This window comes from Zalophus californianus, chromosome 15, assembly GCF_009762305.2.
Source record: "Zalophus californianus isolate mZalCal1 chromosome 15, mZalCal1.pri.v2, whole genome shotgun sequence".
NCBI lineage: Eukaryota > Metazoa > Chordata > Mammalia > Carnivora > Otariidae > Zalophus > Zalophus californianus.
In genome coordinates, this window is record NC_045609.1 from 71,026,148 (window position 1) to 71,313,581 (window position 287,434).

The 287,434-nt window shown below is 46.0% G+C and overlaps 1 protein-coding gene, 1 long non-coding RNA gene and 1 pseudogene across 38 annotated transcripts; 2 read left to right on the top strand and 1 right to left on the bottom strand.

Moving 5' to 3' along the window:
* Positions 1 to 12,569: 12,569 nt before the first annotated feature.
* LOC113920186 lies at positions 12,570 to 14,809 on the bottom strand (annotated as a pseudogene).
* Positions 14,810 to 24,027: 9,218 nt separating this feature from the next.
* On the top strand, positions 24,028 to 220,698 carry TCF7L2 (transcription factor 7 like 2). Of its 37 annotated transcripts, XM_027595667.2 has the most exons (18): positions 24,028 to 24,739; positions 25,012 to 25,078; positions 25,288 to 25,412; positions 37,710 to 37,778; positions 100,388 to 100,489; positions 148,305 to 148,448; positions 195,014 to 195,146; positions 197,366 to 197,468; positions 199,461 to 199,547; positions 204,856 to 204,996; positions 205,505 to 205,664; positions 205,935 to 206,042; positions 210,942 to 210,990; positions 211,576 to 211,626; positions 212,874 to 212,946; positions 213,607 to 213,679; positions 217,104 to 217,108; positions 218,552 to 218,668. In XM_027595667.2, the coding sequence occupies exons 1-16, from the start codon at positions 24,551 to 24,553 to the stop codon at positions 213,647 to 213,649; spliced, it is 1,644 nt and encodes a 547-aa protein (XP_027451468.1). In that variant the 5' UTR covers positions 24,028 to 24,550; the 3' UTR covers positions 213,650 to 213,679; positions 217,104 to 217,108; positions 218,552 to 218,668. The 37 variants fall into 37 exon arrangements, with proteins under 37 accessions (XP_027451468.1, XP_027451458.1, XP_027451328.1 ...); XM_027595657.2 differs by lacking the exon at positions 217,104 to 217,108 and having other exon boundaries at positions 218,549 to 218,683; XM_027595527.2 differs by lacking the exons at positions 213,607 to 213,679; positions 217,104 to 217,108 and having other exon boundaries at positions 204,871 to 204,996; positions 218,549 to 220,698.
* Positions 220,699 to 270,665: 49,967 nt separating this feature from the next.
* LOC113923736 lies at positions 270,666 to 276,355 on the top strand. The gene is made up of 4 exons (XR_003520407.1): positions 270,666 to 270,755; positions 272,556 to 272,691; positions 273,396 to 273,544; positions 276,206 to 276,355. It is a non-coding gene; the product is annotated as an uncharacterized LOC113923736 (long non-coding RNA).
* The last annotated feature ends 11,079 nt before the right edge of the window (positions 276,356 to 287,434 follow it).

Consider the following 287,434-nt stretch of genomic DNA (forward strand, 5'->3'; position numbering starts at 1 on the left):
TATGATTTGTTGATGGCTGTGTTACCCCGGGGCAGAACTATTAAATCCAGATAAGAAAAGAGAAACAGAGAAAGATGTTTCTGAGTTTGATGCTGGAATAGCAGTTGAGCTCAGTTGGGGAAGGTGTTAATGTTCATCTCTATAGAATGAATCCCTCCCGCCTGGCTCCCACAGACCTGCTTACAAATGCTAATGAGTTCATTTCAGTTGTCGCTACAGAGGAGCTCAGATAGTTCCAGTCTTCCAAAAGAAATTAGGGGAGACTTGGAATTCTGGGCAAAATACAGAACTAGTGAATAGTTTCCAGGTGGGAGCCAGCTCCACCTTCAGCTCCCTTGTCAGTGAGAGGAAGAAGAGACCTCCAACCTGTTCTGACTTTGCACGAGGATTAACAAAACATGCTCTGCTAGGGTGCACATAGATTCCTTCGCCAGGCAAAGGCTTTCAGGCTCAGGAAGCATAAACCCTAATTGTGAAGGAGGGGGAAATGGGGCAGAGTCTGCAATGGCATGGGCAGGGTTTCCAGGAGGGGCATGGAGAAAGAAAAAAAAGTTTCATAACCAGTTTTGATGTGAAATTAATACTCCATAACACATTTGTCCGCATATGCAGATTTACAAACCTCTCTGCAAGAAGCAACAAAAACACAACCAACATGGAGCAGAGCAGAAATCAGGTTCCTCCCACACCTGTTCCACGGGGAGACCCACAAGCCCAAACCTCCCAAAGAACATGCTCGTGCTCTCATTCCTGCTTGGACACCAACTCCTGAAGGCCTAAAAGCAATGAGGGCCTTTTCCCATCTGTCCCACACAAAATCTATGCCCCTGGAAGGAGGAGAGGTTAAAAAAAATGAAGTAATGGGGCGCCTGGCTGGCTCAGTCAGAACAGCATGCAACTCTTGATCTCAGGGTCGTGAGTTCAAGCCTGCATTGGGTATAGAGATTACTTTAAAAAAATACAAACTAATACCTGAGGTACTGAGCAGCAGTTCTTAACCTTTTTTGATGTCATGGTCCCTTCTGGCCATCTGGTAAAGGGTATGGACACCTTCTCAGAGTCTATATATATATATATATATATATATATATATATATATATATATATATTTAAATACCTTAAATAAAATATGTACAGCTGATTGCAGACTTCTGCTGACCAAGATTAAAATAAGGATCAGGTTTACCTTTTTGCCTGAAATAACTGAAAAGCTAGACACCGTATATGAAACAATAGTTTTTAAAACATTGAGTATCAGGCAACCGTATCAGTGACCCCTGAGGGATGGGAAACAAAGTAGGACAGCACTGTGGTTGCCTGGAGAATTTCCAAACTATGTGCAAGGATAGGGAGCCCCTGGCCTCCCTGAGTTGAGGAGAAGAAGCTAGGAGAAAGGGGAGGCCAAGGTGGCTAGAGTTTGCAAAGCAGAATATCGAAGAGAGAGTGCTGCACAAAGAGAAGACTCTAGAGATCTGGAGAGGGTTTCCACTGAGTCTTCAGCTGAGTACTAGTCAGCACACTTGTGTGAAGAAACTGCGCAAGGCAAGAAGAGAAGCACCTGGAAGGACTCTAGGGAAGGAACAATTCTTGGAGCTCACACAGGGTCAAGAACAGTTCCTCTTCTCATCAACCAGACGAAAAACCTCAAAATCCACAGGACATCAGGGACAGTACTCAGAAGGGTATTGTCTCAGTAGTTGGGAAAATTTAATTCTAATCTAAATGCTGTTCTGGTTTCACCCAACAAGGCTTAAAAATAAGATTAAAAAAAAAATCAAACTGATTCCAAGCAATTTAACCATGTTCCAGAACAAAGTTCAAGAGTACTTAGAATACTTGCAAAAATACAAAAATATCCAGCACCCCAAAGAGTAAAATTCACAGTGTTTAGTGTGGGTAAAAAGTTACCAGGGTGCAAAGAAGCAGGAAAATAAAACCCATAATGCATATGAACATTGATCAATCAAAACCAATTCAGAAATGATACCATACCGGGCTCCTGGGTGGCTCAGTTGGTTGAGGGACTGCCTTTGGCTCAGGTCATGATCCTGGAGTCCTGGGATCGAGTCCCGCATTGGGCTCCCTGCTCAGCAGGGAGTCTGCTTCTCCCTCTGACCCTCCCCCCTCTCATGTGCTGTCTCTCTCTCTCTCAAATAAATAAATAAAATCTTTAAAAAAAAAAAGAAATGTTAGCATACCGATGATAGGGGGAACTAGGAGGCTTAGTTGGTTAAGCATAGGAATTACGATCTCAGCTTGGGTTTTGATTTCAGGGTGGTGAGTTCAAGCCCCATGTTGGGCTCCACACTGGACATGGTGAGTTTAAGTCCCACGTTGGGCTCCACGCTCTAAATAAATAAATAAATAAATAAATAAATAAATAAATAAATAAATAAATAAATAAAATTATCTGAAGCATCATTGAGCTATGAGACAACCTCAAATAGCCCCCAAAATATGTGACTGGGGTCCTCAAAGAATAAAATGTTTGAAGAAATAATCAAAAACCTTTTAAATTTGATTTTAAAAATATCAGCCCAAAGATTTAAGAATTTCAACAAACCCCAAGCGCAAGAAACCTGAATAAATTTATTACTACCAAGGTATATCTTAATAAAATTGCTTAAAACCAGTGATGAAAAATTTTAAAGTAGGCAGACATAAAAGACATACTATACACAAAGGCACAAGATAAGGATGACAGGAGAATTCTTGTGGAAAACAATACAAACTAGAAGACAGTGGACTGTCTTAAAGAAAATTTTAGAATCTTTAAAGTACTGAAGCAAAACATAAAACCAAACCCCAACTGGCAACTTAGAAATTTATACTCAGCAAAAGAATCTCTCAAAACCAAAAGTAAAACAAAGATTTTTTTTTAGACATACAAAATTTGGAAGAATTTATTACCAGGATACCTACAGCACAAGAAATGTATAAAGTAAGTCCTTCAGGAAGAAGAAAAATTATCCATCAGAAATCCAGATCTACACAAAAGAATAAAGAGTACTAAAAATGTTAACGGCATGGGTAAAAATAAGATTTTTGTCTTTATTATTTAAACATCTTTAAAATATATTTGTTTAAAGCAAAAATACTCACAGTGTACTGTGGTGTTTAAAATATATGTGGTGGTAAAATATATGACAATAATAACACAAAGGCTGAATGAAGAAAAATGGAAGTATATTATTATGAGGTTCTTACACCATAGGTAAAGAAAAATAGTATCACTTGAAGGAAGACTGTGATATATTAAAGATATATGCTATAAACCCTAAGGCAAGGGCAACCTGGGTGGCTCAGCCAGTTTAAATGTCTGACTCTTCATTTTGGCTCAGGTCATGATCTCAGGGTGGTAAGACTGAGCCCTGTGTTGGGCTCCACACTCAGTGGGGAGTCTCCTTGAGATTCTCTCTCTCCCTCTCCCTCTGCTCCTCCCCCTGTTCACATGCTCTCTCTCTCGCTCATAAATAAATAAATCTTTAAGAAAATTAAAAAAATAAAAAAATAAACCCTAAGGCAACCATCAAAATAATATAACAAAGTTATAGTTAATAAGCTAACACGGATGATAAAATGGAATCATTAAAATGTCATTTTAATCCAAATGGAAAGTGAAAAAGGGAACAAAGAACAGATGTGACATAGAAAACAAATAGCAAGATGGTAGATTTAAATCCAACCATAACAATACCCACATTAGACGTAAATGGTCTAAACACTCCAATCAAAAGGCAAAGATTGTCAGATTGCATAAAAAAGCAAGGCTTATCCATATGATGCCTGTAAGATATGACTTTAAGTATAAAGACACAAATAGCTTAAAAGCAAAAGAATTGAAAAAGATATACAATGCTAACATGAATCTCGGGGCACCTGTGTGGCTCAGGTCATGATCCCAGGGTCCTAGGATCTAGCTCTGCATGGGGCTTCCTGTTGACTAGGGAGCTTGCTTCTCCCTCTCCCTCTCCCCCACTCCGCCCCCCCCCCCCCGCTCATGCTCTCTCTCTTTCTCTCTCAAATAAATAAATAAAATCTTAAAAACAAAAGGAGTAACTAAATTAGCATCAGAGTTGATTTAGGAGCAAAGAATATTACCAGAAATAAAGAGAATCATTTTATAACTGTATTTCTATATATTAACAAAGAACAACTGGAAATTGAAATGTAAAAACATTTACAATAGCATAACAATGTAGTTTCTGGACTAGCATCGAATATGAACTACTTAGGGATAAGTCTGACAAAAGATGTGCACTAAAAATGACAAAATTTGTTTAAAATAAATTAGAGAAGTTCTAACTTCTCATTCCTAAGGTATGAGCTGCACATAGTGACTTCCTTCCAAAGTGTACAGTATAGGGGCACCTGCACCTTGCTGGCTCATTCAGCAGAGCTTGTGACCCTTGATCTCAGGATCATGAGTTCGAGCCCCACATTGGGGGTAAAGTTTCCTTAAAAAAAATGCTAACAACATTTTAAGCAAAAACAAAAGCCAAGTGTATAGTATGGAAAAAAGAGAGTAACTTGACAATGAAGAAACCTGACAAATGCCAGAAAGTCAAGGCCAACATCAACAGTCACAAATCATGTTGCTGTATGTACATTTGATACGATATCATAAAAATGGCACTTTACCTCTGTGGTTTTCCTTCTAATAACCCATTTCTCCAGTCTTGTGAGAAAAACAGCAGAAAAATTCCAACGGTGGGGTATCCTCCAAAATATTTGACAAATACTTCTCAAAAATACAGAATATTGGAGAAACCATCATACCCAAAAGAAATCTAAGGAGACATGACAACTAAATATAATGTGATATCCCGGCTATAATCCTGGAATAGAATAAGGACATCAGGTAAAAACTAAGACTATCTAAATAAACTACAGACTTTAGCTAATGATGTTACATTAATATTGGTTCATTAATTGTAACAAATGTATCATACTAATGTAAGATATTAACAAGAGAGGAAACTGGGCACACAGTATATGGGGATCTCCAAAGTAACATCTTTATTCTCTTGTATATCTAAGATATTCTAAAAATTTAAGTCTATTTTTTTTAAATTAAAGAAGGTCTAAATAAGTGGAGAAATTGACTACATTAATGGGTGAGAAGACTCCATTTTGTTAAGATGTCAGTTGTCCCCAACCTGATCTATAGCAGGAATAGGCAAACCGTGGCCTGTAGGCCAAATCCAGCCCACCACCTGTTTTTATAAATAGCGTTTTATTGGAACACAGCCACACTCCTATGCTTCTGTGTTGGCTATGGATGCTTTCATGCTACAATGGCAGAGTTGAATAGTGGTGACAGTAAAATATTTACTATTTGGCCCATTGTAGAAAAAGTTTGTTGATCCCCTTGATCCAGTGCAATCCCTATTAAAATCCTGGGAGGCTGTTTTATAGAAATCAACAGGCTGCTTTTAAAATTCATATGAAAATGCAAAAGACTAAGAAGAGCCAAAGCAACTTTTTAAAAAAAGAACAAAGTTAGAGGAGTAACACTATCTGACTTCAAGATTCATTATAAAGCTACAGTAATCAAGACAATATGGTATTGTGTAAAGATAGATAAATAGGTCAATGGAAGGGAATAGAGGGTTCAGAAATAGACTCATACATATATAATCAAGTATTTTCCACAAAAATGCAAAAGCAATTCAGTGGAAAAAGCATAATTTTTTCAGCAAATGGTGCCAGAGCAATTGGACATCTGTATGAAAAAAATAAATAAATAAAAACTTAGATCTATACCTTGCTTGCATTGTATAAAAAACATTAACACAAAATGGGTCACAGACCTATATATGTTAAACGTAAAACTACAGAACTTCTAGAAGAAAGCACAGGGAAAAATCTATGTGACCCCTGGTTAGGCAAGGATGACTTAGATCTGACACTGAAAAGATAATCCACATACGCACAAAAATTGATAAACTGAGACCTTATCAAATTAAGAACTTCTGCTCTTCAGAAAACACTATCAAAAGGACGGAAGGACAAGCCAAACGTGGGAGAAAATCTGATCAATGTCTGATAAAGGACTTGTATCCAAAACATATCAAAACTCTCAAAACTCAATAATAAAACAGACAATCCAACAGAAAACGTGCAAAACACTGGCACAGACTCGTCGCCAAAGAAGAGATATAGATCGTAAATAAGCATATGAGAAGAAGCTCACTACCATTGGTCACTAGGAAGTGCAAAGCAACACCACCGTGAGATATCACCTCACATCTATTAGCATTCCTAAAATTAAAAAGACCAACCACACCAAGTGTTGCTGAGGATGTGGAGCAAAGGAGTATTCGTGCACTAGTGGTGGGAATGTAGGTGCTACCAACGCTTCGGCAAGAAGGCTGGCAGTTTCTAATGAAGTTGAACACAAGCTTCCTATTTGACCTAGCTGTCCCACCCCTAGGTCATTACCTAAGAGAAAGGAGAGCCCATATCCACACAAAGACTTGTACACCAGTGTTCAGCGCAGCTTCATTTGGAATCGCCAGGACCTGGAAACAACACAAAGGCCCATCAGCAGGTGAATGGATAAACAATGTTTAACTGCACAGTGTAACACCACTCAGGAAAAAAAAGAAAAACAACAACAAACCAGTGATACACAAAGCAGTATAGATGAATCTCAACATAATTATGCTGAATAAAAGAAGCGTACTTTAAGCATAAGAGTACATTCTGTAAACTCTGTTTACATAAAGTTCTAGAAAAGGCAGATTAGATTTCCCTGGGGCTTGGGGTCTGAGGAGGGGCAGATGGGAGGAATTCCAAATGAACATGAAGAAACCATAGCAAGGGATGGACAAGTTCACTATCTTCACTGTGGTAATGACTTCACAAGTGTAGACTTATGTCAAAATTGGTCAGTTGTACACTTTAAATATAGGTAGGTAGCTTATCATATGCTCAGTTGTACCTCCATAACGATGTTAGAAGTAAAAAACAAATCAAAAATACATACAGGATTACAAAAGAGCCCAATTATACTGAAATACAGCTTTGTTTTTTAAAAACAAATTTGTGATGTAATTACTTAAGTGTTTATTAGGCAAGTCTAAGAGCTATTGTGACAGAATTAATGATGAATATAAATGATATTTTGATGTTTCCATAACCATCATTATGTGACATAAAAATATCTATGATTTCCAGTAGTGTTCCTGTCACAGTGGCCCACACTAAGGAAGCAAAGCCAAGAAATGGAGAGAGAAACTCTGTCTTCTTCACATCATCGTCGCTGGAGCAGGTATGCTGGAAGAGCTGAAGGTTTTTTTTTTAAGTTTTTATTTATTTGACAGAGAGAGACACGGCGAGAGAGGGATCATAAGCAGGGGGAGTGGGAGAGGGAGAAGCGGGCTTCCCACCAAGCACGGAGCCCGATGCGGGGCTCCATCCCAGGACCCTGGGACCATGACCTGAGCCAAATGCAGATGCTTAAAGACTGCGCCACCAAGGCGCCCAGAAGAGCTGAAGTTTTATTTTTATGCCTAGTCCCTTTGTCGTTGTCTAGTTTTGGTTTGGGGATTAAGGCCAGTTTCATAAAGTGGATTAAGTGGTTTCTCTACCTTTTTTATATTATGAAAGTTTGTTTACATAATATGGGAAATACATTTAGGCCAAGCAGATGTTTGGAGAATTATAGACTTTTGGCTTTATAAATTATATTTTATTATTATTCCCATATTATAAGTAATATGTGCTTGTTGAAACACATGAAATAATTAGGAATGTTTAAATATAAAGTTAATATTTTTTTTAAAAAAAAGGATCACAGTTACTGCACTACTATTATGGTTTGTTGCCCACATTGATAATAGAAGGAAAGGCTAAATTTCAGTGAGAGCTCAGGAAAAATATAGATGCAGTGTTTTGCCTTGAAGTTCACAAACCCCTGGATTATGTGCACATCAGGAACTCCTGGAAAGCCTTTGGGATCAACCTGGGGTAAGAGGAGCATTTCAGTGTGCAGAGCTATTTCTTGAAAATGGCAATCACCAGTTTTCTCTTCCTTCCCTCAGTAGGGTTGATGGCCTCAGGGTATAATAATAATAATAATAATAATAATAATAATAATAATAATGACCTGAACCCTAGGAATAAGTAGCATCCTTTTTCAGGAGGATTCGTGGGGTATGCCCACTTCACCCCCTTGACTTACTCTCCAGAATAGATGTCCACCTTTCCTCCTAACAGTCATTCCTATATCAAAGAGGAAACATTTCCTTAATAAAGGCCACCCCCAGCTCCTTCCAGAGAAAGCAAGCTAGAGTCCACAGTGAGGGCACTTTATCTTGAGGAAATTAAGTAGAGCAGAGTTAAATAGAGCCTGGAGTTGCTAGGGGCCCCTTGGCTTAGGTATGGAGAGAACAGTTCCCTTTGGTTCCAGCACCTTCTATGAGCCATGATCATAGGACTCAGCCCTCCTGAGTCCTTTGTCTCTGAAGGGGTCAGGTCTTTCCTACTGAGTTCCCAGTGGGAGCTGCTAGCTTCGGAGTATAGAGCAGTTAACTCAGTTCTCCCCCTTCCCCCACTCCCTGTGCCGCTCATAGGAGCCCTAATTCCCCTTAAATGCTGGTATTTGGCCTGCAACAGGGATTGGACTATTTCCCTGACTCGTTCACGGTCAGGCCACCCTGGAGGCCCGCCTCCCACTAGTCTGTGATCTTCCTCCAGGCTCCTTCTGTTTGCTCCGAGAGTATCCTTTGGTCTCGCTCCCCTCAGCTGCCCTCCTTTCGCTGTCCAGTAAAGCTTCCTTTCTGCCTCTGGCCTTCTCATCACAGATGCTTACCTTGCTGTCCCACCTTCAAATCAAAAACACACACCAATGCTGTCAGAGATTCCTGGTACACGTTCATGTTTGTTTATTATTTATTTGTTTATTTATTTATTTATTTATTTATTTATTTATTTATTTATTTTTAAATCTTTATTCAACTTTTAACCGACAACCGTGGGCACTAACAAACTTTTTTTTTTCTTAAGTAATCTCTACCCCCCATCGTGAGGCTTGAACTCATGAGCCCAAGATCAAGAGTCACATGCTTTACCAAATGACCCAGCCAGGTGCCCCTGTTTTCAAGTTTAAAGTGTTCTCAGGAAAATCTCTCTCAGTCTTCCCTTGCTTTTTAAAAATACATCAAGAGTTAAGAACCCACATTTGCATTTCAATTCTGTGGCTTTGACCCCCTACTCTGGTAATCCTCCCTCTATTTAAGAAAGGGCTATCTGCCACCCAGGTAGAGCTCCTTTGAGCAAAGGAGTCCTGGGTAGGAGAGCATCATTGGAATATCTCAGGGTCTTCACTGGAGGGATTGGGAAGTGGCTGGTGCAGGAAAGTGGAGGGAAAATATATCAGGAAAATGGAAGAGTAAGCCCCCCCTTCTCCCACATTGTCTAGGCCCCATCTCTTGCAGAAGTTATGTTGTTTGTCTGGGACAAGAGCCATCAATGTTGGAGGGGAAGTTTGGAGGCTGGGACTCCCTGGGGAGGGTGGGGTGTTCTAATTTGAGGTGGCCAGGGGCTAGGAAGAACCAGATAAGGAGCCCTAATCCCCAAAGAGAGTCCTAAGATACAAGGAGCCTAAGATACCAGAGTAGGGGTTTGGGCTTGTTTATGTTAAAGGTTTATGTTCCCCAAATCTCCAAAGGACAGATGCTGGAATTGAGGTGAAGGTTGCTATTCCTTTACTGACCACCTTCTCCTGCCTAAGAAGTGGTAGCTGGGTATTTATGTGATCGATGATTGATGGGAAGAACAAGTAAAGTCAGCAAAGCGGAATCGTTAGGCTACAATGAGGTACCATAAGTCGTTCATATTTATCCCTTCTCCTGTTACTGACGTTTTAGCTGCTCCAAGCATTTTTGAGCCGATCCAAGTGACTGGACAACAGATCTTTGTCACCACTGACTTGGCTGGAATGTAGGCTCTAACTTGGCACAGGGACCTGCAACTCACAAATGATCCAGTTTTCAGGCTCTCTCTTTGAACCTTCAGTTGGCAAAAGACCAACACTTACCAGTATGCTCTCCATCTTCCTGCCCAGACTCTGGAGGACAGGCATCAAGCCCCAGCCTTAGAAGCAAATCTGAGTGGACTTTGCCCCTAAAAGGGATCAATGGAGACATGGTGTGTGGAGGTAGGAGACATAGGTGGATCTGGACAGACCACACACTAGAGTAGGGCCTCTGAGAAAATTACCACCATGCTGAGTTCAAGTTTCATTTTATTTTATTTTATTTTATTAAGGATTTCATTTATTTGACAGAGAGAGAGCACAAGCAGGGGTAGCTGCAGGCAGAGGGAGAGGGAGAAGCAGGCTCTTTACTGAGTAAGGAGCCCGATGTGGAGCTCCATCCCAGAACCCTGGGATCATGATCTGAGCCAAAGGCAGACGCTTAACTGACTGAGCCACCTAGGCGCCCCATGAGTCCAAGTTTTAAACTCTTAGTATTAAGCACAATGCCTTGGCACATGGGTATATACTTAGTAATTCTTTATTGGATTGAAAGGAACTAGTTAATGATGATATTAGCAAATATGAACATAGATTCTATAGGATTATAAAGCTGAGAAATAATTTTTAAATTAATTGGATTGTACGTATGATAGACAAAGAAATAGGTCCAGTAACTCTAAATGTGAATAACAAAATGAAAATGCTTCTAGAAGGTAACATAGGAGGATATCTTTATGACCTTGGGAGAGGTCAAGATTTCTTAAACAGCAAACACACAAAAGTAATACCCATTTAAGTTAAAAGCTTCTGTTCATCCAAATGTACCATTCTGAGAGTAAAAAACCAACCACAGACAGGGAGATGCTATTTACAAAACTTAGGTCTGACAAAGGTCTTATATCTACAATATGTAAAGTATTCTTACATATCAATAAGAAAAGACACACCATTTTTAAAAGATGGGCAATAGTCTTAAACAAGCATTTGACTAAAGAAAACATCTAAATCATCAGTAATCATGTGAAAAGATGCTCAAAATCATGAGTTATTAGGAAAATGCAAATTAAAACCATAGAGAAGGGAGTAAACTGAGGATACCAGGTGATACAAATGATCTCTCTGTGCATTCTTGAATAAATTGGTTCAACAACTTTGGAGAAATTTGGAACTGCCTATTAAAGCTGAACATATGCATACACTAATGTTATGGAAATATTACCCTTAGATGTATACCCAATAGAGAGGCATTCATATATTAACAAAAGAACCTGAACAAGATTTATAGTAGCCCTTTTGCCTTGGCTAAAAGCAACCTAAAAGTTCATATTCATTGTATACGTATGCATTTACAATATACAATGAATAAACTTATATTGATTACATATTATAAATTTGTCTTCCACTGTAGATGGGGTGTCTGGCTGGCTCAGTTGGTGGAGTGTGTAAATCTTGATCTTGGGGTTGTGAGTTCAAGTCCACATTGGGTGCAGAGATTACTTAAAATGCTAAAAAAAACAAATTTGTTTTCCATTATATACAGTCATGAAAAGGAATTGCTGCTACATTGTAACAACAATGTTACAGTAGGTGTGAGTGTGAGAGGGAGAGCGAGAAAGGGTAAGCTTTATTTATACTCTCAAATTCTTCCAGCTTTGCATAAAGTCCTCATCCCTTCCTCAGAGATGGCAGAAACTTTAATAAGAAGTCCACCCCCTGATAGACATTGGGGAGGGCATGTGCTATGGTGAGCGCTGTGAATTGTGCAAGACTGTTGAATCACAGATATGTACCTCTGAAACAAATAAGGCAATATACGTTAAGAAAAAAAAAAAAAAGAAGAAGAAGAAGACAGCAGGAGGGGAAGAATGAAGGGGAGTAAGTCGGAGGGGGAGACGAACCATGAGAGATGATGGACTCTGAAAAACAAACTGAGGTTTCTAGAGGGGAGGGGGGTGGGGGGATGGGTTAGCCTGGTGATGGATATTAAAGAGGGCATGTTCTGCGTGGAGCACTGGGTGTTATGCACAAACAATGAATCATGGAACACTACAGCAAGAACTAATGATGTAATGTATGGTGATTAACATAACAATAAAAAATTAAAAAAAAAAGAAATCCACCCCCATAGACAATATGATGAATTTAATGTCCCCCCCCCCCCTTTGGGGGAGGAGAGGTCACACTACACACTTTTGGAGACTCTCCAAAGGTCGTCTGGCACTTCGGTACAGAAAGGATTTGGTGGGGTGCCTGGGTGGCTCAGTCGGTTAAGTGTCTGCCTTCGCTCATGTCATGATCCCAGGGCCCTGGGATGGAGTCCTGCATCAGGCTCCCTGCTCAGTGGGGAGCCTGCTTCTCCCTCTCCCTCTGCCTGCCACTCCCTCTGCTTATGCTCTCTCTCTCTGTCAAATAAATGAATGAAATCTTTAAAAAAAAAGGGGGGGAAGGCTTTGGTCCCATCTCTTGCTGGCTTAGGACATTAAGAGGCACTTAAAGTTTGTTGCTCAATCCCTCTGGGCTGGGGTGGGGCAGCAGGTGGACAGGGAGGTGGTCTGGGACAGATGGATAGACCATGCGTGTGGGCTCAAGTCCTTGTCAATAGAGGTAGTTGATCCTGGGTGACTGCTGGGGTGGCTGAGGACCTGAGTGCTTGGGATGGGTGGATGCTGCTTTGGTGGCCTTCGTCTGCCCAGTCCCCCAGTTCACTGCTCTGGAACCATAGCTCGATCTTCCCTAGGCCCCCTCCATGGCGTTGCTGGAGTGGATGTTGTTCTTGCTGATGTGGATGCTGACGTCCCCCCTGATGGTGCTGGGGCAGCCTCACCTGAATCGGTGTGTCCTATCACGGCCCTTGAGGAGCAGACCACGTTGGGGTCTTCCCAGACCACAGCCACATGGGGCCGGAGCTCATGTAGAGAGGATGAGAGGCTGGGCAGAAGGGCTTCCTCGGCAGGTCAAGGTAGTGCTGGGAAAGGCCTCTCTCTGGCGCCTGTAGCATCTCCATCCCCACCAGCTTGAGGCTCCTCCATTCAGAGCAGTGGGTCACATCGCCAGTGGGCCGCCCCCGCCCCCGCCCCTTCACAGCAACAAGGGTCCACTCCCGGGTCCTGGAGGAACCTCTCGAACTGGGGCGTGCGAGCAGGCTCCTGGCGTGACCCGCGGGCCGCTCAGCAGCCCCTGCAGCTCAGCGTGTGCCAAGAGGCCCCCTGGTCCCTGGCCCGCCGGCTGCGGGCTGAGCGTGGAATGCTGCCGCTACATTGTTGAATCTCACGCGCGTGTTAAACAGAAGAAGCCAGAACCAAAAGAGCGCATACTGTATGATTCCACTTCTATGCCGTACGAGAATAGGCAAAACTAATCAAGAGCATAAAAGACTAGAGATTGCTTTTGAGGTAGGATTGCCGGTTAAAATACAGCCCACCCAGTGAAATTTGCATTTCAGATTAAAAGCAAATAATTTTTTATTTTACGTACGTCCTAGGCACTATTTTTATTTGCTAAATCTGGCAACCCTACTTTGGGGGGGGCATGAGGATGGCTTCTGTGGTTTTGATAATATCCTATTACCGTAATCCAGATGGTAGTTACATGGGTGTGTCTATTAGTAAGAATTCAGCAAGGTGAATGTTTATGATTTGTGTACTTTACTCTGTGAATGTTATCCTTCAACAAAAAATTTTAAAAATTTTACTAGAATGATATATGAAAGGAGTCCTGGGCTCAAATCGTAGCTTTTTGGGTCCAGTTTTTCCAAGTCTCACTTTCTTCATCTGTAAAACAGAAATCATTTTAACAAAATCTAACCTCCTCACTGCACTTTGTGCAAGAGGAAGTGTGAGTTACAGAGAGCTGAGATACCTCGTTCTAGGCAGATCATGAATGGCTCTGACAGGTTCACACCCATCAGTCTAGAACCCACGTGGCTTACCCCCCTCATTGTCCTGCTTGCCTATTGGAAAGTGCTCCTAAAGCTGTAAACGGCTAGACAAACATCAGACTTGACTTATAATTCTTTAGGGCAGGAAATTTTAATAAGAAGTTCAGAGAGTACCGTTGACCACTGAACAACAAGGGTCCACTTATTTGTGGATTTTTTTTTTACAGTACAGGTCTGTAAATGTATTTTCCTTAGAGCGAGCTTGCTTGCTTCTTTCTTTCTTTCTTTCTCTTTCTTTCTTTCTTTCTTTCTTTCTTTCTTTCTTTCTTTCTTTCTTTCTCTTTCTTTCTTTCTTTCTTTCTTTCTTTCTTTCTTTCTTTCTTTCTTTCTTTCTTTCTTTCTTTCTTTCTTTCTTTCTTTCAAGATTCATTTATTTAGGGGCGCTTGGGTGGCTCAGTTGGTTAAGCAGCTGCCTTTGGCTCAGGTTATGAACCTGAGCCCCACGTTGGGCTCCTGCTTAGCCCAAATCTTAAAAAAAGATTTATTTATCTGAGAGAGAGCATGTACACGTGTGGGGTGGGGGGCAGAGCAGAGGGAGAAGGAGAGAGAGAAATTCTAAGCAGATTCCCGCTTAACACATAGCGGGTTGTGGGGCTCGATCTCACAACCCTGAGATCACCACCTGAGCCAAAACCAAGAGTCAGACACTTAACCGACTGTGCCACCCCGGGGCCCCTCCTTATAGCTTTCTTAATAACATTTTCTTTTTTCTAGCTTACTTTATTGTAAGAATGCAGTATGTAATACATGCAACATACAAAATATGTGTTAATCGACTATGTTATCAGTAAGGCTTCTGGTTAACAGTAGGCTATTAATAGTTAATTTGGGGGGAGTCTAAAGTTAAATGTGCATGTTCTATTGTGTGTGCCCCTTACCCCTTGCATTGTTCAAGGGTCAACTGTATTTGTAAAAAAAAATTTTAAGATTTTTATTTATTTGAAGAGAGAGAGAGAGAGAGAGAGAGAGAGAGAGAGAGAGCATGGTGGGGGGAGGGGCAGAGAGAGAGGGAGAAGGAGAAGCAGACTCCCTGCTGAGCATGGAGCCCAATGCAGGGCTCAATCCCAAGACCCTAAGATCATGACCTAAGCCCAAATCAGCTGCTTAATGGACTGAGCCACCCAGGCATCCGTATTTGCACAATTTTAAGTGTGAGCAGGTGAGAAATCCTAAAGCTAACTTCAGATTCTCAAAGGGGTCTCTGACACACTCCCCTAAGAAATGGAAGAGCCCCTGATCTGAAAGAGATGCTCCAGTCCAGAGTAGCCAGTAACAGCCTTGACTGGACCAAACCCCTGAAGTCCTATAACCTGGAATTCCACTTCTTCTCTTTTGACCTAGCTTCCTCCTTTCTTTCTTCTTTAGCCAGCCTTAGGCAAACAACTTCTCCTGGGGGCCACCTCTCAGTGGCTTCCTTTCTGAAAGCAGGGGCCTGGGGTGGGAGGGTGGCACGCCTCCCTCACCAAGGAGCAGGGCTCTTGCTTAATTAGTGTTTACAAAGGGCTGCATGTTATTAAATTACTAGACAATGGAGATCAAGCCTTGGGGGTTTTTTGAAATCTGTCCTGCTGCCCTCCCTAACTGGGTGGGAGGGATTTGCTTGGAGGGAGAGAGAGAGGAGTTTGACTGGGGACACTCTTACAGTGGGACTGCCCCCTCCCAATGGACAGCACCACAAAGAGATCCTAAAGAGTCTTCCCTGCAAGTGTCCAGCTTGTCTTTGGTGTGAAAGCCACCATTCCAGGTGTGTTCATTTTGAGTGCAGGTATTTTCCTCTGTATAATCCAGCTACCCTTGAGAGGTGTAACTAGGAGGGACAGAATAACAGTGTAGAGCGAAGGCCTACTGAGCCCTCTCATGGTGCCAGGATTGTGCTGAATCCGGGCATTTGATCTCCATCTGGACAGGGGAGGCAAGAAACAAAATCTGCCCTGATTGGAGGCCTCTGCAATCAAGGCAATTTGACATATTATTTCATGGAATCCTAATGATAACACTCAGATGTAGGTCTTATGTCCACACTTTATAGATGAGTAAAGAGAGTCAGAATGATTTTTAGGTGAGCTCCAGGGCACACATTCAGACACGGCAGAGCCAAGATTTGAACACTTCTGGTGAGATCAAGATGCTCTTTTGTGTGGGGCATAGGTTTTCACCAGGGACTGGAAATGCCACAGTTTAGAGAAAGTCCCCAGACCATTCTGAGCCAACCCCGGGTCGACTGCAGGAAGGGGGACATGGTCTGAAAACTAAATGACTTACTAAAATGATTGAGTTTATCATATTCCCTGCACAGAGGGCGTTGGGTAAAGAGCAGTGCTTCTCCTCTGGGGCTGATTTTGCTCCATACACCCCACCCCCAGGGGACATATGGCAATTCCTGGAGACATTTTGTACTGTTACAACTGAGGAGACACTGCCAATGTCAACTAGTGCAGAGAGACCAGAGATGCTGCTCAGTAGCCAACAGCATACAGGACACCCCTGTACAGCAAAGAATTACTCAGTCCGAAACATCGTTGGTGCCCAGGTTGACAAACCCTGGCACAGTTTTGGGGTGGGGAATGTAAGGAATGAGGTAAGTTGAGGAGAGAGCCCTGGGCATCCCAGAAGAATGTGTGTGTGTGTGTGTGTGTGTGTGTGCGTGCGTGCGTGCGTGCGCGTGTGTGCGCGTGCGTGCGCGTGTGTGCAGGGGAGGTGGCTGGGCCTTGAGGACAAACGTTCTCCACAGTGTAGCTGAGGGCTGGGTGTGAGTTTTACTTTAAAGGAAACTATTTATATTTTGGGGGCGCCTGGGTGGCTCAGATGGTTAAGCATCTGCCTCTTAAAAAATTAAATTTAAAGGAAACTATTTATATTTTTGCCAAGATCCTCTTTATACCCCCAATGTATCACAGAAAAAGTCATGAGGGTAATCCTGTTGTTGGGTTGACCCGGGATCCAGTGGCAAAAGAAAGACCTGGACTCAGGAATCAGGAAACTTGAACTCCAGTCTCGGCCTGGCTATCACCAGCCAGGGGATGCTTGGTCAGCCTGCATCTCTTGGACCCTCAGTTTCCTTACCTGTAAAATGGGGATAATTATATTTGCCCTCTCTACTTCACAAGGTGGTGCAAGCAGCAAGTGCGACAATGTATGAGGAAGGGTTGGTAGAAAGACAGTCCCCTTTAACAAAGAGAGGATGCTGCCGCCGCCACCGTGAAACCTGCAGACAGGTCTCTGAGCAACTTTTGGGTGAATGGGGTTTATTATTATTATTATTTTAAATATTTATTTATTTATTTGAGAGAGAGAGGGAGCGCATGTGTGCGCATGAGGGGGGAAGGGGCAGACGGCGGGGGGAGAGAGAAGCTCAAGCAGACTTCCTACTGAGCGCAGAGCCCCACGCAGGGCTTGATCTCAGGACCCCGAGATCATGACCTGAGCTGAAATCAAGAGCCAGGCACTCAACGGACTGAGCCGCCCAGGCACACCTGGATGGGGTTTATTATTAATTTTCAAATTAGAAGCATGAAATGGACTCTTTTGTCACTGATGTGCTTTGAAATTCAAGTATGAACCTTTGACAAGGGTTCAAAGTTATATATTAGATGCAATGTCAGCAACAACTACCTCGAAATATCCCCAGTTTGAGCGAATTGGAATGTACACAAGAGAGAAGGAGGAGGAAAGTCAAGGCATTTCTTTCTGAAAAGAGAAAAAAGCATTGTCTTCCTTTGTGATTGTGCAAATAACCCATGCCCAGTTGTTAAAACCAAACAAAACCAGAGAGTATAAAAAAGTGTAAAAATGAAAGTCAAAATTCCATCGTCTAGAAAAGAAAGTGCTGTTGACATTTTGGAGCACATCCTTTCAAGTATTTTTCATGAACGATTTCACTTTTTAAAAAAGAACTCTACAGTACATGCTGTTTTTTAGCCAGCAGAAAATAACATAAACAGCCAGGAGATCACATTGGAGAGATGCTTCTCATGCAGAGGGTAGGCAGGGTTCCTTCAAAGAACAAAAGGCTGAAAGACATCGATAGCAGATCCTTCCCTAAGAAGTGCCCATCTGGCTTCTAAAGAGTCATCACCTCGGCTGTTGGGGGTGGGGGTGGGCAGCAGGGCCTGGCAGGGCTAGGAGGGTCTCACGGGCATATAGAGGCACCATCACTTACAAGGCTGCCTGCCCCTGATGAACGCTGGCAGGAAGGAGAAGGGAGAATGGGTGAGTTCTCTGCTGGCTCTTCCCTGCCCAGGGCTTGGGTTGCTCCAGGAGTAGAGCCCTTGGCTGTGCAGGAGCAAGGAATGTTTGTGCCTGTGCTATGCACAGACATCGAGAACCTGGACCATCGATAGAGAGCGTGGGAGAATCAGTGTCTGGATACACACACAAAGAGAAAGACCACGTTTCTAAGCCAGAGGTTGCTAGGAGGGGCACCTATGCTTCTTAAGGGGTTTTGAGGTCATTGTAACCTCTCACTCTCTCGGGATCCTGGAGCCTTTAAGAAATAACGATTAATGCCTTCCCTCCTGCTCTAGGTATTTACAGTGTGCCCTCAGGCTACCAAGAGCCGAGTTTGCTCCAGATGACAGTCAACTGGAAGCCTTGCTCTTGCTGAACCCACAATCCAAACTCACTCTGGACCCCGAACTCATCACTTATCCTTCTTCCTTTTCCCTGTTCAAATGAAAGTTTCATTAGGAAATGTAATCCACGAATATCATTGGAATTTAGAGCAACAACTGGGATTTTTGCCAGGGGGAAAGAAGGGGAGCTGATTCCAGTCTAGTCTCAAGTGATTCGATCAACATAGATTTAGTCCTTCCTCAAGGATAGACAACGGCTCAAAGCTGCTGTGGATTCTGGGGGTGGGGGGTGGGGGGGTGGGGAACCAAGCCTAAAATCTTCACACTCTAGACCTGGAAGTCTCCTTGGATCCTTCAGCTCCTTTATCCCATGATCCTTTTGGCCAGAAGCAGGTGTATCAGCCCACACCTAGATAAGTTACAAAGGGGAACAATGGTATTGTCCTTTCCTGAAATTTCACCTGCTCTGTCCCTTGAACAGATGTAAACCACCTTGTGAGAGTGCTCCATGCTGGCTGACATTGTCTTTGCCTCAGTTTAAAATGCCCATGTTTTTCTGGAAAGCGCTTGGATATGCATGACATTTCTGAACATAACAATGGGCTTGGGCCAGCAAGGAGGCTTTGTAAGAAAGGATGGGGTCACTGAAACTATTTTAAAAAAAGAGAGAGAAGGAAAAGAAAACCTTAGGCATTTTAATATGTTAAATACAGACCCAATTATTAATTCTAAAGACTTCTACAAATCAACCTAGTTGAAACTTTTTTCACCCTTTTCTGCCTTTCCCCCCTTCTCAGAAACATTTAGACCTACCCTTTGGCAATGACTATTGGGGAGTCTCTATCCTGTATATCAGGGTAGCACAAATAATTCAGCATAAAGCAGCCCAGTTCCTGTAGCCTGGCATTAGGATAAGTATATCTTAAGAAAGTTCTTATGCAGACTTGGCTTCAGGCAATAAGACGTCATAGACGGATAACTGTAGCAAGTGAAATTTCTAGGGAGCAAATTAGGCTGAAAACATCTTCTAGAGACAGCTAGAAAGGAATTGTACACCACCCCCAAAATAAGGCAAGTTATGCAGTAAATGTTTCATTTATTGGCCTTCTTCCATTACCATTAGGGTTAAAAGACATCTTGTCAATAAGAAAGGTATATTTATGGAGGACTGATGTCTTTCAAAAGGCTGCTCCTGTCACAAATGCCTATAGCAGTAGTGATCAGCTTATGAAGGCAGATGATGAAACTCTGTACAAATGCATACATCTCCCCATTAACCCTTGGATCATCAGGCATTATTGTCACTTTATTTCCCAGACCTGTCATTAGCTGAAGCAAGGTGATCAAGCCACGTACTTCAAAAAAATGCCAGAACAGAACAGTGTTCCTCAGGGTTTCAAGAAAGAGGGGATGTGCCTTTCCATGTCCCTTGACAGAATCATTGGGGAAAAATAAAAGGATGCCTGTGAAGTGGGCCTTTTTTGCCTACCCCTTCCTTCTGCTAAAATTGAAAACTCTCTGAGGTGTCCAATTTTTAGTGATCCTATGTTGGCTCAGGGAGTAGCTTTCCTCAAGGTCCAAATAAGGAACCATCACCCACGCAGAACAAAAAGCAAACAGAAAAATCTCACAGTGGAAGCAGGACTTCGGCTTCAAAACATTTCCCCATTTTATAGCTTCCTTATGTTTTCAGGTTCTTTTTTTGGCTTCCCTCAGTCAGCACACTCCCTGCATAGATAAGTCCAACACAGTGGGTAGCAGATCATCCATCTTGGAACCCGGGTCTTTAAGGAAATATCGCACAGAACACACACACACACACACACACACACACACGCACGCACGCACGCACGCATAGATGTACACGTCACTGTTGAGGGTCATTGAGTGGAATCTGGCTGAGCGGTTGGGGGAGCTGAGTGTGCTTGTCAACATGTATTTCTCCACTTCTGGTGAATCTGAGCAGACTCTCCTTGTTTTTCCTAAATTCCAAAGCCGAACTTCCAACATGCTTTGTCCTCTTTGTTGGTGTGCTGGTGAACATTTTAGCATAACTAGGGTATGGGCTGAAACTATGGAATCATGGGCCCCCTGGGTGTACAAGAAGGACCCCGGGGAAATACCCGGTCCAACCACCTCATCTGTCAGGTGAGACAGTTCTCAGAGGACAGAGGTAACGTTGGGCCTATTTCTGCCATCCCCATTAAGCACATTCTCATTGGTTGGAGGGCACCTACCACTCCGCCATGGCTCCCCCATAGGGAACCAACATCAGAAGAATGATTTGCATCACCTGAAACCTCCTTTCGCACTCCCCAATAGGGATGAACAAGGAAATATCTCTGGGAAAGGGGACCTGTTCCCTTAGTTTTCAAGGAAAAATGCAGATTACTAATATCAACACGTGTCCACAGGGATTTAATAGAAGCACAGCCGAAGGGGAGGAGAAAATAGAGTGAAGAAGCAGAAGGGCAGTGGATGAGGAGGAGAAGCAGGAAGAGAGAGGCTGAAGCGCAGTCTCCTTAGAGTTCAGGACCTGGGCTGGCCCCAGGAATGGGCACCCAAGAAAAAGGTCACAGCTTCTTCCCCACCCTGCCCTCCTCTCAATATGCAAAACCCCTTGGCTCAGGCCAAAGGCAGAACTGGTCTGGTTTCTTCCCTGTATTCTTCGAACCCCCTGCTATTGGGGCAGAACTCATGGTCCCGTAAACTAGGAGTCCTCAGTATCTGGAGGGAGAAGTTGCCTCCACACCGGGACACAAGCCAACGATTGTTTAAAATTCCACACCAAATCTATAAAATACATGTCCACATTGTGAGCCAACCTGACTTAAAAAAATGTATTATATTACCCTGCTTTTTGCCAATTGCAATTCCACACCCTCTCCCTCCCCCACCTGCCATCCGGGCCTCACCTGAAGCCCTATCAGAGACTTGGGGGTTATTGACCCTATGAGATCTTGTAGGTCTCCCCAACCCTTTTATGGCATGAAGCAATGAAATCAAATGTGGCACATATGCTATCATGGAATAACTTTTAATTGCTTAATTAAATCAGAGATTTAAAGAAGGAAAGATTCAAGAGTTTCCTTTGAATGAGAAATATGAGGATATGCCAAAATGGATGAGGTTACTAAGCATCAGAAGAAAGCCGTTAGTATTTACATATGCTAAAAATGCAGGCCAGGACATTAAAAACAATAAGCTTTAAAATTTGCATTCAGTGTATTTATGAGCTTTTATTATCCAGGTAGTCCTATAGAGGACATAGAAGACCTCATTATCCAACTTAATTCAGATCAAGGTTAGATTTAAAAAAAAATACCACCGCACAGGACAAAGAAATTGCCATAAAATTGAGTTACTATGAATGTGTTCCAGTTTAAATAAATAAGCCCTTAAAACAGGCTTCAGGAAAGTCTGTGTTGTACACAGACAGACTCAGGCACTCTAGGTATGCAGGTGACAATTAGCAAGTGTGAAAAGCTATGGTCATTTCGCTAAATGTGTAAATCTAAAGGCAACCAAGTGAAAAGACCTACGAAAAGGAAACTGTTAAATCCATTTGTACATGGATTTAACAGTGAAGCATTTCATTCTTCATGTTTTTACTTGGTGTCTTGAAATAATCCCCTTTCTGTCTCCACTCTCCCTCTTAGAAACTGTGCCCGCCTTATTTATTTATGAAGTCTGAAGGTTAGTCCTACCTGCTGAGACTAATTAGCCCTGTGCTTTGTATCCTATGCAATCCTGTCTGATTAAATGTACACATTTGTTTTACTTCTTTTCTGGCTCCTTCTCACTCTACTTCTGATTTTCTGATTAATATTAAAGTTGGGAGTTACAGTGATTCTCCTCTGTAGCCCCCCCCCCCCCATTTTATTTTGCCTTCGTCTTTACTCTTTAGTGTGCTAATGTGGTTGCGAATTTTTCCCAGTGCAGGGGAATTCATTGGCCTTGTCAATCTTGGTATCATTATTTTTAGTAGTCTTCTTTCTGAGACCTTAGCCTATAAAACAGTTTTGCTGAAACCCAAACCCTCTAAATATTACATGGTAAATTTGCTTTCTTTTGGAAACCTTAGGTGCTGATGGGCCAGTTGGAATGAATGTGAGTTTTTTTAGGAATTGGTGGGATAATTTAGTATATCATGGACTGTGGACCAACACTGTTCCTAACAGATAATTTGCTAATTCCTATTGATTTCTTTTTTGTCCCTCTTTTCGTGTTTTAGTTTCTGGCCCACTTCTCATTGGATATTTGCAAGACAATAAGTGTCCATGCTCCAACATCCAGGAAGACTATGTTTTGGGAGAATCAGGCCTTTTCCTCTTTAACATAATTCTATTCCCCATTTTGTAGCAAATCTGCTCCCCAGGAGAGTGCCTAAAAACAACAATACCTGCCTCAAACCCCAGGTTTTCCACCTCCTCCCCGAGCTCTTTCAGCATCAACTCGGTTAGCAATTTCCTGCCAGAGCCATCTACATCTTGATTATTTGGCCCGTCTTTTGGGGATTTCATTTCACACCCCCTTGGAGAAAGACTCCAGCACCACCGATCCCAGGGGTTGGTGAACTTTCAGTTTTATTTTCCCTGGCGGTGTTAACGCCCAAACTTTTCACCTCCAAAGGCAGAAAGGACTTTGAATCCTAGCTCATTTCCTACCACCTCCAACGTCAGTTACCAAAGGAGAGGGGGGGAAAAAAAAAAAAACAACACTTTACATTGAAAAGAACCACGTATTTTTCCTTAAGGATATTTTTAATGCCCCTAAGACTACAGTATTTGGATTGTTTTTTGGGTAAAAAGTCATCTTGGTATATTTATTTTAGTGAGACTTAAGATTTAATGAAATGACTCACTATTAATAAACAAAAAGGGGAGGGAAGACCTCGTGGGCTAATAGTTTCTTTCACTGCAGATGACCAGGAACTTTGCCCGGCTCCCCACTTCCCCAAGCTCTCCGAAAGTGGAGGGTTGATCTTTCTTTTTGACCACTTCTGTTAGATCCCCGCCCAAGGGTGGCTGACTTCTCTGCTGGGTTAACCACTAAGCACCCCCCACCCCTTCCTCACAGCACTCTCCTCCTTTCCCCTTCCTTAAGACTTATTTCTAATATTTCCAAAGTGCACTTTTTCTGGGCCTCTCCCCATCCCCGCCCCCCAAGTGGGCTTTCCTTCCGCCTTCCTCGGCTCGGATTCCTGACTCGGTCGCCACCCCCTTCCCCTCCTCTCCCACTCCGCATTGTCCTTCCGAAGCCGCCCCCCTCCCGGAGCAAGTCCTGTACCCTCGCCCAGACTCGCGGGCTCGCACCCACTCAGCGCAGGCCTCTCCCCCTGCACACTCCTCCCTCCGACTCTCTCCCCCCTCCTCCCCCGCCCCTCTCCTCCTCCTCCTTTCCCTCCACCCTCTCCCGGCGCCCGAAAGGATCATTGTTAGCCGCCCCCGCCCCGCCCACCCCGGCTGTTTATTTATGCACACGTCACCGGGAAGGACCCGCCCCCCGGCATCTCATTAAGCGAGTGTGTTCCTCTCGCCCTGTCAATAATCTCCGCTCCCAGACTACTCCGTTCCTCCGGATTTCGATCCCCCTTTTTCTATCTGTCAATCAGCGCCGCCTTTGAACTGAAAAGCTCTCAGTCTAACTTCAACTCACTCAAATCCGAGCGGCACGAGCTCCTCCTGTATCTTCGGCTTCCCCCCCCTTTGCTCTTTATATCTGACTTCTTGTTGTTGTTGGTGTGTTTTTTTTACCCCCCTTTTTTATTTATTATTTTTTTGCACATTGATCGGATCCTTGGGAACGAGAGAAAAAAGAAACCCAAACTCACGCGTGCAGAAGATCTCCCCCCCCTTTCCCCTCCCCTTCTCCCTCTTTCCCCTCCCCAGGAGAAAAAGACCCCAAAGCAGAAAAAAAAAGTTCACCTTGGACTCGTCTTTTTCTTGCAACATTTTTTTTTGGGGGGGGGCAAAACTTTTTGGGTTTTTTTTTTTTTTTTTGGCTTTTCTTCCTCCTTCATTTTTCTTACAAAATTGCTGCTGGTGGGTGAAAAAAATGCCGCAGCTGAACGGCGGTGGAGGAGATGACCTAGGCGCCAACGACGAACTGATTTCCTTCAAAGACGAGGGCGAGCAGGAGGAGAAGAGCTCCGAAAACTCCTCGGCAGAGAGGGATTTAGCTGATGTCAAATCGTCTCTAGTCAATGAATCAGAAACAAATCAAAACAGCTCCTCTGATTCCGAGGTAGGAAAAGCCCCTCGGGCTGGTGGGGTCTTGAGTCTATTTCCTGGGCTTGGCAAACGGTGCCGAGAGGGGAGGAATAGGGGCCGGGGGCGCCGCGGGGCCGGGCGGGCGGCGTGTGTGCGCGGTGCCACCATTGCAGAAACTTGTAACCCTGTTTTCTCTCCCCCCCACAATCCCCCCACCCCTCCACCCCTCTGATCCTTTTTCTCCCCCTCTCCCCCCTCTGCGTGGCGTTTGCCCCTCGCCCTCCCCACCTCCACCCCTCCGGGAAGGCGGAAAGACGGCCTCCGCCTCGCTCCGAAAGTTTCCGAGATAAATCCCGGGAAAGTTTGGAAGAAGGTGAGTACGCCCCGCGCGCCCCGCAGCCGCCCGGAGCCGCCCCCCGGGCCCGCCGCCCCGCGCGCCCCGGCCCCGCGCCCCGCTCGGCCCGGCCGCGCGCCGGCCCTGCCGGGGCGCCCGGCTACTTGAGGCACTTTCTAAAAAGTTTCTCCTCGCTCTCTCCCGCTCGGCGCGGCCGCCGCCGTCCCCTCGCCGCCCCGCCATGTTAGCGGCCAAGAGGCAAGATGGAGGGCTCTTTAAGGGGCCACCGTATCCCGGCTACCCCTTCATCATGATCCCCGACCTGACGAGCCCCTACCTCCCCAACGGATCGCTCTCGCCCACCGCCCGAACCGTAAGTGCCTCTGCGCCCGGCCCCCGCCCGCTGCCCGCCTGCCCGGCCCCGCATGCGGCCCCTGCCCTGCCCCCTCCCTCCCCTCCCTCTCTCCCTCCCTCCCCGCCCCCCCCCGCCTCCTCCCCTCCCCGCCTCCCCTCCCCCGCTCGCGGCCCAGGCAGCCCGAAACTCTCCAAACTTTTCTGCCTTTTGTGGACTGGATTTGTTTGCACTTCGCCATGTTCTTGCTTTCAGTTTGCTGCCTCGTGATGTTGGGGAGACCTTTCTTTCCAAGCAGGGCTTTGTTGGGTCGGGGGGAAAGAGAAGAACTTTTTTTTTGCGCTCTGATTCCCCCCTCCCCCTGTGGTGGTGGTGTTTGTTTCTTCACCCTGGGAAGATGACTGTGTGGCTCTTTCTTTTCGCTCTCTCTCTCTCCCTCTCTCTCTTCCTTCCCTCTTCTGTGGCGTCTTGGGTTTTCCCCGGTTAACCCCTTGGCTACCGCTGCGAGGGCCCGAGTGACTGGGCTGCGCCCGACGCGCGGGGTAGAGAGTGGATTTTCCTGCAGGCGTTGGATTGGAGAAGTAGCGAGCGCGCGGAGCCCGGGGCCCTGGAGAAGCGCCTCGGCTTTCTCTTTCGGCTGGTTATTTATTTAGCTTTCTAGTGGTGATCGCTGGCTCTCAGTCCCCCTCCCCCCTTTCCCCTGGCAGGTCACGCTTCCCAGACTGGTCCCACTGCAAACTTGGGGGCTTTGGGCTGGCTTTTCTTTGGCAACCCCGCAGGGCCGCGAGCGCCCTGGGCGCGGTGGTGGGCTCGGCTGCCCGGCGCGCGGGCTGTGGGCTCTCCCGGGCCGCGCGGAATGGCGAGGCCCCTGTGACCGGGTTCTTGGTTTGTGTACAGCGGGGATGGCCTCCTCTGAGCGGACTCGATGTATTTCTAGGGAATTTTGGTGCCTTGGGGTTTATAGCCGGGTCTGCGTTCGCCAGCTTCCGAGAAGGCCCTCAGTGGGCCCCGGGGGGTGGATCAGAGACCAGGGTTTGCCGGCCCAAGGATGTGTAGAAGGTGAGGGAGGCCAAGGGCGCCTCTCCTTCAAGGAAGTGGGCTGCTTCTCGCGGGCCACCCAACTTTGGGGGCCCCAGGGCGGTACGGGGTGCCAGGCTCCGCGGGTGCTTCCCGCAGCGTGCGTTCCGCGCCCACCCCTGACTTTTGTTAATAAGGCTCATCTCCTTCTCCGCCCGGCCTCTGCCCCCTGCCCTCGCCCTGAACCCCTCCCTCCACCCCCTCCCCCCAATCCCAACCTCCTCCAAAAAGCCTGGATTGCTAATCTCTAGAAGCCACCTCTGGACGTTTTGCCGGGTTTCCCGGGATTGTCATTTTGCACCTTTTCTGGTTTGGTCCTCCTACCCCTTATTTACACACACTACTTTTGTTTTTTTCTTTTTCGGTAACTCGAGATAGCAATTTGAAATAATGTACCCAGTGTTCAGCCGCCGTGGATTCGGAGCTAATGGCCGAGGGCTGGCTGGACGGGAGGCGATCCGATCTACAAGTGTTTTTAAGCATTAAAATATTAACTATCAGGTTTTACTTGTTTTTTGGGCCCTGGCAAAAAGGGCAAGGGCATGCCAGAACGGTCATTTTTTATGGCTAGGAAAGAGAAATAATTATCCCCCCTCCCTCCTTCCCTGTACCCAGGCTTCTGCATGCTTGGGAAGCTGGTAGAGCGTTTCAGCCCGACCTCCTCCTACAGGGCCAGCTCCTTCAGGCTGCAGGGGCCGGGCTGTGGGGTTGCAGCTGCAGGGGAAGCACAGACCGGTTACGTTGTATTTTTCTTGGGAGCTCGTGGGCATCTTAAACCGGGAGCATTCGGCTCAGAATCAGAGGGTTTGTATACCAACCAACCCGACCAAGCCACATTCCAAAGTAACCCTGAGAATTTCTTCCTCTCCTCCCCTCCCCCTTCGATGTATTCTTCTCTGTTATTATTTAAAAATCCACTTAGCCATCCGAAGGGCCATTTGAATATTGAGCTTTGATGGCGGGCTTCTTGGCCTTCTTGACTCTTTTCAAACTCCCAGTCTGACCGCTGACAATCTTGCCACACTGTCGCCTAAAACTTGAACAGTTGTGTTGTGCTGTAATTAGGAAACAGGGAAATTGTTAAAGGCAAATAAATGATTTCCTGGTGCGAAAAGGAAGGCTCCCAACCTTCAGTTCCCTTTGTGGGCATTATTGGAATAGACCGCTGTAGTTATTTTAATTGTGGACGTAGCGGGTGGCCTTGTGCTGTGACATCAGATCGAGTATGAGAGGACATTTCTGAACTCAGTAGGCAGTTTTGAGATTTGCATGTCAAACACCAACAGACATCTTTGTGTGTACTGCCCCTTCCTCCTTCCTCTCTGTTACCTGGGTTAGATCCTGTGCTCCAAAATTAAAGTTATTTATTTAGGCCGGTAAGCAGAGCAATAGAAATGGGGACGAGAGGCGGTTGCGTGTCACTCCTGACGTCTTCGATCAGAGGGCCAGCTTGCAATTCCAGATTTGATACAGCTGCCGAGGGCATCTATAGGCAAGAAAGGGGTCTTTTCATGCTCATCTGAAATTCTTAGTGCTCCATAGAGTGTGTTTTTGAGGGCAAGGTGTAAAGACAAACTAGCTGGATGCTTTCTTCTTTTCCCGGCCCTCCTTGGTTGTGGTGTGTTTGCTATGGTTTCTGTTCCTTATTAGTGTACCTGTAAGCAGCTGCATCCTTTAAAAAAAGCAAACTCTTCGGATCCCTGATTTCTGCTTTTCTATTTAAGAATGTAAAGAATTAGGGAGTATCGTTAAATCAGCTATGATGAATAATACATTATCTCAAGAATAATGCTTTAATTGCCGAAGACGCCCTAAAGCTCGATAGTAATAATTTTATTTTAAAACCGACAGAGCTTTCTGCATAACATTAATTTAGTCTTTGATACAGTAATAGGAAGGGCTTTTAAAAAGACAGATTCGAATACAAAACTACATTAAGGAGAGAGGTCTAGTTAAGTAGCTGGGAAGTGATAGAACAGCAAATATTAGAACTGTGGTAACATTTGTATACTAAAGATAAGAGTATTGTTACCATATTAAAGTTGATAGGAAAAAGTAGTTTCACGTTTCTTTTTCCCTCTTGCCAAACGAGAAGTAGGAATAGGGTGGTTGCGATTCTAGTTAGGTCTGAGATTTCTTTTTAAGACTTGATAATTAGAGCTCTCGCATCTTCTTTTATCCCAAAGTTAGTTGCTTTTTAACTGAGCTGTTTGCTACTGGGTTGAACAGATAAATAAGCAGCATCTTGAATTCATTTTTGAACTTGGAATCCAGCATGTAAAAGAAACCAAGAGGGGCCTATTCATTGGGGTTTTAACTTAGCCGGGCAAACATCTTCTCTTTCTGGCTTGGGAAAAATGGATGTTTTTTTCCTCACTCAAACAACATAATCCTTTCTAATACAAAAGGTCTAGACCTTAGAGTGTGAAGGGTTAATGGTGGTCCTTCCCTGGTTGTCCCCTCACCCCTCACCCCCCCACCTTCACCCCTGATTGTTTTGACAACACTTTTCAAAGTGTGACATTCCAAGCCCCTACATAACAATGTAATATTACTGTAATTACACAGGTCATTACATTTTAAATAGAGAACAATAAAATGCTTATCGCCCTGAAAAAGAACAGGTGTTCTTGCCCTTCTTTGGTATTTATGCTAATTGTTTTTCATCTCCTTCAGAAATATTTATGGCGAACATGTTTAGATTCCAATCTCAATGCAGCAGTATTAATTCTGTGCTAATCTTTATAGGTTGGGGTTTAATGTCTGCAGTATGGATTATGGGCTCAACATTCACCCAATAAGTCATATTTTAATGATTATAAATTTAATGTGCCAGCGCTTTGCAGTTTGTTGAAGTTAAAGCTTTCTGAACCCCCAGAAACAAGCTATTAGGCAGCTGGGGGGCCTGAAGTGCTTATCTGGAAGAAGTGTTTTTGGAAACTTTGGACTGCTCAAGGGAAGTAGCTTTTACTGATGCCCCCTATCTGAGAAAAGATTCGGAGGCAGACAATCCCGGTTCTTGCTAGGAGTTTTCCAGTTTGATTTTAATTTTACTGATATGGATTTCATTTAGAGTCACTGCTGGAAGCTGGTCAGCTTTCTGTTTCTTAGCAAGCTGTGAAAAAGTTACAGGAAGGTTTCCGGGGGCTGGCAGATCAAGAATGCTGTTCTGTTAGCAGCCCAGGATAACTGCAGTTCTGCGCGCCATTAAAAAAATATTTGCTTTAGAAAACTAGCATTTTAATAGTTGCACCAGAGGCTGTGCTTTCAAAGATTACAGTAGAAGCCTTTGCAGGTTTTGAATGCCTCCTCACATCCCACGAGGTGCCTGTGTGCATGCAGAAAGTGCCTAGATTTTCCTTGGTTGAGAAATCCGGGTGCAACTTCTCTTACACATGCACAGTGGGTAAACGAGAAGGTATCTAAGAGGATTTTACATTTTGTCAGATGTTTCACAACGGGGGCCCCCGAATCACATTAAAAATGCACTGTAGAGAAAGGACAGCTGCAAATTTTTGTGCGGACGCGTGTTTCTGGACCATGACTAAAACTCCGAGGACCTTTTCCCCAGCTGTCTGGAAGTTATGTGGAAGTTGGTTTATTGGCAGTTAAGTATGAGACAACCTGGATTTAGCAGAGGCTCTCTCCTACACAGGAAGTAGATGACATTATATTGGGGGAAGGGAGGAGGCTTTGCAGGCAAGGAGTGATTTTACTCCCTTTTTTTTTTTTTTTTTTTAAACCATGGCGTTGCCAAATAAATAAGCACTTTCCAAGGAAGTAGGTGTAAGCTTTTTAGTCCTGGTAAGTGGAATTAGATAATATCTTTAACCGCATTTATAACTGTTCTAAGGTGACACATTTCAGAAGTTTTGAAAGGAGGGGTTGAATCAAATTCTTGGAGGCTTTTCTTTTTGAAGGGGTGTGTAATGTGGGCATCAGAGTTTCTTCTGCGAGTGAATATTGGCAACTGTGTAAGTAAATCTTCAGCTCTGACTTATAATTGAGCACATTTGTGAAGGAAATGGTTAATTTTACAACCAAAGGCAAACTTGCACCTCGACAGGTCTGCTGAAAGAAATGTGCCCCAGTCCTTTGCTGGCAAGCGCCACCGGGTCATAAATCCACAGGCTTTATTTACAGCCCATAACACTTATGAATGTTAAGATATTTGACGCCACGTTGGCCTTATAATATTCAAGGTCCGCAGACATTGGCAGTAGCTCAAATTTCTCTCACTAATTACAAGTGATGAGATGGGGGTGTGTGGTGGGGGGAGCCCATCTCAAGTGCTGCCCTCCCCCCTTCCGTGACCCCCACCTCTACAATCCGAGCTTACTGAGACCGACACCCTCTCCTTTGGCAGCTGACTTGTACTTTTCCTCTAGGCTATTGTTATACACATTTATAAAGAGCACTTTCAGGGATGGAAATCCAGTGGGGGCTCTGCACAGATGCCTTTTTCAAAAGCAAAGTTGCTCTAGCTGTTTGCATCTTTCTCCTTGTCTTCTGGCTTCTCCTTTTTCTTTTTTTCTTTTTCTTTTCTTTCCCTTTCCCTTTCTTTTTCTTTTTTTTTCCTTTTTGGACTGTATTGCCTATATTGTGCATATTTCCCAGAAAACTTAAAGAAACCGGATATGAGAGACTGCTCTTTAATTTATATGATGTTCCACTGAGCTCAGAGGGCAAACACACACGGTGCATAGTGCAGTAGTTAACGTGAGGGCTTAAAAAAAAAAGGTGGGTGAGGAGAGTTGATTAAAGGAATTTAATGGATGAGAAAAAAAAAGTTCCTGGTTTCATTGGGGATGAGAAGGACACTCATTTGGGAAAAGTGCACTGTTATCTGGGGGGGGGGGGGGGGACACAGAAAAGTAGCCAGCATAAATGCTTGATTAAGAAAGATTGGAAAAAATAGAAGATGGGACAAAAATTTGGGCTTGGGGGAACAGCTCAGTTGAAATTGGGGATTAAAAGTTTCTTATAAGAGGTGGGAATGCCATGGTGGGGGGGTGCTGTTAAAAACTTGCTTCGCTCAGCATAGTGGTTCCAATCCACTCCTCACCTAAAATGCTCTATCCAGCAACAGATACATGTTTCCTATCAGTTATTTGTGTGAGGGCCTGGGGGTGGGGCATCTGTGGTGGAGACCCTGACGAGAGAGAAGGCCAATTATCCTGCCGATTTTATTTTTTAAAAAGTGGGTTGTTCCTGTGTGTGTGTGTGTGTGTTACAAAGGGACCACATGGTAAAGGGCGAGTGGGATTCTGAGGTGCGTGCCTAAGTGTTGAGGGGGGCCGATGGCTCTGTCATTTCTGGCCGGATCCAACCATCCAACCCAAACTTAAAGAAAGACCGAGGCTGAAAGGTTTTATTTTCTAATCAATGGAATGCAGAAACTTACTAGCCCTCAGGGACAGATATGAATCCCTTAACAGCTCATTACAAAGATGGGGCTGTGGGATCTATGAACGGGTTATCAGCCGTGGTGTTCTTTGGTTTTCCCAGGATAGGTTTTTCTTCCTTAGGCACATCTGATTCCGGGCTGGTCATTCAGCCTGTTCTATTTTATCTTCTTTTTTTTTTTTTTCTTTTTGTCGTGAAGTCGCCCCAAACAGTTGTGTTTCTAGGGGTGGGCATGGCTATTAGTGGGGTCAGCTCTGAAGGAGTTAAAATTGCTCGCCAAAGTTTGGCATCATGAAAATAAATTTGAGGCCTGGTAGGCATTAACAGGGCACAGCACATTTACAGAGCTTAATTAGTACGAACTGTAATTGTTCATGGTCTGCCAGAAGAAGTAATGTTCAGGAAAAGTGGAGTCCCTTCTCTTGCAGCCTTCAGTTTGAAACCGATAAATCACTTGCATATTTGTGTAGTGATTCAAATGGAGCTAGGACCTCTCCCATCCCAACATGTGGTAAATTGTAAAGTCAATGAATTGCAGATGTAGGCTACAGTGAGATTCTCCCAAGAAAATGCAGAATGAATGGGAAAGAATGATGCTATAAATATTTACTGAGAAGATAACTAGGTCCCTGCGTGCTGGGCCAATTATGAGGTACTAAATATATTAGCAAAATGCTTAAAAAATCGGGAGGATTTGTGTGGGTCTTTGGGTGGGTTGGTTTGTTTTGGAAAGTGAAATAAAAGGCACAATGGTTACTGTCTTGTCAGTTTTATTAAAGCCCGAATCACAATGGCAAACCCAGGGAAGGACACATGAAACCCACATTAATGCAAATTAATTCGTTATGAGTTGCAGAGCTGTGACTGCTAAGTGGAGTAATGATAGGGCATCATTTTAAGAGTGTTAATGTAGCAACTTTTAATGAAAAATATTATGTTAGGAACATGTCTCAGCACCTTAGCCCACGTGTTTTTATATGCTAGAAATGTATTTCGTACAAGAGCAGGAAACTTGATTCACTTCATTCCCCCCCTCCCCCCGGTTTAAGAACTTTAATTATGTTTTGATGTTTAAAGAAAATCTCGTTTTTAAGAAATCAGCCCAGAAATGCCTATCACCATAACCAAGTTCAACTTTTCTCTTTTTGCGCCAGATTGTAGCACTGAGTGGAAATACAATGAATGTAGCCCCCCGCCACCCCCCATAGACCTACATCTATAACTTTCTTGAAGTCATTTTTTTTCCCTCCTTTTCTCTCATGGAGGATTTTGGTCTCAGGCGATGTTGCAAGTCTTCTTTCCCCAAATGTGAGTAGGTGGATGTGTATGGAAGCTGTAAAAGTTAATGATCATTCTCTGACTCATAGCTGATGGTTTCAGGTTGAGGAAAAGAAAAGAAAAATTAATGAGGGTAAATAGACCTTGGATGGAACATTGAGACAGTAGGAGAGATTGTTCTTGTGTCTAAAGGCATGCGTTTTGTTGCAGCAGAATTTCTGAAGGAGATTGCCAGGAAGTGAAAAGGGGATGCCTTTGTTAAGTTGTTGTTTTAGGATGGTACAAATGTTCGGTGTTGAGATCTGGGGAGGAATGTTGAAGCCGGCATACGTACCAGTCAGTGCTGGTTTTGCTTTCCTTGTGGAAGCTAGAGCCCCCTTGGCACTTTTTGGAAGGGCAGTCTGTAACGCAGAGTCCTGGTCAGAAGTTTATTTCCCATTAAATGGAAGAGGTTCGCCGCATGGGACTAGGGGTGCTGTGTCCTGAACAGGGACTGATGACCTAAGAAAAAGTCTTAGATGTACTAGCAGTAGCAAAAGTATTCTGTCTTTTCATTGGGTAGGGTATGTGCTTTGGTGAGCGCTGTGAATTGTGCAAGACTGTTGAATCACAGATCTGTACCTCTGAAACAAATAATGCAACATATGTTAAGAAAAAAGAAAAAGAAGAAGATAGCAGGAGGGGAAGAATGAAGGGGAGTAAGTCGGAGGGGGAGACGAACCATGAGAGACGATGGACTCTGAAAAACAAACGGGGGGTTCTAGAGGGGAGGAGGGTGGGGGGATGGGTTAGCCTGGTGATGGGTATTAAAGAGGGCACATTCTGCGTGGAGCACTGGGTGTTATGCACAAACAATGAATCATGGAACACTACATCAAGAACTAATGATGTAATGTATGGTGATTAACATAACAATAAAAAATTTAAAAAAATAACATTGATATAAATTTATTTAAAAAAAGTATTCTGTCTTTTAAGCTAATGACGTGGGAATTAAGCATCAAGTGGCTCATGGTAATAGCTACAGGGTAAAAGTGGGCCCTAAACCCCCCAAACCAAAACCTTTTGAAAGGGGAATGAATCTGGATTTTTTTTTTTCTTGAAATAAGAAAGAAAGCCAGGTGATGAAACGGAAAATAAAGCCTAGGCTCCACCTTTTCCCAATTTAGTGGCGTGAATAGGTCTAAAAAAATTAATCTTCATCACACTGGAGGTTCACTTAGTGTTGGAGAAACCAACACAGGGTTTTACTTACTTTAGTCCCCTTTGAGGATGAGGTCTCTGTGGTTGAAAAAGTGGTTTTCCTTTTTTTCTCGTCTCTGGATATCTCTGAGGTCTTGTACTTGCAACATCAAATTAAGGGCCAGTAGTAGTGATTAGAAATAAAACGAGACATCAAGATACGGTAATAATATGGGAAGCAGTTAATTGTCAATTGTTGGTTTTTTAATTGCCGGGGAATTGTGCAAGCCTGTGCCGAGCATCGCCCCATCTTCGTGGTTCTTCCTTTGGACAAGTGAGGGCCAGATCATCTGGGGGTGTTTGAATGGGTGGGTGGGCTTGGCCATTGTAGACAAGCACACAGGAAGGGAGGGTTTATTTTGTTGGAAGTTTCATGGGAAGGAATTAAATGAAAAGTACCCTGGAGTTCTCGTATGGTGACAACCCAGGATGCCCCAGGGAGGTACCATGGGGAGGACACGTTGCATGTCCATGGTGTAACAGCTATACTTGCTGGCAGAGGAGGTGACGCGGGGTGCTGCAGGTGACCAGGAGCAGGGCGGTCCCAGGGTTGGGGGCATGTGCGAGCCTGGTTCTTGAACTCAGTTGAGCCTGTGCTGGATCTCTCAACCTCCCTCCCCTCATCTTCTGAAAAACAAAAGGCCACCATCTCTTGTCCTTGCCTTCCTTAGAGGTTTTTTTTACAGAGAGATAAATAAATTCTTGTTCCAGTCCAGCATGCCAGGTTTTTACTGGGTCCTTGTATTTTGTTTTTGTCTTAAAAAGCTAGACCATAACGAACAAGGCATCTTTGTGTTTTACGGGGAAGTCAAAAAGCTGTGGAAAGTCTATGTTTAAGAAAGTAGTATTTGGGAAAAGAGGGGGTGGAAATCCAAAGGACTAACAAGAATATTGTAAGTCTTTGTCACTGTAGCTGGGGGAAGTTTAGCTCCCCATGCGTCCCAACACAGTGGTTACTGGCTGGGAGTAAAGATCCCATTGGAGCCTGTGCTGTGTGTATTTCTGAGCTGGTCCAGGTTGTTCTGTGTGGCTGGACAGCTGAGGAGGGAAGTTACTTTGCTTGGGGGTGTTAGGATGGGGTGTGTGTGTGTGTGTTAAATTAACTTTGTCCAGCTAGATTCTTAAGGACGTTGCAGCCGCATTTTTACTGTTTTAATTGTGGTATTCTCTCTGAGATTGTGTTGTCCGGGTGGTGATTGGACATAAGGGTTAAGAATGGAACCGGACAAGTGAAAATTGAATTTGGATTAGCCACAGTTTCATTAATTTATTCATAAGACTGTGATTATATGAAATTTTGTTTCTACGACATATCCTTAGTTATCAGATGTCCATTCAATTTTGATTGACAATCTAAGATTCCTGTGGTTACACACAGATTGCCTATAGGGGCTCTGCAGGGTTTGTGGGAAGAAAAGCTTGGACAAGTTTCCATTAAGCTCTGAATCGGGCAGTTGGAAAAGAGGAGAATAAAACCCTGGTGAAAAGGGGGACACGTTGTTATTGTTGCCTCTCAACTTAGAAGGAGAAACCCCCCCCCCCCAAGAGCTGCTCTCCAGCCAAGAATTCCAAACTTGCAGAGGAACCTGTCCCTAGCACAGAAGTTGTTTTAAGATGATGTGGAATTGTCACAAGTTAGTGCAATCGCTGTTTCCTGACTGGCAGTTTTCACAGAAAGGACAGGGGGGCAAAGGGTGCAAATTCATCTTTCTTTTTCTGCGATTCACTTCGACGAACTGTTTCTGAGTGTGTCGGGGGGCTGCGAGGGGGTGGGGCATTACCTTCACTTGCTCAGGGTACATCTTGTGTTTTAGGGAGTGTGGTTCAATCATTCTGCTTTGACAGGTAAAAGAAAAAAATGTGTTTTTTGGCCTCATCTGTATTGTGCCCCTTTCAAACTTGATTAATATATTTTGGGGGCAAGCAGACTTCTATATAGGCAGTGTTTTGATTGTTTATTTGTAGTAGATAAAATGATCTCAGCACATTGCATGCTAAAGTGGGGACTTAGAGCCTTTCCCATGAGCAATAAAAATTTAGACTTTTTTAATTTGACTACTTCTGTGTTGTGTTTATTTTGAGTTGGTTCAAAAGTTCTGTGAATTTCTTTCTTTCTTTTCTTTTTTTTTTTTCAAAACCTGTGTGGACTGAATGATTTTTTCATGCAAGGACCAAGATACAAAATAATTGGATCTGAAGCGCGCTTGCAAGCTAGCTTACATTCTGTTATAATAGTAGAGAAGTGTTCTGGCAACTGCAGTAGGACAGGAGCAGGAATAGCAGTGGTTTGGAATCATCGCTGATGCCCGATGTGTGAGGGGAATGGGCATGGATTTCCCAGGACCATCTAATTCCTCCTCATTTGTTCATGTATTGCAGATTGAAATGCATTTTCAGATGCTGTTGAGATCCTTTAGTGATTGGTGTATTGTTTATAAGATAAACCAGCAGATGGTGTTTGTTTTCCCCATCTGGAGGATCCCAAGATTAACAAGGATGTTTTGGGAAAAGGAGAATTTGGTGAGGAATCTCAGTATTCCGCCCACTTCTCTGATGAGGGATCTGTAGGGCTTCAGAGCGAAAGGCCCAGGAGGCATTTGACCCTCTGTTGTGGAAAGTTGGAGGGAGCCAGGGACGAGCATTCAGCCAGGGGCCACCGAATAGGTGGTCCTGAGAACACTCGGTGGCCCTTTGGCCGTGGTTGGCTCCCTCTTTGGGGAAGTGTGGACTCCTAGAGTGCAGGCAAGATGTTCTGGGACGGATAGCTTAGTCATTGCAAAAGAATGTATAAGGCTTCGGGGGGGCCCTGAAATTTGCCTGCCATATATGTTTTCCCCAAAACAACTGTGTTTGGGAGCAAGAGCCCAGTTAGAATGGTGGGGAGCTTGTACCTGTTGCAGTCTTGTGGCTTCTCAGAATCCTTTCTCACAACCTTTCCTCTTGCCTCCATGTTGCAATTCTGATGACTGTTTGCAGCCCACAGTTAATTTTTCCGCAGCATCCCGCTCAGCACACTGGCTTCCTTTATGTTTTAATGGGCATCCGTCTTTCCTTTTCATGTCATTGATTCTCACTCCTGGCCCCCTCCCCCTCCCTTTTTGCTTATTGAATAGGTGCTTTTTTTTTTTTAAACTTTACCTTAGATTATTATGATCATCTTATCCATAGCAACAAATAAAAATACACAGGTCTTGATTGAATGCCAAGGCTGCAGTTCAATCTAGGAAGGTTTGTCTGCTATTCATAAACTGCTTAAGATGTTTTCTTGTAGTTTGTGACATAAGCAGAACGCTTTGATTTGGTTTCTTTCTACAGCTCCATTTTCAGTCCGGGAGCACACATTACTCTGCGTACAAAACGATTGAACACCAGATTGCAATTCAGGTAGGCAATGCAAGAGATCCTGAAGCTTGAATTGTCAATATGTAGGTCTCTTGTGTCTTTTATTCTCTGCCCCTTCCCCCAATCTAGATGATGATGATGATGACGATGGTGATGGGGATGATGGTGGTGATGATGGTGGTGATGGGGATGATGGTGGTGATGATGGTGGTGATGGGGATGATGGTGGTGGGGATGATGATGGTGGGGATGATGGTGGTGATGTTGGTGATGACTATGGTGTGATAATGATGTTGGTGATGACGATGGTGATGGTGGTGATGGTGCTGGTGGTGGTTCATTCACTGGGGGAGGTGGGAAGCAAAGAAACGAACAGAAATGCTGCCAAAATGATTTAAAGATGACGGAAAGAAAGAGGAGCCTGTGTTTTTTGTTAAGTTTCTTGGTCAGGCATAATGGGCACCCGGACCCCAGCTTGCCTCTTGTTTTTGGCTTAGGGAAGAATCTTCAGTTGGGTGTAAGAGGAGGTGGCCAACTGTGAACTGGAAGCATTGGGCGGGTGGGGGAGGGGGGCGGTGGAGAGGTGGAGGAGGCTGTGTGACAGCCAGAGAGTTGTTTCCGGTCGATCCAAATCATATTAAGTGGTGCTAAGAATATCGCTTTTGACCTGATTGTCCTGAAATGTTGATTTCTCTTGGACCTGTTGATATATGTCATTAAAAGTGCTGGAAGGGAGAGGTGACAGATCCCAGCTTCTGATGAGTGTCCTGTTTCCTGCTCACGTAGTACTTCCATTCTCTTAAATCCAAAGGCTAAACAAATCACAGACTAATATAGACTCCGAGCTGAACTGATGCCAACAGAATGCAGTAGTCGAGGGAGAGCAGACTAATACAATTTTCATCTGTCTGCCTTGCCTGGCTTTGCCAGGATGGATGTTAAACATGGTGTAACTCACGGTACCAAAACTTCTTGAGGGTTCTGGTTTAACCCTTTGAAGAGAGGCTTTTGAAACCTGTTGCTGTGATGTTGAAGTCTGGCTCTAGGTCTTCTCTTCTTGGAAGTTGATGTCAGTTGGTTGACTAATTTCTGTTGTTCCATTGCACCCTATCTTGTCACCCTAGCAGATAACGTGTGTGTGTGTGTGTGTGTGTGTGTGTGTGTGTGTGTGTGTGTGTGGTCTCACCAGACTAGAGCCACGTCGCATCTTGGTGGCTCTGTTGTTTCAAATCTGCATCTTCCTGGATAAGACGTTCAGATAGCCACGTGCCCCAGTTAAACTGAATTCTTGCCCCCGTGAAAAGTCTGACTCAGCAGACATTTTTGTTTGGTGGATCCCTAATGTTTTTGTACTTATTTCAAGGCAACAGTAACTTATTTTTGAAATATTTTGTTTCCGTCTGCAGTGTGCTGCCGATCTCTCTGTGTCTTTGAGGGGGGAAAGTGGGATCTTGATTTTTACCCCTTCACCCCCAGATATTTTCAAGCCTGATGTCTTGAACGTGCTGTGCAGTTGTTCTTGCTGGCACATTTCCTGGTGGACCCTTCTTCCTTTTGATTAGCGGCGTAGTGAGTCTTGCCCCTGGAAACTGGTTTAGACTCAGGGCTTGGATGGGGAACAAGCCCAAACCCTAAGTCTTGATGAATGGAGGGATGCACAGAGAAGTGTCCTGAGGCCTACCACTCTCGTGGAGTGCTGGAAGATCCTGTTGCCCGGGGTGTGGGAATTGTTGAGGTTGAATAGCATAGTGATCTCTGTCTTGGTGTGGCAAGGCTGGCTGGGGCCATGTCACTGGGAGACCAGCCGAGGCCAGAGCAGCTGTTGTGTCTTTACACCCGCTGCTGAAGCGTCCCTTGTTAGACCGAGCAGGTCGTCTTTCTCCAAACCACCTGGCGCGGTGCAGGCCATGTGAAGCTCTTTCTCAGGAGGAAAATGGAGTAAATTACAGACCTCATTGTTTGGAGGACTGAAACCATTACTACCCCACCATGAACAGGTAGTATTGTTCTCCCCTGCTTCTGTTTGCTAAGGCTTGATGCCCATGTGGGCAAACAGAGAGACATTTTATTAGAGACCCAGCACCGGCATGCTCTCAGAGTTCATTCTGCCCCCCTCCCCCAATCTCTCCTAGACCGGGAGGAGGCCAAGCCAAATGGCATCTAGCTGTAATTGTAGTTTGATCATCAAAGGATAGATGGCAGAAACCGGAAGAAGCAAAGGGAGAAAAGGGGAAATCTCCGACACAAAATTATTCCCCATGCATGCAGCAGCCCGACTGCAGGGTGGGGGTATAGAGATGAGGATGGTACTGCTTTGGGGTCGAGTCATTCTCCAGCGTAAGGCTTGCATGCAGTGTGATGGGTGGGGCAGGATTTTCTTTCCCTGGAAACTTAAAACGGATTCAGCTTAATAAATACTGTATTTCAATATGAGCTGAGGGTGTTGCTCTCCTAAGCTATATCCTAAAATAACCTCGAGGAGTGTGACACCTCGTGTCACATGAGATCCATACCCCTTTCCTTTCCCATCCCCTGCAATCTCAGGCCTTGGCCAAGTTCACTGTTTATATGAATGGCCTCCAAGTGATTCTGTAGCCCGTCTCATTCTTGGGAAAAGTTTGGACACAATGTCAATTGCTGTTTTGGGATCTTCCCCGCTTTTTGACAATCTCCTAACTCCTCTCAACTTTGGAAAGACAAGAGTAACACAAATGGCCATATTCTCCCTAAGTGGTTAACACAAATCTAACTGGAATGACAATTAAGAGGCCTTAAAAAAAAAAAAGACATAGTTATTAGTTTGACTGACTTTTAAAAAGTTTTATTGAAGTATAATATAAGTATAGCACAGTACATAGATCTTTGGAGGAGAGATGGATGAACTTTTACACGCATGAACATGCATGAAACCATCACCCCAGCCAACATACCGAGTGGAGTTGGAACAGTTTTTCTGTAAAGGGCCAGATAGTAAATATTTGAGGCTTTGCAGGCTGTATGGTCTCTATGGCAGCTACTCGACTCTGGACATTGTGGTGCAAAAGCAACTAAAAATAATACCTAAAGGAATAGATGTGACCTTGTCCCAATAAAACTTTATGTATAAAGTCAGACAGTGGCTGGATTTGGCCCCCAGACTGTAGTTTGCTGGCCCCTGAGAGAATATTACCAACCTCCCAGAAGTCTCTCTTGTTTCCCTCCCTTCCCAGTCATCTGCCACCTCCCCCTCCCCCACTCCCAAATCTCACCACGGAATAGCTTTATCTATTGCCATGGATTAGTTGTGCCTGTTTTTTAGCTTCATTGAAGTGGGATTGTGCAGAATGGATTGTCTCATGTCTGGCCCCACTCAGCATTATGTCTGAGTTATATTCCTGTTATTGTATGTAGCAATAGTCTGCTCCTTTTTTTTTTTTATTGCCATTAGTATTCAACTAGGAGTATGACACAATACACACATCCTTTCTGTGTTATTGGATTTTTGGATTGTCTCCAATTTTCTGCTGTTATGAATAAGGTCCTGGTAACATTCTTACCCTCATCTTTCGGAGGAATATGTGTGTCCGTTTCTGTTCTTCATATCCAAGAGCGGCCTTGGGGAGACATGGGGTAGCATGTGTTTAGCTTTGCATCGATCTTTTGAGAGAGGTTTGAATGCCGGATTTCAGGTGTCATCACCGAAGTGCCTTGGCTGAGTGGTTGTAGGTATGTGGGTAATACAGGGGAGGAGAGCAGTAAAGTGAGCTAGGTGTGGTCAGAGGCCAGTTTGCCTTCACACAGCCACTTGGCTTTTGGCCCCAGTTCCTAGGAACTCCTCCCACTGTTTCCATTAACCTGGGAAGATTTTGCAGGCTGAATTCAGAGGTGGACCCATACACTGCGGGTGCCTCCCAGAGAATGTGAATGAGTGTTTAGGCATCCCTGTTGCCTCCCTGAAGACCTCTCTTCTGAGACTCCTCCACTCATCATCATTCCAGCCCGAAGAGCAGTGTTGTAATCAAGGTCAAGACCCACAGAAGAGATTTCCCTTGGTTTTCAGAAGGGCTCCTTCAGAACCAATTAAGCCTTTGTTTTAAGAGCATTTTGGCCAAAGGTTGATGTTTTAACACCAAGTCAGATGTGATTTAGGAAAAAATAACTTCACACACAACAAAAACAAACTGTGTAGACCTTTCATGGTTGTTTTTCTTTTAAGATGTGAAGTGGTTTGTGTGTGTGTGTGTGTGTGTGTGCGCGCGCGCGCGTGCGCGCGCACACTTGTGTGTGCGCTCAAAGACAACCAGGAGAGGCTCCAGAAGAAATGGACCATTTTATTTGTTTACACAGCTGAGCGGTGGAGACTTTGCAGTGGGTGTTGCTTTGCCTCTTGTCCTCAGGCTTTTGCAAGTTCTCATCTGAGCTTTACCCCAAAGCATATCATTTCTGCTTGGTCTTAGCACTCACCTGCTAATTTTAACTTCTGACTCCAGAAAGCACCCCAGCCCCGGAGGAGGGTCCTTGGGGCCTTCCCGAGTTAAGAAGGGAAGGGTATAAACTGCAGAGTGTCCTGGCCCCATATTGGCCCCTTATTCCTGGATGTGAACTTGATGTTTAGTCTTGTCCATGTCTTAAAATCATTAAGATTCCAGATGTACTGTGGGTTGCAGTCTGTCTCCTTGCCCAAGTAGACCCTTGGCATTTGTGATAAAAAAGGCCAGAGGTTAGTACCAGTGGATTTGGCCAGGATGTTTGCAATAACGCAATTCCTGTATCTTGATGGCAGTCTCTTGTGTTCTTTGCCTGTCCTCTTGTCACAGGTTCCATGGCCTTTCAGTTCTTAGGAGGATTTGCTTTCTTGGTTCAGGGGCAGATCTGGGCTAAGTGGGGGGACTCCCAGAAACAACTACAATTCTTAGTATAGTCGCTGCCGCGGTTTTCCCTCACTCCCCCTGCCACACCTGGCCGGGAGATTTCATGTCCACTTTCCACAAAGAGTGAAGTGTGCGTGCGCTTGCGTGTGGCTGGGAGAATGGTAGAGACACTGATGGCATTTCACCAGGGTAGTTTGACAAAGCCTCTGGATACCAGTTCGCTCATTCAGAAAGTTCATTCACTTGCTGCAGTGGTGAGTTGTAGCCTAATGGTCAAAAGTCCATACCTAAGAATGTTCATTCATTCATTCTGAGATATTTATGGCGCATCTAGTGCGTGCCAGGCCCCTGCAGAATTCCTCAGTGAACAAAACAGACAAAAACCCCTTGTTCCCATGGAGCTTAAATTCTAGTGATGTTTTAAATGCTCATTTGTAAGCACCCCATTTCCCTTGGTCTGACTGACTAGGTTTTGGGTGCAGTCTGGGAGTGGCATTTTTAATCAGAGTTCGGATTTTCAGCCTACTTAAGTTTGAGAATTGCTGCCCTACAGTCTTTTGAAATCAATTAGTTGATCGTTTATTGGCTGCTCAGTGCCAACTGAAAATTGAGGGCTGGCCAAGTACTCAATTGGGATAACTTTTTCTCATTTTGAGTGAGAAAGTAGAGTTCCTGGAGGTTCCGATGAGCTTTAGGCCTTTCCTTCTCCATGGTTCTGTGAAGAGAGCCAGATACTTTTGCAAGCCTCGAGAAGAGGTGCTTCTTTGTTTATGAAAGAGTAGCTTGGACGATAATGTGCCTGGTCTTAGGGGTCAAAGGCAGTAACAACAGTTGATAATAATAGCAGCTTATACTTATGAATTCTCCCGATGCCTTGGGTCTGGTGTTAAGTGCTGTGTATGAATTATTTATTGATTCTTCATAACAACACAGAAGGAAACCCAAAAGATGTAGTTACTCTTATTAGCATCAGTATCTCCCGTTTTGTAAATGAGGAAGCAGAGACTCGGATACCAGAGGTATTTTGCCCAGGATCAAGGAATTAGGATTCAAACCTCGCTGTCAGACTGGAGAGAGATATTACGCGACACAGCTTTAAGCTAACCACTGTCTGAGGAAAATAATGCTCGGGGGTCCTGGGGTTTCCCCAGTCGGTGGCCACCAGCCGGCTCTCCGGGCTGTATACGAAGGAATCAGAGCTGGGAACTGCTAAAAAATATGAAATCCTGGGTTTTACTCCTTGAAGATTCCCATTCATTAGGGCCAGCTCAGTGTTTCACAAACTTGAGCAAGCATCACCTGGAGGGCACCTCGGGGGTTGGTTAGGAGCAGACTGTGGCGCTCCTCCCCCCCCAGATTTTAGGTTCCGTAGGTCTGGGGTGGGTCCAGACATTTGCAGTTTTAATGGGTTTTCAGGGAATGTGGATGACCCCTCTTTGGCGATAGCACACCGAGAACCCCTTGGCTAGGGCCATGGCTCCCTGATCTTGGCTGCACATCACAGCCCCTGGGCGAGCAGTGTGAACAGTGCTTAGGCCCTGGACTCCGCCCCAGTCCACCTGGATTGGGATCTTTAGGGGGTGGGGCCTGGGCATCCCTGTTGCCAAAAAAGCTTCCCAGGTGATTTTATGTTTTATTTATATATTTTTAAGAAATATTTTACTTAATTATTTGAGAGAGAGAGAGCAGGGGTAGGAACTGGGGCGGGAGGTGGGAGTGGGGAGAATCTTGAGCAGACCACCCTGAGCGTGGGGCCTGACTTGGGGCTTGATCTCACAACTACCCTGAGATCGTGACCTGAGCTGAAACCGAGAGTCTGACGCTTAACGGACTGAGCCACCCAGGCGCCCCTAGGGTCTCTTTTTTAAAGGCAGTGAAAATGAGGTACAGAGAGGTGATTGGTTCGTCCGAGGTCCCACACCTGGTGGAGACAGGGCCAAGATGAGAATCTAGGAGCCCAGCTTGGTGGTGTGTCTATCATTCAAGAAGTTACTGTCTCCTTTAAGCTCAGAGCAATTGTATTATGTTGGCAGATAAAAGAAAACAATCTTGTTTTAAGGCTTTTACTTATATCTTTTTTTTAACTTCTAACTGTTCTAATTGTATCATTGTATTTGTAGGAGTTGAGATATTTGTATCTGTTCATTCTCCACCGCGTTATGGCACTTGGGGTCCAGCCTGCATGGTTTGTATGCGGGCTGGTAAGGATACAGGGTGAGTGAGTGTCTGGTAGTCTAGACTAGAACAGCCCAAAAGGATGAACACAACTGTTCTATCAGCCATGTGTGGGCCTCTTAGGGCCATAGTAAGTAGTACAGACGTCTGATGTGTGATAAGCAGCTGGTTGTATGTTCTTAGTAACTCTATTTTAGAGGTTGTACTTTTTAAAAAGTTCCTGAGAATCATGAGGCTGTTTAGTGAAGCACAGAAATTTCTTTTTTTTTTTTTTAATTTAAAGATTATTTATTTATTTGAGAGGGAGAGAGACAAGGTTAGAGAGAGGGAGCATGACTGGGGTGAGCAGGGGGGAGTGCCAGAGAGAGAAGCAGACTCCCCACTGAATGGGGAGCCTAACGTGGGGCTCCATTCCAGGACCATGACCTGAGCCGAAGTCAGACACTTAACCAACTGAACCATCCAGGTGCCCCGAAGCACAGAAATTTCTAAGTGGGTTGTGGCTCACATATGCAGGCTTATCAGGCTTAGCACTTAATTTGTCTCTGGCATTTGGTTTGGTGGCATGATATCAAATTTTGATTGGACAGATAAGTGGTTGTGATTTTTTTTTTTTTTTAACAGTTTACCTTGAAATCTCCACATACTCTTCAATTAGATAGGGCAGCAGCCCATTACCCCTGAAGGTTCCACCAAAACCTGTGAATGGCTCGCAGGGTGCTTAAAATTTAATGAATAATACATTGAAATTAAAAAATATATATAAAGCTTAAAAGCAGATACATGTTCTATATAGCTTTATGTCTATAATACGTTATAAAAAGAAACATTAGAATCAAACATTTGTGGACTCTTTGAAGTATCTTCATAAAACCCCGAATTTTTAAGGGATGCATCTGGAGCAATACTTGGTTATGCCAGATTCTGCACGGACTGAGGCCTGGACTGGGAATGGGTGTGTCTTTGCCGTAGGCTGGTCGTGGGGGTGGGTATGGGATGGCCATGTCTCTCTACCTCAGCAATGTTGACTACTTGGGCCGGAAAGTTCTCGTCTCACAGGGGACTGCCCTGTGCGTTGTAGGATGTGTGTTTAGCATCATCCTTGGCCTCTAATGTCTTCATGCCACCAGTACCTGTCAAAAATGTCTGTAGACCTTGCCAAATGTCCCCTGGGGGTCCAGATCCCCCCCACCCCCCTTGAGAACCAGAGGTTTAGAACAGCAGTTGGAAGCGGGTGCCCTGTCACTGAGGCTGGCGTGGTAGTTCCTCTGCATTTGAAAGGGACCAGGTACAAGAGGAAGTGGGTGCGTTCAGCTCCTGCTGCTGGCATCTGGTAACCTGGGTTTGGGTCCCGGTTCTGCCAGGCTTAGTTTCATAATCTGTAAAATGGGGATCATGGTCGTACCTGTTTGCAGAAGGTAGTTGGGAGATGGAATGAGATATAAAGCATGTGCGCAGGGCAGTGGCGCACAGAAGGGCACTTGACAAACACAAGCTGCTGTTTTTACTGCCGAGAACTGTGTGAGGTCCTGGTTTGCAGATTTAGAATACGCCTTCGCCCAGCGCGCATTGTGTATTTTTTACTTCCTGTCAGAAACATCACACATGATAAATTTGATAACCTGGACTATCTTTGCTGAGTAACAAAGATTTATGACTCCTGTTGTTTGCTGTTTGCGTTTCTCTTATGTCACTTAAAAATTCTGCTTGGTCCTTATAACATTTGTGACTAGAAGGTAAGCCCTTCTGAGATTGTGCCTTTCTCATCTGCATATCTCTAGAGCACCTTGCAGAAACACCTAGGACACTGCAGGTGTACAACCAGGGGTGTGAGTGTGTTTAAATACTGCATACTGAGGGCAGAAAGGGAGTAGAGGACATAAGTGGGTTGGGTGCCTGTGTATTAGAGGCAGCTGTTTGCATTTTCCTCTTAATAGCCCCTTTATAACATGATAGGCGATTATATATAAATACAATAATGAACAATATATATTCTATATATACATATGATATATATAAATATTATCTTTTGTACTCAGTGAAGTAATTTGAGATAGACCTTCAGCCCCTTTGCTAACTTGACCTTCTTTCCCTGGTATCTTACAACCTGATCTCAGCTCTCCTTCATTGCTTCAGTTTGCGCCCTGTGTTAATGACTGTGCCATCACTCAAATAATGGTTAACCGTGGTTGGACTGTTCCAGATATATTTTTTTTAAGATTTTTTTTTTATTTATTCATTTGAGACAGATATAGTGAGAGAGAGAGAGAGAGAGAGAGAGAGAGAGCATGAGCAGGGAGAGAGGCAGAGGCAGAGGGAGAAGCAGGTCTCCTGCTGAGCCAGGAGCCCGATGTGGGGCTAGATCCCAGGACCCTGGGATCATGACCTGAGCCAAAGGCAGATGCTTAACCATCTGAGCCTCCCAGGCGCCCCTATTCTATATTTTTTAACATATATATGTAATATAATAATAATATATAACATGACATGTTATATAACAAGCTATATGAAAACGTAATAGAAATATATAGTATATAATAAATATATATAAATATGTAAACATATTTATATGATTGTCTTCTAATTTTCAAAATGCTTGGAGGTTAGTTGGTTTTTAAAAGTGATGTTAGCTTTTGTTTTAAAGGACAAGTAGTGTCATCCATTGGATCATACCGTATTCTCAGTGTTCTGAGAAGCATACCTATTCTCTGAGTATTCTCAGACCATGTCAACTGTCATTAATTCCTGCAGGCAACTTCAAAAAACTTAAAACAAGTGTTTCCTTACTTTGGATGGATGAACCTACACAAGCAAGTTCATTCCTTTTTGTTCCCAAACCTTGTGCCTCCCGGAATTTTGAGGATGAGATGAGGCACCAAAATAAGTAGCTTCAGTGAAAATCAGAAATTGTCCATGACTTGAAAATGGATGTGTGTGTGTGTGTGTGTGTGTGTGTGTGTGTGTGTGTGTGTGTGTGTGTTGGTGGCCCAGCCTAGGGGGACTAGGGGGTTCTTTTCACCAGGGGTGTGTGTGTGTGTGTGTGTGTGTGTGTGTGTGTGTGTGTGTGTGTGTGTGTGTGTTGGTGTGTGTGTGTGTGTGTGTGTGTGTGTGTTGGTGTGTGTGTGTGTGTGTGTGTGTGTGTGTGTGTGTTGGTGGCCCAGCCTAGGGGGACTAGGGGATTCTTTTCACCAGGGCTTTGGTGAGGCTGCCCCATAGGGAAGAGAGTATTGTGTCAATAGTTTCTGAGTTGATTCAGGAAGCATTGTTGATGATTGAAATTGAAGAATTGTGAAGACAATTCATCTTGAGGAACAGAGAACATCGGGTGTGAGCCGGGCTGCTGGGGAGCAGACATTGACATACGGGCCGTCATCAAACTAATTGTTGTTTGAATTACCTGTTATGATCCGATGACAAATCTGCCTTGCTCCTGCCACTGGAGCAGAAAATGTAGCTTGAATTGGCGTGATGTTAGCAAGTGTAAACTGTACTTCAACAAGATGGATAAACCCAATTATGGGGCAGACCTGTAGAGAGAAAATCCATTTAAATCTCGTAATGTTAAGCAGAGCTGTGTTTAATTCATTTGGACCAATTTGGGAATGATGTATGAGTGTTGGTGAACATTAGTCAAAGGGGGGACCACCTGGGGGAAAGGGATGCGCCTGGGCTGCCGCCGCCCCGGGGAGGCAGCTGGGGTGTCGGCTCCGGAGCCTGCCTTAATGGCAGGGGAAAGCAGAAATGACAAAACGATGTACTAAGTGCTGCTAGGAGAGCAGCGCAGTGTAAATGAACCAACAAGGAAAACATATGAAGCAGAAATGAAGGGGGTGTTTTGCCTAAATGCTGTTGACAGTCCAAAACATGAAGGAAATTTGAGGTTCCTCTTCTGTGTTTCCATCCCAGATACCCTTCTGGGTTTTTCCAAGCCTTGTGACAGGAGGCCTAGGAAATGCTTTTTAGTTTTGCTTAATGAGGATTGAAAAAGAGAGAGAGAGAGAGAGAGAGAAAAGGGGCGGCTACATTTAAATTGATAATCTTGGGGCATTTGATTCTCTATTGGAAAGCAGTTAAAAGGGGATGATTACTCTGAAATATGTAGTATATAATATTATGCATATTTGGAAGAGAGTTTGCAAGTTTTGTCTATTTAATTTTTTTTTTAATAGCTAGGTAGTGGTGACCCAGCTTTGCATGTAGTAGGTGGTTAATATATACTGATTAAATGAATGAAAGCATTGAACTTTGGAGAAGTAACTTTCAGGGCTAAACGCTGGTATTTCCCACACCTCAGACTCATTAGGATATGTAAGGACCTTAGCATCCCAGTTTCATCGGATCAATTCCTGGGAGTTTGCATTCCCAGGAATTTTACAATTTTATGTGAAAAGTTACAATTTTACAACTTTACTTTTACTATTACGGCTTTTCTATTGTTAGTTTTGCCAAGGGTGTTTTTAGAAGACTCTAGCTTTCTTTTATTTTGAAAGGAGCTGATAAAACCCCCTAACAAATTGTTTGTTTTTTTCCTTTTGGCTTGGTCATTTTCTTTTTTTTCTTTTGTGGAATGGAGTGGACTTGGAGACTTGGCTTGTTGAAAGGAGAATTTAAAGACTGGAGTGCACAAGGAACTTGGCAGTGGACCGCCAAGAAATTCATGGTTATGCACTTTTGCCCCCAGTGCCCATAAATCTAACCATTGGGAATGCTGGGTGTGAATGAAGGTTATAGCCCTGAGTTTTTCCCTGTAATTGGGGTACAGTTCATTGTATGGGCTTGTGGTATATATTTAGTGTCTACTTCAGGCCAATTCTTTTCTAAAACCTAGAGGCAGATTTGTTAGGATTTTCCTTTCTGGCTTTATCCAGCTTTCAACTCAGTTGAAAAACCAATGAAGGGATGATAATAAGAAAAATTAAGACTTCCCTGTAATGGTTCAACACTGAATTCTGAGAATCTGAATATTCCAACCTAGTTTACCGGTAGAATCTAGGTAAAAAAACATTTTGGGATAATTTAATCTACCCTTGCCAGAAAAACCACTAGTGCATTTAGCCCTCAATTTGACCTGCCTGATGGTCGACTTCCAGTTCAGAACAAGGAAGTAATGTGATTAAACTGGAACCTAGAGGAAACATTGAGATGTGTTTCTGAACCTGACGATCTTTGCTCTGAAAGAAGGAACATCTCTTGTGGCCCATGGGTTTTATGGGGGCTCTGTCTGGTTTGGCTCGAAAGCAGTTGTCAGATTTATACTCCTGAGCTTGGGGTATAGATAAGGTGAATTGAGCAGGCAGTGAATATGGGGATTTCTGGAAAACAGACTCTAAAGGAAAAGAAAGCATTCACCTTGTGGGTAGAATGACCTGTATGTGTTAGGGATAAATCTTTTCAGAGCCCTGGAGGGTTGCTTTCTTGATTAACTTGTTACCTTCTGTTATTATAGTAGAGCTGAAATCTTGCAAGGAATGTATGCAAAGAGGAATTTTTGTCCTTTTGAATTAGATCCTAAGAGGTAATAAACATATAGCAAAAGACCTAAATGAAATAGTGAGATAGTATCAACTCTTTAGCTTAAAACAAATTATTTTCTGTAGGGTTAAAAAAAAAATTAGCTTCCCTCTGGTATCAAGTTCTAGATAAGGGCTTTATTGATGTATGGAATCTATAAGACTCAATTCAGAAGTGTTTCAGGACTCACAAAGCTCTGAACTTAATTCTTATCCTTAAAATCAAAACGAAACCTCCCCTCTTCCCTCCTTCTAGTCTTCAGTTGCTTAGTTTTTATTCCATAATCCAGCGGCTTTTATTTCTTAATCATTGTTGAAGAAGCCAAGAGTTTCCCTGTTAATTCTAAAAAACTCATTGACCTAGTGTATACAGACATTTTTCTTGAAAGAGAATCCAGAGGAAGGTTTGGAAATGCTTCTCAGCTAAAGGACATGTTTACCAAACTCCCAGTGTGCTTTATGCACCCTATTTTGTGTTTTTTTTAAAAAACTTGTCACTGTTGTCACATTTTCATAATGGTGAGTGAAAGCAGATGACAAACCTCTCCCCACAGAAGGAAGACCTGCTTTGTGAAGCCATTTGTTTCTGAAGAGTTGGCACTCAGGGCTTGAATTCTCTAGTGAGGAAAAGGCTTCAGTAATGTGATAGATCTTTTTCCTTGGGAGAGGATTCTCCCCCTCACCACCCTCCCCCCCCCCAAAAAAAAGCAAAAAACAAAAAAACTGTGTTTTGCTTAGGTAGCTTTTCAGTTGGTTTATATTTGCCCATTTATCTTCATCAGAAAATAAATATTAATATACTTGCCATTCCTCCACAAACATGCTACTGCTTGACCTGATTTTGTAATTTTAGGATAGTTTAGGAAAAAACAACAAGAGAGTTGTTTTTGCAGATTGGGTTGGGTGCCCCCTGCCATCCTCAACTGTTATTTAATAGGAATAAGTGGAGATTTGCTCGGGGTTTCCGTCTTCCACCCTTCTTGGGGTTTTGGCCCAGATGATCCTCTGCAGGCCCCTGGTTTGCACTGTCGAGAAAGGAGCCCCACCGTGACTTACGTGTGGCCAGGAACCGGTGATCTGACATGGAGAAAGTATACACACAAACCACACGCCACATGCAAAGCAGATATGGTTTTGATTTTGGCCTCCGTGGTTCTGTTATCATTTCTTTTTCTGTGTGAGTGGATTTTTATCTTTGGGTCTGACTTCTGCTTTGGTTCATGGTTTGTGGTTTGCATTTGCCATCATAGCTCATGAGTTTGGCCGCTTGGGAAGCCAAGTGGCCAGGGCTCCGGGCCCATGGGAAGTGTGAGGAGAAGGAGCCTTGGGACGGCATTCCCAAGGAGCATGGAGGTTGTAGATCTCTTGTGGTCGGATCCCTGGCGAGTCACTGCAGAACCGTTGTCATTGTTCTTGTCCTGGATCCTCAGCTGTCACACGCTCCCCCACCTGGGGTTTCTTCTCTCTCTTTCTGTGTTACTTACATAATGCCTCTAAGGACTATTTTGGAAACATCTAGACCAACTTGTGATTGATCTTCCTGTTCTGTGTATTTCCCCTGATTCCCTTGCTCTCCTCTCATCTCCTTTGGCAGGAAATATTTTTTTGCTCATTAACTACTTTCCAGGTCAGAATTTCCCCGTAAAGTACAAACTTTTCTTCATTCCAGTATTTGATTTCCATCACTTTCTTCTTCTTTTCTTTCTTTCTTTTTTTTTTTTTTTTTTTTTTTTACATAAAGCCCAAAAGTTTAAATTGGGCAAATTACTTAATTGCTGTGTGCCTTCGTTTCCTCATCTGTGAAAAATGGGCTTTAATAATAGGACTTGCCTGCCGGGTGGGTTATTGTGAGGTTACGGGAGAGGGGGTTAGCCCAGTGCCTGGTGTGGGAGGAAGGTTTCGTGGTATTATTCCTCTGACCCACGGGATGTCCCGGGAACCCACGCAGACGGGGACAGTTGGTTACCTCAGCAACACCCTTACTCCACTCCTGCTAAGGTGACAAGTGGCCTGTCTTTTCTTGCTTTTCTTTCCCACTCCCCTCCCCCTTCCCCCCTCAAAAATAATCTGGTTTCTCCTGTGAGGGAGTGGGCTGAGAATTGGGAGGCCAGGGTACCTTTTGAGGCCTGTTGGGGGAAAGAGTTTGTTGTGACATAATTTATCTCCCCGGGGAGGCCAGAGAAAAACCTATGGGGGAGACTGGACTCTGATGCTTCTGATGGGCATGAAATTAGTGACCGCAAGACAGGACTTTGTGACCTTTTAATTGTAGTGTCTGCTCTCTCCTTTGGTCGCATTGCTATTGCTTAGAAGTTCATTAAAAAAAATAGATTTAAAAGGCATCCTCTTTGGTGTTTGAAAGGCAGAGGGTCGGCTCCTGGCTTGCAGACCTAATAACACTTAAACTTTCTTGACGAGGGAGTTTCTTCGGGCTGCTGTGGCTGTTGTTTGTCTGCATGGGTAATAAGCATGGAACAGCCCCTCCTCCTCCAACTTGCCTCAAAGATGATCAGTGGGTTCCTGGGGCCAAAAGACCTTGGGACCATGTGATTGGAAGTTCAGTGCCAGAGGAAAGCGGCACTCGTGGGAGGAAGGGCCATGTCTTTTTTTTTTTTTCACTTTTTTAAAAGATTTTATTTATTTATTTGACAGAGAGAGAGGGGAGCACAAGCAGGGGGAGTAGGAGAGGGAGAAGCAGGCTTCCCGCCGAGCAGGGAGCCCGATGTGGGGCTCGATCCCAGGACCCTGGGATCATGACCTGAGCTGCCCAAGCGCCCCGGAAGGGCCATGTCTGAAGGGGTGTCTATGTCCACTGCTCCGGTCAGCGCACTGGGCCTTCCCGGGGGCGAGGGGGCGTCGCTCCCGGGCAGGAGATCAGCTCAGGCCGGTTCGCACTTAAACTTGGAGCTTGTGTTCAGCCTTGTGTTCTCAGTGGTGGTGAAAAAATGACACTGATTTTCCCAGTTGACTTGACGACAGCCATAGTATCTTTAACACCTCCTGGTTCCAGAAGGGACAGCCGGGACCTCTGTCATTTGCAGGAGGCTGAATGAAAACACAGCCCTTGGAGCTGGTCCCTGTTTATTGCCAGCTTTCTTGCGCTTTTCTGAGGGCAGTGTGCGAAGAGATGGAATATGATGTACGAGGAGTCGGAAAACAGTCTTCATCAATGGACTTTTTTACCCTCACTCCCCTGCGTGGCTTTGGGAGGGGTAAAACAATGGGCTGCCCTGATTACAACCCACCAGTCCTTCCCGCCTTAAGAAAAATGACTTGTATTTTAGCCTTCTTTGTTAATCAGAAAGCTTTGGTATTTTTGTTGGCATGGGCCAGATCTTGGTAGCTGTTCAGTGGCCTTAGGCTGTGGCAGGCGTTTACATTTTCGCTCCCCTCCGCCGCAGTCGTGGGCACCCTGGCTGACGGCGTGGCTTTTGGCAAGAGCAGTGCTGTACCTTTTTAATTGGTTAGTTCCTCCAAGTGATGATTTATTCCACACCTATTAGAAATATCTTAATTTACCTTATCTAACAGTTTCCTCCCCCTTTTAGTCCTCCCCCACCCCACCAACAAAAACTATTTCCCCCCAGGTAGCACTTGGCGAGACGAGACCTTTTTCTCTGGGGAGGACCTTGTCTTGGGTGTGGTGGTGGAATTAATTAAGGTTGAGGATGAAGCTTAATAATGACAGTCAGGGGCCCAGGAGCTCGGAACACTGCTAGGTCCATCACTAAATTACCTGCTTGTAGACAGTGTACTCTCTGGGTCTCAGTTTGCCCATCTGTGAAATGCCTCCACAGGATGTACGCAGTGGGGAGACCCATTAGCAGCCAAAAAAGTGGCTGCATGGCTTTAACTTAATTTGGAGTTAAAAGTTTTTGCGGGCACAAGGAGGCCTTTTGGGATGATGGATCGGAGCCCTGGCACTGATGTTAGATGTACCCGGGCTCTCAGGTCACACCCATTTATCGCATGTGGGACCTTGGCCACTTACTTAACCTCCCCGAGGCTCAGTTTTATCTGTAAAATGGGCATAAAACCAGTCTCGGGGGATTAATTGGGATAACCTACATGACCGCTCCAGCACAGTGGCGGGTGCGGAGTACAGAGCAACAGTGGTTACTTGTATAGAAAGGGAGCGAGGTCCGTAACCCTAGCAAGTTGAAACTGTTGCTGGGTGTCCGTTTTGCTACTAGTGAAGGCAAGGGAACAGACATTGTGGTTGGTTTTGGTTTTATCTTCTCTGGTTAAGTTCCTTCTTCTCAGAAGCAGTAAGAGATGAATCCTATTCTACTTGTCTGGTAGATAACATAGTAAGACTGAAATGGCTTGAGCATCCTTTCGTGGGAGGACACACCTTCGTTGCTACTCAGATTTTTAACTCCTATTTTAGCCATCCCCTCCCCCCAGCACATATATAAACATATACATTGATTTCTTTTTTTCTGGTATTACTACAAGGATCAGTTTCTTCTGGCCTCAATCCAGAAACAACATGCCTGTCTTTTTTCATCGTTGAGGAAAAACAGTCTGAAGGCACCGTAATTCCTTAAATTGGATTTCAATTCTTGATCCCCTTATGTTCGGTAAACAGAGTGATCTATGAAACATCATTGTTTAGGAGCAAGAGGCTGGCAGCCTTGTATTTTTTTTTCCCTCAGAAGGGAAAGCACAGTGTCGGAGCCTCCCGGGGTGAGGCAGGGGGTGAGGTTCCCTGGAGGTGAATGCCCACCTTCATTTGGGATGAAGACATGAATCCTTTTCCAAAAAATGCTAGTGAAAGTTGGGAGGGCTGCCTGTGAGTGAGGAGAGTTTAGCTTGGGAAGAAGCCCGTAGTGTGCGCGTGTGTGTGTGCGCGTGCGTGCACGCACACACACGTGGCTGTGCAGTGCTTATTCACTCTGTTAGTGCCACAAGGAAATGCTGCTTGAAAGCCTTGGGTTTCCTATATTCAAATCAAAGGCACCCAGAAGCAGAGATAAAGGGGACGGTGTGATCTTCAAAGATGAGGGAATAAAAAAAAGTAGTGGGGGATATTTTCTCGGTGATTCTGCTCCCCACCTTTTTAAAAGAAATATTAAGAGTGTCAGTGCTTTCTCTCACTTGGTGGTTAGGCTCTGGTCAAGCCATGTAGCTTTGGGGCACAAGACTGATAACTTGCAGAAAGCAAAATGAAAACATCTTGGCTGCTCCTGAGCTTGCTCGGGGAGTGAGTCAGTCAGTGTTTCTCGGGTTCTCTCTTCCTCTCTCTCTCGCCTTTCTTCCTTTCTTTGAGCTAGTTTCGCTCTGAGAGTGCAGACTTGGCACCCACTCACCCAAGAACTGATTAGTTCCTAAAAGAAGCAGTAAGTTGATTGCTTACAGAGATGATGTAAGCTTTGCTCTGGGGTACATCAACTTGGATTTCTCATGCTTTATCTTATAAAGCCTAAATTAACAGCTGGTTTGGTTTGAGTTCTCCGGGATCTGACTAAGGGATTAGAGTCCATTCTCAAGTGAGTCAATCTAGTTTAATTTATTTCAGGTCTATCAAAAAAGATCAATCAAAGCTCTTTTGAAAGTAAAGCTATAATCGGCCTGCACACTTAGAAGTCACTGTTGTTGCACTTGGTGTTTCTCTCTGGTGGAGAAGTGCTCGGGCTGTGGTTAAGAGGATGTATTAGAGCATTTTCTTCGTACCTCCCTTTCTTGAGGCCTTCACTCCTCCTTGGGAAGATTTTGAGAAGCTGTCATGGTTGAGAACTCTGCCCAGGTGGGTGCTTCACTGGCCTACTGCTCCCTTTTCTCTGGTGATGCTGGATCCCTGGTTTGGAAATTTCTACTGTGGCGTAATTTAATACCTGGACCTCAGCATTTCAGGTCCAGCCCATTTCACATCCCGGGTTTTGCTCTTGGGCTTTTTCTTGCAGAGATTGGTGGGTGAAGACCCACACTGAATTCTTTTTTCCAAAACGTCTACAAGCAAGGAATTATTCACATAGTTTGCAAAGCTAAGGTGATGCGTTGTCAGCTATGGCTGATCTAGGGTTTTGTGAGCACCAGAGGCTACAACCTGAGTTGTCCATTTCTTTGGGTTTCTACTTCAAAAATACTTAATTGAGCATCTACTAGTAGCTAAGAACTCTGCTGGATGTACATGATCTATCAAGAGAAATATCAAGAATAAGGAAGTGGTTAAGAGCTTGATTCTAGAGTCAGACAGACCCACCTTTGAATCCTAGCTTTGCTACTTGGTGACTTTGTATGAGCTTGAGCAAGTGCTTCCCTAATCCTCTGTTTGCTTGTTGGTAAAATAGGCAGAATAAAAATATCTCCTCCAAAGGATTGTTACAATAATGACATGAGTGATACTATATCTTTGCCTTTTTAAAATTTTTTTATTTTTTATGATAAAAACACTTTAGGGGAGATACCAGGAAGCCGAAGCTATTTCCCCCCAAATGCGTCACACAGCATCAAATATTTATTTGGGGTCCGTAATGTGTCCGCTGCTCTGGGGATGCTTAGGTACAATGACATAGTCCCTACCCTGTAGGAACATACAGTCTTGTGGGGAAGAGAAAATACTTAGCAGACAAGGGTGTCCAGAACTGTGAATCCCTCTGTCTTGTGTGCCACTCAGCTTGGTCAAAGGGCTGCTTTGTTTTGTCTTTCTTCCATTTGACTGAATGAAAACATAGTGGGTCACTCTTCATCTGCCTTCCGTTAATGGTTCCTGTAGGCTGCTCACCCTCTGCTACTCTCCACCAGGTTTGAACCTTAGCATTATTACTGGTGCAAATGGGAGTCTAGCCTCTGTTCTTCCAGCTCTGAAACGGGGCTGGCATTATTCCATGGTGTGTGTGTCAAGGATGAGGAATACCTCATTTTGAAGGTATTCTTGTGGATCTGTTATGTGTGGGGACTCATGCTTTGTTTATTTAGCATCACTGCTCCAGAAAGAACCTTGGTATTTGTAGCAAAAGAAAAAAAAAGATTAGAGGTTGTTTGTTGGGCTCTTGCTGTGTGCCGGTTTCTAGAACATTCTATAGATTTGTAAACCTATTGCTCACAGCAACTTTCTATATCATCCCCATTATACAGCCAGGGAACTAAAGAATGTTAGGGAACTTGCCCAAGGGTACATGGCTGTGGCCGTCCCAGGTTTTGAATCTGGGCTTTGCCCGATGCTAGGGCCCTGTCCTGCTCTACGCTTACTGTATTGACATGGAACAAGGAGCCTGCTGTTGGGAATCTAGTGGGTTTCTCTGTGAAAATTCTCACATGGCCTTGGAGGGCAAATCAGAATCCTTTTGCAGGCGAGTGGTTGGGTGTGGGTACCTGTGTCTCCCTCTAAAAGGAGAGCCTCTTTTTCCTTCCACAGTCCAGGTCCAGCGGATATCTGGATCTGGGCCTCTCTGGAATTTCTGCCTGGTGTGAGTGGCTGAGGCCTTGCTCGTGAACCCGCCGGACACCGGGGAGGAGTCAGCAACCTCACGTGTGGCTCTCCTTCGCAACCTCTCCTTCCTGTCTCTGCCTCTGGGGTTAACCATTAAAAAAAAAAATAGCCACAGCACTTTTAGAAAGTCGCATGCTGGGTTTCTATATGTCCTCGAAACTGTCTTAATTCATTTTCCCCTTTACTCTTACTAGAGTGGAGAGAGGAAAAAAAATGGATAGTCAATGCTAATAATTGTGGCATGTAATGTAATTGGAAGTGTTTCACTGCCATGCTCATGAGAGTTTCCGGCTTCATCTTCGGGCTTGGATGTAGCACTAGACTTGCCTTGAGTGTCTTGTGCAAGCCTTTGATGCAGGTAGACCATATTATAAATAGGCGCGTTGCTATGGTGAGGATGGCAGTCCTTGCTTGCTGTGGGTAACCTTTTCTACCTTCTTGGACACTGTTTTAAAACACAGCAGTGTGATAGCATTTCATTTAATTTGAACCAAGGTGGGGTGGATGAATCGGGAGATTGTGGTCTAAAATTTTTTTTGGAGATGATGTTTTGGGGTTTTCTGCTCACCTGGTGCTGTGGAATATTTTGCAGATTGGGCTTTCTCATTATTTATTTAGGAATATGTTTTCTAATGGCTGGGGTGGGGGATGGTGGTGGGCAGAAGGCTGGGCTTTCTTCTCTTCCCCCTCCTTCCTTCCCTGAGCATTTCTGCGAATTTGTTGGCTTTGATGCCCAGCAGCTCATACAGTGAAATAGAAGGTTCAGGTTGGCATGATGCAGAAATGATTATTCCTGGTAGTGTGTTCCTATTACTGTTAGTAATATAAAGACAATTGCCTGCCTCTCAAGACTCCGGCACATGGCTAACAGAGAGTTATTTCTCTACGGAATCAGACACATCGCGATGGGGGACCGGAGTGTTTTCTTAGTGGTTGTCCTGCAGATCCCCAGGGTAACTCAGATGAGATATGGATTTATTTATTTTTTTCCTCTTGCTTGAAGGGTAACTTTTAATTACATCCATCAAATGTCAGCACAGTTCAGGTTTGCAAAATTCATTTCTCCCACCTTTCCCCCACCATACATCCCCATCTGTTAAATTTTTGGGCAGATATACAATCTCAGGATCCAAAGGGATGTTAAAAATGAACTCCTCAGCTTCCTATACTTCTGTATGTCTCCAAGTCTCTTTCTCACCTTTAAAGTGGGAATAATATTCCATACTCATCTCAGTGGGTGGTTTTGAGCACCAAAAGGGACCTAGTGTCATGGAAGCCCTCTGGGGAAAACAGTGTTACTAGACGGGTTTTAATTTGAGACTGTTCACTGTCTTTCGGTCCAACATCTGAATCCTCTGTTTTTATAGCTCAAAGCTGCCTTTACCTTCTTAAAACTCTCCCATCAAGGTGAGCTCTGTGGCCTTCCTCAGGTTCTGGATTCCTTCTTGCCAGGGTAGAGATTGTATGTCCAATTGGGGATCCCAGAGCTGTGGCCACCTGGCTAATCTCAGCACCCAGTGGGAACTCAGTTTCCCTCTGTGGGAAGTGGGGATGCTACAGAGATCTTGGTTGTGGTGTACCCATCCCTGCCTTCCGTATGAGGATGTAACTCAGGCTCCTAGGTGGTTCAGAAAGCAGGGCACTCCTCCCCCGGGGTAAGAAGAACCACAGGATGAGTCTCTCCCATTGCCAAGGGCACTCAGGCTGAGCTACCCACTGTAGGGACTGTGATCTGTCTTTGGGGGTGGTCCCCGGCACCCAGCCAGGGCTGCGTTGCATCTGGAGCAGAGCAGAGACGGGGTAGGTTGTTGGCCTCGGTGGTGAAGACCTCTTGTCAGGCTAGTCAGGCATAGCCGACTTGCCCTTCTTTGTGCTGGTTAGAAGGAGAAGGGCTTGCTGTGATCACCTGGCCTCCAGCTCTCTGCCTCCTGGCCCCACGCTTGGGAGTCTATGGATTCTGCCTCTGGTTCCCGAGGACACCTCACCATGAAAGGTGGAGCAAGCCACCCAACAGAGGTGGTTGGCAGGGCCATGGAGGCTGGCACTGTGCCGAAAGTGGGGCCGTGTGTAGACCTCAGGATGGGCTGGCCTGTGTATTTATTTAGAAGTATTTCTAGAGGGTAACCTCACCGGCTAAGAAGCGTGTCTGAACAAGAGCCCCGTTGTTCATTCGAGCCCTGTTGCCCCGGTAGGATGCAGACTCAGGTGGCCTGTTGGTCAGGCCTTGGACTTAGGGCGCAGCGAGGCCTGGGGGGCGGGGCCCGACTCCCTCCTGGCCGCCTGCTGCCAAGTCCAGGGAAAGGCTGCCCATCCGTCCCCGCGGGCGATGTGATTGGGCAACCTGGGGACCAGAGAATGCACGTCGGTGGCATGGATTCCATTCCACACACCGCCCTCGCCTCCTCTCCCCAGCCCTGGGAGGGAAACATGCCCTCCGGGAGACACCCAAACCCGACAAAGAGACCTTTGTTGGAGCTGGAGGTGAGGATCTGTGGGCGTTGGGATTCCTGGGTTCGAGTTCCAGCTCCCTGCCAATCGCCTGGGCCCTGGGTTAACATTTCTGGAATCAAAAGGAGTGCAGCCTGCCCAACAAGGCCTATGGGAGCTAGATGCTGCTGGGCGTGAAGATTGCATTGTCTTTGCCAAAGGCTTTGAGCCCCTGGGAGGAGAGAGGGAGTCCTAAGGAGCCGAGGGGAAGGGCTTGGAGCATCTTGAGCCGGACTCCAGGCTTCTGTTCTGGCCCCTGGAGGCCTCTCCTGAAGAATAAACTTGTGAGTTGATCCCTTTCTGAGATTCTGGAATAAAGCTTGTTACTTTGTTACATTATTAGTGTTTGCCAGACTTTCCTGATCAGGGAACTCTTACCTTGCTAAAAACTGAGATCCCCACCCTGTTTACTGAAGCAGGATCTTTTGGGGTGGGACCTGGGAAGGGGTCTTGATTCACACACTTACAAAAATGGTTTTTGCCACGTATTGTCTCCTGCTTAACGCCCTGCACTGGGCCTCGAACCTAGATGGTGAGGTTCCCCCGGGTACGCCTGGACTTGAAGCTCCTTCTAAGTCATCCCACTGAGCACTTAGCACATGGTGTTGGCACACAGGGGCCCAGCAAAAATCAACACCCACTTCTTCTCAGAGCTGTTGTGAGTAAAACCTCAGATTCTTTTTGAAAGCAATAGCTCTGCTGAGTTATTTACAAACCATACAATTCTCTCACTTAGAGCGTGCAATTTAGTGATTTTTAGTATATTCACAGAGTTGGGTGATCATCAACACTAATTCCAGAACATTTTCATCACACCCAAAAATAAACCCTATGCCCGTTAGCAGTCACTCCTCATTTTCCCCTCCCCTGAGTTTCTGGCAATCGCTATAGATTTGCCTATTCTTCACATTTCATATATGTGGAATCGTAAGATATATGGCTTTTTGTGTCTGGCCTTTCACTTAGCATGATGTTTTCAAGGTTCATCCATGTTTTAGCATGTGTCAGTTCTTCATTCCTTATTATGACCAAATAATGTTCCATCATATGGATATAGCACATTTTGTTTATTAATCATTCGTAAGTTTTTGTGTGGACTCTATTTTCATTGATCCTGGGTGTATAGCAATGAGTGGAATTGCTGAGTCATATGATAACTATGTTTAACTTTTTGAGGGACTGCCAAACTTAAAACCTTGGGTTCTGTGATGTGCCAGTTGTCTTGGGTAAGACAGCAAAATGTGACTTTTGTTTGCCAGAGACAGTATAAAGACTGCCTACTAGAAAAGTGGTTGTGTTAAACCTTCTGTTCTCCGTTGCTGTTTGGATGGACACCTATCAGTTACATTCCCGTAGCCTAGGGGTTCTTGACACTGGCCAAATGGATACAGCCACCTGGGAGTATCCATTTGGCCTCATCTCTAGGAAACCTCATCTCTGGGTTGGTTAAATCAGAATCTCTAGCTACTGGAATTTGGATCTGATTTTTCATGAATTGGTGCTGCCTATTTCTCTCCTCTTTTTCCCCATGGGTGAGGAGGAAAGGCAAAGGTGGGGTTGGTCATGCCGACCAGAAAGAATTTAGGAAAGATCCCAGAGCTCGAGGAACCCTGCGTTGCTCAGTGGGTGTCACTGGGAACCTGGCACTTGGACAGGTGAGTGGGAGGAGCTTATGAGAAGGAAGGCTTGTGGCTGGGGTGCCGGAGGAGAATCCCCCAATCTAGGCAGAATTTGGCTCTAAGTTTTTTTCAAGCTGAAGAACGTCATTTACCCACAGAGGCAGTTTCTGAGAGATTTGTTGGTCCCCTGACAGTGGTTGGAGTTTGATTGTTGTTCTGTGGTTGTCTTTCTGCCTCAGCCCTGGGGATGTGAGCGAGCACCCCTTCTCCTGACAGGCTTCCCTCTTTGACCGCAGGGAACAAGACTGACCAGGGATGGGGGAGACCTCTGTCTACACTGGTTTTTACCAAGTACCAGTGTGACCTTCTTGGGTGTATTATCACACTCCAGGCAGCTCAGGAGGGATTGATGATTGATCTAGAAGGACCGTTCCCCTGTGCCATTCTGCGGTTCAAATTGTCTTCTCCTAAACCCACTGCAGCCTGGTGTTTGGTTAAATTGGCTTAAATACCACTCCCTCAGAGACTCCCTCTCTGAGACCTCTTCCTCAGAGATACTTGTTCCGCCCGTGTCTGCCTGTTGGTTTCCTTGACACACACGCACCCTGGCATCTTCCTTTTGCTTTCACTTCCCCCTCTTGGATGTTAGCTCTGTGAGGGTAGGGACCCTCACCATCTAGTGGCTCCAGAAATAGCTGCGAGTAAATGAGTTACTGAATTCTTACCTCCAATGTCCGTTGACTGTAGCAATGTAGCTTCGAGCCTTTAGGAGCTGAGATTCTTATTTTTTCTCCCCATTTAATAAATCATATTCAAGAAGAATTAATAATAGTTAACATTTATTGAAAACTTCATGCCCAGCATGGGGCTAAGGACTTTATATTACGACCTCATTTATACTTCATAGCCATCCTATGAGGTAGGCATTCATTTACAGCGATACCTGTTCTGCAGATCAGGAAGCAGACCAGTAAGGGGTGCAGTAGGACCCCTTCCTGGTCTGGGATGGAGTAGAACCCTGGCCAGCCCTGCTCCAGAGCCCATAATACTCTGTTGTCCTCAAGTGCATGAATCAGCAAATAAAAAGAATCCTACCCATTGGGGAAAAAATAACATTTAGGGAGGAGGATGGTGACCCTTTTGGATATGGCAGTCAAAATGAATCGGACCCCGTGGCAAAGGTATCTGTTATGAACCAAGAGAAAGATTCTGCTTTTAGAGATTCCCAGGGTGGTCCTGCTTTGGTTTTTGCCTGAAACCCAGAAGGGGTTTCAGAAGAGGGGCAATATGGTGGTCTGAGTGCCTACAGTACTAAAGGAGGCAGCTCTCTGGCCAGAGCCAACGCGTCAGGCCTTGAAGGGACACTGAGGCTCTGAACGGTTGTCCTCATTGTTGACTGCTGCCCCCGACCAGGGCTTCCTGAGCATTTAGCGGTGGACACAGAAACCGGTGGCTTCACTAGTGATCTTCATCTAGCAAGGCCACAAGGCCACCATTGCCCACTCTCTCCTTTCCGGGCTGGTTTCTGGGGAGCACTGGGCTTTCGGGCCCCAGCACTGAGCAAGTGTAAAGCCAGCAGGCTGATGGGGTGTGTGTTAAGTGTCAAGTTAGACCTGCCTAGCTGCAAGGGGACCCCGGTTTTATTCAACCTCTTTGTTTTCAGATCCGGGAACTGAGAGGGGTGAAGGTCAGAGCTTCTTTGAGACTGAGCCAGGGCTGGGGTCCAGGGTTCCAGAGGTTCTGTATTTGCAGATTTGGAGGACGTTCCAAGGGTGTTCTCTCTTCTGAGACTGTGGGGAGACCCTGTGTTCCTGAGAGTGTTAGGATTTAGCTTGGGGAGAGAGAAGACCGAAAAGGTGAAGTTCATGCCCTGCCATGATTGTGGGGAGTGCTGGTGAGGAGATAGCTGAGCTGAAATCCAAGTGGTTCCAGAGAGTTTAATGAGGCTCCTGCTCAGGTATCCTTTTCCTCAAAAAAATAACAAAGCAATGAGTTTCTGAAGAGATCTTGAAAAATGTTTGCTGTGGGTTTTGTGGTGACATGATATGGTTCATTGGGTCCTTTCCTCCCCTCCTGCCCACTCTTAGCTTTAGCTCCTAGAAGTCTTGGAGAACCCGCTAGAGCTGGTAGACTAGTTCTCAACTTGGAGCACACCTGAATCTAGCTGGGGTAGGTTGGTTTAGACAGACCACAGGTCCATTAGCATTTGAAAAAGCAAGTGGAAAAACTGTGCTGGTTTTGATTTGAGTCCTGATAGTTTGTCTTGAAATTTCAAGTAACACGAAGGGAGGATTCGAAAGGTTTGTTCATCCAAAGGGCAGTGGGCAGAAGGCTGAGAGGCATCAGGCTGTGGGATTTGCTGTGACGCGACACTGATGCCATCTGTTGATAGTCCCTTTGCTGTCACCCAGAGGCCAAAAGGGAGCAAGAGACCCGTGGGCCTCCCAGGCAGAGAGCTGTAGGGCTGCCTACACTCCTGTCCCCAGGGAAGAGTGGGTCAGGGATGGGGGAGTGCACTGGCCGGTGAAGTGGTTGTGCTTGCAGAGTCTGTCCTGGTCTCGTCACCCTGTCCTGCCTCTAGGGATTTCCTTCTGAGGCTTGGGAGCGAGCCCAAGGAGATTCCATATTGGTTTTCTTTCCATCGACTCTGGGGCATCATATTGGGACCCGGTCCCATTCCTCATGGACTCCAGTGCTGCTCTGGGTGGTCAGGGGTGTCCTCTGTGGCTGAGCAACTTTGTCCGTGACCTTGTATTGTAATCTAATGATACCCGGCACGCTCCCCACGCACGCTTGTTCAGACGTCCTGTGGATTGCAACCCCCTACAGAGGAGATGGCCCATCCATCAGTTGCCTTGACAGTTAAAAAAAAGGGGGGGGTATTTTGATGACATTCCTGATGTACTCTATAGATGATGTGGAGTGGGATGGGGGGTGAGGTGAGGTATGGGAATCGCCGTGGCTCAAGACCCCAGAGCCCAGGTTCTGTTCTTGCTCAGTCACTTTCTGGTTGTACAAACCAGGACCTTCCTTCTGGACTGTTTCCTCTTTGTATATTGAATTGGACTGTAGCAAACATGTCCAGGGTTTTCACATAAGAAGACCCTCCCCTTTTTTAAAGTATACCTGGGTTTTATCGGAGGTTAGCCTCTGTAACAGGAAAAGGGGGGAGAGCAGGATTGAGCAGGGGTGGCATCAGATGGCAGTGCAAATACGAGAAAGCGTCTGCCAGCCCAATGAATTCTCAGTTTTATTTTATTTTATATTTATTTTTTTTCAAAGATTTTTATTATCTGACAGAGAGAGACACAGCAAAAGAGGGAACACGAGCAGGGGGAGTGGGAGAAGGGGAAGCAGGCTTTCCTTGGAGCAGCGAGCCCAATGTGGGGCTGATCCCAGGACCCTGGGATCATGACCTGAGCTGAAGGCAGACGCTTAACGACTGAGCCACCCAGGCGCCCCTGAATTCTCATTTTTAAATGGTGGAGATAGCACAGACTGTCCCTGTATCAGAACTTAAAACAACTGTTATTTACTGCATGGTTACCAAGCAAAGCGCTTTATAGACATTATGCAATTTAATTACAGTGTGAGGCATGCTCCTTTTCTGGAGGAGGGAACACTGACACAGGAAAGGAAAGTAACTTGTTCAAAGTCACACAGCATGGAAGGGGTTAGAAGCCTGAGCGCTCAACTTGCCACTTCTCCTCTCATCAGTATACATTTTAAAAACATTTTTAAAGAGATTTATTTATTTGAGAGAGAGAGAGAGAGAGAGAGAGAGACAGAGCACGCACATGCGCAAGCCAGTGGGGGAGGGCAGAGGGAGAGAATCTCCAGCTGGCTTCCTGCTGAACACGGAGCCCAGTGTGGGGCTCAGTCTCACAACACTGAGATCAGGACCTGAGTCGAAATCAAGAGTCAGACACTTAACTGATGGAGCCACCCTGGGGCCCCTAATCATCAGTACACATATATACTCTGTATTTGCCTACTGGGAACAATATGCGGTAATCAGAAGTGCTAAGACTTTGGTAATGCTTTTGCATGGCTTTGTGTTTTTATGAATCATCACAACATCTACATCAAATTAAGAGACTGTGTTCCATAGTCCGAGAGGCGTTTTTCCACGTCCACTCCATCAGTATCGCTCGTGGATGGATTTTGGACCTTCTGAAGGGATGCTGTGTTTTCAGCAGGCTTTCTCTGTTTGCATGAGACTTTCCAGTTTATGGGTTTTGTTTTTGTTTTTGTTTTTGTTTTTTCCTCAGGAGGACCCTGAGTGTCTGGGCCTGTGTAACAACCAGTTGAAATGGTCCTATATTGTCTGTGTGTCCTGTGGCTGAGAGGGCCCATCCCTGATGGTGGGAGAGGCAGGTGGGCGCCTCGCGGCACACTCGGTGTTGTACCTGAAGGAGTCTGCATGCTGCTGAGGTCTTTCTGGTGGGGTTCTGAGCCCCCGTTATTATATAACATTGTCTTAGCTTGGTGCTTTCCTTCTCGGGAGCTGTTGGCATTGTGCAGGCACCATCTCCGTTTGCTTTCTGGGAGGAGGAGGTGAGTTCCTCTGAGGAATTTGCAGACGGGCACATGAGGTTGCTGGGTAATTCTTCTCATGGTTTGGATGGAAAATGGAATACACTGAAATTTCAGTTACTCATCACAGAAGTAAATACATGTGTAGAAAATGATCCTGGCCTAAGGATTTCCTGCTAGTAGGACTTGCTGCTTCCTAATGGGTGTTGCCTGTAGATCCCAGAACCTGTGGGGGATCCTTGGAAAGCCCAAACAATATGTAGTCTTTTTGATAAATATCTCTGTCTACCTTATGTTAAACTGGAAAGATATGCAGACTGGACTCAGGAGACCTGGGGCCTCATCTGGGCTGTTTGATATACTCCCCCAGAGCCCATTTTCTCTTCTGTAAGATGAAGTAGGGAGCAGCCCATCAGCATATATGTTCTCTGGCATGCTAGCCCTTGGAGTTTCCTCCACAAGGACTGTGGCCAAGTAGTTCTGGGGGATTTTGCGTAAGCAGATGCTCACGGGAAGGTCTGAAAAGGCCTTCAGGTAAAGAGAACCCCGGGCAGCCCTTTGTAGGGCTGAACAGCACGCTCTGGGGAAATGTGGGATTAGATGGTGCCTGAGCAGCCCTTCCAGATCTCGGATCTCTGTCTGTGACAGTTCACCAGCACCTGCTCCGTGAAGGGATGGTCACCATGTTGGGAATGTGAGCTGCGGTAGAGAGGGACCAGTGTTTGTGGAATTCACTGCCCAGGGCCCATGGCAACCAGGCTCTGGAGGGAGGAAGGGAAGTTGGGCCTGACCTGGCTGGGGGCATGAGAGTGTTGGCAAGGACAAGTGCATAGGCGTGTATGGAAGGGAGTTGGTCCCCGTCTGGCCAGTGTCTGCTTTGCAGAGGTGAGCAATCTGTAGGTCCACATAGGCAGATGGACTCGCCTAAGATCATGCAGCTAGCCAATGGCCCAGATTTGATGAATAACTCAGAACAGGACGCCAGAGCTGTTTAATCTGCCAAATGGGGCTAGGATGATGTCTTTTCTGGACAGTGTAAGCAATGATGTTTGCTCAGGATGGCCTTTGGCAGTGCTGTTGTTGTCCTACTACTGGCAAACCGTCTTTTGGGCCTGGAGGGGAGGGCAACAAATCATGACTCTGGTAGAAGACTCTGAATACATGAGCACATCACATGGGTACCTTGGCCCGTGCGATCGATGGCTGCAAATTTACCGCATTGCCTTTTGTTGGACAGCCACCTTTATTTTTCTGTTTCTGGGTATTTGATGTGGTCGGGTCATATTTCTCTCTTCCAAATTCCCTCTCCATTCTCTGCCTCCACCCCTCAGCCCTCCACTGAGCCAGTAAGCCACAGCCTCTAAGGATTCTGCTTCATCTTTAACTATGTGCGAACTGGGTTTTGACAAACCTGATTTAACTGGGTATTTTTGGAAGGCTCTGAAGGAACGCAGAGCACTCCGGAGGGCAGGCCTGGTGTCAGGAAGGTTTCCTGCAACCTGTGCATACAGTGGACATACCTTCCTCAACCAGTCCTTCGCCGGGGGGGGTGGGGGGGGGGGGGGGGGGGGGGGGGAGGGCCGAAATGTGCTGGCTGGGAGGGGTGGGGAGGGGAGGGGAGCCAGGGAAGGTTCGAGAACTCCAGGTTCTCCTGTCTTTGGATGCTTTGTATGAAAGTGAGGCCTGAAACTTTTATCACCACTGCTACAGGTGAAAGACTTTCATTTGGCTCTGCTGGTCCAACAAAGACTATTTTATTTATGTGTTTCCAAGCCCTTAAAAATTCTTTTAGGGCACATCAGTGGGGAGTTAATAGAAACTTTGAAATAAGAAAAATGCCTGCAGGGTAAGTAGAACCCCAGCCAGCCGGCTCTGAGCTTGCTGTGTGCTGGTAGCTGGTAGCTTGGTTCTCCAAGAAGTGGCTGGTAGACAGGTTATGGAGCTCAGCTGTTCTCTCCAACGCCGTCGTTTTCAATGATTAAGTGAGGGTTTTTTCTTTTCCTTCTTTGAGTGCAGAAGGAGGACTTCTCTGAACTTTTCTCTGGGCATGTTAAGTCCAGGAGGGATCTTCTAACCTTTCTGGTTTGTGCCACAAAGAAAGCTAGGTGGGTTGTGTGTGTGTTTGTGTTTGTGTGTGTAAGAGGTGGCTTGTATGAGGCTCCCCTTCCTCCCCCCCTCAACCCTGAACCGAATCACTCTCAGTGATACTGGTTGTTTTTGTTGTCTTCTGAGTGTTGAGTTTAAATTTAAACAGAGTACATGTGAATCTAAGCCAGGCATCACTAAGATTGTTTGTTTTCCCGCAAAGTAATTTCCTAAAGAATTAAATACGCCTTTGTAACTTGACACGGCATTGTTTCCGTTTATTGGCATAGGTGGGAGGTGCTTTGGGGTCTGAATCCAGCTGCTGAGAGGTGAGGAGACTTGAGGCAAGTCCCAGCAGCTCTCTGGGCCTCAGTTTCTTCATCTGTAAACTGGCACGATAATACCAGCACTCGCGGGTGGTTAGATTTAAGTGGGGTGACAGGTTGCATCCCCCAGCTCCTGTTGGCAGGAAGAAAAAGCTGTGACTTAGGAAACCTGTCAGTTGTATTCAGCTTTGTATGGGGCCCGGGACAATACCAAGGTGACAGACTTTAGACCCAGGTGTTTTCGGTTTAGTGAACTGGTCCTGGAGCGTCCGTTCAGTGCAGTGTGAGCTGGTCACCAAGGTGGCTGGCTGGGGGCTTGGCTTCTCTGTTCTCTGGGTCCGCTGGGTCCAAATTGTTTAGCTCAGCGGGTTTTCAGAGGGAGGTGATCTTGCTCCCCGGGGGGTATTTGGCATTGTCTGGCAACTTTTAGGATTATCACTTCTTGGGGGCTGCTACTGGCATCTAGTGGGCAGAGGCCACGGATCCTGCTAACCATCCTCCCAATACACAAGACAGACCCCTACAACAAAGACTTCTCCAGCCCAAAGCATCAGTGGTGCCGAGGTTGAGAAACCCTGGTTGAGTGTCTGGTGCATGTGTGTTTCCTGTTCTGTGTTTGGTAAGGGGAACTTACCCATGCTGCCCCATGTAGGGAATGCCCATCTGTGCCCCAGTCCTGGTGTTGCTTGATGGCAACGTCAGGATTTCAGGAGGTCCACGAGTAGCCTTTAGACCCAGTAGGAAAAAGAATTTAATCTGATTTATTTAGAGGTTCTATTAAATTGTCTTCACTTCTGCTTTGAGACTTTCTCTTCAAAAAATACAGTAAAACACAAAAGGTAGTAAAAATCACATTATCCCTCCACTTTTTCCTGGAGGGGGTCATATTGAAGAAGTCAGAATTCCTCACCTCTTCAGATGTAACTGCTTCCAACAATTTGATATGTTCGTAAATTTTGCTTATCTTTAAATTTTTACTTTAGAGTGTGTGTTCTTATATATATATGAGAATATATATTGTATATGTGAATATATTCTTATATATTACATATTCAGTATATAGAAAGAAATTAATTTTGGAATCTCCATCGATCAGAGACTTACGTAATAACCAGAGGCAGCCCCGATTATGTATATGGGCAAAGCATTTGCGAACAGTGTCTCCTTTGTGTAGCATACAAAACAAGCTTTTCTTTTAACATTGGACGTGCAAGGAGGCCTTCTCCAATAAGGGCCTCTCTCTATCCCTCCCACCTTTGAGCAAACATTATTTATTGTGGCTGATATGTGATCAGGTCTTGATTTGGGGCTTCTTTTTGATGCTCCGTCTTTGTGGGCTCTCACCCACGTGCCCCTAGAGATCCTTCGGCTGTCAGCGGCTTTGTTTGCCAACCACCCACGTGGTGTCAGTAGCATCTGCTTTGTGGCGAGCCGTCCCCAGAGCCCCAGCATGGCCTGGGGATGGTCTCCATGACTAGACTTGGATGTCTCCTGGAGCCACTTTTGGACTCAGAAATAATGGCTGTGCTCTGTTCCCCCCCTCCCCTCCCTGACCCCCTTTCCCAGCCTGAACCATTTTGAGCTTTGTTTCTAGGAACTTACCAAATGTTTTATGGACAAGCGGGGGTGGGGTGGGGGGGAAGGAACTCATCTGAGGTGACCGCCTTTGTACCAGCCACTCAGCCCCCTCATTGTTCCTTTGAGGCCAGGAGATGGGATCCTCATTCAACAGGTGAGGACTCTGACTGTGGCTTCTATTGGGGAACTTGTCTGAGATTCCCCAGGCAGCAAGTGTCAATGCCAGGATTTGACTCAAATCCCGAGACTTCATATGGTGGTAGACCAGCACTTTTCCACAGCTCTGAGCTTGACAGCAGAAGCTGAAGCTGGAGGCTGCACCTGTCCCCAGGCAACAGGGCCCGGGGACATGTGCTTTCTCTGTGGGGAATGTGGGTACGGACACATCCAGAGAGGCACGTTAGGTGTCCTCGGGGCTGAAAGAATGAAGCGAAGCCTGGAATCGGGACTTCACGGATTGAAGAAACGGAGTTGGAGAGAGGGGGAATTGATTGCTCTAGACCAATCAGTTAGTTGGAACTTCCTGAATGAGAAGAGACGTGGGGTTTCTCGAAAGCATGGGGAGTGCCAGGGAGTGGGGAAGGCTCTGCAGTGGGGTGCTGTTGGGGCGGGCAGTCCCGTGTGAGCCACTGTGGTGGGAGAGTGAGGGAGTCGTGTGGGGGAGGAAGGGGGAGGATTAGACCCCGGATGGTGTCCTGAGCCTCCCAGAGTCCAGTTGAGCCATGGCAGTGTTTTAGGGAGCCGTGAAGAAGCTCCAGGGGAGTGCGGAAGTGAGAGTTTAAACGGATTCACTAGCCACTTCTTCCCTGTGAGAATGTGCCTTCAGTGGATAGTCGTCCTTCAAGGTCCTGTGGTCTTTATTCAGACCGAGAGATGACAGGGCCCAGGTATATCACAAATCGGAAATGGGGCAGGAAGACGTTTTGTAGGAGGGCTTCCTTGTCTGGAATTGGGATGGCATTTTTCTCCTCCCAGCTGTGACTCACCATGTGTTTTCAGACAATTAATATGACCTGCCCCACATACTGAGTGGAAGTGGACTTCTGGGTGTGGATGTCTTTGCCCAGTTCCACTTTCAAACCCTCTTTTTTTTTTTAGTTAATTTTTTTTTGAGTGAGTGCGCATGTGCACAATAGTGGGGGGGGGGGGTTGGGGCAGAGGGAGAGAGAATCTCAGGCAGGCTCCACACTCAGCACAGGGCCCAATGTGGGGCTTGATCTCAGGGCCCTGAGATCATGAGCTGAGCCGAAACCAGGAGTCGGACGCTTCACTGACTGAACTACCCAGGTGCCCCTCAAACCATCTATTTGATCCCCGGCTGTGTCTTCCCGTGTAAGCCTGCTATGGTAGTCATGGCGGTGTAGGCGAATGGGGGCCTTTGTTTTATGATGTTCGACCTGAGACACGTTACCTGGCACCTAATGGGTATTGTGCCAAAGATGGATGGATGAATGAATGGATGGATGGACGAATGAATGAATGAATGAGGTTCTTGGTGCTCAAGGCAGTCTTCTAGATCGACATGCCATTTGATCATTTTGATAGCATGTTGTGCCCATGTGATCGGCAGGACTCTTCTATCCAGGTAGCATGTTTCGGGTTTTGCCGGGAGGAAGGTTGGTTCTGAGAGGACTGGGGGGCGGGGGTGGTGCTCAGGCTTGTGTGTGGCAGCTGGCAGGGGCACTGTGGAGAGGCTCTCCAGCTCAGTGGGCTTTAATCGAGCTGAAACTGCCTGAATTCTAAGTTGTTTGCTCCTCTGAGGTTCATCGTTGGTTCTGCACTCTGGCTTGTGGAATGCTCCCACCCTCTGCTGACCCTCTAGAGAGCAGCGGCTCCTAAAGTGCCCTGAACTGCCCGTGGTTCTCACACTCCCTCCCTTGCCGCGGGATGGCAAGGATGCTTTTTCGCCCTGAGTGGTGAGGATTGCTCCCAAGAGGTGGTCTGCAAAGGGGACAGGGGGGAAGCTGGAGGAAGCAGTCCCCACGTGGTTGTCCTTGTTCCCATCCTGGAGTGCTTGCCTGGAACTCAGAAGGAATGAAAGGAAAAACCGCTCTTGGTGGTTTGGGCAAGGATTTTAGTTGACAGATTGGGTAGTTCCCCTCTGTCAAACTTGTTTTGTTTTGACCAGAGTCGGGCCAAGGTGCCATTGTCTGAAGCTGGAGTATAGCTGTTACATGTTCTGAGAAATAGAAATCGAGACGAGTCCAGGGGAGCCACAGAGGCAGGGAAAGAACGGGGTCAGTAGGGGTGCTGCATCGAGGGCGTGGGGCTGGGGTGGGGGGTGGGGCGGCCCTGCTGGTGTCCCAGAGGAAGAACTTGTTAGATTTGGAGGGAGTGAAGATAAATTTGACCCTAAGGGCCTCTGCTTCCTTTTGGAGACTTTTCCTGTAAAACATAAAATGGAACTCAGGAGATGTAGCAAATTGGAAAACAGCACATTCTGTCCATAATGAAAGCCGTCCCCCAAGAATTTCTCTATTTTATCCCTTTAGCCAAATTTCTGTTTCTAACAGGGGAAAGGGACCAGAGATAGGCTTGTTTATGTTCTTGGTTGAAACCTTGGTTTTTATATTTCAAGCCCATTCTCCTGGGTGAGAACAAGCAAAGCCTGAGGTTGGTTGGTTCACCATGGTGTGCTGGCTGCCCAGGCCCTCCCGCATGGGCCGGCAGGCAACAGGGCAGGCAACAGGGCGCTGGCGATCTAGCGCCGCCCTCCCCCCCCCGCCCCGCCCGCTTTACTTCTCGGCACAGATCTTAAAGTGCACAGACCTCAGGTATATTCAGCTGTCTGATTTTTATATGTCTACGCCTGTGTAACCACGACCCAGGGCAAGGGGAAGGACGTTTTCAATGTCCTGAAGGCTCTGCTCTGTCCCTTCCCAGAGAGAACCATTTCTGATTTTAGTTTTTCTCTTTTTCCACTTAATACACATTGAGTTATCATTTGTATTTTCATAGCCCCCCCATCAAAAACCAGTCTGTTAGAATCTTTAGATGTTTCTTAGAAGAATGCTTTTTGAGTCTCCTGTGTGTTCAAGAATTGTAGTTGGAAAAGCCCGAGATACACCTTTGCCTGGGAACACAAGTCCTCACTGCTGCTGGGAGCCTGTGGGGCCAGCCCGAGCCCCCCCTTGACCCTCCACCCCCTTGCTTCTTCCCCACCACCCAGCTGGGCCCCTGTGCCTTCTGTCTCCACAGTCCATTCCCCACACCCTCAGGGGGACACCTCCGGTGGCTGCTGCATTTTGCACCCTCTTAAGACGACATTCCTTGCCTTGCAGCATTGGCATCTCTGTGATTGTCATTGTCTGGTGTGGTTATTGGATGAACGCGTGCTTTCCCTTCAGCTGGAGAACCGGGCAGTGTCTGGTACGCAGCGCAAGCCCAGTTCAAGTTTGTTGGATGATTGGTTCAGCGGGTACATTGTGAAGGAGAAAGGCTCATGGAACAGCGTTTGGCTCTTGTGGGTGGGTGGGTTGGGGTGTGTGTGTGTGTTGGCTCTTTTGGGTGTGTGTTGCCGGGGTGGGCGTGATGCCTGCCAAGGCAGTTTTATTCTTGGGAGTTCTGTGTGTGTGTGTTTCCAGGTAGGAGATGTTTCACGCACACGAGTTGTCATTGTCCCTGGTGTCTGTGTCACAAGTGACCTCATTCTACGTTCAGCCTCATTCCTGCACCCCTGCCCGCCCCGGGCCTCTCTGGAGCAGGCTCCCTCTCCTGCTAGCTCTCTTGGCCAGGATTTTAACATATATCACAGGCTGGTAGGCTAAGAGCTTGGGACTTCCCCTCACCACACTCAAAGCCTTTGATCTTTTGCTTTGGAGGTAACATCAAAAGGAAGGCTGAGGAAGACAGCCAGGCTGTGAAGTTCAACGTTCAAGTTAATAGCTTGACTGAAGGTTGTGCTGTGTCCGGGCAGCATCACTGAGGCTGAAGTAAACACAGTGATTCTGCCACATTTTCTTGGAAATGGAAGCTAGCAGTGTAAAAAGGATTCATTTGCATTTGGCATGAAGTCAGTCTGTAGCCAGGGCCTCTTTCCCTTTTACCCCTTTCTTCACAAGTGTGAAAACATGGGGCGGCCGGGGGGGAGAAGTGTGTGTCAAGGGTGTGGGGGGGAAGAATGGGAGAGGGCAGGTGACCTCATGTGACCGGCACCCCGGAAGTTATCCTTGCGCTCAGGCTCGCTGTCTGCCTGGCTTTTGGCATGGCATTTCTAGACCACTTACTGGGCCCAATTTAGCTGGGTGTTCCAGAGTTCTGGTGGAATTTGGAGAAGGCTGGCGGGCAGGCAGCTTGGCGCTGGGGCTTGAGGAAGCTGTGTGCAGCACAAACCCAGCGGCAGGCCCAGGAGCTGGAAAGTGAATCACGTTGGAAGCAAAAGTGAAAGCGGCCTACCAGTCTCCCCTGCTTGGTCTCTTTGCAGAGCTTTGCGGATACTTGTTTGCTTGTTGTTTCATTTAAGATTTTATAGATATTCATTCTTTAGATTTTCATCCAAAGCTTTGTTTGAATGGTTTTCTGACACGTTCCAGCCTCAGCACAGTCTACTGGATGATTCATTCTGGGGGTTGGTTTCCGCTTTCTCAGGCCAGTCATTTCCTCACCCTTGCCTAGGGTACTTCTCGTGGTGTGTCCAGAGCTTCGGTGGCATCTGCCTCTGTCACCGTCTAGCATCACAACCTGCCGCCCCCCTCACTCATCTGTCTCCCCCGCCACCTGTCACTCCCCACGGGCACCACAGCCTCCCCTTTCAGCTGGGTTTACAACCCTGATGATGTCGGCACCGTGCAGCCAGAATTCTCTTTGGGTTTCCTTAGTGGTTTCTCAAGCTTCTCATCCCCATACGTCCCGTCATGATTTTTGGCATAACTGGATGCCACCTGCACTGTTACTTATTTGATGCAAACATTTGGTTCACTTATTTACACTCAGCCTCGCTGTAAGCCTTAACATCTGTGAAATTATAAGTTTGACGTGCTAGTTTATTTTTTTCTAATACACATTAATATCCTGTAACTGCTCAGGTAACAGCTGGTACCACCTGAAATCATGCCTGGTAGCCCCGCAGTTCAGGAAACACTGCGTTAAGAGGGCGGTTGCCCTTGCCTTTCCCTCTCGGTGGCTGGCGGGTTTGGGTGTCTGATGATGCTAGCCTTCTCCGTCTTCTTCCTCTTCCTGAGGCCAGCTGAGCCCTGCTCAGCTCATGAGCGGATTTGAAATTTTGTGCACGGAGTGGTGTTGGGCTTCTGGAAATCAGTTTCATGGTGACTAGAATCCATTCCCTATTGGATGGGTCCCTCCTCCATTGCTTTTTGTGCTGCCCCTTGAATCTGTAGATGCTGAAGCTGGAGCAGCATGCGATCTCTTCGGGTTGAGTTATGCTCTGAAAAGGTCTCTCGAAATCCCTGCCACCTCTTGATCAGAATTGTTGGCACGAGTCTCCCTGGTTCTAGGTTTTCAGCCCTTGAGACTCTCTGTTGCATTCATTATACATGTCCATTGGGTGCCTTGTTGCAAAGGTATCTCCCGCCACTGATGGGCATGGACTTCTGGAAATTCCTCAGAAAATACAAGGTGCCAGCCTCCAGGGAGGGGTGTCCAAAGCGTCAGGAACACATCCCCCGGGGCGTTGAGGAAATGCTGCTTCAGGAGAATGTTATTGCTTGCCCTCCTCCCTTGAGCTGGATGCCCAGACTGGCTTCCCCGAGATGGGCATTTTTTTTTTTTTTTTTTGCCTGTGCTTAAAGCTGTAAAGGGCCATTGTCAAATTTGTTTAGCTTCTCAATTCATGTTCCTTAGAGGATGGTGAATTGAAGCTAGCATTCCTGGACAGAGCCTTTCATACATTTAAGAAAACCTGTGGAGTCTCCTGGGGGACAGGCTAGGGGAGAGATGAAAGGCTTTCTCCAGACCTGCTCGGGAGCATGGACTGTTCTTTTAGGTAATTAAGGGAGACCATAAAAGATGGGCACACACATCCATTTACCTTTCACTTGGAGGTCTTAAATCTTTGCGTAGTCTCCTTTAACTGTATACCTGGATGTCACCCATGGACATCCTGGTGACATGGATGTCCCCACCCTGTGGACTCCCATTTTCATTGTTCCCCTGTCCAGTCTGCTGAAACGTACCATGGGGGATTGAAGAATGGGGGTTTGGCGGTGTTTGGGAACTTTTGAGTTTTCTTCTGGAGTCCTGTAGAAGCTTGCTTCTGTGTTTGCCAGGTGGGGCTCCAGGAACAGGTGCAAAGGGGTGTGTGTCTGAACCATTCTTTGTGACAATAGCTCCTACTCGTGGATGTCTCTCACCTGTCATGTTTTAGGACAGTGGTTCCCCAAATGTGCTGCACAGTTGAATCACCTGGAGAGCTTTTATAAAAATCCCGATGCCCAGGTCCCACTGTGGGGGAGGAGCCAGGCATACGAAATTGTAAAGACTCCTAAGTGATCCCAGGGTGTGGGAGCCACTGTATTAGGACAATGGGATTTGTGTCTTTGTATTCTAAGTCACTTATGCTAATCATTTTCCAGGCACTCTTCCAAGCAGTTTACAGACATCATCTCAATTAATCCTTACGCAGTTAAGGAGGTAGGTGGCATCACCCCCATAAAGGCAAGACCACTGGAGCTCAGAGAGACTTAGTTAAGCACCTTGACAAAGGTCATTGAGTTAGTTTGCGGTGGAAGGAGGCTTTGAATCCTAAGTGTGACTGCCTCCCGAGTCATGTCATTGCCCTGGTATTAACCTTACACTGTGGAGACCCAGTTTCAGTTGGAGTTTGCTTAATGGTTAAGTGTTTTTTGCAGGGGTGGCGCGAGTGGCTGGGGAGGATTGTCCCTGGTGGACTGGAAACAATTTGGTATCTCAGTGCTTAAGCGGTGGCCTATGAATAGTAATTTTCTTACGGAGAGATTAGGGAAGGGAAGGACATCCCAGATGAAGCAAAAGCATGGAGTCATGGACTTTGCAGAAAGGTAGGGGGGCACTGACGCAGTGTGTGCAGAGGGAAGTGAGAGCTCTGGCGGAGAGTTCTTGCTTCAGAAGCTGGATTCTCCCGCTGCGGGCCTTGAATGCTGTGTGCTACAGAGACCTCAGATTCTAATGAGCACATGAACCTTTGGGGCTCTGTGAAAATGCAGATTCTGATGCAGTAGTAGGCATGGGGCGGGAGCCTGAGAGTCTGCATCCCGCCCCCGAGCTCCTAGCAGTTGCTGCTGCTTTGGGGCAGTGGTTCCCAAATTTCGCTGCGCTGCAGAATCACCTGGGAAAATTAAAATTCTGATGTTCAGTTTGCAAGTCCATTTCAGTGAGGTTAGAATGTCTGAGGGATGGGAGCCAGGTGTTGGTATCTTTAGAGGATACCCCGTTGACTCCAGCGTGCGGACTGCTGGGGAAGTCCTGCTCTGGGACTAGATAGCCTGTGCTGAACTTGAACCGGGGAGACTGCACGCTCTATTCATGGAATGTGGGAGGTAGATGGGAGTGGAGTTGAGAACCATCACACTTGCCTTCTTACTTTGTGAATGAACTTGGCAGTATTTGTTGAGTGCCTACAGCAGGCCCAGGCACTGCTCTCGGGGCTGGGGTTCCTGCAGTGTGTCGCTGTGATGGGGGATCTGAACCAGCCCGAAGGCGTACCAAGGGAAGGCAGGGTCCCGAAAGCAGAAGCATGTTAGGCAGGAGGATACCCTGGACTTTTGCATCCTAGGTAATTTGGTCAGGACTCCAAACCACAACCAATTTCTTTTTTCCTTCATGATGAAACGGGTTTATTGGGCATTGGGTAATGAGCTAGCAGAGGGACAATTACTTTGCTGCATCCAGGTCATTTAGAAACCATATCATTTATATACAAGCACCTGCCTGGCTAACCTCTTCTTTAAGGATCTCGCCTAGGGAATATTTCTTTGCTTATTTTGGGGTTACTGGAAGTGTTTGAAGGCACTGAGACATTTCCTAAAAATAACAGTCATCTGCAATTCACATTTTTCATTAATTTGGATTAATTTGTGAGAACCAGTAAACGCTGACCGAGGCTTTCCGTGCCTTCAGCTCTCTCTGTAACCCCCATACGTGTGTTGCTGAAACTTGACTTGGTTGCAAAAACTAGTAGAGTTTGCATGTTAGGACTGGGGTGCATGCACCTAGGGAGTTGCCCCTTGAAGAGCCTGGCCTCTTAGTAGTGGGGGTGGTTTGACAGGGTATATGATAGTGTCTGGGTTAGCATTTAGCTGAAAGACTGGTGGTTAAAACCCTGAAATATGCCCATGCTCTGCCTACCTTCCCAAATCTTCCTGATCCAATAACTGTAAAGGGCATAAAAGTAGGGGGCTTCAGGACCCTAGTGGGTCCCTTGGGAGGGCCATCTGCTGGTAGTTCTCTATTTTGCATATCACTCTGCTGGAACCAGATTAAGACCGTCTGGTGGTAGTCTTGTGAGGCTTAATTTCTAGGCCCAATGATGCTTCTAGAACGGAAGTACATGCTTGGCACTTGGAGCTTTCTCTGTTGATTATGTCAGTGCATGAATTCAGGGAGCCCTGTGCTAACCCTTCTTCCTGAAATGGGTAGATTTCACGCGAGGGTCAGAGTCTCTTGTTTGACCTGGACATTTCTACTTTATGCCAGTTATTAATAGCACTTTCTTTTATCTTTACAAGTGCCCTGTTTGGGTGATGCATTATATGGTCACCCCTAGTTATTATCAAAGACCGGCTGTGGCCAGTAACTTCCGCATCACTTTGAGGAAGCCACAGAGTCGGGATTAGAGCCAGAGAGAGAGCTGCAGGCTGGCTTCTGCCCCTTACCTCACCCCTGCCTCCCCTCTGCCCTCTTGGGCGGGGGGGGAGGGCATCGTCCCAGGGAGAGTTTGGAATCCTTGAAGGGTAGAAATCCTGAAAGGCTTGGGAGTCCAGGGCTGCGTCCGTTCCTTCCCTCTGCCGTCTCTGCAGGATTCTGGAGGAATAATTAGTTAATGTTTGCAGAGTACTTTGAAATTCTCAGATGAAAGGCACCAGAGAAGTACGAAGTATTATTATTTATTATTAGTCTGAACCAGAATGGGAGCGCCTCTTGCCTTGTGCCAGGCCCATTCCTCTGCTGGTCTTTTTCTGCTGGATTGGCTTTCTGTATATATATTAAAACAAAACAAAACTGAAGAGTGTGTGGGGATTGTCTGCCCCAGACGGTGGACAGGTGACGTGAAACACAGCATACTGTGGTCCCGGGGCAGAGGTCTCTTATTCCTGGCATGATGGGAGCTGCTATTCCCGTGGGGTCTGGCATGAGCTGGCCGGGCGGGGGTGGCGGGGGTTACTTTTGGTCCTGCTTGCCGATGCTCCGTTATTGTGTTTTCACTTGAAATTTCACTTGATTTAATGGTATCGGTGCTAAGGAATCTGCTTCCTGGGGACCCACATGTACTAGTGTCAAGAGGGTAGGGATTGAGAATTATCTTTTGCTATGGTAGAATGTTCCAGTATGATTCATACAGGCCTCAAGTGTATGTGTGTCAATATTTCATTTCTTTATAAGATTTTGGCATGCCAAGGCAGATACCCCCAGAGCTTCGAGCAATGCAAGGAGGCCCAAGGGGGAGCTCTCTGGCGCTTTCGTTCTTCACCCTGGTTTTCTTAGACGGGAATTGAATTCATCAGCTGCCAGAGGCTTACTTTATTTGCTGTGGGGGAAAGAGGTCTGGAGAGAGGGAGGAAAGGAAAAAAAATCACTAGGCCAGTCCTTTTTGAAATGGAAGAAGTGGTTTACCTTCTGCTTATCAGCGGAATGATTTGTCTCCCCACCCCCACCCTCAGTTAATCAGAAATGGTTGTACCCTTGATACATACGACCGCCACCCCCAGATTGTGGCATCCTCTGACCCTGGAGTACCGGTGTAAGCCGCCGGCAACCTCTGCTTCCTGGCGGTCTGTCAACTCGGCGGTGTCTCTTTGCCCTGAGGCTCAGAAACCCTGAGGACTGACCACTTCTGGAGGCTTACCTCCAGTTTGCAAAGAGCCCCTGGCTAGCAGAACTGGGGATTTTGTGCCAGCAACCCCGCTGCGCCCCCCCACATATTACCTTCCACTCCTGGTCTTCTGTTAACATGGAATAGCCAGTAATACTCAAATCCTAGTTTGCGATGAAGCCAAAAATTGATGTGTGTCTACTCTACCTGAACAGTTTCTTATAGGAACCCTGGATTTAGTTTATAAGCTCTTCCTGAACCGTGAGGGATTTGAGTCCCACAGAGTAGTACTATCCCGGGCAGGGCCTGAGACTTTTCTGAATGATTTCCTCCATGAGCCAGGCGTGACTGCTCCAATGAAGGATCCTGTGTGGTGGGTGGAAGCAGGCATTATCCCATTTTACCCATGAGGAGGCAGAGAAATTACCCAGCGATGGAGTGGGAGCGAAGCATCCTATGTTCCTCATTCCTCTTTGGGTGTACTTTTCAGCCACGCACACAGTCTCCTTTGCAGGCTGGGCTGCTGTGACTGAGACACCTTTAAATGGAAATTCTTGGGGGGAACTCTGCTCCCCTTGGCTGGAGCCTGGCTGGGAAGGAGGAGGGGGCATGGGGCTCTTTTGGATGTGGGAAGGCTGGCCACCTGGGGACACCCTCTGTGGCCACTGCGGACTTTCTCCCTTCTACCCAATGCCCTACTGCTTGGAGGGCATGCACCTTGCAGAATCAACTAAAAAACATAGTCATTGGGAGAAGCCAAGCATTTCTGTCCTACTTACCTTATTTCTCAGAAAGAAGACAGAAGAAACATTTTTTTATTGAGTCCCATTAACTGGGCCTGTTACCTGGTTTCTTTATTTTTTTACTGTGGCTTTGCAAATGGAGTTATGTTTATATTCATTTTACAGATGAGAAGACTGAGTTCCAGAGAGGGTCCCTCTGGATCTTTGTTCTTTAAAATGCATCTTCTTTGCAAACCAAGAAATTGAGTGTATTTAAGAGGGCTGGGGAGAGCTGAGTAAGATGACATTTGGGTGATCAGTGCAGGATTATGGAGGGGGCCCAGTGCTGGGTGATGGATGAACTTCCTGGTCACTAAGAGACATTGAAAAATTTAAGTCTTTCCACTAGAGTCCATCTCCCCTCACTGCTGAGGAAACCGATGCATTGATATCATCAGTGGTAGTGAAGATTACATGAGCTATGGCAAGTGTTGGATCAGAGCCTGGCCCGTAGCAGGTGCTCAGTAAAGATGTGAGAGGAGGTGAAAGGGTCCTCTCCGGGATGTGTTGCCCTGTTGTTCTTTTTGTCCTTTAGGCTTGGAGAATGCTGGAACGGGCAGTGAAGTGTCCTCTCTGACCCTTGACATGTTCGTTTAAGTGGGGATGGGTGGAAGGCTGCTGGCCAGAGACTCGGCCACCCCTGCAGGCTTCATCCTGAGTCCTCTGTTGGTGCCTTGCTGGGGTGGACAGCCTGGCGTCTGTTTTCTTTTAATGTAACTTCCTGTGCACCTAGTACTTGCCAGCAGCAGGGCTAGGAGCTAGAGCCAGAGGTGAGCAGGACATGACCTTGGGAGGCCGCTGTGAGAACCAGAAAGTGGAGTACAGTTCTTGTGGGTGTGATGGTGGAACTCTGAACAGCGTCCACATGGGACACAGGAGTGAGAATAGGTTTCTGGGGCCCGTGGGACAGAAGGCTTGAAATCCCAGCAAACCTGGGGAGTGGGCTCCTCCCTGCAACCGAATCACCTTTGAAGAAGTCCTCACAAGGGACAGGAGGAAACCATGTCTCTGGTTTGTTAGAAAAACTCACTAGGGGTTTTAGAGGCCTGTGTGTCCCTTTGGGGAAGTGAATGCAGTGCTCCACCCAAGCAAACCTAATTGAGGTTTTATAACCAATGTCACGAAGCATGGTAACCCTTTCCATATTATACAGAATTACACATAGTTATACAGATAGTTTGCTGAAAAATATATTTTCTTTAAAAACTTTAAGGGACACCTGGGTGGCGCAGTCGGTTAAGCATCCAACTCTTGGTTTTGCCTCAGATCATGATCTCAGGATCGTGAGATTGAGCCCCGCGTTGGGCTCTGCGCTGGCCGTGGAGTCGGCTTAAGATTCTCTCTCTCCCTCTGTGCCTCTCGCCCTTTCTCTCTCTCTCTCTCAAGAAAAAAAAATTTTTTTATACTTTAAGATTAAAATAACGTGTTAGGAAGTATAAAGCAATAAGAAAGAATTATCTGTAATTCCACTACGTAGAGGGAAGCATTGCTAAAAAGGTGGCTGATTTTTCTTCTCCTTTTAAAAGCAGTAAACAGACGAGTAGTTTGGATATATTGACTTTTTAGGTGTGCATTGCGGTCACATGGGCAGCCAACATTCTTTCTTGTGGATCTCAGCCAGGCTTGACACCTGCCCCCGAACGAAAGGCAAACTACTGCCTTATTTGTCTGACGGATTAACAGTGGACCGCACCGAGGGAGGCAGATTCTCGTTATGTTAAAGACTTGACAACCCTGAGCCACTCGGGTGGTTTCTTTGTTGTGACTTTTGAGTTAGTGGTGGGCCGGAACGTTACCTTTGCCCTCTTTAAAATCAAGAATAATAGGTGGTGAGTGCATGGATGCCTCTTAAAATATTGGGAAGTGCTGTGGCCCGAGGACAAGCTTTTTAGAAGTTAGTATGTGTATTGTGTTGTTCTAACTAATGAATCTTCTGGGCCTGAAGATAATGAGGTCAGTGAGGGCAGCGATGTTGCCTAACCCCTCCCCCGAGGGTCGCCGACACCCAGGACGTGTCTGGCCTATTCCAGGGGCCTGGGAACACTTCTTTGATTGACATGGGGCTTGGAAGCCAGATGGCAATGGACCTCACGCTGATGGGGAGCCCGCGGAGAAGTTGGTGGGCCCATCACGGGAACGTGCCGCACTGCCTGCCTGCCCGACCCGCGCCGCTTTCCCCGATGTGGATGCAGCCTCTACGCGGTGGCACGCACTTCTCTTTCCTGCCTGGAAATGCAGGCTCAGCAGCCCTAACCCTCACCCCTTCCTCCTCTCTCCCTGGAGGGTTGCCCCTACCTGATGGGACTGAGACTGTTGTTGCAAATACCTCGTTCCTAGTGGCAGTGAGGCAACTGGACACAGAGGCGGGGTGCATTCATTCCTACAATAATAACGTGTGGTTTTATGTTTCCTATTATATTTTATAGTCGAAGTGCTTCTCAGATACCTCACTATTACCTTTATTTTATAGATGTATTAACTAGGGCTAGTTTTGGGAGATGGGGGGGTGGGGGGGACAGAGGGAAGGAAACCGATTTTGAATGAATCCCGAGGCTCAGCTGGAAGCTGCCAAGTAGTTAGATATTGTTTAGTGGAATTTTTGTGTCCACCCTATGAGGTGGGGTGGAGGGAAATTATTTTACAATAGCTGGAGGTCAGGGAGCAGAAGGCTCTCTGCCCACTGTCACCCAGCAAGTGGGGCGGGAGCTGGGAATTTTCGCCCAGGTCACCTGACTCTTGGGCTCTGTGATCTTTCTCTTCTGTCCAGTACCCAGCATAATGCCCAGCAAAGAGCCGGCATCAGTAAATATTTGTCGAATGTTAAATGAGGCTTAAAGAGACCATTCACGCTTGGCACAGGGGCACAGGGGAGACAAGCATGTTTCCTGCCCTCATAACCTTCACTTCCAAATCCCGTGACCTTGGGCTGCTCGCCTAAGCTCTCCCAGCTCAGTTTCCTGAGATGTCATCTGAAAAATGGGTAAAGGACGTAGCAAGGGCATTTCCCGTAGTAAGATCTCACATGTGACGTGGTTTCTACTACTTACTGTTTTCTTTTTAACTTTCCAACCACACAGTTTCCTCCTTTTCCCTTCCACCTCCTGGAATATCAGTTTCTGATGACAGACTCGTGTTGGAGGACCAACAAGAAAAGCATTCCCGACATTATGGCCCAGGTCACCAATGGGACAGATAGGAACTTCATAGTGACCCCAACAGTGGTCCTAGGGGCTGGCATTTCTTGAGCGGCTTACCATATGCTCCGTGCTGCTCCACCCCACTTTCTGTAATCATGATTTGGCAACAACTCTGATTCAAAGAGCTGCTGTTAGCTTCTGTTTCTTAGAAGAAGAAACTGAAGCTCAGGGTGGTGAAGTAACCTGGCCGAGGCCTCTGAGGAAGTAGGTGGTGGTCTGGGATTTAAACCCCCGAACTGGTCTGACTTCCCACTCTTGAAACCGTAGTTAAAACTTACCTCTCCACGTGTACACGTGTGTTCTGGGCCTTTCCACATCTTGTTTACAGCCTGTACTTTTGCTTTCTCCATGCACTTCATTCTCCAAGTACATGGTCAGTGCAGGAGGAAATCCACACTGATTTGGGATAGAACCCGTGGGTGGAGATGGTCCCCAAACAGGGTGCCAAGCAGCTGACCCTTGTTTTGCTGCCTGGTGGTGGTAAACCAGGGGCACCAGGGAGTTCTTTGAATTTCCTTTTCCCAACTGTCTTACCCCTTCTTTAGGCAACGTTTTTAGCAGGCGAGGTTTTAAATCTTAAAGAAAAAGGAAATCGTGACATAGCCTGGCAGTGGCAGTGTTTTTTTGAGATTTTTTTTTTCTTTTTCTTTTTTCTCTGCTGCACATGTAAAACTTCTTTGGGGTGAGGATTCTTTGTGGTTTTTTGGTAGCCTTTAAGCAGCTGCTGCTGTTTTCACCCTCATGCCTCGCCACCCCCTGATTTGTGTTCCAGCTTGTGCCTTGTGTGTCTGCTTTTTGCAGAGCATGCGGGGCAAGAGTCAGAATTCTGCTGGAGTTGCAGACCTTTAAGAAATATCTAAGTTTGCGGGCCAGTCGGAGGGGAGGTGCAGTGGCTTGGAACAGCAGGCCTGCAGCTGAGCCTTGGTATACCTGAGGGGAGACCAGACATACGGGGGGGACCAGCTATAGTTATAGGAAAATCCCACTTCCCCAGCAGGCTAGGAGTGAGTGAATTGAAGGGAGGGGTGGGGAGAGGCGAGCCTGGTCAACTAGGAATGTTTTTGGTCAGTTTGCATTACTTCAGGGTAAGTGTTTATTTCTCTTTAAGCAATGGATAACACACCTACCCGGGATTGACTTTTTTGGATGATTTAGAATCATGTATCAGTATCTCAAGGAGTTTTATTCTGATGATACTGATTATATTAATAGCAATGTAATAGCCAGCTAATAACATAATAGCTAGCATTTTCTCAGCATTTGCCATATGTCAGGCACCGGGCCAAGCATTTGATCCTTAGAAGAACTCCGAGAGGTGGATGTTTATGTATATTCCCATTTTACAGAGGAGGGAACCAGTGCTCAGAGAGGTGATGTTCATTTGCCTCACTCTGCTTTTAAAATGGGTCAGCTCTGATATTCTCTCTTAACAGGCCCAATTCTTTCGGCACAGAGGAGGTACTCAATAAATTTTGGTGAATGAATGGAGTTCTGGAGCTGGGATTTGAACCTGGGTCTGCGCTGCCTTGAGATGTGACCTGGAAAGTTGGTCTGAATGCACACAGCCCCTACAACTCCTACTTTGCTGCTTTGGGTCCTCACAGTAGCAGATAGAATTCATTCAGCGGGGGCTTGGTGGTCCTGAGGGAAAGGAGCAGGGGGGCCTTGTGGGGGCAGGAGCATGGCTCCTGGGTATTTCCTGGGCATGGGGACATGAAAGGCGTGGCATGAACTGTCATTCAAGATGGTTTGCTGAATTGGCGTTTTTCCTCTCTGATTGTGGCAGCGTGTGTATTTGCTTTGTGAACCTGTATTGGCAGAGCGAGGGGGGCACGACTGTGGAAGACCCTTTGGTTGGGATGACTGTGTATTCACCTGTACCTGGGCAGAGCCTGAGTGGGACTTGGTGCAGTTGGCTTCCTTCATTCAGGTGTTTGGGAAACTTCAGACAGCTGGACTTGAATTCTCTTTGCCAGGGTACATAAAGAGAGGGAGGAGGGATATATTTAAAATAGCTGAATGAATAATTTCTTACTTTCCCATTTATGTGTGGATAGTAAGTGCGAGTTGTATCCGCGGGTCTGTTCCTCGGGCACCCAACTTGGGGGCAGTCTGTTAACTTAGTGCTTTTACTTAGAGGAATCCCACACTTCTCTTTTCTCTCTTTATACGTCCAGCAGGGAGATGGCTCCCCCCACGACCATGAACCCCATCAGCCTTCTGTCTCATACGTCAAACCAGGCCTCGTTTGTGGCGTGTATCCTGTCAATCACTCCTGTGCATATTGAGAAGGAGTTACCACTGTTACCCCGGTGTTATTACCCTCGCTTTGCAGGCAAGGGCTGGATGCATAGAGAGGTGAGGCCATTTGTCGAAGGCCTCAGAAGCACGAAGCCGCAGATCCTGGGTTTGAACCTAGGCATTCGAGCTCCCGCTTCTGCGCCTCTTAACCATTCTGCAGCACTACCTGGGTCTGAATTAGTGAGGTTGTAAGTTAATTTTTAACTAACCTTCTTCTAGAATCTTCTGTCAGCCAACTCCACAACGGGGAGATAACAGGGTGACCTTTGTCCGTAGGGTAGCTCAGCCTGGAAGAGTACGCACAGGAACTGTGTTAGATGGGTAGAGAGACCTTAACTTAGTTTTTCCCCTTGACTACCTAGCCCTTTCTTGGGATCGAGTCCCTCTGAGCTGAATCTTTCTGCCTGCCTGAAGTTGGGCCTTCCTTCTGCGTCTTTCTGCTGCTTTCAAAAGACTTGAGACCTGGAATTCCATCTCCCGGGTCCCTGGGAGCTCTAGGAGTGTAGATGTCCAGGTTCCGTGGTCAGGACTGGTTGGGATTAGAAATAAACCAAAGCCTGGGAAACTTTCTTGCTATTAATAGTGCAGACCTTCAGGGGAAGGGATCCCCAAACTTGATGCTGTTGGAATTGATCTTCCCGTCCAGATGACATAGTAATGAGCTAAGTGGTTAGCTTCAGATCATTACTGCTCCTTCCCAAGCCAGGTTCTTTAAAGACTAAAACCACAAAAGCAGAGAACAGGTTTGTTTGGAGAGGCACGGTGGCCCTATCGAGAGAAGGGTGGTGGGCCGGCATGGGGGGAAATTAAGGTGGTGCTCTCCTCAGAATGAGTAGTATTATCTAATTCCGTTTCTTCAACTGGTGTCACCCCCCCCCTTTTTCTTTGAAATAGGAATTTGATTTTTTGTCTGGATTTTTGATGGTATTTCTGTCTTCTCCATGCCTTTGGGTTATTTCAGAAAGTTGCTCTCCCAGCCCGGAATGTGTCAGCGAGTGTGCTGTCAGTCACTCTCTGCAGGGAGAAAGTCTCGCATAAAACAACCCTAAGATCCCTATCGCTTCAGATCACCTACATCCATCCTAACGGCCATTGTTCTGCCCTTTGCTTCTTGGCATATGCTGGTCACCGTATGTATACAATTAAAAACACAAAGCAGCCTCTCTTGTCCGAAGGGTCTGGAATATCCCGGTGTTTCGGAGGAGACTTTGGAAGTGGACAGAACTGTGTTTCCTTCCCCAAGTGAGGTTATTGTGCTCAAAATATCTCCTGGTAGTTTATTAAAGGAAACCGCAGGATGGGGTCAGAGGCAGTCTCTCCTGTCGGCAGTCTCCTGTCTTGCCTCTTTCTAGATCTTGCTCCCCAGCCAGCCCGCCCCCAGATGGCATGCTGTTCCAGGGGGTGGGGCTGGGGGGGGGGGCAGGCCTGCTTCTCTGCCCTGGCCTGGAGTTGGAGCAGCATGGCCTCATGAGGGCCCATCCGCACTCGTCCCTGCGGGGCGTTAGCAAGGAATTTGGGGTGTGGAGTTCCGTGAGTGACTAGGATTAGGCCAGTCGGGTCTGCAGTCAGACGAGAAGTGTGTGGGCAAAGGGAACTATTGTGTGAGGCTCCTCCGGACAGAAAGCCCGCCTTCATCTTTTACTGTGCCTAATGGACAATTGAGACATTCAGCTTATGTCTGAAAGGAAAGTGGGCCGGAATGGTCTAGCAGACCTCCCAGACGAAGGCTTGTAGGAGAAGCAAATACAGACAAGGATTACCAACAGGGGAAACAACCAGGGCAGAGTCCTGGGAGAGAATGTTTATTTCCTTGCTCTCTAGGAGGGATTTGGAAAGAGCCGTAATCCTGGGTTAGGAGTAATTTGTTACAGCAAGATGATACTTGAGTGGCAGGCGGCTTCTGGCTGAGGCAGCAAGACTTGTGTGCAGGGGGGTCGGGGGCCTCCAGAAGGTCAGCCTCACTAAATCTTCACCCGGGCTCGGGGGTTTGTTCCTCCCCAAGCAAAATGAACCAGAGGCGCTGCTGACCTTTTGGCTTCCGAGGGGAGCCTTACGAAGCATCTCCACATGCTTGTCACAGCCAGCCTCGGACAATAAAAATTTGGACAGGGAGACCTTTGCTGGAGCCACCGACCTCTTTCACATGTGACAAGGGGAAACAAAAATAAAAGGGAAACGCAGTGCGCGGGTCACAGTTTCAGCTGGGCTTTGAGGACAGGAGCCGAGGTCTGTCTTGCATTTTTGTTCCCAAGTCGACTGACTAAAAGCACATTACTTGGTTGCTTGTTGACTGCCAAGACTTGCGTTGTCTTTTGTTGCTGTGGAATAGGGGGGTAAGAAACAGGACGGAATAGGGAGGAGAAGCAAGTCAAAGTCCCCCGTCTTGGAAGCTACTGGCTGTGGAGAAAGAAAGCACTCTTTTAGAGTTCCTGATTTTAATATCTGCTGCAGTCATGCTGATTCAGGGATTTAAATTACTCTTCCAGGTCACCAGGACCCTGTTAACTCTCTGGCTTTATATCCTCAAAGGTCATCTCTAACAGTCCGTAGACCTGTGACTTTTGGCTTTTAACTCCCCTGCGCAGTTGGAGGAAGAAATAACAGATCTTAACTCTCGTGTCCCTTTGCACAGTGTATCCTCTGGGGTTGAAAATATGGTGAGGAGGGCCTTTGAGAGACTCTGGGCAAGTGATTCCATGCCCATTTTGTAGCTAGAGAAACTGAGGTGCACAGCTGTTACCGTCTGCCTGAAGCCACAGGGTGATGGGGAATGGACTCTTAGCGGGTTCCAGTTTCTGTTGACTCATGTGCTCCCCTCTGTGTGGTTTGCCTTGAAACAGTTATCAGCCACTTTGGTCGCTGTCTACTGCGTCTCTTCCTTGGCACATTTAATCTGGCTGTGCTCTTTCCAGCTTTCGGCGGTCTTGGCCTTCCCCTGCCATGGGAGTGGGCCCCTCCCAAGATCCTGCATCAGCCAGTCACATTTGGAAGTGGCTTATTTCCCAAGAAGCTTTGGAGGGTCAGAGTTTTCTTTCAAGAGGAGGTTTGTTCACCTGTTTTTTTGGTTCATTCTTCAGGCATTATGGCACTGTGGGTGGAGTCTATGCTTACGTGACTGTGTGCTCTCCCCCACCCCCTTGTCTTTGAAATGAGTCTGATAACCATCAGGTGACTTGGTGCATTTTTTTTTGTAATCCACTTTAAAAATCAAGATATAATTCACATACCATCAAATTTACCCATTTAAAACATACAATTCGGCACATTTTAGTACATTCCCAGTGGTGTGCCCATGTCGCCATTGTCTGTTTCCAGAACAGTTTTGTCACCCCCAAAAGAAACTCTGTACCCCCACTAGTAATCACTCCCCATCTCCCCTGCCCCCCAGTTCCTGGCAATCACTAATTTAATCTCTGTCTCTATGGGGTTGCCTATTCTGGGTAGTTCATATAGGAGGAATCCTACAATATGTGACCTTTTTGGTCTGCCTTAAGTTAGCATAATGTTTCCAAGGTCATCCTTGTTGTAGCATGGGTCAGTATTTCCTTGTTTTTTTTTTTTTTTTTAAGATTTTATTTATTTATTTGGCAGAGAGAAAGATAGTGAGAGCAGGAACACAAGCAGGGGGAGTGGGAGAGGGAGAAGCAGGCTTCCCGCCGAGCAGGGAGCCCGATGCGGGGCTCGATCCCGGGACCCTGGGATCACGACCTGAGCCAAAGGCAGACGCTTAAGACTAAGCCATCCAGGCGCCCCTGTATTCCCTTGTTTTTATTGCCAAATAATATTGCATCGTATGGCTAGACCACCATTTCCTTATTCATTCATTAGCCGAGACTTGGTGTGCTCTTAATCCCAGCAGACCCCATATTTGCTGAGCTCCCAGTGACGTCCACTTGCCACTCCGTATCTTCCAGCTTATTTTCCTGGTCTGCAGGTGCTTGTATCCACTTTGGCCTGGGCAGGTGGTAACTAATGCATTCCAGCCAACTAGACTGTACTTGGCTTTTTTATAAGAAGCAATAATAAAAAAAATGTGGTGAACAAAGTAGGTCACCTTTGGTCTGTCTCTTTACGTGAGGTTCCTCCAGTGGCATGCGAGCATTGATTATTTGTTAGCTACCACAGGGGGCCATGGGGAAGGAGTTTGTGCTCTACCCTGTCTGGGGGTTGACGATGGGTGACCTGTTTGAGCAGGACAGGAGGGCGAGGGCTTCTGCTCTCAAGTTCTTCCAGCGGCTTCGTTTCCTCTGACCGGTAGCCCAGGGACTTGGGTGCTTTTGGCAGGGCTGTCGTTGGCTTGGGATCCACAGCCCTCCGTTAGGGAACTGCATCTTGAGGCTGCCGGAAGACTCTGCATGGCTGGTCCTGGGCGGCTCTGGGTCGCACCAGAGTGACACTGTCTCTGAGGCTGATTTCCCCCCCGGCTCCCCATGTGGGGGTGGGGGCTGCACCATCTCTTTTGTCCCCGTGTGTCTCCTTTGCTCTCCCTCCCGTTGCTCATTCTACTCAGTTTCCTTTAAGAGATCTTAAGAGTCCTGGCCTGAAAATACTAGAACTCTATATTCTGGTTCCGAATCCCTCGTAACTGCAGGGCTAAGTCACTTCACTTCTCTCTGCTTTTCTTCACTTTTATTTATTTTTTAAAGACTTATTTATTTTAGAGAGAGAGACAGAGTGAGTGGGAGGCACAGAGGCAGAGGGAGAGGGAGAAAGAGGGTCCAAGCACACTCTGCACTGAGCATGGAGCCCGGCACGGGGCTCGATCCCACAACCCTGAGATCACAACCTAAGCCGAAACCACGAGTTGGATGCTTAACCGACTGCACCACCCAGGCGCCCCTGCTTTTTGTCACTTATAAAACGGGTTTAGAGATTATCTGCCTTGGCCACCTAAAAAAGATGGAGTGACAATCACTGTAGAAGTTTAAAACAACTTTTGAGAAAGTAAGACGGAACCTGCAAATAGACAACATGCTCATTATTGATACTGCCCTGGTACCAGTAGTTTATGCTAATTATTGATCGTCAGGGTCATGTAACAAGTTGCGGGGTGGGGATTACAGACCCTTGGGCCCACTCCCAGATGGTTGGATTTAGCAGTCCAGAGTCGGTCAGGAGGAAAGTCTCGCTAAACAAACCAGCAAGGTGTGGGGCCTGTAGGACCATGTCACCATCATGAAGTAAATCTTTCTTTATAATATCTCTACTTCCTTGTGTTAGTCCCTGTACCATTGACTAGCTTATTGTCCCGTTGACTGGTTCTTAGATGACTGTTCTAGGCCTCAGAATATCTAGTCCATACTGGACCCAGGGCATGTGCTTTGTAAATGCTACAGGAATCTGTATGTTAGTAGGGAACGGGACTTTTGAGCTAATTTCCTCAGTTTCCTTTCTTTTCTTTTTTTGGTAATGAATGTCAGAATTCCTGTTCGATTTTTTTCTGTTAGACATAGAAAATAGACCATGCATTACCGCTGTTGTGTGTCTCTTCCAAGCAGGAAAGAAAGTGGGTATATAGGTGAGGAGAGGCTAGGTTATGCTGTAGTAACAAACGTCTCCTAAATCTCAGTGGGTTACGTTAAACTGTTACTTACCGCTCAGATTGCGTATCTGTCACGGGTGCTCTTGGGGCTCTGCTCTGTTCTTTCCATCTAGGTCATAGGCTGGTGGAGCAGCCACTTTCTCATGTGCTCTGCAGCACTGTGGTAGAGGAAAACCACTCTGGTAAGTAAGTGCTGCAGGCTAGACACAACACATGTCCTAACTCCTCAGCTGGAGCGAGGCACATGACCCCACCACACCATTACATGGGCCAGGAAGGACACAGTCCTATTGTAGGTAGAGTGTGCTTACTTACTCCCTTACTCACTCCCCAAAGTCCTATCCAGTCCTGGCGTGAAGCTGAAATTCTAGGATCTCTAGTGGCATGTGGTAGTCTTTTTAGTTTTTTTCCCTAAATTTTTATTTAAATTCTAGCTAGTGAACCCATACAGTATAATATTGTTTTCAGGAGTAGAATTTAGTGATTCATTGCTTACAGATTTAGGCCCAGAGTGAGGAAGATGTTGCCCAGTGAAGAAGCACAGTGATTGTCCAGATAGTGGCAGAAGTGGGCCTGGAAAGTGGGTTTCTGGACGCTTTCTCCCTCCTGTGCTACCCCAGGAACACACAGCCATGGTTTTCAGGGTGCCTTTTTCGGGAGGATGGAAGGAAGGCCCAGGTCCCAGCCCAAGGGGGGCCCAGCTGGGTTTGAGAGAAGGGCCTGGTGAAATTCTCTCCAGCTGTGCTTCCCTGAGCTGCCAAACCATAGCCTCCCTGCAAAACCACTGTCCCAGGAAATGCAAAAATATCTCAAGGACAGGGGTATTGAATAGCTGGTGAGATAAAGAGTTTTGGTTATTGGATTTTTTGGTTTGTTATTTGCTTGTTTTGCTTAGTTACCCCCTTAGTACCAGTGACCTTAGTAACTCTGGTAGAAATAATTTTCTAGTAGCATTGGAGGAAAAGAAATAATTTAATGTTTGCCCAGCGACCTTGTGGGGGGTGGGGAGGAGAGCTGATCGGTGCCAGAGAGGAGGATGGTTCATTCACTTGGGCCACTGTGTGATGTTCCCTGCTAGATGCTGGTGTGTGAACGCACCAGTGGTCTGGAGGCCTGCGCACTAGAAGGCCAGCTGCCCCAGGGACCTCAGGCAAGCGGGTCTGGGTTCTACCGGCCTTGGTGGCAACTTCATGCTCCTTTATTTTATAGGATTATAGTGAATGCGGTTTTGAACTCTAAAGTACTCGCTAAATGTGAAGCGATACTGTTACGATCCTTTGGATTTTATGATGAGGAAGAAAAAGGTAGCTGCAAGGATTTCATTTAAAAATCTTGTAGCAACCAACTCCTAGAGATAGAAGGCAGAGCCAATCAGTTGTTTTACACGAGGACCTGATTCCCCTCCATTCCCCCATATTGTGACTTTAAAGGAAACATTCCTAAGTTCCTACTGTGTTTAGTGTCATTAAAAAAAAAAAGGGTGGGGGGAAGTAAAGTCAATCCTAGCTTCTTATTTCATTTTCTTCTGTGGCTTTTTTCCTTCTCCAAGTTCAGAATGTACCCAGCCTTCGAGGTCTTTGGTTTTCTTTCCCTCGGTAACTACAGTATATACTTGCTTATGCTATATCCCAACTAGCCACAGTCACGTGTTCCTAAATTTTCTTTTTCTGGCATTATTTTTATGGGCAAATAATGCCTCTTTAACTAGAGCCTCTATTTTAGGCTCTTATGGGGATTTTTCAAAAGAAACAATTTCTGGGCTATGTTTTAACCTAGAACAAAGCAACCTAATCTCCTGTACCTCCTGCATCTGTGGGAAGATTGCCCAAACTGATTTTGTAGTGGTGGCCATGAGGATCCTGCAGGATTCTGATGACTTCTGGTATCATTTCTATGTTAGGTATATGCGATCCACGCTAGCTTTGGAAACCTGTTGGTACCTGTATGATTCAGAGGGTAGGACAGAATATTAATCACCGCTTCTTATAATTTAACTATTCTGCATATATTGGGTTTCCCTGACCCCCAGGGCAGAATTACTTATTTATAGAAGATGGGCTGAATTTTCCATCTTCCAGTTCTGAGAAACGACGTGGGTTCTGAAAGGAGAGAGAGCCAGATGTGTTCTTTTTTTTTTTTTTTTAGATTTTATTTATTTGTTTGACAGAGAGAGAGGGAGAGAGAGGGAACACAAGCAGGGGGAGTGGGAAAGGGAGAAGCAGGCTCCCCGCTGAGCAAGGAGCCTGATGTGGGGCTCGATCCCAGGATCCCGGGATCATGACCTGAGCCAAAGGCAGATGCTTAATGACTGAGCCACCCAGGCGCCCTGCCACAATGTGTTCTTTAACAGATCTGTGTGGGTGGCTGCATCTTGAGGGTGTGCCTCCCAACGTGAGCCCCTGAAGAAAAGCAAGCGTGCCGTTGGCGATAGACTTGGGCTTCCTGTTGTCTCAGTCATGAAGTTTTTCCCTTTTCCTCTTAGGATGAGTGGCTTCTGGTGGTCCTTTCTTTTTGTAAAGTGGAGTGGTGTGAACATTATCATCGTGCTTTACCCCTTCTGGCTCACACATTTGTGGCGGAGTGGGCATGGCCTATGATGTGGCTGCACAGCTTGGGTAAACGGTCACCTCACGGAGGAGGAAGGACTCATGGGTTTGGATGTGAGGGGCCATGGCTCGTGGTCTCTCAGGTTTGGGTGTTTGGACAAAATAGTGACTTTCTGTTTTATGAGAAACACAACATGAATGACTTTCTGGGTCTTGGGAGTGAGGAAGACTCAGCAGTCATGATCTGTCATGAGGATGGTTTCCAATGACTTTGAATTCTTGAAAAATGGATTTTTCTGGGAAGAAGCATACCTGCTGAGAAAGCTTGGCCTGAAAAGGCTGTTTTGTTGTTGTTGTTTTTGTACTTAGGTCAAGGATGCCTATCTACCAGGCAGGGGACGGGAGCAAGGCCTTCACAGTGTTTAAAATCAGTCCTTTTCTGGGTGATAGGCTTTCAATGGGTCCTCGTTCTCCAGAAGAGGCCAGTTTCATCTCCGTGTAGCAGTCTGTTTAGGCCCCATGGTGGCCCCTGCCTCCCCATCTTGCCGGAGCCCGTGGCCGTTGCCATCTGTTGGGGGTGGGTAGAGTTGGTACGGGGTTCATTCCAACTTCGTGATGTGTGAGAGTGGTACACACCGAAAGGCTCTGGAGAGAGGAGCTTCTGAACCTAGAAAGGTGATTCCCAAAGCACACATGGGGCACATTGCCCATGACCTGCGGCATTTCTGCCTGGTGCTCTTTCCAGATGATTCGATGACATGTGACACGTTGCCAGTGTTTCCTGGGAAGTGGGTGAGAACTTTCGAACACGAGAACCTTTTCCAGTCAGAATTGCTCAGGGCTTTTCAAACTTCCATTTTGGAAAGGCTGGACAGTTATTTCGGTGAGGTTGTGGTCTAGTGGTTAGACCTTGTGACTGGGAGTCATGGCTGGAGAGCTCAGATTCTTTTCCCAGCTCTTCTCCTCAAACTGGAGTCTGCCAGTGACGATTCAGTCCAAAACATTGCTTTTGGGCCACCGAATAATCGCGTTCGGCTGTCTGGATTTTAGGCCCAGCGAAGGAATGTTTCCTGTCTGACATGAAGTCAGATCTTTGCATATTCATTTCCCTAAGCCATGTGTAGCAAACTATGGCTACGGGCTGAAGCTGTCCTGCCACCCCTTTTTGTGTGGCCTTTGAGCTAAAAATGGTTCTTATTATTTTTAAATGGTTGAAAAAAAACCAAGAGAAGACTATTTCCTGACCCAAGATAGTCCTATGGACTCCATCTATCACTATTTATAAATAAAGTTTTATTGGAACATGACCATGAGTACACATACTGCCCATGACTGCTTCTATGTCACCACGGCCGAGCCGTTAGGACCAAGACAGCGTGGGTTGCAAAGCCTAAGATATGTACTCTGGCCCTTTACAGAAAAAGTTTGCCAACCCTGTCCTGAACAAGTAAGGGGACGGACTCCCCTTGCCTGTCCATCTGTGAGGTGGACTGACTGACGGGAAGTACTGCCAAGCTCCTTTGGTATTTTATCAGCGATGTGGAGTTTCCTGGGAACTTTGTCATCAGCATCATCATTGGCCTTTGCGTTGTCCTATTTGTTTAGAATGTTAACTTTTGTACCGAGGCCTCAGCAGCCCTCAGATAGATGCGGGTTCTCCAAGTAGCCCCTCCTCGCCCTCCTTGCTACTGAATGAAGCTGGACCCACGAGGATGGGGGTGCCTTTGTTGGGAGCAGGTTCCCTCAGGTCCATTTGTACCTGGATCCTGGAGGGGTCTTCTGATTCGGAAGATCCCTCCCCCTTTGCCTTACCTTGTCCATTTTTTTTTTTTTTAATTGGGGGAGGTGGGGGAGGAGAAGTTCGAGTTGCATTACCTTTTTCTTTTTTTGCTAACAATTTAACAGGCTTTTAAAGCTCCTTGATTGCATTCAGACCATTGGTTTTGTATATATTTTGAGACTTTGTCCACAGGTCTGAAGCTTAACTTAAGCTCCCTGAGACATATCATAAAATATGATTTGGGGAAAAACCCCAATGGGCCATGAGCAGAACATTAGTATTAAACAAAGGATGAAACACTTAAGCCAAGATGGCCTTATATATTTATTATTATTATTATTATTTATTTATTTTTTTTTGCAAAATGCAAGTTGAGCAGGACTCCATTTCAACAGTTTTCAATGCAGGAATTCCCACGGCTCCCGTTTGATTGCAGTTTGCTGAAAAGTTTAATGTTTTTGTAGGCAATTCATAATTTCCACGTTGAGCGGCCTGAAAGGAAGGGAGCTGGAGCCCAGTGTTGTTTTTATAGTGGGATGGTGGGAACTTTTTTTTTTTCTTCCCCAAAAGGATATAAAACCGAAGTTGGACCAGGGGGAAAATGTGGCATGGCGTTCCAGCCCTTTCATAAATCTGAGATGCCTCCTCCTTCGGGTCTTCCTTGAGGACCCAACAGAATAGAATTTCCCGCTGTTTAGTGTCTCCAGGAAGGAAGAGATTTTCCTCAAGGCTATAATTGTACCTAATTTCCTTTTTCTTCCCTTTATTTATTTATTTTCCTTATTAATAAGGACCAATTGTAGAAGATGAAGGAACCTGGGAAACCCATCACTTTTGGAGGAGGTTAATAACTTCCTTTGAAAAATCCTGACATAATACTTATTTCCCCAGAAGGAACCTCGTCAGCCTGAATGCCAGTTATTTCCAAGGGACGGGCACAGATTTGCGGGGGCCCAGCCATTCTGTGGGATCGAGTTTCACTGGGATGGAGAGTTTGAGGCTGTCACCGTGGAGTCCTTGTAAGCCAGCACGATTGGGGCTGTCTTCCTCCACCATCTGGATTTGGTTAGCTCTCTCTGGGCAGTGGGGCCGAGTCTCATTTCCTCCAACCAGTAATGTTATATAGGCAGTGATCCTGGGCTGCCCTAACATAATTGAAAATTATGTGTATTGTAGGCTTGGAGCGCTGAAATGTAGGCTCATAAAAATAGTGGTGCAGGTAGCCTGCGGAGATTGGATATGGCACACAATGAAGCTTTTATGTAAAATAAGAATTATAAGACTCTGCGTTAATATTGCATTATGGGTATGACAGTTCTCTGGTGGGGTCCTCAGGGCAGGTCTGTCACCTTAAACAAATCCTAAATTTCTGAATTCTATGGAGCCGGGATTTGGATGCGATCAAATCTGTTTTGCAGATGGCCAGAGATGGAAACCTGTCTGTTAATCTAACCCTGCCCACTGAGGGTAGCATGAGGTATAGGTGGGTGGCACTCAGCTTGGCATTTTTCCTCACAGGATTTTATGAGAGGAGAGATGAGTATTGGCAGGTGTCCATTTTGATTGGCCTCAAAGGAGATGATGGTATTGAGTGGTTCTGAGCAATGAGGCTCATCTGTTTATGTGGCAGGTGAGAATGGGAGGCGGTAAGAATGAGATGGGGCGTTATAGGTTCCCATGGCCCACTGGCTTGAGTTATAGGCTGAGGGAGACCATGGAAACATTTATTACAGTGGCTCTCAACTTGGGATGCTACTGTCCCCAAAGAAGATACTTGGAAATGGCTTGATTATATGGCTGACTGAGGCAGGGAGTGGGGTGCCTGCTGGTATTTACTGTCTGGGAGTCCAGAATTCTTAAGTGCTGGGGCAGCCTCGCCCTCATCCCCATCCCAGATAGGACGACCCCCTCAGTTGACTGATGAAAATCCAGAGGTCCACAGAAGCAAAGGGATTTGATGCAAGGTCTTGTGGTGAGTCACCAGAACTAGTAACCAGTTTCCCTCACACAAGAGCCTTCTGGGTAACAGCTCTGAGGTTGTAGAGGTGCTCTCACCTTGTACAGATCTAGGTTGGGAAATTGGCTGTGCACTTTGGCAGGTAGCTTGTGGGCCAGGGTCTTCTAGTTTTAGGCATAACTGTGTTTGGTTTTAATTCGCTGGACAGTTGTATCTTTAAGGAACCCATGGGAAAGCTTGCGTGTGGCTTTTGCCCTTCTATTTCACATGAGATTTGAGCCCACCCTTCCTTCTTTCTGGACTGCCCTTGGCTGTCCTTTTTCTTTCTGTTGAAGTCTTTCTTGACTTAACAAGACCTACTCTGTGCAGCCTTCCCCAGTCTCTACTCAAAAATCCTGTCTTCCTTCTTGGCATTCCCTAGGCACAATTCCCTGAGCCTCTGCCATTTCCACTACATTCTGTCTAGACTTAATCTGAGTGTGAGTTGGTTCCCTCACATGGGGATAAGCTCCCTGAGGGCAGACATCTTCCTATCTCCTTAATCCTTCACAAGAAGGCTATGTACAAAGAGCTTAATTAATATTCATTGAGTAAAATTTCCTGTACAATTTGTATGAAAGCTAGCCATTTATTTCACTTTGGGATCTCTGAAAAGATCAAGATGGCCCCTTATATTCCCTCCGAGCATTAACTGGTGCATTAAACAGGTGGCCTTCAGTGATAGAAAGGCTGATGATGTTCTTATTAAAATCTTAGCATTGTGTCTTCAGTTTTGTTCAGTTGTCTGAAGGTGTCCTGAGTAAAACTGGTGTGATGTTACCCACCAAAGTCAAATGCCTTGGAGTTGCCTATATGTGTGCTAAGTATCTCTGTGACTGGGCAAGCCACCTCACCTCACTTTTCCTTGTTTCTTCAGTAGGGAGTTGAGTCAGTTGATTGTTCAAGTCCTTCTGAAAGCTGATGTATCACTTGTAACAGAAGTAACTTCCTTTCCCTTGTGCCATGTATTTTCCACCTCAGAGAAGAGCAGAGATAGATGTCACTGGCTTATACCTTTAAGTTAATTTCTGTGGTAAACTTGTGCGTATTTAAGAATTTCTCGGGCCTTTTGAGATGGGTGTATAAATTGTACTGTGCCCTGTTTGTACATCTTTTACTGAGAAGTATTTTTTTTCCCAAAGATTTATTTATTTATTTGAGAGAGAGCGTGAGCAAGCAGGGAGAGGGGCAGGGGCGAGAAAGAGAGTCTCAAGCAGACTCCCTGCTGAGTGTGGAGCCCGACTTGGGGCTTGATCTCAAGACCCTGAGATCATGACCTGAGCTGAAATGACGAGTTGGACACTTAACGGACTAAGCCACCCAGGTGCCCTGAGAAATATTTTTGTTTTATAAGCTTTTGGGTTGGATGAGGAGTTCCATCCCAAACTACTGGAGTAGTTTCTACTAAAGGACAGTCACACGTATACTCAATTTTAAAGTGAAGGATGATGGCATTTTAGAAATGAAGGTCACTGAAAGAGAGATCTGGAATTGATGGTCTCCTGGACACCTCTGGCTTGAGACTCCTGTTTGCTTTCTTCCTTTGGAAGGCCTGTGTTCTCTCTCTTCTTGTCTCTCCCACATCTCCACTTTTCCCTCTAAGTGAGACAGGATTAATGAAATCATGTAATCTGGAGCCAGCCTGATGTTTGAATGTAAAGACCAAACTCTGTAGTTGCTAAGAGTGTTGATGTTCTATAAACACACCTACCTGTTGAACATGAGCTCTAAGGGAGAACCTATTGGTATGGCATGATTTTTCTGTTGATGTTGTTGTTACTTGCATGCTTTTACATTTTTTCTGTGTTGTTATTTGCATGTCCTTACTCCTTTTAGTTTCTCCTCTGTGTATCAGGCACCCCAGAAGTTATGTCTTGAGATAGCAGTTTTGCGTTTCTTTTCTAAATTCATTTGCCACGTTCATTTTGTTTCCTCCTTCCAGTATCTCCAGATGAAATGGCCACTGCTTGATGTCCAGGCGGGGACCCTCCAGAGCAGACAAGCCCTCAAGGATGCCCGCTCTCCATCACCGGCACACATTGTTGTAAGTGACCTTACAAAGGCCATTGCTTCCTTTATTGGGGGGAGATGAAGAAAATATTCTTTTGTTGATAACAGGCCTTGTTTATCCGTTTTTCTCTCTTTAAAAATATATATTTTTGGAATAGTCTTGGATATGGTTTATATCTAGAAGATAATTTGTGTTCTGCTATTAGACCTCAGTGATTGTTACCCACCCGGAAATTTTCCAGATCTTCCCACCACCCCTTCCTCCTGGTGTTGGGTTAGTCTAGTCTTGTGGTTTCCAGTTAGTGGGGCACTATCACCATGGTTTGGGGGAGACTGGAAATGGTGCCAAAGCAGTTTAAAAAACACAACCCCCAGATCCTTTTCTGAAAAACTCATTTAGTGGAGGTGAGTTGCAGAAGAGGGAATTAGAAAATTCAAAAGGGAAGCGCTGGATTTGAGACTTTCCAATCCCCTCCCACTCCGATTTATCTTAATTGTTGGAAAGTAACATTCTACATTAGCATCAGCAAATTTTATCTGGGCTGGTTGATTGCAAACGGAGAGTAGAAATGAATTTAGAAAGGCTTAGGTTAAACTTAATCTGTACATCCGTGGCTTTGAGAGCCTGTGGGTTTAACATATGAAACATTTGTTTTAGTAGTGAGAGACTACAACATAAAGTGTGTGTCTACATATATTTTTAATGTACTTTTGGATTTTGTAGGCTCTGAAAGTGGAATTTATAAATTAACCTCTTGAGAAGGTGGCTCAGCCTTATTAGAATATTCTCTTCCATCTGTTTATATCATGAGCTGGACTTCCTACTTTGGAAATAATTAATGGAAGACACATTTTTATAACGAATCTGTGACAGGTAGAATTATGCAAAGCATGAAATAATTCATGTATTTTTTATTTAAGTAACACAAAATGTTACCCATTAATATATTTTGCCTCGATGTTACTTGTAATTTCTAAAAATGGCAAAATGATTTTCTTAAGTAGAAAAATCTTAAGACGCATTGTGTCAGATTTCAGGCTAACTGCCTCCTTACTTTGTAGCTTGCTATAATTGAGTATATATTTAATGAATTATGCCTCTGTTATATGAATATTAAATATATATGTATGTGTATATTATTACAAAGTGATTTATTTCCGTTAAACCACATCTTGAGTCCTCGTGTGTGAAAATGTTCTACAAATTCTTATGTTATAAATGAGGCACGTAGCAAGGTTGACATTTTTCCAGAAGCTTCCTCCTTCCTCCAGCCCCACAGTAACATGGATGCTCATAATTACACATGCTCCTGTAGTGTCAAGATTTCAGGGCTGGAAGTGACCTTAGATCATCTCGGCCCAACCTGCTCTCAGAAAAGGAAACAGGCCCAGAGATGCCCTAAGTGAATTGCCCAATGTCACACGCTGAGTTAGTGGCCAGAGCGAGGACGGGACCCAGTTCTCGGCTCCTCTTCCGGGGCCTCGTGGCATGTTCCTTCCTAAGGGAGTAGAAAGTAACTTTTCTGTGGCTGGTTCTGTTCTGTGAACTATAAATTGGGTCATCATCAGGGGTAGTGTCATAGGCGGCAGGATGTTGTTGGTTTGGGGTTCTGATGCAGGTTTCTCTGAGAAACGTGAATGCCCTATAAAAACCATTTTAGCCATATACAAAGATTTTTAAAAAGTGTGAGAGTTACAGTGTCCTAGAGGGTAAAACGAGGAAGCATGTCCTTTTCACTTTTCCTGCCTCCCTGCATTTCCCATTATGTGTCTAGGCTTTGAAATTTATTTCTCTGCTTTTGGAAATGCTTGGCAGGGCTGCCACATTTTCTTTTTCTTTTTTTTTTTTTAAGCTACAGAGAAAGGACATTATCTTTAAAATCTCTTGGAGGCTTTTTTTCTCTTTGAGTGGAGAGAAGGTGCCGTTCTTAGAAGTGGTTCAGAGTGGGCATGGCCCCTCGTGGGTGCAGATGGAGGTTGCAAGCCCGCTCCGGTGACCGTCGCCCGAGGGTGAGAGTGGGGCTTACCCACTCAGAGAGAGCTCCAGATAGCCCACAGGACCAGTGGTCCCAGTGTATACCCTAAGTACTTCTTTTCATGTGTAGAAAGGAACAATCTGAGGAGATGGGAAGGAAGATGTTTTATCCAGATCCAGTGTAGATTTTATTAGCAAGGGGAGCGCAGGGGGACTTCAGTTCCTTCAAACTCTGCTGTCTAGGAGGCGTGTTTTCCAACACTTTGGAGCACTCGCCACACTTCAGATGGAGACCCTTGTCCCAAGGAACCACAACCAGCTGCCTCAACTTTTGTGCTTTCCGCTGTGCTCCTGGGGCCTAGGGAGTGGCCGCTGCATAGAGGTTCTAGGCTGTGGAGGAGGGTGGGCTCTGAGAACGGGACAGAGGAGAAAAAGCCATCAGCTGGGCTAAAAGGAAAGCAAATTTGTGACGTACTTAATGCTGTGACAACTGAATGGTGTCTTTGGTTGTACGGATTAGCCCCGTAATTGTGCATTTTGGCGGTCTTCACCTGACACTAAGGGGTGAGGAGGGGGTGCTGGAGTGGGAGGGGTTGGCAGAGGGACATGGGCAGGTCGGGTGGAAGAAAGGCTGTGATGGTTGACCTCTGCACCCATCCAGTGGTCACATACGGTTTTGGGAACAGAGGAGCCCTACACCTTGGGACTATGAATAGGGCAATGAGCCAACTACAGTCAGTTTGGCAGGCACAGCGTGTTTGTATTTATAAAGGGCGCATCCTGGATGAGGGCTGAGGTATCATTTGGGTCTGTGTATAGTTCAGCCTTGGCCCAAAGAGTCTGGGTTGTGTTCAGCTCTGCTGGCGGATGGCTAACTCTGCTCCAGATCCTGGGCTCTTCCTCTCGTTTTGTTTTTCATTCTCTTAAAGAAAACGTTGTCACATCACAGTGTTTCATCAGACATGTTTCAAAATAATTGTCTAAGGATTGCTTCCTAATTTCTCCGAAATTTGGGTTTATTGTAATTTCTGGACCAAGTTATTTCATAATTATTTCTAATGTTGTCTTTTGAAACTCAAGAAGTGTTCAGTGTTTGTTAGTAATCATTAGAGACTATCAGTATCACCGGTTGCTAAGAAAATAACTTTCTCTAGTACCCATTTGGGGCAGAAATTTTCACATGGGAATTGAAACTAAAGCTTTTTGTCAGAAGATTTTAACCTAGATTTTTTTTTCATGTGGTACATGGGTTACCACATTATAAAAAAGTAGACGTGTAGAATAAATATATTTTTTAAGAGATTTTATTTATTTATTTGACAGAGAGAGACACAGTGAGAGAGGGAACACAAGCAGGGGGAGTGGGAGAGGGAGAAGCAGGCTTCCCGCTGAGCAGGGAGCCCGATGCGGGGCTCGATCCCAGGACCCTGGGACCATGACCTGAGCAGAAGGCAGACGCTCAATGACTGAGCCACCCAGGCGCCCCAAGAATAAATATCTTTGACAAGTAGAGTTCAGTTGATCAAATAATATTTAAATTAAGAAGCAATCCCCACAAATTTTAGTTACTGTAACTGATACTGCGTCTTGTTTATTATAATCCAGCAGTTCCCAATCTGTGTTCAGAAGAGAGAGGAAATTATTCCCCAAGATGCTGTCTTGAATTTTTTTTTTTTTGGCCAGCCAGAAAATAGGAATTTACACTAGAGATCCATCTCTCCCTCCCTCTCCTTTGCTTTCCCTCTCTCCTTTCTTCCCTCCCCACACCCCTGAGAAATTCAGGTTCCAGGACCCTCTCCTCTTCCTGGCCTCTGCAGGCCCATTTTTGGATTCACACGACTAGCTCCTAGTTCATTCTCTGTGGTGTTTTAAATTTATATTGCTGGGACACCTGGGTGGCTCAGGTGCTTAAGCGTCTGCCTTCAGCTCAGGTCATGATCCCAGGGTCCTGGGATCGAGTCCCACATCGGGCTCCTTGCTTGGCAGAGAGCCTGCTTCTCCCTCTACCTGCTCTGCCTGCCGCTCCCCCTGCTTGTGCTTTCTCTCTCTGACAAAAAAATAAATAAAATATTTAAATTTATATTGCTAATTCTTTGCGCTCCCTCCCCCCATGAGGGCCACGCAGCGGGGTTGTGCTAAGTGGTGGTACTTGAGTGTTGGCCCGCTCGCCTCAGGCAGTCCATAAGCTGTGGGGTTAGGAGCCGCCCCCGCCGGACACCACCCCCGGTGTCCTTGCTATACAAAGACTTTCATTTAATTTCCTTTGTACCCAGCAAAAAAAGATTCTGTACCAAAAATGGTGGTATTTTGGTATAGTGTGTATCTTACAAGATGGCACAAGGCTTCAAAATTTCCTACCACTTTATCTTGGGGGCTTCCTTTTGAAGTCGATGTGGAATTTTACCTTGGGCTGAATTTCTAGTCGTTCCCGGTCTTGTGCGTTTTGTTGTGTAATGAGCATTGAGGTATGGGATAAGAAAGCAGTCTGCATCCCGAGGAGCAAAGCCGGCCAGACTGTGGTGGTGTACTTTTTGTTGTTGTTGTTATTGCTTAAATGCTGAAAGAGGGCAGAAAACTTATGAAATGCAGCGTGATGGGAAAGCTGCAGGCAGGGTCTCTGCTGGCTTGCGTTGAGCATTTTCAAGTAAGTTCAGAGGGCATGGTGAAACTTTTGCTTTTTGTGTCTGAAGAGTTTGGGGGAAGGGGCACCTATTCATAGTTAATAAGAAAAACTGCTTTGAGAGCATCCTGTTGGTTTTTAAATACATGTGGATGTTTCGATGGATTATTTGGTGTGGCCTGTATTCTCATCTGCTCGGCTGGGTGCTTGTGTGCTGGGAGGTTCTGTGCTAGGTGCTGAGGCCCAGCAAGATCATCGCAGCCCCCACCTGTGCCAGGTGCCCGGGGGAATAGAGGTCCTGTGACGGTGTGACAGGGACATGAGATTTCCACTGAGAAGTTGGTGAGGGTTCCAGGCTGGGACAACCCCCTGAGGAATTGGCATTTAAAATGAGACGTTCAGGGATCAAGTAGAGTTAGCCAGATCAGGGGATGAGAGAAGGAAGGGGTAGGAGATGGGAGGACATTCCAGGCAGAAGGAAAACCAGGTATGAAGTTCCTAAAAGGAAGAAGACCTTGGCTGTGGGAGAAGCGGAAAGTCAGCTGTTATGATGGCTGCAGGTCCTGAGGGATGAGGGAGAGTGGCCTCGGGTAGGATATGGTGAGAATTTGGTGTTTGGTTCTAACCATCGGGACAAGTCCATGAGTGGTTTGGCTTGTGTTAAACTGCTGGCTGTGGGGATTATGGTGAGGTGGACAGATTTGGAGGGATCATCAGCAGAATTTGCCAGTGGGTCACACGTTGGCATTGAGGGAGAAAGAAGAGTCAAAGGTAGGTGGGTGGGCATGCCACTCACTGAATGGAGCAAGTTTGGGGTGGGAGAATTGTATTTTTATTTTTTTTTTAATCCCAGCTTTATTAGGATGTGACTGACACATAACTTTGTATTAGGATGTAACCGACATATAACATTGTATGAGTTTAAGGTGTCCAGTGTGTTGATTTGAGACACTTCTATATTGGAACATTACCGTCCTAGGGTTAGCTAATATCACATGATTGCTATTTCTTTTTTGTCATGAGAACATGTAAGATTGATTCTCTAGGCAATTCAGGTATATAATGATAATCACCATACTGTACCTTAGATCCCCAGAACTTACTCACTTTGTAACTGGAAATTTGTACTCTCTGACCGATGTCTCCCCATGTCCGCCACCTCCCAGCCCCTGGTAACCACCACTTTACTGTGTTTCTGTAAGTTTAGCTTTTTCTTAGATTCCACATGTAAGTCATAGCATCTAGTATTTGTCTTTGTCTGACTTATTTCACTTAGCATAATAACTTCAGGGTCCATCCATGTTGTCACAAATGGCAGGATTTCCTTTTTTCTTAAGGCCCAATAATATTCCATTGTGTGTGTGTGTGTGTGTGTGTGTGTGTGTGTGTGTGTGTGTGTGTGTGTGTGTATGCCACTTTAAAAAATCCATTTATCTGTTGATGGACACCTAGGTTGTTTCAGTGTCTTGGCTATTGTGAATAATGCTGCAATGAACATGGGAGTGTAAATATCTCTTTGAGGTCCTGCTTTCATTTCTTTTGGATATCTACCCAGAAGCAGAATTGCTAGATCAAAGGGTAGTTCCATTTTTAATTTTTTGAGGAATCTCAGTACTGTTTTCTATAGTAGCTCTACCAAATTCCATCCCCACCAACAGTTCACGGGGTCGCTTTTTTTTCCCACATTTTCACCAGCACTTGTCATCTCTTGTCTTTTGACAATAGCCTTTCTGACAGGTGTGAGGTGGTATCTCCTTGTGCATTTCCCTGATGATTAGTGATGTTGAACAGCTTTTCATGTACCTGTTAGTATATTTCATTTACCGTCTTTGGAAGAATGTCTTCAGTTCAGGAGTTGCCTTTTTAGAGAGATTCAGCTCCTTGGTTTCATGACCCCCACAGCAGTATGAAATGGGAACAATCCAAACTTTTAATTAGTCCCTGGAAAGTAACGTCAACGATCTGTTAAATTTAAATTTATTTAGAATATATTTAGGGTAGGGTAGAGAATTCTCCCTTCTCCCAAATTGAGGTAAGTAGCTTTTATTGGTCTCTCTCTTGACCTTGTATTTACCACTGATCAATCATGGATTCATTCCCTGATCCCCCAAATATTTAGTGGTTGCTTACTGTGTGGGAAAAAGTGTTCTAGACCCTGGGAGAGAGTGGAGTCGATGACAAAGGATTATAACAATAGCAAATCAGCCAGCAACACGTCCTACGTGCCAGGCATTGTTCTAGGTGCTTTGCTGATATTCTGTGGCCCCTATTTCACGGAGGAGGAAGTGGGGGTGGTTAAGTGCCTAGTTGTGGGAGTCAGGATGTGAGACAGGGCAGCCAGAACCTGCCATCCTCCCAGCCCCTGACCACAATGATGGTGGGGCAAGATGAACAAAGAGGCACAGTGTGGTATACCCAGAGCTGCCCGGGGCGGGGGGGTACACCAGGAGCCAGACAGGGCGGGCATGGCTCAAGGAGAATCCACTGGTGCCACTGGACAGTGGGACATGAGGTTGCCTAGGGTTTGGTTTCTGGGTGCCGTTGACGTGGGCAGAGGGGGTTGCTGACACATGTGGGCAGGGAGGGTGTGCTGCCCCGGGGCAGGCAAGCTCTGGCTGATATGAGGGTATGAACTGGTGCTGGTTTCCGAAAAGCTTTTCCCTGTGCACCATCTCCACTCCCTCCATTGCGTATATACTTTCCCTTTGGTTTGTCTTTTTCCCCATTTATCTGTGACTCAGCCAGACTTTCTAGAATACTTGGCATGCGTTTCCTAGCAGCGGCTGAGTCAGAGCTTTCCCATTTCACAGACGGAAACTGTGGTAAGGGTGTATATTGTGTCTGAGGATCTGGAGCGAGCCTGTGAGCACTGCAAAAATACGGTTGTTTTTGTAAGGAGAGCTGTGAGTGTTTAATATTGAGGAGTAGGCCACTGGGTTATCTTTTTTCAGGGAAGAAGTGGTGGATAGGATCAGTCGTGCTCTGAGGAGAGAGTGGAGTAATTCAGCCCAGTCTCTAGTTAAAAGTCCAAGCTTCCTTCTGTCTTTCCAGAAAAGACTCTATGGTGAGGAATTCTGAAGTTCTTGAGGTTTGAGTTGATGGTGTGGCAGCTGAGCACCGTGGCAATGGAAAGTATTCTACCCGGGAGGATTGTGTAAGCTTGGTTGTATCCCCTTCAGATTAGAATCATGGAAAGTTTCACAACCTGCCATCACATGTCCTGTCACCCACTGCTGTCCCTTCTATTGTTGGATCACTGTCCAGAAGGGGTCTGTTGGCCACAGTGTTCCTGAACACAGAGATGGGGCATCCGTCTCCTGGTGTAGACCATTTCCTTTGGGGTCACCATGGGCTCTTAGAGTTCTGACTTTCTGTTGTGCCGAAGGGTCTCCCCTTGAAATGTCCACTCTAGGAGGTGTGTTTCGACGTCCTGTTCTGCTCATGCTTCTGGTTACTGATCTTGGAAATTTGAAGGTGGCTCTTGTACATTCTTCCTTCATCACCAAGTCTTCTGTTCAAGATGTCCTCCATTGTAATTCACATCTTCAGTGACTGATCCTTAACTATTTAAGGCTGGGAATTGCAACCTTTCTAGTAAAACAAAACAAAACAAAACAAAACAAAAACCTTACCCCTAAAGCCAGTGAAATTAATGCTTAGATGCCGCTTTCCTCATTCATAAAATTTGTGTTCATTATAGGCAGTTTGGAAACTGGCCCATTATCTTGCCGCTCAGAGATTACATTATGAATAAACTGGCATATTTGGTATATTTACTCCTAAGACTTTTTCCTGAGTGCATTAATATTTATACTTAACATTCTTGAGCTTATAGTAGTGCTCAATATTTGCGGCCTTTTATTTATTTAAAAGGAAAATTGCTGTAATGAATAAGCAGTTCCCCATATCATTAAAATTCTTAAGGATTTTAAATGATCACAGAGCAGCCCGTTAATATGCTCGTACACCCATTTGCTTAATCAGTGCCACATTGTTGGGCCTTTAGAATATCCTGTGCCTTTTTCTTCTGCTATTCTAAATAATCCTGTGATGAACATCTTTGCCCGTAAATCTTTGCACCATCCTCACCCACGCCCCGTTCCTTTATTATTTCTTAGGACAGATTCTTAGGAAGACAAGTAAAAGAGAACAAAATCTTTAAAAATTTCTTGATATATAGCCACAAATATTTTCCTGAAAGGTTTCAATTTTTACAATTATCAGCATGTGTGAAAGTTAGATTTACCATGATTAGAGTGATTTTAACATCTCCGGGGAATTTAACAAAAGAAAAAGTTCAGGCTTTCATGGAAGAATGTTACCTGTACACCACTGAGCTCCAGAAAAGAGACCCACCCAACGCCATTCACTTTGGTTTTCCCAAGACCTTTCACCTTCAAAACAGGCCAAAAAAAAAAAAAAAAAGATTGCTTCTTAAATGGTTGGAGGCTTTAAAGTCAACTGACACTGTCACGGTTGTATAGAATTGGGTATATTCATTTTTGATAGCTCACACTGTAGCCTTTTATTTTTTTATTTTTTTTCCAATTAACTATCCAAATAACAAACGGAGACCCATCTGTACCTGTATAATTCTACCTCATTCTTTTTTAAACTGCTGCACGGTATTCTATATTATATGCATATCACTGGTTAATCAGTTTGTCAATTGATGAACAATTACATTTTCAGTTAAGTATTCTTTTTTTTTTTTTAAGGTTTTATTTATGCATTTGAGAGAGGGAGAGAACACAAACGGGGGGAGAGGGAGAAGCAGACTCCCAGCTGAGCTGGGAACCCGACATGAGGCTCGATCCCAGGCCCTGGAGATCATGACCTGAGCCGAAGGCAGACGCTTAACCATCTGAGCCTCCCAGGCGCCCCCCACAGTGTAACCTTTCAGATGCACCTTATTAGTCCCCTGAATCTACGTAGTACATTTAGGGCTATTTTAGAGGTCTTGGAGTATACTTTTTATAACCTCAAATAACGGTACAGTTCTTTTGTTTGTTTTTCTTTTGTTGTTGTTGTTGTTGTTTTTTAAGTTTTAGTAGCTCTTTTTTTAATGGCATATTATCGGGCAGCTAGTTAATGAAGCATTTGATGCTGTGTGTGAGCTCCGTCAAGAATACGACTGGGGCCACCTGGCTGGCTCAATCAGTAGAGCATGGGACTCTTGATCTCAGGGTTGTGAGTTTGAGCCCCCACGTTGGGTGTAGAGATTACTTACAAATAAAATCTTTAAAAACAAAAACAACAACAAAAAAGGGAATAAACTTCTGGATTGTGTCTCTGGGAAAACACACCTACTTGTCAAAGATGTTATTTATTGCTGTGTTTAAGATCACAGTGAGCGCAAGGCTGGCAGCCTCCCTGGTCATCCTTGACCATTTCTCAATGCTGTGTCTTGTGGTTGGGGGAAAAGTCTTTGGCAGCTCCGGGCTCGCATTTTCTGACATTTGTCTCACCGAGTGTTAATAAGGTTACTGGAAAAGAGGTTTAGGGGAAGCACTGGTTATGCACAGTCAGCGAGCTTCTTTAGGGCAGGATCTTGAGTCCTCTGGATGTTTGGACACTCGGGGCAGTTCCTAATGCTTGCCCGACCCCAGGATGCCTCTCGGCATCTTTACAGACAGGACTGGAGCAGACCCGGGAAAGTTGTTTTAGTTTCAGCACCTGCTCTGTTTACCAAGCGTGGGAGCCTGTTTTAAATCAACATGGATCTACTTAGAGTTCAACTCATGGTTTTAGCCTATGTTTATCTTTCCAGTAAATAAAACAAAAGTATTCACTTGGCACCCATCCTATCCTGCTTACTTCCCTTGCTGATTAGCTCTATGTACGGGGCTTGTGCCTCCAACCAGATTGTAAGTTTCTTGAAGCCAAGGAGCCCCACGGTTTCTTTCTTTCCATGTGTTTTTTTTTTTTTTTCCCCCGCCCCTCCTACTGTGGTGCTTTGTTAATTAAGCAGAAAACCAGTTTCTGGTGAGGCACATGAGTTGATTTCGTCCGGAATGAGCGTGACTTCATTGTTATCTTAGTGTGTTCAGACTCATCCTGGTTAGCACGAGAGCTTATCCACGTGTGTACTTTCTACCTGATGTGGTAGCATGTTTTGGAGAAGCATAATTTTGGGTTATGACATTGTGCATGGTTTGCCAGTAACTTGATAATCCACCCTTATACATTCCAGCTTGCAGTGGAGCGTGTCAAATTGCCACAGTGGCATTTATGTGGAACATGGTTAACACAGAAGCTCCAGAAGGTCAGGCTTGTAGGGTTTCTATCTCTTTCCAATCTTGATTTAAACTGACTGTTCTTTAGGAATCTTGACATGGCGTGCCTGAACTTTTTAAGAGAGTGTCCAATTGGGAAATCCAGGGCTTGATCATTTATTGTAGGAAATGGGTATTTTCAGCAATGATGTTGTGGGGTACGTGGAGTGATTTTGGGATTGGCTTGTTAGTGGCTTGCAGGCCCGAATTTCATCTCTTAATAAATTAATATAGAGGGAGAAAACACCTGGATTTCAGAATTGGCCCTTGGAGGATACTGGGAATAAGTGGGGCGGGGGGTGGATCCTAGAGGGGTCGGGCTGGGCAAGTTTATTGTTAGATTCGTTTTGCATAGAAGGATGTGAAAGTCCAGTGAGTTAGCTGAGTTGCCCAGGGTTCCATGGGTAGGAGTGGCCATATTCAGACAGTTAATCCAGGTCCTTGCTCCAGCCCCAGGCTCTACCCTAAGTGCCAGATTCACCCTCCATTTGGATGCCAAATAGACAGGGGAAAATTAGCACATCCAGAATCCAACTCTTTATTTCCACCCCTGCCCGACCATCAAACCTGTTGTTCTCTGTGTTCAACATTGCAGTAAAGATGAAAAACATCCGCCAATTGTGTAGGCCCCAAACCTTGACTCCTCTTTTGCTTTCACCCCCCACATTCTACCCATTGGTCTGTCCTGTGGGCTCATAATCCATGTGCATACTGTATCATAGCTTTGCCCTCAAAGTATTGTGGAATCCAACCCCTTTTCACCACCTCCGCCGTCATCAACCGCAGTGACCATGTGGCTCACTTGGTTGTTGATGGAGCGTCTGCCCTGGCCTCCCCCCACTTCCTACCTTTGTGACATCCCCTGTTCTGTCCTTGGTCCCTGTGCTTCGTTCCATATCTGAGGTGGCCTTTTAAATCCTTGGACAGATCACATCACATACCTTGACTGAGAATCTGGAGGATACGTTTTGTCTTTAGAAGGAGACCCAGAGCAGCTATGAGCAGGCACTTGGTCCTGTCACCCCACTGAAAGGTGGGACTTTGAGATTCAAGGGCTCAGAATGATGAGTATATAAAGCAGTTGGGCCCGGGCACTGGGCATGCTCGGAGTATTGTGTTGGCTGGAGGAGAGAGGGCCAGGGGGCAGTAGGAGGGCACATAGTCTGAGTGAGGCCCCCCTCACCAGTGCTATGCTAGTGCAGCAGGATGTGGCAGATGTCTGGGTCTCTCCCCCTGCATCCCCAACTCCAGGCAGGACCCAAACGCCTCCCAACTATACTGCATCTGAGCCTTGCCCTTCTCCAACCAAAAGCGTGCAGTCTGTCCAGCTGTATCTTGTCTGCATTTAGAAGCTTGTGAAGAAGTCTGGGTGGTATGATGCAATCTATTCCAGCCAGAGCCTGCTTAGTGGGTGGATCGAGGCAGTGATTAAGTGCATCACTGAGGCTTGTTTAATAGGCTTGGATGAGATGGGGTCACCATGTATCCAAGTGCAGTGGGGCAAAAGCATCTTGTTCTCCCTGCTCCAAGGGTGTGGGTTGCCTGTTGGCCGTTTGTCTCACAAGGACATGGTCTATGTAGCTCGGGTGCTGGGGTGAGGAAAGTAGCAAATGTTTGCAAAGGCTAGAGAAGGAAGGAAGGCAGGCCGCGTCACAGGCCTTGGGACTAGACCATTTCATGGCCTCCAGAGACCACGTAGGGTGGGGGGGGGGGGTGCCCATTCTCAGGGCCTGTCTTTGGACCACACCTTCTAAAGTTAGGCCTGACTCGACACATGTAGGATTCTGAGATGTGTTTTCCCAGTCCTTTCAGACTCAGAGAAGCCAGCCTTGATGTGTGGAGATAGAACATATAAATCCAAAAGAAGTGTCACAGTAACAGAGTGGGGACCGTAGCTTGGCAGAAGGGCTCCCGGGAGAACCTTTGGGATGATTCAGTTGAAACTCAGGAAAAAAATATTTTTTTGGAAAGAGGTAGCAGCCCCCTTTAGCCAAAGCCTATAAATGAAGGAATGTCAGAAATCCAGAATTGCAATGATCAAGGCAAGGCATTGTCAAAGATCAAACTGGTAAGTTTGACTGGTAGAAACCATTTCCATTTTTAGAATCTAGCCAGGCATCTCTCTTCCATTCTTCCTCAAGCCCCTTCCCATTCCCACTTTTATGAAGCACTTGATTCATACAATCTTTATTATCCTTTCTTCTTAAACAATCCAGTTGTTTGCAGGTACTGAGAATAATGCCTATGCACCGACTTTTTCCAGGATAAGAAACCAAATGTTGAAAAATGGAGTAGGGTTCTGAACATGGCATCTATTTCTGCATCACTGTTTGCTGCCAACAGCACCCTCCCCCATCCCCTCAACTACAGGGAACTAACCTTCCCTACTCTCTTGATCCGTGTAGACATGTGATGGGGCAGAAGGGAAGGCATGTTATTTAAGCAAAGATACTTAGGCTTCTTCACTAGGCAGAGAGGGTATAAATCTGTGACTCTTTGCAACTGCCCTCACACATACGCATGCACGTATGCTCACGTGCACACATGAGCACACACACTGGCGTGGGCGCACACACACACACACACACACACACACACACGCCAAATGGAGGGTGCTCATTTGCAGAAGATTAAGATGGTGTGGAAGGAGTGTCTCCATGATACCATTTAATTCTGTGTAGCCAGCTCCAGTCTTGGATTATCCAGTTAGGAAGCCAATTAGTCTGAGATGTTTTCTGTCACTTACAACCCAAGGAATTTTAACTAATACAGTTTTCAAAGCCCCGGGCTTATAATAAAAACATTGTTTCTTCTTTTGAGTTTTTAATTCTTTTGAATTAGAAGTGCTGGAGCATGAACTGGTTCTTCTGCTACTGTGTAAAGAGGGACAAATGTAGATGGGACCCACTTTCCTTCTTCAGGAATGGGTTGATTTGTACTGATCTTGAAAGTTGCTTTAAGAGGGAGACGTAGTCTCCATGATTTTCTCCCACAAACAATTTCTAGAGAGAGAGGCTTGTATGGGGGGAGAAAAAGCAGTTTCCATGGTTTGCTCCTGTGGTCACGGGGCAATTTTGAAAATGAACTTAAGGTATTTTCATAAAATTCCTGTTTTCATATTTTTAGTTTCTCAGAGACATACTCTGCCGAAAGCTTTTATTTCTTCTGTTCCTGGGGACAATTAAGGAATAAGCAGTTAATTAATAGTATTAAGCACTGCTCTTTTTGTTGAAAAATGTGATAATAACCCACAATAAATAAGGAGGTGCCGCTGTAACCTCAGTGATCTCCTCTACTTATTAACACTTACTTATATGATTTTGGAAGCACTACTTTCTTATCATGGATAATTGGTGGCAAGCTGAGCATACAGGTGTTTATTTCTGTGTGATTTATTGATTATTACCACTTTACTATTTGGTGAAGGGTCTACCCATTTTCCTTAAAATACCTGTAAGCTGTGAAAAGATCCTGTAACTCCCAAAGTCTAAAACTATTGTTCCAAAGACTCTGAGCAGAGTGTAGTGTTTGCACCTAGACTGTAGGCTGGGTGGGGTCTGCTCGGAGCATTGTGTTGAGAGAGATTCTGACGCCTTCTATGTCAGGGCTCCAGGAAAAACAATGCATTAATGGATTAATATCTGTCAGGGATGAAGAAGGATAGATAATAGTGGTTTCACAGACGTCATTTCTGCTTTAGGCAGTCACCTTTTTTGGGGGGAAAGTGTCAGAAATCAAGCCCTCTATTGGATCTATCAGAGCCCAGGGAAATGTCCATTAAGATGTCACGGTGAAGGAAATTCTTGTGACTCACCACTTAAAAACCAGTTCTAAAAGAAGTGGGAAGTGGGAAAGAGGAACATTTTTCGTCAGAACCAGGAATGAGAATGTGTCCAAGCAAATGAAGCTAGGCTTATGAGGAGCTGGTGTGGCTTACCTGTGTTGATTGGTTCCACCAAGTTCCTGCCATGGCTGGGATGCCTCCTTGCTGTCCCTGATTGATAGGTGTTGCAGGACATGCCAGGGACCAAGCGTGACACACAGATTCAGCCCGTGTTTTGTGCATCACATCTGTGAAAGTTTGCAGGGTACATAGTCCTGTTTTTGACAGTACGAAAAGAAGGACTCCACATTGCTCCCTTCCTCCGAAGGGAGCAATTATAAGTTGCCCAGTAAGAAGTCAAGGTGTGTCTAAAGAGGGTGATCCCTTTAATGCTATCTCAACTTTTTAATTCGGAAGGGTAGGCTTTTTGTTTGTTTGTTTATTGTTTGGTGCATACCTGTGATGACTCTTGTCCTGAGTTATTATCCACACTTGGAGTCCAGGGCTGATACGAGATACAAGCACAGCTCTTAGGCCAACAATCTTTCGCGGTTAAGTTTCAGAACATGATGTGAAAAGTATACCCATTGAGAGGCAGTAAGGACCTATGGTGAGTTAGTGCGCGTTTGGACATCTGTGTGGAATAAATGAGTGGGCAGAGGGCGGGCCGCTGGCGTGGGGAAATGGGCTGGGGTTCCAGAGGTGGCCAGCAGGGTTGGGTTTGGCCAAGTATTCTGGTGTCTGGATGCCTATGTGAATTTCCTCCAAAGCCTTTGAGCTGGCAACATGGAACCTGCTGGTTATGGAGCCAAGGGTGGGGATTGTCGGGATCCTGCTAGGCACAGGGGTGTAATACCAGAGGCCAGAACTGAAGCCAAGGCAAGGGGTAGGGGGACCTTTTTGTCATGCACTGTCCTAGAGCCTCAGTTCCACCAGGATTGCAAATTATAGAGCCGAGCCTTGTTCGCTGTCATGCTAGCTCTTCTGTTCCTGATTTTTCTCTTACTCTCAAGACTTAGTCCTGGACTCAACATGTTGAAAAGGAACTTAGTAGTTTTCTTGGTGCAAAGCCTTCCATCGTGACATTTAAGAAGTGGATTCGCTGAGGAATGGAGAGATGTACTCAAGATCATGGTAATACTGGAGGTTTGCCGAGCACTTACTAGTTACTCTTGTACTAATTTGCTTCTTCTGAGTCATTTACATGATAGTCCCTTTTAATCCTCCCAGCGCCTTATGAGTTAGCTGTTGTTACTTTCCCATTTTACAGATGAAGAAGCTGAAATGTAGCGGGGGAATGGCATGCCCTATCAGCTCTCACTGATAGGTGTTCTGTTGCTTCCCCGGAGAGCAAGCACGCAGCCAGGGAGGGGCAGGTTTCCGGCCACAGACCGGGCTGGAGGCCGGTGCCCATCAGGCTGCTGCACCAGGAAACTCCAGGCCTGTCATTGCCTTTGTGACGCCGTTAGTTCCTGTTGAGGAAATGAGGCTTTGTGGATTCCTAGGAGGAAAACGTATGAACTCTTGGCAGAAGAAAGGAACCAGCAAAAGGAGATTTGTATCAAGACGAGCCTTCCATTCGGCTCAAATTATACCTCCCTTCACACAATGTGGGTGTGTGCCTGCCAACTTGAGGGCAAATTACAAATCTTTCTGGTAAGTTACATTGGGTGGAAGGCTTTTGTGGGTACTTTTCTCAGATCACCGACCATCTGGGACCAGGCATATACACTCTCTCATTTATTTTTTGTATAAATTTGGATTTTTACCTAGTGGAGTTTTCTAAGATGGTTGGCCATTCTAAAACAAAATGTAGTGAAAGAGACAAAAGGGTAATAGAACAAACACACTCATTACCTGCCACCTAAAATAACAATTATTAATCTAATCCTTTGTGAACAGAGGAAGGAACAAAAGAACAAAACCAAACCTAGGTTTCCCTCCCTGGGGAGGGGATCCATATCTCCCCTCCAGAGATAAGACTACTGTTATCATTTGGTGTCTCCCTAGCCCAGGCTTGCGTACTTTTTCATATATATCTATGTCTATATCTACAGTGTATTATAATTAATGTTAGTAACTTTTAAGTTTTGGCTGCGTGGTTTCATGTTTCATAATATTCTACAGCTTGTCTCTCTTGTTGAACATTGCATTTGAATTTCACCCATTTTAACTGTTATGTACTATTTCATTGTATGGGTGTACCAGTTTCCCCATTTCTGTACTGAGTTATTTGGGTTCCTTTCAGTTTTTTAATATTATAAAATCTTAGGGGTGCCTGGGTGGCTCAGTTGGTTAAGCGTCTGCCTTCGGTTCAGGTCATGATCCCAGGGTCCTGGGATCGAGCCCCCACATCGGGCTCCCAGCTCCCTGGGGAGTCTGCTTCTCCCTCTCCCACTCCCCCTGCTTGTTTTCCCTCTCTCGCCGTGTCTCTCTCTGTCAAATAAATAAATAAAATCCTTAAAAAAAGGATTTAAATAAAATGATTACAAATTCTTAAAGACGTTATTGCTGCAGTAATGATCCTTGGGGTAGGCATATGTAGCCATGTGTAAAGCATTTCTCTGGGGTTTGTACCATATAGAAGAATTGGTAGGAACCAGAACTACTGGTTTTCAACCGTAGTTCACAAGGTATGTCAAACTCTCCAGAACGATTGGATGAATTAGTACACACATCACCAGTGTATAAACACTTTCTCTCCCCACATTTTCAACAACACTTTATCTTGTCAGACTTTAAATTTCTGCCAATCTGATGAGTGTGTGGTGACATCGTATCATGTTTTAATTTGCATTTCCTTGACTCCTGAGGTTGACACTCTTGTTGTCATTTGTTTATTATCTCCTCTGTGGCTTGCCTGGTTTAATCCTCTGCGCATTTTAAAGAACCAGTTTTTCCTTATTGATTTATAGGAGCTCTTTATATAAGTTGGAGAATTGGTTAACTGCCAAAAGCATCGTCACCTCAGATGGGCAGGCGCAGGGAGGATGCCTGGTGGGTAGTTGAGGGCTTTTCTCAGGACATGGTCCCCATGTCGGGCCTCTGCCAAATTGGAGCTACTTTCTCCCAGTCTGTGATGTTTTAAAACTCTGCTTAGATGGGTTTTTAAATATAAATAATGAAGTTTTTATTTTTTTTAATGCACTCAAATTTATTAATCTTATCCTCCATGTATTCATTTTGTACTTACTTTAAGAAATTGTGCAGAACTGTGATTTTGATTAGGTGTCTGTCTGATCTCTGATAGCCACATCTAAAAACATTACTTTTCTATGGTAGAAATCTGAATCAGAGGATTTTTTTTTAACCGAAATTTAAATATGATTAAAACAACTGACTTGGAGCGAGATGCAGAAACTGTGGACCAGACTCCTATCTGGAAAACATGGAAGTAGAGGGGCAGTAAATAACTCTTGGTCACATACACATGAGGTACTAGGTGCTGGCTCTGGACAGAAGCTTTCTATAATTGATCTCATCAGTCTTCAGCAACCTCTCTTGAAGTAGGCAGTTTTATCCCCATTTTAAAGATAAGAAAACCAGAGCTTAAAGAAGTTAAATTTACGAGGCAAGTGGCAGTGCCAAGACTCAAATCCAGATCTTTCTGACCACAAAGCTTGTGTGCTTCATGCTATATACCCCATTGCCTTCTTGGAAGTTACTGGAAATTTGTTTGAGTTCCAACATCTTTATATGGTGTTTTCAATTTGAATCTAATTGGGAAGAAAGGGTGAGGATGGAGGGCAGAAAGAAAAAGGGATAAGACTTGAGATTGAATAATAGAAATGAAAAAACCCATCACCAGGAGGGTGGGTGGTTCAAAAGGAATCGTTCCATGTTTCATATGGCTGAAACGTTAAAAGCCCAAATAATTGCATCATGCAGGTCTGATGCTGAGTAATCACCGTCCTCTGTATTATGGGAGGGTGGTGGTGGCAAGACGTCTGGAAAGCTGTTTTTGCCTAAGGAATTACATTCCAGGGGACTCCGAGGATTTAGGTAACCACAAAAGCCATTTATTTCGAGTACACTGAGATTTCTACCACTTTGATCCCTAATCCATAGCATAATTAATAAATGAAATGTGCTGTAGTACGGGGTTTTTACAAAGTGTACTTTTAAAATGGCTTTTGGTCTGACATGATTCATTTACCACTTGGAAAAGCATCGTCACCTCAGATGGGCAGGCGCAGGGAGGACGCCTGGTGGGTAGTTGAGGGCTTTTCTCAGGACATGGTCCCCATGTCGGGCCTCTGCCAAGCAGGCCCTTCCGAACATCTCCCCACTCGACCTCCTGGAAGTGAGAGGAAACCGGGGGGTCAGGACTGAACGGTATCTGATGTGAGTCAGTCTGAAGACCGCAGACCTCACAACCACCGAAGACCTTTTTGTCTTTGCCCCTTTGTGTCCACTGAGGAAGCTTGCTGTGAGTAGGTGATTATTGATCACTCAAACTGAAAGGCCAGATGTCTGCCTGGAGCCACCCACCTTTCCCCTTTATTTCTCTCCCTCCCACCCTCCCAACAAGTATTTAGTTGGTTACCCATGAGGAGACAGGGTGAGAATATATCATTGGGCAAGAAAATATTCTTCTCATGGAGCTTCTGTTCTACCGTTGGGGCGGGCAGGGGAGAGAGGTGTAGAGACCCAAACCAGTGAACAAATAATATGGAGAAAAAAAAGAATAAAAAAATAAAAATACTTTTAAATTATATTTTGACCACTTTTCTTTGTCAGATTCTACATGTATTACTTCAATTTGTAGAGCCATTTGGAGAGTAAATATTATTTATTATTATTATTCCATTTTACAGATGAAGAAACTGAAGCCCAGAAAGAAAGGAAATGGCTTCTCTCTTCTTAGCTAGAAGGTCAGACCTTTGCGGTATTTGTTTGGCCAGCAGCCAGGATCTTACTCTATCTATGTGTTCTCCTTCCAGCTGAAAATGAGCGAGGTCATTTCCGATAGCGGTAGGAGCTATGGTGACTATAGAGCAGGACAGCAGGACAGAGAAGGACCATGGGCTGGGGGCTGCTTTAGGTGGGGTGGCAAGGGGAGGGCTCCTCCAGAAGACCGGGTCCAAGCTGAGAGCTGAACGGCAGGCGATGCCAGGGTCGCTAGTCTCACCTAGCAAGGCAAATGGAAGCTTCTGGCAGGAAGGAGTTAATGCTTTGCCTATGCCCTAAGCTGGTTCATTAGGACCTTAAAAGGGGGAAGAACGCAGTGGCTGTAAATGTTACAATCTTACCTTTGGCCCTTAGGGATTCTGTCTTTCAACCTTGGTTCAGTAATAACTTGTGACTGCCCAACAGGGCTTCCTTTTAGGAAACGAAAGAGAATGGCTTGTTACATTCAAATATGCCATAAAAGTATCACCATTTATTTCAGTGTCTGATGACCTGAGCTTGGGGAGGCTGCGAGGCTTTGAAAGGGTCTGAAGAGGCCCTTTAGAGCAGAGATGAAAAGGGGGTGGGGGATCCTCAATTCTAAACAAAGAGTCGCAATGGGAAGATAGCCAAACGCTGTTTTTGGAGAGGGTGAGAGAGAAAGAAAGGTAGAGGTGGGTAGTTAGAAAATGTGGTTTTACGCACTGAGTTTGGATAGGGATCCCTGAGAATCGAGGACAGTGTGGACTTCTCGGCGGTGCTCCGGGACAGCCCCAGCCCCAGCCTTTTGCTTGCTGGTGGGCTTGTGAAAAGAGGGGCTATGTCTCTAACTGGAGCAGTCGAGGGGGACGAAGGGAGCTGGATCCGTGTGGCTTTCAAGTCTTGAGTATCTTGTTTCTTGTTAAAGTTTTCCAGGTTTTGGGGCTGGGAGCGTGCGCGTGCGCGCGTAGCACCTTAATGTGGAGAGATGGGCTTGAGCCCAGTGGGAAAGAGGGAGACCCCCAAGCACCGAGTGACAGGATTTGATATGAAGCAGCAGGAGAGCTTGCTGCCTTTACTCCGTGGTAAATCTTGCACAATGCCATATGCAGTTGAATTCCAAAGCTGCTGCATAGGGTGTGCTTCGGTTCATGCTCCCTCTGCAAACAGGAAACGGTGCTCACTGCTGTATGTGCATTTCATGGAGCTAAAGTGTCAGAAGCAGGGCCTCTTAAGTATTCCTGATGCAGTCCCCACACCCAGAAAGGGCAGCGTTGGGGTGGCAGTGGGGGTGAGGAAGGGCTGAGGAGGGCGCTCCGGGGCTGTCATTCGTGTAATTAGCCGGGTAGTGACATCAGTTGGGAGGAAAATATTGATGTACCCTTTTTGTTTTTGAATGTGAAGTTTGGGCTTTTCGGATGTATCGGTGGATTTTTAAATGTTTTCTGAAGTGCCAGAGTTTGGACGTTAGGTCACCATGTAGGTATCCACTCCTGCGGACACATTTCAGCGGAATATTTTCAAGACTCCATAAAAACATGAGGCTTTCAAGGCTGGGTGACTTGTTCAGGTACTCCCCCCCCCCGCCTTCTTTTTGGCAAAACCATGCAAACATTGGTATTCAAAAATATTTTGTTACTTTTCTTGGCAACGTGTCCCAAGAAGAAATTGCAACACAGCCTCTGAGTTAGGAGGCAACTTTCTGGGGAAAAGGCGGGGGTGGGGAGGTTTGGAGTTTGAATCAAAAACAGACACCGAAGCTTTAATAAAATAAATGAAGCGGAGCCCTTTCAGCTCACGGCGGACCGTATTGGTGCGGGTCAGGCAGCCTAGTGGAAATTGACAGGCCGAGAACTGGGACATAAACAAAAATGTCAGTCCCTGGGAGTCTTGTTCGCTGGACAATGTCTCAATTGTTTCCTTGGTTTTCAAGGCAGCAGGGGAGAGTGGAATATTAACTGTTTACTGCCCAAGGCTGGCTGGGAAGTTGCCGGGGGAGTGGGGGAAGAAAATCACATTTTTATTTAGAAACTATTAAACATGTTGGTAAGTGATGGGAATAGTGCAGATGGTGTTCTCTTTAATTATCTGCCATCCAACTCCATATTTTTGGAGTGTGTGTGTGTGTGTGTGTGTGTGTGTGTGTGTGTGTGTGTGTGAAGGGAGAATGAGGATATTTCTTTTAAAATTTGAATGTTAGCCTTGTACATTGTCAGTTTTTAAAGATAGCTGCCCTGTGAGCCTTTGGCCTCCAGTGACAGGCAGTGGGGTCAGGGAGGGAAGCCGGATTTCTGATAACAATTTAAATTTTAGCCATCAGCTAATATCCTGTTAGTGTTTGTTTCTCTGAAAATGCCTGGATGGTATAAAAATCAAGTGGTAGGAATTCTTCAAAACAACACACATTCTACTACTCAGTGATAAAGAAAGGGGGAAAAATAAGTATATCTTGGAGAGAGGACTGGGGACAAAGAAGGTCCAGAAGTCTATTCACATTTGCATTTACTTGATTTGAGAACCAAACAGCAAAGCCTAGTGTATCAGCCTTTATCTGGGCAAAGTTCAAAACTCAACTGGTAATGATGTCCTTGCACGTTTTAAAAGGACTGTGTTGTTACAAAAGCGGAGACCAAGCTTACTTTTTCGGGACAGAATGCACTGGGGTTGTTTGTTAGATAAACTTGTTTTAATAAATAGGGGTCAGGGGAGAGGTCCGTGTTCTTGGAAGACCCGATTCGGACTCCCTGATAAGTGGAAGTGGCTGCCTTTCTCTCCCTTTTAACTTTTAAGCCAGAGGTTTGCAGCAGCTAAAGTCAGCTTTGGTTCCTGCCTCCTGTCAGACAGGAAATCACTTCCTTAGCCAAAATTACAAGCTGTGGCAAAACTCCCCGGCCACACCGAAAAGAGTATGTTTTTCCCAGAAGACTGCGTTTCTAGATGCGGAAGAATAAATTGGTACGCCGTGTGATCGCAGTGTGCCCAAAATACCTAGGGAAGAGTGTCGCTGCTGGGGCGGGAGCGTCGCTAAGGCCAGGCGCTGCCGGGAAGGGCTCAGCTTTGCTACTCCAAGGGCCCAGGGCCGGAGTGGGGCGACTGTGGTGTGGGGATGGGTTGGAGGCTGCCCGCGGGGAGCCCTGGCCTCTCTGAGCCACAGTGAACTTCCTGTCTAGGAGTGAGATCTCACACTGTTTCTTTGGGAGCCCTGAGGTCTGAGGGGTGGCCGTCAACGGAGCTCTCCTTGATTCTTGATTAACTCAGATATTTCAGAGCTCTTGGGAATCCATGGTCTAGTTTTTTGCGTGTCTTATGCTTGCCCTTTCCCCTGCTTTCATCGGTTAATCAAGGATCACCTCCCCCCCCCCCCCCCCCCCCCTTTCAGGCAAGTCAAATTTTAAATCTCATGGCTCTTTTCAAGAGAGAGCCTAGTGACTTTGGGGGTTGCTGATGGGGCACGGCCCCCCGTTGCTGGAGTGGGGCGCTTGGTCATTTCACGAAGAGCTCCTGCGTTGCAGCAATCCTGTCTGCCCCTCTGGGGAGGCGTGTGGGCCCCGTGTCTACCCGGGATGCTCACTAGATGACCTGCTGCTTTTCAGACACATTTCCTTAATTTAAGGGAGAGGCATAAACTCTGCCAATGAGAAGGATTAACCTCTGTGATGACTTGTAAAACTTCAATCTCCAATTTCCCCCTTCTGTCTAGGTATTAATGGGTGTATTTGTAATGATGGCATCCAAGTCCTAAGTGCTTCCTGTGGCCTTATTTGGACAAGACTTTGGAGGAAAGAGAAGGCTGTGTCACCTAGGACTTTTGCTCTTCCATTGAGATGAAAGGACAGTGAATTAAGTGCCTGCTTTTTCTCCCTCTTTCCCCCTCTGATGGTTATTGATTCTCCCCTGGAACCGTACATACAGTCCGTGTTCTGATCTTTTTCTCGACAAAGGGAATTCCCAGTTTGTTAGCTGGCGTACGCACTAGCAGGTCAAGAGTTAAAAGTAGGCACTACCTGCCCTCTTGAGAGGCTCGGTATTTTCAGTCTCATCCTGCTCAAGAGCTAGAAGATGTTTCTCAAAAAATCTCTTTGGTGACTGAGAAGTGAAGAGAGCCTTAGAAGCAGGGCAGGAGGAAATAAGAGGAAAGTAGCAAACGTTGTCATTCTATATCTGTTTATTTTGTTGTTAACCAAGGGCAGGAGATTCCTCTTACTGAACCTTTGCTGGGGTAGGGGGAGGGTGTGGGGAGCAAAACGGACACCATGGCTGGAACGGTCTGGACATGCCGTTCGGTAGAAATGTGATTTCTGTGGAAGAAGTGATTTCTGTGAAGATGACCTTTACTAAGCCATTCAGTGAGTCCCTTATTGCCTCCTCCACAGCCAAGCTCCCCGGCCGGAAAGGCCGCCTCAAACCCCCCCGTATTTGGCCCAACCTCTGCCCTCGCTCTTGTCAGTTCATCTTGAAACTGGCTGCCTCGCCCCTAGATGGTGAAGGAATCTCCTTGGTGTCCGGGTAGTTCTTAATCTCACTCTCACTGACTCTTCCCACGTGCTCACAAAATACATCCATGTGAAGCCACGAGAATAAAAGGACCACATCGAACTTCCCCTGAGAGCCTGAGCCTGGGTGTATAACCCAGTGGGTGTGTAACCCCGTAGGAATAGAAGTGCACGTTTTCCTGATGTGTGGGGGTCGCTCTTACTGCTCCTGGTCCTCTTTCTTTCTTGTGTGGTTCCTTTATGGTCCTACCCCATTCCCCCCCCCCCTTTTTGTTTCCCCCCCCCCCTTTTTGGCGGGGAGGTGGTTGTGTGGTAAGTGAAAGGATAAGCAGATAATCGTTAAGGGAAAGTTTAGTCTTTCTGGGCCAGATTATTTAGTTTGAGTCATCTAGGTAAAAAATCAACCCAATTAAGGGCCCATTAGGTATTTTAATAGCAACTAAGTTGTAGAAGCTGAGGAAGGAGTTGAACCAAGACCTGGAGGTCAAGGCTTTGTGGTCTGTTACAATTCCCCTGGAGCTTTGGGCCTGCAGGACACTCTGGGGTCTTAATAAATGAGTGAGGGTTTCATTTTGAGCTCTTTACTACCAAAGACTGAATAATAAATTGGGTGTAATGCTTTTGCCCTAAACATTAACAGCCAGAGAGAGCAAGAAAGAGATAATGTGTGTGTGTGTGTGTGTGTGTGTGTGTGTGTGTGTGTGGATACACACATATCATGTGAAATTTGTTGGGGACTATGCATAACATTTCTCGTTTTACATTAGGAAGAATAATTCACCCACTGAACTCAGGACCTGGGAACTCTTAAAGTTCAATCCTACCTCCCCTGCTTAACTGAAGTGTTCACAGATAGGACAGTGTTTTTGTTGTGACATTATATACTTCCTGTTGTCTCTCTGGGGGTGGCCCTCCTAAGTCTGACTCTAAGAAATAGCTTGACTTCAAGAATTCTTATAGCTCTAAGCTCATGAACCAACCCCCTACCCCCCCAACTATCTGTGTGCCTTCTATCCTTGGGGTAATAGTATTTGGGGATGTAAATTTGACCTTAGAGAAGACACACTCTCTGATGATAGGCTAATGCTTGTATTTACTCATAAACTTCCCCTTTGACAGCCACTGGCTTCAGGGCCCCAGACTAAACTATTCGATGCCAAGAAACATACTCCTGTTTCCCCCCAGTTTCTTCCACAGGGAAGCAACTGGGATTTTTCAGCGCCCTCCTAATTGGTGAACGGATGAACTGGCGCGTGGATGGAGATGGCTCTGAGGGCTCCGATGTCCCCCTGGCACTGCTCTGGCTGGAGGGGAGGTCGGGTGGGGGGTGGGGAGGAGGAGATGGGAACCCGGGAGGACCCAGGAGGAGGTGTGAGCTCTGGCCTAGAGGAAACTACACTGTGTGACGTGATTCTGATTCCATTATCTGAAGCTGTCGAACCCAATCTGCCACCTCCCAGTCCTCCCTCTCCTCCTGGCTAGCTTCTCAGGAGGACCCCTCCATTGGTTGATTCTGGGCCTCTCCCAAGGAGCCAGAGGCTGGAGAAAGAAAAAGGGGCCAAAAAAGAGCAGTGAAAGAGTTTTTATTTAGCAGAAAGGGAACTGTGCCAAGAAATTTGGTAAATATTAAACTGAAGGGCCAAGCATGGGAAGATGAGACAGAGGGAGAAGGGAGAGAGAGTGTGTGTGTGTGCAGGCGCGTAGGCTCGCTCGTGGATGAATGTGCAGAGCATGTGCATGCAGGCACAAAGCATGTTATATGTGTTTTGTTGGATGGGTGATTGTGTGTCGCCCGGTAGGCTCGAGGGTGGGCCTGAAAGGCTGTGGGGTTCCTGAAATGGACAAGTCCAGGGAACTCTGGGCGGGAGGAAGGGGAGGGAGGAGTACATCACTCCTCGGAGAGGTGTTAGGGCCTGGCTGGGTCTGGCGGGCATGTACCATCTTGCTTCTCGTCTCCTGAACAAGGACCATTTCCTTTGGGATGTCTACCAGGCTTCCAGTCAGGTATCAGGCTTTTCTTTGTTGAGCTGTTTGTTCTTTGACTCCAGCCTGCTGCAGAGACCCTCGTACCCGTTAAGGACAGGCCTCCCCCAGGTGGAAGGGAGGGACATGGCTAGGGCAGGCTCCAAATGGCAGCTGCCGAGGTGTTTCTTAGCTGCTTCCAGGCTTTGCAGGAGGTTGGTGAACATTTAAATAGTACGTTCACATCTGCTTTTATTTTTCCCATTTCTGCGGGCCAGACTGAAAACTTAATAAATTGTATGAAACCCAAGTAAGCATGGATGTTAAAGAACATTAAATAAATTACATAAGTATGCCTACCTGTAACACTTTTATAAGGTAGATGCACGTGGGTTATTTTGCCATAAATATGCACCCAGACCAAGATTTATTCTAAAGCCCCCTTGTTACAGCCTGCCGCCGGTGAAGGTACTACTGTTCCTCGGCCCCTTCTTTCTGTGGCTGGCCGGACGGCAGCCGGGCTTGGAAAATGCAGTAATGATGCCATGAGTTACCCTAGCGCAAAAGTTGTTTTTTGTTCCAAAACATTGCCAGTTCACGGCATATAAAACTACCACGGATGCCTCAGCCAGTTTTCCTTTCTCCCCAAATAAGGCAAGCATTAATGAAGCAGCTGAGGGCCTGGGAAAATATTTTGTCATTCCTTAAAGTGAAATTCCGTCCCCTCTCGAGGCAGCCCATAGCTTTTTCAGCTGAAGTATAATCAGTGTCTCGCCAGAATTGGTTGAGGAGCAGGCCGTGCAATTAAACTCGTTTATTACTGTTGTCCCTTCTAATGACCATTGACCTAAATAGCGCTCTGCCTTCCCGTTTCCCCACATGTTCGTGCAATGAATGGAAGGCTTTGAGTAAATAAATGGTGGAAGGATCATCCCATTCTACGGAGAGAAAAGTGGAGTCTAGCCAGGTTCCTTGACCTGCCTGTCGTGGAGCTGCCGACCAGGAAGTTGGGCCAGGCAGGGCTGGGGCTCTGGTGACAGCCTTTCATTCTGGAGCCCAGCGTGAGGCCGGGTGGGTAGTGGGCCCTGTGCGAGTGCTGTTTATCAGGCAGCAACCTCATGGGTTGGCAGAAGGCCTGTTTTTGAACGTAGGGAAAACAGCCTCCTGTTTAGAAGTATGAAATGTAATATCCAAACAGTTGGGAAATATTTTGGGTGGGGTCAAGGGCAGAGAAGAGCAGACATTCACAGATCCATTCTGAGAGGTGGATCCTTCATCCCAAACACTCATGGGGTGCAAAGTAAAGGACATACATCTTCACTTTTTTCTTTTTTTTCCTTCCACTTAAAGGGAGTTTTGGGGACTGTACCGTATTTTTGTCTAGTACGTCGGAAAAAGTACTTCCTGTCTTCAGACTCACACAGGATTTGGCTTCCACTCGCCGTTGTGTGATTTTTTTTTTTTATTTTATTTGTGCTGACTGCATAATATGGAGCCTCAACGTATTCATCTGTAAAGAGTGGGGCTAGCCGGGGCTTGTGAAGGGCAGGGTGCAGTGTGGTAGCCGAGAGTGCTGGCTTCGGAGATGGACAGACACTGGCTTTCTCTCAGACCAGCTAGCTGCCTCTTTGCTGTGTCATCCTGGGAAGTTACTGATCTCCCAGTTTCCTCATCAGTGAAGTGAGGAAAATAATACCTATCTCCCTCCTGGGTTGTGGTCACGAGTGAGAGGTGTTGTAAGGGTCAGGTGGTCTGAGGTAGAAATGCTTTTCAAACAGGAAATGTTGCTTTGCCCAATGTTTGGGGGGGTGCCATTAATCCTTGGAGTGCTTTGCAAATGATAAGTCCTTTGCCTCAATATAAGGCTATGATAATTCTTACTATTTGGTTTGTGTCAGTGCATGAAGGCAAGAAGCTGCCAGAAGAATGCAGGCGTTAAGGGCATGAGAATTACTGTTTGCAATACCATGTTTTCTAAATTTAATATACATCAGTCAAAAGATGGGCCTTTAATCTAATAGAGATTTTCAGGGAGGAAAGAAACACTGCTGTGTTAAATTTATCTACCTATTATATGCATCTAAAGTTCAGAAATAACACGTAGAAATATTGGGAATCTCAGAAGGGAGGAGCTAGATCCTGGTGCGGGTATAATTTGAGTAAAGGCCGTGCCGTCTGGAGCTCTCCATTTCAAAAGGATGCTATGTAAGAAGCTTCCAAGCCCACTTTTGATCACATAAGAGTGTAGAATTCGTGTGGACCAGATTTTTAAGCTGCGCAAAAAGAGTGAAAGCAAACCAGAGTCATCAGACGTGACCGTGCCGGATGGCAGCACTTAGAAGATCACGCAGACCAATTTTGCAGGATTCTGTTAATGAAGATTCTGCAGTCCCAAGTTCTCACGTTCCTTTTGACCATTAAAGGGAGTTGCTGGTATTGATAGATGACCTGGCTGGGCTGCTGTGCAGAGCTGGCTTCTCCATAAACACACCATCGAAAGTCTGTGCGCATTCCAGCCTCTCTGTAGCCCATCTCCCCATTGGAAGGAGTCGGGATGCAGCATGAATGGGAGCGGTGAATACAGAGGCTCATCAGAAGGCGATATTTGAGCATTTAATGTACTGCCGTTCTTTTGTATTCTATTGGGAAGAATGGGCACCACACATTAACCTTACTGTAAGTGTGATGCATTTGAACATACAGTGGAAGAACGGCCCAAAGAATATGCATTTCTGCTGTGAGCGGTTTTGAATAAATCAACATAATAGCCCGTGGTTATTAACATATTATGTGGATTGGACAATGATATATACTTAGAGGACCTTGAACTAAATCCACCAGTTAAGAGCCTGTAGGATGGGCTCCAGAAGGACTGGAGTTCTGGGTGTCGAGGTTGTCATACAAAGAAATGAACTGCAGACCACTGGCAGAAGAATTTTCTGGTAACACTCAGCCCAAAGTAAATTTTCAAATGCTCGGGCTGCGACACAGAATTGACTCATGTCAGATTATTTGGATCTGGACTTTTAAATATGGGTCAGTTTGGGTTGGAAGTGATTTTTATCCACAAACTTCTTTGTACCTCTTTTCCCCCCAGAAATACTCAGCTATAATTTTTCTCTGTTGCCAAGGCTAGATGCGTATAATAGGTAGATAAATTTAACACAAGCCTCTCTTGTGAAGCTTCTGAGAAGCAGTATATTTTTCTGTTAGATTTCATAAGAAGTAGTGCTAGGTTTTTGATGTAATTATGTTTAGATTTCACAGAAATTTTCAGTGTGTTGAAAGTTTAATTCCTGGGCAACAAGGAGTGGTTCCCGGGGCTCAGACCCAGCGAGCCTGGGCTTTGTGTTACTCATGCCAGACCCTTGCCGTGTGACCGTGGGCAAGTCTCGGCATGTTTGACCTCAGTAGTTTAAAAAAAAAAAAAAAAATAGCAGTTATGTATGATTTTTCTTGGTCCGCGATAGCTGGGCAACTTAGAGATTCAATGATCTGTGTCCTCTGCTGTGACCAGAAAGTGGAAAATAAAATGTACAGAGCCTCATAATCTTTGAGAGCCAGGATTTTCCTCCTTGTTCTTCTCTTTTTTAATCTCTGGGTACCCTTTAAAAACCTCTTTAACTGGGTACAAGTCTTCCTCCATGACATTTAATATGACTTTATGGACTTCAGTTAAACTCTGAAGTCCCTTTCAGAAAGTTCTTATTTTTTTAAAATCTTAAGTGCCTTATTAAACCTGCTGAGGAGCTCTGGTCCTGGGAGACTATTTATCACATGTGAAAACAGTCTAGATTTAACTCTCTTAAAAAAAAAAGTAAAGGCTGATGAAGCTTACACCAGCTTCCCATTTTGGACATAATGCTCTGACTGAGTAAAATGCAGTGATTTTTTTTTTTTTTTTTTGTACATAAAGGTTTTGTATGCTCTTGCTCACTGTTGACAGTTGACAGAGACTTATTTATTTAGCTAAAGATTGGCCCACCGGAATGGTGCTTACCTAAAAGCCCTGGTGAGTGATCCAGGACGTCAGGAAAGGAGTGGGACCTGGGCCTTGGGGAATATGGGGAAGCAGTTCGGTGACTGTGAGTCACGTGGAGTTTTGTTTTTTGGGTTTTTTTTATGAGACTACACATGGAATCAAGAAAGCGAGACTCTGCCTTGGCATCTGGGCCTTGTGGAGACATGGACAGAATTCATAGCCAACAGGTGTTGCTGGAGGTTGGCTCCGGAAGGCCCAGAAATGGGGTCTTTTCGGGATCCCTGGCTGTTGGAGGGTTCTCAGCAGCGGAGCTCCCTGTCTACTCCACTCAGGCCGTGGCTGCATCTCTTCCCGTCTTTGTGGGTCTGCTTTGGGCCCTCCCGCCTACAGGCCGGCTCCGCTCTGCTGCACCTGCACGCTCTCCCTCAGCCTCTCCATGTTCTCTTCCACCTTACAGATTCCTTCTTTGTATCCCTTTACCTTTGGCTTCCAGTTCTTTCTGAGTTCCCCAATTAAAAAAAAAAAAAAAAAGGAACAGAAAACAAAAACCCAAGAACAAGATTTTGGCCCCGCTCACCCTTGTTTGGATGGTGTGGTTTTGCCTGTTGACATCACTGACCACTAGCCAGCCTTGGCTGGTGTCCTTGGATAAGATGCTGCCTTCGGTCCAGTTAGCAGGGAGGGGCTGCCACATGGTGCAGAATGTGCAGCCCAGGGTGGGGTAGACCCCCTTAGAAGTGGATGGTGGGTGTGGTAGGCACTGTGAATGGTGTGTCTAGCTCAGAGGGGGATGCATGTCTATAACAGAAAGCTGTTTTCTTTCGGCTTACCCAAGTCACAGGGGCCTTCCAGGAGGATGTGCTGGGGCGGTCCAAGCAACTCCGAATACTTGGGCATTATTCAGAAGTGGAGTTGGGACATGCCTCATTAAGCCGACCAATCCGATCTTCCCCTTCTTGAGAGAACTGTACATACAGTTGGAGCTTAGTGTATTCACACCAAGGGCATCTCCTTCACCTGTTCTCACATCTGCTTGTTAACTGTGGAGCTCTGCAAGGGCTGATGAATCAGCCGGGTTGAGGTTCCTTATGAAACCAGCTGTGTAGAATCCTAGTTGAGGCAACACTGCTGATGCTTTCTGTGTTGGAGAGGTCCACTTGCTGATTCCCCACGCAGGGTTCTGAGCACGAATTCGACAGAGATGGCATGGGTGTGGTGTCTTCCTTGTCTTTCAGCACCTGCACTGTAGAAGCCCTGTGTTCTGTCACATCTGGTGATAGAACTGTTATGGTAGGGGTGTGTGGGGGGGGGTGTGGGGGCCATATCCATATGCATGTTGTCACACACACACTCACAAAGGCCCCAAGGAGTCCACATTTAATTATTTTGGTGCTGACTTGGGAGAAGGGACCTTCTGTTTGCAGCTGATTTATTTGAATGTGCACACGCATATTTTGGACACAACCTTGTGAAACCTCTAAGGGCCAGCTAAGGGCCTCAGTGAATGCTCTGGGGCCTTGCTCAGGGAAAAGGGTTTTATTTTTATTATTACTATCTTTTAAAAATTTATTTATTTATTTTAGAGGGAGAGACAGAAAACGTGTGGGGGTGAGGGGCAGAGGGAGAGAAGATCTCAAGCAGACTCCCTGCTGAATGAGGAGCCTGACATGGGGCTCCATCCCATGACCCTGAGATCGTGACCTGAGCTGAAACCAAGAGTCAGACGTGTAACTGATTTGAGTCGCCCTGGTGCCCCGTGGTGGACAGTTTTAGAAGGAGCAGTGGCTTGGTATACTGTAGTGGAATGGACCAACCAAAACTTTGGAACCAGAGAGGCAGGCCAAAGGTTTTGGTCCCATTCCTTATCATCCGTGTGTTGTTGAAAACTTAATCTGGAGGGGTGCCTGGGTGGCTCAGTCGGTGAAGCATCTGCCTTCGGCTCAGGTCATGATCCCAGGGTCCTGGGATCGAGCCCGCCGTCAGGCTCCCTGCTCAGCGGGAAGCCTGCTTCTCCCTCTGCCTGCCGCCCTCCCCTCCCCCCCCCCCCGCCGCTTGTGCGTACCCTCTCTCTCTGACAAATAAATAAATAAAATCTTTAAAAAAGAGAGAGAAAACTTACTTAATCTGGAATCCCCTCCCCCTTTAAGACCTAAAAAAACCCTCCTGTAATGGAGTAATTGGACACCTGTGAGTACGTCCCCTCTGTCTCCTTGTTTTCATTTTCTCTGATAGCGGCATTTAGGTGAGAAGGTCTGGAGGAAGGGTGGTATCATGGGCTTTCACCCACAGCAGAAGGTTGGTGGGACTGTTGCCCCAGATTTACTGAGAGAATGTTCTGGGGCTTGGGTTTGGCTTGGGTCAGGTGCTATTTCTGGATCAATGAATGAGGCCAGGAGAGGAGGGGCCATCGTGGAAGAAGACACCAGCTCGCACTTGGATCACATGACTGGCTGGTGGTCAGGAGGTCTCTGGGGGAATTTGCAGGGGTCCAGCTTTTTAAAAAAATTATTAGTAATTGAATTTTGCATTCAGTGAGTGTTGTGAAATTCTCAGTCCTTTGGTATCCACTAGATGCTCTTCGTGAATTTTCTCCCTTCCCCTATAAAGGAGACCATAAGGGCTAAATCACGTTGAGCTAAGAACTGGTCATGGCCACCCTATTCTGTAGACTCCAGTGTCATTCTGGGCGTCTTCCCCTGCCCGTTTGCCGGGGCCTGTCGGCTGACCTGGGGCAAGGCCTTCTGGCAGGACGGCCCTGCAGGGATGGTTGTGTGGTATAGTTTTAGGACCTGCCATTGCAGATATAGCTTCCCTAGAGCTCCCAGACCTTTGGCTTTTATTATTATTATTTTTAAGTTGGACAAAGTCTTACATTGCAGGTGAGGAAAGAATGCTGGAAAAAGCAACAGGACCTGTGCTAAGCTCTTTATAGGCCCCTTTAAATGGAATCTTCGTGACATTTTAAAGTAAATATCATTATTACCCCCATATGAGGCCCCTGAGTCTCAAGCAGTTTAATAACTTACCCAGACATGTTCTAAGGACCTTCCAGATGGTCTTTACCCGAGACGGTACTTAAAGGTGACTCTCAACCAGGGGACCACGAAAGCCCATGTTTGCTAAAGCGTGAGGAAACTTCCCCCCCCCATACTTTATTGAGATATAATTCACATACCATACAATTCACCCGTTTCAAGTGTACAGCTCCACGGTTGTCATCAGATACAGAGCTATGCAGCCCTCACCGCCCCCCCCCCAAGAACCCTCATGTCCATTAGCACCCACTCTCCATTCCCCCCCAGTTCCTTCCAGTCCTAGATGGCTACTACTGTACATTCTGTCTCTGTGGCTTTGCCTATTCTGGGCATTCATGTAAATAGAATCCTACAGTCTGGGGTCTTTTGTGATTGTTCCTTTTCCTTAGTGAAATGGGGAAACTGTTGATGGAAGCTTATCCAAGAGATCTTCTTGGCACCTCAGTCTACTCGAATTCCATGACCCTGCTTGCCACAAGAAGCCAGACAGTAGAAGCACCCAAGTGAACTTCTGAGTATAAATGAGATGCTGGAATGAGTAGTGGAATGCCTGGTGGGTTAGATCTGGACCTTGGATGGAACAGACTCCTTCCTTTTTTTTTAAATTTTATTTATTTATTTGAGGGAGAGAATGAGAGAGAGAGAGAGAGAGAGCACATGAGAGAGGGGAGGGTCAGAGGGAGAAGCAGACTCCCCACTGAGCAGGGAGCCCGACGTGGGACTCGATCCCGGGACTCCAGGATCATGACCTGAGCCGAAGGCAGTCGCCCAACCAACTGAGCCACCCAGGCGCCCAAGACTCCTTCCTTTTAATACCTGGGGGCTCCAGTGTCCGTAGGGAGAGGGCTACGTGCTGCCCGAGGAGGGTTAGGCATGAGGTTCCCTAGCATTCCCCGCTGGGGGGCCTGCTTTGAAGGTACGGTGGGCAGGAGATGCTGGAGGACCTGTCATTTGTGGGGTTAGAGCAGGTGTGCCACTCTGTTACCGAGGCCGTGGATGCCAAGGGGGACTTAGGAGAGTTTCCGGAAACCTCATTTTCTCTGTGTATTCTCACTCCGGTCCTCCCGATTTTCTCCCCTGGTTCATGCATTGGATGGGGGAGTCCTTCACCTTTTCTGTTCTGTGTGCAGCAGCTATAAGGAATGTTATCAGTGTTGGGACTGGGCCCCGGGACTAAACCTTGCCCGCGCCTGAACTGAAACCCGAGCCGAGCCCGAAACAGCTGTGCAGGTTGTATGTGAGCTGGTTGCCTGTCCTGCTGAGGTTTGTCCTCACCTGCCTGGCCTGGGGATGCAACCCTGTCAGGCAGGTCGCGTTGGCGTAGATCCTTGGAAGACTGTCACCTCTCCCAAAATGAGTGGGTTCCTGTGGCTCGGGGCAGAGGGGGGGGCCTGGCTTGGGGCTGTGTGGTTGCTGAGGGAAGTAGAGTCGGTGTGCCCCTTCTCCAGTAACCTTCCCCAAGGAGAATGACTCTTCAGGCAAATGACTGTTAATAAGTGGGCAAAGAGCTTTTCAAATCACTCGCTTGCTTATAAGCTAGTTAAATCAAAGGAACCCATACAGGTGTTGTTCATGCTTAGAAGGCTGGCAGTAGAATATGAGAAGTTTTTATATGATAGCAGGTGACTTGGTGGGTGCTCAGAGCTTGGTTCTTACCTGGTCTCTAGCCATCTGTTGTTTCCTGCCTGCCTTTCAGGTGGGGGAAAAAACCCCACAAGAAACAGTGTGCTTCCCTGTATATGGTCATGGTAATGATGTGGCGGTTGGCACTGGGTCCAAGACCTTTCTGGTCTCTTAGGGAGAAATGCAGAGACCAGGGCTCTTAATAAATTCAGGTGTTAAGTGCTGAGTGATGAACCCGGCCCCTGAGCTGGAGTGACTTACACTCTTCATGTCCCGGGGTGGGGGGGGGGTCGGGGGGGTTGGACCCTAGGATGCGGGTGACCGGCCGTGTTTCCATAGGGCAGAGCCAGGTGGCCTGGTGTGTGGGTGGCAGGGCAGGGCTGCACACGGTCCCACCCTGTCCACCTGGTGGTGTGTGTGTCTGTCTGTCTTTCAAGCAGGTGTCTTTCTAGTCTAGAACACTTGACAGTGAGCAGAATTCCCAGGCTCCCTTTCCTCTTGGGGTCTGTAGAGAAAGAACTGTCGAGTTATCAGTGTGCCAACCCTGAAAGCCTAGGTTTTGATGTGATCACGAAAGTGTCTGGATTTAAATGGTCACAAGATGTTCCTGACTCTTCCCTTTGGAGCTGCTTCCAGCCCCGTTTCCATTCTCTTGAGCCTCCTGACCTGTCGGCCTTGGCACTGAGTCACTGAGCCGGACTGCTGCCGACCCCAGTGGCCTGGATGACCCCGGGCAGGAGCTGTTGGCACAATGTCCAGAAAACAAACCACACCCCGGGCATGATGATGCATTGTCGCCTTTTCCAGCTCTGGACCAGCAGCACCGGGGTCTTGCGATGGGCCCGGGATTCATAGCCCTGCATCTGGAGCTGCGCTGGCCTCTTGGGTCCATCGCTGGTGGGCTGCTGTGGTGGTCAGCAGGGGAGTACTTACCTGTGGCATTCGGAGGGTGGTCAGCTTGACTGTGATTCTTCAAAGGTCAGTGAGAGTGTTGAGGCTAGCACCTCTCTTCCTCGAGTGCAAGTGTGACCTTGGATCTCCTGGAGACTCCGACTCGCTTTATGCAGAACATTCTAGATTTATAAATTAGACTTGGGCTTTTTTTATAGTTTGGATTCTTTCATTAAGGAGATCAGAGGTAAAAATGTCATTGTTTTGCCAGCTGGCTACCAACAGACTCCCCCGACTCTGAAAAGGTATGAGTTTGAGTTTTCTTGAGGGACTAGGTTATTTATTATAGACCAGCAGATTACTAAAGCCCTGTGATTTTTAAAGAGATCTAAACATAACTGGAACCCCTTCCCCCTTGCCTTGAGCCACGTACTAATCTTGCTAGTACTGTCACTTCCTACATTTGTAAATGACAACATTAGGGACCATGTTAAAAGAGCTGTAGGGCTCCCGGGACCTTGGACATAGCTGAAGGCTACACACTGGTCACTGAGGGGTTCCTGGGGATATTTGCATCACCATAGCTTTCTGGGGATTTGCATTAGGGCTGGGTGATTTTGCTGCTCCTGCCACAGTGATCTGGGTACTTTTTCGGGCGAGAGCCTCTGGATCATCCCACGCCAGGGGAATATTTTCCTGCCGGTTACCTGTAACTCACTGGTTCTCAGCTGGGGCGATTTTGCTCCCCACGAGACATCTGACGATTGTCTGGCTGCATATTTGGTTGTCACAGCTGGGCAGGAGATGCTGCTGTCATCTAGTGGGTGGTAAGGATGCTGCTAGGGCAACCCCCACCGCCAGAGTGGCCCTATGTCCGTAGTGCTGAGGTGGAGAAAGCCTGCTTTAACCTGAGCGATTACCGAGCAGCCGTGCCTCCTGAAACTGAAGAACAGATGCAGGTATAGGAAAGATTTTAAAGTGAGTGGCATACCAATTTGCAGATGTACATTTTAAGTTGTCTTCCCCCCCCCCATTACTTTATGTAAAAAAAATCTTGGTGGTTTACTAGAGTATTCTTCCAAAAAAAAAAAAAAAAGATTAATACTACATGAGCATGATGTTATAAAAACAAGTAGCTTCTCAGGCTTCAGAGAGGTCTGTGCCACAGAGTAGTCCTGTGAGCCGTGTTCTGTGGTCCAGCAGTGGGTTTGTGTCCTACGTGGTTAGTAGAAGAGATCATGTGAAGTCAGTACATTTGCATTTCTCAAAACCCTAGTCTTCTACTCTTCTAATCATCTTTTGTTTTTTTAAAGCCAGAGATCCAAAACAAATCATCTTGTTTCTCCTGGAATACTACAAGTTGTTTGTTTGTTTGTTTGTTTGTTTTTAAAGGTATAATTCCAGATTACCTTCTAGAATTCGCATTTTGCTTTCTAAATCGTGTTCTTAAAAGGAATCCTCATTGACAGTACATCATAAATTTCATGGCTTCTCCATGACATTTCTGGGGAAGTAAATGAAAGGTGTAAATTAAGAAAAGCAAGTGTTTGTGGTTCCCACTTTAACCTTCTGTTATGTTAAATGGCTTTGTTGAAGAGGGCTGTCACTGTTCTTGAAAACTTGGGAAAATCCGCACCAAGCTGTGCTATTAGTTGCCTTTGGGAGCACAGGATGTTTGATGTGAAAATTATATGGCCACATCTAATTGGGTGTATTTTCACCCCACCGGATATCAGCTCGAGAGATGACTCTTCTCCCTCCCCTGCTTTTTGAGCTAAATTGTTTAACCTGAATTTCGTGCTGTTGAGAATTGCATTCCAGTAATCCAAGTGCCATTTTCAAATGTCTTTTGTCTAGTAGCATGTATGTATGACCCAGCCATGTACATTTCTAGACATTTGGCAAGCGCCTGGTTATCAATCCCTCCCTGATTTGGGCGATGATAAGGTCTATGACACCCTTCCCCTCCCTCCCCAGTTTACACTCCTCCCTGTGCCCTGCGGAAACCTACCCGCCAGTGGAAAAAAGAAAATAGAAGCTCTCCAGACCTCTGCTTCCTGTAAAATGGGAATAATCATTCTTATTCGGCCTGTTTCCCAGAGTTGTGTGTTCGATTCAGATGAAGTGTGCTCAGAATTCAAAGAGAAAGCAATTAGAAATAAGATAATGGCAATTGTGCCAATTGAAACATCAAAGAATAAGTGTATTCACATAACCATGTAGTTCACCCATTTGAATTATACGATTTAATGGTTTTTTGGTATATTTACAGTTTTGCAGCCTTCACTACAATTAATTTTAGGACACGTTCATCATCCCCAAAAGAAACTCCATACCTGTTAACACTCCCCGTTTCCCCCAGTGCATCTGCCGTCCCCCCAATCTATGTCTTCATGGATTTGCATCTTCCAGACATTTCGTGCATACGGAGTTGAGCAAGATGTGGTCCTTGGTGACTGGCTTCTTTCACTCAGCCTGATGTTCTCAAGATTCATCCATGTTGTGGCAAACATCAGTATTCTGTTCCTTTCTTAGAGTCAAGTAATATTCCATCATATGGATATTTTGTTGATCTCTCAGCTGATGGTAAACTTCAGAATTTTAAAAATACAAGCTAGATCATGTACTTTAATTCTTAAAATTATCCCTTCCCTCTCATTGGAAGTTAGGTAAACACTCTTACGGGGCAAAGATTTCCAAGTCTGTGAGTGGTCTTCATATTTGAACAAATACTAACCTCAACAGATTCGACCTGGAACCAGATATTGGGTAAAGATGACTGTCTATCAGTCCTCTCCTCCCTGGAACATAAGGCTTTTCACGTGTAAAGGTAGTAACTGTTTTGCTGGTGACTTTTTCTGTGGGTTGGCTAAAGATTGAGACAGGATCTGCAGTGACTCAGGCATGTCCCTGACAGCAGGACTGTCTCCTTTGTCCTCATTTTCTCCTCTGGTGCTCATCTGCTAATCACTCAAATGGCATCCCAAAGATTGTGATCAGATGAGGTTATTTCCAGCCTGGGGAGTCTCTCTCTCTTTTTTTTTTTTTTTTTTTCTTTTTCTGTGTGTGTGTGGTTTGCTTGTTACTGTTTTGGTTGTTGGTTTTACCCGATGTAAATATTTAGAGGCCCAGGTATGTTTACATTCTGGAGATAGGGAAATACACTGGCCGCAGATTGGCTACGCTGGCCGCAGCCCGCCCTGGGGTTGGTGTGGCCGAGGGTGGAGTTTCTCTGCTCCGGGTTAGACCCCGCCTGGGTCAGCTGCCTTATAATTGCTCTGGATCACTAGCCTCCGATGCCCGAGGGCATTAATATCCCTAGGTACTCTGAGGAGAAACTTTTCAAGGAAAACCTGAATTTTTTTTCTTTCTTTATTGGCTGCATGTGTTAGACATAGGAAGAGGAATCTCACTTTAAGAAGCAGGGAACCCTTCATGGTTGTTTGAGAGAACCCTGAAACTTAAGTGTTCTCTGGGAGCCCCCTAGATGAGAATACGTGCTCCTTACTCTGGGCTCTACATGTTAGCAGGTGGGCCCGTCCATTTAGTGTGGGAAGAAACGGAAGTAGGAGGGGGTGACTCCAGTTCCTGTGTGTGCTTTCTCTGTTTGCGTGTACACGCACACACACACGCACACGCGTGCCCGCACGCACACACAAATTTAGGATTTTTTTTTTTTTCCTGCCTCGGGACTCTCTTTGACCTGACTTTTACTAACAAAGCAGCTGACTCAGGCAGGGTCCACCTTGAGGAAAGCAAGGCTGCCCTCTGCCACATCACGGCAGCCCAGGCATGGGCCCAGCGACAACAGTGGAGCTGGCTCAAGTAATCTGATTGGCAATAGCTCGATTCTTTCTGCGATGACAGAAAGGGGCCAGTGTCGTTTTGGAACCAGGGATTTTAGCGAATGGAGCTGGCGAGCCTTGCCCCAAATTCTTGTGTACCTTCCCATTCTGAATGAGATGGTGTCAAGGGTTGGTCCTGCCTGGGGGAATCCATTGCTTTGGAATATTTATATCCTTAAATCCTTCCAGTGGGATCCCTCCTTTTATAATGTGGGAGAGAACTTTTTTCCAAACTATTTCAATTAATTCACTACTAGTTTTTATGCAATTAGGATAGTGCTTTCATAAACACCAAGGAGGTTTAAATAATGTTTTCTGATAAATCTGCCTTTGTCTGCACCGTGACTTCGTTACTATGCCAGGAAGACCCTCCGGAGTTTGATGTTGTCAGGAAACATATTAGCAGAAAATAGTATGGTATCTAATGCTAATAATCGGTTAGTGGAGATGAGAAAAGAAGAAATGTAATTGGGGCTCCTGTGGCTAACAAGATGTGAATTATGAAACCCTTTCCAGGAGAGATTCCAGGGTTGTTCCAGAAACCTGTTATTTGCATCTTAAAACATTTGGTCTCCACCAGTAGGGAAGGAGGGTGCTGTTTGTCAACACTGCTCTCTCTTCCCGAGTGAAGCACTCCAAATTTCCTGAGTGGTAACTGGACCCCCAGGCACACCCAGCCCCTGTGTTGTCTTTACCGCCACACTCTGTCCCGTTTTGGCTGCTTGTCTCTGTCTTTTTGTAGGAGATACGTTGGTTTTTAAGGAGAGGAGCGCCTAGTATAGACAGTACAAGTCCCAGTCAGCCCCTCTCCTCCTGCTGCCTCCTCGATTCTGCTCGGGGCTGCTCATGGTCCCTGGTGGCATAATAAGGACTTGCATTCCTTCCCAGAGGCTCGCCTGGGACAACTCCTCGCTTTAGCAGGAATCTCATTAAAGGCACAGTACCACATGCCCTCCATTAGCTGGATTCACACCACTTTCTGCAGCCTGTGGTTCTTGGACCTGAGCTTCTGTCTCCAGTTCTTCCATAGCAGTGACTTCTGGGTATAGTAGATGGGCTTATATTTTAGGTCAACACTTGGGAATCAACTCCTGTTGTCTCAGAGTGATTGCTGAGCATGGTTTTTCTTGAGCTCACTGGCATTTTGCCTGTCTGGAGAGATTGCACTGTTAAGGGCAGGGACTCTCAGATCCATATGCAAGTAATGGAGATGGAGATCGGTTGCAGGGAGAAGCTTCACTTTGCACATACTGAGGTCACCATGGAACCTCCTCGCTGTCCGAGGAAGCAGATGGGAGAGATGTACCGGTGCTCTGCTGGTGTCTGGGTGTCCAGGGAATTAGGACGGCCTCAGAAAGAACTTTGTTGAGCGTTCCAGCGATGTCTGTTAGAAAGTCATTCATTTTTTGCATGCCTTGGCTGATTTCCCAATATTAAGGTTAGCCATTTGACATTTTACCTTTCATCCCAGTAAAGCCTTGACCTTCACTTAAAAAGCTAATTTAGTGTTAATACCAGCTGAAAAGTAAAATTATCTCCCTTATTCAAAATTACCCGAGTAAGTTTTTACTTTTTTTAAAAAAAGATTTTATTTATTTATTAGAGAGAGAGCACGAGCAGGGGGACAGGGCAGAAGCCGAGGGAGAGGGAGAAGCAGGCTCTCTGCTGCGCAGGGAACCCGATGCGGGGCTTGATCCCGGGACCCTGGGATCATGACCTGAGCTGAAGGCAGATGCTTAATGACTGAGCCATCCAGGCGCCCCCTTTATTCCAAATTCCTTAAATTATTTTATACCTACTTTTCCTTTGTTGTTTATGATACTGTAATGAAAGAAACATGTTTTATCTTCAGCTTCTCAATATCTGATATTTAGAAGTATCCCCCCCCCCCCGGAAAACAAAACAGGTTGGCAAAATTTTCTTTTAGCCAAAAAGCATCTTTTGAAATGATGGTTCAAATCTCCATTCATGATACCTTGTCCCTAAAATATTTTTCTTGGCCATGTTGAGCTTTTATCTCGTAAAAGAGAGTGTTACCATGCACACATTGCCTCTTCTCCTTGGATGTACCTGTGTCTTCAGTAAATATCTCCTCTTATGATATAGGGGCCATGTCCAGAAATCGAGGCACACTGGATTTGTACTTAGAGCCATTTGAGGACCCAGTGAGTTCCCCTCCTCTGCGTTCTGCTCGCCCTGTAGAATTGGAGCATGTCGGAGGTAGACAGGGCCCTAGGAAGGCACCCTCAGGTGACCCGACAGACTGAGCCTCAGAAACGCGGGGCACACAGCTAGTTAGTGGGAGATGGCAGTGACTCTGAGGGCCCACATCTGTCTCTGTGCTAAGCTGGAGAAGAGGTGACCTTTGCTTTGTAAAAAGGCTTCTTCCTCCTCTTTTGACTTCTCTTTGGGTCCTGGTCTTTCTCACCAAGATGAGGTCCTGGAGGGCCAAGGCAGACTTCATTTCTGCATCCCTTGAATGTAGGGATGGGGATCATGTTTCACCTCCACCAGCTCTGAGCAGGGTGGCCCAGGGACACGGACGCCGGCAAGGGAAGAAGGAGTTGCTGTCCGTGAATGGCCATTGCCATTCCGGACCCTAGGTCGTGGTCTGCCATATTTGATGACACCCGCCTACCTCTGCATGCATGCAGGTGTGCCCATGTGTCCCACACGTATGTGCCTCGCATAGACTCTCACACTTCGTCCCTCGCACACGCTCCCAGGTTTGAAACATAATCGTGAAGAAAAGATGTTGCTTTCCACTGGCCACATCCACGATTGTGTCCTGGTTTGGCTTTACCTTTAATGACAAAAATGGTGGCTTGTCAGTAGCTCTGATTACAGTTTCTTTGCATCTGTGTTAAGTTGTTTGACGACATATTTCGAATGTAATTAGTTCCCACCAAAGTTACCTCACTTTCAGAGGTGAGAATTATTGATGGAGCTTAAAGCTAGAAGAGCGTGACCTGTACAGACCTGAGCTCTCTGTCCGAGGTGACGTGTCTGTGGGCTTTGGTTGTCTGGGTGGATGGATGGTTGGGTGGATGGGTGGAGGGTGGAGGGTGGAGGATGGGTGGATGGGTGGATGGGTGGATGGGTGGATGGGTGGATGCTATTGCTGGTTTTTCGGTGTCCTTGTTTGTACAGATGTGATATGTGAGTAAATGATAAAGACATATGAGGATTTTACCGTCTTAGCAATTAAAATTTGTCATTTTGCTCGTTGGCTTCTTTAATGGAATGGCTCTTACCAGTACCTTTTTCTCAAATGGATTTCTTTTTTTTTAATTAAAGATTTTATTTATTTATTTGAGAGAGGAGGGAGGAGGGAGAAAGAGAGAGCACAAGTAGGGGGAAGGGCAGAGGGAGAGAGGGAAAGCAGACTCGCTGCTGAGCAGGGAGCCTGATGCGGGACTTGATCCCTGGACCCCGAGATCATAACCTGAACCAAAGGCAGATACTTAACCAACTGAGCCACCCAGGTGCCCCTCAGATGGATTTCTTATTCTTCCAAAGATGATGTAGTTTCAAAATAAAATTCTTCCATGTTATACATAGAATACTCCTCGTTTTTAAAGTCTGGGTTTTGCTTTGTTCTTTTCTGTGTAATCCTGGGTAGGTGCTTTTATGTCTAGACCTAGAGATTTAAAATAAAAATGATAAAGAATTTGATTACACGATTTATAAGACCCATTTCATTTCACAATTCTGATTTCTTTTAGAGACCCACAAATAATCCTTTCCCTCTTGCTTGGGGGAGAAAACACATAAAAAACAACAACCCGAATATATTAGGGTTTTCCAGAGAAACAGAATCAATGGTGTTTGTGTGTGTGTGTGTGTGTGTGTGTGTGTGTGTGTGTGTGTGTGTACGTGTATAACAAGATATATTGTGAGGAATTGGCTCACACCATGTTGAAGACAGGCAAGTCCCAAGATCTGCAGTAGGCAACCGAGAGATGTGAGAGAGATTGTGATGTAGTTGAGTCCGTGTTTGAAGGCCTGGGAACCAAGAAAGCTGATGGTGGAGTTCATGTCCAAAGACTGCCAGGCTTGAGACCCTGGAAGAGCCAAGGTTGCAGTTTGAAGGCATAGAAAAACCAGTGCTCCACTTGAAGGCAGCCAGGCAGGAGGAGGAGTCCCTCCTTTTGGGGGAGGATCAGCCTTCAGCGGATTGGATGAGGCCCACCTACATGAGAGAGGGCATCAGTTTTATTTAGTCTGCCAGGTTTTTTTGTTTTTGTTTTATGGGGGGGGAAGGAGCAGAGAGAGAAGGGGAGAGAGAGAGAGAGAATCTCAAGCAGGCTCCACACACTCAGCATGGAGCCTGACATGGGGCTTGATCCCACCAGCCTGAGGTCATGACCTGAGCCGAGATCAAGAGTCGGATGTTTAACCGACCGAGCCACCCAGGTACCGCTAGTCTGTCAGTTTTAATGTTGAACTTGTCCAAAAATACAGAAACACTCAAAATAACGTTTGACCAAAAATCTGGGCACCCCATGGCACAATCAGGTTGACACATAAAATTAACCATTACATCAGACTTTTCTGAGACAAAATTTAAAACTTCTTTTTCTTTCTAAGAGGTGGGCTCAGAATTCTCCCAACAGCCAATAGCTGTTAGCCAAGTTGGGTCTGAATAACATTATTTCATACCCAATCTTTATCTCTGGAGGCTTTAGTACTTTTTAGGGTTTTTGTTTCTTCAGTGTGTTCAGCTCCTCCTTCTATATTCCTTCCTCTTATTTTTCCTGGTGAAGCAAATTGTACTTTCTAGCTCATTGGGTTCCATTCTACTGCATTTAATATTTGAATACTGCCCAGCCACTTGTTGAAGGGGGCTATAAACTCAGAAAGAAACAAAAGAGTAGAGTACACAAACATTACCACAACTTTTTTGGTGACACATCTTGATTCTTGATCCGTGTGGCCATGCCCAGGACCGGTCAACATGCTGTGTCATCAGGTGCTGAGTCACCGGTGAAAATGAAAGCCGCCATGTACTCTGTCTGCTTTCTGTCTTGACACGCCTCAGCTTCGAACCTTCACTTTCCCCAGGTGAAATGCATCTCTCCAAGTCCTCTGTCACAAACAGGCGGTGTAGCTGGGGAAAGCTAGGAGGCAGATTTGGTGCTGTTCAGTATCCGTGGCTCCTACCTTCTGGGGACCACATCCTAAAGTTGGTCAGCGTGGCCAGTGGCATCTGTGGTGCTAGAGGAACAGGAGGGTCGAACATCGATTCCTACTGGTGGTGTTGCTCAGGGTCTCTCTCCCTGTTCCAGACAGCGGCCGCAAGCCACAGTCTTTCTTCTTTCTTCTTTCAAGAAGTACTGGGTGCCTGCTCCAAAGTACTGCCTTATAACAACCCCCTCATCATGCCAGGAGCATGAACCTCATGAAGCCTTCATTTACTTTTCCTGGAGTGTCTCTAGTTCTTTCCACATTACCCCTTGATTTGTGGATGGACAATTATTGAGGTCGGTCTGGCTTAGATGACTAGCCTACTCCAGTCAGGATGTCTCTCTCTCTCTCTCTCTCTCTCTCTCTCTCTCTCTCTCTCTCTCCCCCTCCCCTCAAACCCAACCCAAACTAGCCTGAGCAAAAAGAGTGTATGACTGAAAAGTGCACAGGTGGCAGGCATCAGGCATGGCTGGATCCAGGGGCCCATTTACCAGGACACCATTTCTCTCCTTGGCCCTGGGTTGATGTCCCCTCATGAAAGTAGGTTGAAGTCCAGAGAGATCTTCTCTTCCCCCATAGTTCTGAACCAGTGGTTGTGGTCAAGGGATGTAATATGCTGAGTACAGTTGGACTGAGGGGTCCACTCCATGTAAACTACATGGCTTTATAAACAAGTCAAGGTACTACTACCGGGAACAGCATGAATGGATGCTGAGCAGAAAACTCAGTGGATGTCTGCTTTCTAATCCTTAGGGTGGATCCACTGAAGAGTTTTGTATTTATTAGGGGAGACTCTGCTACAGTTCTTTCCCCTTACAAAATGATTGATTTTGTATTTGTAGATACATTTGAATTTGTTTATAAGACATTTTTTTACCCTCCAAAATTTGAAGTGGCTTAGAAGACTTCACATTATGCACAAAGATTGGAAATGAATATTTAAAGAAATGAGAAAAAAGAAGAAAAGCAGGGTAGGCCCAGAAGAGATGATGAGGATCAGGTTAATCTCACACATCTCAAAGCTGGGAGCTCCTACAGAATTGAAGTGACGTGCAGATTTGGCTCTGAGGTTCCCAGATCTGGATCTTAGGCAGAGGGGTGTGTGTGTGTGTGTGTGTGTGTGTGTGTGTGTGTGTGTGTGTGTGTGTGTGTGTGTGTGTGTGTGTGTGTGTGTGTGTGTGTGTGTGTGTGTGTGTGTGTGTGTGCGTGTGTGTGTGCGTGTGTGTGCGCGTGTGTGTGCGCGCGCGCGCGCGCGCGCGCGCACCAGCGCAACTTGTCCTCATAAACCACAGGCCCCTCTGGGAGTATAGACCCCGAGGAAAGGCCATGGGAAGATAATAAAGATGCGTGGTCTATGGTAACCTTAGATACATTTCTTCTCCAAACTCCTCTGGGGCGCTTGCCCTTGGGAGCCTTGCCTCTTGGCTCTCAGCACCGTGTTAGAAAACAAAGCAAACAGACAGGGATTTAAACCCCCATATTGCTGGGTTCCTTCCAGGAAAAATTGGAGGTTTAAATCATGTCACCTCTGGTGGGAGACAGTAAGGTGAGTCACCACTGTGACAAGGCAGAATAGGATTACCTTAGTTGTAAAGCTGGGCCGATCTTGAAAATGGACTCCTGCTTGCTTAATGACTCACATTCCTGTTTACAAATGAGCGCTGTGGAGAAATGCAGAGTGGGAGGTTCTGCTTCCCAGACGGAGACCAGAGACCTCCAGCCATGGGCAACCAGTGCTTCCTCTGAGGGCTTGGGCTGCCCTTTCTGGGGGGGCAGACCTCTGGCTTCCGGCATTGGTGGCTTTCCAAGTCCAGACACAGGGAGAGCTGTAGCCAGCCAGGGCCCTGGGGTTGCCCCAGTTTGCTGGCTACGTGGCCCCTTCCCACTTTGGGAGTTCACTTGGCCTTTGAACGGTTTTAATCCACCTGGATACCCCTTTCACCCTGTACCACAGGAGGACCAGGTAATATGGTAACCATGTAAATTGTTCTGGAAAGGTGGTTGCTGTTTTTTGTAGGATTTGTCTTTATTTCCACCGATTTCCTATCTCCCAGAGTCTTTAGCACCCACTATGCTCATTCTGCTGCTCTTGGGTGAATATCAGAACATAAGATAATTGGGTTTTGTGCTCCATCTTACATTCTTAATCCTGAGTTCTGTTATTTGGGATTAAAAAGGGTGAAGAATTTATGGCATTTTTTCCTCATATAAACCCTTTAAAAACTTGAGTAGAGAAGTCATACACCCATACAAAGGACACAGGCATTTTCCTTTTTAAAAGACAATTAAAATGATATTTCTTTGTTGTGAAATAGCCCCTCTTGGATCGCAGGTCTCTCTTTATGCCCCTAAATTCTCCATCCTGTTGATAGAGCAGTAGTCAACATCTGGACAGCCATCCGAGTCTACACAGCAGCAGCATGAGTTGACTGAGACCTGGTCCGTATTCCCCTTCTGCCATTTACTCGCTGTGTGACCTTGGGCATGCTCCTTAAGTCTCTGAGTCGGTTTCCTCCTCTGTAAAATGGGCACATACCTACCTCACAGGGTGGTTGTGAGGAGCTGCAGAACACCATGCACGTTCCCGTCAAAAGCCCCAGACAGAGTAGGCAGGCAGTGAACCAAAGCTGCGGGCGTTCTAGAGCTCAAGCTGTGCTGAAATTCAGTATGGCACATGCTTCTTGAGCACTCAAGGTGTGTGCTGCCTGATGCTTCCCAGGGATCCAGAGATGGAGGTGTAGTCACCCCTCACCGAAAAATTGTAGACCGGCAGAGGGGAAGGTGACTAGACAGATCCCCAAATAGCTCTAGCACTGGGTGGCACCATACTTGATTGCATTTTTGTAGGGTAGAAATACCAGCGGTGTCACATGGTTTAAATTAATAGAACATTCAGTAAGGTAAGTTGAGAGAGAGGGAGAGGGAGAGGGAATGCTGGCCAGCTGGCTCGGTGGAGGCTCAGAGCAAGGAATGGCTGAGCCCACCGGGGGGGGTGGGGATGGGCAGAGGTGGGGACTGCGGGCAGGGATGCAGCAGAAAGGCTGCATAGAGGACACTGTGTTTAAGATGTTGCTAGAGGGGGCCCCAGGCTGGAAGGCAGGGAGGTGGAAGAGTCCTGGGGTCGCATCGGGAACCACAGCCCGCCTTGCTTGGAGTTTGTAGAGAAGTGTGGGGTCAGGGAAGAAGGTCAGGCTGGGGACCGTGAATGCCTTGGTGACTGCGTCCCCCTCCCTCCCAAGCCTCACTCTGTTCCCCTTTCTTCCTGGCAGCAGTGCCCCCTCCCTTGCTGCACTCAGGGACATGACTGTCAGCACTTCTACCCCCCCTCAGACTTCACTGTCAGCACTCAAGTCTTCAGGGACATGAAAAGGAGCCACTCCTTACACAAGGTTGGGGAGCCCTGGTGTTTGGAGGTAGGTCTCGGAGCAGAATGACGGTATGAGATGAGCTAGCTCTGAAATGAAACCACCCATCCAAAGTTTACCTCGCGCTAGGGCAGGGCCCGTGCGCCATGGCCCCTGAATTCCCGTCAGGTAGCTGTCATGTCGGGTGCCATGATGTCTGGGTATTGTGATCACTGATAGGTTTATCATCGCCGTAAGAATGCCAGTTTACGAGGGGAGGGTGGAGGGTGGTGCCCCTGTGAACCCCAGGTGCTCGGCTCCCAGGAGAGGCTACACGTGGTCCAGTGTCATGCGTAGCTTCTGTGAGAATGATGAGCAATATGTTGTCCCATTAAACTTGACCCCCAGGAAATGATTTCCTGGGACCTTTCACACAGCTCCCAGGGGGACAGAGAAGTTATTATCTCAATTTTACCTTTGTTCCTAGTTATTTAGAACTTACAGATTCTTTTGGAGACTTCAGGGTGCTGAGAAATGCTCAGTCTTCTGCAGTGGTACCTTCCCGAGGCAGCTGTGAATGGCTTTTCTCGAAGACGTGGCTGTCCAAGGACAGGAAGCATTGTTAATTTCCTTTAAATAATTAAATACGATGTCAATACCCCACATTGCTCCATCTTTGGGAGTGACAGTTCTCTTCAGATTAGCAGTCCCAAAGAATAAAGACCGTGTAGAACATGCTTTTGGTTCTCAGAAAAGCAAAAGTCAATGAACTCTTTAGACTTAAATGGCAAATGATTTAGTATTAATGCTAGTTTTTTTTAAAGAAAAAATGAATATTTAAGAGCCAATTAGTGAAACTTCTGCCTTTTAAAAACATTCATAGTTTACCTACTATGTGCTGGGTGCTGTGTTGGGCATTCGGGCTTAATATTGGGATGCGTTTTTTTCTCATCATTCCTGTGTCTAAACTTTAGAAATATTTCACAGGATTGGAATTGGACCTTAACAGTAGTTTTGTATTTTCTTCTCACTTGACGTGACACCAAGGATGCCTCTGCACACTACGACGTGTCTGAGTTCTGGTAACTTCGTGTGTTGGTATCTCGTGGAAATCTTCCTATGTCGTGGCCCCCTTCTCAGCCAGATGTGAATAAAACTGAAGATGTTTCTGGTCTTTTTGGAAACCCCCCTTCCTCCTCCTGTGATGGTGCCTGTACTCAGATTTCCTGGAGCCCGTGAATGCGGAAGGCCCCGGTCCTTTGATGGGTCTGGGTGTGACAGCACAGGGAGGCCTTCTGTTCAGCAGCCATGGCCTGAGAGAAGGCTTTTCTCAGCAGCCGCCCCCTGGTCTAGCTTGTAACAAGGGTAGCTAGCTGTTGTCCTGGCCACGGGTGATGAGGCCATGCTGCACACAGCTCTCCCCCCACCGGGGCCCGGCGAACAGTGACTCATTAATCTTTGGTCAGAGTTATGAGGTAGATAAAGGAGAACCAGGCACCCATTTTGAGTATGAGGAAAATAAAACAGGAAGACTGGGTTTCTTCCTTATAACTTGAGATCCGCAGGCGCCACTTAGATCCTTGACGCCGGTGACCCTGTTCATTTCTCAGCTTTGCCCTCAGGACGTGGAAACATCTTCTGAGGAAGCACCAATATGCCCTGCTTCCCGGATTGGGTCTAGGTCCCTAAACTGTGACTAGGCCAGACACACAGACACCGCTCGTGGGCTGTGGGAGCTTGGGCAAGTTACCCAGCTGCTCTGTGCCTCAGTTTCCTGCTGGTGAAGGGGACTCACACATGGGCTGCTGTGAGCATCTAGCGAGTCGAAGCGTGGAGAGTGGAGCTCGGCCAAGGAGCGGGTGTCCGGCACGAGCGCTCGGCAGGATTCCTGGGGAATCACACACTGAGAGTGTGTCGGTGTGACGGGCCAGCCACTGCTTGGGGAGCTCAGTTGTATAGCTTGCTTTGCCATAGACATTTTCACGGAATAGTTAGTGATGTATCTGTAGTACTTTCTACCTCAGGAGTTGTGGTGGGACAGGGGAACCCTGACCCACAGCGTGGGTGTGCGAGACGTGGCTCTGGGTAGCGTCGTGGAAACCACACGAGATTGGAGTCAGAAGTAGGATTGATTCCAGCGTTCCGTCACGTCTGTTGGCAAGGGACTTCACCCCTCCATGATGTGCTCCCGGGGTCTGTAAAAGGGGGATGGGCGTGGAATACCTGCCCAGCCTGCTTCCTGGGGGCACCTCCCAGGATACCCAGGATGCCTGGAAATACTGGTCAGAGTGAGATTTCACACAGCGCCTCCTATGGGCCAGGCGCTTCTGGAAGTGCTTTGCTCATAGTAACTTCCAAAACCTGACCACACTCCGAGGAGGGAGATGCTGTGATCCCATTTTGCAAGTGAGCCCCAGGGAGGTGTAGCAGCTGCTTGGGGTCACACAGCACAGGGGCATAGCCATAAAACTGCTGTCACTGAAGACCATGGCAACAGTCCCTGGGTCAGAGTCTTCCATACTAACCATCCTCCACTTGCTAAAGAAGGTGTGTCGGGTCCTGTTCAACACCCTGCCTTCTCAGGGGCTGGGAGGAAGTTTTTGATTCAGGACACTCAAAGTCAAGTTTCTGCCTTAGCAGTACCACATTCGGGACACTTTCTACCCCGGCTGGACTCAACCTTCATTGTCCCTCCTCCTTCTCTTTCCTTGCAAGTTGGCTGGATTCTGTCACTTCAGCCCTCTCCTCCAGGGAATTAAGGCTGGTAGACCAACTGAGTAAATATGACTAAGAAAGTCAATATCCACCTAGGCAGGCATGAGTCACTTTTTTTCTTCTAGTTAGCTATTTATTCATGTACATTTTAAAGCTAGCCACACAAAGTCATTACATTGGGGCTATTAACATGTTTAATAGTGACAATAATAGGGTGTGACCCGTGGCATAAGTGCATTCAGATAAGAAAAGAGTGTTTTTTCCTGTAATTGCTGAGTTAATACCATTTTCACGGAAATGCTTGAAAACAACCTTTTAAAAAGTTCTTTGTCTAAATCCTTCCCTCATTCCTTGCTTCCCCCTTTCCAGGGGTTCTATAAATTTTTCCTGATCAGTGGCTGGGGATTAGCAAGATGGCAAGCTCTGTCCCTTTTGATGTTTTGGGCCACCTATCCTTTTGCTAGCGTTGAGCCCGTTTTTATTTCCTATTTAGGGATATGGGAGAGTGAGTGAGTGAGCGTGCGTGTGTGTGTGTGTGTGTGTGTGTGTGTGTGTGTGTGTGTGTATTCAGGGGGGCACATTATTATTGTTGGTGCTTATTGATCTCTCAACTTACACATTTAAGGAAAAAAAAAGAGACATCTGCTAACTTTGCAGAAAACTAGTTGCACAGACAGGGAGTGAACCGCTTTGGTGAGGAGGAAATGAAACTTTTCTTAGGTTTATTAGACCACATCCTATAAATCTGTGGCTTATTATATGTCTGATTTCTAAAAAGCATGGTGTCACAGCTGAAGTCTTATTTTTGCTTGTTAGTCATTGAAACAAATATAGATATTGCTTCATTTCCTTGGTACTCTATTTTTCAATACGTGTTATGTATGGAAAATCTGGATTTACACAACAAAGTGCATTAGAAGGGAAGTATTTGCTTTACAAATGTCTACATTGTAACTTTGCAAGCATTCTGTTAAGTTAGACTGTTTAATTTGCCTTCCTACTCCCTATTACATAAAGAATGAGAAAACAGTAAAAGTACCTTCAGAGGCAAAGTTAATTTTTTTTTAAGATTTTTTTAAAATTTATTCTTCTGAGAGAGACAGAGTGCGCGAGAGCACGAGCAGGGGGAGCCGCAGAGGGAGAGGGCAAAGCAGGCTTCCCCGCAGAGCAGGGAGCCCAACGTGGGGCTCCATCCCAGGACCCTGGAACCATGACCTGAGCTGAAGGCAACACGCCCAACCAACTGAGCCACCCAGGTGCCCTGCAAAGTTAATATTTTGATAGACTTCCTTCCGGTCTTTGAAGAGAGGTATTTTAAAAATCATAGGCAGGCTCCTCTCATATTTTACGCAGTTGTTTTCTGTTTGTTTTCCATCTCTCGTGATGGAAACACTTTCCTATGTATGCCAGGAAGAGTCTCTGTAAAACTTCTGAGGGTTGCCCATTCTGGCTGTGGGTATCCCTCAAAAAGCTTAGTCATGGCCCCAGGGCCGACAGACTGTTTCTAAAATTCCCCTGTTCTGGCGCCATTGCATTGCACGCGGGAGCAGATGTGAGTTAAAAATGACGAAGGCAGAACGTCCCCAGACAGTCCATACTGCCCTTGTGATGTACATGATCAGTAGCTTCGTGCGTTCAGCCCTGGACGATTCTGTGCTGGCAGACCAGCAAGTGCACCCCCCTGGCCAAATCCATTCTCAGGGTGGGGTCGCTAGTGGGGCCACCCATACTATTTTGTGGTCTCTCCTTTCTCTCTTTCTCTCCTTGCAAAGCTTCCTTGGTGAATTCTTCCAGGCCCAGTGAGTGCATGAATTCCCTCTTCCCATGAATCACCCCCGTAGTAGATATGGACCCTGTCAGGCCCCACTCGGAATTTCTCACGCCTCAGCGGGATCACATTCCCAGTGCATCGTGAGGTAGTGTGTCTCCTATGTGATTGATGCAGCTTGGGCACAACTTGCCCAGGGGAATAGGCCTGGAGAGGGAGAGGACCATTCGAGGCCCTCTTTACCATGTTGTTTGCCATTCCTTGGACTGAATGCCGTTCCTTTCACTTCTTACGCTTTTCCTCTCACCCTGTGAGGCCGGTATACGGAGTTGGAAGCCCAGGCCGATCGAGTGCACGGAGGCCCTGCAAGGAGTTCACCCCTGTGGGAGGTGCAGGTGTTCCTTGCCCTGTGGCCATGCCTCTTGGGCTGCCTGACCTCCGCCAGGCGCCACTGCCAGGAGCCATCACGGCTCTTATCTTTGTGACTACCTCCCTTTCCCCCATTCTTTGTGAGTCACATGTTTTCTTGGCATCCCATGTGACAAAGGTCATTAATAGAGAAGACTTGACTTTTGATGCGGGACATGTTATCACCCACACAGTTTATTGTTGTGAGGTCCTCCCCTTTTGTAATTCTAGGAGGTGACAGATCACTTTTTAGTGGGCTCACCTGTGTCCAGGGAGAGTTTAAATTAGCCTAAAGATTTTTTTTTTTTTTATTCCTTATGGGTTCCCCCCTGATGCAGTGACTTGGTCAGTACTTGAAGAGAGGGAGTGGATGCTTCCCACTGATGGTTGTGACATTACCTGTCACATCAGTCTGTGTATCTGTCTGTTGTGATACCTGTTTCTCAGAGTACTTTCGTATTGTTGGTGTCTTTAATGATGCCACGGAGGTAGATGTTTGGAATTTGAGAACAGATAGGAACAAGAGTTCAGCCCAGACTCTGGAGCTGCATTTCCTCATTTTTATGAAGGGCAATTACTGTCAGGTGAGCAAAGTAGGAGATCTGAGTTTTAACCCTTCCTTCTCAGGCCCGTCGTGTGCACCTTACTCAGAAGGTACTTCTTGTGTCCGCTGCTGCTAGTTTAGCAAGAGGCAATACTAAGAAATAGATCATCTTCCAGCCTTCATTCCACACATTGCCAACTTTGTCCATCGTATCTCTGAAAGTCCCCTTTCAAGCCTGTTTGCATTAAAAAATGCAGTAGTGGAAAACTTGTCTTGTTTGGTTTGCTTCGGGGAGGAAGGTGACAGACGTGGCGTAGCATGCTTCATGGGGGCACGCGCACGTGTTGGCTGTCCTTTCCATGGCGGTCCTTCTCCAATCACTTGCTGGCCCCTCAACTTGAGCTGAAAATGAGGAAGGAGGTGGCCTTTGTACAGCCACAGAGCTTTTGACTCTTTGTTAGAAACCTCCTGGGGCATGTGTGCCTGTCCGTGTGCACACGCACGTGTCTGGGCCCAATTCCTGCCGCCCCGCCCCACCCCAGCACAAGCACACGGGCAGCTTGGTGACCAGTGCAGCAGCAGAGAAACATTTTTCTCTGGGCAGGCCCAAGGAAGAGAGCTGTGTGTGCTCAGAGTGAAAGTTTCTGTTTTGGAAAGTCAGTTCCTTCCACTGAGGGAAGGAACTAAAGTCATCAGAGAAAGAAGAAGGTGAGAGGCGAGGGAGGTGGGAAGGAATTGGGGTGACAGAAGGGGGCGCGGCTGCCCCCACTGGATTTAAGTCCCAGCCCCAGCCACCACTGTGTCTGCCAAGCTTTGCTGGAACCCCTGCAATGCAGCCCCGTGGCCCCAGTGGTGGCCTCTCACTGCTTAGGAAGACAGAGTTGGCAGGAGAGGATATGGGCTTGCGGGGTTGCACATGAGCTCTGGGGCCGGGGGCACAGGGATCGGGGGGAGCTCTCAGTCACTGCTGCTCAGCCTGGCTCCCCACACTGGGTTTCCGGCAGGCCCGGTGGTTCACCGAGAATCAGGCTGACCGGTGAGAGGTCCCCTCTGCCTGGGACACGAGGAGCCCCTCCACAAGAAAGTGGAAGAAACTCGTAACCGCCGGGAGAGACATCCAGCTCGTTGGTTGTTCACAACTCTGTCTCCTGGATGTTTCTTTCCTCTTACCACTTTTTCATGAACACATGAGAAAGATGGGTAGAGGTGGGCGGAGGAGGAGATAGCTTGTGGTATCTCTGTCGGCTTCAGGAATGCATGTGGTTCCTAAGGGAAGCGGGGCAGTTCTGGGCCCGCGGCTCTCATCGTACACAGATAAGTTCGCTTCTCAAGGGAATGGGACCCTCCTTTCTCCTTGGCCCTGTCCTGCTTTGGACAGCAAAATGGACTCAGATCAGATTCCTGGGGTGGGGGGGTAACTTTCCTCATTGCAGTTTTGCTTGGCTGGGTCACCTGCAACCATCTATTTTTCAGTTTTGCGCTTAATATGTATGCTTTTGTGCCCCAGATTTTAGATGTGGGGACCAGGTTTCTTTTGAGATGTAGGATTAAAAAAAAAAATGCACACACAACACACACACGCACACACACACACACACACACACAGTTGACCCTTGAACAACATGGGCTTCAACTGCATGGGTCCACTTCTCTGCGGATTTTTTTTTTTTTTTTGGTATAGTACTGTAAATGTATTTTCTCTTCCTAACGATTTTCTTAATAACATTTTCTCTTTTCTAGCTTCCTTTATTGTAAGAATATAGTATATAAGACATATGACATATGAAATATGTGTTAATTGACTGTTTATGAGTAGACAAGGCTTTCGGTCAACAGTAGGCTATTAGTAGTTAAGTTTTGGGGGAAGCAAAATTTAGGTGGATTTTTGACTGCATGGGGGGGTCAGCGTCCCTAACACCTCCCTCCTGCTCTCCCCCAAGTTGTTCAAGAGTTCATTGTATTTTAAAATCTATCATCCAACAAAATTGACTTCTCTTTCAGTCTCCAGTTCTGTGAATTTTAGCATAAATTTATATGACCCCCACTGCCATCAGGATACAGAACTGCTCCATCATCGTATACACACTCTCATGCTGTCCCTTTCTTAGTCACAGGAAATGTGGGTTTTATTTTTTATCATTTTTACCATTTGAAAGGTAATGTTGACTTGATTCCTCCCCCTCTCTCTGAGAGATTATTTTTTCACTGTTGATTATTAGACTCTCTGCTCTTCCTCCGTGCCTTCTTTAGCCAAAGAGGTGTAATCATGGTGCCTTGGTTGTTGGCTTGTTAGTTACTGACGAGTGTTGGTTGGATTTCCTGTGTTTTAAACTGGCTGTTCTTGCCCACACACCCAGTGTGGGCAATTCTTTCTCAGATGTCAGGACAGATTATTAAGGTTTGGGCATAACTTATAAAATGAAGACGGTGCATTTTCTATAGGTTTTGTTGAGCCAACATGGTCCTCCCAGGCTGTCCTCACTTGTCCCATTTCTTAGGTGAAGGCAGGAAGTAAGGGCTTCGAGCACCTGAGGTGCTTCCCAGATCATCGGTACGTACCAGCTCTAGGTGCTGGGACAAGCTGGGACAAGCACAGGGAGGCCAGAGCTATGTTTCACCTGTGGTGGTTCAGAGCTAATGCTTTCATAGGGAAAAGTGCGATGCGGGCATGTGTGTGTGTGCCTGTTTTCCTCTTGAGAAATGAGCAGAGGTGACCTCAAAGTTCCCCTGCTCAGAGTGTCATACTTGACTGGCCAGCAGATGATGCCTTTGCCATGGATTCTGCTGGGGAAGGTACAAGCAATTGCACATGTGTAAATTCTTGTGTCATCTAATTCCTGTCTCTGTAATTACTTGGACACTTGCCATTGCAGCCAGTTGACAAGTGGGAACGGTGACCCAGTACAGAAAGCAGAAATTAGGGGGGAGGTGACATCCAGAAACACAGTCGTAGGCCTCCTTCTGGCTTTCTGGCGCCCAAAACCTTTTTAGAGTCAGGAAGAATTACAGCTGCCTTCTACGAAAGTAGCCCGACTTCCCTGGCTGTACCCCTTCTCCCTGCTTCTTGCTTGCCAGGCTGAAGGAATATCTCAGAGTTTGGTAGATTCAGGGCATTGATGATTCATTCAGCTAAGAGCAGCGAGTTTTGCTGATAAGAAACTACCGTTGTCAGAAAACAGGTTTCTGTAGAGGAATGTCCTCCAGGTGGATGAAGAATGGTTTTCATTTAAAGAAAGCACCACCACCACCACTAAGCAAAGCAATGCAAGCCTGGGTACTCCACTAGGCCAAACAAGAGGAGCAAAGCAGGTTAGGAACAAGTTGCTTCTCTGTATCCGGATTGAAATGATAGGGGACTTGAGACAGCCAACGCAGGGATCTCCCAGCTCCCTTCTGAAAGTACTCGCCATTTGTCTGACTGACGTTGGAAGCATCGTATCATTTCTACAGACATTCACATGAGAAGGTTTAGTTTTTTTATTTGGGTGACAGATCGCATGTTAGGGCACTAAAAGATGAAAGCACTAAATATTTGCTTTAGAGAAACACAGCGAAAGATTCTCTCATCCTCCCCACTGAAAACGGATGGGCTTAGAATTCCATTAACAAAATTGACTGTCTGCAGTTAAACTTAGTGCCCCCCTCTAGGCATGATTAACAAGTGGGGTAGAAAGCAAGGTTGGACAGTGGAGGATTGTACTGGATTCTTTTTCATGTTGAGTGGAACAGGGCCGTTTTGTGGAGATTGAGGTCCAAGTTAGCCCAAAGAAATTCCTGACTTCTTCTTTGGCGTTGATCTCCTCCTCCTGGGTCTTTAATAGCACGGTCTTCCCATTGGATTTCCTCTCCATGAAAAGCATCTACGTGTTATTCCAGCTTTCAGGTTTAATGATAAAATCGTAATTCTTGCAAGCCTTTTTGGTAGGAGATGGTTTGCCTCAAAAGAAGAGAGGATGTTGTTTTGGTACTTGGTTACGGTTACTGCAGAGCGTGCTTCATGGAATGATTAAGAGCCTGGGGTTCAAATTCCACGACTTCAGACTCTGGCTTTGCTGCTGGCTAGCTGAATAACCATGTATATCTTCCTGAGGGCCATCTAGGTCTAAGTTTTTCCATTTATAAAACAGGGAAATTTTTGTACCTACCTTCCATTTCTTGGGAGATTTCAAATGAATTTGTGTGCAGAATGGCGTACATGGAACCCGCTAAGCATCTGTCAACATTAGCTCTGACTTATCCTCAGTGGGTATTTTTTAATTCATCTCTTTGGTGGGAAGAAAGAAACGTGAACTTGCTCCCTGGTGGGGGGTGTGGTTTAGTATTAATACTTACCCACCATTTGTTAAAAATCTGCAGTCCTTTGGGCATTGGGTTCCAGTGTTTCATAATATTCTTGTTTCCACCCTCACAGCTAGTCCATGAGAGAAAAACTAATATTGTTCCCAGTTTATATATAAATAAGGTAGTAGTAGCATTTATCGAGTGCTTTTTTTTTTTAAGATTTTATTTATTTGCAAGAGATAGAGATAGCGAGAGAGAGCACAAGCGGGAGAAGGGAGAAGCAGGCTCCCTGCTAAGCAGGGAGCCTGATGCGGGGCTCGATCCCAGGACCCTGGGACCTGAGCCGAAGGCAGACACTTAACGGACTGAGCCACCCAGGCGCCCCTATTGAGTGCTTTCTATGTATCAGCTCTGGTTGAAGTGATTTTCATCCATTTACCCACGTAAGTCTCCCAGTAGGTAGGAACTGTTGTCCTCATTTTTAAAGAGAGGGAAATTGTGGCACAAAATTAAGGGGAAAAAAAATGTGCCCTCAGTTGCACTGAGAGTGATTGGTTAGGGGGTGGGTTTTAAAGACTGGGTCTTCGTATGTTTGCAAAGGCCTCCCGATTGCACTGTCTCCCCCTGTTCTGTGCATGGGCCCCGCTCACCGCTATCATGGACGGGAAGCACAGAGCAGGCACGCAGATGCTCTCCAGATACGCCAGTTTATGATAGTTGGAAAGAAAAATCTTTATTACCGGAAGTTGCGGCTTCTGAGTCTCTTGGCAATTGGCAGCATAGATTTTTGTTTTGTTTTGTTTTGTGTGTGTGGTTTTGTTTTTTAAATAATTAGAAACAGTTAGACTCTTGTTACCACCCACAGTAAAAATTGCTTGGATCCCGCAAATTAAGGGGAAAAAAAATTAGGCCACTTGATAGAATGATTAAAATGGGGCTTTAAAGAGGAAAGTTTATTTTGCAGAGTGAGCTTTAGATGTGTAAATGCTGAGGATCCCTGGGTTTTCACCTCCTCCTTTGTCTGAATTCAGAATCAAATAATGTTAAAGGTAGTTGCTAACGAGGGGAGGGATTCTGCGCAAGATGGCTCTGGGCAGACCCCACATTTTTTTGTACTTATTAATGGTATGTCTTTTGTATGAGTGGGTGTGAGGACCAGAGCATAAAGCATATATTTGCACAGCGTGTGGTCCTTTCTGCTGCATTCCACTCCCCATGGTGGTGGGCTAAGTTAGAAGGAGGAGGAAAAGCAGGAAGCTTTGACACAGCTTCAGCAGTTTCCACTGTATGGACCTCATCCTTGAGGCTGGATGGAGTAAGCCAGACCTCTTCCAGGTCAGGAGGACTGAATCAGTATAGCCGGGACTCTACGTTCCCTAGGACTGCGCTCTAATTATGCAAGTTGTGACCCCACTTGTGTGCAAATGACATCCGTGCCCTTGCATGTATGTTGTTCCCCTCATTCACCCTCCTCCTGAGCTCGAGGATGGGCCATGGTCTGGGTTGATGCCTTTAGTCAAGTCAGATGTGCTGTCCATTGGAGATCCTTCAGCCAACGCCCCCCCCCCCATACCTTCCTTGGAGTTTCAAGACTGTAAGTGGTCACATGGGTGAAGAGATGATTTCCTAATCCTCGTGGGAGCCCTAAGGATTTGCCTTTGTGAAAGAAGGAACATCTTGCTGGAGGGGTATCTGTCTGTGTGTCCCATCTTAAACCGCATTGCTTTTGACTTCTCTTCTATGATGATTCCCAGGCAACCTCCTCTTGCCATCCTGACTTGTTTAAATTTATGGGTTGTTGGCAAGCAATTTTTTGATGCTATTCTTCTCCTAGCCAGAGGCCAAGATCCCTTGTGGAGCAGTGCCTGAATTTAATAGATGTCATCTGGACACCAGGGAGGGGCATACAGAAGTACTGGGGGAAAAGTCTTAGAAGTGAGATTCTACCCCCAATGCTCCCAGCTCCCAGACTCTTCTTCATCCCTTTCAGGGCAATGCATTCAGAGTAATTTTTTTGGTGGTACCACACAGTATTGTGTATAGTACCCTACAGTTTTAGAACAAAGGGTACAGTGTCTTAATCGACTTGCAGACAGCCTAAAAAATACACAGTAGGCTCCCCTTTCGACTTCATTGTGAATGCCTCCGCATTATTGAGCCCTCCTCCTGGTTGTTTACGATGCTTGAAGATCTGTCCGGAGCTTTTGCAATATTGAGTGACACTCCCGGAATGCTGATTCTACTCTTCTGGCTGAGTGAGGACCTGGTTCCCAGGCCAGGTTCTCAGGTAGACAAGACCAAGCTTGGCAGATGGGGATTAAAGGGGGACTGGAAGTTCTGGAGTGACGTAGGGATGCAGATGAGGTTTTCAGACCCCACTAATTCCGACATCAGACTTCTGACTGAGTTGTCCCAAAGGCCATTCACTTGACTCCATAAGACAGGCATCTCCTGCTTCTGCACATCAGTTATGAAAAAGCCTTAGAAATAGGTCTTGTAGATTCTCAGGATAACACAGCAGGGGCACCAGCTCTTAGGACAGCCCCGGCCCATCGAGCCCGATGTGACTGAATGCTTCTGAACCAGGTGCTGTTTTGGTGCTGGGGATAAGGGTAGGAGCAAGATGGATTGAGTCCACCCTGAGGTCTGCTCCTTGTTGAGGCATCATCAGAAGAAGTTGCCTCCAGAGCCCCTGGAGAGAAATCAAAACTCCCTCAATGATTGCATCCCTCCACTTTGGTGTGAATGGTCTTGGTGGTGAGGCTGCCAAAGGAAGCCATGTTCAAGTGGGTGTTTTGTGGATAAGCCCGCCTTTGGAGTTTGGGGAATTACCAGGCTTGGGCTTCTGACCATAGCCTAGATGCTGCCAGACCCATTTCTCTGCTCCTTCATCCTCACTTATGCCTGGTGGCCAGGATCTTTCTGGCCCCAACCCTCTCTCTCGCCTCTCCTCCTCCGTTTTGCCCACCTAGTGGGATTTCTTACCACGTTCTTGCTCTTGCTCATTCAACATCGAGTCTTTGCTCTGCCTCTCTTCCGACCACAAAGATCTACTTACTCGACATCCCTGTGGGGCACATCTTCGGTGGGCTCCAGACAGACCAGTGTCTGAGCATTCTAAGAGCCTCTTACAGTTTAGAAGGAGGGGAAAGCAAAGGAATTTTTAAAGTACCATAAGCTGGAGCTATGTAGAATAGGGCAAACAGCCTTCAGTGCTCTGGGGATCAATGTTTTTAATTTGGTTCCTGATTTATTAAGAAAATATGTGGTCTCCAGGATTAAAAAAAAAAAGAGGTTACCTAGGGAGATTGACTGGGACTGTCTTGTGGGTCCAAGAGATAGTAGTAAATTGGGTATTACCTTACAGGTCGTAGCAGCTCTTGATAAGATTATCGTGCACGTGGGCCTGGGCTTCTGGTGCAAGACAAATGAAATAAGTCAGGTCAGAGAAATGGACCTGAGTGCCCTAATATATTGCCACAAACAATTCCCGGAGCATCTGGCCACAAACCAGAGAGTAATTTGTTCACTGAGGGCAGGGTGGGAGAATCAGTTACAAAATCTTAGGATTATGACAGGTGACTGGTAATCAAACCTACCCATCCTGTCCAGTCCTTTCTGTAAACCTGGGGAGACTGAGGCCTGGAGTGAGGGGATGGCTGCCCAGAAGATCACATGGTCACGTGTAGCCGGATCGTGATAGAATCAGGGCTTTGTCTGGACCTCTTGGCTCTTCTCTTTCTATTCAGCTACCTCTGATTCAAGGTGGAATTTGACTTTGTGAACCGTTCCTGTTGAGTGCTATTAATTTTAAGCTCTTGCGAGATTAGTGTGTGAAGTTATGTGTGTTCAGTATGAATTCACTTATTTTCCACTTGAGAGATCCTCAGTTTCTGGGCTGCCCTGGGTGTTGACATAATGATGATCAGGAGGCTCATGGTGGTGCTGACCAGGGACTGATATAATTATCTGTGGGAGGTTAACTAGGAAGAGGTGAGCTGGAATTCACACAGAGAGAGTTTTAAAACTTTTCCAGCAATGGATGTCCTTTAACAATACATAGAAAATCAGATCTTACCATTCATTTGTGTTTTGAATGCTGGATGAACAACTAGTCTTCGGCAGGGAATTTTATCCTCCTATATAATCCTACCACCTTCTTTCCCAGAGGATTGGTATTTGGGAATCCTTTTACAGTGTTGCTTTCTGGGGTTTTGTTAAAAACTCAGACATAGAAATGTGTGGAAATGATTCATTGAAAACAAGTCTGACACCAACAGTATGTGATACAACTTGGAAAGTGTCTAGGTTGAGGAGCTCCAATACTTGAACTCAAAGCAAGTATGACTGAGTTGACCACAGTAAGAACAGATTCAAGAGTTCACTGCTGATTTTTAAGTTTTTGCGAAGAGCGCTGGTCTGCCCCTTGTAGTCCCATGCCCTGTAACTGGGAAACAAGCTGGTGCCCTGCCTCCGAGTTCAGCAAGTTTGTTTTGACTTGGAGCCCATGATGGGAGTGAAGCTCTCATTATGTAATGTTAAACTGGGCCGGGAATGTCAGCTGGGCTAGGCCTGCCAAAGCTTGAAGAGTTGGTTGGGAATGGGCTATGTTTAGTATGACTAATCCAACTTGGCTGGGTAAAGGGGTGGGTGGGTGTCTCTCTGAGAAGGGAGGTATGACTTGTGCTATTTCGAGTCTTAGTACTTAGTGTAAACTCTGCAGACGGAAAAAAAAAAAAAGTTGAGCCTTATGACCAACTAGTAAAATTGGGGCTGTTGACTGATACCCAAGATTGCTATAGAATTCTGTGGTCAAGATCAAGGTATATCACTTGCAATTAGAGAAATAACACTTTTGGGTTATGTGAAATGGTGTTTCTTAAAGTAGCCTATCCTGGTCAAGTGCTGCCTGCAGAAGTACTTAGTAATTAAAACAATTTTACAAAGTAAACATTAGGTTCCTTAATAAAAATAGCAATAAACCCTAATAAAAATTTCAAGCAAAGGAAGAGGTGAACTATTTTCCTAATAATGATTCCAAAGCATAATTTAAGGTCCATCTACTGACCTTATTGGTCTTTGTTTGGGAACTTCTTTCTCCCTTTGCCCTCATGGATCCTACTTTGAGACTCTTGGCTCAGCTTCCTCTTGGCTTTTCTTAGGGGACAAAAGAATCCTATTTTTATGCAAATGTATTGGCGGTTGAAGGTAGAAATAATCAGGAACCTTGTTTGCACCATGATCCTGAAACACAATGTGGTCCCCACCCCCACCAGAAAAAGGGTTGCCTTTTGGTGGAGATGGCAGAGCCCAGCCTCCGCCCTCCCCGAGGTAAAGGGGGGATTCGCTTTTGTTCCTTCTCTGATGAATGGAAGTAAAGTGTTCACTGAACCTGGAAACACCTCCTTTTGTGTCTGGTGCTCTCCTAACACAGGCCGTTAAACTTGGGGCAATCACTCTTGGTGGGGGATTGAATGGGGCCATTGTGGGGGGGAGGGGCTCACACTGAAGCCACTGAGGCCATAGAGATGCCATTGTTTCTGAGTAATAAGACAAGGAGGAAGACTCTGGGGACCTGCAGGCATCCGTGTGGCCACCACACTGACTGCTTTTCTAGGTCTGTGTTATCCCCAAGGGAACCCCCCCCCCCCCCCACAACCATGGGGCTGGGCAAGGTCAGCCTAGGCAGGAAGCGCGACAGAGCCCCCTGTAGTACAGACGTGGTGCCCCCTGGGTCCATCTCAGTATGGACCTTTCGCTTCCTCCACACTGGCCCTAGGCCCAGCCATCATTTTTGCGGGGAGGTGGCTGTTTTCCTCCAGGCACCCAGTTAAAAACATTTGCTAAAAATCACTTCTTCCACCTTAGGAACAACAAACTCTCCCAATTCTCTGCCAGTGATTTTGTGTGTGTGTGTGTAACTTCCCCTTTGCCATCTGGTCTTTCAGAGGCACTTCTGATCTTAATTATAGTGTTCAGCCTTTGTTTATTTAAAAATCAGAAGGCAGATAGGCTGTTAGAGGGTTTATCTGTCCTAATTGTACCAACATACCTGCAAACCATCTCTCAGTTAGTTGAGGGAACCACTGCAGTCCCTACTGACGCAGTGATTTTACGTGCACGCCACCTTACCTGATGTGTTGCTCAGAGGCAGGAGTATACTTCTTGCTTCAGAATTGCTGTGCTGGAATTTTCCTTCCAATCTCTGCCATGTAGTATTGATTTGAGGGGGATCTAGTCTTACGACTGGGAAGAGTAAGCAGACCTGAGTGCAGATTCAGACTCTGCCACTTACTGTGTCATCCAGGGGAGATTATTTTATTCCCCAGGAGCCTCAGTTTTGCAATCTATAAAAATAGAGACTGGTGTCAACATCCAGGAGTGAGTGTTGCCTGATTTAAAGGAGATGCATATGAAAAGCTGGAGAACAAGTTTAGGCATCCTTGCACCTGGGGCCATACAGGGGTCCAGGGATATAAAGTTAAGCCCCCAGGCAGCTCTAGTAAACTAGAGGCTTAGATGCCATGTATCCATTGTCTGTCTTTTGAAACCTAATAGATGTGTAGTTGGTTTTGCTGTTTTTTACCTGTCTCTTTGATAATTTTGATATTCTAATTAAGCAGTGGCTTACATCAGGATGTATACTATTTTATAGATCTTTCAAAAAGTGACTCTTGCTTGACAATTATAACAAATTGCACACAGAAATTAGCTTTGCTCTGCTTACACTTTGAAAATATACTTGTTGAAGCCACTAAAGAGACAGGTTTAGAAAATGTTGAAAACATTAGTCTTCTCAATTAAAAACAAGCATTGTAACTGTGGGCTTCTTCCCTTGAATTTAAGAAACTCTTTTAGAGGAATCAATTCTTAGGGATCTCTATGATGTCTGGATAAAGTATGCATTTTTAGAAAAATGCATCTTTTTAGATAAAAATGCACTTTCAATTGTTGCATGGGCTTCAGATACTTTTTTCGTCCGACCATCACAGTCTGACAATTGTAAAAAAATCAGTTTTAGAAACTGTATTTAAAGAATTTATGATCCCAAAATGCTCTTTGAAATATTTTGAAATTATCTATTGGAGGTGTTTTTTTTTGTTTTTGTTTTTGTTTTTTGTTTTGTTTTAAGAAAAGATTTTCCTCTGAAAAGTATTCCAGTAGTTACGTTTTTATATATAAATTCCTACAACAAGCATTTCTTGAACATCTACCTGGTGCTTAATTTGTTCTGTATATTTGTACTTAAGACATGGCAGTAACCATGGACTCTTCACACATTTTTGATAAAGGAAGCTGTTCTCTTTATAAGCTTGGCTGCCCCAAAATTACAGTGAAGGATGAAGTAGATTCTAATTGCTGACTCTTGAGCTCAACATCTATGTATTTTATCTAATTTATAGTTGGAAAAGGAGCTAAAAATGTTAAGAGTCCATGCCAGTTGTTTGAGGAGTTGTAGTTTATATAGTTCTGGATTTAGGTTCGGAAGTACCAGAAAGCCCCACGCTATTTGGGTCAAAGAGAAGAAATCCAAATTAGTATTAATTGGCATTCATGATCGCTCCCTGAGCACCAGTGATGTTTGTGTCCCAAGCATAGACTAATTTGGCCAACTGTATGGGTCAAACAAAATAGCCAACAGCTCGAGTTATGGATGGTGTGAAAAACACAGCATCTGATTGTTAACACCACGTTCCCCAAGTCTGTGATGTTCTCTGACCTCTGGTGCAAATAGCTGTTCATCTCGAGATGATTTGACAGCATAATTTAGTATTTGGAATTCTTTTAAAACTACAGAAAAGGGGTGATTAAAAACTTGTGCTTCTTCTCCAGCATATAAAGCAAGCTTTTCAATTATATTTTTCAGGGGACAGAGTTATTGGAGTTGAACATTGGCCTGGGTAGTTATACAGAACTGGTTTCTGTTTGAGGTTAGTTGACTTTGACTGGATTATCCAAATACCATCAAGGTAACCGAGGAGTGCATCTGTTAGCTCTTGGACAGTTGTAAATAATCACCGCCCTCTAGATCACAAGCTCCCTGAAGGCAAGGACTTTTCTGTGTTTAGTTCACTGATCTATCCCTAGTGCCTAGCACATGCAGTAGACACCAAATAGGAATTTTGAATCAGTGAATGAATGGCAAGAACGTAGGGAAGATTTCTACTCCGTTCATGAAAACTGCAGCAGTAATTTCTCCTCCTCTTTTCCATTTGCTAAAGTTACTAACCCTCTAATCTTGAGTAAGTTCTAAATCCTCTGAGTGTGTTTGTTTTTCTGTCTGTAAAAGGAGGTTGTTGTCATGTAAGACTTTATTTGATTATAAGAAATAGTTCCTCCTAAACTTCCTTGAAGAAAGGTGCTAGACAAAAACAAGATTGTTTTTGGCGGCGGCGGGGGGGGGCGGGGGGAACCACACCGCAGTCCAGACTGTACTAAGATGCTTGGTTGCATTTGAAACCAGTTTCACAGTCTGCTTTAGGCGGGGATTGCAACATGCTTTCCATCTGTGCAAATGCGGAGGAGAGCAAGCTTGCACTCCCAACTCCGCTGTGCTCCGCACCGCACCATGGCAGGAACATTGGCTTGGCGCTCCGGAGACAGCCAATGGGCGTGACTGTGGTGGAGGCATGACATAATTTAATTTTACTTTATTATTTGCTGGCTGTGCCCATTGTATGTTAGCCTCTGGGTGTGTTTACAAGTTGCTTAGGAAAGAGGTAAAGGCTGTCTTGTCTGTAAAAGCTATCTTGTCCGTTTAAGGGCCAGGTATGTGTACACACACACACACACACACACACACACACACACACGCAACACCCCTTTCTTCCTTGGCATCCAGCACCAGTATGGGGCCAGGCATGAAATTATGAGCATCCAACAAGTGACTTTGAAGGGCTCTGAAGGACTTAACCTTCCTTTAAAATCCCCACCCCTTAGCCCTGTTATTACTGGTGGCACCTGCTTGAGGCTTGAGTGTGTTGTGCACCTAACTTCTCAAAACACACATGTATTGTGAAGGGCACAAGTCTCTGTGCTTACTTAGTAGAGTTTCAAGCCACTTACTGGGTTTGGGTGACTTTCCCTGGCACTGTTGCTAAACTTGCTGTGAAAAGCAAAGGTTCAAAGTCCACAAAAACATCATTTATTTGTTAAAGAAAACCCAGGGATTTCAGAGGATCACGCTGCCCTGTCCTTTCCTCTTCCCTCTAATGTTTTGGTGGAAGGGTGTCTTTATGCAGAGGTGAGCAATACATGTATTTTAAGCATATGAGGTGAGGAAGGGAGGTGTCCATATATTTCGATCCTTCTCTCTCTTTTTTTTTTTTTTTGAAGTCTTTTTCCTTTATTGTGCTTTTCTGGTAAGTTTCTGTGTGTCATTGCTATTGAGAAAATGACTTCTTCCCCTTCCAATTCATTTGTTAATTTCAACTCTGGGTTCTAGCAGAGAGTCCCAGTTCTCTGTAAAGCACATTCCCTTATTTTTGTCATACTGCTGCAGCGGTACTTAATTAGGGGCCGTATGGGTGACAGGAGTCTTTTGATTCTCTTACTGGAAACCACCCCCAAGCGCTGGCCATCCAGGTCTGCCTTGTCAGGCCAGTGAAACTCTGACAGCTTGCAGGTTCTTTAGCATCTGTCTCTGTAGTTCAGGGGAGGAGATAAGTAGCAACCCGTCCTTCTCTAGCAAATAAGTGCAAAAATCCCCATAAGTGTGTTATTTCGAAATATTTTAATTTTGACCAGATCCACAACTTGTAACTTCCCGACGTGCTTGTTTAGTTTTGGCCCTGCCGTACTTGATTAACTGGTCAGCGGCTATGACGACCTGAATCAGAGGGAATAGGGCATCCCCCCCTTCTAAGGAGGGCTGACCTGGGCTGGATGCAGTGGCTGGGTGGATGCATTCTCTTCAGGGAGGCTCTGTACGGCTGGCAGCTTTGCCTGGAGAAAGGAGGTATGCCCCCTTTAGAACTTGTGACCCTTCATTCTTGTTAGTCCTTGCACACACTTCTAGTCCCAGGGAGTTTTGTGGTCTCTCTTCTTTCCCAGCAGCATTTAAGGAAACTAAAACTAATTTCCTTTGTTCCCCACTGTCCAAATTAGAGAAGCTAGAGATGAATGCCATTATGGGCATCTTAAACCCAAGGATTTCTACCTCACTTGGGCCAAGGATCTCTTTTTAAGAGGAAGAGGGAACTAAATAATTGAGTCAGAAATTTTAAGATGTTAAATCTAAAACTCAGCCTTTTAAGAATCACATGTAAAGCCAGTCGCTTAGCCTCGAATTTTCCTCCATGATTCCACTTTTCCAAACCTAGGATGGCCATCAGGGTGGGTTTAGCTTGATCATCAGCTGTTACAGGTCAAATATGGTCTCACTAGTTTTTAAAATTTTAATCATGACCCCTCTAATCCTATGAGTTTTCAGAAGGAAATCCTGATGAACAGTCCTGGAATTGCTTTGCCTGGTAACGTCGTCTTTATTGACAGTATCCTCAGCTGAGCTCTCTTAGTTAATGTGTTTGCTTTGGCACCTTTCTTTCTTTCTTTTTTTTAATCAGAAATGTTTATCAATAGGTTGCGTGGTTGGGGGAAGTGGTATTTGTTGTGTAGCATTTTCCCAAGGAGTGTTTCAGAGAGTTTTTTCTAATACCAAAAAATACAGTATGATTCATATTCATAGGACATATTATCGTTGTGATTTCTGCATGGGGATTTTTTTTAATTGACTGGTTTGCAGGTCCTAGAGATTGCAGTTGATATTCTTTTGCATTCTGATCAGAAACCCTGACTTTTTTTGGTCCTTAGCAGAGAATCCATCCCTTGATAACTTGTGGGCCCCCTTCGTGGAGGCAATGATGTGTGGTCTTGCGAGAAGTCCTAGTGTTAGCAGGTCTGTGTTTTCTTCCAGTGTGGAGCTTTGTCATTTCTAATGATGACAATCCATCAGTCCACACAGTGCAAAATGAAGATAAATTGAATTAATACATGTGAGTTAAATGACTCATTGATATAATTATACTGTGAGGATTTCTCTAGTATAACCTAACACATTTAGTGGTGTTAATTGTAACGGCTTTGCATGGGAGCATTTAATTTCATAAGCAAACAGAATAATTTATTAATTCTCAAAAAGCTATTTCAAGGCCTGGACGGAAAGGGAGAGAGTGTGCACTTAACTGGATGTTGACTGCAGTGTTAGTATGCTTTGCCTCATCAAACTGGATATTGCTAAGAAATTTTTTTTTTCCCAATTCCAACTTTTACTCGTCCATAGCCAAGATGTGCTCAGTTCAATAGTGCATCAAAATGAAAGTGGGAAATGGGTCCCATCTAGTAAATCTTAATAAGTTACTGAAAATTGAAGAGTGCTGAATAATAAAACAGTTCTAATTGCAGTTAAAACTGTATTGGCGGCGGATATGGCTGAACAAGGAGGATAAAACAGCCAAGGAAGAGCATCGGATGGTAGCGCTGAAGACGGGTAATAGATTAGATGCAAAACTCAATTCAAATATTTTGTGAAATGAAGGCATGCTGTGTAAACCCATTTTTTGCTGAAAAGCATGTTTTCTCTCATGTCAGAGATGATCACAGGAATCCTTTTAATATTCATTTAAATAGTTTTTAATTGGCTTCAGAGAGTTTAAAGTTCAGCATGAAGGTGAGATCTAAGCGTACTAATTAGATCGAATGCAGTTTTACTCAAAGAGCAGACTTGATAATTAAGGAATTCCATACCAAATACACATTTTGAAAACACTCTTTTCACATCCTTGAGGTAAAAATGGTTTTCCTGAAAATTTTCCCATTCTTTTCCAGTAGAAATTCCTCTTAGACACTGAGTATAAAACCTCACGTTGCCTGTTGGAAAATGACAGTCCGTTTTTCAGAGCAAACCTCTCGTTTGTTTGTCATTTAGCTGACACCCTATGTTCAGGTTATTCTAAAATTTTTTCCCCATCCAAGTGGAATTTTGACTTGCATGGACATTGTGATGAACATAAGTTGTATCTTGTGTGTCCCCCCCCCCCACCCCCGCCGTAAGTTGTTTGATGCTGTTGAAATGGAAGGCTGAAGTAGAAGGGGGCACTTAAGCAGTGAAGGGTTTTTCTTTGTAAATAATAGATCAAGAGCACTGGATCTGTATCTAATGGAGCTGTGTGCGGCCTCCGTTTCAAGGACAGCGCGCGGTTTTAAAAACCACAACTACCGACCATCCCGTCCGCAACCTGTGGTCAGTTGTGTGTGTGTGTGTGTTTGTGTTTGCTTACCTCTTGTGATTCCCCACTGCCTTATCCCCTAATGGTTTGCTTTAATGTTCATACTGTATTTCATAAACCTAAAAAAAAAAAACCTCTAACATTTTATATGTATGTGTGTACACACACACACACACACACACACACACACACACACACACGGAGAAAGAGATCCTTAGCAATACCTGTCTTTTATAATTGTGGGATGATTTAAGGAAGTTTGGTCCTGTTTTACTAAAATGTTTGAATGAATCTATTTTTACTATGGCATGCTCTACTAAGAAAATGTTGATGTATGTAGCTGGCCTCAATGCAGAAATTAGTTTATCATGACAGCAGGGAGATTGGATTGATTATATTTGCAAACATATGTTATCTTGATAGTTTGGTAAAATTTTTAATTTACCATGTTCTTCCCCCCTTTTCCCCTTCCCATTTTTGAGTTTATAAATCTGTTCTTGTATTTTCTGGTTTGAATCTATATTTGAAAACCATAAATTGAACACTTGAAGTATTATTGGAAGATTTCATACAATTCTTAAAAATATAATAGGGCTTTGTTCGTCCTGAATTTGAATTAGTTATTTTTTTTTATCACTTGCCATCTAAGCATTACACCTAATTACTATTGTCCCTCAAATTGTAAGCATACACTAGTATCTTAAAATACATCATCTCTGTCAAGGGCTTTGTTGAAAATAGAAAAATAAACACTGCCTGTTAAATGTCAAGTAGGAGTCTTATAGATATAAAATAGAAATAAAAGTACACATTAAATCATGAGATTCTTTTGCTTATTTCTGAAATAGATGTTTATAAAATCATGATAGCTACTCTAAATTGAAAGTTCTTTTTTTAAAAGTACATCCTATGAATTTGGGCCCCTTTTAAAAAGGGTTAAAATTCATTTCCTTGTGATAAAATAGGTTTCTAGCGAATTGACTTTTTAACACAGAAATTTTAGTATTTTTATTACATGCAAAAATATATTTTAGAAAACTGTGCTCCTAATGCACCACTTCCTTGAAAGAAAATCATTAGTCTTCTCAAATGTAAGTGTAAAGTTGATCCATTTTAGCCTTCTTGTCCATAAATCGTTGATTATTGGTTTTGAAGGAAGGCACAGTACGAGTGTGTTTTGAATTTTAACTTTGAAATCATAGATGTACAACATGTTCATTGCAGTCAAATCACAAGCAGAGAGAACCCATTTTAAATAATTTTTAAAGCATTCCTGTCAGGGCATTATTTATAGGAATGATAAGTTTCAGATTTTAGGTTTGAGAAAAGTTGAGGTTGGCCATACTTCAAATCTACAGTTTAACTGCTTTGAAAGAAGGGCTTTGCTTGTCTTCAGGGGGAAACAAATAACTTAGGGGACATCAGTTCATTCTTTCGCAGTCTTTCATCCTTAAGTATAACAAATTGTTTCTTTTATTAATGTGGTGCTTGCTCTATGGAAGCAGTTCTTAGGGGAAAATAATCAGGAAGATCTGCTTTGCTTCTCAGATGCTACAACCTGAAATATGTTACTACGTTCCCTTGAAGGGATTTTCTTCTCTCTCTCTCTCTCTCTCTCTCTCTCTCTCTCTCTCTCTCTCTCTCTCGTTTCTCAACAAATATAGTAGCTAACATAATAGAAATTGCAGAAAAGGATACAATGAGATTTCTTTCTCCTTTCTCCCAGCATGTTTTGGTTGGCTAGGAGAAGCCAAGGTATTGGAATATGATTATCCTTATTTAAGGGGAAAAAATGATATAATTTGTCATCTTACCAGCTCTCGGCATTCTGTGTGGTGCGCGCTTAGTCAATGCCGGGAAAACAGCAGACTGACAGCTAATAGATATGTCTACCCTCAATTGTTTAGACATTTTTGTCTTTTGTGACATTGAAGAAAAGACAAGGAAGGGAATGGAAGCAACTAAAAAATGTCAAAAGATCAAAAAATCAATGGGCCGCGGGAATGCGATCTGTTTACTGGGGGGGGGGGTGGCTGCTCTTTGTGTTTCGCCAGGAGTCCAAGGTGGTGTCTGGGGCAGGCACGGGAGCCGCGTCCCCCCCCTCCCCGGGAGATGTGATACCGGTGCCTCGCCGAGCGGCCACGCGCCCCTGCTCGCACCGCACCCCTCTGCCCCCATGAATAAGTAATACAATAAATAACAGCTTTCCTTTTAAGACTGTAAAAACCAAGTTTTGGGTGCTGTGTCTTTTCGGTCCATCTCCAACCTTTTCTAGATTCTCTGGGCTCAGCCCAGCCAGATGGGTTATAGGATTTATTTGTGGGCATTTCAATTTTTCCGTGCAGGGGAGAACCCTTGACATTTTTATTATTTATTTATTTGATTTTGGAGGGGGAAAAAGTCAATAAGAGTGAAACGGGTGATAATTAGGTGGGGCGCATCGGGCAGATGAGTAATTGTTTTGTCCCTGGCTTGGACTGTTTGGACAAGGCTCACGTATGTCTTGGGGTGGTCAGTGTTGGGGCGGTGGAGATGTTATTTGAAAACTTGTTTCCTTGAGAAAGAGGAGGGTATGTGGGTAGTAAGACGTTTGTAATTGTCTAGGGACATGGAGTGTTGGCTGCTTTAAAACTTTTGGGTTTTGAACAGTAGACCTTAATTACCTTTTCTCTTTCTTTTTAAAAAACTTTTCAACCAGTTGGTTGTCTGGTGTGTGTGTTTGTGTGTGTGTGTGTTCACCTACACGTTTGCCTGGCAAACAGTGACAGCCCAGGAAAATGGACGGACCCTACAAGGCAAGGCTGCAATCTGTTGGGGGAATTTTTTTCCCAAGCCTTGTAGTTGCTATTTGATAATAAGTGTGGTCCAGGCTGCATATTTTATAAACTTTCTATTAAAGTTGGGGCATGTTATCATAAAACTCAATTGCGATACTTTGTATTACGCTCTGGGATTGAGAGATAGACATAGGATTAAAAAAACAATTTCTAGGCATTTCTAGATGATAAATTTAATTCTCTTTGCTATTTGGAGGTCTTCTTTGAAAATGCAATTGTAATGAACGCATTCAGAACTGGAGAATAGATTTACCCTTGGCTTCAAATAGTCGACGTTATCAGGCGCTGTCATTCGTTCCTTCCTATTTTCGGGCTGCTAATTGATGTTTTTGATGTCAGCAAGAAAATTGAAGAAAATGTCATGTGTGAACCAGTGCGGAAGTTAATAAGATTGACTTCGTTGACAGAATTTACAATGAGAGCAGAGACTGCATAATGGGACCGCTGCGAATTCTTTGGAGTCAAAATTGACACCTCACGCTAGGCCAGTGGTCGATAGGAGAGATGGAACATTTGGGAAAGTTCCTAATCTCATTTTTCCCTCCTTACCTTTTGGTCTCCGATGGTTACTTAGTTTCACCAGCAGCTGTTTATCCAGGGGGCGATTGCTTCGGACCACGCCAGGGCCTTAGTTCAGGCTCCCCGGGCCACCAACAATGCTTATTTTTTATGCTGTTTTGAGTTTGAAAGCAAAAGAGTCTTAAAAAGGTTAGATTAAGATGTGTCTTAAGGAAAGATATACTAATATCGGTCAGGGTCATTGCAAATGCTTGGGTTATGTGCAATAAAGCCGAAACGCAAATCCCTCTTTGAATAAAGAAACCGAGTTGGCACTAAGATCAGTCCTCGAGCATAACAGAAGGCCATAACTTGCAAGCAAAAAAAAAAATAATAATGTTCTTGGCCCCGCATCCCTGACCCCCAAAAGAAACATTTTAGCCATGGTGCCCCTTCAAGTTTTCTTGGTAAGTTATTGAAAGTTTAATATAATAGTTTAATTTTCCAGTAACGTGGCAAAGTTTATTGGATTTGTGTGTATAATTATGGATTGGATTAGTTGAGTTTGGTTCAGTGCATCTGATTATCTTCTGGCCTTTAGGGAAATGCGCTAAAACCCTAATATGTCCAGTACCCCCAAGCGGCCTCTTTTTGAAGGCGCCGCACAAAATGTGATCTCGACCAGCGCTCGGCCTCCAAGGATCTTCAGTGAGAGACATTATTCTTGGAATATCCAATTAATTCCACGGGCAGTGATCAGTTAGCGCTTCTTCTTCCTTTCTCGCCATTTGAAATGCTAACACAATGAATATTTTCTCATTGGTCTGTGTCCCTCGGCTAAGCTGTTGCCGCGGGCTGAGAATTTCATCGACTGATGAGACCAGAGGCCCCGCCAATAAAAGGTTACAGTACGTGATTTGCATGCCAAGTGGGGTTTGGTTTCATGAACTTAAAAGTTCTTTAACTTTTATTTGACTTTTTTCTTTTGTTCAAAGTAGATTGAGGGGTGAGTATATTTGTGAGTGTTTAAAGCATGAAAATTGCCAGGGACAGTAGGTCACAGCGATATTTTGGATTATCCTCACAGAGACTGTGAAGATGGCCTTTGTCTTACCAGTTTTTATGGAGAGGAACCAAATCAACTCTCTAAGATCAGGTCTACGGGAAAGCATTTTTTCAAATCTCGTGATTTTGTGTTGAGTCCCTCTAGGATCCTTGAAGAGCTTGACATTTGGGGGAGTAATACTGTTAGAGAGTATCTGTGGTACTAATAATCAGCTTTGGCATTATTTGAAATGACTAGAGAGCCATTGAGTAGGGCATTTGGAAGAGGAAGGAATGTCCTTTTCTTTGGAGTGTTTGGTAATCAGAGTCTTGGGTACCAAGAAAACAGTACATTCTAGAGGAGTATTCAAAGGCAGACCTCTTCTGTTTTCAAGGGTAAGTTGGAAATTGTTGTGGAATATTCAGTTGCATTGAGCACAAGAAAATGTACAGCAAAAACAAACAAACAAAAAGCTATCTGCATGACTTCTGCCAGAGTAGATTATAATGGATTTGGTCACAGCTTATAATACCTAGTTTCAGAACTCTTTCTCAATGAGGCAGAGCCCATGACATCTGAGGCCAACAGCACTGGCACATATGTTCAATTGGCTAAACGTTTGGCTTAGAAAAATGACACCTGATGGTGTCACCGTATCTCTCTCGTCTTCCAGAATCTTCCAAACTTGGATTTTGTTAAGTGAAGATGCTCCTTGTTGATTTAAAGCCATAACAGATGTCCCCTGATCTAAAGAGTACTGGTTGACGAAAAGGGGGAAGGAGTATAGGATAATAAAGGTACTCAGTCCCTTCTCAAAATGGGGGGAAAAGGGATTGAGGTAAAAATAGTCAGCCTTCAAACCACAGTTATCTTAGAGGAAGGGTAATACACTTGGAGACTTGACATATTTCAACCGAGTGAAAAATCATGATACCTTTACCAAAATTGTTAGCAAAAGGGAACTGGCAGGGGTAGGAGTGGAGAGCATTTCCCCTCTTCTCCCCCTCCCACACTCTTCCTTCCTTTCCTAGCTGTCTGTGAGGAGCAAAGCAGGTGGCTCCCTGTGGCTGACTTTTCATGACAACATGCCATTAGAAATTGCCGTCCTGTTGATCAATCCTCTCGACATGACAGATTTGCCGCAAGGCCTGGCTCTTTGAGCGCCAGCACTGTGGCTTTTCCCTCCTTTTTTCCTGCACTAATTGGTGAAAGTTTTTTTACTGTGCTAGTGGCAGAGGAAATTCTTTTGAACGTTGTCACAATCAAGTGTTGACTTCTTTAGAATTGCAAGTAGGTTAAGTGAGTATCAACATTGGGGGGTGGGTGGGAGGAGGAAAACACTAACGCGAAGTTACTACTACTTAAATTTTATGATAACAATCAAATTGGAAAACAAACTAATTGGATCACACATACGCACGAGCGCACACGCTAGAATGAAGGCAAGTGTTAAAATTATGATCCTTTCTAACTTGCGCTTTGTTTTGTTATTTTGGGGTGGGGGCAGCCCTGACATTTGGAGTGGGGAAAGCACATTGTAATGTTAAGTAAAATGTATCCATTGTAACTCCTTAGTTTCTTCCTGTATGAATGGATTCGGAACAGGAGTACCGCGAACATTACATAACATACTGCAAATCAAAAGGGACACATAAAGCTTCTATTAGTAGAGTAGTATTTTCCTCTGAACTACTGACATTTCTTCTGTCCAAAATCAACATACAAAGAACAACCTCTTGGCAAAGGGTCTGTTCTCAGATATTGATTCTTCACGGGAGTATCAAGATGCAATTCTGCTTAAATTTTGCTGTTCTGGTCATATATGTGATCTTTTTTTTTTTTTTAACCTAGAATGTAATAACCTTTCATATTCTTTTAAACCAAACTTCTCAGTGAAACTGAGAATCATCACGGTTTACCTTTCTTTTTAGAGAGAATTCAAGTCTGAAATGTCTTTTTTAATATGAATGATTAAAAATATTTACTGAAGGAATTGGTAAAATTACTCTCAAAGACATATTCTTTGGTGATAAAAAAAATTGGCAGATTAAAAGTTTTGCTTCTCTAGATTGAGAGAGAATGTGCGTAAATTTCTCATGTCACAGAAGCTGATTCTTGACTGTGTACCATTTCAGATAATTCCTAATTAGAAAACAAAGTAACGGAGGGCACGAAAGCCTATTAACTTTACCCTGGGTTTTTGGTAACTATCAGGAAGAAATCCTACACAAAGATAAGGATTTCGTACTGACTTCGTGATAAAAACATAGAAACCTCATATAGAAAGGAGGCAACTTCTATTCCATAGTAGATATTTACTAGGATAAGAGAATTATAGAATAAAAGTTACGAAGATTATTAACCAAATTTCTACTTAATTATTTTAGCTTTAAGTACAAAATGGAAAGGAGAAAGAAGACAGTAAAATGTTGTCCGGAATTACCTGGCCCCGTGTCCCTTTTTCGCCACCACAATTGTTATGTTTTAGGGAGAGAAATGCAGAAGCCCCTATTGAAAGAAGCATCAATTCATATAATTAATTTTGCCATTGTAAAAATCATTTGTAAAATTTGCATTATTAACATTATCAAGTCACTAGTTGGTAAGACATCAGACATGACGAGAGTGAAGGGCAGCTTAGGGAGAGCTGGGCTTTAAACCCTCAGTAGATCCGAGTTAGGATCAAAGGCGCTTGCTTTATGTGGCTGTGCTAGACTTTGAAGTCATGACTGCACCTACAGCACTCATTTCATCAAGTTCACTGGTGTCTTAATAGCAGATCAATAAGTTTCAAAGTCGGAGAGTTAATTTGATACTAGTGCTGATGCAGTCGTGCTGGGGAAGCCGAGAGAGAGAGGCAGAGAAAGCTGCCTATTACCAACTCTGGTACAGAGTGCACAAAGATGCAGATTATGGATATATCCATGACCCTGAAAACACAGGCTCTGGCCAGGAATGGGCAAGCTGTGGATTAATAAAGCGAGGGGTCCTGAATTTAGACATCGTGAGTTATTTGGAAGCTAGTCTATGTTGAAAAACCTTCAGCTGGATACACATGTATGTGTGCTTGCCCGTATGTCCGTTTGGTATAGATAACAAACATGTGACAAGAGAAACACATGCACACACCTTTCTAAAATAAAGGGGAGATCTGCATAAGGACTACTGTAGGTTTTCTGGGATGATGTGGGGTGAAAAAAAGGTACAAAATATGTCTGTGGTTTTTGAAGGGAGTGTTGAACGTATGTTTGCATCATGGGGGGTTATGTTTATTTTTTTTTTCTTTTAAAGTAGCATCGGGAATATCTCCTTAAGTAAATAACTATCTAGGCAATAATAATTTGATACAAGTCCATTTTGATCCACTTAAAAAATTTAAAAAAGGACCTTTTCAGGAGAAATCTTAGCCCCAAATTTCTTCCCTTCTTTATAGCACAGCTTGATGCGCGTGCAAACACATGGATTCTTTCTTCTGTTTCTCCAATCCCTTATAAGATAACTTGTCTCACGTCTCCCCATTTTTATGATATGATACACTTTTATGATATATTCCAAAGGTTTGTTGGGCATAAAGAAACCAATAGGTAAAGGTGCTGGTAAATTGAAAGAGAGAAGAGAAGTTGGGCCAAGGGAGAATGTTTGTGTGTATGTTGGGGATTTTTCTTTGTTTTCAGTGGTTTTGTTTGGGTCCTTCTTACGGATAAGCATAAACATTGTGGGGTGTGTGGTAGAGATGACATCAGTGGCTATTATAGGAGGGGATTTGGGGAGGGTGTGTGTGTGTGTGTGTGTGTGTGTGTGTGTGTGTGTGTGCAAAGGGGAGGGTGTAAAGATCCAGAGTTCAAAGATGCAAATCGCTAGAAAGAAGAAACCTTAAAATTTTTTTTTTTTATAAGAACTTTACCATCTGTATGTACAGCACCGGCTTCCCAGCATCGAAGGTCAGATTCACACCCTTTTCGAACAAAACTCTAATTTAGAATGTTCATCTAAGGGTTGATAATGGTATTAGAAGGCCAGTGGGGTGGTCAGTGGGTGTTGTAGATTAGCTCAGTGGCCATTACGGCTTTACCTAGACCCCCACGATTCATTGGGTAAGATTAACCATCACATCTGTCATTTTATCCCTCTTAGTTCTCCCCTTTTTACCACATTTAAAATACGAAAAGGGGGTGGAAATATCATCTCGAAGACAATTTATATGGAGCAAGCCAATGAAGTACGCTATTCCTAAAACATCTAGGAAATCGCCATATAGATCCATGTGTGTATTTGTGTCTCATATGGTTATACATGATAGAACTTTGCATGACATACAGATGTTGAAATGATTTTGGTGAATTCAAATATTTTGGTTATGCCAGGTAAGCTGCAAGTTTTTAAACTTAATTCCTTTTCATTAGTCTTGTGTCTATGTTGTAGAGAAAGTTCTGTTTTAAATAATCTCGGAAGACATTTTTCTGCTACCGGGTTGATGGTTCAGTTCATTAGGCTTCTGTTAGTTTAATTTCTGGCAAAAGTTACACGTCAACTTTGCGGCACCACAAATTAGATAATCTTGGCTTCTCAGGAGTGTCCTGGGTTCTCTCTCTGTAATGGTGATTCCAGATCTGTGGTGTGTGTGAGCAGGCTTTCGTTGAGTTGTGTTGTTTCCTGTGTTTATTACAGAAAGATGTCACTGCTAAAGGGAATGTAAGAGTTTCTGTAAATGTAATGGTTCATCCTGAATAAAGTGAGAGAGACAGTGCTTGGAATCTGGGGAATAGAGGTGGAAGGAGCCGAGCTGATGAAGGTGTTTCTTGTCAAATTTGTGTAGGAATTATTTACCGTGCTGTCTTTCCTGGGCTGCTACAGTAAAAGTGAAGACATGGAAAATTATCCCAGATGGGACGAATCGCTTGTTCTCTGTTCTTTTTTTTTTTTAAGGAAAAGATTTCAGAAAAAAAAAAAAAAAGGTCGTCTTTTTCTTTAGAACAGTATGAATAAAATCTGGACAGCTGTCGAAAAAGATATGCCGTCTGCATTTTTTTTTTAAATTTCTAGCCGCCACCATAACTAAATAGCTTGAATAGTACATCTTTTTTTTTTTCCCCTTCATACATAATGATCTCTACTTCATTAAAAGCGTATTAATCTGGTTCCCAGTCTCTTGGGAGACACCTTAAGATGATGATATTGTGGGTTTTTTTCCCCCCGAATTGTTTAAAAAAAAAAATTCTAGCAGATTTGGTCCCTGTCAGTCAGAAATAATTGTGTTCTTAATCTTGTCCCTGATGGATGACTCGGAGTTCAGCAACGGGCCGGCTCCAATGACAAATACAATATTAATATTCATTAACTGCTTTGACAATGCTAATTTTGATGCAGTAGTAAAGGCCCTTCCAAAGTTAGCGGCCAAAGCATCAGAGCTGTGCAAGGTGGCAAGATAATTTGTGCTGGTTTGCTGAGCTGAAGGCTTTTAAAGTCTATAGCAAAAAGCTAGGTACCACAAACAAAAAAGAGAAAGGGAAAAAAGTTCTGAAGCATTGGAAGGCAGGGCTGCGGAAATAATACGATCACAGTCCGCTAAAAAATTTGACACCTCTGATGCAGTTTCTTTGAGTGAAATTTCTACAAAGTTGCAACAAAAAAGCATAGCATGGTAAGTCAGCACATTCTTGATTTTGTTTAATCTTTTTGATCTTTTCAATTATCGCTATTTGAAGATCAATAGTCATTTTTTCCTACTATGCTTAGAAGAGGCGCAGCGGTGGTTTAATATGTGTTAGGACCATTTGCTTTAAAGAAACACATCCACAAGTTTCGGTAGGTTTTTTTTTTTTTTTTAAGTTAGTCATGAAAAATGTTATACAGTAAATTGTTCTGAATTCCTTTACATATTGGTGTTTTTAATGGTATATTTTGGCTTTTGTATTTCCCCCCACCAAAAAAAAAAAAAAAGAATTCAGTAAGATAAGTAAGCTCTGGATGTTGTCAAGAATTTTGAGGGTACTTTCAGCAGGCAGAAAACTTAGGAGTGAAGTGGTTCTCTAACTTTATCTAAATTCAGCTAGTTTCCCCCCATTTCCTTCTATGAATGGCATCAGATAGCTATTAAAGCTTAATTTCACTGGAGAACTGCAAAGCATTACTTTCTCCAACTTAGGTGAACTTCTTTGGACTATTGAAATTGCCTTTATGTTTGCCAAGTTGGCAAACAAAATATCAGGCTTTGTTCTTTTGATTGAATGCCGGGTTGCGGGGGGGGGGGGAAGGAGTAAGAAAGCCCTGCCTTTTTTTTAAAAAAAAAAACACCCCCTCCCTTTTTTGGGGGGGTGGATTGTTGTGGAATCGGGGGAGATCCCAGTTATTGTGCCCTTCCCTATCAAGCGAGATAATTCTGTGAATGGAACTGTGCGTGAGCATCCTGTCTGGCGGCGCTGCCGGTGTGTGCTGCTCCCCTGTGCTGCGGGCGCGCCGCGCGGCTGCAGGGCGGGTGCTGCCCTCCAGTGGAGCCTGCGGCCGGCGCGGGCCGTCGGCGGCCATCGGGGCGCGCGGCAGCATGCCCGCGAGCCGGCGGCGGGAAGGAGAGCCCCGCAACCCGCTCTAGATGGTAAGCGGCCGGCGCGGGCGGGCGGGCGGGCGAGCGGGCGCGGGGAGCCGGGCGGGCGGCGCGCGGTGGCCGACCCGCTGCATCCCCGCGCGCGCGCCGCCTGCCGCGCCCTTGCCTGTCCAGTGCCTTGCATGCTCCCGGGCTCAGCCTTCACCCGGTTCGCTGTCACTTTGCAATAACTTTTAAGATTGATATCCCTTGACTGGTAAGGTGCCCGATGGAGTAGGTCTTTTTTTTTTCTTTTCCCTTAACTCTCTTAAAAATAATAATAATAACGAAAAAGAGAAAATGACAATACTTTTTTACTCCGAACTTTTAGCTCGTGACAATGCAGACCGGCTTTAGTCTTATTGTTGAACTCGGAAGTGACTGTGTGGGGCGGGGGGTTCGCTTCTTTTCGCCCACCAAGTTAAAGTCACAGACGCTCCACCCTCCTGGCTCCCCTCCTTCCTCCCTATCCCCAAATATTTTCGTAGAGGGTCCGCATTTTTCTACTTTTTGTATACATTCGTGCAAGACCCATTTCCCCTTCCGCCCGTCTCAAACTTCGTTATTTAAAAACAGAGCGCCAGAACTTTCGCTGATGCTGAGGGGTGAGGACCGTGGGGCGTAAATGGGCAGTCTCTCCGGCTCCTTACCTTCTTTCCCCAACACTTGACTGGGATTTCATGCTAAAGGCAGAGGAAGCTCTCGCTCTTTTTTGTTTGTTTGCTTTTGGTTTGGAGAAGTTTAAAAAAAAAAAAATCCCATAGAACTTTTCAGTATCCTATCACCTTTTGATTTTTTTTTTCCTGGAAATATTCTTCTGACACATTGGGCCACCCTGGGGACAGACTCGGGATAGGGCGATGGGGCAGCAGATAATCCGGAAGCAGTTTTTTAGGAGGAGTGAGTTTGAAGAAATTCGCCAGATTTCCCTGTTCTTTTTGAGGAGGAGGAGGAGGAGGAGGAGGAGGAGGTCTGTCTGGAATGTGTTGGCTCATCTTGCTGTTTCCATTTTCCTTGTCTTTTGAGAAAGCCAGAAAATACTGAGTCAAAGTTGCCCATCCTGTTTGCTGCACTTTATAAGTTATTGTTGCTGAATGATTGGGAGCTGTCCATCAGCGGGGAGGGAAACTTGCAGTTTACTTAAGAAATTGCATGTGGGACAAAGGCAGCTGGTGGAGTGCGGTGGTCCTCGTGAATAGAGGGAGGGGAGGCAATTAGGAACTGTGTGGTTGGGGCTTTTTACTTGTCAAACTGGAGGCTCATTGCTTTTGTTAACCGCCATGTAAAGGGAAATGGCAGGGTTTTGTTTTGGTACTAAGGACCTTAAAGATTGCTGCCTGACACTTACACAGGAAGGCCGGATAAGTCTAGAAAGAGGGGCCACAGAGCAGTATTTTTAAAAAGAAGAAAAGAAGAAAATTAAGAATTCTCACTTTTTGTTATCTTTAAGCCCTTCCAGCCTTTTTGTTTTGTTCTTTTTCTTTTGGGCAGGGAGGTGGGGTGGGGTGGAGTGAGGGTTATTAACTCATCTGGTGTATTAAAGACCAACGTCATGAAAAGGGTCCTATAAACAGCTGGGCGGTCGGGTCGGTAAATTAAAAACATCTCCTCGATGTTAGGTGTCCTGCCGCCAGAAGAAACCAAATCTTTGCCACTGGTCTTGCTTCAAGCAAGACAGATCCAAGATCCCATGTGGCAGCAGGGGGGTTTTCTTACCTGCATGCAAATCGGAGTTGTGTGTTTGCTTTTGAACAGGGTGAAATTATTTAACACTTGGGGTGGGAGAGAACCCGAAAGGCTCGTTTGGTCCTCTCCAAGTTTCTTCTATCTTTAACCCCCTCCTGGAGAAGCCGCCCTCCCTCACTCCCCTCCTTCATGTAAAAGAGGACGATTTCAGGCCTGTGATGTCTGAGTCTCTCAACTCCAATTAAGTTACACCCACACCAATGTACCCGGCCCTGGATCCTATGAGAGCCCCAGGAAAAGTAAGTTGGGTTCGTGGGATTTAGGGTTAGCCTTTTGCATTCCTTTGCCTTCTCTTTTCTCTGTCTCTGTCTCTCTTTCTCTCTCTCTCTCATTCTGGAGAAAGCTCACAAAACTCAGCAGTCAAAAAGCAAGTGACTGCTAGAATACCAGGAAACACAGGAAGCTACGTTCTTCTGCTTCCAGAGAGGTCAGTTGAAAATCTTTCCAGTGCAGTCTTTTACTCTAGAAAGAAAAGAGGGTGTGTGTGTGTGTTTGGCAGACAAGGCCCTACCAAGTATCACTCCCGTGTCACCATGACAAGAAAATATACTTTCCCTCCTCCCTCCTCCTCTTGCAATGCAGCCCTCTCTCGAAGAAGAAGAAATTTGTTTTGAGGGATTTGACAATCTTGCCGATAAAGTGCCTGCCTGCTGCGTTGGGTTGATCATTTTCCCTCATGGCTGACCGTAATTTCTTAGCTACTCTTAGCGGTAGCTCTGTCCCCTGTCCCCGCTGCCCAAGGTAACGGGTGAGGGAGGGGGACTTCGCTTAGGTGCCCTGAGCTGGCTGGGGAACATGGGCCTTCCCCCTTCCTTCACGGGTTTTGTAGTGGTGAAGATTAGAAACTAGAAGGAGGTTTTTTTTTCTTCTTCTAATAATTTAAAAGAAAATTCCATTTGCAACCAGTTGAACTAGATTATTAGGTTTCTTTTTGCTTTATTATTTTTTTTTTCTATTTTGGTTTTGGTTTTTGAGGGATGATGTGTGTGCAGGGGGACTAATTAGCAAAACAATGCTGGGCAACTGTGAGTGAGAACTCAGAGCATTTTGAGTCAAACCAGGCAGAAATTTGGAGCCTTCTCTCTCTTTCAAGATGCTTTTTTCCAGCTCTGGAAGTGAAAGGCATAAAGGGAGGGGAAGCTCGGAGGAAGAAGGAAAGTGAGAAAAGCAGTCAGGGAGGAGGAAAAAGCTGGCCCAGTCCCATCTTGAAGGTGCAGAGAAAGTTTTTTGTGAGGTGGAGAGAAAGAAGACCAAGGCTAGTATGTACCCTAGGGATACAGTTTTAGTGGGGATGGAAGATGTGAGTGGGAAGGGAGGGCCAGTGGCCTCCGGGCTCTCTCTTTTCCAGCAGTTGGGCAGTTGGCACTTCAATTTGAATTGCTGGGTGAGTAGTGGGTGTGGGTGTGCGTGTGTGTGTGGGTGGGTGTGTGTGTGTGTGTGTGTTCGTGTCCTTGCTTATGGTCTTGACCCTTAAACCTCCGTGCTTTTTTTTTTTTTTTTTTAAATTCAGACGATGGGAAGGGGAAAACAAAACCAAGAATAAATGGTCAACTCAAGCTGTGTCCTTTCCCTATGTACTTCCCATAAAGATGAGGAGGAGAGAAAGCTTGACTTTCATCACAGTCCTTAAGCTATATACCAATGCAGAGCCTGCAGAGCCGGCTCCCCAAGTTCCAGGAAGCTGGGGATCCGGAAAGGGGTGGTGGGGTTGAGGATTTCTTTTTTAACAAATAAATTTTTCTCCTTCACCCACCAGGGTGGGCTCCACTGGAAGAAAGAGAAGGGAGAGTGACGTTGCCTCAGAGAGGAGCATACTTTCAGAGCTTGAGACGGCCGAGCATTCAGGCTCTGACAGTAGCAGGGCTTCTGTCAACTGTATGTTTTGGTTTCATATTTAATGCTAACTTTCTGTTGCTCTGTCTTTAGTTTTATTTATTTTCCATCTCAAATTTAGATTCCGGCCTTTTAGGGCTACCGTCTTGCCCGCAGTGTCTGTATTTTCAAAAACTTAAACAGAAAACGTGTTCCTCAGAAACCTGAGCAGGAGACCCATGACAGCCCATTGTGGTGTTAATGATTAGGAAGAAGGTCCTTTTGCAACACCAGTTTGGGGCTTAGGTTACACTCTGCTCTGTTCAACTGTTGGGTCAGATCCTTTGCCACAGCTGTCAGGGCATTCTCGAATTTGGAGGCGATTCCTAGGGTTACTTTTATTACTGTCTTTTGTTGTGGAGTGGCCCAGCACAGAAACCTTTGCAGTGGTCAGCCAGCTCTTAGATCCGATTTTGGGAGGGGGAGGGAGAAAAAAAATGAAATCTACAACAGCCTGTAAGAGTCCTTATGTTGTCAAAATCAGGAATTAAATCCTGTATATCCCGTTAAAACACAAAGTGGTAAATACTTCCCAGGTATGGCTTGGTTTTCCTTTCTGGTCGTGTGCAACTTTTCTAGTTCAGTCCACGATTGTGTGACCTGTCCAGAATCGTGGGGAAAGACAGTGCAAGCTGACACTGCCAACGTCTAAGTTGTGTTGCCGTAAATTGCCCAGCCCAGCCTAGCCTCCCTTTCCGAGATTCCTGAAAGGTTCCAGAGCTTTGTTTACTCAAATTACTTGGGTTACTTAATAGCAGCCCTGCTCCTTTGGTGGCCGCTAACCCTCCATTCTTGATGTCTCATGAGAAGGGAGTTGTTTGAAAGGGTGAATTCCCGACTCCAATGACACAGATATTATGATCTTTGTATTGTCACAACAGGCTGCTGCGTCGGCATTTTCTGGAAGCAACAGAGCCTGCAACCTTATATTCTTAGGGAAACCTCCCTTTTGTGGTTTGGGGTTGGTGGGGGGCCTGGCTGAGCTATGTAATGGAATTCTTTCCTTCTGCAACATTTCGGAATGTGATGAAATCTTGCCATGCCCTCCAGATTACATACTTCTGCACACATTTGAAGATTTTTTTTTTTTTTAATTGGACTTTGCCTGGGTCATTCCCTAGTTACGTTAAACTTCCAACTCGACAGCTTGCTTTGAGAGGGGGTCGTGTCCTTTTCACGTGTTTCATTTATGGGGATGGTAGATGTCCTTTAAAGGATGCCCATGTTTGGGACGCTAACAGGGCAACTGAGAGCAGAACAATGCAGTACCACCTTTGCATCCGTCATTGCTGAATTCCTGCTGAATCCAGGGTTTGGGGACAGGAAAACGTTCATCCCTCCTCTCTGTACCTGCTCTTTTCTAGGGGAGAAATTCACCTGCTCTCTGAAGGAAACAGCTGTTTCACAGAGCACTTACCAGCCTCCATGTAGCAGGCATGAATTTCAAATCCAGTACTGTCTAGATTCGAAAGTTAGGCACAGGGTATATTAGAAAAACAAAAGACATTTTTGTACAGCTGGTCATTGTAAATAAATTAGAAGGGTGGTATCAGGTTTTGTTCACTACTTTCTTGAAATCCCCAGGATGTAATAACCATTATGTACTTAAAATTTACTCTAAATCAAAATTGGTGATTTCCTTTCCATTATATTCAGGAATCCCCAGATTTGGGGTTGTTGGGGTTTTTGGGGGGGGGGTGGCGGGTAGTCTGGAAATCATTATTTTTTTTTTTAAGTTGTTTTGAATGTGAGCTTTTGGATTTCTTCATTTGGAATAGGTTAGTTTTATTCCTGGCTCTGTTTTGAAAATCTGCTCTCCTAGAAACAGCTGTACCCTCTTACCCAATTCTCAAACATTCTCTGCAAACGTGGGACACTCAACAAGATTGATTATGCTAACACTAATCATTTAATACCCAAGTAGTAGAGAGAGATCTTTCGGGAGGGTGGAGGTTGCGAACTACCCGGAAATTACTTAGGGGTGAAGTGGTTCGTTCTTCAGCTCTGAGACCTGGTAGAGGATTAGGACAGTCAGAGGACCCCCGTTGTGCCTTCGGCACCCCACCCCCAACCTCTGCCATGCTGTAGCAGGTTCCTGGAGGGACACAGGCAGGACGAAAATCCTGGGAACTCACTGGTCAGGGGCCAGCCTGGACCGGGCGGGCCAAGACTTAAGCTTGCAAGTGCTTTAAAGGTTAGTTGGGGGAAGCACAATGGGATGCTTTCTTTTTACTGGGAAATAAATGAGAATGAGTGGAAATAAATTATGTTTAATGAACTTAACTGGAAGTAACTGTTCAAGAGCCTGCGAAAGCGCAGTGTTGCCGGGTCGGCCTTTGGCTCTTACAAAGCCAGGCAGCTGGAGCACATCTTTATTTTCCAGGTTAAAATGTTCCCCTTTGTGCGCCCACTCCCCCACCCTGACACCTCCAGCCCCTCTCCCAACCTTCCCCTCCTCCTTTTTGGGGATTAAGAAAAGGCCATTAAGAGCAGAATTTGGCCCCCTAGACCCTGAATGCTTGGCAGTCTCTTTGGTGTGTTACCAGCTGGGCGGTGATGTTATGGAAGGGACGGGGTGGGGGTGGGGAGACGAGGGCTTAAGATGGTTTCAGTTAGTTCTGTGTATATGCATATGTGTGAGAGAATTTGGAGGAAAATTGACTGCACATTTATTCTCTCTCTGCCTGCCCTGTTCAATCATTTCCCTGCGCGAAGAATTTTAATGCTTGTGTGACTATATGAGAAACTATGAGTCGGCAGAATTTTGTAGAAAGCAGGGAGAGCATCTCTCTTCCTCTTGCTGTACAAATGGATTTGATTCTGGGGTTGGGGGAGGGGGTCTGGCCATCAACAGTTTACCAGACAAACAAGCAGCACCCTGAGCGTCAGGCTCCCTCCGGTTCCAGAAGCTGTAATTTTGCAGCCTTGTGGGTGGGCCCAGGCATCCCCAGCAGCGCGGCCAGGTGAGGCAGGCTGTGTGCTGGCCTTGCAGGCTGGGTCTTTCTTTTCTGCAACTCGCAGGCAGCCCTCCTTTTTCTTAACCACCTCCTTTCTCCAAGCAAAACTCGGACCCTGTGAAGCCTTCTGTCTTCCTTATTATTTTCAGCACCAGTGCTGTTGCTATCAATATAAGCTTTGTCCAGGGAAACGACGTGCCCTTAGCTGGGAGCAGGCCCTGTGGGAGAAGCAGCCTTCGACCATGAGTGGGCTCTGGGTGCTGCGCTGGATGGGTCCTGGCTGGTTGGGCTTCCAGAGCTGTGGGGGGAGAGGGGCAGTCAAATGTTTGCAGAAGCCCATCTGGCCGAGGGTGGAAGCCCGCCCACCACCCTTCCCTGCTGTGTGTGTAGGAGCTTGGCAAGATGCGATAGCGACATGTTTGCTAGGTAAGTCGGGGCCCGTGCGTGCAGGCCTGCATCCAGGCTACCGTGTGCATCTCCTGACGTCACTCTCACGGCTGCAGTGGGTGCTCCTTGTCGGGGGAGTGGGTTGTCGAGGCAGGAGGGCTAGCTTTGCTGACCATTCCGCCACTCTGGTCCATCGCTTGAAAAAACAGGACTAGTTGAGTCACAGAGGGTTGTTGCTGAGTAAGGAACAGCCCCTCCTTCACCTCCACCCCCTCTCTCCAGCGGCGCTCCATGGCTGCAGTGACGTGCGACATCATTCATGTTTCGCTAGTCGCCATTGGCCTTGGTGTAGCCGTAGTCAGCGGCATCCCGCAAAATGCATGGAGATGAGCTCTAAACCCATTTTTTTAAATGTAAACCGGGAATCAACAGTGTCCCTTCCTGATGCGGATTTCAGCCCCTGGGAGGGCTGGGGAACCTAAGGCCACTGAAGACCTTCCAGGTCTGCCCTGGGGAGGGGAGAAGGCTGACAAATGCCCCTCTGTGCTGCTTTTGTCTTATTGTGCTGGGCTCCTCAAGGCACTTTCTGGCCCCATTTTTCTTCTGCAGAAAAGGAGAGCAATAGGGGAGTATTGAAGAGGAGGGCCGGCGGAGAGGCCGGGGCCAGCAATGGCTCTATTTGTTTTCAACGTCTTCTGATTAATAGGTTGTGAGGTGAATGGCAGGCTTTCATTCCCTTTGGGTTCCCCACAGTTACAGAAGGTTGAGGGGTCGGGGTTAGAGGAGGGGTAGCAGGGAGATCTAGAAGTGCCTGAATCAATCTTTCATTTGCCAGGTTCCAAATCACGAGCAGCGTTCGGACGGGTGTGTGGGCGCTTGACGATGAGGGTGGCACGGCCAAGTTGCAGAACACTGTTGCTTAAGGGTTCTCCAGAGGTCAGAGGTCAGCCACCGGGGTGCCCCCTCCCCACTCCCCCCACCGTAGTTGGATGAATACTTTGGGTGGAAGGGCTTTGTGCGCTTTGAGGGCTGGTAAAGGACTTTTTTTTTAAAAAAAAAATCATTTAACTATTTAGTGCTCAAAACCCGTAGAGCATAATGACCAGAACTGGGGAAGACTCTGCTCTGGGTAGCAGCCATTTCTCCAGGTAGAAAGCAGAAAGCCCTCATGATTTACGGTCAGATGAGGATTTTTGTTCCCTTTAAACAGATACTGTTTACTTCATTTAATGGGTTCGGGGTTTTTTTTAGCTGACTCTTTCTTAGTTTCTTGTCAGCTGGAACTGACTGGGTGCGCTATGTTTTTATCACCAGAACCCTGCTGGGCCCTGATACTGCTTGTGTCTCTCTGTTTGAGGTGCGGAAACATCCCATTCAATGTCTTTATCCCCCACTTACGCTAATCAGCCACACATTATAAAATCTCCTGCTAAAAGTACCTGGTGCCCTGTGGCGGGGTGTTCTCGCTGAGGCAGGGAGCCCTGAGCTACTCCTAACTTGGGGTCTGGGAGGGGGGCAGCAGGGAGCACTGTTTGCTGAAACTGGTCTAGGTTCCAGGGGCTGGTAGGTGGGAGTGGGAGGAATAGATCCCTCTGTGAGTCCTGAAGCATCTCTGTCCAGGTGGGAAGGTTGGCGCAGGCTAAGCTTGGGGTGCAGCTCACCACCTCAGCACGGCAGTGAATCCCATCCCAGCATCAGTCTCTGAAGGGCACCATGGGCCGGTGCCATCAGGCAGGTGAGCGTGAAGACCTGGAAACACCACCTTCCCAAGGCCTGTGACCTGGGACACCTACTGTGTGGAACTAATAAGAAATGCCAGCTACATCATAGGTATGCTGTGAGGATCGAATAAACTATGTCCTACCCAGCACCACGGCGGGTTCAGTGGCAAGGCTGCATTCAAAGGTGGCAGTGGTGAGCTGTGCTGGCGTTTACTGCAGAGCTTCGGGACCAGCAGCTGGTCAGTGCTCCTCTCTCCTGTTCTCCCTTCGGATCATCTAGACGAAGCGTTCTAGGTGGCTCCAGGGGTGAGTGCCAGGTGCCAACGGTGTGGGTGTGTATGGGCAACGGTAGCGTCACTCCCGGACCTTCTGTGGAATTCACGCTTGCTGCTTCTGTGGCTCGGAGAGTCCTAGTTTTCAACCTGTTCCTAAAGGGTTAGATACAGGTAACTAGGCTCTCCATGCAACTCTCCCGACCTTGAATGTTGGTTAGCTGTCACTGGAGGTAATGATTTTGCACCCCCTAGGCAGTTTTGAAGACCTACTTAATATTTAGATAAGGTAGTTACCTAAAAGGTACCTGGTTCCATGTTGCAGTTGTTTGCCTTGAATAGTGGACTCTTGTCTATAAAAAGATAAGAGGGGGAGAGAGGCATATTTCCGGCTGTTACCCCACCAGCATAGATTATTGCTTTCATTTAGATTCCCTGGATCATTTCTGGAAGGTTGTCTGTGTCCTTCCCCCAGGAAAGATACTTTTCACCGTTGGCTTTTCTTAGGGTGGTAACAGTTTTGAACACAATCCTTAAAGACCTCTTTAAAGAAGTGGGCACTGATCGGAGGGAAGGGGAAAGTCTAAGGGACATTTCCTGTTTGGGTTGGTTGGTGTTTCACTTATATGAACTCCTACTTCAAGGCCCTCACCCTGATTCTGGAAGGCCCTTGGTCATCTCTAGCTATTCTTATTTAAACTTAGAACTCTTCTGTAGGCTTTCTTATTTGCTAGCATGAGAAAGTGATGGTTTTTCTCAAAATAGATAAAAAATACATATATTTGTTAATTAAATATCACATTTTTCAGAAGAGCATGCACTTGAGGAAGGGTGGCCACAAAACCTTCATACACTCTTGGCCCTATAATAAACATCTTGCCTTTGAATTAAGGAGTGCAGTCTGTGGATGCATTTCCCTCTGGGAATTTCATTAGAACGTACTAGAGGGGTGGCCAACCCCGCCTTGCTCATTAGTACTCTTGGATAGTATTTTTCACAGTTTTTTTTGTATTGCATGAGTAGCTCTGTGCCAGGCCCAGTGTTGAACATTTTACAGGCATGAGCCTTAATTTTCACAACGATGCTCTGAGGTTGACCCCCGTTCTCATCTGGAGTTTGCAGAGACAGGACAAAACTCCTGAGACAGGTTGCACAGCTAGACCGGTCAAGTAGAATTTCCATCTGGGTCTTCCTTGCATTCATAGCCTTCACTCTTGGTCACTGTGTATATACCCTGGGGCTCTAAAACCATTTTTAAGGCACTGTACTTACAAAGTATAAGACTGGCTGGTTTCTGAAGGTCTGTCCAGCTTTGTTCTCTGATTCTGAGTAGACTCCATGTTAGTGGAGTGAATCTGTGAGACTGTGAGATCTCTTCCTCTAATGATTGCAGTCGCAATTCAGTGGCTCTTCGGCAGCTTATGAGTCTCACCACTGCCATAGGCTGGACGTGACAGGGGCTAGAAAGCTCTAGAAGACACAGTCTTTGTCCTTAAGGAACTTAGCTACAGTGGGACCAAGAAAGGTACATACGTGACTCCAGCCTGGATATGATGTGACATAGAAAGAAGGGACTGTGGGGTCCTCAGGCTGGAGAGATGGGGCATTGTCACAAAGAACATCCTCCCATGCACAGTAGTAGCACAAGTACAGGCAGGTCGTATGGGAATCGTGACTGGACCCTGGTCTCTGCAGGGACGACCGCATTCCTTTACCCTGCTTGTTTGGGAACCGGTCAGCCTGGAGAAGGTGTGGTTTCCCAGGGACCTGCCTGGCATACAGTCATGATCAGAAGAGAGAACCATGTCCCCATAGGGTTGCCATTTTCCCCCTCCTTAAGCTGGGCAGCAGTGGCTTCGAAACCACCCCCTTCCATGTTACAGAGTCCGACCGGACTGGAAAAAAACCTGTTGGCTAGACTCAAGTGTGCAAAATAACATGAAGGTGATGGTGTCCAACTTCTGTCAGAATGAGCCTCATGCATGTTTCTAAGAGGAAGAGGGAAAAGTAACTTTTAAATCCTATGCCTGGCGAGCACCACTGTTGCACGGATTCTATCTTCATCCTTCGCTAGACAAGTAGGGAAAGGTTTTCCCCGCATTTCCTGTTAGTCCTGCTTGGAAGGCAGCCATGGAATTTGTGCTTCTGAACTGTAGACAGAACTCTGCCTTTGGGCAGCTTCTCCCTAACAATAAAATAATAAATAAGAATAGTAAACCACCAGTCCTGTGTTTACCATGTGGTAGGTTCTGTGCCAAACTCTTACCATGGATTTTCTTGAGAACTAGGATTCGGGATTCGTGTTAGGACCCGGACCTCTTAACCCTTTGTGCTTGTCTGCGCCCATGTGGTTCTGTAGTCCGGGAGTCATGGCTGAACAGACAGAGCTACCATCTCTGGCACTCAGTAGGCTGACTCAAGATGCCTGAGTCCTGAGCCCAGACCCACTGAATCGGGTTCCTGCTGAGAGATTTCCTAGGCCCAGGCATCCAGATCTGTGACGAGCCTACTGAGAGAAGCTTGACTCCGCCGGAGCTGAGAACTGTCGGCTCCGCTGCCCACTACCAGCCCTTCTACCCCCATCCTTTGCTTCCTTCCATTGTTTATGGTGATCCTGCAGCCCTTCGGCCTCTAAGTGACGGTCTTCCCTGCTTTGGGTTATCGGTGGCTGTTCCTACCCATCTCATCGTTTTTCCACCCTCACTGTGAACTGTCTAGAACTGGTCTGCCTTCTTCCATTTCCACGGGTGTGTGTCTTTCCAACCAAACAAAAAAAACTTCTGGAAGGTGGCAGTAGTCATTTTCCTCTCCTCCTGGTGGCCTTCACTCTTCTGACTGGGCCTGTCCCTTCCTCTCCCTGGCTCTTCTTTTGTTTCCCCCTCTCCACCCCGGCGTGCAGTAAGAGTTCATTTGTTGGTTACTTTTCAGTTTGTCCTAAACAGAAATGTTCCCCCCAAAGAATCCTCAGTGCGTGTCCATAAGATGCTGGCCCTGGCCTTGAGGCAGTATTCCTTCACTCTGCTGGCTTTGGCCTTGTCCAGACCTTCAGGGCTGCTAGGGAGGTGTGACCAAAGCTCCCTCGGCTTTGGCGCTTTTCATTTCAGTGCTTTGATTGCAAACTGGTAATTCACAACATAAGGCTCTTTGAGCAGCTAGCTAGCCTTCTCTGAAAGTGTCCAGTTGTTTATGAGGATCGTTAAACCAGGCTGTTGCAAGTGCTGACTTCTTTTTCTGTAGTTTTTTCTGGAGCATATGGAGGAAGGCTGTATTTTACGTTCCAAACATGCTCATGAAAGTTAGAAGCCCCTTTTAGAGATGCCTTCCCCACAATTAACTGGGGGTGAGAAATGCTCTTTGTATATTATACCCGTTCTTTACTCATTTAAGAAAAAACAAAAAAGGACAAGAAGAAAAATGCAAAGCAAAGCTAAGTGCTGGGTGGTCCCTGAACTCGAGAGGCACTAGTGGGCAGCACTGAAACCTCTCTTCTTTCCTTGTAATGCAATTCCTTTTCCTTGATGTTAATGCAAGTTGTGCCTTCCTAAAAGTAATAAAAGGAAATGAAGACACGTTCCGAAATGAAACTTGACTCTAATCCATTCATCATCTAATACTAGCCTCTTTATCTTTGCTGGTACCTAATCTGGTTAAATGTCCCTGTTGTAGGATTTTAGTGAAAATCCTCTATGGGGAATAGGGTTTTTTTGCAATTGGATTACTCTCAGTAAATGGCCCAGTAGTTCGCTTGTTTCAGCTTCATTTTTTCTTTGTGGTCTTGCTGGTCTAAGTTGCAGCACAGCATAGTGGAGGGGGTGGGGTGGACCGAGAGGGGGGCGGGTGGGGGAAGAGAAGAAGAATTTGGGAAGGTCTGGTCATGGCAACTAGAAAAAATCTTCAAAATGCTTTTTTTTCTTTTTTTCCTGCTCTTTCTACCTATCCACCCTTCCTGAACATAAAAATGCTTGTACTTTATTTGCTAGAACTGCCCGTTTCTAAACTGCACCCCTTTTATTAACCCAATTTATCATCATCCAGTTAATTTATTAGCATTCCCCCATGACTTGCTAATGAAATTCCTAATGAATCAGGGCTGCTGTAATCTGCATAAAATATGCAGGTGCTTGCCTGGCGGTTTAGGGCTTTCTGGTAAAGTTCATACTCCCAACCAGACCAGGAGTGGAGCTTTTCATCCGTGCTGCCCGCAAAGGGTCATAGCAGGCCCGCTGGTTGCCAGGGGCAGGGAGCAGTTAGGAGCTGGGGGTGGTGGATAGGGCGGGAGGGTGGGTGGGTGGGACTTGGGCCCTGCTGGGTTTCTTGTAAGGGAAGGTGTTCCTCGCCTGTTCCCTGGGAAGCCTGCTCACCTCCTAAAGGTCCCTCTGGTGGAGCCCTGGGGTCAGGAATCCCCCCCCCCCCCCCCACCACATGCAGGACCACAGTTGGCCCGGTAGATTAAAGTCCCCACGTCCGATTTACCTGCCGGTTAGAAAAGTGCACAGTCGGGCTCCCTGATGGGGTGGTGGTGGAGGAGGTATTCTTAAAGCCAGGCTCCATAGGGAGGTAAAAACGGAAGCGTGCCTACCCAGAGAGCGGTCTTTACAAATATCTGTTAGTTTTAAGACATGGGTGGGGGCCGGGGCTGTGGGTGGAACGGAGCACATCTTACAGAATCCGGGTGGGAGGACGTGGCCCCGGGAGACCCGGGTCCTGGGTTCGGAAGTCTCGGGCTGCCAGGAACCAGCTTGATGGTGTCCTCCTCTGTTTCTTTCCCGCCCACAGTCGAACAAAGTGCCAGTCGTGCAGCACCCTCACCATGTTCACCCTCTCACGCCGCTCATCACGTACAGCAATGAGCACTTCACCCCGGGAAACCCACCTCCACACTTACCAGCTGACGTAGACCCCAAAACAGGTAGGCCAAGCGCTTGGTGCCAAGAGCGCATGCTGGGTCTGGGGCCGCCTGGCCTGCTGGGATTTGGGGCGGGCTGTGGGCAACGGTGGAGGGACTCCTGTTCCTCTCCGGGGTGTTGAGAAGTTCTTAGGGGACGACAGAGACTGGTGAGGGGGTGGCTTCCCCTGTCCTTAGAAGCCCATGTGTAGCCCTAACAATCTTTCTAGAGTTCCGAATACCCCCCAGAAGGGCTGGCTATGAATCCCACACTGTTTTTCAGGAGTAGCTTATAACTAACTCCCAGAGCCACAAACAGGCTTGGAGGCATCTCATGGCCTCCTTGTCAGCAGCTTGGGGTTACAGGAGCCCTACAAGCCTGGCTCCCCAAAGCCCTGGTTCCCTTAGGGGCTGAGGGACTCCAGACACTTGATGATGACTTCTTGGTGCCACATCACTGGGTCCCGCATCGTCTTTGCTGATTTATCTGGGTTCCTCTTCTCCTACAGTTATCATGGGTATCACCAAGCCCATTATACAGATGTGAAAAACAAGTCCATTGTGGAGCAACCAGTAGGGTCTCAGGTGGAAGATGCCACGTCATCCTTCAGCCTTTACGCTTTTCCTCTCCCTTCCATCCCATGTACCCACTGACTGCTTTTTCCCCAAAGAGGGAAAGAGAGGGCAGGGTTACTTGTAACCCTCCCTGTAACAAGATTTCAGACAAGCAGCTGGCCACAGCTCCTAGCGGGATGGTCATGGAAGAACAGCTAAGGCCAGGACAGGCCGGGCGGTGCACTGGCTGGGGTCTCTCTAACCAGCCAGTTAATTAGAAGGATGAATTTTCAGTGGCTATTCCGTGTCACTTCATCAGATGGGATTATTTGGTGTCGAGCTGAGGTAGATTGCCCGTTCATGCAGACTTCGCTGCCCCTGAATGAAGCCACACATGAGCCGGTTTTCACCAGCCTCTGAGCCCCTTTTGTGCTCGTGGGGGACCCAGTCTGGTGCTTGGATGGCTGGAGGAGGCCGCCAGCCAGCCCCAGGCTCTGCGAGTGAATGGCAGCATCAACGTCTCATTTAAATAATGGTAGTACAGGGAATAGCTTTTAAATGGTTATCGTAAAACATATGATTAACGTCTGCAGACTGTTTACTTTTCCTCTGCGAACATTCTTTCAAGTGTGCAAATGGCTTGGTGTAGGGTCCAAGACCAGCTAATCTGTTTGGTTTTTGTAATAGAGAGAAAGCTATGTCTGCATGAAAATGTCACCCAGGGAGACTTAACTTACAGATTAAAAGCTTCCTGAATGAATTAAAAAAAAAAAAAAAATGGCATAGTTTTCATCCACAGACATGCAGCTCATTACCTCCAATACTGCGTTACTTCTGTAGTATTGTTCGTTTTCTTCCCAGTTCAGCTGCTTAGGTCAGTTCCTCTGTGTCAGAATTGCTCCCAGCGCTCTTGCTTTGCTCAGGATTGAGTGCAGGATGTGCTCCTGTGGAGTAAGTGTGCGGTGGCTCAGGTCTTCAGGATGTGCTCAGCTATGTCACGTGAGCGTTCCCAGCTCTCAGGACGCAGCAGTCCCTGGTCAGCAGCTAGGGCTGGTTCTCCCAGCTGACTGCCTCCAGCGAAGTAGGTTCTAGACCCGAGCCCGCTGGTCTGCTCAGTTCAGATCCTACCCTGGAGAAGAGGCTGTGGCTTGTGATGAGTTTCTGCCACAGCTCATCCTCAAAGCTGAGGTGGAGACATTCTAGAAGAGTTACTTTTTTTTGAAAGAAGGCAAGAGTCACCCTTCCAAGAGCCATAACTGAAAAGCCGTTATTAGAAACCTAGAGGAGGTGACTCTGGTGCAGGCAAGTCATCAGAATTAAAAGGAGTGGAGGCCCAAGCTGGGAGGGCAGAGAGAATGTACACGACTCGATCACCTACTGTGTGCCAAGCCCTTCAGGTTTTCCTTTAGTTTCAATAATCACACTGATCCCATAAGGCAGAAATACCCAAGATGGCATTTTCGGGGTCTGCGTTTACCCATCCACCTAGAAGGAGATAAACCTATTCGTCAAGGTAGGGCGGGGAGAGATGCTGAATGAAACTTACGCACGACTCTTAATGGTCATAGCTAGCAGAGCTAGCTCTGCTCATGGAAGAGGGGTCTCCGTCCTTTCCCTGTTTCCATCCCCTGGCAGTTTCTCTTTCCTTCTCTCCTCCTTTGTACCTAAAATGCCACTTCTTCCCCCAGGAATCCCACGGCCTCCGCACCCTCCAGATATATCTCCGTATTACCCACTGTCGCCCGGCACCGTAGGACAAATCCCCCATCCGCTAGGATGGTTAGTACCACAGTAAGGAGTTCCATTTTTTAATTCCCTTTTTGTTTCTTACATGGGCATGCTTATTATTTATCCTGTGTGTGTGTGTGTGTGTGTGTGTGTGTGTGTGTGTGCGCGCGCGCGCGTGTGCATGTGTGTGTTTTGGAAGACAGGGTTGGGGAGGGAGGGCCGCAGGGGTACATGGGGAAGATGATCGCCAAGGTGCCCTGTGGGGAAGCAGGAAAGTCAGTGGCCCTTCAGATGGGCCATGGAGGAAAAAGGTTGTTGATACTTAGCATTCTGAACTCACAGTCCTCCAAGACTCTAGGTTTCTCTCTGTGAACAAAGGTGTCCTTCAGATACTTTGGGAACTGCCGAGGCTCTGAGGGTCATGGCTCTTCGGCTGGTGGCCGACCAGACTGGAGTCCCGTCGTTGGTTTGAGGCGGCACAGGAGTGGGAACAGGCCTAACATCATTTTGAAATCTAGGGGTGAGATTGGGGGGTGATTCTCTCAGAAACCCCTACCCCCTCACCCCATCCTGAGGGTTACTCCCAGGGTTGGCAACAAGAGTGGCCAGGTCTGTCTGGTGAGACAGACAGTTTGCAACCAGCATCTCTCTGAGATTCTTGGTTCACCTGATTATGAGGGGCGGGGGTGGGGCATCGGGTATCCCTGTGCCGGCCCATGGGGCCTTCCTGAGTGTCCACCAAGGTTCCTGGCAGTGCGCAGGGCACCAAACTGCCTTTCACAATTTGTCTTCCCATCACCCAGCCTTGCTTCTATAGTCCGTCCATGAAGCTTCCTTGGACAGCTTGGAAAATGTGTGTTTCAGAGCCAGAGTAGAAAGGCCTTCGCTGCCTAACCATACCGTGCACGAGTGCGTGTAGGCATGAAGTATCCGTTTCGTGATTGTGTTCTTGTGTATGTAGTGTATGTAGTTCTCCATGTTTATCAGTGATCTCTACTCTAAAAAAACGAGGACAATTTGTTGTCATAACAGGAATACGTCCTGGGGAAAACTCTGAAGTTTGGGTCTTGGGGAAGAAAGACACCCTTTCATAGCCTTAGAGAAGATAAGTTCTAGAGTAGTTCACCTAGTATTTCTGTAGTTGAACACACTACCCTGGGTCGTGAAAAATAGCTTGTATTCTGAAGTAGCTAGTACAAACTACTGACCATGGGTGTACTTTCTCTTGGTTTTTTTTTTTTTCTCCTTCATTTTGTTGGGGAGGGTAGACGCGGACGTGAGCTTGGGTCCCATTTCTTCCTCAGAAAATGGGGCCATTTTCTTCGAATAGTTCTCTGGCATCCCTTGCCCCGTTCAGCTGAGGGGGAGATATTTGAAGGCTAGATAAAAAGGAATAGCCAACTCAGACAACCCTCTGTCAGAAAAAGTTGTGTGTCTTTCATGAGGATGCTATTTTGCATGTTGCTGTATTTTTTAATTATTGTAATGAGGTGTGATTGTCTATTGGTTACCCACAATTCTTCTTGGGGACTCTCCCCCCGGTAACTCTTGTCAACACTTGTTAATTTGACAAAAGGCTACAAATTAAGCTCTGTTAATTTAATGTTTTCTCACCGAGATCTAAATACCGAAAGAGGCCCAAAGCGTAACTGAAGTCCTTTGATTCACTGTACTTTATTTTGGTATAAATTTACATTCATTATTGTTTTCCTTTGGATGTGTAGCCCTCAATTAGTGTGATGGCTCCATTAAAGCAAGCGAGACTTCGCCTTTAATTATTACAACAAAACACCTAGTTTCAGCTTGGGGAGAGGGTCTCTATTGACATAAGCAGAGGTTATAAAATTTAATTAGCCATTCCTATCAGATTTATGGCATTCAAATTGTTCTGTGTTTCTTCCCTTTGATCCTTCCTGTACAATCCCCAAGATTTTTGTTCTGATCAAATGAGAATAAAGCTTACTGTGCAGAGAGAACTTTCCCTTTTTCTTCTTTTTCTTTTCCCCACCCCCACCCTTGTTTGCACTCTCTTATTTTGTACCCCCCTCTTTATAGGCAAGGTCAGCCAGTGTACCCAATCACGACAGGAGGATTCCGCCACCCCTACCCCACAGCTCTGACCGTCAACGCTTCCATGTCCAGGTGAGTTCCCAGAACCGGGGCCTCCAATCAAGTCAGCCATGGGGGACTTCTCAGAAAGTTCTCTAGATGGCTCCCAGGCCATCCAGGGGCCACTCCTTCATGTAGTCCTAATGGTCTAAGACCGATAGGGCATTAGGCTTTACTTCTAGAAAATACTGAAAAATAATTGATCTGAACGTCTAAGGTAGGTGATGTCACAGTTTCGAGGTTGAATCTGGGAATCAACGTATTGAGCGGTATTTTTTTTTTTTTTTTTTTTAAGAATTTAAAAAGGTGGGAAGAAGTAGTTAGGACATGCGGAACTTTTTAAACTGTTGTTTCTCTGTTGCCCTGTACTCGGTAAGAACGGAAAGGGTGGAAGTAATTTTATTATTACGTAAAGGAGAGTTTGAGGAAGGGTGTAGTCTTTTCAAAATTCAGATTCTTCACTGTCAACAAGAAGGGACACCCCATTCCCAAACATCCCCCCTCTGTAAAGTAGCACTGCCCCGCATAGGGAATTTTTTAAGTTTTTTACTAGCCACAGTTTTAAAAAGGTTAAGGGGGCAAGGGGAACCCAGGTGAAATTCTTTTTAACGATCTATTTCATTCAACCTCATATTGTCAAAATATTCTCATTTTGACATGTTAGCACTGTAAAGCAACTATTAATGGGATTTTACATTCTATTTTGTACTTTCTTTCTTTCTTTTCTTACCTTTTTTTTGAAATCTGGTATGTATTTTACACTTAACAGCACATCTCAATGTGGACCGGCCACATTTCAAGTAAGCCACATGTGGCTGGTGGCTACCACCCTCGCCTGTGCAGCTCTAAGTCTTGGAAAGTTAAAAAAAAAAAAAAATCTTGTGTGTACAGAACAAGAATTTGAAAGGAACCCATCAAATAACCAGCAAAGAATTCCTACCCCCCGACAAAGGACATAATGATGTTTGCTTTCCTTAATAGGGGGGCATCTTCAACTTCTAATTTAAATATTTTGGGTCACAAGCTCTACACTGACTTCTCATACTTTGTATGAAATATTTTGTTGTGTTTATTGGATAAAAACAGTGACTGCTTCCTTTAAAAAGAAAAGTCGTGTGTGTGTGTGTGTGTGTGTGTGTGTGTGTAGGTGTGTGTGCATTCATATATCTTGAAGCATATAAATACGTGTGTATCACACACACATGCACCCACATGTGTGTACCTGGATCTTTCTAATCCCCTGTTCTCCTTTCCTCCCTCTAATTAATTCTGGCTAATTTTTCAGTGAGTGCTAGTTTATTTGCAAACTGGTTGGCAGCAGTAGGCTTAAGTAGTCACTAATCGCTCCTAATGATAGTTTTATTTTCTGTTCATCTGATTTTCAGTCAAGTTAATTAAATCGGTGGAGGTTTAGACTTTCCTGATGGGCTACAACAAGTAATCCATTTTGATGATGGCCCATAATTAAATCAGCATGCATTACATGGCAAGGATGCTGTCCCTAGCATCTTCCCCCAATCTCCGTGGTCCGTATGGGAACCCAAGACCGGAGGGAGGGTTGGAGAGACAGGACGAGCCAGCCCCTCTTCCTGCTTACAGAACAGTAATTTTGGTGTGGGGGAAAGAGTAAGAATCACATTCATTAAGAAAAACAGGCTGTAGTCTACCTCCCATTTGTAATTAGGCCATGGAGAGGACGTAATTTTAAAGATCCAGTCCTCGTGTGCGATGAATGATCTCGGTTTCAAAATCCACACCAATATGGGTTAGGCGGGAAAATGCTTGTGCATCCTCCTCTCCAGTGAGAGGAGGAAGGTTATGTTCATTAAATAATGTCATCACCACCTTGCAAAGCCTGGGAACGAATTGGGAGTCTCCCAAGAGGAGAGCTGCTTCTGAGAGCAGCTCCTAATCCACCGCCCCATCTTCCCCCAAAACCATCATTTATCATTGCCCCTGATTGTTTTTCTTGTTTGTTTATTTGGTGCATTCGAGAGGTTAAAAGCAGTGAAGGAATGGTCGGATAGAGATTGGGGTTAAGCTTATCGATCGAATTATCATTAGGAGGTTAGCCGATGATTTAGAGGTGGGCAACAGGGGTGGAGGAAAGGAGGGAGACAGTGGGAGGAAAGGTCAGGGGCTCAGGGTGCAAGGGGGAGGCCGCCGATTCCCCAGGTAGGCCTTATGAAAGGTAGCTAGTTAAAAAGCGTATACAGCAAATTAAATACATTATTGTGGTAATGGGGCGACAGAAGTATAGGTCTATTATACTTATGGCAGTTATAGGAAATGTAGGCAGCTTGCCCTGTTCCAGAACACCCTTTGATATTCATTCTATTCAGCAGCCGGGGCCAGGACTTCTCAGAATTAAGTGATGGGTCATTATACTTTAAACACCATGGAGAAGCCTAGATTGGCAATTAAACAGCTCTTGCTGACACTCACTTGTGCCACCCTGTGACCCCCTTTAGATTGAGATGTTGGAGCTCCGGGCCCTCAGCCTGCTAAATTGGTGCAAGGCTCTTCTCCTGACGAGAGCAGGCTCTGAAATCTGCCGGCTTCAAAGGGAGAGAGATCATGTATAAACCATAATGTGGGTGCACCGTGGCTCACAAAAAATAAGGCAGGAAGAGATGAAATGTTACAAGTGCAAGGGGGAAAATGAGAGAATAATGACAAACCTAATGCAACTCAAAGCAGGATTGTTGCACAGGAAAATGCATCCCACTGCTTGTGCATAAAATCAAGGCCGGCAGATGACATCCAGTTAACAGAAACGTGTCAACAGTGAAGTAAAGTGAGCGTGAGCAAGAGAGGAGCCCCTGAGACAGCCAGAAACAAAAATTAGTTGTCCTTAACAAGTTAAGGTTCATCATTATATTCTGGCTCGGAGCCATAAAAGCAGACGGGGGTATATAATGAGCTGCTTAGAATTTTTAGGGTGTTTATTGCATTTCATGAAATAGTTGTCTGCAGAAAGGAATTTCTCAAGCAGCGGTGTGCGTGTAGCCCCCCCCACCCCTAACACCCCATTTCTTTCTCTGCTATACATTTTTCAGGTAGATGAATGTGTTTGTAAACTTGGAAGTGTTCATTCCTCATGGCCTGTACTGGAAATTTGGCCCCACCCCAAAATGTGCTCAGACTGTGGTAGCTACCTGTGGTGCTTGGTGTGTGTGGGGTGTTTGCGTGTGCGTGCGTGCCCATGCCTGCGTGCGCGCGCGCACACACACAGCCACCCCACACACACATACACCATACACAACACAGTGTTTTTCTGTCTCTCCCCTGCTTCTCTCTCTCGCTCCCTCGCTCTCTCATGTCTGTACACATATTCTCATTCAGCAAGAAGAGAACATATGTATTTGAGGAATGTCAAGCCTTTAAAATTCACAGTAAAAGCTGCCACTCCACCCACCGCTTCACCCAGGGGCTTCCAAGAACACATGTTCTTAACTTATGTTTCCTCAGAGGCCCTCATGCAGTGGAAGGAACGGGGTGTAACATGGGAGTCCAAGTGCCTTCCGAGGGCTTGCTTTTCATTTTCTCAGGGAAAGGGAATGGAGGTTGTTTGCTTGTTTTTTCCTTTCTCTTTTTCTCTTAGACTCTTTCTCTCCCTCCCTCCCTTTCATATATCCTAAAGGACTTACATGGTTCTTACTAAAAAATCATGTCATCGTTACCAAACTTTGATACTGGCTTAAATTTGTAAAAGGCAGTGGTGGGAAAGGGCCACATCAGGATGGAATTTCTGAGTCAAATGTCCCCACGGTGCATCTGGGCCCCTTCAGAAATCTGCCTTGTGCATTGGTATTTTCTCCGTTGATCTACACAGATTCAGTTAGTTCATTTTTTTTGCTTGTTTACCGTTTTTCAAATTAACATTTGCTACGTTATTTGGGTCAAATGGAAACTGTTTTCATCTCCAGTCCACATAAGGAAAAAGAACCTTGTGAATGCAGGATTCTCTTGAAATCACCATCTCGATAAACTCTTACTTGCACTTCCAGTGCCTACCAGAATTGGCTGCCCGTAGAGCAGGTCTTCATTCTCTGGATGCTCTGCGGGACTGTTTTGGTTTGGATTTATTAAGAAAGCATCAACTGCTTGATCTGGTTCTCCTTCCCCCGAACAGCGCTCCACTTGCTTACTTGCCCAACCTGGACAGGTTGGAGCCTGGAGGCCGCCATTTTGTTTTCTCTCGGGGTTCTCCCCTTTTCTCCCCTCACCCTACTATTCTGTATGGTAGTATATGTTCTTTTAAGAAGGGTGATTCTTCTAACCCTTTACAACTCATGGCAACTCCAAGCATATCAGAAAACGTGAAAGCTGTCTGATCCAGTTGTCACTTCACATGTGGGCCAAGATGGGCATTTCAAAATTACCTCTTTATGTTCTGGTGCGTTTGCATGGTAGGGAAATGCTAATTCAGGGCCCAAGGGGGGTTTTCAAAGAACTTCCTTAAAAATGGACAGTATTAGAGGAGGAAACAACCTTGACTCATAGAGTTACCACTTGGATAATCATTTAGAAGGCCTTTGAAGGCATAGGCAACCTATTAAGTAAACGTAATTTAGGAATCCTAGAATTACAGAGCAGGAGAGGGTATACACATCCGAATTTAAAGCTCCATTTATGTGTGTGTATAAAATACAGCTTTTTTTTTTTTTTTCATCTTTCCGTAAGAGGGTATAAGCTTATTCAAAATATCTGTGGCTTATGATGAGACCCAGATAGGAAGTATTTGGATTTTCCCCATCTTTCTGCCTCACTTTCTCTCATTCCTGTCAAAACGGTGGGGCACATCAGCAAAAGAAAAAGAAAAATTTTATTGTACTCCATCAACAGAATATGGCCTAATGAGGCATGCACGGCATTGTCAAAAATGTGTACTTCAACCACGTTAATATTTTATTTAGCTGTCAATATGCAACAATAGATTTCACCTTTCATTCTAGAGCTGATTAGGACTTAGGAAATTGTCTTCTTAGATGCCACTAATAATGCTTCAAAAAACAACTGGACGTGTGATTTCCAGCAGGTAGTCTGAGCCTACTTTTCCACCCAAGTACATCCGTTGTATTTGTCTTTTGCTAAAGATGTGAAAAATCATAATGTCTCTTGTCAGTAGCAATAATGAAGGGGAAGATTGGCTTTAATGACATTATGAGAATCATTATGTTTAATTTATCGCTAATTAATGCTGACAGGTTTCATATGCCTTGGGTTGCTTTCATGTGAGTGTTACGTGCTGGGTTTTTTGTTTTGTTTTGTTTTGTTTTTTAATTGCGTGTACACATCCCTCCCCATTCATTCATTTTGATTCTGACGATTTACACAGCTTCCTGTCTTCCAGGTTCCCTCCCCATATGGTCCCACCACATCACACTCTACATACGACCGGCATCCCCCACCCGGCCATAGTCACGCCAACAGTCAAACAGGAGTCCTCCCAGAGTGATGTCGGCTCACTCCACAGCTCGTGAGTGTCGCTCTTTCGGTCGCTTTCTCTTCCACCATCTTGTCCAGCCCGCTGTTGATGCCTTGGCTGCTGGGTGGTGGCCCTGCCCGTGGTTGGCCATGGTGCGTGTGCCTCGGGGTGTACCTGTGTCCTTGGACAGACTGGGATTTGCAGCTGTGTCCCTGTCCCTAATCCATGACGGAACATTAGGAGGTCTGTCCCGGGAACACGAGAGACACTGGCCTAGGGAATCGTCCACACTGTGCTTTTCCCCTCTGGCTTGGGAAAATGGTGTGTCTGGGACACTCAAGGAGGTGATTACAAAATCTTTTTCTTCCCCCACACCCTCGCTACGATGTTTTTGTTCCGTTTTCCAGGGTGTGGAGGAGACCCAAAGTGGAAGCGTGCTTCTCATTCAGAACTGCTAGGTTTGGGTGTTGAGCAGCCGGGGAGCTGGGTGCTCTGCTGGGGAGGAAGTGGGACCTTGCAGTTGTTTATGGGGTTGTGTCTCTATTCTGTCTATATCCAGAAAGCATCAGGACTCCAAAAAGGAAGAAGAAAAGAAGAAGCCCCACATAAAGAAACCTCTTAACGCATTCATGTTGTATATGAAGGAAATGAGGGCAAAGGTCGTGGCTGAGTGCACGTTGAAAGAAAGTGCGGCCATCAATCAGATCCTGGGGCGAAGGGTAGGTCTCTCCCTCACTGGGAAGAGGGGGTGGCATGGCACGGTAGCCCCGTCCCTTCAGTCACGTGCTGACTTCTTCAGTGGCCTTCATGGAGGCATGACCAGAAAGACCTTCTCCACACCCGCCGCCATCCTCTCGCCCAGAGAGAGAGCCAGGGAGGGAGCTGACAGATGAGGTTTTGCGTGCCAGGACCCTGCCGAGCAGACCCATCTCTCAGCCCCGGCCACAGGGTAGTTCGTGATGTTTTGCCTGCCTCTGTGTCCCCTCCAGTGGCACGCACTGTCCAGAGAAGAGCAAGCGAAGTACTACGAGCTGGCCCGGAAGGAGCGACAGCTTCACATGCAGCTGTACCCTGGCTGGTCTGCGCGGGATAACTATGTAGGTGTTCATTTTTCTCAGAACTAGAGTCTGTAGAGGTGTGTTGGGGGTTCCCCTGCCCAAAGGGCATGCTACCTGCCACCTGGAATCGGGCCTCAGAACCGTACCGTCTGCCCACTGCTGGGACCAGGGGCAACCTGTCCGAGCACCAGACTGGGGGGCGGGGGTTCTTGTCATGGCTTCCAGTATGGCTCCATCAGCAGGCCAGAGTTCTTCAAGGAGGAGGGAGGAGGCCAGTGTTCCATTGTTCCAGCCCAGGACCGTGGGATTGACTTGGGGGCTGTCCACACCTTCTTGCCCAGGTCTTTGTAAAGACAAGGCTCTAGGATATGCCTCAGGGGGCTTCTGTGCTTCTCAGCAGGGGTCCCATGGGTCCTGACAGGGCAGGCCTCGGTGGAGAGAGTTTAATTCCTCCCAGGCCTTCCAGCAGCGCCTTGGCCCTTAAGAGGGAGAAAAGGAGCAGTTGCCCTACGCTGTGGTGCAGGACAAGTTGGAAAAGCTAGTTCCTGCCGAGTGAGAGGGGCACGGGGGGAGGACCCCTGCAGGCAACTAGGGGTAGTCTTCCTCTGGTGGGGCGCAGGAAGTGCCCTGGGGCCCCGGAAGGGTCGGCAAAGGGTCTGCGCGGCGTGAGGTGTCTTCCTGGGCTCTGTGTTGACTACAGGATTTGCCTAATTTCCTTCCTGGGGTTTTAGGAAGCACGGCAGGATTGTTGCTTTCACTAATCACAGTGGCCGTGACACCCAGCATTCCTGCCCTCTCCCGACCTTGCTCTCCTCAGGAGACCCCTGTCTCCTCTCCCTGTCATTTCTTGTTCACATTTTGCCCCACAGCCTTCTGGGCTGGCTCTCCTCTCTGTGGATGAGCTGTCTCTTACTTCACCTGGTACTTTGATTCCATGGCACTGCGTTTTATAAAGTGATTTTTAACCATTCGCTCTCTAGGGTGGTGAAGGCAAAACTCGCCTTGATACCAGCAGTGGGCTTCTCCCGTCTCTGGTCAGTGGCGTGGAGCCCCGCCCGCGCTCCTGACCCAGCTCTCCTGTGCACGGCATCGTGGTGATGGCGCTCTCTGTATGCGGGCCGAGATCAGTTCAGTTAGTGCTGGTGCTGAATGTGCTGTGGGGCTTCAGAGTTAAATCAGGCACGTCGACTCCCAAAACTTACCTGCCATCAGGGAGCCGCGGAAGGCGCGGGAATCGGTGGGTCCCGGGCGGATGCCGCCTTTGCCGGCTCTCGCTCTTTCTCGTACCTGTCAACCTGTGCGTGCCAGTGTGCCCTTCCCTGTGCAGAGACGGGGGTGCGGAGAACACAGACTGCTGGGCTTCACCCCCGCGTCTTCATCTCTGCCCCCAGCCGCCTCCCTCTGGGTCCCAGTGGCCTTGGCTGGTGGCACGAGGCTCTGGTCCTCCTGGGAGTTGAAACAGGAATCAGTGCTGGTACCTGTCACCGGAATGTTCGCTCTGGTCAGGGCCCTTGTCACTCACGGATGGGCACGCACCGGGTCTGAGCTGCTTGGGACCTTTCCATTGGTCCTCAGCATGTGTGCCGTGGGGAAGCCTTTCTTCTGGAGCGGACAGGAAGACGATGAGAAAGTGAATGCTCTCCCACAGGCTTGCTGCTAACCTCCCCCCGCCCCCCACCGACCTCGAGGTGGAGATTTCCAGCAGCAGGCCAGCTCTGGGGCCTCTGCGTGCACAGCCATCTCATTTCAGGACACTCTTTTCCTGGTGTCGGGTCAGAAGCTCTTAGAGTTTACCTCCACCTTCTACCTGCTGTAGACCTAAGTCTTTGAGTGATCTAGAATGGTACCACAGAGAGGAATTCTGCTCCACTATAGATATCATATATCCCCAACAGACACGGGGGTCACGGGAGGGCCTTCATGGACAGCTTTGCAGGATGTGTACCGCACAACTCTAGGGAGTGCCATTTACCCTATGGTCTATGTGTATGGTGCCCTCTGGAGTTGTGCAGGGGGAGATCTCCACAGAGATACAAGGCCAACTTTGTGATAGCTTCAAAAGAATGCTGCCATTGACTTGCCTGGGAGTCAGTTAGACAGGCATTGCCCCGGGCTTTTTGTGAAGTGCTTTCTAGGTTTTAGAAGGTCCACGAGGCACTTAAAGTGACTTTGGCTCAGCTTCACATTCAGGAGAAGCTCAGTATAATAGGGGAACCTCTGACAAGACTTGAGAGAAAGTTTAGAGGTAGATCGAGATTTAGGACTGAAGGAACTTTATCTCTTATACAGGGTACTTTCTGACTCCTGTCACCATGGCTCCTTACACATGAGTGTGAACACACACACGCGCTCCTCCCTCCCTTCTTCCCTCCCTTTTGTGCCCCAGGATACGGTCTGTGGAGCAAGGGTCAGAGTTCAAGGTCTTACGGGTTTGACTGTGGTGGAACTTGTCGGGTTTGGGGATTTTTCTTAGCTGACTCGACATAAGAGTTTCTGTACATTACTTTGGTCGTTGTAGAGTCCAAAAGGTTCTTCTGGGAAAAGTTTTCTGAGCTGACTTCATGCCTCTTTCATGTTCCTGCTTTTCCAGTCAAGTGGTAATGGAAGCCTTAGCAAAATAGAATTGAATAAAACAATCACCTTTGGGTTGTTGGACTTGGCACCTTCTGGGGGCACAGGAGAAAACAGTTTGGTCCCGTCCCGTAGTGCTGTCTAACCCCTGGCATTGTATTAGAACACTGTTGCCTTTCCAGCTCTTCCAGATTAGATAAAGGACACAAATCCTAAGCCATTGCTCATCTTGAATTCCCCACCCCCCACCTCCGTATTTAGGCTTTTTCTTCTGTTACATCTAAGAAGATAACGGGGTGGCTGTGCGCCCTTGAGACATATGTCCCTCTTCACTAAAGAATGTTTATTAAGCTTCTTCTTGTCTTTTTCTGATTAAAACATAGTCCCTGTCCTTTAGAAGCCTTCAGTTTAAATAAGCCTTTCCTCAGTCATGAACATCTCAGTTAGATATCCTAAACTGACAGCTTCCCATGGGGACTGGAACTTTCGACTTGCCTTTCAGAACATATTGAGGGCGATGGGAAATGGGTGAGCACTGTATTAAACCAGAGGGGACTGAGAATCCGTTGGGTGTGTGGATGCCAACACTGCCCAGAGTCACCACGGTTTTCTGTGCCCAGCTGAGTGTTCACTCAGGCTCCTAAATTGAAACTAGCCCCTCCTGCCTTTTCCAAGATGGCCAGGCAGCGCATTGCTGCTCCCCTAGGAGAGGCACAGACGTGAAGATGGGCTGCCAAGGCTCACAAGAAGGCCCCATGAGCTCCTTTTATTTTCTTATTTTTACCTTGTTTACCAGGGCCCGCCTGGGTGGCTCAGTCGGATAAGTGTCCGATTCCTGGTTTCCACTGAGGGCGTGATCTCAGAGTCGTGAGATCGAGCCCCACATTGGGCTCTGCGCTCAGCGGGGAGTCTGCTGGGAGATCCTCTCTCTTTCTGCCCCTTCTCCCACTCACACGCGTGCATGGTTAGGCACACTCTCTCCAATAAATAAATACAAAATCTTTAGATTGTTTATCGAGGAATATAGTATGTATCACAATGTTGCAAACTCAAGGCCAAGACAAACTTCCCAAATGGTATGGGCCCCTAGATGTGAGAGAAAAGAGGGGCTTTCTGAGACAGGTGGCTTGCAGCCCTTGGATGGAGCTAAAACCATGTCTTCTCCACCTTGAGGTTCTCCTTACAGGGCCTTATGGGTTGTCAAGTTGACCCCCGTCACTGTTGGTTTTTCCCTTCCGGAGTTGATGTCAACATACCATGAGAACTTTAGGCAGAGGCGATATTTAGATGTTCGGAAACAGATAGACATGTAGGCCAGTCCTTTTGTTTGTATCATTTCATACGTACCCAGCATCTGACCCCGATGGATAAGACCAGCACTGACAAGCTGAGAGAGAACTAGTTTCAGATCTGCGGGGATGCAGTCAGCTCTACAGAGCTCGTCTCTGTTCCCATGCCACATCCCAGCCACAAGCAGACAGTAAAGGTACGAGGTTGGAGAATGTGAATGACCCCATGCGATCCATCCCCTGTAATCAATTAAAAACCTTCCTGGGAGAGCAAGGGATTAAATATGCAGGTCGCACAGCCTAGGAGGTAAGGGCTGTGGAGCCAAGACCTCCTGAGTTCCCATCCTGGCCCCAGCATTTGGAGCTGTGTGGTGTCAGGGAAGTCACATAACCCCTCTGTGCCTGAGTTTCCTCCTCTGTAGAATTGGAATGGTGATAGTCCCTGTTGTATAGGATTGTGTGAGGGAAAAACGCGTCAATATGCATGGCGCACCTAGAGTCATGCCTGGCGCATAGTATGTGCTCAGTAAATGTTAGCTGTTGTTACTAGTAAAGCCCCAGTTAAAGCTTTTGGTTTTTGATTGAGTAGGAGGGCCTTGTGGCCTTTAATAAGGAAGAGATTTGCATGGAGCAAGGCGGGGGGTGGCTTTCTTAGTCCACATGGCCATGTCCACAGTCATTTGACACTTGGCTCTGGGCTCTTGGGCCACTCCCAGCCCTGTCTCTCCACACCTCCCTAAATATTCCTTCATCAGTTCTCTTCTCCCCTTTGTGGAATCAGATGCTCTGGGTCAGGTTTGAGGATGGACAGAGGTGTGTGGGAAAAGAGGTCTTTCCTTCACCCCCTGCTGACCCCTTCTCTTCCCCTTGCTGAGTGTGTGCCCCTCTAGCTGAAGCACAACTGAAGGGCATTTGGATTAAAAGGGGGGGGGAGTCAAAAACACCGTGGGAGCCATGGGTGTGGACGGAGACAGAGGAGTGCTCCCCTCCTCCAGCCTTCTCCTCTCCAGGTGAGCCCAGACGCCCTCCTCCCGTCTGTTTCCTGCAATAATTCCTCGTGTTTCATCTGTTCGTCTAGGGGAAGAAGAAGAAGAGGAAAAGGGACAAGCAGCCCGGAGAGACCAATGGTAAGTTAGACTAAGGAGGAAGGAGGAAGGAGCGGTACTATGAGGACCACTCTTTGACCTTAGATTTCTGTCTGGGGGAGGCAGGAGAAATTCAAGGCCAGGACATTGTGGGGGAACCCATCTTAGCCAGCCTTCTTGTGTATGCATTTTAATTAATTGCTTCATGACTGCCCTTTTGAAGCTAGTAACATTCATTGTTGCATGAAAAGCACATTGTAATTCTAGTGGAATGTGTTTTTAAATAACCGCAGAGCCTGTAACGGGAGGGTGGTAGGCATGCCTATGCGGGATTTATGCAGTCTGCTTATTTTGTCTACGTCTGTAGGGATGAGGAAGGGGCCGGGGGGGGAGTAGGCGGGGTGTGTGTGAGTGTTTGATATTAACTGGGCTGTTCCTGAATGTTCTGATGCATGCCTTTACAGTGGTAAATTGCACCCAATTTAAATTAAGGAGGTTTGTCATTCTCTAGGAGAAATTAGAAATACTGCATAGGCAATATCAGAAGGTCCCCTTGGAGAAGGCCAGGCTTTTACAAACGACAACAAAAATTTTGAAGGCTTTGTATAATTTGTTCTTTTTTTTCAGAACACAGCGAATGTTTCCTAAATCCTTGCCTTTCACTTCCTCCGATTACAGGTGCTAATGTCATTTTGAGTCATTAAAATAGTCGATAAACTGTTTTTTTAATTTTTCTTGCCATTATAGTTTTATTAACATTAAACACGTATGACATTTGAACATCCTTTAAAATGACCATCTACACGGTTTCGTATGTTTCGGTAGATTTTTTTTTTTCAGTTGTTTTTGTTTTTTTTTTTTTTTTAATTTGATTTAACTTTCGCTTTGTTTATTTATTTATTTATTTTTCCCATAACAGTTGTTTAAGCAGTGATGACAGTGACTTAGTGTTGAACTAACTGTGCAAATTGAATATGCAGTATTTCTTTAAAAGAGACTGGTTAAAAAAAAAAGAAGCAAAAACCAACCAAAATGGAAGGAATTCAGTAATAAACCTCCTTAATCTAATGGCATTTTCCGTTGCTCCCACTAAGTTTTCTCACGCAAGCATGCATTCGCAGTATGATTATTTTCTCCTTCGCTTTTTTTTTATTTTAGTTTTTTTCTTCCTTTTGCTTTCCTGCTCCTAATTTGCAAATCCACTAGCATTTTACTGACTGTACCTGCTTAAAAGCTGCTATGAGCTTCTGACTAACCCTGACCAGCTCATTCACACTGCCTGTTCACCTTCATCTGTTCTTCTGTTAGTAGTCATGAAAATCGGTTAAAAAAAAAAAAAGAAAAGAAAAACATTTCAAAAGCTGCAATATCCCAGTACCACAACCCCCTTTTCTTTCTTTATTTCTTTCTGTTTTGTTTCATTTTGTTCTGTTTTTATTTGTAGTTTTTTTTTCTTTTTTAAACTGTTGTACTCTGAGAAGAAAAAAGCATGTTACAAACTTAATTCCCTCCTTCGCTTTATTTTCTTCTTTAAGAAAAACAAACTGAGAGAGCTAGAAAAAAAAAAAAGCAGAACCAAAAGAAGAAAAATATTATTTCAAAATTTAGTTTTTTCAGTATCTGACTTCCCTTTATCCACTCAAAACGAATCGGAGAGACAGTCCTTAAAGAAGGGATACTGCAGCTTTATTTGCAACAGCTAATTTCACCCGTTGAATAAGAATGTGATTTTTTTCCTTTTTTTTTTTTTTAATTAAAGAAAGTTAAAAAATCGAAAGTCAATATTTTGTAATTAGTAACCAGGTCATTGATTTATTCCCTTTTTTATTTTTATTTTTTTCTTATTTGTATCTTTCTCTCCCCCCCTCCCCCCCTCTCTCTCTCCCACGTCCTCCTCTGCTCGCATCTCTCTTGAACTCATTCAGACCTGAGCGCTCCTAAGAAATGCCGAGCGCGCTTTGGCCTTGATCAACAGAATAACTGGTGCGGCCCTTGCAGGTGTGTATAGATTTCCCAGATTCGCTGTGCTGGTCTGCAGCTGGTCTATTCGGTCCTTTCCCCCCTCCTTCTCTGGCCTGTTGCTTTGTAGCTCTGTGTGTGGATCTTAGGAGACATGAGGGTGCGGGACACTGCTCTGTGAGGGACGTGCTTGTTCTCCCCGCTGCTGCTAGCCAAAATGCCACTGTAAAACAGCATCATTCGTGCCTCCTCGGGTCAGCGACAGCCAACCCCAGCGCGCCCCCTCCCAGGGAACGTTGCCTGCCAGCCCCCTTCCTCCTGACCACCCAGGATGGGGCTCAGTGACATCCATCGTAACCCTGGCCTAGGTAGAAGCAAACAACAGCGTCACCTTTTCCCTTCCTCCTCTCTTCTATTTTTTAATTTATTTTTCCTTGTTGTTTTTTGGTTTCTGGTTGTTGTTTTTTGTTTTGTTTTGTTTTGTTTTGTTTTTTGGTGCGTGTTTTATCGTTTTGTTTTATTTATTTATTTTTTCTTTTGCCTCATAGAAGTCTTTTCCTTTCATGTCCTTGGTGAGGGAAGACGATCATAGACAGCTGAGGTCATAGAGAAGACAAGTGAGCAGTAGCTGAGATTTCACATCCAACTGAGCATGACCCACCATTGTGTTGTATTTTTTGTGTTTACTTATGCTAACAGATGCAAATACTCCAAAGAAGTGTCGGGCACTGTTCGGGCTTGACCGACAGACTTTATGGTGCAAACCGTGCAGGTATATGACCACTGTGAGGCCTTTGGGAAAATCAAAGCACTCTGTCCTTCTGCTACCTTAGTGTGTTGATGTATTTTGACCTCGTTCCCATCCACTTCCCTACCGGCATCAATGACTAATGATCCTCATCCTTCAAAATTTCCTTGCTAATTTTATGCCATATCCTCTCCCCACTTTCTCTTTCTCTCTTTCCCCCTTGCTCTTCCGAGTAACATATCCAGATCCCCGGTGGTAGGACGGAGACCACACCCTTAACAGACCAGGACGGGCACTTACCCTTTTGCTTTGCAAGCCAGCATCCTGGAACGGGCCCGGTCTGTGGCATATATGCTGAGCCTAGATAGAACCACCATTTCCAAAGGTTTGAATGAGCTAAAAAAAAAAAAACTTGGCAGCAAGGGCCATTCCCACGTACTGGAGAGTCAAGACACTTGGAGAAGGGCTCTGGGGCAGGCGTTTTTTGGTTCTGTTCTGTTTTGTTTTTCTTTTATGTTGATAAACCACATGTCTCTGGACAGAGGAGCCCGGTTAGCTGACATTGTTTTACAGTGCTGAAAAGAAGCGTGGCATTGAACGGCATGCACCAGCTGAAGGGCTACAAGCAATGAGTCATGCAGTCCTGTACTGCAGCGTTGCTAGCCTGCGGAATTACACATATATATATTGCATATGTTTAGAGAGAGAGCGAGCGAGCGAGAGAGCATTGCTTCCAAAATGAACTAGAAGAGTCCAAATTGAACACCCGCGTTCCACGTGCAGGTTTCCATCCAACCTGTAATTTCAGGGAAGCCGTAGGTACTTCCTTCTTGGTGGAGGGATACCGACTCTTTCCTGTCTCATTTCCTTTCCTTTAATGACCACCTTTGGTTAAATTTGTTGTTTCTTTGTTCTGATACAAGCAGTCTTTGAATTTGGAATATTATGATGGTAGGTATCTCAACACCCCCAAACACACCTCCCTGTTTGTAGTGCCTCCCTGTCACGTGTCCCTCTCCTTCATGCCTTTGCCGTGTGTTCCGTGTTTAGACATTAGATCAGATGTCCATCCCATCATGTGCATGCCCACGAGTCTCCTGTGTCTCTTACCCTCCCCCTGGTGCCTTATGAGGGATTGGCCAAGTGCCTCAAGTTGGCCAGACGTTGAGGGGAGAGAGGGCCTGAGCATCTTTGTTGAGGGAGAACTCAACAGACAGCCCTCTCTGCCCATTGAGTGAGGGTTCCAGGCCTGGAGAGATATCCTCCAGTCAGTCGTTCATTCTGTGAGATGGCCGTGTTCACGGAGGTGACAGATATCCTTTCGGCACAATCCCGGGGTCTTCTCTGTGCCACAGAAAAGAGTTTCATGAGGAGGTAGATGAAGAATGTTAGGGATTTAAGTAGGCCTACCCAGGGAGGACAGGTCTAGGCAGTGAGTTTGTGGCAGAATCTCCTCCATGCTGAGGAGGAAGATGATCAGCTGCAGAATACCATGGGGAAGGATTTCGCTAATCACAGGGCTCACTCCTGAGCAGGTTCCTCATGATCTCTAGAAATGTATGGCTGAGACCATTGTGGCCACCTCGCAATATGGTGTGTTGCCGGATTTGTGTCTATTTTATTTGTGTGTGTGGGTGGGGGGTGAGTGGTGGTTTATGAACGTCCCCCTTTTTTTTTTGTTTCGGAAGCATTTGCTTCAAGTTAGACTTGACATTTTTTTTTTTCCCCTGAAAGTTACCATTCCTAACATTGACGGGGACGGACGTCCCCTTCTCAGACACAGCCTGCACCTTGTTTAAAGCCAGGGTATGGGATCTGCCTCAGAGGCCAGAAGTTTCATGACATTTTTACAAAAAACAAGAGCAAAAACCAAAATCTTTGTAGCTGCTTCATAAGCACGATTTTCAAAAAGCACAGCTCTGAGGGGCCAGCTGTCAGCATGGCGGGCTCGTGTCCCTCATCATTCCTCAGCGTCCTTCCCACCTTGACACCATTAGAATGTTCCTGGTGGCCACTTTGCTTCTTCGGCGGGGGGGGGGGGTGTTTCTCAGACCCTGAAAGCATCAGCAGATGCATTTTAGCTCACTGAAGGGTATAATTCCAAAACAGGATCAGGAAGAACCCTTAGTTTTCCTTTCAGAATAAATCCATGAGAAGCTAAAAGTGGAATTTTCAGGGGCCACCCCTTGGTTGGAAATGGAGCCTGGGAGGGGGAGGGTAAGCAGATGGGTTTTGCCCCTTTTTTCCTCAACTTTTCCTCTTTGCCAGGATTTGGCTTGGTGCTAAATCAATAGGACACAATGTGCTTTAAAAAGAAAGGCAAGCAGTTACACAATGAGGCATTTTCCAGCCCGTCAGGAGTGTGTGTTCCAACTGCCTTTTGCCCAGCCACCTGTTAGAAGGAGTGTCTTGCTGTCCTTCATAGTCTTCGTGTCCCGTGTTCAGAAGGCTCCCACTCATCCCCTCGAAGTGGAAACCTCCGTGTCATCAGGAGGGCGGGCGGGTGACGGAGCGGCACATGCGCTCCTAGCCAATCAGGACTCCTTGCTCGCTACAAAGGGTTTCTAATTTTATTTGACATTTGAGGACATTTTAACAAGATTCTGTTTTGAGCCCACCAAGTTGCTTTCCCATCTTTTTACTCTGCCCTAATATAGCATGGAATGCTGCTTGCCGTCACCCCCTGTTCTCTTGCTTCTCCTTTCCTCTCCCCTCCTCCCTCTCTCCTTTGTCCTTGTCACTCTCTCACTTTTGCTTATGCCCCGCCCCCATCCCCACCCCTCCCTTCTCCCATTTTTTAAAATGCATGGACATCTTAGTTTTTTAAGCATGTTTTGATCTGCAGGCTAAGGTGGTTTAAAACTCGGAGAGGCTTAATTATGTATCTTGGTTTCTGGGATGGGAGCAGAACCCACAGTCTGTTTCAGTCTATCCCAGAGGAGAAAGGGAACCTTTCCAAATTGAAGGTGAGGGGGGCTGTCCTTGCACCCCTAGAGTTCCTTTCCACCCAGTGGGTAGTCGGGTAGACCCTGAGGCCTCCCCCTGGTGGGCCTCAGCCTCTGGGAGGCAGGGAAGGCCAAGCATGTTTCCTCCCACCCGCCCTCCTGCCATCTTGCTGAGTCCACGCCCCGCGCACGGAGGGGCATGAGCAGACACCTCTGGGGCACAGACCCAAGGAGGAACTCGTTACACCTCCTTCCTTTCAAAGGCCAGTGACATCTGACCCCAGGCAGCATCTTAAACTGCTTTCCAGGAATGGGAAGCCGGCCGGCGCTTACACAGTTGTTTTTAGACAGAGTCCCATCAGCCATGGTTTTACCTGTGTTCAGGGCTCCTTAGGTCAGCACACTCCCTGTGTCTGCGTGATTTTTATTGCATGAGTCGGGTTGATTCCCAGGATCACCTTTCCTAGTAAATATCCTCCCCATCGGACTGGGATTAATAGGAGGAGAAGCTTTGAGGTCACATGCTCAATTTCTTGAATCGACTTCCCCAACCTTTGATGATGAGCAAGAGAGTCTCTGAAATTCTCATTCCTATGTCTTATGCAAACGGGAAATGTAGAGGGGAGATTCTGGTTTGGGTGCAGGGCAAACTTAGTCCTTCCGGCTTAAACACTGATCACCGTAACCCGACCCCACCAGTTCCGTGCCGTGATCTCCCACCCCCCCACCCCCGCACTTCTTCTTTGTCGTCACTTCCTTGTGACACGCTGCGCCCTCCATTCACGGCCTCGGCAGAGTGACCAGGACAGGGTGCCCCTCCAACCCATCCTCGCTGTCTCTCCTTCCAGCCTTCTCACTCTGGGGTGGGGGAGGGGAAGACCCCAAATCTTTAAAAAAAAAAAAATCAAGTTTGAATCATAATTTAATCCACAACCTGCAGGCCATACAACCAGTTATTCTTGTTCCTTTGGATCATTTTCTGTTTTTCTTATTCTTCCCCCTCCCCCACCTTTGTTTATCCTCTTCTACCTGTTTTTGGTGGTTTTTTTGTTTTTGTTTTCGTTTTATTTTTTGTTTTTGTTTTGTTTTTAAATTTCTTTTGTTTTATTTTTGTTTCCCCCCTTATCCCCTCCCCTTCTCACCTGATTCTGACCTCTCTTGATTTGGTGTGGTTCTTAACAGACAAAGCCCGAAAGCTCTCTGGGCGCCGGCAGCCTGGCGGTGGTGGTGGTGGCGGTGGTGGTGGCGGTGGTGGCGGTGGTGGCGGTGGCGGTGGTGGCGGTGGTGGTGGTGGTGGCGGTCGCGGCGGCGGTGGCGTTGGTGGTGGCGGCGGCGGCGGTGTGGGTGTGAAAACCTCTAAGCCCCTTGTTAGCACTGCCTTCAGCTCTGTGGGTGGGCTCAACGGTCAGCATTTTGAGAATTTCATACGGACAGGCGGCGCCTGGGGAAGGAGCTCCCTTTCTCTTACACACACACACACACACGCACGCACGCACGCACGCACGCACGCCACTGGGAGTAGGGTGCTAGCGGCGGGAATGCAGGGGAGATGTGATGGGCAAGCCAGGGAGTGTCTAAGCCGAAAGAGAACACACTTCGCAGTTGATCTCGGCGTGGACGCAGCCACTTTGCGGCAAACAGGCGCTGCCTCCTGCAGTTGGCTCCCTGGTACCGGGGCTGGGCTGGGGTCGCGGGCGTGTAGCGGGGCCGGGTTGGGCGGGGGGAGCAGGTAGGTAGGGGGCTGGGCCTCGACTCCCACGCCGTGGTTCGGCCCGGCAGGCTTAGATGGGGCGGCGGGGGCACAGCCAAGTGAGCGCGGCCCCCTGGCCACGGGGCGTGCGGGCTCTGGGGGCAGAGGGGACTTCAGCGCGCCTCTGAGCAGTAGGTAACTCTCTCCCTCGGCATCTCTGCCCTTTATTCACAGATAACTCTCTCCCCCTGTTTCTAGGAGAAAAAAAAAGTGCGTTCGCTACATACAAGGTGAAGGCAGCTGCCTCAGTCCACCCTCTTCAGATGGAAGCTTACTAGACTCGCCTCCTCCCTCCCCCAACCTGCTAGGCTCCCCCCCCCAAGACGCCAAGTCACAGACTGAGCAGACCCAGCCTCTCTCGCTGACCCTGAAGCCCGACCCCCTGGCCCACCTGTCCATGATGCCTCCGCCGCCCGCCCTCCTGCTTGCCGAGGCCGCCCCCGGCAAGGCCCCCGCCCTCTGTCCCAACGGGGCCCTGGACCTGCCTCCCGCCGCTTTGCAGCCGCCCGTCATGCCCTCGTCCTCTCTCGCACAGCCGTCGACATCTTCCTTACATTCCCACAGCTCTCTGGCCGGGACCCAGCCCCAGCCGCTGTCCCTCGTGACCAAGTCTTTAGAATAGCTTTAGCTTCGTTAGCCACCCCCACTTTGGTTTGCGTAGTGTTGCGGTTTTCTTCGCTTTTCTTTGTACCCCCCCACCCCCACCCCCTTGGAAAGGTTTTGTTTTGTACTCTTTTAATTTTGTGCCACGTGGCTACATTAGTTGATGTTTATGGAGTTCATTGGTCAATATTTGACCCATTCTTATTTCAATTTCTCCTTTTAAATATGTAGATGAGAGAAGAACCTCATGATTCTACCAAAATTTTTATCAACAGCTGTTTAAAGTCTTTGTAGCGTTTAAAAAATATATATATATACATAACTGTTATGTAGTTCGGATAGCTTAGTTTTAAAAGACTGATTAAAAAACAAAAAGGAAAAAAAAAGAAGCAATTTTGAAGCAGCCCTCCAGAAGGAGTTGGTTCTGTATTATTTGTATTAAATACGAGCTTGCGAACCAATCATTTTACATCTGGTTTTTAAACCATAAGGGCACAACGAATGCAGTGCCATATTCCTTTTTTTTTTTTCTCTGTGTGAAACAACTTTAATTGTGATGTTACTTGTTATTGTTTAAATGTACAGAAACAAAGGGTTAAATGTGTTAATATACCTTGTTCCATGGTGTTGTTCTTTTTGGGGGGGGGGGGGTTCTACTCAACAATTAATGGAATCACAACGCTGTTGGACCAGTAGTATTTATTGCTTTAGAGATTGCTCGTCGAACCTGTACGTTGTCCCTTTTAAGATATGTTTTCCTTTTTCTTGAAACTGTATAAAGTTTTTTTTCCCTTAGCATAAGCATCTTATATATAACAACTCATTTGTACAAGGTTTTTAAGTTTATATATAAAATGTGTATATATATTTTTTTGTTTCTCTTTTTGACTTTTTTTTTTTTTTTTGGCTGTATGAAACCCAGATGCCGCCAAATGGACATTACTAGTTGCATTAAAGGATCAGTAGCATTAACAAAAGTTGCTTTAAAAGCCATTATGTAAACCAAGACTTGAAAATTAGCGAGGGAATTTTAGTGACGCCGTGTAAGCAGCAGCGGGAACCACCCTGTTTCCCCTTCGAACTCAGAGTCGGCAGCTCTGTACCCTTAGGACACGGCCTGACTGTGTGCAAAACTTTATGTGCCAAAATTCTCAGTGACTTTAGCTTTCTCCCTCTTTTTGATGCTGTAATTTTTGTTCATCATGTTTTGCTGTGATGTTACATAGGTAGATTTGTATGTAGTTTTAATGTCACCTATAACAAGATGTGTTTGGTAGCAGATTGTCCAGAAAGCATTTTAAATGAAGAGGTATAAACCCTTAGGGGCCAAAAATTCTGTATATTAGATTACTCTTAAAGGAAAAACCAGCTGCCGCTTTTATGTACACGTATGACATACAAGGAGGTGGCAAACTTTACAAATAAAAAAAAAAAACCTAGGCATGTTGATGTTGCAAAATGCTGTATAAAGCTGAAACCTGTTCATTCAGTGCCATTGTAGTTGACATGAAGCGATTGTAAAACTGTCTCCAATTTTTCTCTGGTTTATTAAAATGCTAACTATAACATTTTTTGTGAATACTTTGAATGTTTCCTAACAGTTGTGATGTTACTGTTCCGTTTTATGCTCTTATTCCAATTTCATTTTTAATGGTTTGGAAGCCATTTTTGTAATGAATAAATGTTCATGCTGTACAGTATCTGTAGCATGCCGTTCTGGATTAATAAAAGCAACTTAGTATGTGCAGATCAAGGCTGGTCACTTGTTTCTGTGATTTGGATTTTCTGCCTTGGGGGAAGCCGTACCCGCCTCCTTGCGAGAGGACCGTCCTCCGGAGCTGGAACTTAAGACCAGACCACAGGGTTGGTATGGGCGGTGGGTTGGGACTTGGATATCCAAAAGTGGTCTTGCACTCTTTTCGTGGGTGGTTTCTGTGTGTTTTTTTCTTTCTCTCATTCTCGACGCCTGTTGGGCACACCTGTGTACCGAGTTAGTTCGTTTCCGAAAGCAGAGCACAGTGAGAGAGTCCCTGTCCCACTTCTGACTATAAAACAATCATCTCGTAGATGTTAGTTGGCCTTCGCTCACAGTATCCAGCTTTAGAAAGGACTGAATTCTGGTTAAGGACACTTAGTTCCCCAGGAATGGATTTAAGACACCACATTGTTCCCATTGAAGGACCACTGATGTGGAAGGATTCTGACTTCTTTCTAAGAGTCGCCCGCAGGGAGAGGTGCCAGGGTGTCGGCCTGAAAACCTTTCTCTGACCGCGAGCGGATGTTGAGTAAGAAGGTATGTAGAAAATCGGATCAAGGCGAATCACTTAGCGGCTTGTATGGAGGAAATCTTGCTGTGTGTGGGACTCAAAGTTCTGTGGCTGTACCCTGGCAAGGGTGCAAGTTCATCATCACCACCACCAACCAGGGGCCACAGTAAAGATCTTCCTGAGGTTTCCACTGCGATCATTTCTCAGGCTGATTAGGATGGATGGGTGCACGGAAATGCCCCAGCTATCCGAAAGGTCGGGTAATGTCCCTTTGCTTTGACGAAGGACCTATGTTAGCCCCTGTTTTCATGACCTGAAAGAAATCCGAAGAGGATTTTTGCTTTTACCAGAAAAAGGTGAAAAGCGAAAATAGCATTGAGTATGTGTCTTGCAGCGAGCGGGTACAGAGGCAGCGTGCCCTGGGCCGGCGGCGGTGGCCCCAGGAGCCTCACTCAGCATCTCGGCGTCCAGCTGGCAGAAGTCTGAACTGGGTCCCTGCGAGTCTGTGCTTACCTCGATTTATTTTGTGCATCCGTAAGCAGGATGTCTGATATCCTAAGATATCACACAAGGCTTAAAGGAGGTTATTTTGGGGTCTGGGAATGCTCAAAAATTTTCCATATAAATTCACGGCAATTCTTCTTCACTTTACGCCTGGATTTCTGCTTACAAAAGATTCCCTATGAACGCTCTACATTCGGATAGCGGGGGAAACCTGTGTTAGGTTCCACTTTTCTAGGACAACTGTACCTCCAAAGGACACAATTTCGATGGGCCTGGAAGCTGTTCGTGTTGTTGTTACTTAAGGCTACACAGGGTTGTCATCAAGGACTTTGAAGCTCCTTGGAAGCTGTGCTTTGCTCAAACTAGTTTTTGTTCTGTAAAAATCGCAGTATTTTGTTTTTGTTTGCTTTTGTATTCCCAGAGAGGAGTGATTCTGGTTGTCCTTCCCCATTTTATTTTGTACACTGGGCCCAGAGTGACCTTTGGAAAACACAAATTAGAACGGTATCTGTTCTTGGTGGCCGCGGGCCAAGGCATTTATGTGCCTTTTGTCCTTTAATGCTAACAGCCCCACCTGAGGTCCATATTATTACCCGCCCCCAACACGCTTTATTTTCTAAAACTGGGTTTAGAAACTCTGAGTCTGTGTCTTGTCCAAGGCTGCACAGCTAGTAGGATGGGATTTAAATTCAGATCTGACCCCAAACCGGTGCTCTTAACACTGAGTTATGCCTCCTGGTATCATTAAAATGGTCCTTCTCCCAGAGTGATGGGACAGTCCTTCTGAAGGATGGCCTTGCTTGCCCCACCTCCTCTGCCCTGCATGCTCACCCACACACTTTCCCCTCTTCTGGAAGGTTCTGTTCTGCTCCTGCAGCCCCACTTCCTGCCTGGATAACTGCCCCCTCACCTTTCAGGTCTGAGCGTCGACAGTAGTGAGTGATGTCTCCCTCCTATGGCGCTCTTCCAGCTTCTTGGTTTTCCCTCACCCACCGTCGTGTGAGCGGATGTGGCCCGAGTTAGACCACTAAGAGTGCCACCTAGCAAAATATTGAGATCTTTTGTTGAGGGGGACTGTCCTATGCGTTGTCAGATGGCCTCCTCCCTAGATGCCGTGGCACCCCCAGCACCATATGACGTCCAGCAATGTCTTCAGATATTGCCACATATCCCCCAGGGGACGAAATCATGCCCCGTCGAGAACCGCTGCCCTAGAGAACTCTCCCAAGAGGTCAGAATGTGGATTTTAAGTTCCTTGCTCTCTACTAAGGACCTGGTTCAGTGCCTGGCACGTAGAGGGTACTGGATGCATATTTGCTGAAGGAAGGAATAAGTGACATTAGCCAACTCACTCTGTGTATTTTGAGAACCAAAGGAATGGTGACTTGCCAGAGAGCTTCCAAATTTTGTGTTCTTGAACTTCCAAGGTGTCCATCGTGCCTAATCCTTTCAGCCATGCTGGAAGGTAGCTCAGTGCCCTTGTTAACAAAGGCAAAACAAAAAACAAAAAAACCTGGGTGGGAGTGGGGACGGTCCCTCTGTCATCAGCCAGCCTGAGCAAAGATCACATTTTAAAATTCAAAATATGGGTCACCAAGCCGCAAGTTTATGCCTTACCACATTCGAGCAATACTCTGGGGCTCTTCCCACCCTGACATGGGACTTCCTTTCCCCCAAGCCTGTCTTTCTCGGAAGTTCAGCTTCCAGTCTCCCAGACGCCAGGCCAAGTCCCCTTCCTTCAATACACTCTCTCGAGCTGTTTGGTTCCTTCCGACCTCAAGAGTTTATTTTCAATCGGAGCATCTTCTAATTTCATCCATCTGTGGATTTGTTGTTACTAAGAGACCCTGAGACCACATGTAGGCGCTCATAACTCTCAATCTCTGAGCCACATCACCCCTGACCTCTGATGGGACTGGCCAAACAAGGCTGCCTGTTAGGAGCGTGCATGGCTTCCTGTGGTAACAAATTAACATAAACGTGGGGACCTCAAGCAATAGCTCTCACAGCTCTGGAGGCCAGAAGTCTGGAATCCAGGTGTCGGCTGGGCATGCTCCCGTTGGAGGTTCTGGAGTCCCTTCCAGTTTCTTGTGGCTGCCTACCACCCTGCGTGTTCCTGGGCCTGTAACCACATCACTCAAATCTCTGCCTCCATCTTCACATCACTGCCTCCCGTGTGTCTGTCTGGAAACTTCCTGTCTCTCCCCTTAGAGGGATACCTGTGCTGTATTTAGGGCCCACATGGATAATCCTGGATGAGCCACTTCTTTCTAGATTCTTAGCTTAATTAAATCTTTTACCATAGAAAACAACACAGGTCCTAGGATTCGGACATGGACATTTTGGGGGGGGGTGAGGGACACCATTCAGGCCACTACAGAAGCATTGGCTACCTCTGAGAGACAGCAGAGTCTTAGCACAGAGCCCTCGAGAATGAGCTGTCGTACTGCTGTCGGTGGTGGTTTTGGACAGACCCCTGTAGAAAGTGGTTTTCCATTTCAGATGATAGAAGGCTCACTTTTTATGCTGATGATGTGGGCGCAGGTAGGGTCAGGAGGCCTTTCATCCGGATCTGGGATTTGAAGAGGACAAACCAAGGAGCAGTGGAGAGAATCCGAGCTTGGAGACTCCAGCGTCCGACTCCCACACTGTGCATCCTTGGGCAATTAATTCCGCCAGCTCTCGGAGCCTCTGTTTCTTCAGGGAACAAGTGGTGACAACAGTACTCGTTTTCACAGAATCTTATGAGGCTGGAATGCAGAGTGCCTGGAATAGTAAATCAGAGTGGTTAGTATTATTGTAAAAGTAGAAGGCCAGTGCTAGCTATTTCTTTTCCTTATTTCTCTTCGGGATTCTTGCTCTTCAAGCCCAGGCTAGAGAATGAGACACCTAGATGTGGAAGACACATCTTTGTCATAGTGTTGAGGGACCCCAGGGTGCTGTGACTCACCCATGATTATCTCACCTGAAACTTGATGGCTCCGTGAAAATAGCTTCTGCCCTTTGGGGAGCCACAGCTGTAGCTGGAGTGCTTTTTGTGGTATGGAAATGTGTTTTTAATTAAAGCCCTTTGGAAAGAAACAAAGGAATAGCCAAGAAGTCTCCTGTGAGTGGTAGCTCAAGGCAAGTGCCGGAAGCCAGGACTGGGAATCACCAAGACACAGGGCCATGGATTTGACTTTCTAAAGGACTCCCATCTGTCGTTGGCTTCTTCATCTCCCTTTTCAGATCTGGTCCAGCATTCCCAGGCGTGTGGCGATGGCAGAGGCCTGCCTGAATCCTGGCCTGGGTCTGATGGGCAGCACTGGCAAATTCTGACTCTGGACTTTGGGAATTTTTTTAAGGGTACTCAAGTGAGTACACTTGATTGAGCTGTGAGTAAGCCCACTGATTTCATTGGTTCATTCAACAGCTAATCCTTGAGCGCCCATTTGCACCAGGTACTGTTCTAGGCTCCGGCACACAAGTCTGGGTAAAGTAAGCTTGGTGTCCGTTTTCCCTCTGAGCTGAGTCCTGTACTGTCTTATAGGACAGAATCCGTAAGGAAAGGGGCCACCAACATTCCCAAGGCCTGGACAAACTGCTCATCTAGAAAGTGGCCTTATACAAGGATAGGGATGAGAAGATGTGCTAGAAACTCCACCTGTGTTTCTCATTTAATCCTCATGGGATAGAGATTGCGTTTATGTTCATTTTACAAATGTAGAGAGTGAGGCCAGGGAGGTTAAGTGGCTTCCTCAAGGCACAAACCTGGGAAACAGTGAGTCGAGGATCTGAATCCCAGCAGCCTGGCTCAGGGGCCTGCGTCGCTGAATACCGTGCCTTCCTGCTCCTTGTGAAGACATAGACCATCTGGGTAGCTGGAGAGAGACAGAGGGTGGAGCTCATTTGATTCATGGACCTTGTAAAAGACTTTTGCAAAATGAGACCGCCAGGTGTTTTCTCTCCCTGTCTGTGTGCAGGAGTTTTTTTGTTTCTGTTTTTTTTCTCATTCTGGTTTCTGTGCATATAATAACAATAAAGACAGTTGATAATTACATGGAGTGAGCTGTTTTGGACTGCGTGCTAAAATACATAGAGTCCTGGGGCACCTGGGTGGCTCAGTTGGTTAAGCGACTGCCTTCGGCTCAGGTCATGATCCCAGGGTCCTGGGATCGAGCCCCGCATCGGGCTCCCTGCTCGGCGGGAAGCCTGCTTCTCCCTCTCCCACTCCCCCTGCTTGTGTTCCCTCTCTCGCTGTCTCTCTCTCTCTCTCTCTCTGTCAATTAAATAAATAAAATTTAAAAAATAAAAAATAAAAAAAAATAAAATACATAGAGTCCTAGAATTGGAAGAAAATTAGAAGCGTATGTATTATAATATCATATAGATGTTTCTGAGATTGTGGGTTGCAAGCCATTGATAAGTTAGGAAATCAATTTAGTGGGATCAAGGCCAACATTTTAAAAACATAAAATGAAACTCAGTAGAAAAACCAAAAAAATCAGGAGCTGTTGCTTTGCCCCTTATATTTTAGCTTCCGTGAAATCTCCTGAATTAGTCGAATTGGGCTAGACTATGCTATAATAACAAACAAACCCTAAAATATCAATAGCTTAACACAGTAAAGGTTTACTTGTCAGCCGTTTCAGAGATATCTCCCAGCCCCCGTGGAAGAGGGAGAGAAAGGAAGATCGCCAGCACATTTAGTAGACATGTATGTGATGAACATCGCTTCTGCCCATAGTCTATTGAGTAGAACTCGGTTGTGAGGTCAACCTAACTACAGAGGAGGCAGAGAAATGTTGAGAGGCACCCAGGATCTAACTCATGGCTTCCGTACTGTCCCTTTTTTTCTTTATCAGAACGCCCTGTTATTGTCCTTGGAACACTTCCCTACATATGTCACACACACATATATGAAATTATCTGCCTATTTGTTTCTCTGCCTGTTGTCATTCTTACTTTCTCTCTGGACCAGGGATTGCCAAATTATCGCCTACAGGCCAAAGTAGGCCTGTGACCTGTTTTTGAAGAGCTGTGAGGGACAATTTTACATTTTTTCAAGAGTTGCAAAAGAAGGGGGAGAAGGACCAAAAGGAGACGAAGAATTACTTGCCACAGAGATGGTTTGTGGCCTCTAAGCCCTGAAGTATTTACTATTTTGCTTTTCATAGAAAAAGTCTTCCAACTCCTGCTCTAGAAGTTAAGCTTCTGGAAGGTAGAGATGGTGTCTCTTTACTTCCCACTCTATCCACGGAATTGAGTCTGATACCTGGTAAGTGCTGAATAAATATTGTTAATGACTAAATGAAACTTTCTTTAAGGATGTCTTTTGATGAGCAGAAGTTTTCCATTTTAATCAGGCCTACCTTGTCAACCTTTCATTTTATGGTTAGTGCATTTAAATCCCACTTAAGTAATATTTTATCACTCCAGGGGCCCCTGGCTGGCTCAGTTGGTTAAGCATCTGCTTTCGGCTCAGGTCATGAGCTCAGGGTCCTGGGACTGAGCCCTGTGTCAGGCTCCCTGCTCAGCAAGGAGCCTGCTTCTCCCTCTGCTCCCCCCCACCCCACCTCCCTGCTCATGTACACACACTCTCTCTCCCTCAAATAAATGGAATCTTTAAAAAAATATTTTGTCACTCCAAATTTATGAACATATTCTCCTCTCTTTTCTTTTAGAGGCTTTATTGTTTTACCTTTCACATGAGGTCTGTCATACTCCTGCAATTGATTTTGGCGTATGATATGAGGCTGGAGTCAAAGTTCATTTTTTTCTATATGTACATCTGGTTGACCTAGTATAAGCCAAATGATGTATGATTGTGGATCTGTTTCTTGACACTATGCCACCAATCTTTTTCTACCTTGGTAACAATACCACACTGTTTTAATTACTGTGTCGTTGTAATAAGTCTCACTATGTAGCATTTAAGTCCTTCAGTTTTGTTTTCCATCATTATTATGACTTCCTGGCCCTTTGCATTGCCATATAAATTTTACTATTGGCTTGTGAATTTCCATACACACATACACCAACACACAGACTGCTAGACTTTTTATTATGATTGTGATGAATCTGTTGTAATAATTTGGGGAGAACTGACATCTTAACAATATTGGGTCTTCTAATCCATGAACATGGTCTATCCTTTCATTTATTTGTGTATTTCTTAATTTCACTCAACAGTATTATATTAGTTTGCTAGGTCTGCCATAACAATAACAGTGCACACCCATAAGACCTCCTTTTACTTTAATTACCTCTTTAGGGGTAGGGAGGGATGCAATTCAGCCCATAACAAATGTTTCACAGTTCTCTGTATAGAGGTTCTGCATGTCTTTCATTAAATTTTCTCCTAGATATTTGACGTTTTTTGAAATTACCATAAGTAGTATTTTTCAATTTCTGTGTTCTAATTGATTCTTGCTAGTATGTAGAATTATGTTTGACTTTTGTATATTGACTTTTTTATTCAACAGCCTTGCTAAATTAACATATAAATTCTAGCAGATTGGCTATAGCTTCTTTTAGATTTTTCTATTCACACAATTATATTATCTGCAAATACTGTCAACTTTATTCAACTTTATTTATCCCTTTCCTATCCGTGTACTCTCTCCCTTGCTTTTTTTTTTTTTTTAATTGTGCGGGCAAGAGCCTCCAATAGAATGTTAAATAAGAGTGGTGATATCAGGATTCCTTGTCTTTCTTCTGAACTCAAGAAAACACATTCCCTGTTTCACCATTAAGTATAGTAGCAAGCTGTAAGATTTTGTAGATACATGATATCAAATTAAGAAAATCCTTTTCTAGTCTTTGGTTGTTGAGAGTGTTTCTTAGGAATTCATTTCAAGGGGAAAGAGGCAAGCCACAGTCTAGATATATTTGCAACACATTTATCTGTCAAAGGACTAATATCCAGAAGTATAACAAATTCCTAACAAATCACAAGAAAAGAAAGCTTAATCACTTGAAAGTGAGCAAACACAAAGCAAAAAAACTGGGATTAGGTAATTGACAAAAAAGAATATCCAAATAGCATATGTTTAACTTTGGTAGATGACCGTAGCAGCTTCATCCATAATGGCCAAAAGCTGGTTACAACCTAATTGTCTGTCAATAGTAGAATGGATAAATTGTGTCTTTCATCCCATAGAAGGGTAGTTCTCATGCAATGCCCTCAAGATTCCTCTGGACTTTTCTCATAGATGATATATTCTCCATTGCACTGAAATGATATTGGATGATCGAGGGGGACAAAGGGCCTCTTGGTTGTGTGTCTTGCATGGAGCAGGTGATAAAAGACTGTAGCTATGGTTACCATGTGGTCTATAGCATGGGGCCTGAGGACGGAGTCACCATGGCTAAAAGTCATGAAACAAGCCTTTTGAAAAAAAAATTTTAATGCCCCCTATTCACTTGATTTATGGAATTAGGAAGAATTGAGGTTAAGCAGGGCTAACTTCCTCTGGATTCTAAAGGTAGTGGTGGTTGCAACTTAAGACTTACCTCCTCACCGAGATTCCTGTTAGCCTTATGAGATCAAGTATGGAAGGAAATTCACAGTGAAGAGAGTGGATGGGGTAGGACTTCTGGAATGGCCTCTAAGGATAAATTATAAGACACATTAAATTCCTATTAATAGCTTTTCAGAGAATACCCTCCTAGAAACCACTCTGGTATCTATACTTACTTTTCAGGGTGCAAGGATTGAGGGGGGGGCCGGGGGTGTGTAAATGGAAAATCATGGTCATGTTAGTGAAATTAGAGCCTACTTTTGATGTCAGGGTGCGGAGGGTTCCTTGTTTAGCCCCCATCCTCCCTGGGGCATCAGAATTCCCAAGAGGTAGGTGTGTAGGCATGTAAGTTCTATCCTTCTGGATAGGAATTCCAGGAGGGCTTTGTAGGCAAGAACAGCTGCTCTAAATAGAGTCAGACTGCTTTGTCTCTAAGGGCTAGAAGAAGGACCAGACCCAGGAAAGTGAAGCCTAGAGAAGGGGCCCCAAGAATGTCTTTATGCCTGAAGCCATACAGCTGGATGCTGGCAGGATCCAGGCTAGATGCCATGATTCCTCCCGGTCTAGACCAGGATCTTTCTAGTAACTACCTGCTGCCTTGAATTCTCTACTGGCTGGCTTCGATGTGGGGAATTGTTATCCTGCTGCCAGCCCCGAGGTTTGTTCCCAATCTTGGGTCAGTGTCCAGGTTTGTGACCCCCCTGTGATGGAGGAGCCGAGTACGGGGCGGCCAGCTGTAGGTGGGCACCTCCAACATGCCAGGCACCATACGAGGCTCCCAGGCATCTAGCACAACATGTACTGTTTTATTTGTGCTGCACCCGAGCACTCGGATGGAAGTTTCCCTATTTCCATTGTCATGGGAAGGAGTTAAGTAATGTGTCCAGCATCGGTCAGCTGAAAAGTGGCTCAAATTTGGCCTGTGATGACGGAGCCGATTCTCTTCACTTAACCTATTGAATGAGAATCTTCAGGAGAAACTGAGCCCTGACACTTCTGTGAGGTTAGGGAAAAGCTGTTAGGACTAGGCTGGACTGGGACATCTGCCCACTTGGGAGAAACAGGGCTGTCCCACGGGGACCCTTGTGTCCTGTGTCCTGGGGTTAGGGTGGTGTGTGGCAGGAGGGTGACTAAGGGATCCTGCCAGCAGGGCTGAGGGGGCCTGGAGGCTTCTCCTCCCTTGGTTCCAGGGGCCATGACCTCACCTGGTACCACAGCTGTGGTGAGCAGTGGCGTGAGATCACGGCGCCAACCAGGCCTGGGTGCAGCCCCCGGATGTGGGACCCTGGAGGCCAGGTGGGTGGAGGATAGATGTCTGTAATTGCCCGGCCCCAGCATTGGGGGGCTCCTGAGTGCAGCTTGTGGAGGTGAAGCTGGTTAAGTCAGTCTCTCTCTCTCCCTCTCTCTCTCTCTCTTCTCAAGGCCTATGTGGGGCCTCTGAGGAGGAGGGCTTGGCCTTGGAAGGAGATGGCCTGGCCTCTGCAGACCGCCTCTGTTGTGAGAAAGGGGCTGGGTCCACCCTGCCACATCCTCGCACGCTGCCCTCTCCTCGGCCCCCGTCCACCTTATATAATGGCACATTATACAACATCGCAAAGCAGGTGGTATTTTTAAAGACAGCAAGTGAGCATTTTTTTGGCCTAAATTTGGGAATGAAACAGATGGATTTTTAAGACTCTGGGCTTTTCCTATGAATAGTAACCGTTGTTCTCTGCTTTTAAACACCAGTTTCAAGACCACCTCCAGCAACCAATCAGCACTCTATTTAATTATAACAAAATTCTTAGCTCTGTCTGATGCTGCTTGGACAAGTGGGGGGCACTGGATCAATTTCTGGAGCCAGGCAGACTTGCCAACAACAATTTTCCTTTTCCCAGAGGGCCTCCGAGGCCTGGAGCAGGTTCCAAGTCCTTCCTCTTGGGCCTGCTCAGCGTGGGCTCCCTGACAGCGAGTTTAAAAAGGGTTATAGAGAGGCAGATAAATGCCCGGCTTGTTGCAGCCTTCCCTGACAGCACCGACCCCGAGCCGGTGAGCTCATGCCCGCCTCATTAGGGTCGGTGCCAGATTTTTTCCATTAACAGGTAATTGAGTAGAAACTAAAATAAGCGAAGTTTGTTTCATCCCTTGGATTTTCTTGCTGGGGTTTGAAAGAAAAACACTTTAGCTTCGTTAGTGGAGGAGTGTCCTTGAAAACGTATTTATGTTTTCCAAGTGATTTGTCACTTGCTGGGTGTAATTAGCTCGTTCCCTGGGCCTCTCCCTCCTTGTTTTTATTCTTTAAGGGCCGCAATATTCGGAGAATAGGAGCTGGTTTCCTGGGCCCCTGGTCGGCGGACACCCTGTTTTCAGAGCGGATGGGTAAGTATGTTCTGGTTTATAGTAGAGAGCTGATCTTTCTCTCTTCTCTCTTTCTCTCGGGCACACACACACACACACACACACACACACACACACACACACACACACACACACACACACATTTTCTCGCTCTCTCTCTCTCTCTCTCTCTCTGGAAAACCACCCGTAGAAGCCTGTTGCTCCCACAGCCTCGGCGTGCAACCCCCAAAGCCCTGCTCTCAGGCTTGCCGGCCCCCCACCCTGGGCTGTGCCCTCATCTTCACACGAGCTCCAGGTAGGTGGCGCCCCTGGCTCGGGGGCAGGGAGCCAAGTCTGTTTGTTTGTTTGTTTTTCTTTGCTGCTTGCTCTATGCGTGCCCCGCCCAGCTTCTAATTTCACAAGGGACTATTCCAGAACAGATGTCGAGTGATGTCTTCCTGCTTCCATCTTCCTGGCTCCTGTCTCAAGCTGGTCTGTTTGCAGTTTCTTGAAGATTCCCCATCACCCCCTGGTCTGAGGTTCTCCATTAAGCCTGGAGCTTTCCGATGGTGTTAGTTTGGGGGGTGGAGGAGGGAGAGGTGAAGGCGCACAGGCTCCGTGCTTTCCGAGCGTTCATTTCACATGGGGCATCAGAGAATCATGGCCTATTTCAGTGGTGGTCCCCACTGAGATTCCAGTAAGCCCTAACAGCCGTCACCCCAAAGCCAAGGTATGTGCTTGAATAGGGACAAGCCCCTGCATGTGTTCTCAGTCGTCTCAGGAGCCCCCGTGACCCCCACAATAAGAGTCACTCCAGCAGGCACGCAGGGCCAGTGAATCAATATAATTAAAGCAAAATTTTTCCAGAATCCTTCACCCTTTCACACACCTGATAGAGAAGTCTTTCTGAGAGAAAGAAGTCTCCAGAAATGTGTCATTTGGGGGATGAACAAAGGTAGTTCATGTGCCTGTGTTCATTGGGCATTCAAGCCCTGGTGATAATAACCACAGCTAACAGGTTTACATCCATTTTTGTGCCAGGGCAGGGTGCCCTTCTAAGCGGGATGGTGTGGATTTGGTTCCTGCCCCCCGCCCGCCCGGAGCGAACATTCCAGGGGAGGGTGTGGAGGCAGACAGTGAGCCAGGAAACAAAAGGGCCACTTGAGATTCAGTAAGTGCTGCGGGGCACCAAACCCAGGCACAGGCCAGGTGGTAACGGTAACTCGTAACTCGGGAGGGTCACAGGGTCACAGAAGGCTGCTCCAGGAGGTGTTCTATTCACCCCAGGTCAGAAAGGGGAGCAGGGATTCTGTGTCTCTCAAGTGTATTGCTGGAAGCCGGCTCCTCCAGAGCCTCAGGTCACCATGCGGGAGGCCTCCCAAAGTTCTGGCCGCGGTTCCATTTCGCAGCTGAGCACACCGAGGCCGGGAGGGACCCGAGCGCCGGGGGCCGGGAGAGTGGGGGGAGCTGGAACCTGAGCCAGGCCTCTCACATCCCCAAGCCTGTGCTCTTCCTCCTTATAAAAATAGCTCCACTGAAACATCATTTAAGTACCCGGGAACTCACTTGCTTTAAGTGTACAATTCAGTGACTTTGAGGAAATTTACAGAGTTGTGCAACCATGACCACAATTCAATTTTAGAACATTTTCATCACCCCACAAAGGTCCGTCTTTTCCCCGTGCAGTCGCTCCCTGTTCCCACGCCCAGCCGCAGGCAACCACCCGTCGCTTGCTCTCGCGCGCATGCGCGCTCGCCCGCGCGCGCGCGCTCTCTCTCTCTCTCTCTCTCTCTCGATGCACCTTTCTTCACATGTCACAGCCATGGAATCCTACACTGGCCGGCCTTTGGTGTCCGACTTCTCCCACTTCACACAGGGGAGTCGTCCCCTCTCCAGTGTCATCCACACGTTCCCCAAGGGGAAGAAGTCAAGGTCATGAAAAGTCTCCCCAAAGACAGAATTTGATACTAAGGAAGACGATGTTGTCGGGGAGAGTTGAACTTTGGAGATGGGTTGAACAAACCATTGTTAATCTGAATTCCACCCCCCCCCCCAAGAACCAGTTTTCTCGCCCTCGGGGCTAGGTCATCCCGTGGAGAATGTGAGGCTTAGCGTGCTGTTTCTGAGGCCCGTCCCTGTCACGCAGTGTGTATCTGAAGTTTTGTCCTCCTGAGGCTTCCAGGGCATGCTTTCCAGGGCATGCCTTCCCGCATTTCCCCCTCCATCCACCAGTTAACGGGCTTTGGGGTTGTTTTCCACTTTTCGGCTCTCCGAGTTTTCACCCTCGAACGCCACCCTGCCCCACTCAGCCTGCTCCCCATTGGAGGAAGAGCCGGTGCATCTCAGCACTGCTTCGGGAGGATGAAGTGCTCAGTGCCTCAGCTCCCCCGTCCGCAGACCGTGGGTCATGACCCCCAGGCCGTGGGGCTGTCATGCAAGGGTCTGCCCTAATACTGCCCCGCGCCCGGTGGGTGGCAACAGCTGCGTCCGTGGGTGTCAGCGCCCTCCCCACTCCCCTCTTCCTCCCACGGGGAAAGGTGCCCCCTTTGAAATCTCGCCCATGGCCTTCCTCCCAGCTCCAGCTTCAATCTGTGTCTTCCCGGATTATGTAATGTCTGACATGATTATTTTCTCCTTATTCCCTGGTGTTATCCAGGTCAAACCCAGCATTGTTCCTTAACAGGAATTTCAAGTATTTCTCTCTCCTTGGCACTCGCCTTCTGGTCTCAGTGGTTGACACATTTCCAGGGACCAATTGATATCATCTGCTGCTTAGAAACTAGGCCTCCTGGGGGATGGGGCAGGGCAGGAAGGTTGCATGTCGCTCTTGCAGCAAAATGAGCACTGGACTGTGAGTCCAGAGATTAGGCTTTGTACCCAGCTGGGCTGAGTGGCCCGGGCCAAACCCCAGAGGCATTTGAATTAACTTTTCCTTGCTGCAAAAGGCATCCTCCTTACACATGTTGGCCTCACACAATCACAAAGAGCAAATGAGAAACTGACTTTGAAAGTGTCTAGGAGACGGTGAAGCCCTTAGGAAAAGATAGGTGTGCTAGATCCCCACTGTGGTGTGGTGGTCTGCCTGGTGATGCTCTCCCGTTTTGGGGTGGGTAGGGAGTTGGGGTAGGTGTGACCACAGAGCGCTGGACAGCTCCCGGTGCCCAGGGTCTCAGGCTCATGCCTCTTCCCCTTAAGATCTGAAAGAATTTGGGGCACCTGGGTGGCGCCGTTGGTTAAGTGTCCGACTCTTGATTTCAGCTCAGGTCATGATCTTGAGGGGTCCTGAGATTGAGCCCGGTGTCAGGCTGCGTGCTCAGCACGGAGTCTGTCTGTGATTCTCTTTCCTTTTGCCCCTCCCACTTGTGCTCGCTCTTGCTCTCTCTCAAATAAATAAATACATCTTTAAAAAAAGAAAAGATCTGAAAGAATTTGATGCGGGTATCTGGCCCAGTGTATCAGAAGAAGAGGGACAATTCTGGAACTGGACTGAGTGAGCCTCCCCTAAGAGAGTGTATGCCCTCGTAAGCTCCTAGGCCGCGAGGGCCGGGGGAATGCCCAGTAAAGGCAGATGGGTAATAGCCATGTCCCCTGCGCACTTAAGTTTCCCCCCACTTCTGGCCTTCTTGGTCTCGTCCCTCACCCCGCTTCCCTGCCGTTTTCCTGTTTTCCACTGACCAGACCTGGGTAGTAGCGGCAGGTGGGTGGGACCGTTGGGTCAGAAAGGACCCTTTCCTGGGAACTACCAAGCATCGTGATTAGGAAGAACTCTGATGCCAGCCAGCCTGGGTCTGGGCCCTCGCTGGGGCTTCCTGACAGGGCAGGGTGGCCAAGGGAAGGAACCTCTTTAAGCCTTGGTTTTCTTGGCTGCACAATGGGACTAAGACAGCGCCTACTTCTGGGAGGCTCAGATGAGACTAAAGAGCTTTGGGCCAGCGTGTGACACTTGGGGGGTCTATTCCATGAACATTAGCTATTATTTCTGCTGTCGGGGCAGGAGAGAGAAAGACTTGACCAACTGTAGCCTTCTAGGAGGGAGAAGCAGTTGCCTAAATGATGTATTTTTGGAAGGCCATCAGATGACTCAAATTTGCAGCACACTCCCAACACCTGACATCCCCCCATGAGAATCTTTATTATGTACCCTCCTCCACTGCGAATGTGGTCAGCCTCTCAGACTCCTATTCAAATGCAGACACCTCACAGGAGGGCTCACAGCTTCAGAGAGATAGGCTGTGTGAGTCCCAAAGGGAGGTGATGTCCCAGAGCCAGGAATTTGTCCCTCCTGGTCCCCATTTCTGAGCAAGCAGGAGGGTCAACTTTCTGGTCTTGAATTATCCTGATTAAAGGCAGACATTAGATCAGATTGTTCATATTGTCTTAGAGTTGGAAATGATTTTTTTCCTAACACCATATTTTCTTCTAGAAAGAAAGAGGGGAAAAGGATGAGTGAATGTCTGCATGAATATGGGGTCAGGAAACTCAGAAGCTCTCATACTTTTATACTGTTTATCTTCAAAGCAAGTTGCCATCCCATCTCTTCTCCCTTGTTTGAGAGGGAAAGTGGCTTGGTCCAGTGACCAAGGGATTAGGCCAGACCATTCCCCAGCCAGTGCACTTTGTGGGGGAAAAGCCCTGACTTGTAGCATTGTCCAATTGCTATGGTGTAAATATTCGACTACAGCCAATTTCTATCAGTGCGACCCCATTGCATATAGAATTGGGGAGAGATGCTCATAAGCATGCCATTAGTACAGTATTTCTAACATATAGATCTAATAGACATACGTGACCTCAAAAGCGTAGATAATAGTAAAATAAGTGAAGAGTTTTGGATGTTTATCACCTTTGCTGTTAATATAATTTATTCGGTTGTAAGTTTACATAGTTTTTAAAAACCAGCTCGAGGCACTCGGAAGGATGACCATGTGAGGAGCGCAGGCGGAGAAGCCTCAGGGGTCACTAACCCTGCTGGTATCTTGATCTTGGATTTCCAGCCTCCAGAACTGTGAGAAAAAAAATTCATCTTGTTCAAGTGGAGAAACAACACAAAACAAAAAAACTGGCTTTCAAAATTACTGGAAATGTAACAATCAGCTCTCATAGGCCAGGATGAGCTGGATTCAGTGTACTCCTCCTACCTTTAAACCATGGGCCAGTAGGAGTCCATGGGAGCGCCTCAAACCAGCTCGATGCCTTCCCCTTGCTCATCTCTGAAGTATCCCAGTTAGAGGACATCCACACTGCAGGCCCGGCCAAGATGGCCGCCCTTATTGGCCATCCTTTGAGTCCCGAGCGCGAAAGGGAAGTAGCCAGCCTACGAAGGCGTCTTTGCTGGGCACCACCTCCTCCAAGGAAGTGGGGCTTGTCCCGCCTGAGTCTGGACTGCTTCAGAGAGAAGACTCAAAGATCCTCAATTTTCAACCTGTTCACCACTTGCAAAAATTCTGGCAACTCTCACAAAGGGAGGTTCATGTGAAAGGAAAAGTAGTTAGAGGTCCAAAGACATCAGAGTGGGGAATTCCACTTCCCTTCAGGGATGTCGAAGAGACGATCCAGAGGCCAAATCCGTTCTCTGGACTTCCTGTCTGGGGAGCAGAGCATTGTGGGTAACCTCCTCCCAGAATAAGAAGCGAGGTCAGGGCCGAGGCCCCATGCCGGCGTGCTGCCTTCTTGCTCCTGTGCTCGGTGCTGGGCCGGGCCATCGAGATAGCCAGCGGGGAGCCGTTCCTTTCAGTTGCCTCTCTCCCGCCTCACCCATGACTCCCTTGGGCTTCTGCTGGCTCCGGGGGAGCCCATGGAGCATTATCCTGGAAGAAAGCCGTTAGGGCTGAATGAACAGCGTCCGCTTTCTGAAGGAGCCGCTCTGCTGCCCCGATGACTGCCTGGCTCCTGGCCCTGGGCCATTGTGGGAGGACAAAGCTGACACACACAACAATCCTGCGACAATCTCCTCTCGGCCCTTTCTTCTTTATTATTGTTATTATTATCTTTCAAACACTCCAGCTCCTTGGGCTCGTTATCTCTGGTGAGGCCTTTGGCCAAAGTGTACGGGGGCCACCTCTCCCTCCTTCGCACCCCCTCGCCCTCCTAGGCCCGGCTTCACTGCCGTCTCTTTGACAAAATACATAAAACCGATACTGATCGGTTAACATACATGACATCTTTAAACTTTAATCCATTTTCCCTCTCTCGACGCGGCGGGCCGGCCTCTGTAGAGGTGCCTATCCATTGTTCCCTGTCAAAGCCTTCTTGAGTGGGTTTCCCACTGAGTCACTTTTGTGTGAGTCAAATCAAGATTATAGGTAGCGGAGAAGAAAAAGCTGAGAAGAGAAGGTTAGCCCCTCATTTTAGACTTTAAGAAAAATCTGCCAGCAGGGGCCAGTCGGAGTGGGTAATGCACATGAAAGACCAAGTCCAAGCTGGGTCGCCCGTGTCACAAGAGGAGTTTTTCAGGGAGAAGCACACAAAACACGCATTGTCGTGGTCGCACACAGAGACATAAATTTAGGAACATGTTCGCCCTTCGCCGGAACATAGTTAGCTCTGATAATGAGGAACAATGAGCCGGAATGAAACGCCCGGATTGAGTAGAGCGAGCGCTGACACTTGTTCACCCTCCCACAAAAGTGGCTTCTCTCTCTCTCTCATCTCCCTCCCAGTGCCAAATGACCCCCTCGCCACTGTCCTCCCGCACCCTCGCCCAGTGGAATGGTGGAAAGGTCAGGTGTCCGACAGGAGGACAGCTGACCTCCGTGGCTTTTGCTGGCCCTTCCAGATTGGACAAAAATCCATTTTGGCATCTGAAGTCCCTTTGGGGAAAGCTCCATAGAAGGTGCTCCGCTTACATAAGGGACAAGGCACGTAGCTACCAATCCTTACCCTGCGGATGGCAGTGGCAAGTTGAGATGGGGGTGCCTGGGCTCAGTCCTGGCTGGACTCCTTTCAGTTGTGGGATCCTGATCAATGACTTCATTTCCAAGTGCCTCAATTTCCTCTTCTATCGTGAGGTGAAGGAGTGATGACATATCCAAGTTGACACAGCAAATAGTAACAGATAAAGGAAGGAGACCATGTCCCCCAACTACGGGCACATGTCTTTGTACACTGCTCATGCGTGAACAGAGTTAGTGGCCAGAGCAGTAAGGCGTGACAGGATTTTCAGACGACAAAAACATTTTGCAGCAGGAGAGGTTCAAAGACAGATGATTTGGAGATTATCCTTCAAGTAATTAAAAAAAAAAAAGAAAGAAAGCCAAGTCCCCAGAAGCTGCCATTCCCTAAATATCCCGAGGCACCTGGGTCTCTTGGTGAATAAGGCTTGGATCAGACGGTCTCCAGCACAGTGGTTAAAAAGCTGGGTTTGAAACTTGACTTTGCCACTTCCTGGCTGGTTGCCTTTGGGAAAACTACTTGATCTCCTTCAACCTCTGTTCTGTTTTGTTTTTCCATTAAAAAAAAATAAGGTTTAATTTGCGTGGAATAATCTTCACCCCTTTTAGTGTACAGTTCTGCAATCTTCACTAACATATGCGATGGTGGAACCACCACCACGATCAAGAAACCACGTAAAGAACATTTCCAGAGCCCTCCAAATTCACCCGTGCCCCTCTGTACTCAATCCCTGCTACCCTCCAGCCCCCACCCCTACAGCTGTGGATCTGTTTTCTGTCCCTGTGGTTTTTTTCTTCATGAGAATATCACACAAATGGAGTACACAGTGTGTGACCACTTGATTCCAGTTTTCTTTCACTTGGCAAAATGCATTTGAGACTCATCCATGTTTTTCCTGGAAGAATAGTACGTACGTTCCTTTTTATTGCTGAGTAATATTCTGTGGCATTGAAGAACTAGCTTGTTTATCTGTTCCTCAGTTGAAGGACATTTGAGTTGTTTCCAGTTTTGGGTGATTGTGAATAAAACTGCTGTAAACATTTACCTGCAGGTTTCACTTCCCCTGGGTGAACGCCTAGGTGCGAGCTTGCTGGACCCTATGGCTCATGTATGTGTAACATTATGGGAAACTGCCAAGTGATCTTCCACAGTGGCGGTACCACTTCGCCTGCCCACTGCAATGGACGAGAGTTCCAGTGGCTCTGCTTGCTCACTGGTGCCTAATATTATACGTTTTTAACACGTTAGCGATTCTGGTAGGTGTGCGAACCTTGGTTTCTTGTCTGTAAAATGGAGACTATCGCAGTTCCTCTGTGGCATTCTTGAGCACGTGAGCCGTCATGGTCTGTGCGAAACCCTCCGCACAGCCCAGTGCCTGGCAGGTAAGGGGGCCGCTGATGCAAGCTGCATTATTCATTACTCTGTCCGAGCCCAGCATTCGTGCGCGGGAGGGATACAGTATGTGATGCTCCTCGATGCCCCTTCCCTGCCTGAGAACATGGGTCTGCACCAGCCCAGATTGCTGCAGGGCTCTTTGAAGAGACCACTTTGTGTCTCTTTTAAAACCAGGCTCTGTTTTGTCTCCCTGGCTCTCTGCAAAGGGTCCGAGCAGCCGCTGCCGGCGGCAGGCCAGGCCGGTCCCCAGGCGCTCTGAGGCCAGGCTTTGGTGAGCAGGCCGCCTGGGCAACCGTCCTGCCACCGCCTGAGGCCTGGGGGTTTTTCTTGGCCTGCTCCCACCCCTGCTGCCGGCCATTCCTTGCCTGCTTGCCCTGCCAGTGCTGAGCTCCCGGCCCGAAGCACGGGCCGCTACACGCGTGGCTCCTTATTAAATATGGATTAACAAAAATAAATAAATAAAAATAAAAATAAGAAGCAAAACGGGTCCATGAATCTGTCTCTGGGGGATTTGGCCTTGGCGATATCGTGGAGGGAAACAAACCGTACAAGCACTCCTTTCAAAGTGTGGCTGAGCCCTTGGCCTAATCCCCATGGTCATCATGGAGGCCAGAGGTGGGAGCATTCGGTCCCCTGCCTGACAGCAACCCCATAGAGCAGTGTTCATGTGCCAGGTAGCCCTGATTTCCAGCAGCAGCCCAAGTTCCCGGGGGCTTTGGGCAATCTGGCAGCAGGCCTAGAGATGTGACACAACGGGCTTAAGTAATCCAGACAGCGAACCTAAAGAAATGTGGGGCAGACCCAGAGACGTCAGGAGTTCAGCCCAGGCATTGGGCAATGTGTTGAAATAACACAAATGGCTTGTAGATAATGGATGACAGGTCCAGAGACATCGGACAGTGGGCCTAAAGAAACCAGGCACCGAGCTCAGAGAATTCGAGTGTCAGGAACAAAAAATACAGGGGACAAGTCCAAAGTGGGGTCACCCCCTCTGGGCAAACACAGATGTACTCCTGTGGGTGCCCTACTTTGGAGAGCAGAGCACCCCTGTGGCTGGACATTCTTGGGCAGGACACATCTTGGACAACCCACATGGCAACCCTGGGTCCAAGGCCTCTGTGTGCCCCTAACACTCCTCTGGGTTTCTTTCCAAGTGGCTTTTCATGGCCTTCAGCTGTGCCCCACCTATGAGTTAAGCTCTAAGCAGCCCCTCCTGGATCATTGGGATTGTCTTCAGAGACCACGGCTCCACTGTCTCTGGGGTTGGGGGCGGGGCGCGGGTGGAGAAAGAAAGGCCTACCAAGAAGAGAGCTTGAGCTCTGAGCCAAAGCAAAGCCCAGTGTTGGAGGGCCCTCGGTGCGGGGAGGGAGAGGTGGAGCCTGAAGTCATGTTGGTACGGGGAGGGCTGTCAGCAAGAGATTGCCACCTCCAGCCTCCTCATTTGTCCAAGGTGGAAAGGGGAACCGGAGGGGCAAGGACCTGGCAAGGGCCACAGAGTCATTTAGTGCCAGATGCTCGAGGAGACAGGGCGGAGCTGCTATGGGGTGCTGGTCAGCGGGGTGGAAGTGGCACGGTGGAAAACAGCTGATCCGAGGGCCAGGGAGTTAGCTTTATAGGGTTCAGGAGGACCTGGGGGTGGATCTAGGAAGGTGCTGAGTAGGGAGCAGCAAAGCAGAGTTACAAAAGGAAGACAACGTGCGCCTCCCTTCGTTTGGCATCTGGGGCCCACACTGCCTTGGTTTTCCGCCTACCTCTTTTGCCATTCCTTCTTGGTCTCTTTGCTGGCCAGCTCCTCCTCTTTTGTGGATCTCCCGATGTTGGAGGACCCAGTGCTCTGTGCTGCGCTCTATCTTCTCCCTACATGTTCTCTCTCTCCAGGTAATCTCATCCAGACCCATAACGTGAAATGTCCCCTAAAGCTGATGATCCCCACATCTGCATGCCCAAGCCAGCTGTCTCCCCAAAACTTCAGTCTTGTGTAGCCACCCGCTAAGTGACACTTCCCTGTAGATGTGTCGTAGGGATCTAAAAATGCATAGGGCCTAACAAATCCTGATCGTCTGTTCTAAGCCTTCTCCAGCCTCCTGTCCCCCCTCATGGTGCAGGACACTTCCAGCCACCCAGTTTCCTTGAGTTCCCTTTTCTTCATCTTATTTCCATATCCAATCCATGAGCACTTTCTATCAGTTCTACTTTCTAAACATGAACAAGTCCAAATAATTCTACCTTCCGATATGGGCCCATCTACTTGTCTCCTTCAACCCTATGACCATTTTGGCTCAAGCCAACATTACCTCTTGGGCTAACACAACAGCCTCCTAACTGGTCATTCCCCTTCTACTCTTGTCCCTACCCCTTCCCACCATCTCTACACGGTGGTTGGGCTAACTTTAAAAACATAAATTATACAACATCACTCCCAATTTAAAACTCTCCAACGGACCCCAACTCTCCTTGGCTAAAATAGGACCTCCTGATCATGGTGTGCGAGGCCCTACCCACACTAGCTCTTCCTGTTTTACCAGCCTTCTCTCAAACATGCTCCCGTTCACCCATTATGTTCCATCATATTGACCTTTCTTTTGTTCTAACCTCCCTTGAAGGGCCCTTGCACAAGCTGGCCCACCCTTGGAATACTCTTCCCACTGACACTCACAAGGCTGACTTTTTTGTATGTGTGGTCATTTGCTCTCTAGAGAGGCCTTCCTCATCTATCCAATCTAAAGTACCTACCTGGTCAAACTCTATCACATTAGCTTATTTTAATTTTCCATGTAACACTCAGTCGTCACTCTCAGATTATTTTTCGTACTGTCTTATTTCCCGTCCCTTCCTTCTACAATTCAAACTCCCTGAGAATGGAGGGCTTGTCTTTTTCCCCACTGGATGCCCAGCATTTGACAGAGTACCTGGTTTGTTAAAGGTACTCAAGTAAATAATTCGAAGAAGGAATGAGTGAATGAATGAACACTGAATTTGTAGACTAAGGACCTGGGCCTCATCCATCTGCTCTGTGTCCTTGAGAAACATTTTCTTCTTCATTCACTCTGCACACTTTCCAAGTCCCTGCTTTAAGAGAGGCTAATGGGTAAGAAGTCCCTGCTGTGAGAACTTAGCAGAGGGACCCCTCAACCAGCCCAGAGGAAGTGATATCTAAATGGAGACCTGGAAGACAAGGAGGTATGGCAAGAGCGGCCTGGAGAGAGGGCACGGTAGATACCAAGGTCCTGAGATGAGAGAGAGAAAGCATATTCTGTTTCAGGAATGGAGAGGAATTGTCAATGGCTTGAGCCATATGGTAGAAAGAAGGAAAGAAGGAAGTTAGAAGGATTGAGGGAAGGAAGGAAGAAAGGAGAAGAAGGTAAAGCAGACAGAAAATTTGAACCTTGTATTCTGGAAGCTTCTGTTTGGAAATAAGGAGGGAAGTCCTGATTCTGTCATTGGCCTTCACTTGTCCCAGTCCTCAGGCCCTGGCCACTTGGAGAGTCCCCTTTTGGTTCTCCCTTATGCCTGATGATGGCAACAGAGGACACTCCGAGGTGGTCTCAGACTTCTATCACCACCCCCCCAACCAACCTGGACAGCTCTTTACAATTCAATAGGCTCCTGGAACCTTACTACAACCTTCATTTACAGAAAACTGAGTCCCAGAGCCAGAGGGATTTTCGGGGAGCTACAGAACTGGAATGAGAACCAGTTTTTCACCTTGGCTGGAGTTCTCCATGCCGTACCACAACCTCTTTTCTCCCAAAATGTGTCTTCTTTGGCAGAATTTTCACCTCCACCCAGGGAGTGTGCTGTGGAGGAACCGAAAGCCTGACCTGGCACTTTCCAAGGGCCTCCTGCTGTGTTCCCTGTGCTCCAAGAGCTTTGTACAAGCCGTTGGTGCCACTGATGGCTCTGGGCCAAGCTGTCGGCATCTGTTCTTACTTAACGTATTTATTTTGAGAGTCAAGTGTAGTTGAGCTGCATGTTTCTTGGCAGAACCAGCCTGGCAATGGACTTGGCCTCTGGTGATGCCTTGATGCCTGGCTTTGTGAGATGGTGCCCGGGCTGTTGAGGAGACCTGGAGCAGGTCCTGTTTACCTTAAGAAGGTCTTATCAGCCCTGGAATAGGTAGCTGCCCCATTCTTTCCTGAGTCCCCGGTGAACAGTGTTATATTCATGACATACTCGCAAGAGACGAACGGAGCCAGGGAGGGGTCCTTCCACGTTTGGCTCTTTGCAGATCATCACATATCCTTGGGTAGATTTCTGTTTTGCTGGGTCTTCTGTGTCACATAGAGACAATGCTGCCTGCTTCACAGAGCACGTAGGAGTCGCTGGGAGATATCTGTGAAGTGGGAGAAGTGCAAAGTGCTGGTCAATTGGAGGGAGTTATGATGATTGGTCAAGTGGCATGTGGGGTGGCCTGGATATTTCTTGGCCCATGCGTTAGAGTCCTGAAGAGACAATGATTCACTGAGAACTGGGTCAGCAAGAACACTGGCCGGCAATCACCGTCCTCAGCAATAAGAGCCTTCATGTGAGCCTTTAATAACAATTTTGAGGGCTAACGTTGTTAGGGGCTATGGTGCGAGGCACTGTGCTTCTAAGGTGTTTTGTGTAATCCACATGAGCAGCCCCAGAAATCAAGATGATCCCTCCTCAATTTCTCTAGGATAGCCAGGACCATGCTGTTTGCTTGTGGGGCAATTCCCATGATGCATCTGCCTCAACCGGCCAACATGGTGGCACTATTGGACTTCCCATATGGGTTAAGAAAATTGATTATGTATTCACTTACTGGGCGCAGCGATTTATTATCTAGAGTGAGGATGATTAAAAGGGGCACTAGGTTGAAGAAGGATTTTGGGAAAGACCCATAAAGTCTACTTTGAATGCATAAGCAATCTCAAAGAAGCGACTTTGACATTAAGGGTTGGAAACATGCAACACGAAGGAGGAGGTATAGGAGAGTTTATGTAGAGGGAAGACTCAAGGCCAGACTGCTGACTTCAAGCGCCTGGAAAAGTAGAGGTGGAGGAGGGAGGGCTCAAGCTGTTCTTGAGTTTCTTGGGGACAGAAGGGTCAGAACAGAGAAGGTTTTTCCTCTGTTAGAGCCTTATGATGGTGGAGTGAGCTGCTTGCACTGTGGCTGGGCTGAGGGCCCTCTCCCTGTAGTTTTCTTTGAAAGAGCATCCACTTTTTGGAATCCTTATGGCTGCCGTTAATGTGAAAGTGAAAACAGAGGAGGGGGCCTATTTGTGCCACTATCTGGAGGGTTCCCGATTCTGGACAAAGGCTGCACCAAATAATCTTTTTAAAATTGAAGTGTAGTTGACATGCGCTATTGGATTAGTTTCAGGTATTCAATATAGTGATTCAACATCTATACACATTATGAAGTGACCAACACCATAAATCTAGCTACCACCTGTCACCATACAAAGTTGTTACAATATTATTAACTCTCTGCCCTATGCTGTACATTACATCCCGTGACTTACTCATTTTATAGCTGGAAGTTTGTACCTTTGAATCCCCTTCCCCTATTTCACCCTCCCCTTACCCCCTCCTCTCTGGCAACCACTGGATTATTCTCAGTATCTGTGAGTCTGTTTCTATTTTGTTTTGTTTGTTCCTTTGTTTGTTTGTTTTTTAGATTCCACTTATAAGTGAAATCATACAGTATTTGTCTTTCTCTGTCTGACTTATTACACTTAGCATAATACCCTTTAGATCTATCCATGTCACAAGGCAAGAATCCATTCTTTTTTTATGGCTGAGTAATATTCCATTGTGTGTGTGTGTGTGTGTGTGTGTGTGTGTGTGTGTAAAATCTTCTTAATCCATTCATCCATCAGTGGACACTTAGGCTGCTTCCATACCTTGGCTATTCTACACAACGCTGCAATGAACATAGGGGTGCATATATCCATTTGAGTTAGTATTTATATATCCATTGAATTCATATTTTCATTTCCTCAGATAAATACCCATAAGTGGAATGGCTGGATTTTATGATAGCTCTAGTTTTAATTTTTTAATGAAACTTCATGCTGTTTGGAATACCTGTAGTGCTTGCACCATTTTGTATTCCCACCAACAGTGCATGAGGGTGCCCTTTCTCTGCTTCCTCACCAACACATATTATTTCTTGTCTTCTTGATACTAACCATTCTGACAAGTGTGACATGATAGCTCAGTGTGGTTTTGATTTGCATTTCCCTAACGATGAGTGATGTTGATCATTGTTTCATGGGTATGTTAGCCATTTGTATGTCTTCTTTGGACAAATGTCTATTCAGGTCCTCTGTCCATTTTTTAATTGGATTGTTTGTTTTGTTTTTCTGATATTCAGTACATTAGTTCTTTATATAGTTTGGATATTAACCCATTACCTGTTATATCATTTGCAAATATCTTCTCCCTTGCAGTAGGTTGCCTTTTCGTTTTGTTGATAGTTTCCTTCACTGTTCAAAAGCTTTTTAGTTTAATGTAGTCTCATTTGTTTATTTTTGCCTTTGTCTTCCTTGCCTGAGGAGATAGGTCCAAAAAAGTATGCCAAGGCTGATGTCAAAGAGCTTACTGCCTATGTTTTCTTCTAAGAGTTTTATGGTTTTAGGTCTGACATTTAAGTCTTTAATCCATTAGGTATTTTTGTTTGTTTGTTTGTTTGTTTGTTTTGTATATAGTATAAGAAAGTGGTCCACTATAGTTCTTTGGCATGTAGTTGTCCAGTTTTCCCAACACCTTTTATTGAAGAGACTGTCTTTCCCCATCATATATTCTTGCCTCCTTTGTTGAAGATTAATCAACCATGTAAGTGTGGGATTATTTTTGGATTCTCTAGTCTATTTCATTGACCTATGTGTCTGTTTTTGTATCAGTCCAATCCTGTTTGGATTATTTTAGCTTTGTAGTATAGTTTGAAATCTGGGCATGTGACACCTCCAGCTATGTTCTTCTTTCTCAGTATTGCTTTGTCTCTTGGGGGGTCTTTTGTGGTTCCATACAAATTTAAGATTATTTGTTCTAATTCTGTGAAAAATGTCATTACTCTGATAGTGATTGTATTGAATCTTTAGATTGCTTTGGGTAGTATGAACATTTCTTATAAAGTTGGTTTATTTTTCTTTTTCTTCCTTTTGTTTTGTTTTGTTTTAAAGTTGGTTTATTTTTTTAGTAATCTCTACACCCAACATGGGGCTTAAACCCACAATCCTGAGATCAAGAGTTGCATGCTCTTCCAATTGAGCCACCTAGGTGCCCTGGGTTGTATGAACATTTTAACAAAATTAATTGTTTCAATTCATGTGCATGGAAGTCTTTCTGTTTATTTGTGTCATCTTCTTTCATCATTGTCTTATAGTTTCCAGAGTGTAAGTCTTTCACTCCTTGGTTAAATTTATTCCTGGGTATTTTATTCTTTTTGATGCAAATTTCTCCTTCTGAGAGTTCATTATTAGTGTATAGAAATGTAACAGATTTGGGCGCCTGGGTGGCTCAGTTGGTTAAGTGACTGCCTTTGGCTCAGGTCATGATCCTGGAGTCCCGGGATCGAGTCCCGCATCGGGCTCCCTGCTCAGCAGGGAGTCTGCTTCTCCCTCTGACCCTCTTCCCTCTTGTGCTCTCTATCTCTCATTCTCTCTCTCTCTCAAACAAATAAATAAAATCCTAAAAAAAAAGAAATGCAACAGATTTATGCATACTAATTTTGTATCTTGAAAATTTACTGCATTCATTTATTAGTCCCAAATGATCTTTTAAATAAGAATACATTTGAATTACCTTTCTGCTCCCTAAAAGATGTTAAACATATTTGTTAAAACAAAGATATCTGTGTAAGGGGAATAATTGAAGAATCTGCATTGGCATATTTTTGAAAAATTTCAAAATCAATTTTATTGCAGCCCAAACAGTGGAATTAACGGTGCACAATAAACTATTATAGATATAAATATGTATTTTATATATAAATGTAAATATATAAATTTTAAGTTATGGAAAATAAAGTTTGTTTTGGCAGATAGTGATAAACAAAATTAAAATTGCATGCTTTAGTAATATAACTCAACACCAAAGGCTTAGAGGGGCAGGCTATTGACTTGAGCAGGAAAAGCAGTGTTTGACTTCTAAGCATCTTAAGGGCAAGGACCAGGCAGCTGTCTTGTTCAGTACCCAGAACACAGTATTTCAGTGCATAACACAATGCCTCGCACATAGTAGATGCCCAATACATAATTGCAGAATGAATAAAGTTATATCATTGTGTGCACATTCTATGGACATGTTTATACTTTAAAAAGTATAATTGGGAACAGCCAGTCTGGAGGATGATTAGTCATAAATGAGAATGGTTGTTTCCAGGCACTCTTGTCAACTAGGTATTCTTTGAATTTTAAAAACTGTACTAATTTTCCAGATAATAGAATGAATCTTGCTTTTAAATCTTTAAATTTTTATAAATAAAGTTCTTTTTTTAATATGGAACTTAAATTTTTCTTTTTATAACTTCCACCATTTGGTCTAATTCCGTACAGAATAAATTCCATATTTCAAAAGAACGATCATGTCCTTTTAAAAAAAAAAAAATCGCATTCTTTAGAACTATATTCTCTTTTCCTGGCTAAGCATTCTCATTATTTAAATGTTGATATTCAGCTATTATGATATCCCAGATCTTTCAGCATCCTGATTATCATCTTCTGGATTTGATTCAGTTTGTGCAAAGCCTTCTTCAATTGTGGTTGGTGCTCAGCATTTAGTGTCAGACTATGTTGACATACATGGCCTAGAGTATAGAGTAGGACAATTACCTTTGTCTTAGATCTCTATTTTTTAGCCTAAAGCTTCTTGATTTTATTTTGTGGAGCTAATTCATTTAAAAATTAAACATGAATGTTTTATCTTATAAAGGACTAAATCAAAGACTATGTAACAATGTATTAAACTTCTCATTACCTTCCTCTCATTCTCAATCCTATTCCTTTTCCTAGAGGTCATTTTTCTTCATTTGTATGTATATAAACATATATCTATGCTTTTGTTTCATATAAACATATTTTTATATATTCAGGGCATTTTGCTGTCTCTTTTTCATTTAATAATATTCCTTGGAATTTTTCATGTGTGTACATATACTTTTAAAATTGTTGCATGGTATTCCTCAATGTGGACGTGCCATAATTTATTCATTGACTTACCATATACTGACGTTTGGGTTGTTACCATTTTTTAGTATTTACTATTGCAAACCATGCAATGATGAATATTCCTGACAAAATGCAAATGTTTCCTTATCCTAGATTTCCAGAAGTGGCCATTTGAGCCAAAAAATATGTGCATTTAAGGGTGCTTGGGTGGCTCAACTGGTTAAGCATCTACCTTTAGCTCAGGTCATGATCTCAGGGTCCTGGCATCAGGCCCTGCATTGGGTTCCCTGCTCAGCAGGAAGCCTGCTTCTCCCTTTGCCCCTTATCCCGCCCGTGCTCTCTCTCTCTCAAATAAATAAATAAAATCTTTTTAAAAATATGTGCATTTAAAAAGTTTTTATAATTATTGCCAAATTGCCTTTCAAAAAGACGCCAGTAGCATATGAGAGTGCCCATTTAATTGCATTCTCATTGGCACAGATATGATTAAAATATTTTTATTAAACTGATTGGCCAAAATTCATACATTAATAATTTAGTAATAGTAAAGTTGAACATCTTTTTAAAAATACGTTTTGTTTCACCATTTATATATCTGTTGTGAATTTTGCATTAGTATTGAGGCATTTCTAATGACATTTCTTTTTTTCTTGATTTATTTTAAAAATCACATTCTTAAACTCTTCCAAATTCTACCCCTCACCCTTCCACCCCTGCCTTTCTCTACTCAGATATATCCTTCCTGAATCCTCTGTGAGCCTACTAACTATAAACTTATAGCTCTATAATACTGAAGCCTAATTATTATCCTGGGGCTTCCATTTTTGATTGGTTTCACTCTTTCCTGGATTCTATATTTTCCTTTTCATTGGCTTATTCTCTTGTTTTATTAGTGTACAACCTCAAGTAACGTCAAAGAAGTAATGTAAGAGGTGAAAATTCCAAGTCCTTGTTTGTTTGAAAATGCCTTTATTCTACCACACACCCTTTAATGACAGTTTGGCTGGGTATAAAATTCTAAGACTAAAATAATTTCAAAGGCCTCACATCCTGGTATCTAGTATGCTGTTGAGAAATATGATGCCAGTCAGGGTGCTGGGCCTTTAAATCCCTTGAAAGACACTTCAGCCAAAGGGGAGCTTGCAACAGTGAGGGGAGGTTCAACAATTGATGTCCAATTTTTTTTGCACCTCAGAGATCAAAAGCAGCCATCAGCAATCAGAGCACAGATCTTATATTCTGAAAACAGGGTCCTTTTTACCCACCCTGGCTTCTGCAAACTCTATGCAAGCTGCTCTAGGAATATGTGCACAGCTGCCTGCCACCTGGCTGGGGCTGGGGGATGGGTAGCTGCCGCTGTGTTAAGAACTGAAATTGGCTGAAATTTACCAAATTTACTGTGCAAGCTTTCACTAGATTCCAGAGTTCCAAAACAGTTACATCAGATAGATTCTGCCATTGTGATTGTTGTCTAGTTGGGAGGGAAATTCTTGGTGCTTCCTACTCTGCCATCTTCCCAGAATCCTTTGTGTAGCCATTCCTTCTTAGATTTCATTACATGGTATTTGAAATTCTCCCACAGGTCACTGTAGCTCTGTTCATTTAAAAAAGTTATCATTCTGTTGTTTTGATTTTTTGATTGGATCATTTCTTTGCTCTATCTCCAAGTTCATTTATTAAAATAATCCAAATATCCAATCTGCTGTTAAATCTATTTAAGAAATTTTAGAATTTTTAGAGAATTTTGATTCTTTTTTTATGGTTTTTATTTCTCTGCTGAGATTTCTTCCTTTTGTTTATTCATAGTCATGTGAATATAGTTGCAATAGCTGCTTTAATATCCGTGTCTGCTATCTTGTTCATCTTGCAAGAAGTTTCCGATGATTGCCTTTTCTTTTAGGGATGAGTCATATTTTCCTATTTCTTCACATGTCCAGTAATTTTGGATTGTGTGCCAGACATTTTGGATGATACATTTTGAAGAATTTAAAGGATTCTGTTATAATCTTCTAAAGAGTATAGATATTTTTGCTTTAGCAGTCACTTAACTCAATCAGACTCAAACTTCAAACTCGAAGTCTTCTGTGGTTGTTGGCTTAAGTGGACTGCTTGAAGTCTGCCTCACATGAGCATAATTCAGGAGTTAGCACAATTTCTTTCTTTTTTAAAGATTTTATTTATTTATTTGAGAGAGAGAGCGAGACAGAGAGAGCTTGAGTGGGGGGCAGAGGGAGAGGGAGAAGCAGACTCCCTGCTGAGCAAGGAGCCCAATGCGGGAATCGATCCCAGGACCCTGGGATCATGACCTGAGCCAAAGGCAGACACTTAACTGACTGAGCCACCCAGGCACCTTAGCACAATTTATTTTTAAAACTGAGCCTCCCCTCCTCTAATTCTCTCCTTTCTGAGACTTTCTCTCACTCTCTAGCTCCTGTGGTCATCACATATTCTGTCTTGTGGATCCTCATGCCAGTGAGATGGTGGGTTTCTATCCAAGTTTTAGTTGCCCTACAAGGCACCATCTATCCTTAGGTGAAGAGTTATAAAAATGAGAAATTCACTCATTGCTGTTCCCTTCTTCCAAGTATTGACTCTCTCCCAGTTTCTGCCTGGTTTTCATTACTCTTAATGTCTTTTAATATATATATTTTATATATTTTGTCCAAAGTTTACAGTTGGTACCTGAAGGAGGTTTGTACCAATAGGAGTTACTCTACCATTACTAGAGGTTTTCCCCGTACACTTTCAACACATATTTCATCTTTTACTTTTCCGTTAATGTCTAGAGCACACACACACACACACACACACACACACTCTCTCTCTCTTTTTCTAAATCTTAGCTTGCTTTTACTTTCCTTCCACCCCATCTTCTCATGTTCTCATGTTGACATCATTTGAAATTTTCCAAATATTAATATTTATACATTTCTTTGTGCATCAAAATTATTTGCATTTAACTATACATTAAATAAATTGTGTCTTGAATTCCTCGTCTACTCCTTTCCTGTTTTGCTTTTTCTAAGTGAATCTTTCAGAGGATATAAGCATGGTAAAGTTTATGACTTTCTGAATGTCAGAAAAATATTTATTTTGTCCTCCCATTTGAGTGAGATTTGAATGGATATGAGATTATAGGTGAAAAATCATTTTCTCACACATTTGAACATCATTTCTTAACTATTTTCCTAACAGCATGCTGTTGAGAAGTCTGATTCCACTTTTATTGTTCTTTTGTAAATGAATGGTTCTTTTCTGCCTGGAAGTCTTATGGGACTTTTTTTCACTCTAGCCTCAGTTTTACAAAGTTTTACATGGTATGTCTAGCTTAAAGTCATCTTATTTTTCTAGGAACTTAGTGGGTCCCATCAATATGAACGATCAGCTCAATAAAATTTTGTTTTCTGTTAAAATAAAACAATTTGTTTTCTCTGCTCTATTTCCCTCATTCTTTCCAACTAGGGATCTTTTTAGCTGAACTTGGGAAAAACAGAATCTAGACTCTACATCTCAACTGTTTTTGTTATATTTTAATCTTACTGTTGTTTTAAATTATATTTGGCACAAATGCCTGCTCTCAGTTTTCTACGTGATGAAATTGCTTCACAGCTATTTCATGCTGTTTTCTAGCCCATCTATTAAATTTTTGGGGCCCCAATTTTCATTTCCAAGATTTTTATTTGATTTTTTTTGAGATCTTATTTATACAAATTCTAAAATCTTTTTTCTGTTGCCAGAGTAAATTGGTTACCTTAGTGTTAGTTCTCATGTTTGAGATGAGCACCTCTTAAATATTTGTTCGTTCTCAGTGGTCTCTTTCCTTTTATGTTCAAGATTCTATGTGTGTCTGCCTATTCCTCTTAAATGTGACTTGGGAGTAAGATTTGGGAGGCCACTATGCTAATACTTTATGGTGAAATAAAGAAGTTATACTGTACAGTTAAATTATGTTTTTGACACAAAACTTAAGAGAACTTAACAGTAGACATGTGAAACACTACGGTCCACATGGAGTCTAGAAATTATGTCTCGAAAAATATCTGAAAATACTGACTTTTCCCCATGTTGGGAAAATGGTGCAGAAATAAGGTTCCCTGAGAGTAGGAAGGGCAAAGATCAGGACGGACTTCCAAGAAGAAAAGCTCTGTGCTTAGGCCAAGGGCCTTTCTTATTTAGGATCATCATGTACTTTAATGTGCCATTCGTATATGACACTGAATTCACCAACCCAGGAATAGCAGGCTTCATATGGCATAATTGGGCACAGCTGAGCATAACTAGTGGGGACCTGAGGACCTGACTCTCTCCCACTCTCTGCCCTAGCATCATCTGTGTTTCCCAAGACCTAAGAAACAATGGAAATGAAATGAATGCTATAGCCAAACATTGCAAATTGTGGTCCTGCCTGAACAGCATTTTTTCTCTTGGCCCAGTTTCCCAGGGCATACTGCTGGGCCTAATTTCTGTGCTCACATATTCTGCTGGGACTGCAGACCCTTAAGAGTACGAAAAGAACATAGGCAGTGTTAGGAGCGTGAAAAGCCATTCAGCACATTGATGCTTCTCTCTTGTAATACAGTCTTTCCCCCAGGATAGCATCTAATTGCTACTTGAACAAACCCACTGTCTTTACCTCAACAGCCTTGCCCAGTAGGCCATTGCAAACATTTATTATTCTTTGAGTGACAAAGCTCTTCCCATCTATCTCTTCTGAATTTGTTTTTTTTGAACTTCTACTTCTGCCCCCACTCCTGTCATCGAGGCAGTATCAAAAGTAGCAACATGCATTGATATTATCCACTCTGCTAAAGATCTTGTGTACTCCAGTGATACCCCTTTCCATGTCTTTTTTGAAGTTGGAGAGGTGGAGGATTTTTTTTAACCTTTCAGTAACTTGTACAATTTTCTTAGGAAATCAGCATGAGAGAAAATATTTGCTAACATCTGACTTCCCTTCAACCAAATCCACCTGCTCTGGAAAAACTGCCAGAGAAACACATTTCCAGAAGGTTCTTTTTGGAGACAAAATGGTTGTCTTATTTCCTTGACTATTTCTTGATGTGCTCAGAGGAAAGGAAGGAGAATGTCAAGTGTTTATTTTGATGATTCAAAGAAGGCACTGAGGCAAGAGCAAGGGAGGCTTGGAAAAGAACGTTTCTACCTGATAGGGATAGTTATGATCTATATGGAGTAGCCATGATAGGCCAGGCCTGTACTACAGTATCTCATAACCGCATAGCAACCCCACAAAGTAGGTCTTATTATTTTCCTTTTCTACATGAGGAATCCGAGTTCACATAAATACATAGAGGTAATAATAATAATAATAATAATAATAACTCCCATTTATTGAGCATTTGCAACATGTCTGGCATCTGCCTCCCCCTGTTCACATAGATCTCACCTCATCCTCACAGCAAGTCATGGGGTAGTAGCGAATGCTACTGGCTCTCTGGCTCTGATACCCTATGCTTACCATTTTTCTATCTGATCATTTGACAATTATTAAGTCCTTTTATGTGAGCTTTCCTCACTGCCTGATTTCTGTTGACTTCCTAAAGCCTTTCCACTATCCGATGCACTGATAGCCTGAGCAAAACCTTTAATTTCAGAAGGCCTGTTGTCTGTTGTCTCACCTAAGTTTTAAAAAAAACCCAAATGTCAACCATGGTGGCTGCATCCTCAGCTCAGGGCAGGTCACATGATCCTTGCTGGCCAGTTAGAGTCCTCCTTCTCCCTCGTCTTACTGGTTGGTTCAGGGATGGGCACAGGACCCAAAGCTAATCAGAATCCTCTCAGGAATTCTCTGTAGAGCTAACAGGAGGATAATCCCTTTCTTTCTTTCTTTCTTTTTAAGATTTATTTATTTATTTATTTATTTATTTATTATTTATTTATTTGAGAGAGAGAGAATGAGGGACAGAGAGCAGGAGAGGGAAGAGGGTCAGAGGGAGAAGCAGACTCCCTGCTGAGCTGGAGCCCGATGTGGGACTCGATCCCAGGACTCCAGGATCATGACCTGAGCCGAAGGCAGTCGCTTAACCAACTGAGCCACCCAGGCGCCCAGAGGATAATCCGTTTCCTTTGGGTTTTGTAAGTTGGGTGAATTTGAATACGGGACAGGTACCTGCCATATTCCTTAATACATGGAGGAAGTCTGTCTGCCCATTAAAACCAACACAAAGAAAAATATCTCTTAAGCTTTTAGATCCAGCTAGCCCTAAAGGCAGTTCTACCTGTAGGATTCCTAGTAATAACAACAGATCAATCTCCCTTCTTAATTAAACTGGTTTGAGTAGCCTTTCTGTCGCTTGCAACTAGTGGTGCGCTGGTAAACTTGCTGTCTAAGGAAAAGAGAAAAAGAAAAAAAAGCCTTGATTTTTAGTGTTTGCCCATTACTGTGGTATAAATGCTCCCACTGTGGCCAGTTTTAAGCTGCTAAGGTTTAACAAGCAGCTTGCCAATTTCTGAATAGTTGACCATTGGCTTTTGTGAGCAGGTACCAGACAGCTCCAGCATAGCACTGTCAGCAACTAAGAAAGTCTCAACTAATTTGCTTTTGCGCAGGGCTGCTGAGATGGGAGGAATGGTGGCCAGGCACTTGACTGGGCTGCTTCTGCCCTTGTGCTTCCCAGAAAGTTTTCAGACTCTACAGGCACTCCTAGATGGGGAGGGAGAGATGCTCCCTAGCACCACCCGGCAGGTTTTAATTAAAAAAATTAAACTTCTACAATTGTAATTTTTCAAGCATAGTTTATGGCCACCTCCCTCATCAGAATCACCTACTGATCCAGAGTCCACCCAAGAGTCTGCTTTTGGAACACCCTCCCCAGTCGATAGATGCATGCACACCCTGAGCACTGCCGTTCTCCCTCCTTGGTTCGGTGCATGTGCTGTGTGCTCATGAAGGGCTGACATGTTGCTCAGTCCTACGTGTGACTTGCATGTGGCTCTTGAAAGAGCCCTGTGGTATTTTTTATAACATGGTCATCTCTGCTTTGTGTGAGGTCTAGTATTCCAAGAGGGAAAGGTCCAAGGGGCAAGGGGATGAGAGGAGAATGTGGGGGATTGTTCATCGATTAATTAGTGTTCTTTCTCCTCTTGCCCCCTGCCCTTGCCCTCTACCTCTGCTTTCTTGTGTTTTCTTTAATCTCTTTGACTCAGTTTCCAGATCTATGAAATGGGGGACAGAAAGATGATCCCATAGGGTAATGAGGAGGAAACCATCGGACCCAGTAGCCAGCACCCTGTAGTGGCTCAGTGCCGGTTGGTTTCACCTCGTCTTCCTTTTTCCTTCTCTCTTGGTAACTGTTCCCTTGACTTACGGTAAGAGACCCGGCACGCCTACAAACCGGGGCAGACATCTTTTAAAATCTATTTGCAGGTTTCTAGGGGATGCACTTTCTGTGTTGATATTTGTGGATTCTGCAGTTGGTTTTTAAATGGCGACGTCATCTTATTGACCTATTTCCTGAGGATGTTTCCTTGGGTTCCGCAGATGGTGAGGAAGGGGAATGGTTGGTCCGGGAGCCCTCTGCTCTTTGCTGCAGCAGGATCCCACTTCCACCAAGGGCAGTGACTCACCCTGTATTAATTGCACTGCAATTATCCTGGGGAGCCTGAGTTTCCTCTTGATGTCTCCTGTCTGGTTTCCTTTTGACCCGCACAGCTGTCTAATAGAGATGGCTTTTGCGACTTCTTAGTTAATGTGGTTCATTATTTCCAGCGCTGCCTTCTGCCTTCAGCGGCTGGAGGTTTTTCCGACTCTGACTTGGAGACTTTCATGAGTTGTGTCTTCAGTCAGGGCCTGGTGCTGCCTGCATTGTCTGTGGGAAAAATTTCATTTGCAAATCAGAAGAAGTTCACAGAGCGCGTGGCGGTGTTGCTTCATGAGACAGGGTTTTCATCTTCTGCGCGGCTCTCCCCAGTCACCTCCACGTCTGTCGGCTGAGGAGGGAGAAGTCCCTCTCTCCCAGACCTCTCCGAGAGCCACGGAGACAGAGCAGGAGGCATGAATTTGTTTGCTCCTCAGCCGTGCTAATTATCTGCAGAGCGCTGCAGAACGAGGCGGTGTCTGTTCTCCCGGCGTCTTGCCTCCCGCTGGGTCATGCCACAGAGACCGAGATGTCTGGAGCCCTAAAAGCTTCTGATGTCAAATGTCTTTAGGAAATTACAAAAATCAAACTAACTCACCTAAAACTTTCTATTCCCCTCAAAACTCAGCAGGGCCTTGGATGGCTTTGGGAAGTTTCTGTGGATCACACTCATCCTTTATATGCTGAGGCTGAATATGGGTCTGAACCTGTAGTTTCTTGTTCAGTGACTGCTTCACCGAATCAACCAGTTTTTATTGAAAATCGCACATCTTTAACTCTCTACCAGGAGCAGGAAATGTTCATCATCCAGAATGATAGCTGGCTTGGATGTAATAAGAAAGGGAGCCTCCTTAGGGAGTAAAAGTGGCAGCGGTGACGTGTGGACCCAGGCAGGGGGGACCCCCGGTGCTGGGGCCTGAGAGGAACATTGGGCAATGCCCAGGGAGGCCACCCATTTCTACACAAAAGCAAGATGGTTGAGAGGAGGCAAAAGGGAGAAGAGAGAGCAGAGGGCAGAGAGAAGTAGAAAGAGAGCGGCGACATCGGAGCAATCACACTGCTTGTGGGGGGATTAGATGTGATGATGAGCGGACAAAGAACAGACTCCCAAACAGCTGAGGCAGAAGTCAGTGAAGAAGGGAGAGATGTGGGATTGTTCTGTGATAAGGAACACGGAAAGCCTCGCACACCTTCACGGTCCTGGAAGACACTGACTTCACCTGGACTCTGCTCTGTGTGAGGGTTCAAGGAGGGGGGTTGTAGGACAGTGGTCTGAATGGTAGCCTCTAAGAATATCTGTGTGTCGTACTCAAAGAGTTGAACTCTCAGCTATCCAGGAAATTCCTGAGATCTACAACAATCCATTTCCCAACAAGGATGAATAGTTAGAGCTTTACTTCCGAAGACGTGATCCCTATCTTCAAGGAGCTGACGTGAAATTGAACAGATAAGCACTAATAAAAACTGTGTGATGGCTTATTAATGATAATCATCAAACACCTACTACATATTCATCTCTGTGTTGGTTGCTCTATTTACATTGTGAATGATTTTCATAAAACTTCATGAGGTGGGTATTGCGTAGGCTGTTGGGGTTCAGGGGAGGAAGGGATTGTGGATGGATAGTCTCAGACGGTATCCTTTAGGGCTGGGATTGAACAGGATTTGCAAGATGAAGAGGACTCAGGGAAGGGGGCACAGTTGGGGGTTGGTTTGTGGTAACTCTTAAATCATTCCTTCATATAATGATTCTCCTCAAATGTAGGGAATGTATCCCAGTCTCCCTGAGGGTTTGAGCCACTGCCTAACTGGGTAATTTCCATTGGTCCCTCCTACCTAGATTAGAGAATTGCCTTTCCCTGGCTTGAGGGAGAACAAAATGATAGGGGCTGCAGAAGAACTCCTGTTACCAAGACCTCCGGAGGCCAGAAGAGGAAGTCTTTGCAGTTGAGGCTCTGTGACTCTTTAGAACCTTGGTTTGAGGTCCAGGTTGATGACAACGCTTGGGAAAGCCTCTTGCTAGAGATCAGGGTGAAATTACTGGCCACGTGGGTCTCAATCTATAGTATCTGACACTTCCTAGCTCAGGAATCAAGAGGTCAAACATTTGAGTAAAGGCTATCCATCTACGACTTAGGTTTTCAAGAATGAGGATGCTCTTTGTTTTGAGGGACACTCACTAGGAACCCTTGAACACACAGTCTTTGTATTCCAGCGTCAGTGCTGCCAAGTGTCTCTTGAGAAAGCTAACGAGACCAGAGGTGAGTTGGAGTTGGTGTCCTTTTTTTTCTGAAGAAATGAATAAATAAGGGTTTTTGATCTACTTTTCTTCAAACTAGTTTCCTGCAGAGCTACAAAAAGAGATGTGCTGAAATGTCTAGGATGGCTGACGTGGAAGTGTAGACTATCCTGTCAGTGACCCTTTTGGATCTAGAAACTGAGTGTGGCCAGTTCAAGTAGAAAGCACTCACAGAGGCTCTGCTCTGTGTCTGGACTGAGAGAGGAGGCAGATGTGACACGGAGTCCTTACTCCCAGGCGGTTGACAGCCAAAGGGGAGAGATAAAGGATGCACACGGTCACGCGGGCATGAAGAAGGACAGGCCATGTGCCGTAGCTGGAGCTCAAAGGCGGAAGAAGTCACAGCTGGTCAGTGCAGGTTAGTTGGGGGGATGAGGCACGCCATCAAGAAGACCTTTGAGGACAGAATAATGTTTGAGACAACACTTGAGCAACAGTAGGATTTCTTTTGTTTACTGTTTTATGGCTAATGTTTATTTACTGTACTTTAAATTTTAAAAACAACACATATTTATGAGAAAATATTGAAAAGTATAAAGAAGAAAATGAATGTGCTCAGAATCTCAGCAGCCAGAAGAAAACAGAAGTACCATTTTGGTGTATTCCTTCTAGACTTTCCTCTATGTATATAGGTCTATATATTCAGACACCACACACACACACACACAGACACACACACACACACACACACACACACACACACAGAGTTCACAAACTGGGCTTATACTGAATACATACTTTTGGGGTCTACTCACTTAACAGAATGATGAGTTTTCACCTATCATTAAATGTTCTTTAATGGTTTATAAAGTCATTGTATACTTTACTTTTATACATTGTATACTTGTCCCATGATTGCTTTAGCCATTTCAGTCCAATTAGACATCTAGCTTGTTTCCATTTTCTCCCATAGTTTTGCTGCATCGTCTTATACATCAATCCAATAGAAAAAGTTTTGATATGCAGAGATTAGGGGTGAGGGTAGGGGTGTAGAAGGTAGAGGGCATTCCGGGAAGAAGCATCAGCGTGAGCAAGTGTCTGGAGGTACAATGCATACAAGTGTGTGGAAAAGCAGATGTGACCTTGGGCTGGAGGGTAGGCGCACTGAGGAAGGCGGTGAGCCAGGAGGTAGGTCTGGCAGGTTGTGGAGGGCTGTAACTGGCAGACGTTAACCAAGAGGCCCTGGGAAACAGCTGACAGCTTTTGAACAGGTTAAGGGCAGAACTGAAGTGTTGAAAGTGGTGTGAGGGTGGAGTGCAGGGAGGGAGAGGGGAGAAGGGTTAGGAACGAGGGCAGGGCAGCTCAGATGAGAAGGACAGAGTGGTTGGAGGCCGTGTCTCTGTGACTCAGAAGCTCATTTGGAATACGGCCAGTGAAGACTGAGGTCTCAACAGGCCTGTGATTTTGAGATTTACTAACTGGGAGTATGGAGAAAGCATAAAGAAATTGAGGCCTGGCCGGGGTAGTGACTTGTCTACATTTGTGACCTCGTGAGAGGTGAAGGGATGCCAGAACACAGATGCTCTGCCTTCACGTGGTGAATGTGAGCCATCCAGTGCCAGACGTTAGACACGGTGGATCCTGGAGGCCATGGCTGAAAGCAGGTCAGCCTGAGGTGAATGTCTGTCAGCTGTGGCATTGGCCCTCATTTGCCTGGTGGGACATGGGTTGGGCACCATGCATTGATTAAGTAACAAGTGCAAAAAAATGAGACTTCTTATTTCGTTTCTCAAACTTAGTTCTTTGAAGGCACAGTAGGGAAAGAGGCAAAAAAGGCGTGTTTGTTGTTCCAAGGAGTGGGCCCAAGAGTTGTGGTCTCCTCACATGGAAAGCCCTCTTGGGATCTCCAGTCAGCGCTGGTCATCGATTTTGGTAGCATCATGTCTCAAGCCACACTGGGTTGCCGGACCATCCTGCAGGTGTCAATCACTTGTCCCACTGGGCAGACATCTTGTTAGGCAGGTGTGTGTAGTTCCCTTTTTTCTCACATTTAAATTGCGGTTTCTTCCCATGATTAGTTTTGCCATTTCAAACAGTTTTCAACAGCTTCAAGACCAGTGCATAATAACAAAAATAAAAATAAGATAAAGAAAAAGAAAAAAAAAAACACACCTCACCTGATCTCCCCAGCATTTCACTGCTGCTTTGGAAATTGAGAGCTGTGCGTGGGATATTGGCGGCTAACAAACATGGAAATAAAAAATGATTTTTGATCTCAAGGCCTAATATTATTCATATTTTTTCATAGCCTCAAACAATGTCTTCAGATAATTCAGGTAAAGGCAAGCCAGAAACAAAACAACATCATAAAGGCATTATTATATACAGACACTTTCAGCTACGCTACACGCCTCGCAGTGTCTTTGAACCCTGTATGATGAGAGAACTGTTTCGCACTCCAGGGAATACTCTTGGAGCTGTTTTTACTTCAACAGAGGGTAGTGAAACAAAATCCTTTGGCTTTAGATATGTGTTCGGCACTGGCTCCACAGAGCTCTCTCCCTTCTTGTGTGTTTACCATCCATCACGACTCCATTTGGGAGGCCGTGGGAAGAGCTGTGGCATTCCCAGGTGCGCTCCCCACCTGCGGAGCCAGGTCCTTCACCTTGGGGCCTGCGGGGTTTGGGCCAGCCCTCCGAGTAGGTGGGGGTTACGGAGCCGAGAACGCAAAAGCCTTTCATCAAGAAGAACTTGGCAATGGAGTGTTTCCCAGCCCTTGTTCCTCCCAAAATAACACTGGCCAGCCTCATTGAATTAGATAAGGGCTGGGGAACTGGGATGTGCTTAGAAAGGACAGAGGAAGCAGAGAGAGGGAGAAGGAAGATTCTCTTGGGGAATCTCTCCCTCCTGATTGAAACTATCTGTTCTCTGATTTGAAAGTGCCAGTAGTGTCCCAGCCAAGGAATGCATTGGCCTTTCCTCCCTGCCTGCTGTGTCTCCCAGTTCCAGTTCTTCACTTGGGTGTATTAGCTGCAAGTTCAAGTCTTCTGTTCTTAAGCTAGACTTCCAGGCTGCCAGGACCTGTGGGGTCACTGCTATCCCCCCATCCACAGCATCAACAATGCTGGCACTCACCGGGTACCTATTGCAGACTGCCTACAGTTGCTCGGTTTGGCAGTCAGGGCAGATCAGATGCATCCTGATCTTCAAGTGGATTGCCAGATGGAGATGTAAATTTTGCTACCCCTTCTCTTTTTGTTTCTCGGCAGCATCTAACAGTGCCTTGCAGGGCTGACATCTATCTAGTTAATGTTTGCCATTCCCGTGACCCTTGTTCTCCATCTCGCAAAGAAAGCAAGGACTGAACACTTGGATATGAGTTCATGTACGAGAATCACAAGTATGAAAATAATTCTAGGAGTTTCAACACACTCTAGTGTGTTGGCAGGCGTTTCTAGAAGGGCAAACTTAGCAGGACACGATTTCTCTAGCCGTCATGTTTTGCAAGGTCCAGCCAATGCCACCTCTGCCGAGAAGCCTTCCATCTTGTTCTGAACCAAGCAGCGATTCCACGCTAAGCTTCTCATATCTGTGCCCTTCAGAAGGCAGTTAGTGCACACGGTTTTGGATTCTAGATTTGCTCACCGGTCTCACTGTCATTAATAAACCCCAGGGAGTTGAGGGTAGTTTCTTCCATATTTGTTCCAACATTCTTCTTTGTGTATTAGGCACGGCTCTATCCTGTCATACGCTATCCATAACAGTGTGTCCAGTGAATTGACCTGATCTGCCTTAGTCTCTGAGAAGCCTGCTGGGACCCATGGAAAAGCGAGAGAAACGACGGCTCTCCATTTCCATTTCTGCCCCATCCTTTCCTTCCTGAGTTGGCTGCCCTGCCCTCCCCGCACCCTCCAACAGGCATTCAGCATTTCACTGGCTTTTCTTCCCGGGCAACATCATCCTCAGCCTCGGGCTCAGTGTGTGTTGAGCTAGAACAATCATTCACTGGAATCTAATTTCAGTTCTACAGAGGTTAATTTATCCTTTTTCAGGCTATGTACTCATTTAATCCAAAATTACCCAGCTACTAGCCTTCTTGATAGTAATTACATCCTGCGAAAGCAAACTAGTGAGCTTCATGTATTGGTAATGGCCTTTCTTTCAATAGTTTTCCTTAGGGATAAAGTTGAATGGGGAAATTAGTCACATTAAGCTGGAAAAATAGTGAACAAAATACATATTTTATATTTAAAAAAAATCCTCCTGCTACCAATTATGGTCTTTATTAGAAACAGGTATTTTCACATTATGGGGCTCGTCTTTTTATTAAACAGAGCAAACCCAAATGAATAGTTACTTAAGAGGATCTTTTAAATAAATACTCAAGTCCATTTTAATATCTAATAATAGTTGCTGCCTCAAGTATTCACATTTTAGCATAACCGGCAGGAAAACTATTTGATGTTTTAATTATGTCCCTGAAAATGCTGAATGCGTTATAAAAAGCAATTTGAAGAAAATTAAAAAAAGGAATTTTTAAAAATTATTATTAGTGTTTTGGGAGAAAAGACCTTTTCCATGTCCCATTAAAAAACCTTTCTGCATTGTAAAAATACCGTCTGCTGATTCACTAGGCCAAATAAGCAAAGGACTTGCATCTGTTATAAGTGTTCTCGTTTGGGGAGAAAAATCTGGAAAATAAAAAAAAGAAGACCTCAGAGGAACAGTATTCTAAGAAGGGGGAGCTATGGAAATTGATCATGCCTTGAAAGAAAGAAAGGAAGAAAATCTTTTAATTACATTTAAAATTAGCCAGAACCTTGTGCTTGTCCCAGGGAGGCTCCTGGGAGGATTGGAGCATTTCTGATGAACGTGCTGCCCCGGCCAGGGCTGATGTAATGACTTCAAACCCCCACCTGGAGGTCTGGACCGGGGAGCAGGCAGTGGGGACATTCTCAGGCTAGATCCCCTGGCCTCAGGTCATTCTTCTGGGCAGGACCAGGGAAAGCTGTCCCTGAGGGGAGGGAAGCAATGAGAGGGGGAGACATTTCCAAGGAACGGAACCAGATGTCCAAGCTGTCGTGAATTCGAGCGAGGCTCAGCGGTGGGTGGACGCGTGGAAGCAGGAGAGGGAAGGCTGCATTTGGGGTTAACTCTTTCTTCGCTCCGTAGGGGGAGGCCTGGTGTCTGACAACATTAAAGCCTTCTTTTCCAACGGCCAGATAGGAGGCACCATGAAGAACTCAGGGAAATAATTCTCCATGAGGCAGAATGAGCCCTTTTGCTGTGTTAGCTGCCCTGTGGAGGTCTATACAGGGCTCCTCACCTGGGCTGCGTTCCCCAGGGGATGATGATGATGATGATGATGATGATTCTTGTTTTTCTTCTTCTTATTATTTTTTATTATTATTATTATTATTTATAATCACTTTGCCCAAGCTGTATTCCAGACCAAATAATCAGCATTTGGGGGTTGGAAACCAGGCATCGATATTTTTTAAAACTCCCCAGTTGATGTGCAGCCAAGCTAGAGAAGCACTGCCAACGTGGCTCACACCCCAGAGTCACGTGGGCCGCTCACACAATGCAGATTCTGATCTGGCAGGTCTGGGGCGGGGCCTGCGATCCTGCCTTTCACGCTGCTGGGTGGACCGTCCTTGGAACCAGAACACTGCCGTTTTCCATTTGCAGTTCTTCACATGTCTGCCTTTTAGACCAAAGTCTCTATATTTGAAGCGATTAAGATCCTAAGTGGGTCTCCTCAGAACAGGGACCCGTAGCACAGTGCTCTGTGTTCGCAGTGCAGGTGGATCCTGGTTCTTTGAGACATTTTATTCCACTTGGATAGAATGTTATTCAACCGAGTACAAAGCTGGTTTGTCCCTGGGTACCAAGAAATGCCACCCTCCTTGTCCTCAAGGATCTTAGTTTTGTCTGTGGTGTCTTCTTTGAAGTGTTTCTGTTGTGCTGTTGTTGGGAGAAGCAGGCTGGATTTGTTTCATTTGTTTATCAGCAAGTATCAACAGTCGCTACTATTTGCAGGCACTGAGCTGGGTGTGGGGGAATGACCAGCTGAATGAGACTCTGTCTCGGGAGTCACAGTCTAGCAGGGCTTGTCCTTTTATGTCACACAGAAGTGTGGCTGATGAGCTCAGCTTACTAACGGTCTGCCGTGTCGCTCTCACCTTTATGCAAGGGTCTGAAATGCTTCTCCTCTCCATACCCTGTAACATTTAGCTATTAAATTGCGCATAGCCCAGAGATAAGAGGATGAGCAGGAGGCAACCATGTCAGTTTCCTATCATGTGCCTGGTGCTGTAGGAGATTTGTGGGATGCCCTGCCAGGCTGGGTGTTCTCATGCCCGTTTCACAGATGGAGAAGTTCAGAAGGGTTATTCAAACTTACTCAAAGTCATGTAGCTAGTCAGTGTCAAGATCTGAACACCATTATATCATTATAACATTCTCTTTTCATGAAACGAAGCTGTCTTCCTGCAGAGCACAGTTGCGGATTGAAAGATGGTAAATGCTAGAAGGCATTTGAGAACTAGCCATTGTAGCAATTACTGCCGACCCTCTTCTTTGCCAACGAGGTCACTGAAATGCGTTCTCAAAAATGTTTGTTAATGAACAAATGGATGAGTGAATTGAAGAAAACCAAGAGTTAAAATTAAGAAGACATCACCCTTCCTGGATCTTCTGTCTGGTGAGCCCCTGGATCACGAAACTTCCAAGAGCAAATGATTTATTTTATTGAAATAGTAATTATTATGATGATGCTAATTGTCACCAATAATGGGCCCAGCATCATACCCATCACTTAATCTACAGCACTTCATTTAATCTTTACTATAATCTTTACAGATGAAAAAAAGAGTGGGGTTCAGAGAGGTTCCCTTGTGGCCCAGTGGCCCAGCTGGTAAGCGGCAGAGAGGAGATTCACACCCAAGACTTGGATTCCGAAGCCACCGCTGTTCCTGCGGGACCACGCTGCTCAAAGTGCAGCTTCCTTAGAGGCTTCGATACAGTGGTTTCCCCCTGGAAAGCATTTGAAAACCATAGCAGATGCCACTGGGGCCCCGGCACACACCCCCCCTTGACCCCCGTGAGGTCACCAGCAGACAGCTCCCAGACACTCTCATGGCTTTGTGGTCTCTTGGCCTGAGGCATATTCTGGCCTCCTGACTGTTGGACCAGATCACAGGGCAAGGGGAAATACAAGAGAATGAATGCCCCAGAGAGATCCTCAACCACTGAGGGATGGGAATTGGGGGATCCATACCCCAGCTTCCTCACCTCTCTGAAGCACGCTACCCAGTCTGTCAGGGTCTACTGTGAGACTGAGCCCCAGTCACCCACGGAAGGAGCCTGCTCATCCGCCCACCCTTTATTGGTCTCACGTCCTTCTCCCTCATAGTGCTTTCTTGGCTTAGCCCTTAAATAAAGTGCGTATGCCCAGATATTTTCCTTAGGGTCCACTCTGGGGAAAACCCAAGCTAAGAAAGTCCCCACCTTTTCAGCATCCATAAGTTAAAAAGCCCACCGCGGTGACAGTGGCCGGAGAATCAAGAACTGATTACAATTGAATGTCATCTTGGATGGAAGAAAGGTCTTCCTTTTTTGTCTTTGCTTCTTTAGATGGATGCCTGGCTGGTAAAGCGTGGACATCCAGGAGATCTCCCCCTTTCGGACGGGTGAATGGATTTCCTGGAGTCACATGGTTTCTGCCAAAGTGGGAATTTCCTAGGGAGTTTTGGCAGAAGGTGAGGAAAGTTTATCTACATGCCTTTGCTCCTGGCGGCAACCATATGCCATGGGGTTCTGGTGCTAAGGTAGGCAGGTGCCTGCTGCATGCTCAGGAGGCCTTCAAGTGGGCAGTGGGGATGCTCAGAAGGACCCAAACATGAACATGACTACGCCACCCTCTAGAGCTTGCAGAGCAAACACTTTATGCGAACAGGGGCTGGGGGTAGGGGGGGAGAGCAGCAAAACAAAGCAGAAAGAATAATTAATAGGGAGTGGATAGATTGGGCTGGAAACACTAGCTCTACTGTTATTCTTCTAGTCAATCCATAATTACTAAGTGCCTACTAATTGCAGGATGGAATGACACTCAAAATATTTAGCCACATGTATCCAAGTGCTGTGCCAAACCTTACTTCTTTAATAACTGGATACAGGGTGGTCTGTCCGAAAGGTCCAGGGCAGGGGAGATGGCTAGAATACCATATTGGTATTGAAACACCAGAGGAGGATGAGCCCTGTGACCTTGGGAAATCTCAGGCCTTCTCAGGGCCTCAGGTCCCTCATTCATGTAAAGACAGATGAACTTGCATGGTGCCCATTATCCAGTTCCCTCTTCCTGACATTCACAGGCAAGGACAGCCAACAGGCACTAAGGCTATGGTCATCTTCAAAAGGAACTCCTGAGCTGTGGTTTCTAGGTCACGGTTACCTAAAATATTAGAATATAAAAATTTTAGGTCTCCTTGTCCTGTCTCATTCCCAGAGCTAGCCATGTTAGAGATAAAATTCTTGAGTGATCTTCTTTCATTTTCCTACTCCAGTGACTCCACCTTCTGTGGGGGGAGAGGAGTGGAATTACGTGGCCTGACCTGAGCTGATCATGTAGTCTTGTAGTGTGGCTTACCTTCTCTGGTTCTCAGTATTCTCATTTGTGAAAAGAGGGTGTTGCATCTGGTGGACCCCGAGGTCCTTTCCTGTGCCCGTGACTTCTATTTCTTTCACCTCATTAGCCCGTGACAGTGCTCATTTGAGCATTCTGGTGTGCTGATTAACTTCTAGGAAGGCTTGGGCTGTTTCGCTGGGTGGGCTGGGCAATTTCCCAGGAGGCTTTGCTGTCAGGTATGCATGAGAGGGAAGGCTGCCCTGGGCCTGAGTCAGAGACGTTTTTGTGGGAGGCTGGGCAGGGAGCTACGTGCCCCAGATTTGTGAGGGAACACCTGCTAATTCTTATCCTTTGAGGATTTAAGAAAGAGAGCTCAGCTCAGGGCCGAATATGAGGGGAAGGCAGAGTCAGGTGTGGACTCCCTGAAACCCAGGCATCCTTTGTTCTCCCTGGAAGGGGGTACCCGAGACTTGGTTCCCTACCAGTGCCTCAGAAGAAGGCTCTGGGATGTGCTGTTGTATTGCCTTGGTGGGGCATTTCTCCCCCTCCCTTTTTATGTTATTTAGCGCACAAATCCATTAGCATTGCTTTTTCTTGAGCATCCAAGATGCTACAGCCTATCACTCAAGTCATTCACATGGCATTTCAGCCTTTCTTTGAAAGACAATTGTGTCTTTAGTCAAAGACCTCTTGACAAGAGAAAATGGGTTCTAGAATGGAATAATGCAGCCAAGTGCTTGCCGTACACCTGCAGATTGCGACTCTGTGTGCCATTACGTCCCAAATTGTTGTGCTGGAAGATGTCTCTTGTTTACATCTCTTTATGGCCCGGCATTTAACCTTGGGGCTCCGTAGGCGCAGTCCCCTCCCCTCATCTTACCACTGCAATTCTTTCCTTTGTGGCCTACATTTTCTGTAATTATGTTGGGGGCAGTCATCATGTTTGTGTTTACTTAGCTGCGCTGCTGGAAGGGACTTCTGCCCCTGATTCCTTCCACTCTGGGGCTCACTTTAGGTCATTTCCCTATGCTAATCTTTTTGGTTTCTTCAGAGACTGCATCCTCAAAATGAAAGGGAGAAGGCACGTGCCTAAAAACTGAACAAGCAAGAAGGTATTAAAAATGACACGGGTCCTGATCTTATCCCAGAGTGTCCATGTGAGTAAAAGTAACACAGACATGTTAGGAAAAGCCACAGTGATGATGGTGATGATGCACTGGTGGTTTTCAGCCTGTGAGGGTAGGTTTAAAACAAAGTTTTTTATTATGGAAAATTTCAAACATATACAAAAAAGAGAGAATGCCGTAGGTGGGAATGTAAAATGATGTAGCTGCTTTGGAAAACAGTTTGATAATTTCTGAAGTGGTTAAACAGACAGGTGCCATATGACCCAGCAATTCCACTCCTAGGTAGGTGCCCGAGAGAAATGAAAATATATTCCACACAAAACCTTGTATACAAGTGTTCATAGCAGCAGTATTCATAATAACCCCAAAGAGGAAACAACCTAAATGCCCATCAACTGATGAATGGATAAATAAAACGCCGTCTATCCACATGATGGAATATTATTTGGCCATAAAAAGAAATGAAGCTCTGACACGTGCTACACCATGGACAAGCCATTCACAGAGGACCTCACCTTGTGGGATTCTTTTTATATGAGATGTCCAGAACGGGGGAATCTGTAGAGAGAGAAAGTAGATTGGTGGTCGTCTAGGGCTAAGGGTGGGGCAGAACTGGGGGATTATGGCTGAGGGGTGCAGGGTTTCTTTTTGGGGTGATGAATATATTATAAGATTGTGCCGGTGGATGCACCACCCTGAATATACTAAAAGTCCTTGAACTGTACACATGAAATGGGTGAATTGTATGGTATGGAAATTATACTTCAATAAAACTGAAAAAAAAGAGGAAGAAAAAAGATAGAATAGTATGGCAAAACACAGTTGCCAGGGCTCCACTGTGATTCCAGCTGAGAGCCCATGGGATCCTATCCCGCATTTTCACCCTTCTCCTCTCACACATTAACATCATTTTGTTGGTCTTTCAGTCTGTACCTGTAAGAGATAAGGGCACTTAAAAAAAAAATCAGATGCCAAAGCCATTATCACATTTAAAAATGTAACAATAATTTCTTAATATCATCAAACACCCACTGTTCGGATTTTCACTTGTCTTACCTTTTTTTTTTTCAGTTGTGGAATCATGATTCTAATTATCTATACATTACAAATGGTTGAAATGTTTTTAAGTGTCTTTTAATTCATAAATTCCCCTCTGTTTCTCTTTTCTTCCCCCTTGAAATTCATCTCTTTAAGAAACCAAGTCATTTGTCCCGCAGATTTCCTACAGTCTGGACATTGCTGTTTGCATCCCCACAGTGAAGTTTAACATGTTCCTCTGTCCTCTGCTGCTTGCCAGTTGCTAGCTCCATCTAGGGGTGTGATCAGATTCATAGGCGTATTGCGTCCTTCCATCAGGAGGCACTAGATGTCCAATTATCTCTCTCTCTCTCTCTTTTTTTTTTTTTAGCAGCTCTTGACACCAAGGCTTGGATCCATCAATTCATCAGGGATGGTGGGAATTAAAAAAAAATAAACAAAAACAAAACAAAAACCAAACACATACAAGATTCCTTCCTCATATACTAAATGAAGTCACACTTCTTTATCTCACTTCCCTGCACTTATTAGAAATTTGCCTCGTCCTGAGGCAGGGAATCCTGTTCTTTGAAAAGGAACCCAGCAGGCTGAGAGGCACACTGGAGCTTGCCTTTCCCCAGAGCACAGCAAAAGGGATTCAAACTGCTCTGTGCAGGAATCAGAACATCAGAGACCTGCTTATCTCCTGCCCCCTTCTCCTCCAATGCCCATGCCTCTGGCCCCTTTACTCTTCTTCTGGCACACAGCACCCTCACACATCTCCATGCTTTTGCTCATGCTGTTCTCTCTCTCTGGGATGTCACTATTGTCTACCTGCTTGGTTAGTTCACTTACTCACCCAACATTTATTGAACACCTGTTGTGCACCTGGCATCAGAAGAATAAGAAGAATCTGTCCCTACCCTTAAGAGGCTCACATTCTGTTGAGGGTAGGGGATAGACAAGTAAATGGATAATTGTGAAATTCTTATCCTTGAAGATCTGGCTCAATTATCACTTACCCTGTAAGGTCTCCTTCCCTCTCATTCCTCGAACAGAACTGACTATTCTCTTTGAGTGATCCCTCTGCCCAGGTTGCTGATCAAGTGTTTTCCACATCAAGGTAGAATCAGGAGCATTGATGTCTGTATTGACTGCACGATCGTGAACTCCACTGAGAAAGGTCTGTATCCTATTTATCTTTGCATCTTGTTTGTATAACTTATTATGTGTTTTGGAGCAAGTGACCTAATTTCTCTTCTTATGTATAATATGGAACTAACCCCAGGACCCACTTCCAAACTGTGTTGAGGATTGAAGAGATATTGCACACATAGCTTTAGCTTTCAGGTACCTTTGTTATTATGTATAGACTTTGCATTCGTCAAGTATTTGCTGAATTACTGACGATTAATGAATGGGATGTAATCCTTACTTTTAATTAACTTACAAATTTAGGAAACAAGATGAGTGTAGAAAAGAGAGTTAACAGGGCAATGTGGTACAGTGAAGGGGCTTTGGATCAAGAGATAGAGGACTCAAGATGCTAGCTTCAACATGTGTCCTCTGGAACAGTGGTTCTCAACTGGGGTGACTATGTTCCCCCCCACCCAAGGGGACATTTGGCATTGTCTGGAGACATTTTGGTTTTCACAACTGGAGATGGTGCTACTGGCATCTGGTGGGTGGAGGGATGCTGATAAACATCGTGTAATGCACAGGAAAATCCCCTCTGCACCTCTCCTACCCCAAACTAAGAATTATACAGCCCAAAATGTCCATTAGTTCTGAGGTAGGGAAACCCTGTTCTAGAGCCTTCCTACTCAAAGTATGGTTCACAGACCAGTAGTCTTCATATCATCTGGAGCTTGGTAGAAATGCAGAAACTTGGGCCATAGCTGAGACCTACTGAATTGAAATTTCCATTTTAGCCAGATCACCACTATGTGATATATATGCTCACTAAATTTTGAGAAACAGTGTTCTAGAATGGTGCTTTTCAATCTTTGAGACTCATTAGAATCACCCAGGGGTCGTGGTGGTGGGGTTAAAAATCCCAACGCCCAGGCCATGCCCTATGATCTTAATTAAATCAGAATCTCCGGGGTCATACCTAGGCATTGGTACTTTTAAAAGCTCTCCTTATTGATTCCAATACGCAGCCAAGGTTGAGAATCACTGATCTAGGAGCTAATAGTCTGATGGAATGGAGAGACCTATTAGTAGATTGAAGTGCATGGTGATAGCTGATTTTGAAAGAACGCAGCCCAGATGGAGGACATTAAACCATCAATGGTGACCAGTTTGTTGGAAGCAGTGGGAGCCCAGAGCCCCCACTAAGACAGGTGTTATCTTGGGCAAGTCATTCCCCATGCCCACCACGAACCCCATGTCCAGTGTTGTCTCAGTTTCTTTGTCTATTAAGAGAAGATCTTCAAACTGCCTTCTCCCTCAAACCTTCTGAGTGGCCCATAGTATGGCTTAATGAGGGTTTGGTGCATGAATGAACAAATGAATGAATGATCTTATACTATGTGAAGCCAGTGGTATAGACAACAGATGATCTAGGAGTTCAGGAGCAAGGAGTCACTCATCAGTGACAGCTTCATGAAAGAAATAGGATTTTGGTGGGGGCTCTGGGGCAAGCCCTCCAACAGAGGAAGAAAACACACATCTATTTCCTTTTGTTCCCATTGGGGAAGGGATCTTCCTTGGGCTCAGTGCCTTCCAAAGGTGATGCATCAATCCCAAACGTCTCCCACCTTGCTTTCTAAGGAACACGGGTCCTTATTTTAACATAGCTGTGTGTCATTAGCAGCCATTTTTAGAGATCAGCAGGTAGGGGCTTCTCTCCCTTATGGGGTTGGAGGAAAAAAGGTTCTACAACTTTCCACAGCCCCTGCCACCTGGTGCTCTATGCGGAGCAGGAGACCGGTTCCTCTGTAACCCCCTGCACATTAAAGCCCTTCACTTCTTAAAACAGATGATGGCTTTAAACACCAGAATGAAGGGTTGGAAATGGACTTAACCTCATCAAACACTTCCATATCTGATCTTACCTTCCGAGCTGTGGATCCTGGCCAACATGAAAGAGTTCCATTTGCAGGCTGACTTTCAATGTGAGTTTTATTCCTCTCTCAGAGTTTTTGCCTGTCATGCCAGGTTGGGGAGCAGGGTAGGGATGTGGTTGGTGCTTGGTGGTAGATGGCCCTGTTCCTGGTATTTGGGGAGCTAGAGAGATGGAAAATGCCCCCCTCACCCCCCATGAGGCCTAGCTGGAGGATTTTTGCATTTCCCTGGGAAGGCTATACTCTGTCAATGAGCTGAGTTGAGAGAAGACATTTTCTTTTATCAGAGGCCAGCCTCTGCAAATCCTTCTTACGTTTGGGGAATTTTCTGTCCTATGAGTTTTGGAGGGGAATTGGGGTGAGAAGAGACGGTGCCTACTTCTCAGCCCTCTTGGCAACTAGGTCAGGGACATGGGACCTGGTTTCAGTCAACAAGGGTTAGGGTTAGGGTTAGGGAAACCCCGTTGGAAGCTGTAGAGTGCTGTGGCCAAGCGACAGCCACCTTACCACTCTTCCCCTTTCTTCCTCCCTGTCCTTCTCCTGGGCAGCCACGTGTGGTTCTTTTCCTCCAGCTGCACCTGGTGCAGAGCTGGTCTTGCATTCCTTGTCTCAGGTGACCCAAGTCTGACACAAAGCCCCAGAGACATCTAGGATGAGGCAGGTGGGACTGGCATTAGGGGGAGGCCAGCAAGGCATGGAACAGACCCGGCAGGGCCTTGGTCACTCTCTTACAAAATTTTCCTTTTATCCTACAGGCAATGGGAAGCCACTGGAAGGTTTTAAATGCCAGGGGTTTGTGAGTGCAATTGGGAGATTTTGTGGTCAAATCTGAATTTTAAGATCATCACCGGCTTCTGTTGGAGAACGGATGCATGGAAGCAGGAAAGCCAGGCTAGTGATTCAGGTGAGCAGTGAGCTTGTCTGGACAAGGGTGGTGACCCCTCCATCTCCTGGATGCCTTTTCTCCATAGCCTGCTTCCAGACTTTTCCTTCAGACTCCCAGCTCCCCCTGCTGCCCGAGGGCATGCGTGTCTACCAGTGATGGACGCCCTGACCCACAGGTGGGGGTGGGGGGTAAGATTTGAGCCCTCAGCCATGCAGTAGGGTGAATTTTGAGGGTAGAGGCCCACTCTGTCTTGGTAATACAGAAACAAAAGTAACACCTGACAAAATATCGTAGTCTTGGAATTTTAAGCTTTTCAACTGCCAGGGGCTTTGAATGTCTTTGACCCCGGATGCCCAAGTGAGGCTTGGCTCTCCCATGCCACGCTTGCTCCGACAAGGGGTTGTTGAGTGTAAACAGGTTTGACAACAGGAGCCTCACTCTCTCCCCAGACCACTGATCTCCTTTGGACAATTCAAATGGATTTTCTCCTTTCTTTTGTACCCTGCCGTGCTGTTCTGGCTGTGTAGCACCAACACTTCCATGGCTGCCTATGTGGGTTGGTGGGGCTGAGCCCAGGATGAATCTCCCTCTGGGTCCCTGGGCCCTGGTCTAGAGGGAAGCAAGCCTCAGTCCTGGGTGAGAATTACTTGCGGTTCTGCTGCCAGGCTGAGGAGGATGCTGAGTTGCTGAGCACTGCTCTTATTCTCCAAGTGGCGCCTCCCAAGGTGCTCAACCTTCTCTTCTCACAGGAGAAAGGACTGACCAGAGTGAATCTGAAGCAAAGGAGAGCATGGCTGGAAATGACCTTGGGCTGGAGGTCCCCATAGGAAGCCATCAGCCCATCAAATCACCTTCCTCTTTGGCTCAGGCTTTGATCTCTCCTGAAATCCAGGTCAAAGCCGGGCCTCAGGCATCTTTCCCGAAAAGCTGTGGCCGATGCACCTTTGCCCGCATTCCGTTGGCCTCAGGACATCCTCGGATCCTCCTGGGTCCCCGCACTCCTGCAGTGTGGCGGGGAGCTGCCCGCTGGGACATAGGCCGAGCAATTAAGAAACTGCATTTTTCTCCTCCTCGCTTCCCTAATTGTTATTTTTTGTCCCTGCTTTCAAACCATCCCTGGTTTTCATTTCATCTTGCCCCAGCCTGGTGCGCCCGGCAGAAAAAGCCAGCTTGCTCAGTGGGAGGCAATTTTCCCAGCGTGTCCAGCGATAATTCCAACACGACTGCTTTGTACATATAATTATAAAACCAGGGGCCACCAAAGTGCACCTATAGAGCAGAGTCTTGACTGTTCTTGGTTCTGTTTTAATTATTAAGCCTTAAAGCAAAAACTAGGTTTCAAAGAAAACTTTCTGTACAGTCCTCAATAGAGTTAAAGGAGGAACATTTTAAGCTGATGAGCTGACACTTGTAGAAGCAAATATATTAAATAAATCATGATTCGTTTTGGGGGCAAAGTCTGACTTACATCAACTCTGGAAAAAATGGATCTTAATGAGTGACAGTTGGGTGTTTTCTGTCACTTCCTGAGGTAATGGCCGCAAGCTGACATTGCTCAGTGGGTGTCTCATACTTCTGAACAAAAGTTTTTTGGAGTGAGATAGACAAGGTAGAAATCCCAAGGTGACTGGGAGGAATGTCTAATGAGTGGAAAGACATATTTACTGGCAGTCTGTATGTAAGCTGTGACAGTTGACAGAACTTGATTGTAACAAATATAGTTGATGAAGAAAGGGCTGACAGACTGAGAGAGGGGCCGTGGTGGGGGGCGGGGGGCGGAAGAGTCAAAAGCCCTGCCTTGCCTGAACCCTGTTACTGGTAAGTTGGATGCAAAGCTCAGAGTCATGAAAGGGAGCCTGGATCCTGCACTGATATCTAAACACAGAAATGTGTTGAGCTTGCAAGAGGTGCTAATGGGTTCAGACCTGTTGACCTTTCTGCCCATAAATTGAGAAGCTGATTTTTTTCTAGTGGCACCTGGAACCAGAAGATGACCCCCCAGCTCTAGGGACATATGTAAGTTCTGTGACTTTGGGACCCACTCTGTGGGACCCATGCCTGTGACCGGGGCAGATCTGGGGTCCTTCTTTGACAGATGCCTCACCTGGGCAGCTACCATGACCAAGAGCCACTGGGCTCTGGCCCCAGTGGGCACCGGTGAGGCTCACCTGGGGTTGGGATGGAGATTGAACAATGAACCCCCTGTAACCTTTCATTCTTGCATGCCCTTTACCTCCTTCGTTCTGCGGCTCCTACCCCCCTCTACTCAATTTCTCCTCTGCACCCCACCCCTACCCTCTCCCCAGCACAAAAGGAGTGATTGGCCTCGAAAAGGCAGAGCTGACTGGCATATTAAATGGTGACACTTTGTAACTGACTGGTCAGGGCTTCAACAATCGGCTTGCCAATGAGCTCTGCACTTCTTCCCCCAGGCAAATGTCACACTGAAACTAAACAGGATCTTTTTTCATCCTACATGCTGTTTTCTATGCCACATATTATTTTATAGTTGAAAATAGGCTAACTCTTTAAAATGCACGGAGCCTGCTGTACTTTCATCGTGGGCTCATTTTGGAGGAGAGGCGGCCTGGGAGGGAGTGGGGGGAGCAGAGAGACTGTGTCGAGTGGCAGTGAAGTTTTGGTCAGCATCTTGACCTTGACTTTTTTTTTTCTTTGAAGGGATGAATAAATGAAGGTAAAAATTAGAAAATTTTAAGGATCGAAAAGAAATGGGTGGAAATGAGGAGAGCAAAGGAGATTAATGAACCAGGAACATCACCCATCAAGATAGGAAGCTGACGTGTCGTCACCAGTTTCTTATTTCAAGTGACCAGGGCAAGTATTCCTTAACTACAGGTTGATTTTCTATCTGCTCTGTGATTTGGAAAATGGGATCCATTCCTGGTTAATTCCTCAGACCTGAGTGAAGTGGCAGTTCCCTGACTTTGATGTTGTCCCAATTAAATGGATAACTCTTTCCAATGGTCTTGGTTAACACAATCCACTTTCTCCAGGTTGGTTCTTGTTAATATGATCCACCGGCTTGGAAGGAGAGCTTGGGTAAGCCAAAGCTAAGTGGAGTCCTTCCCAGGTCAAGAGATATGGGCTGCCTCAGTGTCAAGAATCCTGATGTCATGGACTTCAGCTCAGTGGGTTAGTCCTTCCATTATGGACCAGCGATTCCTGAAAATGTCCCCTATTATGGCTGGCTCAGTCAATTGGGGTGGTAGATGGAAGGGTATTATAACTCATCCAGGAGCTAGGCCTTCCTGTCAACGGGACAGGAATTTTTAGAATAAGGTTCCGAACATGAGGGGAAGTGGAGAACCAAGTAGAGAAGGCCTTGTAGCTCAAGAGAGAGGAGGCATTTGGTTTGAGTTGAGGCAGTTACATTCTGGGGAGAGATGAGACACAACTGTTCCTCTCTTCTACCCCAGAGGCATAGACCTATTATTATATATTTGTACTTTTTCTTAACTCGGACAAGTTACCTTTTCTTTCTGAGCTGCAGCATCCTCATCTGTAGGATAAAGTCAGTCTAGATAACTTTGGATGTCTCTTCCTGATCCAAGTCTTTTGGATTTCATGACCCACCAGAGCCGGTTCCAGGGCCCTCTACCGGGACATTTTCCTTCAGTTGATAACATCTTCAGGGCCGTCAGTTAGCCTGGAGCTCCGAAGCCATGAGGCCAGACTCAAAAGAATTTAGGGACGCGCACCCAACAGTATCGACCCAAAGTTAAGCCTGCCTGGCCTTGGCTTTCGAGAGCTAACAACTCCCCACAGATATGCTTCCGATGCTGCTGGCTGGTGCCTGGCAGGCCCAGGGGGCTCCTGGTGAGAAGGACCACATGGAGAGGTCTCCAGAAATGGGGGTGGCCTCACTTTTCTACTGCAGAGAGGACCTCCCTACTGCCTCACTATGGGAGCAGGAGGGGCCTGAGGAGGTGCCACATAGTTGTGTTTGGTCCTATCTTTCCCTACAACAGGACAGGAAAACATTTCTCAAGGCTCCTCTGGCTCAGCGATCTTTCTCTTCTCCAAAAATTGTTTTCATGTGCAGACCCCACCTTGCAGCTCCAGCACTCACTAGCCCCAGTGCCAGCATGGGGAGGTGTGCCTTCTGGCCTCGCCTTGGCTGATAACTAGCTGTGCCGGGAAGTCTCAGGGCCTTCCATAGCTTTCAGCTTTGTCTTCTGTACATTTGTCAGACACTCCTGAAGCCTTCTGATGGAAGGTGGTGGAGGGACCCTGTCATTCACCTTCTTGACCTCTCTGCTGCCCCCCAACCCCCGTCAGCCTCTCCAAAGCATCTCTCCAGAGCCACCCAGCTTCTGGGGGGACATGACGTGTGAATGGCAGCCAAGGTCCCAAGGGCCCACCCCTCCAGCCACACTTGACTTCCCCCCACCATCTGCCTGAACTCATTCAGAGCGCAGGAGAGAAGGCGCAATCTCTGAGTTCACACCCTCAGCAGGTGGACAGCACTTTTCCTGTGGGCTGAGGGGTCTGCTGTGGGCTGGATGGAGTGTGGTGGGATCTCTCCTTTCGTTGAAGCTTCAGGTTATTGGCCACCAGGAAGGCACTGGATTCCTCCTTTCATCTTAGATAAGCACATTCTAGCCATTCTGGCTGCATGAGGTTGTCCCCTCTACTGATTCGTGGAGATAAGACAGCACCTGCCAGGATTAGCTTTTTGCTGTCCAGGGCTTTGTCTTCCCCCGGGGGCAGTGGGTGGAGAGCAGGAGCAAGAGGAGGTCTGTGCCCAGACCCCTGGTCTTGGAAAAACCCTTCACACTGGGGAGTAGTGTCCCTTGCTTTGGAAAGCAGAAGTGTCGTGTTGCTGCTAACACGGTGCACCTAGGGAATGCTGGAGGTTGAGGGAACTCTAGACAAAGTTGCCCTTCTTTATACAAGCAATCTGAACCCTCTTTAGAAACGTGGCTCCTGCAAATATGGGAGCAAAGCAGCACGGAAATGTGAGGCAGACTCTGCTCCTTCCAGTGAATGAGAGCTACTCCAGCAGGTGATTTTAGTGAGAGCTGAGAGCTAAGCCATCCAGCAGGCTTGCGACAAACCATGCCCTGTGCCAAGCACTTCACGCGGTTTATGTCACTTAATATAGCAACCCTCTGAGATGCGTCTCTTGTTATCCCTGTGTTACAGATGAGAAAATTGAGAGGAAGCCTAAGAAAAGGGTTCAGGATCACATAAATAGTGAAGAATGCAAAATCTGAGGTTTTGCAACTCCCTGGGAAACAATCTGTTATCCCTTCTGAACTGTGACGTCTTTGGCACAGCCACAGGCCAAGGCCAAGGGGATGGACTACACTGGATTCCTGTCCTGCTCAGACACTTGCTCGATGTGCCACCCAGACGCAACAATTCCTGCCGCGTGGGGTTGTTCCGAGGGTATGTGAAACACTCAGTGTCCATGTGCAGTGCACGCCTGCCATCCCATAATAACAGTGCCGGACACTTGGGGCTCTGACTTTGTGGCAGGTGCATCTCAAGTCCTCCATGCACATCATTGCATCTAAAGGTCACAGTCATTCTGTAGATTACTCATTTTATCCCCTTTTCCCTGGTGAGAGAAATCAAGTGCAGAGAGATCAGGGAGTTCGTCTGAGATCGCACAGTGCATAGAAGTAGATAGAAAGTCAGGCAGTCCGACTGCAGAGCCCACTTCCCCACCACTGTGCTCAACTACTTTCTCTTTTTACATTGTCATTAGTTCAACACATATTTATGGAATATTATGTATCTAGTGTTGTGTTGGGGCACTAAGACTATAATGGTGAGCAAAAAAATCAGATGTGGTTTCTGCTGTCCTAGAATTTATATTCCAGAAGGGGAGAGAGACTGTAATCCAATGTGTGTAAACGTAGAACTGCCAGTGTCGAAAGAGTTTATGGAGGGAAGGAGCATGGTGCTCTACAGGCCTGTAATAGGGGACTTGACCAGTTGGATGGCAGGGTGGACTTCCTGAAGGAAGTGACAATTCAACTGAGATAACGAGGGTTAGGTAGGAGGGAGGTAAGGAGATGGTGGTGTCAACGGTGGGGATGGGGTGTGTAGGAGCATTCTGCGCAGAGGGAATCACAAGTGTGGAGCCTCCTGGCAGGAGGAAGCACGGGAAGGTGTGCAGAGCATGGTGGAAGGCAGAACTGGCTACATAATCTGCAGGGCCCCGTGCAAAATGGAAATATATGTCCCTTGTTAAAAAATGATTAAGAATTGCAAAGTAGTGAGAATAGGTACCTGCTATCAGATGCGAGGCCCTGGATGACTGCAGATATCACATGCCCATGAAGCCAGCCCCGGCCAGAGAGAAGGCTGGGGAGGGGTTGGGACGGGTCAGAGAGCCCTCAAAGCCAAGTTTAGGATTCTGTCTTTATCGATCTGTTTCCAGAGGGTCACTGCTGAGTGGAGAACCATTTGGGGGAGAGACAGCTGGGTGAGCTCCTATGAGGGGGTAAGAGGCCTGGCAATCTAGGGAACCTGGGGTCCTCCACCTCCTCAGGCCGGGCCTGGTTTTCTCCCGTGTGGGAAAGGGACAGTGACGCCTAACCGTACCATGATCAGAATTTGTGGGCAGAGCCCCCGGCCTTGGAGCCTTTTCAGGGCCAATTTGCATGGGCCTCACACAAAGGCTCCGTGAGGGAAGCTGGTAGATCAGCATGACTCCCTCCCATGTCCAAAGCCAAGGAGGTGGGGGCAGGTTGTGTGTGTGAGTTTCTGAAGAGCTTTTTAAAAAGGGGGACCCCAGAGCTTAGGACATTGAAAACTGAATCCCCTTTTGCTTTCGTGTTCAATTTCAATGCGAAATGGCCATAATATAAAGTATTTATCCAAATAAAGTAAAACCAGCCAGAACTGTCTCTTCTGAGCCACAGAGAACTTTTCTGAACACCAAAATCAATGACTCTCCCCCCCCCCCGCCTCCCCCAACCTGGTGTGTTGTATGCAGACAGACATTTTACTGTAACAATTATAATAGCTCAGTTGGAAATTACCGTCTGGCTAGGCAGCTGAATCTATGCCTGGACCCAGCTTCAAACGCAGGTATCAGGGGCAAATTAGCAGCGACATCAAGTTTTGGATTTTACAAAAAGTGCCAGGTTGGGAGAAGAGAAACATAATTGTTCCTGCAGCTGAGGGTGAAGGTTCATACTCCGGGCCTTGGCTGCGCGCATCCGGGGCTCCCCTACCCCACACAGAAACTCTAAAGACCGCCAGGCACACCGAAGCTCATTATATTTGCTCTCTTCATTGAACTCCCCCACAACACCCATGCTGTGTTTGACTGCTCTGAAGGACCAGCTCTGGGTCCCCGGATGTCGGAGAGCTGTCCTTCCTTGCCCCGTGCCCCCTCGCTCCGAGGGAGGCCCCTGCCTTCTCCCAGGGAGCTCTGGTGTCTGCATGGCCGGAGCCACCCCCCTACCCCCCCGCCCCGGCATCTTTGGAGCCTCTCAGTTTAGGTTAATTGCCCAGAGGACAAGGCACTGACGCCTCCTCTCCGGGATGGTTGGCAAACTTGACTAGACTCAAAATGAACCTCTTTGATTCCATCTGCAAAATTAGATCAGATTTGATAAAGTAAAGATGTACCCTTTGAAGTATTCCCTATCAACATAAGTGCTAAGAACACTTGAGTGAAGGAATTTGAGCAGTTTTGAAAGCAGCGGCATAGGAACTTCAATGAGGATTGCAGCTAAGGGCATGCCCAGAAGGCACGGGACTAACTGCATCTATCCTACAGGCAATAAGCAATTGCTAAAGATTCCAGACTTCTCAAAGTTCAGAGTTCAGCCTGGAAAAACTTTGTTGAACTTGTGATAGGCTGGGCTCTGTGGTTTGCATTCTGTTTTCAGAGGCTCGGAGAGTCCCGGCAGCTTTTCGGTTTCTGTGCCGCCTCGGCTCGGCAGGAGCGAGGCTCTTTCTTTCCCTTTAGCTTCCACAGCCGAGGTATGAATTAAACCCTCAGCTGCTTTCCTGGGGGACAGTCCCTCCAGAGCTACAGGGCAGGACATCAGTGGGTGAGAAGTGTCTGTTTATCCGAATGAAAGCTGAGAGATCTGTGTCAAAGCCCAGCTCTGTCACCATCGGGCTGTGTCACCTTGATGGGGTCCTTCAGTGCGTCCAAAGCCTCAGCTCCTTCATCTTTCCACCACCCCGACTCCAGCCACCACTTCCTGAGTCCTTTCCACGTGCCAATAATACCTACCTCTTTCATTGAGCTACACCCAAGGCGTGTCTTTGAGCTCATGGTCGGGGCTGGGGAGAAGATGCTCAATTAATCACCTTGTGGTCCCTTCTGGTCTGGCAGGGGACAGAGAGACCTGAACGAGGGCTGTAATAGAAAGTGTCAGGTGTGGGATAGGTGCGTGTACAAAGTGCTATGGGAGCTCAGAGCAGGGAGCAATTCATTCCACCAGCGGGGAGCCAAGGAAAGCACAGAGGCGCGGAAAGAGGCTCAGAGCTGCTGAGCTAATGAACAAGAAAGCATTTTGCAACATGTGGAGGGTGATAAAAGGTAAGCTCTTATTCTGATTTCAGGTATTACAAAACAGCAGGCCATCTGGATTCTTCTCTCTTAGGTTGGACTGGGTTGAGGGTAACTTGGGAAGCTCAAAAGAGCAAAAGGATGCCATGAGGGTTGGAATCGAATAACCAATGTGGAGAGGAAATGTTTTCATTAAAAAAAGTATGAAAGCCTGTGAGAGAGGTCAGTGGGAGGGACCTCAGGCTGACATGGTGCCATTTAGGCACGAGGAGGGGTGCGTGCTGCCTCCTGGAGGTCTCACCTGCCTTGGGGTGAGCTGGAGGTCCAGATCTTGGCTCCTATTGTTGGGAAACCCAGGAAGGCTCAGTAGGTACACCATTTCCCCCCGGATTATGTGGAAGAAAGATAGTGAGAATAGGCATCCTGGCCTGAGTCCTGATCTCAGGTGGAAAGCATGCAGTCTTCTACCACTAAAAATGATGCTAGGTGTAGGTGTTGTGTAGATGCCTTTTCTCAAGCTGAGGAGCTTCCCTCTATTCCTAGTTTGTGGAGAAATGTTTATCATGATTGGGTGTTGGATTTTGGCAAATGCTTTCTCTGTATCAATTGATATGATCACACAGTTTTTTTCTTTTTCAGCCTCTAGATATAGTGGATTACACGGATTGATGTTTTTGAAAATTTTATTTATTTATTTGACAGAGAGAGAGAGCACACAAGCAGGGGGAGCTGCAGAGGGAGAGGGAGAAGCAGTCTCCCCACTGAGCAGGGAGCCCGACGCGGGGCTCGATCCCAGGATCCCGGGATCATGACCTGAGCCGAAGGCAGATGCTTAACCGACTGAGCCACCCAGGCATCCCACATGGATTGATTTTTGAATGCTGAACCAGCCTTGCATACCTGGAATAAATCCCACTTGGTCATAGTATCTAAATCTTTTTATATACTGCTGGATTCAGTTTGTTAATATTTGGTTGGGGATGGTTGTGTCTAAGCACATGAGGGATATTTGTAGCTTCTTTGTCCTGTCTTTATCTGGTTTCAGCATTAGGATAATATTAGCCTCATAAAATGAATTAGGATATATTCCGTCTTCTTCTGTTTTCTGGAAGAGATTCTGTAAACTTGGTATTGATACAGCAGTTTAATAGACCATAAAGGCAATTCTGACTTTTTTAAAATTAGTCTTCTGTACCCAACTCAAAGGTAGGCTTTTTTAAAAAAATTATTTATTTTAGAGAAAGAGTGAGAGAGAGAGAGTAGGGGGAGGGGCAGAGGGAGAGGGAGCAGGAGAGAAGCAGACTCCCTGCTGAGCGTAGAGCCCCTCGCAGGGCTCGATCTCACAACCCTGAGATCACAACCGGAGCCAAAATCAAAAGTTGGATGCTCAACCGACTGAGCCACCCAGGTGCCCCCCAGAAGTAGTTTTTGGTGAAGTGTGATTGGGAAGATGGCTTAGTATCACACCCCGAACTCAGGGAGAACCACGGCTAGGTTCCAGGTCACTCTAGAAGCTGTTTTCATCTGGCCCACCTGAATATGATTGCTCCTTTACTGTGCATCCCCTGGGGGGCTGTCGGTCCTCACCCATGCTGTGGTTCAGTCAGCGCACCTGGGGCCCCATGTGGCACAGGACCACGTGTGCCCTGTGCCACCGACCCAACAAGCTCCACTCGGTTTCCACTCCCCCCCCCAATTCCCCTTCCCTCCTTTCTCTCCCTCTTGGCCTTCACCTCAGGCAGAGTTTGGAGTATTCCTCAGCATGGGGCATAACATCACAGGCACCCCCTTCCTTTCCGGTCTTCGTACCCTTCTTCCTCCACCACCAGCGCTCATGCTAACGTGTCGGACATCCTATTACTTTCCTATTGCTGCTGTAACAAATTAGCACCAAGAGGGTGGCTTAAAACAACACAAATTTATTATCTTACCATCCTGGAAGTCAGAAGCCCAAAATGGGTCTCACTGGACTAAACTCGTTTGTTGGCAGGGCTGTGTTCCTTCTGCAGACTCGAGGGAAGAATCTGTTTTCTTGCCTTTTCCAGCTTCTAGAAGCTGCCTGCGTTCTTTGGCTCCCAGCCCCCTTCCATCCTTAGAGCCAAGAATGGCTGGTCTAGGCTTTCTCACCTGTAACCTCATACACTCACTCTCTTGCTGCGCCTTTTGCTTGCAAGGACCTTGGTGATGACATTGGGACCCCCCGGATAATCCATGACAGGCTGCTCACCTTCAGGTCAGCTGATTGGCAACCTTCACTCCCTTTCAATTCGAACGTGACAGATTCACAGGTTCTAGAGATTTGGATGTGGACATCTTTGGGGGTCATTATTCACACAGATATAGAAGTTAGGTACATGGGCATCATTTCAAAATACACAGTGTTATTTTGAGTGTGCAAGTATTCTTTATATGAATGGAATTGGGCTATAGAGCTCTTTCTGACTCTTACTTCTTACAAACTGTGTTTTTAGGTTCTAACCATGTTTTGTGTATGGATAGTACATTACCACTAACTCCTACGAGGTATTCCCTAATAGACAGTCCCCCTAATCTTCTGATTCATTTCCAAGTGATGGATATCTAGCTTGCTTCCCACTTCCCACTGTTAAAGACAATGTTGTGATGAGTAGCCCATGTCTGTCCCCTTAAGGACCTCGTTGCATTTTCTTAATTTTCACTAGGTCCTGTTGGAGCACCCCACAGAGGCTGTCCCTGTCCATACCACCCCCAGCAGTGCACTCTGCGCCTGTTTCAGCTTTTGGCTGCTAGCCCCTACCATTTCCCAGCTGCAAAGCAGACAGAAAGGGGAAGAAAGCAACACTAACTCAGTACAGACTATGTAACCTTCTAGTTGGTGCTGCATTGGATGCTTTATGTAATTATCCCCTTTCATTCTAAGATGATCCCATATGCTTGATATACTCGAACCCGTTTTAGAGATGGCAGATCTAAAGCTGAAAGGGAGTAACCTCTTTGCCCAAGGTCTCACATTTAGTAAGGGCTGGATGCAGAATTTGAATCCAAGTCGGGCTAGGCACCCTTTCTCGGTGCTCCTATCATGTCCTGGACGCATCTTGCTCTCCACACCCACAGCAATCTCAGGTTCAATTCTTTGTCGAGGAGCGTGGTTAAGAGCATGGGCGTTGGAGCCAGACTTCAGGGCAGATGCTGGTTCCATCACTTGTTAGATATGTGATTTGGGATAAGGAGCCTTACTACTTTCTGTCTGTTTTTCTCATCTGGAGATGGGAACGATGTCCTTCAATTATGTTTGCAAACCACTCAGTGGTGTGTGGTGCATCGGAGGGCTAAATAAATGGTAGGTACTATTGCAGTATCACACCATGTCTCCCCATCTACCCCTCCCCCTTCCCGACTCTACAATTCCCACAGGTGAAAGCGGTGTTTCATTCACGTGTACCTCATTCCATAGCAGCTGGTACAGGCTGTAACTGTTCAAGTCCTCAGCTCCAAAGCTTGTTCTAACTAGGGTTGAAGCGTCCCACAGCCTTTGGCGTGAAGGGTCTTGGATCTCCAGGAGGCGTGCAAGGTAAGGGGGGAGGAGGATGTCTGACCACTCTTCTTTCCGTGATCTTTCTAGACCTCGCTCCTCCTGCCTTCTTTATAATACTTATTGCTCCTGGTCCCCAACTCTTGCTCCTGTCTCTTAAATCCCTTCTTTGCCCCCCTTTGGGGGCGCCAAGATGCTATTCCATCTCTGTTGTCCAGGTTTCCCCCATTGACGTTGGGGCGGGGGTCACATCGCCCTCGACAACTGCTTTTCCCCCTCCACACAGGTCACCGCTTGCCTGTCCATTAGGAAATCCCGTGCCTGTGTGATTTCCTTGAGCGCTTAATAAAAATGGGGTGATTAGAGAGCCTCAGGCAGCACTTTCTTAAAGAGTCCTTAAACAAGCATTACAGATGGAAACAGCTACAACCAGCCTCTGCGAGAGGGAGCATGGGGCTCCTCACAACATAATCCTTTTTCACGTCAGAATGAATGTGTAATCAAAGCACAAAAGGGAACAGTTTCAAAGTTCTGAGCCTTCTTAGGCAAAACTATAATACATCAACCGGCCTAAATTGGTGTCCAAAGTGTTCAATGAGGATTGACACGTAGTGTAGTGTTCTAAGTAGTTCACCTAAGTCAGGAGTTTGTTTTGTTCTTGTTTTTGTTTTCTCTCTCTCTCCTTTTAGGGATGTCTTCTCAGCCTTTCAAGTTTGGGCATCGCTGTCTGTCTTGGCGAAGTTGGAAAAGCTCTGACTGAGAGAGGTTATAACTTGATATTTGAAGTAGGTCCTCAGGAGGCTTTCTTAAGGTTGCTGGGGTTCGATGGCTAGATCCGACATTTAAGAACTGTGTGACTTCAGCAAAGTTACCTAATCACTCTGATCCTCGGTTTGCACATTAAAGTGCAGATGATACCAATGCCTGCTACATAAGAAGCATTTAGTAAGTGTTAATGGAATTACTAACCCCTGTTTTGTGATGTGGGTGCTCCTGGAGTGGAAAGCAGGTCATTTCACTGTGAAGGCTTCTCTAGTCAAAGACATCAACTCCTCCTCCATGTTTCACCAGTTACCGTGCTGGAGGGTGCATGAGAATCAAGGGGGCTTGTTGAAAATGCAGATCCCTGGACTCTACCAGGAGTGATGCTCATTCCGAAAGGAGTGGCACCCGGAAACCCATCATTTTAACAAGCATCTGGGTGATGCTAATGCAGATGGTCCAAAGGCTACAGTTCCAAAAGAACGGAATTAGACACCCACAGGGAGAACAAGGGCTACAGTCCATTTATATCTTAATGTGACTCATTCAATCAGATTGCTTTCCTATCAATGCCTCTAACCAGCCATTCTTGAAGGAAGAGCAGTTTTGGTAGCTTGCTGGGAGAAAGGAGCATCTCGGTTGCTAGACGTACTTGGAGAACAGAAGTTTTAGCTGCTGCACCCCTGGAGAGAGGCATGCACTGGATGAGGTGGGCATTGTGAAAGACAAAGCAAAGCTAACTTGTAGTGATTCCCAGGATTTGCTTTGTGGCAAAGACCAGCCTTGATGCCACTAAAAATCTTTGTGAGTCTTTTTGGTTATGGATGGCAGTTTCCTATCAGTGAGAGTAAATACTCTCCAAGTTTGTTTTATGGTTTTCCAGACTTATATTTCTTAAGCAAAGCTACCATTCTGGCTTCGCTTCTGTAGTCTGTCTTCCTGTAGGTATCACTTTCTTAGTATTGGGGCTACAATCCCCAGGATCCCTCTGGCTTTGGAAAGTCAAGTAATTGACAAGCATAATATGAGGCCATTCACGGGGAAGCTCTGCCTTGGTGGACCTCTCGGCATGATGCTCTTACAGAACGGAATTGAGGGCAGTGATGTGGGCAGGGAGAGTCCCAGACCT

Coding starts and splice junctions, on each gene's coding strand:
- TCF7L2 (XM_027595512.2), top strand. CDS start 24,551: ATGCCGCAGCTGAACGGCGGTGGAGGAGATGACCTAGGCGCCAACGAC. Junction 210,991..211,575: donor GCAGCCCGGAGAGACCAATG/GTAAGTTAGACT, acceptor CTTTTTTTTCAG/AACACAGCGAATGTTTCCTA. Junction 212,947..218,548: donor AACTGGTGCGGCCCTTGCAG/GTGTGTATAGAT, acceptor CCCTGTTTCTAG/GAGAAAAAAAAAGTGCGTTC.